We start from the raw sequence: 237,524 nt of genomic DNA on the forward strand, positions 1-237,524 counted from the left end.
ATTTTATAATAATACAGGACAAATTCTGTAGCTTTACTGACTCCTCTAGCTTCTCAGGCAGGTTGTAAAGCAATATATTTAAGATCAGCTGCTTCCAACTCTCCAGACAATGCATGGAGCTTCTTTTCAGTAGCAAAAGGCAGTATATGCTACAGTTGCTCCTAAAAGTCCAAAACCATATTCCTTTTGAGCTGAAATGCTTCATGTTTGATATCATATTTTATACTTATTGGTTCAGTTGGTTTTAGCTGTTGAAAAGTATGGGGGGGGGGTTCTCGATGGAATGTGAGAAAATGAGATCATTCAAAAATTACTAAAGCAAATAATTCAGACCTGGCTTGTGTTATGTATTTCACCGAGGTCTAAGTTTCAAGCCAAATTGGAAGAAAGTTAGCTGAGTGGGTTTGAAGCTCGAAGCGCACACACCAGTGCAAATTTTATGAATTATTTTAACTGCAACCCATGAAATGGTATTGCTTTTGTAACATTATCTCGACAACAAATGGTCTTGTTCAAGGCTTTCCAAAATGGGCTATCGTACATCAGACAGTCTCTGGCATGGATTCTAGAAAAGCGAGAGCACTTCTGCATGGGGAATGAGCAGATCATATAATATCTTCGGGAATGGCAGAGTCTGGGCATCAGATGTTCCTAGGTCTTTATTGTATTTCAGAGAACTTGCTGTGAAAATACATTCTTGATAAGTGTGATTTGAAAAAAATCCCTGTGAAACCTAAATAAACTGTGATAGAAACATTTCCAGCATACTGGAGTTTACAGTAAACAGGATCACAGCTGATTTAAAATTGAAAAAAAAATCACTACTATAGAAAGAACAATCTTTCCAGGCTGTGCTGCTCTTGGGAGGGAGCTAACAGATGCAGCATCTCATTTAGCCCCAACTCTCCAGGCACCGAGGCCGCTGCTCAGCACCCAGCACGAAGCACACAGCACCTTGCAGGAGGCAGCCCTGACCGAGCAGGGTTTAAGCCATGCCCGCCTTGCACTTGGTCCCACGGTCTGTGTGCCTTTTTCTGTCCCCAATACTCCTCCCTTCAGCATAGCAGCCTATTGGCATTAGGAAAAAAATGGTGGGTTTGCATCCTTGGTGGGCTTTTGGGATCACGAGTGCTCCCACCACGTTTCTGACACGCTGGTGGTGTTTTCTTCAACCTTCTGCTGATTAAAAGCTATGCGGGAAAAGAAAGAATTCCTCTATCAACGTATCACCTCCTCCACAGGCAAACCCTTTCGTATCAGGCCATCTGGATGAAAACCTGGCTCACAGCCACTGTGAAAGATTTGTAAAGCTGTTCTGATTGAGGAGGGGTATTTACGGGTGTCCCAGATGGGATCAGGGCTCCGCTTTCTCCAGACCCTCAGCAGGTCGCATCCTCGATGCCGCTGCGAGCATCACAGGTGCCCTCCTGGCCAGAGACCTGTGTCGTGGATGCAGCCTCTGCGGGCAGGCAGATTTATACGGGCTGCCCCAGGTCAGGGCCGAGGGACGTCACTGGAGAGACGTGAGGATCGGGGTTAAAAGCACAGATCATGCAACGGAATTGAGAAAACAGGTAGAAATCCCATAGGAAGCTGGGTTAGACACCGTGAGTGTCCGTGCGTGTGACATACTATCACGCACCTGAATATGTTTCAATACAATGAATTTTATTTAACTTCTTGCAGCCGCTTGGTTAAGAAGAAAATCCTACCAGACACGTATAAGTGCAAACCCCCTTTTCGCTCCTGTGTCACAGCGCTGTGATTTCCCTGAGACAGAAAGCAGAATTAAAACCCACCCAGCCGGAGAAAGAAGTGAGGCTGCTCCTGAGCGCAGGTGTGTTGAGGAAAGTAGCTCCACAGATACAGGGCGCGTTGTTCATCACTTACATCGCTTCAAATCGGTTTGGACAAAAACCACAACAGCGTTTAAAACCTACTTGATGGCTGAGGGAAGGGAAAGGGAAAAGGATTGCGGAGAGCTGGGCAGGAATTTGAGGGAACACTGCCCTCTTCTTTTGTATTTTATCTAAGTATTTGTGTGATGCAGGTCCTGAAGTCTCTGCTCGCTTGCCAACAATGCACACTTCACAGCAGTGGAAGCCCTGACGCCCTTAACCCCATCAGATTGGCACCGCGCTCAGGAGAAATGCTGGACTGGGCTAGCACGGAGACAGCAGACTCTCTTTTCCTTAGAGTAATTGCTTTCCTTCACTCTTCTCCTCCTCCTTCCCCAGGTCAGGGCTGTGCGCATTAGGCTGGCTTTCATTGTGAGCATCAATGTGTTGTCTAGCTGCTGGGTAAATACATCAAGCGGCTCACGCCCAGCGTGCAGCTCTCATCGTTCCTTTCTGTCGAAGCTGCTTTTCAATTACGCTTTGGGGGTAGGACGGATTTCCTGCAGTGTCGAAGCCGGGCAGCTTCTTTGCTGAATTGGGTCTTGATAAATATGTATTCAGTCTCATGCATCAGAATAGCGAGCAACAGCCATATGAAGTGCTATAGAAATGCAGTATTTCACTTACAGAAACTAAGTGGTTTTAAGCAAATGCCAGTCAGCAGATAAATGCAGAAATGGATCCTTTTATCACTGTTTTTGCAAGATTTGTGTTTGCCTAATGCGGTGGTATCTGGGTGACCATAACAACCCATTACATTCATTTGCCCACAACTGATAGTGCAAAACAGATTCCTGCCGTATATCGCTGTATTGAGACAGTCAGCGATGACACACTGCCAAACAAATATTTGACAAAGGACAGTCGGGTTTTGCACCGCTCTCTGAGTAACACCGACTCTATCCCAGCCACTTTCTGCTCTCGCTGTCCCCTTCCCAGCTGCTTTGTTTGAATGTTTAATTTCTCCTCCCGGTTCACGTTGCTCTGTTGCACAAACACGGCGGAGCAGGGCAGCATCTCAAAATGGCTCACGGTGTCTCTACAAAGCGCCAGGAGGAATTATTTCTGCATGTGCACAGGCAGTCATGCTTGTACAGGGTCTTGGCATCGCACAATGCCAGTGCCCGAGCATGGTCCCGGCTGGAGCAAGCCCACAGCTGTCCAGTTTGGATGGCCGGGGACGGCCGAGGTGCCGTTCCTGCACCCGAGCATTGCACCAGTGCCTAGGCACATCACAGCAGTGGCACAAGGACCGTGCTGTCCCCCCTTCCCCAGCCCCAGCTCCTGCCGGGGCTGCTCCCCACCTCGGCTCCCCGCAGCTCGTGGTACCTGGTTGGCAGCTCCCGGCCATCTGAATATTTTGGTAGGCTTGTAGAGTCAGGAGGTTTGGCCACACCTGCAGATCTATCTGTCTAAAACCCTGCTGAGGAAAATGAACTACTTTAAAGTCAATCCAGCCATACGGGATGAGATTAATTTATTTCAAACAATTTTGAGTGCATTTACATCAGGCATTTACACTAGGGCAGCCGGCTTTTCCTTTAAGCAGGATTAGTTGACTGGAGGAGCGCAGTGTTTCCTTGTCTGAAGGGCCCTTGGTCTGATGCCGTTGCGAGGTGGATTAGAGCCGAGCAGAGCGTTGGAGGCTGCCGAGCAGAGCGCTCTGTTCCTCGCAGCACAAGGAGCTTAGGGAACGGATGCCGCAGGCGGACGGGCTGGTGAGACACGGTGCTAAGCACAACCCATCAGGCAGCTCGGAGGAATCCTGTTTCCGTACACTGCTTGATCACATTTTGCATGAAGCTGGGATTTATCTCGGCGGCGGTGCTGGCTTAAGCAGCAAATTCCACTCAGAAGAAATTTCCAGGCAGAAAGAAAAAGACTTGCTAGAAAAAGAATCTCACCGATTGGTGCGGCGGGAGCGTCTCGGTGGCTGCAGAGTGACCGTGACACGTGCGGACATGCCCATCAGCATCCCCAGCTCCGCAGCCCTGGAGCAGCAATGCTGGGCTGGGTCTGCCCCAAGCGCTCGGGAAGTCTCTGAGCAGCGCGAAAGATCTTCGCAGCCGGCCTCACGTGCCAGCCCTCGGGTTATTCCCTGACTGGAGCTGCAGAAATCCGTAGCCTGTATCCAATGTGGGAGAGGTAATGGGACCCAGCCCTGGTAGCGACACACCTCTTGGCCCCACATCAGACAGGTCCACAGGGCTGCCTGCAACTCCTGTGTTTAGAACCACCGCCCCACTCCTGCCCATGCCGGGGTTGCCTCCTGCCTTGCCAGCCGGCCTGCCTGCAACACGTTTTCCCATGCAGCCGTGGAAGCATTTACTGACAACATCTGGTAACAGTCTCACCCTATTTCTGATCCTTTTGGGGTCCTTCTAGTCAAATGACACGATTTTGGGTTTTAGAAAAGCCTTAGACATGAATTAAAATCTCTCCGGAGCTGCTTTCTCTTTTTTTTTGACAGGTCAAACGCTGCTCTGATACTAGGTCTCACCTCGCCTGCTCCCACACATCTGCCTACCAGCTTAGGTCCATGTTTAAGCACACTTAACAGCATTGTCATCCCAGTGTGAATGGGCAAAAGGCTCTCCCTCAGGCAGCGTACAACTCTGGCTCTCACCTACCAGATGGCCACATTTTACTTTCTGCCCACGAGCGTTTGCTGATGCTGAGCAATTTGGGGCAGGTGAAGAACTCAGGCAGACAAGTGTGAGTGGAGCAGCTCCCCACCGGGGCCCAGGTTATGCTGCTGCTGTGTGCCGTGACCCCACTTATTTGTTCCTCACCGTTTGAGACCACTATTTCAGCTGTAATTTAATTCCAGGCCTCTGGAGTGGCCACTTCTTCTGTCCACCTCCCTCCTTCCCATGCCCCCTCCAAGGATGCCTTTCCTCCCTCTCCTGCCTTGGGGACTGCAACCTTTTGCGGTGCCTGGCTCGGATGAGCTCGCTGGAGAGCAGACGCTGCTGCGTAGGAAGCAGTATCGGTGTTTTGTTAGACGGTACTTTTCTTTCTTCCTCTCGGTTTGTATTGAACTGTAGTGGCAAAGAGCGCTCTTACTGAAGATGATGTCTCAGGTGAGATGTCTAACTCGGGTCCCGACTGCTCAGCAGTCATTAAACATCTCACGGAAGATGTTCCAGGAACTTGGATGTTAACCTTGTCATCCTGGACCAATTCCAGCTCGTTTAATTACAGTCTTCATAGCTGAAATTTGCTCTGCACTTTTGACCGGTTATGGGATTTTTTTTTCCCATCTCCTTCCCAGCTTTGCTATGAGCTGCCACATTCCCCACATGAGCCAAAGCAATAAGCAATTACGGCTGCTCCCTCTCCCAAGATTTTCAGATTTATTATATTTTCTGGTTACTTAACAATTTGGGATTTTACAAATTACCGGCTCACCTACACAGAAAAGCTTTACCTGTTTAATCTGGATAATCTAGCCGGTGCAGAGTATACATGATCCACACACATGCTGTTGTTTCAAAGTACATGACCTCTATCATTCATGTAAGTAACATATAACATAAATAACTCTTGTGAAAAAAATATTAATTTGAAGTAAGAAATAATGTAATGCAAGCTAAACAACCTACACACGCTCCCTTACAAGCAAAAACTATGAGTATAAAAACACTGTGAGAGTTTATGCGTATATATATGAGTATAGATATATAAAAACTACATGAGTATAAAAGTGTTAACACACTTAACAGGTGTTTTAAACTCACACCTTTATGTATCTGGGATGAATTTCCCCCTTCGGCAAGCCTTTGCAAGCAGTCCAGGGTTATTAAAATCGTGTTGCGATTAAATCCCTGCCTAGCACCGTGGTGGGGTTTTGGTGTAAGGACACGAAGAGGCCACGAAACGCCGTCTCACCCAGCGTAATTCGGTTTGAAAACACGGGGCCCTGTACCGAAACGCGGGCCTGGGGCCCGGCTGCGGGGTGGATGTGCCCCTGCCCCACAGCCCCGAGGGGACGCGTTAGGGCTGGGGGCACCCCCCCAGCGCCGGGGAGCCGTTTCTGAGGCGATTCAACTCACGGACCCGGCAGAAACCGATTTTTCTGCCAGGTGCAGGGGCGAGGTGCCGGGAGCCCCCTCAGAGGGGGTCGCTCCCTCAGCACCTGCCCGACGAACGGGGCCGGGGCCCGGCGCCCAGCGCAGCCCGCCCGCCCGGGCGGGCCTGCAGGCGGCGCCGCGCCCCCGCCGAGCCCGGGCGCTGCCAGCCCACGCCCCGCGCCATAAATCGCGGCGGGGCGGCCGGGCCCGGCGGTGTTGCCGGGTAGGCAGGGGAGGGCGGCGGCGGTCTCGGCTCCCGCTCCGCCCCGCTTCCCCCCGCCCCGCCGACTCCGCCCCGGAGGCCGGCACGCTGGCTCGCTCCCTGCCTGGGAACATGGCCGAAGTCGGGGAGGACAGCAGCGGGGCGCGGGCTCTGCTGGCGCTGCGCTCGGCGCCCTGCAGCCCCGCCGCGGCGCCCCCTCCCGGGCCGCCGCCCCCGGCCGGGCCGCCCGCAGCCGCCTCCGCCGGCCCGGTGCTGGCGCGGCTGCAGGGCCGCGAGTTCGAGTTCCTCATGCGGCAGCCGGCCGTCACCATAGGCCGCAACTCCTCGCAGGGCTCGGTGGACGTCAACATGGGGCACTCCAGCTTCATCTCCCGGCGGCACCTGCAGCTCAGCTTCCAGGAGCCGCACTTCTACCTGCGCTGCCTCGGCAAGAACGGCGTCTTCGTGGACGGCGCCTTCCAGCGCCGCGGCGGCCCGGCCCTCCAGCTCCCGCCGCAGTGAGTGCCGCCGACGCGGGCCGGGCCGGGGGCGCGGGGGCGGTGGCACCGCAGCGAGGCGGCGGGGGCCTGCGGGGCTGGGCCCGCTCCGGAGGGAGAGCGAGAGCCCGCGGCCTTCGGGGAGGGACCCGGGGAAGGGCCTGAGGGGGCGGAGAGGGACCCCTCCGCCCCGGGGAGGGGACGTGGGTCTGGGTGGAGAGGAGCTGAGGGGGCGGAGAGGGGCCTCCGAGGAGGAGGGGGACGGTGACCCCACCGAGGAGACAGTGAGGTGCCTGCGCCCCACGGAGGGGACGTGGGTCTGCCAGGAGAAGGGCCTGAGGTGATGGCAAGGGGCCACCGCTGATGAAGGGGACAGTGAGGGATCCCCTCCGCCCACAGAGGGCCTGAGGGGATGGTGAGGGACTGCCTCTGAAGAAGGTGGCCTTGAGGCCCTCCCCAGACCACAAAGCTGGTGAGGGGCCCCTTGCTTGAAGTTGGTCACGGTGGGTGAAGGACCCTCTGTGCAACGACAGAGTGACCCTCACCTGATGGAGGGTCCGAGGTGGCGGTGAGGGGTGTGTGCCTGGTGACCAGCCAGTGGATCCACCTCAACATCAACAAGGGATGTCCTCACCTTCCCGGCCTTGCTGCCGTCCATGACTGAGAAAGGGGATGATGTTCGTCAGGGCTGGGGCTGCTCTCTCTGAGGGGACCACATCTAGGGAAAAAGTGTGAGCCCCGCGCTGCAGGGTGCTCCTTCAGCAGGCTGTCCCCCATGGTCATCATCCTCCATGCCAGCCTGCCAGCAGACTCATGTTCAACTGGTGGCCCTTAAGGGATTTCCAAAAGATAAATGAGAGAAGAAGGACTCTCGTCAGTGAGCTAAAACTTGCTACACCCAGTGCTTATTTTAGAGTGGCAAGTTGGGTGTTGTTCCTGGTGTCTCTCTGGGGCAACAGAAAAAAGAGGGAATCGGACCAGGCCAGGGGTGATGTTGCTCACCAGGACCCCTGAAGAGCAGGCGCCCAAGGTGTCTTTCCTTCATTGAGGAAGGGGAGGGGGCTGCAGAAGGGTTTTCTGTGCAGGGAGGTGGTTGCCTGTGCTGTGTTTTAGATAAACTCTCTTGCAGAAAGAAGAATGAGGTTGACGTTAATCTATTTCTTCCTCTGAAAACATTGTTTATGGTTGCTGAGCACTGTCCAACGACTGCAGTGCTTCACCCCAGGAGCGGCAGCGTGGTAGTGGTGGGTGATGTAATTCCTGTGTGCATCTCTTCAGGTCGTACCAGACAGACTGTGTCTAATGCCATCTCAGAGTGAAAACACACTCTAAAGGCAGGAGATTGGGTTTTTATGATGTTCCACTAGGCTTTTGTTGTTTGTCTAAAATGTCTGGTTTTACCTGGCAGTTTTTGGTTTTGGTATCGTTTACCTCCAGCACCAGGGTCCTGGAGTTATCCCTCTCTCACCAGCCTGTTGCTCAGGGGAGGGTTTTTTAATTACTCATTTCCTCTGCAGGCTGCTTCATTTTGTACTTAGTAATTTAGTTATAACTCCCTAGCTGCTCGCTCTCTGAGGCGTTTTGGTTTGTAACGTGTTTCATTTTCTAAAAGAGATGTCCTTTAGTGTCTGTTTAATTAATCTTGCTTTGTAAAACAAGACCACACGAAGCCCAGGGCATTTCTGTTGTCACTCCCTCTGGCTCTGGGTTTATCTGTGCGAGCTCTCTCCTCCCTGTCATTCTGTTTCTTCAGTTGGTTAATCATAAGCATTGTGCTTGAAAACTCTCCAGCAGTGCCTTGGTTGCTTATTTCTCTCCCCTTCCATTTGCTCGTGACTCCTGGAGTGGGAATGGCAGTTTTCCTCCTTCATCACTTTAGAGGGAGGAGTTTAACGTACAGTTATGAACTCTGCACAATAAGGCATCCTCTTTGCTTGGCTGCTGTTTGAGCTACATAAATAAACTTGATGCTCCTCCCTTTCTGACTTCCAAAGTAGGAAAACGTTTTGCATCAATCTGAAGGAATTTGCCCCCTTGCTTCTAACAGGTAAACAACTCCTTGCCTTCTACTGGCCAGTCAAGGGTTTGTGACCCAGACCAGGAAAATAAAAATCCTGTTGAAGCTTGGTGTACACAGTCCAGATTGAGGCTTTAAACTGTTCTCCTGTCCACTGTTATCTCCACTCTTGAAAAATCAGACAATTCTCTCCCAGTCACCCGCTCCACATGCACACACATACATACATACACAAATCTCCCCCCTCCTCCCTGCCCCAGCCCCCCGTGCACAAAACAAAGTGCTGGTTGGTGCCATTTCTTTTCTGTAGAGAAGCCTGTATGCTTACTGCTAGCTGACTGATACTGTCAAAAGTAGGACAAAGTGAAGATAGGTTGTAGTACAGAGACTTCACAGTACAAACCACAATTTTTTTCTGAATATTATTTTATGGTAACACTACTGCCCTGTTTGATACAGCCACACCTTCTCCATGTACCAGCAGAATGTACAGTTTAGTTAAATTTCAGGAATTAATGCCCATTCCATTCAATGATTTATATGGGAGATTCTTGTGATTGGGGAGCTCTTGCTGGTAATCTTCTAAGAACCAGTTGTTTGAGTAGTTGTCCCCCCCTTTCCCCCCCCCCCCACCTGTTAAGGATAGCAGAAATATGCAAAGTCCAATTTCTTTTGGACCAATGCAGTCACTGCTGCTGTTATATTACAAGCAAAGGAGATGTTTGTGCATCATGAGATCATGAATGGAAGTGGAGGGTTCCAGGAAAAAAGTGTCTTTCAGATGTAATTCATACTATTTGTTAAAAAAATAGATCCTGGACTCATAGATTCTATTTCTGAGGTTTTTTCTCACTTCACTTTTTCTGTATAAAACTTCTCTGTTATAAGCCCTCTTCTAAGTTTAGAAGTAGTTATTCCTAAAATTTACGGAAGATTTTGTCAGGAGGGGTGGGGAAGAGAGGAAGGAGGAAGAGTTTGAGACCTTTCTTGAAGACTGTATGCACCTCCTAACACAACAGACCTGTTCAAAATCAAGGGCCTTTGAAAATTTTCGTATCACTTCCTCCATCGCCATCATGTGTATGTGTAATCTGCTGTAACCAGAATTTCACTGTTGGGCGGGAGTATCGTATTTCACAGCTGTGTTGTTATGGGAGATTATATTTCACAGATGTGATGACATAACGATGAACAATAATGACCAACAAGGAGGGCATTTCCTAGAGGTTAATGACAGTTAGAAACAAAGTGGGTAGAAGAGTGGAGGGCCCACAGTACAGCTGGAAAACCCCTCCATTTAATTAACGAGTGCCACACTACAGCAGGCACTACAAATACAAGTCAGGATGAAATTATGGAAAGCACTTACATCAAAAATAAGTGCTTTAAATCAAATTAAGGATTGCTAGAAACTTTTTTTTTTAGCTGCGCTAGTGGAAGCTGGGAATCTGTGGATAAATATCTGGGTATTTTTCTATTAAAAAAAGAGAGAAACTCAAGACTATCAGTAGGACCTGCACTAGATTTTTAGAACTATGGATACAAGCAAAAATGTAAGATACAGTAGGAACCATTTTTCCTGCTGAAGACAGTAATTTTTTCAAATTTACAGTGTAATCAGGTGTTTACAGGATCAGGTTAATGTTGAATTACTAACTCTTTCTTTGTTATCTTCAGAATTGACTCAATTTTTAAAAAATTGAGTGACAAATAACAAGGTGACAATAACAAGTTAGAGACTTCCAGTAACTAAAATAAGCTTCTTTTTTTTCCCCCATTCCCAGAACCAAAGGAACTGAAACAGTTGAAAGTTAAGCTTGCTAACCCAAATTTTAAGCAGCTGTGGGTCAGATTTTCAAATGCTCCTAAGTACAAAAGTTCTATTAACTAAAAACTGCAAATGCTGATAGAGCGTAGCCTGATAATAGCACTTGAGCTTTCTGAACTGGGAGCTCAATAGATTGGAAAATGGTGCTTGTCTGTGACTATTTCATGGGATATTTGCTTATTGCTTCTGTGACCGTTTTGTATTTTTGGCAGTAGTGCTATTAATGGAGCCTGAAGTTTGTGGTTTTCAGTGTAGATGGATACTTTCGGTATGAGATTTCTAAGTGTAAAAATAAGTTTTTAAACCTGTAGCTCTTTTAGCATTTAGGAAATGGAAGAAATAAATGGAGGAGTTTTTTAGTTTGAGCATAAAATACAAGGGAAGTAAATATATGGATGTATGAAATTAATTTAAAATATGGAGTTAAAATTAAAAAAAATTTATTATGTATATAAACCCCATTATAAATTGAAAACTTACTGTGCATGTGAAGTTTTATTAAGAGCATGCTGCTTTATTTATAATGGGATTTTCCTAGGTACTTAATAAACTTGGAAAAAAAAAAAGAGTCCAATACTCTGAGTACATATCAAGGTGCTGATCCTGCAAAATTTTATGCATGCGTTAATCTTTCTGTACTGTGAATACACGAGTTCACTTTAGCATTTGGGTAGTGGGGGTGTCTCTGCAATTGGGGTTTAGTAACCAAGCAGAAAATCGAGAGCTAGATCTAACAGTCTTTTCATTTCCCTTTCTAAGGGAGATTGTACAGTCTGTTAGCCAGTAACTCGAGGCACTAATTAAAATCAAAAATTGTCATAATCTAGAAAACTGGAGATATACACAACGTATCGCAGTGTTTTGATGACCTCACTAACCACTCGGCCTCCATTCTTGTGGTTAGAATGATGCCATCATGGTGTGTATGAGTGCGGGTATCCTTACATCTCGGAGGGAACTGCAAGCTGTACGTACACATACTAAGGAAATGCTTTGACCACATAACCGCGACTACAGAACTAGTTGTTTCTGAAATGCTGCATATGTATGTTGACTCTGGTAACTCCTCATGTAGTTTAACTTCTTAAATATTGCGTAATCTGCATTTGCAACCATTTTTTGTTCTTTGTTTGAAATGCATCATTGCTTTGCTACAACTTGTGGATGGTGGTTTTACTCTTGCTAGAAACTCTTTAAAGATTTGCTGTCTTAGTGCTTCATCTTACATTTTTCATGCTCTTATTTGATTTCAAAGACTGTCTTTGAGAACAGGTTTTTTTGTTGCACAGCGAGATGGTGATAAAGGATTACTTGATTTTAATTATGGAATTTATGTCAAGTAATAATTTTTGGCTAAGCAGCTCAATTTGTCATGAGTTATATTAAATGTTTAAGGAAAGTTTCTCTCATTATGTGAAACTACTGCTCGATTTGTTGATTCAAAAATAGCTGTGCTGTAAGTCAGGTTGTGAATATAAACTAACGCTATGCAAAACTCAGTGTATGTTCTCTTACGTATTCTTTTAAACCAAGCTTGGTTTAGTTTAGCTGATGTGTTGATTATGAAGAGATTAATTTAACCAGAACATGCCACACTTGTCCTGTATTCTTATGCAGCCTCAGCTATAAAGGCTTAAATGTAGAATCGAGTTGTAACTTTGTGTTAGCAAACTCCCAATCATTACATGAATGCTTAGCTGACTGTAGGATTCTTCCAGTTGGTACTTTGTGTTTTATATAAATCTAGGGGATGAATGAGTGTGAGAGTTCTTGCTTTTACGAAAACAGGAATAAAAATTATGAAATCTGTAGTAATTCATATCTTAGTTATTTTGGTGCCAGCTGCGTGAGCATCCTCACTGCAGTGTGTCTGTTTTGACTTCTGGTAACAAATCAAAACAATGCTTTTGTGCCTGTTTTTTTCCCCTCCAGAAAACGGGACACGCAATCTTGCACCGAATAACATAAATGACAACCAGATTAATGTGATTGTTTTCTTTGTAAGCAAGCTCTTAGTAACTGTGCTCCGATAGCCATTTGGCGTCAGAGCTGTTCTGTGGGATGCCAAATTCTCTTGCTCGGTGTTGCAGTTTCCTGGAGGAGGAGATGTGGCAACAGGATGTTGGTAAAGAACAGGAAACTACTTGAATTTGCTACTTATGCCATGCAAATAAAGTCTTATTACTGGCCCATGTGTAGTAATTAGTGTCTGCTATTGACAGACGTTTTTGCAGCAATTGCGGAGTGTGGAGTTGACAAGTGTGTTCGACTGTGCTTTGCGGGGGTTGCACTCAATACAAAAGGGGTAACAAAAGGGATATGGACTGGTTAGGTGCTTGTTAAACCACTGTTAGAGATTTGACAGTTACCTCCAGCTGGCTTTCTTATTTGGGGTGGATCTCTGCTAGCACTCAGCTCCATATCAATTCTTCTGACATGTGCTAATTTACTTTGAGCTCCTTCTAGCTCTAATAAGCGTCTGAGGAGGCAGCGCCTGGGATCTTCAGTCAGAGCCAAGGGGCACCGTAACCAGAAATGCTTAACAGTCCAAGCTTCACCTTACTGCTGATTAGATGTGGATGAGCCAGCTTTCCCTTCCCAATCCAAGTGGAAATGTTTTTTAAAAAAGAAAAATAATGTGCTTTTGAGCTGGCGATGTTAATGAAAAGGGAGAGGAATTATCTCATTTGCCTTTAGTACAGATTCTTTCCTCTCCTTTTTCTTAATAGCAGTCCAGAGCACAGACGCCTCTCTCACACATAGCCATACCTAACACTGGCTTTGTTTTGATTTCTTTGGTTCGGTCCCCATGCATCTAGCAGTTTTCTGAGGGTTTCCTAAGGTTGCAGACTCATGGCTAGGATATCCACTTCAGGATTACTACTTTAAAACAACCAAAAAAGTGTGAAAGCTAAGTATGCTGTAGAGCTTAATCCACAGTGTATTGGGTGGTTAAGGTCTTTGTTATCTTAAAATTGCATATGTCTAGGACAGGCAGTGAATGCCATAAGACGACTGCTGAGCTTGTGCAGTGCTTTCTGGCTGGTAAACTTAGGTAGCTTTTAAACATTGTTTATGTATCTGAAGTGGCTCGTGGGGTCTGATGTACCAGACTGCAAGATCGACACCAAGAAGCACAGGGAGCCAGAGGTTTTGCCGTGAAGAAATTTGAACAAATCTGCAAGATGAAAAAGTTGAAGGAGTTTTTTGTCTCCTGAATGTGGGCTACGAACAGACATCTTACTGTACTTCTAGACTTGGTTAATCAACTAATTGTGAGTACAAATTATTGTGTGGTCTTAATGCGTTCACTTCAGTCAATAATTCAGTATTAATCACTGAATAGTTTTTTTAAGTATTTATAAGTCTCCCTATTCCAGTTGACTACAGACTTCTTATGAAAGCAGATTGATGAGATGCTTATAGAGCAGATGAATGTCTCGCTTAGGAAAATGTCAGTGAAAATTTCTATCCAATAGTATAGTCTTTGTTTTCGTAGTACAGATACAACTTTGCTAATGTCTATTCACTCTTGTTCACAAATGTTTTTTTGCTAGTAATTCACATCTTCAGTTTCTTCAGAACAGCTCAATAAAATGCATGTGTGCATTCCTTCTGCATGGCATTTAATTTTTATGAAATACGTATTTTATTGGACAGTAAAACATTTAAGGATCTTAATGGCCTAATTAATACTCTGTATCCACTTCTGTCTTGTGTATTTTGCTCTTCGTTATCCTACTGCTCCTTTTTTCATGTCCTCGTGCATTTTTATCATAAAAATTTCAAGCAGTCTTGAGAGAGCACTCCATTAGAAGCCTGTTCTTTGAATATTCAGCAACTCTAAGTAAGATCTGATTGATAGTCCCTTCCCTCCCTACCCAATCTATTTTTAGTAATTTAAAAGCAAGTTTAATTTCTTGGGTTGTCATTTGTTGTGTGTGTGTGATTTACTTTGGTGGTTTTCCTCCCTCCTTTAAATGTACCAGATACGTAATTTTCATGTTGTTTGAGGACATCTTGACAGTTTGGGAGAAATAATCTAGAAATAAATTGGGAGCTCTGCCTTAGCTGAGGGAGCAAAGATGGACAGTCTTTGTCTGATTCTATTAATATATACTGTGTGATTAGGATAGGAGGGTAAGTGGAAGAAAACTTTAAGCACATTGTTACCACTTATTATCCTGTTTCAAGAATCTTCTAGCATAAGAGACTATTTTCATGTACAAGTACAATCCACTCAATCTTTTAGAACAGAATGAGGAGACAAAACCTTGCAGAGGTGGTCTAAGCACTGTGGAAAAGAACATCCCTCCCCTTCTCTCTGAAATATGACATTATAGCTGTACCCCTTTTTTTTCCTTCATGCCACTTTAAAGAGAGCCTTGGGAAGTCTTCCCACACAAACTGTTTTAATCTTCTATCTCCCTTAAGGCCACATACAGAAGCCACCAACATTTTTACTAAGCAGGACTGGACTCCCTGCAGAGCCAGTTTGTGCACTTGCTAAAGGAATTGTTCTTGAGCAACTTAAGGCCTTTCCTCTCTCGAGGGCATAAGAACTATGGACTCTTAAACACTCAAAATCCTGATTGTGTGGGAGAAGAAAAGGACTAGACACAGAAAGCAAATTTTGTTTCCACCTGATGGGTAGACCAAAGATGTTTTTGCTTTTCATATTCAGTTTGAGGTGTAGCTCAAACTAGTAAGGGTAGAGTCTTGATGTGGGCCATGTGCCAACTGCTATTTATTTATTGATCTTTTTCTTTTTTTGATTGTTTCCTGGCTTGTGTAACGTGGTGTACCTTGGGTTGGCTGCCTGCCCACCGTGCGTAAAGGGGTGTTGACTGTCAACAAGCCTGGCAATTGGGTGGCTTTGCCTCCTTCTGTCTTGTCCATTCAGCTGTATAATTACTATCTCTCTTCTACCATGTCTCCCTCAGACCCTGTCTAATGAGACAAGCTGTAATGAAACTGTTTTAGCACTGCAAAAACCTGCAAAGGAAGTCAAAGGCTGGCACGTGCTTTGCTGCTAATGTCTTTCTTTATGAAATATTAAGGCAAGCGCTGAAGTTTTCTTCAGGCATAGGAATTCTTAGGAGAAAATTCCTAATGTGTAGTGGTTCAATAAAAGTGTTGCTAGCATTTTTTGTAGTTTGTGTAAACAAGGCATATGGAAACCAGCTGTTAGAAATAGGCGCAATCAAGTAGTTTAGACTTGCACATGATCTGTTTACAATTGAGTGTCCCAGATCAGCGCTTGACTGCAAATAGAGCCACAGAATGAACTTGGGAAACAAAATTGTTTTGATGGATAGTGATTCTGAATCTGAAGACTCTCGGTGACAAGTGGGTGCATCCTCTTCTCCAGGTGGTTCACAGTTTTTTCCTCAATTTCATCCTGCTTTGTGCTCCACCAGACAGTAGTGCACATATAAGAATTCTTATTAAAAAAACCTGTAGCAGAGAAGGGCTAGCATCCTGTTCCCCAAAAAGCTGATACTGCAAACTATGCAGTTTGTATGAAGCTTCCAGGTAAGATACATCTGTTAAAGTAAAATGTTTTCCTTATTCTGTATACTATACTGAAGCAAAGGAAGGGGAGCATTAGAACATGCCAGTAATATGACAAGTTAACTCTCTAAAATTTCCTGATTTAAAAATAATGAAACCACTGTGGCAGCAACTTACGTATGTGCTGTCATTTTGCAAGAGTCCTTGTCACTTTAGTTGGTTAAACCCCTTCCAAGGAAGAAACCCCTCAGCACAGTCGTACATGCTGGCAGGATTTAAAACACCTTAATAATCTTGGGATTGTTTTACATTGTTTGCAATCTTAGCCATCTCCTGCCAGGTGGCCTTTTCACAAGCCAGTCCAGTACATCTTCTGCTGAATCACAGTAAAATTATTTTCTTCTCCTTTTCTGTAGTAGGAAGGAAGGTTGTGCCTGGGATTCTCTTCTAACCTTTATTTTCAATGGCAGTATTTTGGAGGCTGCAGGTGGGTGTCACTTTGTAGACTTTTGTGTGAGAGATGCTCTATGTTGCCCCAAACGTTTATTTGGCTGCGAGTCCAGAAGATGTCAGCTTTTAAAACATTTAAATTACCCTCAGAGCTGCTTTTGAAACAGTAATCCTGGCTTCCTCTATTGGGTATTGAATGGATTGTGAAATGTCTTCAGAGGGAGTGGAACGGACTTGAGTGAACATTTTGCAAAGTCTGACTCCATATGGATCGTTTTTTATAATGTACATAAATAGTACATTAGCTCTTTCAAATCACTTTCTAAATGAACTGAGCCAGCCTCAAAGGAAAATACATCATAGTCATGCTCTGCGTGTTAGAGCCCTCTTAGAGCCTGATTGAATTCAAAGGTTAGTAACATCCCACACGCAAGCTTTTTCTGGCATATGTATGTGGGAATTAGGATCTTTTCCTGAGCTTTATGGAGGTTATTTTGTTTTGCACAGCCTTTGCTAATGTGTTTATAGGTAATTCCTTAGGTTTGGAAGGGAAAGTCTTCTAGATGGCTTGTGAGACCTTTCAAGGAGGGGGGCTGGCACCTTGAAAGCAAATCTTGCAGTGATGAATGGCCTGTTAGAAGAAAGTTGATGGCATTGCAAATGAGATTTACATGAGAATTAAACTGCTCTACTGTATCCAACAAAGATGCTGAAACAAGTGCCTCTCTCTGATGGTTATTAGGAGATTTTATGAACTGATCTTTTAAAATGGTTAGTTTCTCCTTCTCCAGGGTATAAAAATTCCTGAGGATCTGGATACTTGTAGTAATAAAGGAAGAGTCTTCCCAAGAAGATGTGAGGTAGGATGGAAATAGAGGTAGAATCGAAGTGGCACGTTGCCTGTGGCAGCCGTGGCCAGATTTCTGTGGTGAAAGGGGCAGGATCTGCGGCAAGCTGGAAATTCCCCGGCAGTTGAACAAAGTTTTGAAATGCTTGCTGTTGAGTTAGGTATGGAAATGAATAACCAGTGCTACTTGTAGAGGCCAACTGTGGCACTGCAGTTAGTTCCATGCTGTCACTACGCATTTAATTCTCGGTGTACTACTTGATTTCTTATTGAAAACAGAACTCTCTGTAGAAACTGTTACAGGGAAGTTCCCCAGAGCGTGGGTGCAGGTGGGGCTTTTTTTTGGCACTGAAGTAGGTGTTAATTGTGGCTTATGATTGAGGGAGAAACATACTTAGTTGAGTGTTTCTGCCAAGATGAGCAAAGAAGGAAAATAGTTAATATTGACCTTTTTCATTTTAACCAAGATCAGTGTGAGCAACAGAGGCTCGGAAAGCCTCTCAAAAGGGCTCTCGAATTTCGCAGAAGCAGGGAAGGAGTGAGAAATGCTGGTGGTGGCCGTGCTCTGCAGAGTCACTTCTTGTGGTCTCTGCTGTGGTAGAATGGAAGCCAGGCTTAGGCTCTTATCTTAAGGTTTGCCTTGGAGGGGGAAAAAACTCAGCACATCGTGAATGGCGGCTAGGCAGCCTTTTCTAGCGCAGAAACACTGTGGGCAAATGTGTGTGTTACAGAGCCAGTGTTCACCATTTCTGTGACATCTCTGGAAAACAAACTGCATGTCAGACTGACTACTCACTGCCTGGTGCTGCCAGAATAGCCATGGTCCAGGGGTCCTGAAGCAGCCAGGGGCTGTGTGTCGTCATTGGGGCTGTGGTTTGGCAGTATCCCCTAGGACTGGGGAAAGTGGGATGTGAGAAGTCCTACAAGGAAGGCGAGATGCCCCGTATCTCTGAACCCTTGGCAAGGGCTGAGCAAAACAGTCCTGATCCAAGACTGTATGCAGTGTCTGCCATTTCAGTCTTATGGTGGAGAGTTTGCCACCGCCTCATGAAGGGTAGGTGTAGGACAAGGGTGGTGACAGCAGAATATAGAAATAAGTCTCATACTACTTTGTTTCATACAAGTTGCCTTTCATTGTGTGCTTGAATTAACTTGGTGGGACAGCGAGTTAGCACAGGGGTGGATGGAATAACCTTGTTTGTCACTGTGGTGTATTGTATTTTTTTAACAGTGTAAAACCTTGGCTGCTGTCAGGCACACACTTGAAGAATATTTATCTCCACAGAGTGCTTTTTTCTTTTAAGCTTCTGTTCCACTCCATAGTTCTGCCAATTTGATCTGTACTTTAGCTTTGTTTAATGGGTATTATCTGTTAGTTGTTTTGGTTTGGCTTTTTTTTCCTTTGAAACATCACATTGGGATCTAAAATGGAGCTGCTTTAAAACCGAACACTAGGATACGGTATGTATTTTTTTTGCCAGTGTTGTCAGACTGGCAACCATATAAAATTAATTTCTGTGTCCTCCAAATATGCCCCAAACTTAACTAAGTGCCATGCTGATGAAGAGTCTTCCAGGGCTTTGTGGAAATGCAGGCTTAAGACACATCTTCGCTCTGTGTCAAAGCAGGAGTGACAAGTATGATGTTGAGTCTTCTAAGATGGACACTGGCTTAACAGGACTGAAATCCCCACTTTCATGCAGCCCATTTTACAGAGGTTCGTAGAGGCCAATAATGACTAGAAGGTGTTCAGAAGTAATTGAACTAGGTTTGGAAGAGCTACTTATTCTGTCGCCCGGTCTGAACAGCTATCCAGCCCCATGATGAATGCGATTAAAATCCCATAAGAGGTCCTGTAGGTCCTAAATATACATTTACCACGTAAACAAGGTGGGCTGCACTTGTGAGAGAGACAATTGATCCTGGCCCTGCGTTGATTTTTGTGGTGCTAGTGTGTGTGGTAAGCAGGAGGAGAGGAGTTAATTTTAGCTTGATTAGCAACACAGAAGGGAATCAAGATGACTGCATTGTAAATGGCAGTGGGATGAGATCAATGAGGGTAGTTTATTTCCATGCATCTAAGTGGGTGTTCTAAGCAATTAAATTTTTTTTTTTTGTTGGTTTTTAAGAGAACCAAGAATGTTAGTGCATTTAGTCCTTGAAATCCTTCTGTGGTCGCAATTCTGGGTACTTTAATTTTGTTGCATGGTGATTGTTTTAAATGAACACCAAGTGCTTGTATTCTGTTCCTCAGCAGTTCCTTGTTTCTCTGCTCTCTGTTACCTGGTTCAGCAGCCAGTGGTGAGTGATTCTTGGTACTGGACTCTCAGTTTTTCTCCTACTCACCTTTGTTTATATTCTGGACCATGGTCAAAACTGTTTATGATTAAACATTGCTCAAACAGCCAGGTTAAGATTTATTGACATAAAGGAGGCTGGGAGGAGGGAGTGGCTGGCTGGTCATCTGTGTCTACTTCCAGCTGATAGTGATGTTACTGAAGTTGTACACGTGTCTGTGCAACGGCTGTGGTGTGTCAGACAGGCTGCTGTTCAGAAGCACAATCCTTTTTTTTTCTTTATACGGTACAGTAAAAGCTTAAGCAAGGGAGTGTATGCAGGTGATGCACTACTGCCTCTTGAGCTTGGGGTTCTGAAAACATTCCATGGCTCTTGAGCAGGGGACCACTATTTTTCTCGTAGTGAGAGAGGCTTGCACACCTCTGAGGAGAGAGATCAGGCTTTGAAACATGCTAATAGGGCTATGACCTACAGGAGTTTTAAGCAGGGATCCTATTAAAAAAGACATGTACCCCTTAAAAGACAATGGTGTTATATGGAAGGCAAGGAGGCTCAAAATGAAAGATTGGAAGGTGACCACTATTTAGGAAAATAAATTCAAATGAAAATACAGAAATATCAGAGTTAGAAAGAGGGTAAATTCATAAAACAAACAAACATCTTTTCTGAAGCTAAACCAATTTGTTTCCTGGCCCCTCTTAGCTACATGCAAACCAAGAGGTTTTAAATAGCTATTTAACTTTTGAAGGAGTCTGTATGTAGCATGTTGGGGTTTGTTTATTTTAAAATCACAGATATTGATAATTTTCAGGCTTTAGAAAAAAAAAATTAAAATGCAATGCTGACACTGTACTAAAATTAACAGATTGCTCAGCCTAACATGGAAAGGGATTTTTGCAGTTACAAGACTGGATGATAAAAGTGAGATACACACACACAAATGTTGCACATAATTTACATTTTCTCTGAAGATCAAGTATTTATTGGCTGGTGAAGAAATGGTTAAGATAGGATCTAGACCTCTACAGGCTAGAATACCTGATTAGAGCAGCAGTGGTAGACAGGCTGTTGTGTGTTATATAGAGTCTCTTAGCTATCGTTATTTTTATGTATACAACCACATACACAACAAAATAACATAATAGGCTTGCTGTGTGTTACAGATGATATCAGGCGTCTGCAGTGCTGATAGCGAAACTTTCTGGTGCTGGCAGCCAACCTCATTTAAATAAAAGCATCATCTGCTCTTTGTGCCAGCCCACTTCTTCGGTGGCAAACTTTCATATGAAGTTTTTGATGTCAGGCCACTTGTTTTGACACTTAAAACACCTCCCTATTCCCAAGCGTCAAAATAAACAGCAGCTTTATGGTTAATTTTAGACTTTAAGGACAGCTTACTAAATGTTCTTCGCAGGTAGCTAACTGTTGAAATCCTTGGGAATGCAACTGCAAAGTTTTTCTCCATTGTCGTCATACTGAGAGGCATGATAAATGAGATAGACTTTAATTGACTGGCAGAGTGGTGTTGGGTTAAGACGTGGCTTACCATATGACACAGAAAAAAGCTCACTGTACCTTAACAGTTTGCTCAGAGACGTGAAGTTTTTTATAGTAAGGACTACACAAGGGAACAGAGCAGCTTCTGTAATGGTGTGGTAGAAGTGGGGCCAGAATTCACCCTTGGGAGACTTTAATAGGAAAAAAAAAATCAGACAAAAACCCCAACCAACATTGACTAAAAGATAGATGTCACTGATACTGCAGATTAATTTGTATTGATATAAAATTGCGCCTGATTTTTGTGGGTGTAGGTAAGACCTTCTAGGCTCAGATGTTTAGCACGTTGGCAGACTTGAGTTAGATCTTGCGATGCTTCAGACTGGCTGTTCTCCATGTAATCTGCCCTATGTGCTGCTGAACTGTAGCTTGCTTGTTTTTAAAGGAATAGGAGCGCTCGGGAGGGGAAGAGGAATTTGTCTTCTGATAGTGAGCCCTGTGCCCAGCACTCCTGGTTTGGAGTGAATGGCATATTTTGAAGCTGACTCCAATGTTTTGAAATGTGAAACTAAGTGAGGTACAATTATAGCACCAACTCTTTGTTTCTCTGTGCCTGGTGGATGGGCACAAGTAACTACCACGTTGTCTTAGCATGCATATTTAACAAGGTGGTCTTTGTGGAGGGCTTTAACAAAGTCCCTGACCCAAGTACCAAAGATCTGCCTTAATTGTATTTGTTATAAAAGCTGGTTAATGATATTCTTTTGATTATACCAAGGCTTGGTTTCTGATATCATCTTACATATTTATAATCCATCTGGAAATAATTGTCAGGATTTTTCTGGATTAATTTTAACTTAAGTGTTTATAGTTGGGGTTTTCTATGTTTTAAATAGATAAGTGAATTCATCCCTAGGCAGGTGTGGATTGACCGGTGTTCCACTGAGTTTGTAAATAAGTAGTGATAATGATGGTATTTCAAGAATATCCTTCAGCTTTTTTTGCAGGCATTAAAGTGAATGAAGAGACACTGCTAGCTGGTTTACAGTGGTTTCTGCTGGAAAAGTTTCAGAAAGGTTGTTTTGGAAACTGCACGTTCCTGGCTCTTTGCACTCTGATAGCTTTCTGTGGGAGATTGGAGCAGCTTCTGGTAGGTTTTTTTTGCATTGGAGTGAGCAGGATTACTATAAGACCCATCCTGCAAAGCTGGGCATAGTAGAATCTGGAAAAGACCCGTCCATAATGTGAACTTCCCAGGCAGGGTGGTGACTCCAGAGGAAACCTCCTACCATTCCTGCTGGCTCTCTATTAGCTCATTTGAAACACCTTTCTCAGTGGTTTTGGTGATTTTTTTTTTTTCCTGCTCTTCTATGAGATGCTATTTTGATACTCCGTGAATTTATTCCGTAAGCTTGTTGTGGTATTTTACTACTGAAAAAATGGCAAGTACAATATCTTAATGTGTTGGTTTTTTCCTTCCTGCACTGTGCTTTGCTCCTCGAAGGGGAGAATCTGGAAGTGAAGCTGTGCTTGATGTCTCAAATAATTTTCGAAGCGTAAAATCAGAACATTATTAAAGAGATGTAAGGGGTGTAAAAATAAAAATACAGCTCTTGATTCTTCACTACTAATTCTCCAGTGTGAAACAGCCTCGAATGTTTTCACTTGAATGAAAAATTAACTGTCACTGTTTGTCAGTGGTGTTGCTCAATTTATCAGTTTGCTCTGTGACAGCAATTAAAAGGCTTGCTAGATAAGAAATTGTAGGGAAGATGTGTAGAATAAAATGGTTGTTGAAGTTTTACAGCATGGTATCATAGCGCAAACTCTCCTGAAGGTTTTGCTTTCTAGCAAACAACATCTAATTGTTGGAGCCTCAAAAAAAAGCAAAAGTGCTTGTCTTCTCCTGTGCACTTTTAAAGAAGATATAATGAACCAAACCAGCATTTTGATGTTCTCTGGGTTGGGCTTCTGGTATCTCTTTTCCTTTTTAGCCTTCCTGATCAGCCTACGGGTGTTTAAACGCTTCCCCCTCTGCCACCTGCTTGGCTCAGTTTCACTTGCTGCCTTTTCCTGGGATGGGCAGTGGCCGAGACCTTGCTGTTGGTCAGCACGGCAGGGTGGGATGTCTGCAGAGAGTGGAGGGACTGAAGAAACAAAAATAGCTTTTGTGTATGGCTGTGCGTGCATGGTGCTGGCAGGGAGAGGAATCCCAGAGTTTGCCCAAACTTTCCTGTGAACATTGCTGTCTTCAAAGGAGTTTGCTAAAATACCGATTTGAAAATCTGCTTGTGTGTGGAAGTGTTTCTCAGTGCGTTTGAACCTTGATGAAATGACATAAAGGGAAGCCCTGTGCAACTGAGCTCAATAGAAACATTCATTACAGCTAATTTACTTGGTGCTTTTAAGAGACATAGCTATTCATAAGTTGTGGTTTTGCCTGATGCTGCTGGTAGTATTTGTTTTAAATAGATACACTTGCCTGCACACGCTCTTTGCCCATCTGAAATTTTGTCTGGCTATGTTGGAAACCTTGTTTTAAACATGGTAATATGCAGTGTTAGGCAAATCCCAGTGTAACCTGTGGTGCCTTCTCATTAAGGGAAAAAATCCTTTAACCGTGTGTATGGTTCCAGCTAAACAGTAGCAAGGAGCATAAGGAAAAGGTCTTGTCTGTGACAAAGAGAAACGGCAATTTTCTTTTTTTTTTTTCTGAAGCATTGTCCCTGTTCAGCCATCTTACTGCACTTGCTTTTCTCAAGGACGATCAGTGAATAAACTCTCGAAGCCCGAAGGTACTAAAAAGCACTTACTTTGTGGCATACAGAGCCTGTGTATCCCATCTGAGACAACCACAAACCCACTCCTGCTCCTGCAGATGTGACCTGCCGGTTGCTATGGGAGAATTGCCATGGGTCCAGGGCCGTGGGAAGCACTTGTTGGAATGCAGAAAACATTTTTGGTCTTTTTTTGGTCCTCTTGCATACAGCTGAGTGACTTTGGGTTTGAAATAATTAAGGTGAATCAAAAAAAAATCGTGACTTTTCTGTTTCAGGAACTTTTTGAAAATTTCCAGCCTTAGAGCATCAGTATGGTGGCTGATGTGATTTACTTGATAAAGACTAGAGCTTTTCTCAAAATGAATGAATTGCATTTTGTTTTCTGAAAGGAAAAGGCGGTGTTTGGATCATGTGATGCTTAAATCTGAGTCTGTGGTTACATGCTCTCTCTGTTTTTTTATAATCTGTTGTAAATCTGCAACATTTCTGCTGGTACCTCCTCCTTTCCTTCCTCCCCTTGGTACTTGTCCCCTCCACCTCCTCTGTGTTGGTGCTTGTGTTGCCATGGAAGGCAAGATCAGGGAACTGATCTGCCTGACAACTTACTCCAACAAAAGAAGAAATGAATTATTATTTCAGCTACCTGGTTTGACTTGCTGTGCAGTTGTTTGGATGGTACTATTGGCACGAGGGTGACATTGAGAGGAAATGGCTGAGGGGAAAGAATGGTGGTGGGGTTAAAGGAAATCCCTCTTACAGCAGAGAAACAGATTTAGATTGTGTTAAAATAAATCTCCATGAGATTGAGTGGCATAATTGATATCTCTTTGGGGAAAAAGTTATTTTTAAGGCAGAGGAAACCAGTGGGCCATCCATGTGAGCTGCAGAACTTCACCCAGTTACTCATCCCAGCAAGTCCAGGGTGACCATGGAAAGAGGAGGATTTCCAGCTAACATGGATGCATTTCAGGGGAAGGACAGAAAATCCTTCCAGTAATCTGGAATTATAGGCTAGTCAATAATAATTCCACTGGATCGGGTATGAGGAATTCCAGTGTGAGTTTGCCTTTACTAAAACCAGGTTTACATTAGCTCTACTACAGGAACGATACCTAAGAAGCAGTTAATGCCAGGACCCCAGTACGCTGAAGTTGAGCTACTTGTGCATCTGGCGTAACAGGGCAATGGAAATAGTTGCTGGTACTTTTTCTGGAAAAAGTTCCCAACAGAAGAAAATTAAAATTCATGAAGTAGAATTAAGACCACTGTCTCTTGAATTCAACTAATTATTTCAAACCTCTGCTCACCCACATATGCACACAGACAATTTTAGTTCAGTCCCAGCGGATATATGTACTTCTTTGAATATCTGTAATGTTAAGCATGGCAGTATATATTAAATTATGTTACAAAGCATGCAAGGCAAGTGATTTGTGAGCTCAGGGTAACTGTGAAGTTAGAAAACAGTCCTCCTGATCTAAACTGATGTTGTGACTTACAGGATAATTATGACCAAACATTTCAATGCTGTCTCTTCAGCAGTGACAGAGATTACTATACTCCTTTATTTGCAGATAATCTCAGTACTTTCTAAATCTAGTTTTCCTTCAGTTACGTTAAAAACACTAATGATGACTTTTATAGCTTTTCCTCTAACTAAACAATAGCGGATAATACCAGAGGCATTTTTGTAGGGAGCTCTGCAGTTTATTTCCTTGTCCTGCTGCTGTCTAGCAATGTGTTTGTCTTGCTTGTCTTCAGATTGAGTTGATTCATTCCAGGAAGAACAAAAGTGGATTCTGGGCTTCACCATTTGCTTGCAGACCCTTTGCTTCTCTCTTCTTGAATGCAACAAATGATTTTACCGACCATCACGTTACAGATATTTCTCTGATGTGTGTTTGATAAAGGACTTTATGGGTAGGCCTTCAATAGGATTTCTGTGTTAAATTTGGTCAGATCAGCAGAGCAATTGAAAGGGAAATAGCAAATGCTGAAAACTCATTACTTTAAGACTGTGGTAACCTCCAAAATGAACCAAGCACTCTTAAAAACCTGGCAGTTATGCTGCCTGTGTCCCCTAGCCTAAAGAGGTGTGTGAAGAAAAGAATTATAAGGACTCTTAAATTGCCATGGTGATAGGTACATGCTTGTTTTGTAATGTGTATTTAGACTTAAGAGAATAAAAGGTATTTGTCTTCATTCCTCCAGAACTCTTTCTGTAGTCTCAGTGCAATTAACTTTTTGATTTGGAATGCAGATAGCACTAGCCAAGTGGATGATACAACTGGTTTCTTATTGGTATTGCTTACAAAGTGTTATTTAGGGAAAAAAATTCTAGGGTAGGGAGTGGAACAGGAAATGTTGGATGATTTTATTATTATTATTTTATTATAAAGGAGGGGTGAATAGTACCTAATCTCCTGTGACAGCTCAGACAGCTTTCAGAGCTTGTTGTACAGTTTTGACATTCATTCAAACTAATATTCATTTTAATTCACTTGTGATTGAAAGGTGGTTTTGTAACTCATGTTTTTGCCCACCTTGCTGCTTCAGACAGCTGTAGTTCCAGCAAAATAATCATTTTGAGCACCATACTTCTGACAGTTATTCCCATCGGGGAGTAAGGGTCTAGTTCATTTTGTGAAGATGGAGAAAATTGATTTGATTATTTTAGTTACTGAAATGGAGGGAAACCCTTCTACATATTTTGCAGTTGAAGTGGTTTGTTTTGTGCTGGGTAATGCAGTGAGGCTTGTTGTAGAAAAGCTTGAAGCTTCAGAGAGTGTTGCTCTCTCTGGGCAGAGTGCAGCATCACAAAGCAACAAATCTTGGTCAATAAAGGTTCCCAGCTCAGCTGTTTTGCAGTGGTCACAGCAATTATCAGAGCCTTGTTTTCGAAGACATGTGAATCTGAGTAGTTGTTCTTGTCTCAGTTTGCTTATCTCTCCATGGGCAGACCTTCAGGGCTTAGATATATGTTTAGTGAAGTGAAGAAAACTCTTATCTTTTTCTAACCAAATTTAGTTTGATATTGGGTGCACTGGTGCCTAAACTTTCCCAGTGAGTCTTCTATGTTGTCCAAGGCACCTCCTTTCAGACTGCTTCAAAGTATTATGGGAATAGGGAGTGGATTTATGACTTAATGGGAACTTGATTTTCATAGATGCAGGCATGTGGTTCTTCCCTTAGCTGATTAGAGAAGACGGAGAAAATTAGTTTCAGGGACACTTCTCTGTAACGGCTGCTATGTACAGAAGCTGCACATTGATCATGGACTGAAATTTTGGTATATACCCTACACATTGACTGAAAGGGTGAGAAGTATCCACCTTGCCCTCTGGTAAAATCATGACAAGTACCTTGAAGTAACTGGTAATGGTAATAGCTTGACAAAGATGACTGATGGCAAATTCTCACTTGAGCTGAGAAACCCAGCATGTTTTTGGAACTTTGTGCATGGGAATAATACCATATTCTTCTGGGTGAATTATATGTAATTGACACAAAGAAATTGGTTTCAGAGAAGTTACAGGAGACAGAGTAACAGCTGTTGTGTGGGGCTTGTTTGGGATTTTTTTCTCTTTTACAAGGATTTTTGTGGGCATCCTTGGTCAAACTTTAGCTGGTAATGACACAGTTCTGTTTTATCACAACATGTGCTGTAATTAGAGCTCTAGCTGTCCATGTTTGCTGAATCCAAGGAATTTACTGATTGTGGAGATAACTGCCTCATCCTTAAGAGTTGGGCTACTGTCCCCTCGCATTATGTGGCAGAAGGAATGATTTAGATACTGAGAGTCAGTGGTGTGGTAACATATTTGCAAGTTTAAAAAAAGCGGCAGTTGCAGCACAGGGAGACAATCATGCTTAACTAAGCTTTCTGAATGAAACGCCAGGACTGTGTTAGTGTTCTGATTCAAATTGTGAAAAGTGTTATTTTTAACGAAGCATTTCATAAAATGTTCCTCGCTCAACCTGCATCTTGGCACTTTTTGTAAAACAGATGCTACTGGTGCATTTATACCTGCAACATTCAGGAGTAACAGGATTTCATAAATTATGGCAAGATAAAGTAGACAAAGATGGTACCAGCTTGTTGATGACAACTCATGTGTAACAGTCTTTCAACTTACTTTTCTGGTTATTCCTTTTGCATAATAAACTGGAATGATGTTTATATATGACATACCATATGATATTATATATAAATATCATTCCAGGTTTTATATATACATTTTTGTAGATATATTTTTTTATATATATGTTTCACCTTGGCTTTTTGATGATTTGTCTTCATTTTGTCACTGTGCTTTTCCACGGTGTAAATGTAAAAAACATAAATCCAGCACGATTTCCTGTCTCCTTTTAAAATCTCTTTAAATAGCCTTTTCTTGCTCTTATGCAGCAGGTCCTAGCAGAAGTCATTTGGTGTTGAACAGCACTCAGGGTGCTCTAACAAAGAAATTGGTGACTGTAATAGCTTCTATTGAACCTGGTACTATGTTTTGGCATCTCTGTTCCCTTTGCATCTGTGAGTAAAAGTGCTTTGAGGAGGGGGAGAATGTCTGCTTTTTATAGAGCCATGCATTGTATGGAGTCGTTAGGTTGTTTACCTAACCATTTTTCTTGAAGTCTGCTTTGGGGGTGACTGTTTATGTAAAGTCCAGTGTTTCCTAGCACTTTATTTTCAGACCTTACGTAGATGAAATGCTTGTGGTCACTGTCACTGGTTCGCCACATGAAGGATGCCTAATAGCATGGGTGCTGTGTTGTCACTGTGAGGAGCTTGTCCAGGAAACTTTTGGAAAATTTGTCTTATTTAAAACAAAAAAATTCTAGTAACATCTTTTGTATTACTGTAACCACGTGTGGCATGTGCACTCCTCCTCCCCTTGGTCTCCAGTGTATATATAGCATGCATTCAGCGAGTGCTATGGAGTCTGTGAACTCAAGCATGCAGCAGGGAGCCAGCAATCCATTTTCTTTTACTTTCTCCTGTCTGTAATCTCATAAGGCAAGAATTGGTTCTATGCAGTTTAAGGGGGGGTGGGGGGGGTGTGTGTGTGTGTGTTTGTGTGTTTTCAGTTTCAACACAAACTAAAAAAAGCTTTCTATTCTCACTGCCTAGCAAGGCATCCTAGAGAAATAGGAATCCTTTCCCACAAGGAATTGAGATGTATGCAACATACTATAACTGTCTGAGTACAATATATATGGTTTATATGGCCAGGGATTGGAGGATGTACCTGTCTGTAGCAGGTTATTGAGTAAAACTCAACAGTTCTGGAATTGAAGCAGGTTGCTTCCTGCCTGTATCAAGACCAATTTACCCCTCTGGAAATTTCAGTGGTGCTTAAGAGTTGCCTCTTGGGCACCCTTGGAAATACCAATTAACTTCATTATGCTTTTTATGTTGAGTCTAATCTGTGCTTTCAGGTTGATCTTTTTCTCATGATGGAAATGTTAAGCAGTAGTAGTGATTGCTATGCATCTTTGATAGGAATCATGCAATATGGATCAAATAGTGTAACTCAGTTTAAATAAATTGAAATATATACAGTAATCTTAAGGAATGCATGCTCAGTTCAGCTTGGGCTGTCTGTCTTGTCCTGCTTATCTTCGTAGAAGTGTAATTCTCATAGGCTTAAATCCTGCACTAATGTGCCTCACTCCTAAATAGGACTACCTGATATAACTTGAGTTTATCCTCTTTTGGTCAGAAAGAGGTTAATTAAGGGAACAATTAGAAAAGCTCATTAAAACTGCATTCAGGTTCAGTGTAATGAAAAGCGAGCTTCCTGTGACAAGATGATTCAGAATTTACGTTTTTCTGATTTCTCATTGACACAGTTCCCCAGTATTAGTGTGTGTATGCTGATTTGAAGGAGTGTCTTGGGCTTGGGCTGTGCTGTTGTCACGGTTTGCATTACTGTGGTGGTTGTGATAGACTGGAACAATAATGTTAATCCCAGGCACCTTCTCACCCCTGAGGGAGGGGAGGAGTTCGTCAGGCATTTTCACTGTATTTTGCATTGCATTTCCATTTCTTGGATCCCAGGTTTTTACAGCAGTTAAAAGCATATAGACTCTTTGGATTACCCCCACCTTGGCTTTGCAGGCAGTGTCAATACTGGAAGCCAGCACAGACCAGGCTGCAGAAGCCTTCTAAAGCTGTGAGCACCCTTGCATATATCCATGCTCTGATTTTTCTGGGACTGGGTCCTTACAAAATGGCCACGTACATGCTAGCTAGCGTAATGTGTGAAAGCTAGCTGTATGTCCTGGGTTCTGCATCAGTGGATTGGGAAGCCTGTCTTTCTAAAAATGAAATCACAGCAGCCAACAAATTGTTTGCTTGTGTAGTGAGCCCAGCCCAGCCTCTCTGATTCTCTTCCCTCGTTCCTGTCTGAGATTGCGGATAAGTCACGTGGCTGGATCGGATAGCTTTGGGGAGGCTCTCAAGGAAAAGCAATGTTAGTCGGGCCTTTTCAGCACGTTTACTGGGTTAGTTTAGACTTCATATTTCAGGTTGACTCATGATTTTGGAAAAGTAACAGTTAGCTTTTGTTAAGATTGCCCATATTTGCAGTCTAATGGGACTGCCTCACAGTGTTTTGGGTGCAGGTATCAACTTCTCTAACATTGTACAATCAGTAAATATAGTATTGTTGAGGAGATAGTTGCACCATCACCTGGAAGCAGTAATGTGTAGGAGATGTGGATCTTGCATTACTGGATCCTTCTGAAAAGGACGACTTAAGTGGCAGCGGAATAGAGCTCCTTACTGCTATGAAGCTGCAGTGGGGATCTTCTGGCCTCAACAGTGCTGCAAAACTGCCCTAGGGCTCTGTGCAGTCAGATCTGTTGAGATCAGCAGCATGTTGGGATTGCTCTGAACACTGTCAAACAAGGACTGATTTGTCCTTGACTCAGATGTTGAAAAATGCTGAGCACCTGGCATTACAGCAGAGAATTCCATTGCTCTGTGAAAGAAAGCTCAGCTTTTCCACGGTAAGGGCTTGAGAAATGATGAAGCTTTGCTCATACTGGTATTGAGCCTTAGTCCATGTGATGCTCATTGCAAATTTATGTATTCTCTGCTTTTTTCTGTAAGCAAATCCATGTAGCAATGCAAAAGCTTAAAATCCAGAGTAGTGGTTCAACAGTCTTGTTTCAGGTTCATCTCAGTAAGCTGCGTGCCTGCTGCTGCCAGACATTGCAAGGCATGAACACTGCTGTTTTAAATTGTGTGTTTGTGTTGAGCCTGCAGGGAACCATGTTTAGAAGGGTTAGATAAACATGATTAGGCTGCATTGTCAGCAATGGTGGTCTTATTTAATGCATTAATGAGTGCAGGTGGCAGGACCTCTGAAGTGAATTAAATGCAATGCAAACTCCTGCTGTACGTAGGAGAGCCATTGTGAGTCTAAGCCGCTGAATGCTGAAGCAGCTCATTTGAGATATGAGGTGGGAGATGGGAATGAGCTTCCTATGCCTGAATGATAATTTTGCACTCTTCACAGCAGGGTTCTGAAGACCACCTTACAGCAGAACTAGCTTGTGTGGAAGAACCAAGAGCAAGAGAGTATGTTTTTAGAGCTGTGATAGCATGTTTCTCTGCATTTCCATTGATAGCAGCATTAAGATAAGGTGGTCACAAATACGGATTTACTTGCCTGCCACCTTGTTCTGTTACCTAGCAGGATTCAATAATGCACTGGTTAAAAGAATTATGTACAGCCTCCACCAGCACTTACAACGCTGGAACAACACTGCCTGAGTCCCTTCATTTCCTTCTATAGGCAAGATGCTGGAAGCCAGCACAATTGCTGTGCTCTGCTGGCCTTTCCCACGGTGAAACCTGGTTTTTATTTCCTGCTGCTTTAACCTTACTATCAGTGAAATGATCCCTGGAAAGCTTGTATTGATTGCACATTATTGTCTAATTAAAGTGCAATAAGAAGTGTTGCAGAACACTCGCTCTTACAGCCCTGTGCCTATTGTAGACACTATAAATTAGAAAGCTTTCTGTTCAAATATGGAAAATGTCAGTGCTTATTTCCTTTTGAATTTCCCAGCATCTCCTGAAGGCTACATTTGTAGATGTGTAATTATTTTTTTTTCCCCTAAATAAGAATTGGAAGGAAGTGTTACTTAGAGAAGAAATGAGGCCCTATAGGCTTGCGAGGGGCCCTGTCCTGACCCTGTTAGCTATAACCCATGCAGTCTAAAGGGAGGCACTTCTAAATGAATATATTTTAATCTGAAACCTGGTAGATGATCCTTTAGCATCACGTGCAGAGATATAAATGGGTATTAGTTATACAATATGTAGAGGCCAGTCTTTAAATAGTGCTGACTAGTCTTACCTGGAGGCTGTTTGTTGCTCTGTCTGGACTTTATGGCTCTTTTGCTCCAAGTTGCTTGTGGTTTGATACTTTCTAGTAACTTGTATCTTCCCGAGTTATGTGCAAGGAGCTAATAAAAGATAAATCCTAGTCCTTGATATAGCAGGAACTGAAGAGTATGTCGTAGTTCTGCATCTTGCTTAGTCATTGATTGAAAACAAGGCCTTGGGGAAATCACTTAGCTTACCCAAACCTTCAGCTTGCATCTAATCACTAGATGATACACTATGATACATACACAGAGATTTATGAATGGTAAGTAATTCTGCCCAGGACCCTGGGCAGAAAGATGCTGCCCAGAGAGAATGGTGGATGACTCCTATGCTATGAATGAATTAATGATTCACCAATAGCATACAAAAACACTTACATATGTTTAGTAGCATGTGTGAAACTGACTTTTCCCTTTCTTTTCCTTACAGATGTACTTTCCGATTCCCTAGCACGGTTATAAAGATCCAGTTCACATCTTTATACCATAAAGAGGAAGCAAAAGAGGAAGCCTCGTCACCTCCCCTTCGGCCACTTTATCCTCAAATATCACCTCTGAAGATCCACATCCCGGAGCCGGATCTCCGGAGCGTGGTCAGTCCCCTCCCGTCCCCCACAGGCACTATCAGGTAAGATGTTAACTATCTGAAGTGTGCTCTCTGGAAAAGCAAAGGTTCTCCAACACCAGTCTGTTATTTTTTGTCTGGTATACTTGGTGCATGAAATACCCCATTAAGAAAAGCAAACTTGTTAAATATCTGCTGTTCAAAATTATAGAAGACTGTTGAAAACTGTGTTATGGTGGCTACAAGTAGGGCACAAGGGTTTTGTTTAAGAGCTTAAAGGCTTGGGGGGAAAAAACTTGAGTCTCAATTTCACACTATAGAGTTACTAGTCTATCTTTGGCAGTGGAATTAGAAATATCTATCAAGAGCTACCTTTATGCATGGAGAAAAGAAAGCAGGCAAATATTTCCTATGTTAGGACTGAGGACTGCCTGTTTTATTTTTATCTCAATAATATTCTGTTGTTGCTGGGTGGTGCCAGTGTTATCTGAAGTTAGGGACAAGGGTGGCCATTGGCACGTGGTTTCCTGGGAATAGAAGGAAATGGGGGTAGGATGCTGACCATGTACTGAGGGGCTGTAGCAATCTGCATGTACATCTGTGCGAGTATCCTGTTTTGTAAATTATCTGATTCATGAAAGTGCAGTAAGAAATAACCTGAACATCAAGTTACTGCCTGGAATATTTTCTTTCCTTCTTTCTCGGTAGAGTTGATGTTATGCAGTTGCAGTAATCTCTTTTAACATTAAAGCTTACTTGAAATATAATGAAGTGTATACTTACTTGAAGTATAATAAATTTTATAAAGTAAAGTAGACTCATGGTATAGGATGATGTATTAGATGTATTTTAAAAGTGCAGGCCTCAGAATACCAAGAGCCTATAGGTAATAGTAATAGCCTTCTGTTTGTTTTCTTGTCTGTATATTTGTAAAAAGCTGTAACACACAAACATCTTCTGACAGCACTAATTCAGTGAGTAGTATTCAAATTTACGTGGCTGAGAACGACTTCAGTGTCACAATGAAGTCAGTTTGGTTTTGCATAAATCTGGAGGCGCTTGGTTGTTTGGGTTTTTCCCCCGGTCTTGCAGAGCTGCACAGATGTGCAGTGCAGATATTCTAGAAAGAGGGGGCTGGAGGTAGCTGTGGTTTTAGTCCTCTGTTCAGGCACTGCTTTTAGTTTATATTTAACCTTCTCTTTTTAGATGAAGCTTGTTGCTGGGAGGGGAAGGGGGATGGTTTCTTTGCCAGCATATGGTAGTTAGTTTCCATTCAGTCATCTTGCGCAAAGCAGCACAGTGTGGTTTGTGTTACTAACAGAGGCTGTATCTTTTGACTCTGGCATATGCCTGCAACTGATATTTGACTCCCTGAGAATGTTTCTTTTGCATAAGGAGAAAGTGGAAATAGTAGTGTTGAATTGTGCTCAGCCCCTAACGGAGTGTTTACTAAGGATGATTAATGATTGCATCCGTTTGTCTTGAGCACAAGCTAATCCAGCCAAGTCTTCAGAAAACCTCAAAAGACATCTGAGGTTTCACTTGCCAAACCCCTTTCGTTTCCGAGTTCCTCTTACAGAGGAGGGGCTGACACGTTTGTAAACATCTCTGCTCAGCCCCTTCAACCTTCCCCGCTCCCCCGGCAGGGTCTTGCAGCTCTCGTACCCTGTGCGCCAGGCTTTGGGAAGTGATTTGGGTGTTTTTGCTCGAGAAAGGGAATGCTCTTCGGGGAGCATGTAGCTATGTGTTCTGGCCATCTGGCTTTCAGGGCAGCTCTCTGCAATCTTGATGGCTTCACAGTGGTGGGTGAGGCCAGCTCAGTGTCCTCTCCCCCTTCCCAAGGGCAGCTCTGGGAGGGCTGGCAAGGGCTCAGCGTGGGACCCACACCCCTCTCCCATTGCTGGCTTTGGGAGGTGGTTGCATGATCTGGGCTCTCCTCCTCCCTCTCCCCCTTCTAGTATTTACTTTCCTAATTTGGTGCGTTTGTCTCGCTCCTCCCTGATTGGCCCATGGAAAATTATTGCAGTTTGGAAATCCTGGGCAGGGTGAAATTTCCTTTTTGGAAAGTGGCTCCTGGCCCCCTTTTCCTGCCTCCGCCCCGGTGCAGGGCAGGGGCTGTACCTGCGCTCCCACTGCCAGATCCAGCCCTGCCCTCCCGACCCCCGGCCCTGCTCTGCTTCCCTGTTTACATTGCAGCTTGCTTCCCTGCAGGTTCCCCTGCAAGCTTCTGGGTTTTTTCTGCCCTATTTATTTTCCCTCTGCCTGGAGAGGGAATGAGCTTTAGTTAAACAAAACCAACCTGCCACCCTCAGCAGCTTTGCAAAGCAAGATTCCTGCTTACTTCTAGGGAGAAATGTGTCCATTGTTTTCTTAGCTAGGTGTTTTGTCTCCAGGAGGGGCCACTTGTAGACGTGTTTTGAATGCTGTTGTACAGCTTTAAGGGAAAATGTTGGTTGGCAGCATGCTGTGAGGCTTACACACAGGCATGGCTTATTTCTTCCTGCTTTGAGTTCAAAATTCCTTTTAAAAAAATCAGACTTGCGTGGTCCAAAAAGGAAAAGGCCACTGTGGTTGTAAGAAATTGGTAGAAGCAGCCTGCCATTTTACACAACATAAGAAAGGGCAGAGTAGCACCAAATCCCTTCTCGGTAGGTTCAAGGCATTGAAAAGCTGTGTGAAAACCATGTGTGGTTTGGTTCAATTCAGCTCTGCCTGTTGGGAGATAAAACTGACTCACAATTTCAGGAGTTGAGGGACAGTCTTTCAGTACATGCCTTTACGGTTCTGCAGCTGCATTTGGAGGATCCTCTTTGGGTGACACTGGTGACATGAAGTTCCTCACCTATGATATGAACACCTGGTTTTGCTGTAAGTTCATGATATCTACATAAATGTGACTCCATATATGTGTTGCAATCTAGTCCCCAGAGTGGCTTATGCTTGGATTATAAACAGATCCACAGAGTCAAGGTGTGATGTAGGAGCCTATTCCTGGTCTCAGTGTCATGCTGAGTTGGAGTTTAGATTTACAGTGTTTAGTTTTCCTTTTATTATCTTCCAGTTGGTGTTAATGACCCTGTAGTAGTAACTTAAGTCAGTTTTCCAAACAGCATCTCTTTCCAGCACTGCCCCTCAGGGTTGGGGGTTTTTTAGTATTTAGAAAATGAAATTATTTCTCTGTATATGCTTCCCTATTCTAAACAGCAATTACGTTGTCACTGATATATATACATATATATATATGTGTATTTTTAAAAAAATACAAGAAATACTAAATGCTGTACTATGGAGGTCAGTATCGTTATTCATATTTTACTGCTACTTCTGGCTTATCTCTGCACCAGAATGACTATGGTCTTGAACACTTTGTCTTGTACTTGTTTGTTTTTTTCACTGAAAGCATGGATAGTTGGCTCACATGCACAGTCTTTATCAGTAAGAAAAAAAATATCTTTGACATGTAGGAGGAAGAGTCCTCAGAGCCCTGTGAGAACCACTGCTTGAAAAGTGTCTGGTGAAGTTCTGTGCTAATAGCTAAACTGGTACATATTTGTGTGGACCCAAATTTGTATTTTAATTGTTAGTACTTAATGTGCCTGCCCATGTTCAGCCGTTGCTAGAAAGGTCAATACCTAGTTTACAATGAAACTAGTGGTATGAATAATGAAAGATGAGCTGGTATCCTTCTGCATCTTTTGTTTTATAAGGTTGATTAGTAAACTAGAAGATGTGAGCTGAATTGCCATGGTTTCATAAGCTATATTCTTTAAACCTTATTTCCTTTTTTCCTTATTTTCACTATGCAAAATCAGTTCAGTAACATGTTGCATGCTCTGATAGTGGATTACTCAGAGGCCTGCACTTGGGGAACTGCAGTTATCTTGGCTTAGCCACCAACTTGTTTTGTGGCCTTTAGCAGGTCATTTAAATTCATTGTCTGATTTTTATGCATGTGTAGTGTAATTAGTACTTTCCAAGAGTGTGTAGTAGATAAATTATGTATTGGGCTTTTATTCCATAAAGCATGACAGAAGAGTGTGTGTGTGTGAGCCATGTTATGGTAGATGTGCAAATGCTGGCTATGCTTTGATTCAGACTTGGCTTGGAAAAAGGGAGTGCTTTTTAATAGGCTCTAGGACAGCTGTACAACACTGTTTCAGAACACTTGGGATTTAACCTGAACTTGCACACTTCCTCTGAAGTTATGTAGTGGGAAGCTGAATGAACCCTGACTTCAGTGGATGCATTCACTCACTGGAACAGGATGCATGAATATTGCCTACTCCATTTCATTCAGGCTGTCGTTCTTCCTATAGCGCTATTAGCCATTTAACTGAAAGGCTGGTGAAGAGCTCCAAGGCAGGTTTTTTGCAGGCTCTTTTGCATTGTCTCGGTTATCCATTACTTCCTGCATTCGGGCAGAATATACAGCTCAGGTAACTCCCACAATTGGACAGACCGGTGATTATTTTTAATCACCCTTGTCTCCAAACCACAAGCCAACGAGTGTGATGCATATACATCACGCAAGAAAAGCAACAATCCATACTGGGCTTGGGAGTTCCTACGCATGTTTATTTCAGATAATGGACCATGTGCTAAAGGAGATGTGCCAAGCCATGTGCTGGAGGAAAGGCTGCAGATGTCACCAGCTACACGAGCACTTCCTCTTCCCCAGTCAGTATAAAATGTTCACTGAATCCACGGTCAGAGTGAGCTCACTTCCTTTTGAAGAGGGGAACCACTGGAGCACAGACAAGTAATAAGAATTTCAACTTTTGCGGATAGCTAACTTTCTCTCACTGTGGCTTGTTCGACAGCTTTGTTTTTCTTCAGCGTTAAGCAGTCAGGGTAGCTCTCAGATTTCTCCTTTCACATCAAAATCCAGCTTGGTTTGGCAGTCTCACCACTTGTGATTGTTTCTGAAACCTGTCTGAAACATGCAACGTGCAAGGACTTGCCTTTCTTTGAGTTATGATTTTGGGGCTAGGCCGGGGAAGGAGAGAGCGGCAGAGGATTCTCACCCATTATTGCTGATTGGTGTATCGTGGAAATGCTTGTTTCGCAAGCCGAAGTGCTGTACTTTGACCTGATTCTTGCTTATTGCACGTAAAAAGTGTCCCTGTATCTTTTGGTGTCCCTTTTTGCAGGCTTATAAAATGGAATATAGGGGTAGTCTGAGGTTTGTGCCATTTCTCTAACCATAGCCCTTGTGTGCAGGGCAACACGCCTCCAATTTGCATTTGAAGAGGAGACTGGGGAAGATTTTAAGAAATGGGGATTCTCCCTTTGTACTCAATAGGGGCTTAAAAAAAATTGCCTATTCAGACAGGAATCTGTATATTGGCAGTGTTGCCAAGGTTGTAACTCTTATCACTGCTATGTCCCTTGTACCTGTTTCACAAAGGTGCACTTAAGCATTTTTCAAAGGCACTGCCCATGTGCATACCATATCCTAAACCACAAAGTTGAAGAGATGGATTTTTTTCTTCTTTAGCAATGCAGATTCCGAGTCAGGTGAAAAATTTTATGTGGGATCCCAGGTAATCTTTCCTCTTTGTCATAGACAGGATAGGTGCTTTATCCATATACCTGGCTTAAATTAAACCTCTATAGCTTGATCCCTACAGATACCTTTCATGCAAAAAGAATGAAATTAAGTAATAGGGCATCTTTCCTGCATTCATGTACTGCCTCTCCTTCTGGGGAAATTGGCACTGGAGTTTGGGAGTGTTTCTGTTCCCAGCTTGTTCATAGACCTGTAATATGACCATAAATATGTCATTTAACCACTTCTTGCTTCACTTTTTTTTTCTCCCCTCCCCACCCCCCCCCAAGTCTGTAAAATGTGGCTAGTATTGAGAGAGTCTGGAGATTTTTACATAAGAATCTCTATATATGTGCTCAGGCAACAGAACTCTGTAGCCCAGTATTCTGCCTCAGACGGGTATCTTTGGGGTAATATAAAAACACAGAAAATATACAGTAATGTTAATGTACGTGCAGTCTGCCTCCACCATTTTCTTAGATCAGGGGCTGCCTCGGAGCAGGGACTTCCTGACCATCTGTCTAATAAAGCCCCTGCTGGATTCCCTGTCTTCCTTCTTTCCCCAAGAACTTGTATAATGGCCTTTTGCATTCACATAGGCTTTTAGCATCAGCCCTATCTTACAGCGTGTTCCACAGTGTAACTACAAACATAGAAGCACTTTCTCTTCTTTTGGACATGCTGCTTAGTTTCATTTTGGCCTCTGTTGGAAGAGGCCAGAAGCTGAACACCTCCTCTTGGCTTTGTTTTTATAGCCTCTGTCACCTTGCACCTCAGCTTCTGTCTTACACTATTTGTTTCCTGTACGAAATCCGTTCCATATCTCTGATCATCCTAGTTATCCCCATCAATACCTTCTCTGGATCTGCTGTATCCTTCTTTTTTTGAAATGAGAAGAGACAAGCAACACACAGCGTCCTGGCTGTGGACACACCATGCACACAGTGGTACATCTGTTTTGATTCTTTAGTTAAAGCAGACTGATTTTGGACATTCTGGTAAGTTGTACGTATTCTTCAATAGCTGGCAGTTAAAGGCTTAATTGTTGCTAGAAAGTGCTGTGAACTTAAGAGGCTAGATTCTTGTGGCAGGAGTTGAAAGTGAATCGTGATGCTGTAAGACCTGTTACGTTCTCAATAGCCAGAAGTTAAGCCCTGCGTTTAAAAGGCACTCTGCCTGTTACGTGGGTGATTTTATTGCAGACACTGTGTTCAGCCCTCAACTTTCTGGCCTTCCAGCTGAAGAAGCGTTAAGTATTAAATGGAAAACATGCTGCAAAGGACCGATGTGATTCAGCACGTGATTGTAGTCTGATTCTAAAGCTGAGTCTTAGCGTGATATTTGCGGAACTGCGGCTCAGTGGCTGCCTGCAGTCAGTGTTTCAAGTTGAGATGCTGAATCCTCAGTGGATATCAAAGATCTCTGGGACTTGGGGCATTGACCACGGTGCCATGGGATTAAGACTGTGGGTAACTGCAGCTGGCTTGCTTACGTGCTCTGTGTCTTTCAATGGCATAAAACCCTTGCTTCCTCTCCAAAATGCCCTCGTCCATAACAGACAAGCTTAACCCAAATTAGCTTGGATTGCTTGTAAGCTAAGATTGCCTGCATGGACGGTAAGCATGGATCACAGCAGTACGTTAGGATGTCTGAGAGCTGGGTGAAACTGCAAACCTAGTTGTGCTTTTCTCAGTAAAAGGTTATCCTATCAAAACGGATCAAGTTATGGCCAAATATTGATGCAATATTAATATCCAACAAATCGTAATCACTGTCCCCACACTTGATTTTTGTTTTATAGCACAAACAGACGTTTGTAGGGAAAAGTCTTTTTGTTCCGTAATATTTTTAAAGGGGGTGTGAGTGCATGCAAGTGTCCCCAGCCAGCCCCAGCTCAGGGTGGCGAGGAGAATTCCAGGAACTCCAGGAAACTGATGTCACTGCATTGTGTTTGCTTGTTTTCTTTTGACTGCACTAATGTTTAATTTTAACTTAACCCTCAGAGGCGTATTTTTAGTTTCTTTATTCCTTCTGTCCCATGTTGGTGGGGGGGAAACAGATCATGCCTCCTTGTTTTTTCTGGTAGTCAGCTCTTTCTCCCTTCCTTCTGAAGAGCTCTCTGATGATTGACTGAGAGCTTGAACACTTAGCAGCATGTGTTACCCTGTGTCTTTGCATGGAGTGGCTAAAAGTTCATGTCTGTTCTGTACCCCTGTCTCTTGATTTGATCATTGATCCAGGCTGAAAGGAGGCAGGTCTACCTGGGCAGAAGTGCTCCGTTCTGGTAACAGAATAATACCTCTTCTAAATCTTTGGCTACTACTGTGGCTGTCCCAGAGGACAGCTGCTTCTTTAGGGGACTATCAGTGACTATCTACTGGGAGAGACTGGCTTTTCTGAAAGTTAACAGCACTTTAGGTTGGAGGGGCTTTGTCAGCACTCGAGAGAATCACAGCCCTGGAGGGTAAGGGTTTCTGTCTTTGTGGGGTTTTTTTGTTTGTTTTTTTTTTTTTTAAAAAAAAGAGGTCATACTTAAACTCATTATCAGCCTCAGAAGCTAAAATTTGAACAGCAAAAACTGGGCTGCTTGCTCTGCTGATCTTGAAGAATCAAATCAATTTTTTCTGAACTGCATGGGACAATCTTTGAAGCCATACTAGTTTTATTTATTTAAAAGAAAAGCAAAGCAATACAGCTCTGTGCAGAGCATGGATTTACTTGAGAACTTTTCTCTTTTCCATATCCTTGACCTGAGTTTTGGCTGCTGTCTCTGGTTTGCTGTTCATGTATTTCTGCAGACAAAGAACAAAATCAGAAAACTCCGTTTCATCCTATTGCAATCCTAGTCTGTATGTTACAATAATTGCTTTGTTGCCAAACACAAAGATAAAAAGAATTGACGTGGTTTTAGTTTGTCATTGTTTCATGTATGAAAATGACTTTCATTTGTAATTATCTACACATTATAAGTAGTGTGTATGTGGAGAAGCTATTGAAAAATTACAGTGGAATAATTAAATTCACAGCAGCTCCCCATGTGAGTACTAAGACATCAAGAGTGTCTTCTGTGGTTTAGCATTATCCACTTCCAAAGCGGGCTGAAAGCGTGGAATAGCGAACTTTGATTCATTTTCCTGCACAAACTGGTCTCTGCTTTTTGAAAGACTAGGTAAGAAATGCCTTTATTTCTGGAAAAGGGAGATTTATACGTATGGGCTCATCAACATTATATACCTTGCATCTCCTGAAAGCTTCACTTCCTGCTGCACTTCACCCATTAATGCCAAGGATTATCGGTGGGCGCTGAAAGGGTTACCAGGTGCTGTGCAACACTTGGTATGGCTAGTATATGAGAGATGGGTGAGCTTGGGTTTCCTATTGCAAGGGTTTGTTGTGGCTGAATATTTCTGTTGCCTTTTCCCTCTCCCTTGGCCCCCCCCAATCCTGTAATTCGCTTTTAAAAGAAACCAGTCTCAGTTGTGCTGAGCTCAGCACTGCAGCCATTTGCAAAGACGCCACAAGGAGAAGCAGCATTTCTCAGTTTACAGGCTGGACTGCGGTAGGAAACGGTCATTCCTTACGCAGTCAGATTGCTTATGCACTGAAGGTATTGCCCATTGAGCAAACAAGGGCTGTCTCACTGTTTCCTCTCTGTCCGGATGTGTACGTGGGGGGGGGCGGGGGGAAGCTATTTAGACAGTCACCTTTTTGAGGAAGGCACCGTGTTCTGTGTTTTTTTCATGCAGCGTTTAGCACAGTGCTGTGATGAGTGTCAGTTACTGCATTTATTTGTGTCAGGGTTAGCACTGCTATTGGGCATTTGACTGGTAAGAGGATTGTTTATGCCAGTTTTACTAAATTCTAGTTCCCAGCTGTGGGCTTCAATTTGCATCTTTTCATACAATTTGAACTGCTTGTTTTGCTATGTAAATCTTCTGTGTATTGTTTTGCCTTCTTGTTCACTGTTTCTCTGCTCTTACGTAGAAGACATATGTAATCCTGGGACTTGGCTATGCGTCATGCTGCTCTGGCGTTGCAGCCCTCGATGCCGGACAGCACAGAACAGAGGAGAGACAGAAAAAGGGAACTTCAGATTCCCAGACTCATCCCTTCCAACCCCGCAAATCAAGGATGTGTGATCCCTAGACAAGCCTTTCTGATTAGTTCTCATCTTGTAGCACTCACTTCTGTATGCCTGAGTGGTGCTGCAAATTATAGCCACCTTTTATTTGTTTGTAGCTTTTCATCAGCTTTAGCACGGCTTTGCTGCTCAGTAGTTGTTCCTGTAATGCCATCTTGTGGTGGCCCTGGGACTCGAAATGTGTCTTTTCCCCGTGCTAGCCAAGGCTGAGTGAGCTACCTTCTGTGTTGTATACTAGTGATTGCAGCTCCCTTTGTTAGCTGCATTTGTGTGCTGGTGAATCAAGAAAATACCTGTCTCTAGCTGTGTGGCACTGATCAGGGTATGATCTTCTGAAGCTTGGGTGTTGTGTTAGACAGGGACCTTCATGTCAGATGCCTGCACTGGGTGCTTTAACTATGATCCTGTAAAAGAACATAGCCCGTATCTGTTAGGAGGATTGATTAAATATTACCTGTGTTATAAGGAGAGTGGTGTGTTGTTCGTTCACAAGTTATAATAGCAAGCTGTTTATTTAGTTAAGTATTCATCCCTGATACAGTGTATGTTGTTTTAACTCCCACATTGTTTTAAGTGCTTCTCTAAACACAGGGGAATTGTTTAATACTTTGAGACTCTGCTGTCTTGCGATTGCAGAAGGTGGTGGTGGAGGGGGGGTGTCAGGATTTTGTAGAAATTCCAGTTTTATCTCTGATGTTTTTTTTCCTCAATCTGTCTGGGGTTTGGATAAGCCACAGGGGCAAAAATAAGTCTAGTGCGTACCTGCTTCTCAGTGATGTGGGAGCTTTACTGTACCTTACAGAGTAAGAACTGTGTGTCGTCTTAATAAATGAAGTAACATAATAACTGTATTTCCTTTTTGCCTCTCTAGTGTTCCCAACTCTTGCCCGGCCAGTCCACGTGGTGCTGGATCCTCAGGATATCGTTTTGTTCACAACATTACCTCGGATTTGCAGCTGGCAGCAGAGTATGCCGCAAAAGCAGCATCAGAACAGCAGGCAGATGCATCTGGCGGGGACAGCCCAAAGGTTCAGAGAAACATTACTTACCCAGTAGTGCTCATTGGGAGGCTTATTAAGACCTGGCAGTTTATTGCCAGTGCTGGATATAGTTAAAAGGGGTCTAAGAATACCCTGGCCATAAGGGCGCTGTATACAGTATTCTCCAGGGTTTTGAGACCATGCCTTCAAACCAGCATTTTAGTGGTAGATGATGAATCTGCTTGCTTACTGCCCAAAATGTATTCAAGTCATTCACTAAAATGGTTAAGCAACAAGAATTTTTTTGCTTATTTGATAAATCAAGAACACATAAAAAAGAGGTGCATTAAAATTCAGAGTCTTGTTTTCTCCTTTTAATTATGGTATTTTGCAAAACACAGTTGGAGAAAGGGGAAGCAGGGGAAGAAACCAGATCCCTGCCATGAGAAATCTGTAGTCTGACTTTAAAACAAACACCAAGGCCTGTCAAGCAAGCGTTAAATGAGGAAAGTAGCAAGTGGAATTTAGATTAAAAAGTAACTTAGTTATAATGATAAAATTTAATTTTGGTAAGCTGATCTTCAGATCAAAGTTAAAGGTCTAGATCCAAAACCACCTGATTTGGGATTGGGTGGAGGAGCACAATACTAGATGGCTTTTTTTTGTAGATTGAATTCTCCCTTGAGACAAGAAGGGCTGTTCTTGATGGAGTAATATGAAGAGCTGGGAATATGAGATCTGGCAAACAAATTAAAGTTCCTAGAATGAAACAAATCCTGCTGGAAAGGGGAAGGGACAGGATCAAGTTTCATATTGGGCTTGTTGCTGGGAGGAGAGCTGATAGCATACTTGCATGAAACCTTTCTAACACAGCGTAGTTGTAGCTGGGCGGAATTGAAGGCTTTAGTTTCATGAACACTGAAAGCAGTGAACGTACCCTACACCCTCTAACTCCTTGCTTCCAATTGTTTTTCCTGATCCTGTTCCTTGTGCTGGTGTAAGCACATGTGGTAAATTCACTGGGGAAAGGAATCGGATCAAAGTTAGCTTTTTTGTGCATGTTTGTGGGGAGAGGGAAGAAGATACTTTAATCTGGCTCAGTCCTATAGTCCTGTTTGCACACAAATGCTTGTGCTAAATTGGGAGGTGGCAGTATAAAACAGGAGGGAAAGGGAAGAGGGTGATGCTGCTCTTAGTTGCCCCTGATGCTCTCTTAGCATCTATGAAAACTACAGCACAGTGTGCTTTTTTAGTTTGGGCTGTTTAGTTTGGGTACACTCTAGTGTAGGAATTCTTTGTTGGTGACTAAATTTCTGTTTGTTTTTTTCCTTAGGATGAGTCCAAGCCACCCTATTCTTATGCTCAGCTAATTGTGCAGGCTATATCTTCAGCACAGGACAGGCAATTAACACTAAGTGGGATCTATGCCCACATTACCAAGCATTATCCATATTACAGGACTGCTGACAAAGGCTGGCAGGTGAGTTCTTGACACTGACAAGCTTTTAAACTACTTTGACAGGGCTTATCTGCTTTGAATGCATTTATTAAAGATTTGGGGCACTGGGAATAGAGCTGCTTTGACTATTCCCAGAGTGTATTTGTTTAACGTAAGCTAACTAGTTTGTTTGTGGGTGATTAGTTTTTTTTAAATGCTTTCTAGGGCAATGTAGTGTGTTACTATTGGGCTCTCTGGTTTCTGAAACCCTTTTAATGCTGTAGTCGTGTCTTTTATTTTTGTTTGTTTTTTATTCTTCCACATCCTTGCTATCAGTCACTCCTTTGCCCAGATACTTGCCTGAATCTTGCTTAATCCTTCACCTCATCTTTGTTTGGCATGATCTGTCCAAGCAAAAGATGTCCAGCCTAAAACTGAGGTTGCAGTTTCTGATCATAATACCTTAAATCATCACAGATGTTTTGTTTTTCCAATGTATCAACTGCACTGCCTAAGTCAGTTTTGCAAGTTTTGAATCTCAGAATGGAACTTGGGGAACTTCGAGTCTGTGTCTTCCTTGTGGTATTAAAGGAAATCTGACCAGCTTCATAGGAGAGTTTGGATGTAGTTAACACATGCTAAATCAAGCTTAAATGTTCACTTGAGGGCTGCTTTCAAAGTTCCAGAAATCTCAGCTCCTCCTGCTTTCAGACTTTTTCTTGGCATTGCACCTCTGAAATGGGTGTTGTCATTTGAATATAATACACTAATGCAGCTGGAAAAACTCTTGCAGCTGCTGATTTCATTGTGTTCAACTGGCAGGAGCAGTACTGCTTGGTGCACTTTGAGTACAGTTGGAATAAATACATTTCTGCCTCCCTGGCTTTTCCCTGCAGTTCTAATTAATTGTGGAATTCACTTCCTGCCTTAACCTGCTCGGCAGAGTTGTGCTTTGCGAACCAGTTGCTGCATCCTGCTTCAAAGGGAGCTGCATTTCAGTGGAGGGTGAAGTTGCCTTTTCCTCTCCCCTACCAGTGGCATTGTAAGGCTTCGCTTTTGAAGAGCTCATCTAAAGCTGCTACAGAAGCTCTTGTTTTGTTTTGAAAGTGGAAGAGGAATGAGCTTGTGCACACCTGGGCTTAATGAGCCTTTCCTTTACCCAAAAGACAGTGCTATGCCCAGTCAGAGTTGGGCTTTTGCAATGAAAAGGATAATTAGTCTCGTCAACATCTAGAGAGCCATATAGTGCTAGACTAGTGCCACATAATAATGGATTCTTCTTGGAGACAGCTGTCTGAAGGCATGTTGGCTGGCTTGCATTATGATTACCATGAGATGCAGTGTCCTTTAGGGCATGTTTGGGCACCCTGGTGATTGTTTGGCAGGTAAGCAGTTAGCACAGGCTCAGGCAATTTTTTCCCGCTTGCCTAGAATAAAGCCCGTCTTTTGAGAGAGTTCTGATGTGGTTTACAGTGATTTCCCCCTGCCTCAGCAAAAGCTCTGCTTTCATTGCTTTCCACAGAAAAGTCACTGCACTGCCTGGCTCCAGATGTGTTTAAGTGATGGTGTAGTACCAAGCAAACCCATCTTTCAGCATGGTTAGTAGAAACTCTGACATGTTTCCCCAGGTTTTCTCTTGCAGTTCTGTGACTTTAGAGCTGTGTGAGTTGAGTGACTTGTTTCTGTCTTCAACACTGATTCTGGCAGTGGGGATTTTATTTTTCTAATCTGTGTGGCGAAACCCATTCGTCTTTGTTATATGCTTCCTCATGGCAAAATAATTATCTCATTCCTCTGCTTCTTGCAGAATTCCATTCGGCACAACCTCTCCTTGAACCGTTACTTTATTAAAGTCCCACGCTCCCAGGAGGAGCCTGGAAAGGGCTCCTTTTGGCGAATTGACCCTGCCTCTGAAGTCAAACTAGTAGAGCAATCATTTAGAAAACGAAGACAAAGAGGAGTGTCCTGCTTCCGAACACCTTTTGGGCCTCTCTCCTCCAGGTAACTTCAACTTCCTCTAATCTCTGTGCCAGACTCATTACAAAGAAAACAAACAAAAACTTCTCCTGAAGTACAGTGAGCAAATTTTACTTCTGTTTATCGTTTGAGAGGTAATATAGTAGGATAGTCCTGAGGCATAATCTGAAAATTGTTCTGACTACTTAAGTGTTTACCAAAAAAAACTACAAAAATGCATCAAATTACATATCTGTTTTGGCATCATTTCAAAGAAATTCAAAGCAGTTATCACCGGAGTAAGTGTTTTCAGATGCCAATCGCTCATTTCAGGAAAGCTGTGTTTAGATGTGGATTAGATCATAGTGGGGATAACTTTTGCGGTATTTAAAACACTCCTATAGGGAAGATCAGGTTGATCATGGTTGTCAGCAGTGAAGCAATGGCGGGGGGGTTCCGTGCAGCCACTCCAGTCAGCGGTGTAACTGCAAAAGAGGAACTGTGTGCAATGACAGCTTTCTCTAAGCCCTGTAGCTGCGAGGATAAGACTTCAACACTAGCTGGAGCAGTTTCATGTAACATTCCTCCCACACCTCGTTTCTTTTCTGTCTGTTAAAATGGGGGGAAATGGGAGGAGAGGTTTTCAGCTGATCAGCTTCTTTATCTTGTTTGTCAATAAAGAAATGTTTAATTCCTCACGTGTTTGGTGGCCACATGGGACCAGAGGTGGGAACCGAGTGGTTGGGGAGGGAGGCAACAGGGAAAAGAGGGGGCAACTGCTCTGAAAGCATATGCGGGGCCAGACATTTGCATCTACATCGCATCTTTCTTCCTCTCCCCTGACAAAGATTCTTTGAGAATGGCCTGAAATTATAAAACTTCTCTGAACATGAGGCACTTCCAGTTTCTCTGTCAGCAGTGGGTCTTAAAAAGAAATGTTAAACATACTCTGAGGGGTCCAGTTTCCTTTAGCAAGGAATAGTATGAGAGTATTTGGTGCTAGAGCCTTTGTGAGTCCCAGCAAGACTATAGTGGGTAGTCTGGAAGAAAAGCTGTACTTCTAGAGAATCCTGTACTGGAGATAACTCTTGGTCTCTGCTGCTGTCTTGTGGTCAAAATGCTTCTACACTTGCCAACACTATGTTCTGGTGTTTCAGGAGTGCTCCTGCCTCCCCTACTCACCCTGGCCTGCTGTCCCCTCACTCTAGTGGCCTACAGACTCCAGAGTGCCTGTCGCGGGAGGGCTCACCTATTCCACATGATCATGACTTTGGGTCAAAGTTAGCCTCAGTTCCAGAGTATCGGTATTCACAGAGTGCACCTGGTGAGTAGCTCTTGTTTCACAGAGGGTGACTGTTCAATTGCACCAAGTGCCATGCCCAAGGACATGGTAGGAATGCTTCTGCCAGCGTGTTACAGGAGGATCTAGGTCTCTTTCCACTTTGTTAGAGACTGATGATGCATATGCAACTTCAGACCATTTTTCTTACTAGTCTTCGGATGAGGGGGCAGGAGATAAAGGAATGTGTAGAAACACAGGAGCTAACCTTGAACTAGGTGGCTCTAAAGAACTCGCAGCAGCGTAGCAATGACAGTGCGTAGCTCGCTCACACTAATTTACCAGGCTTCTGGATAAGATCAGCTTGGCTATGCAGAGCTCTGTGGTGCTGTGGCCAGGGCCTTGGTAATTTGTTAAGCCCTGGTAAGTATCTGCTTGTCAGCTGTGCTGTAGCTGGCCTGATGTATAGGGTGTTCCTGGTGAAGTTGGAAGGCAAAGCTCATTAAGTAAAGCGTCGTTTTTTGTGCTTGTTTTGTGGTTTTTGTTCACAGAAATGTGCTCAAATGGCAAGTAAGGTTTTTCTAAGTTAGGAAAGAGAAGATTGAAGGGTGGTATTTTTGAAGCCTTATGTTTTGTTCCCTACCCCTACTCCTGCCAATGCTGAAGGACTGAGTATTGCAGATCAGAAGTGCACAGGTGAAATGAGTGGAGGCCTTTTTGCATCTCCTGTTAATGTATGCCTCTCTCTTCTGTTCAGGATCTCCAGTCAGTGCCCAGCCAGTGATTATGGCTGTTCCTCCCCGACCATCTACTCTGGTGGCAAAACCAGTCGCGTACATGCCAGCATCAATAGTGACTTCTCAACAGCCTTCATGTCATGCAATTCACGTAGTTCAGCAAGCTCCTACTGTTACAATGGTCCGAGTTGTGACCTCCTCTGCAAACTCTGCAAACGGATACATCCTCACAAATCAGGGCACAGCAGGAGGAGCTCATGAAGCTGCAGGAGCAGTGTTGGACTTAGCTGGTGACCACCGAGGTAGCTTTTCACCTCCCTTGCTACTCTGCTAATAAGTCTTGAGCAGGCTTGGGGGGTGGGTGGTCGAATGCTGTTTCACTCACTGGGTGCTTAGCCCTTAATAAAAAATGTTTCTCCAGGTAAAGTTTAAACCAAGTAAGAGTTCATCCATTTGATGTCTCCACCAGTGAGCAGGATGGCTGTGTTCCTTTGTCTCCTGTGGGGAACAAAGTTAACAGACTTTGGAGGCTGAAGAAACATGCAGTGCTTTAAATATTTATATTAACCCCAATATCAATATTGTGCCTCTGTATTGGTCAGCTGGATGTGCTATGGAAATGTATGCTTTTTCTAGCCAAAAGAGATGGCCTGGGAAAGGCTGAAACTCTCTGCTTATGAATGGCTTTGTAAATAAATGATTGAGCCCTTCTCTTCCATAGGGCTGTATTCCTAGAGGAAAGCATGTGCTTCTGGAAGCGCAGGCAGTACCCCATTAAAGCAATCTTCAAAAACCAGTTATAACAAAGGCCTCTTTTTTCCTAAGCTGGAAATTCCAGCCTTGGGGGATTTAGTGAGTTAAACATTCTCTTGCTGTGATCTAGACAACACCTTGTCTGCTTGCCATTTCAGAAGGGCTTAGTGCTACAAGAGAGATGTTTGTTGTATCAGCAGCAAGACTAGTTACTCTGATTGCTTTTATGTGGGCAGTGGGGCAATGGTGGTTCTCTAAGGGAAAGAAAAAATTGACAAAGACCTTCCCGTACAGCAATAGCAGGACCACTGGCATTTTTAGTTCAGCACTGGTTATCCTGCTTGAGGTTTCACTCACATTCTCTAGAAATTCCTGTCTGGATCCCATACATGTTCCTGAAGAGCTAACAGTTGCAGCTGCCTAGCTGTCACCTGCTCCCTTCTTTCATTCACTAGTTCTTGCTGTTACTCGTTCTTTCCCTGCTTGTCCCTCTCTTATTCCTGCTCATATTCTTTTCTAGTCTCTACCTTCCCTTTGTTTTTTCTATTGCTCCATTTTCCTTCCTAGTCTCCCAACTCTCTTTGCCTTTTCTCTCCCCGCTTTCCATCAGCCTTCCTGCAGGTCTCAGCTCAATGCTTACATCCCATCTAACTTCACTCTTCTTGTCTTCTAATGTTAAAATGGGAGAAGTCTTCTCTTCCTACAGGACTAAGGAGTTTGTGCTTCCTGCCTTCTCTGCTTTGAGACCCACAGAGCCTCTGGAAGAGAAGAGTGGCTCTCCTCTCCTGCATGCCCAGCAGGAGGCTGTCCTGTATCTGTTACATACCTGCTGAATTGACCCTTACTTGTCCTGGGAAGTGAGATAAGTGGTTGAGTGCTCTCAAACAGTTATCTCTATCCAGGAACTCAGCCTTCCTTTCCTCCTTTTTTTAAATTTTTTTTCCTCCTTCCTGGTTTCTTCCCGTACTTCCATAGCTGGCAAAAGCTTGCAATTGTGGGAAGACCTCCTTGTAAACCAACCTATGTGCAGGCCTGACAGCAAGCTGTTGCAGACTTTTGGCTCCAGGCATTGTTTAAGATCGTAATGCCTTCTCCTGCTGTGTGGTATTGAGTCAGGCCAATTCGCCTGTAATTACAAAGTAAGCTATGAGATTTGCAGTGACTGCTGTCCATATCGCAGCTATAATGCTCCAGTAAGGGAGATGATGCCTTTTTTAGGACAAAGGGTCAAGTTTATAATCTTGATTTCCCGCCCCACCCCAGGTAGCTTATGCTGTAAGAAAAATGTTCTTAATATTGATAGAGTATATGAGCAATAGAGAGTATTTTATTGTTTTCAAATATTCATCCCTGACCTTCTGGTGTGCTTCAAACTAAGCATTTCAGAGGGACTAATCTTCCCTATTCTTATGTCCCCGATTGCAGTGTTCTTCCCCTAGCAAGCAGGGTGAGTGACCCATTACCTTCTCAGAGCTGACTACACTGTGTGAATCAGCCTGCAGAAAGCATGTGTGTATAGAGCCTGATCCTGCCTAAAGAGTTCTGGGCACTTCTCACAGTATTAGGCCTCTAGGAATACTCTCAGCTCCTTGGAGCCCAAATATGTTACTTTTGTGACTAAGCTGCCTCAGCCTGAGAAGCAATGCTTTCTGTTCCCACTCTGTAAACCTTGTAGGACACATCAAAGGCAAGTGACTTTGTGTTGCTGAGGTATTTTCACATTTGTAAGCCTGGGGTATGTATTGCTGCGAAAATGTTAATGAGAATAAAGCCTGCTCCTAAGCCAGGGTGGTAAATGATTGTTGTCTGTTCTACTCTTAAGCAGGCATGGATGAAAAGCCAACGATCGCATTTGCCACGATACCTACAGCCAGCCGTGTTATTCAGACAGTTGCCAGTCAAATGGCACAGGGTGTTCCAGGACAGACAGTCACGATCCTTCAGCAGGCAGCTCCAGTGACCATTGGACAGCACCAGCTCCCTGTGCGGGCAGTCACTCAGAATGGGAAACATGCCGTCCCCACCAACAGCATCACTGGCAGCGCTTATGGTAGGCTCCGTTTCCATTGCTTTCTGGTTTTTGATTGCTCTCGGAGCTTAGCAGTTAGGTTGTAAAGCTGTAAGGGGTTTCTCTTCTTAGCTATGCAAGTTATTCCATGTCTCCAATTCCAAAGGTTATCCATTCTTCAACTTCAGTGGCTGTAAATGTCAGTGGTAGATAGCTTTCTATCCACCTCTGTTTGCTCCCTTTCCCTAGTGGAAAAGTTTTCTGATCTACCATTGCTGCTGAAAAGTCCAGTGTCTTTCTTTTGTCCTTGGCTATGCATTTATTACTGATTATACTCTCTACCTTTTGAGGGTGACTTGTTAAAAGTGTTAGTGATTCTTGTGTAGAGCCTGTTTTCATTTGTTTTCCTCTGACAAACAGCCTTTGCTTTCAGCATGCCAAATAATAAAATTTCCATGGTGCTCTTTAGATCTTGTGACATATGACTCCATAGAGCATTAAGAAAATAACATACTTTCCCATCTTAAGGTCTTAGAGCCTGAGAGAAATAAGATCTATTTCATCAGGTTAATGAATGTAGGATTTTTTTTTATACACAGGATGTGTTCTAGCCATTTGTCAAGCCTGATTTTTAAAATCCTATACTACCTATGTCTTGGCAGCCTCCGCTTATTGCTTGCTCAGCACCTCAGGTTTTGTCCAGTTAAGGATGATGACTGGGGTTGCCAATAGCCAGGTTTCTCGCTCCTCTGTTCAATGAGATGCTAAGCACCTCTGCTGTCCCAGGCTGGTGCTTACAGGGAGTTTGAAACGAAGGGCACTGGTGGGATTTTGATGGCTTTCATGAAATGAAGTAGGAATGTTTCTATAGAATTTTCTGCCACATCTGTTTGCAATATCACCTGACTTGCACTTGAATTGCAAGAATCTTATTGGAGCAATGAAAAAATGATAGCAATAAGGCTTTTATGCAACTAAGATATTAAATAGATGAGAGAAGTGGAGCTGCTATTACCCAGCAATAGTGCTTGTCTAATGTAGAATCAGACAGTTTTTTATTTAACGTTTTTATATTAAGATATTCTAATCTGACTAAAATTTTTCTAGTGCTCTCATCGAATTGGAAAGTATTCCAGATGCAGCTGAGGTTTTTTTTTGTAAGTGATAGTGAATGTTCTGGTTGACAAAACAGAACCCGAGTCTCTTGACTCTTGTCTGTATAAAGTTAGCTTTTCTTCAGCTGCATGGTTTATGTTCTCTAAATCACTGAACTGTAACTGGTGACTGCCTTCATCCTTCCCCTATTTTTTTTCCTTCATAGTCTTGATACTCTACAGCCTCCTTCCCATGCCTTGGTAGAGGTTGCTGGGCTTTGAGGGCCTTTGTTCTGTTTGCTTTGTTTATTTATCCTAGGGCTCCTTTTTTGATGCACTTAGCAGTGAACACACGACTAATGTTCTGTCATTCCATCCTTTGCAAATCAGTCTGGAGGGCAGAGGACGTGCTGTCTCCTGAGTCCCCTTTGGCTGCCTCTCCGATTGATGCAGAGTCCAAAAACTGCATGTGTTTTGTTTTCCAAGCAGTGTTGTGTGCCAAAGCCAGTGTGTAAGCACATTCTCTGTCTGGAACTAGGAATTGTAGACATTTTTATGGAGGGTTGCTACTTAAATCGTCTTTTTTTCTCACCACTTTTATTAATGGGAGGGTGAGATCTTTGGTCAGTACTGGAATACAAGATTGGGAGCCAGAAATTCCTGCGTTCTGATGGGAACGTGTTTGGTTGTCTGGGGTAAGCTTTTTCCTGCCCATTTTACAAGTGAGATGTCAGTACAGTCAATATTTGGATTCTAATCCAGTTTCCCAACAGACTGACTGTTCTTACTGTGCAAGCAGGGCTAAAGAGAGTCCTCTAAATTGAAGGCACAGCACATGGATGTTGTAGCTTGCAAGAAGTTCTGATTGTAGATGGCCAGAGAACTACCTCTCAAAGAGGAGGTGTGCTGTAATTTTAACAGGGGATTGATCCTCCCCTTCTGGCGATGGGTGCTTAGCTGGCAATGCCTTGTTTGACAAGGGATAGGAAGAAGGAAGTTCCCCTGTGAAAGGGGTTATTACCAGTTTGGTAAACTTGCACAAAGCTGAGACTGTAGGGGGAGAGGGAGAGGCAAGGCTAGCAAGCCTTTCAAAGTGGACTTGAAAACAACACTTGAATATGTGCCACCTATCGCATTTGACCGTGGTGGTTTGTTTTCTTGCTTTCTGGAATAGCAAATACTTGTGCTACTTCATCACATTAATTCTCTTTCTCTCTTGTCCTGCTTCCCAGCTCTTACAAATCCATTGCAGCTTCTTGCGGCCCAGGCCAGCTCGTCCACTCCTGTTGTAGTCAGCCGGGTATGTGAGACAGGGACCGAAGAGACAGCAGCAGCCTCTTCCAGTGAACCTGAAGTCAAAAGACCCCGGATAGAAGAGTCCAGCGGAGCAGTCCCAGCCCAAACTGGAGTCATCACGTCTACAATGCCACAAGGACAGGCAACCAGTGAATGAAGAACCGGTGGGAGGAGCTGGAGTGATGCGGGGTGGGCATGGGATGGCAGCAGCCCCTAAAGCAGCTTTCAGAGAAAACAAACCACAACTGTAACAGCTCAAAACATAGCGGATAAAGAGCTCTTTTTAAATTCAGATTTTTAAATGGGAGGTCAACAGCTGTTAGAATCACAAGGTGCCAAAAAGAATGGAAAACCCCTCCCAAGAACCCATACCTGGAACTCTGTTCTGTCTTTACCTATGGGATATTTTTTCCTTTTTTTTTTTTTTAAAAAGATTCAAAAAAATACAGACAACTGATTGTACAACTGCTGGGATGTTTTTAACTGTCTTTTCCCCTTTTGGCTCCAAGGGGATAGGATTTGCAGTTCAGCATTTAAAGGAATGTAACACAAATACAATCTGCTCCCTGGAAAGAAAACTCCTCATTTTCTATGCCTTAATACTGTGCTTCTCAGAGCTTTGAACCGTAGGACCATTTTAAAAAGGCCACCTAAGGCAATCAAATGCTGAAAGATGGGTGCAGTATCTCACAACAACAGCATTAAAGAAACATGGTACCAAGCTTAAAGGAAAAGGCAAATGATTTTGTTGTTTTTTAAAACAGAAAAATTCTGAGTATGAACGAATGTTTTATTTATGTGGGGATTCAGGAGGAAGAGTTACAGGGCTCAACCACCTGGATTTCCAGATGCAATTTCTCTTCATTCCCTCTGAGGGAGAATAAGATGACAGAGGAACTGTATTAATTTGGTTCCTGTAAAGATATTAAAAACAAAGGGTTTTGTACCTTCAGTGATTTCTTACAATTATTCATCACTTGCTCTGGACAACAGCCAAAGTGTCTTGATGACTGAGGATCACATGGAGAAGGGTGTCTCCAAAAGGTTCTGTGTGCATTTGATTGATCACATCCCGTGCTGGAGCACCAGGTTTTGTTCAAAATAGCACTGTAGGTGAAGACATTGCCACTGTCTCTGTGAACTTGAGAAAATATTGGTTGATCTTCTGCACTAAAGCAGTCTGCCTTCACCTCCTGTTGGTAGCGTGGTCCTCAACTAGATGGACGATGGTCAGGAGGCCAGGGCTGGGTAGGAGTCTGTCACTGACCCCCTGCCATGGCTAACAGCAAAGCTCCTGTGTTATTCTTCTGACAGGGAAGTTGAGAGCTGGGGTGAGAGGCAGCAGAGTTCATACAGTGTTTAATACAAATTCTGTGTGTAGAGATCAAGGCAAAAGAGGCCTTTTATTTTCCAGAAGTCACTGGTGGTCTTAAACAGGTTTTCCAAAAGGAATTTGGAGGTTTCCCTTCATTGCCTGGCTCCCTCTCCCATCTCTCCTCCCTTGAGGACCATTTGCGTTGGCCATCAGGAGGAGGCTTTTACTCAAACTGTATTCCAGGCTCTTCATGTAGGACAAGTATGTCTTACGAGTAAAGCAGATTTGAGTCACTTCAGCCACGTGGAACAGTGGTTGTGTGTGATGCCTTGAGACTGGCAAATAAATGAACCTCTGCGTAGCCTCCAGCTAACCCCTTTGGTTTTACACCTGTTTGCGATCCCCTTGGCTAATGGCAGCTTCTGGCAGCACAGCAGAGATCTTTTAATTTAGAAAATGTTATGGCTTTGGTAATGGCAAAAGAGACTTGAGGGGTGGGGTATGCCTTGAGTAGGTTATCCCCCTATCTGTACTGATTTATTGTCAGGTTGCTGTCTTGTACAGTCTGACAGTGCTATCGCAGAGCAGAGAGGCAAGCCCACTGCATAAACATGTTGCAAAAAGATTTCCCCAATGTGCAGTAAATGATACTGTCAGTATGTCCGTGGGGATTAGGGCGTGAGGCACAACCATTCAATGTCTGCTGGAATTTGGGGAGGGGGAGGAAATCCGCAAGGTAGCAGCTGGCATCGCTTCTTCCCTTCTAGGTTTCCTTTCTCTTTGCCAAATCCCATTCAATAGCCGAGTCCCACCGCTTGAGTAAAACCCAGCCATGTTTTATTCTCGAGCCAATTGTTTTGTGAGAAATATTTGTGAAAGAAGGAAAGAATTTCTTAGTCTCGTGATTTGCAGTTACTTTCTGCAGTTAGAGGCACACAAAATATTCAGGATAGTTCATTTATCTACAGCGAGGCCCTCGTAATTTAGGTGTGTGCCTTTAGTGACAAGTTATTAGATTGGATTTTAGTACTTTGAAATTATTTTGTGAAGGAGGATTGTTACAGACCACAAAGTAATAGAAACAGGCCAGCCTCAGCTGTCACTTTTTGCTAGGAAGGCTAGCTGATAGCAGAAAAGCACACAGATATTAGCTCTGTTTTCTGTAGCCTTTTCAAAGCCAGAATTCCATAAAATGGACTTCAAGGAAGAACGCACAAGTGAGAGTGCAGCATAGTTTATCTGTGATTAATCATTACTTGCTGGTGATTGCTGGTTTAGATTCAGAGGCGTGCCTGTAACAGCCCTGAGGCTAGGGAGCTTTCCTGAAGCAGAGGATTCTTTGGGTTTCCAGTACGTTGAGTGAGTCAGCATAAGATGAGCAACCAACAGAATACTGTTCAAGATGTGAAGCTGCCAAAGTTTTGCAGATTTTTCTTTACTGCTGCTTTTCTCTTGGAAAGCCTAAATAATTAGACCCTAAACTTTTGTAAACTAGTCCAGCACCATAGAAATACGTCAGCTCAATCATGGTGTTTTCATACACCAGCTGCTGCTTTATAGATACCTCTTGGAAGCCCATCCTCAGGTTGCATGTATAGATCTGCCTCCTCAGTATTTAGAACAGAATAATACTTTCTCACTCTTCCTTTTGTGGCTGACAATTCCTGCTGGTTAAAACATGAGTTGAGGATAAGCAAATACCTTTGACCCGTTCACCCATTCTGCTTGAGGTGCCTGGAACTTGTCAGTTCATTCTGTCAGGGGATTTTTGCTTTATCAGTCTGCTGCATCCCCCCGCTACTGTAGGAAGCGGCCATGCCACTTGAAATTTTTTTTGCAGGTTTGTCTATACATTGCCTAAATCATTGCCTGATACTAGGTAAAACAGCAGTTCTTACTAAATCCTGTTGAGAGCTGTGGAAAAATGTGGTCCTCATGTGGAACACAAGAGATCGGGACATCTTGTTTCAGGCCTCCAGGTTAATTCTTTTAACACACTGCTCAGTCTGGAAGACAGCACCACTCCTTTTAACGTATCAGTCCTGATTCCCTAGGCTTTCAGTTTTGAGCACTGCAGAGGAATGAAAATTAATGTGATGGTAGAATTAAGCCTTCAACTAGAAAGAAAATATTACCTTAATGGTCATATGCATACTCAGATTATTTTTAAATTGATCACCTAACTTGTTTTTATTGTCTAAAAAGTTGGATCTCGTGTCCTCAATTGTATTAACTGAGGGAGGTTTGAGGGGGAGAGGAGTAGGAGACTTCACTGCATCTTCTGCTGTCTGTATAACGAAGGTCAAGGCATGTTGAATATTTAACCTGCTATAACTTAGACCTGGGAAAACTTTAAAACTGAGTTCTTAATTTGTGAATTCACTTTTCACCATTCCCTGTTGATTTTTTTTTTTTTTTAATCTTAGGCAATGACAAAGACTAACTTTATTTTGATTGCGGTCAGTTTATAGCAACTTTTGTTGCCTCAGTTTGCAAAAGCTGAATGTAGTTGTTCTTGGTTTTATTCCACTGGAATTCCTTAGTTATTGTTTTGTCTTGACCTTGGCTCTTGTGATACAGGAAGCTTTTTACAGTTAAATCAATTTAATCTGATTTAGTGATAACACCGTGCTGAGCACAGAATTGAAGTTCATGATTAGCTCATATATTCTTTTCAACTCCTTTTTCTTCCCATATTCCTCCCTCCCCCATACCATTAACGCTGTCCCCTGTAGCATATCCAGTCATTTTTATCCACTGACGGGAGCAGCACCTTGCATTAAGCTCTGCCCAAGGACTCAAGGATGAAAATACCAGTGAGATACATGGGGCTCCAGAGCAGGTTGAGAAAGGTTAATTTGGTCACCCTGTATTTAATTTTCATGCTGTGTTTTAGATGTGTTACTGTTGGGCACAGCTTGTTCAGGAGTGTTTTCAGAGACATGTTAAAGCTTTGTAAGAAGAAAGAAATAGTTAAATAACAGCTGAAGCCTTTATAGTGCTTCTGCAATCAATGTCGTGGTCTGGCTTCAGGTTTTGGGGGGAGTAAACTTGGTTTTGCGTGTTTTAGACATCTGTCATGTGTACTGACTTAGAACTGTCATTCAGAGTTAACTTCCACATTTTTGCCCGTTTTTCAGTAGGGAAATGCCAGCAGTAAAAATAAAACCTGAATCGCAGAAGGCTAGGGACCTATATCTAAGCAAGTGAGAGCGTCTGACCTGAGCTTTCATACAGTGTGGTGTGGAGCACTTTTCACTGACCGCTGGGGATGTTAAATTGATGTTAGAGCTTTTCATCTGTGTTAACAAGGGGGTTTCCCAGTGAGATATTTGGTATCACTCTGCATGCTAGTGTGTAAATGAATGTCAAAATGTAGGGTGAAAGGAGAAACATTTCCCTGTCATACCTAGGTTTGGGGATCTTGGATGACAAGGATTTAATCTAGCAATAGTTCTGTACCTTTCCATAGAGGATCAAAAGCTGTTTCTTCAAGCTTGTTGCATCTAAGGATTAAATTCCAGCTGGTTGGTTGTTCCATCTTTGTTTCTGAGGTTTAAACTATGACTGATGGTTTATCACTGTAATAAACATAGATCACATAAAACCGCAGTGTTAGGGAAGATCAAATCTCTATTTGCTGTCTCTGCCTTTGGCCAGTTGTAGCTATGTAGAAATACAGAATAACTTGGGTTGGAAGAAACCTTTGGAGGTCTCTGCTATAACCTCCTGCTGAGAGCAGGTCCTAACTAGATCATGTTGCTGTGACCTTGTTCAGCTGAGGTTTTAATGTCTCCAGAGTTCCATGACTCTGGTCCCTGTTCCACTCTGACGACCCATGAGGTGAAAACTTTTTCTCAGCTATCTAAGAAGAATTTCCCATGTAACTGCATGTGTTCGTTGCCTCTTGCCCTATCACATCACACCTCTGAGAGGAGCCTAGCTCTGCCTTCTCTGCATCTTCCAAATAGGTAGTTGAAGACACCAGTAAGACTTTCCCCATTTGCTTCCTTTTCTTAAGGCTGAACCAACCTGGTTTTCTTGGTCCCTTCTTGCACATCAGGAGCTCAAGCCCCCAGGGCATCAGGTGGAATTGCTGCAGAAGGTCCCTTCTGTCTTGTGCTGCGGAGCTCAAAATTGAACACAACACTCCAGATACGATCTGACAAACGCTAGGTGGAGTGGAAGAAGAATCACTTTCCTTGGCCTGCTAGCTGCACTTTTGCAAGTACAGCCCTGTACCTGCTTGGTCTCTTGCTGCAAGACAAGTGTAAGTGTAAGAAACAAGAGTTGCGAAGTGAACTGGAAATGCTCTGGATTGCATTCGTACGTATGCAACCATCTCGTCCCTCTCTTCCAAGGAAGAGTGCCAGCTTGGGTCTTGGAGCTTTTTGAACAAGAGGCAGTGCTGAAGGATCCTGATCACTTTTAAAAATATCTGTGCTTTACCTTATCAAATGATAGTTTCAATCCAATGTGGAACCTGCCTTGAGTTTCTACCCTGATGCAAAATCTTTCAGGTTTTCTAGTCCTGCTGCTAGTAAGTTGGACTGGGGCATTAAGAATGAACCTCTAAAGGAACATGACTAGCTTCATAATTTTGCGCTGAGCTTTTGAGTTTGCAAATGCCATCCTGCAGCAAATGATCTGTCTTCCCTTGCCAGCTGGTCTCTCAGGCAGCTCCTGTTTCTGCTCCCAACACACTTCTTCCCTTCTATTTGTAGTTGTTTCAGTCAACTCCAGAGTCCTTTAATCCAACTCTTAATTTAATGCCATTGCTTGAAGGTCTGCATCTGGTGAGAATCTGTGTGTTAGGTTGCAGTTATACAACAGATTGTTCAGTCATGTAACTTTTTGTTTCCTTCTGCGTGAAAAATTACGCCAAAGCTGCTACTACTATAGCATACACTACTGTCATAAAGTGTAGCTTACAATGGAGCCAGCTGTGCTGCAGAAAACAGTTACACTACAAGGTCATTTGGATTGCTGGAAATGATGGGAGTGGGAAGTGATGCTTTTTTGCCATTTGATCTGGACCTGATCAAAACAGAGCTGTGTGACTTCGTGCCGGAACGCCTCTCTTTCTGCGGCTGCCTAGCGGCTATTTGGCTGTGAATAGTTAGATCAGCATTTCTGTCTAAGTGGGTTATTTGCAGGGCAGCACACGTCTTTGTGCACACGGGTGTGGATATATGCGTATATAATAATCAGTAGTGGAAAATACCTAGCTGTGATGGTGGGCTTTCTCTGTTAGGTTGTCTTTCACGGGGCAGTAATACAGCAGTGGGCATTTTACTTTGGCCTGAGCAAGACATTTTGAAAAATACTTGGTTTTCTTGGAGCACTATATTTAAATTCCAAATTTTTAATCAACTTTTAATCTTTGTATTTATATGTTCAGAAAAATTCTTTTGATACCTTTTCAATTTACCAACACTGAATTAAAACTCTTCAGAATGTATGGCTGGTCCTCTCCTTACATGTCACTTTAAGTTTCAGAGCCTGAGGGTAGTTGTGCCAAGTCTACCCCTTTGCTCTCAAGGTAGAAGAAACCATTGACAATTCATGGGTGGCAGCTAAGGAAGAAACCCTTTAAATATTTTTTTTCAGAGGATATTAAATTAGATCTGTGTAAACATAAAATTTATATTTATTAACGTGTGTGTGAGTGTGTGTGTGTGTGTAAATATAGATATATAAATGGTCCATGACTATTTCTTTCTCTTAAATGGTACTTTACACAGGCTTTTATACAGTATGTTGGTAAATTCCCGCACCAGGCACTGATTCTAAAAGAACGATGTACCTATTTTTGTAATGAATGTGGGCAGCCGGTAGAAGCAGCTTTGTTTCAATGATTGCTTTCATTCCTCTCGCAGAGCAGAAGAGACGACTTGGTACTTGCATCTTCCTTGTGTAGGAGCCCTGCTTCTGGCTTTGTCATGCTTTCAGCAATCCCAGTCCATGCTGCTTTTCTGGCAAGAAAATCCCCCAAATGGCACTAATGAAAGCTTTCTCTCCTCAAATGATCTCTAGATGCGGTATCAGGGAGTTCTTTACAGATTCTGCTCTGTAAGTAATGGGACCTCATTTCTAACAGAGGAAATTAATGGAGGGTCCATGAGGATGCTGTAAGGTTGAGGAATTCCTTTCTGTCTGTCAGGTGGCTAAGCTATCACCGGGGCACTATGAAATGGTTTCTTTTCCTCTGTGGTGAGATTATTCTCCTTTTATGATGCTTCTATCTCTTCATGGGGCATGAGGTGTGTATATCTCCCTAAAAACAAATGTGTAAGTGTTTTTCTAATGTTCCCATTCACAGGGAGTAAATTTTACCTAACTGGCCAAATTTCAGTCGTGGTTTAACTCCACAAGGATCACTAAATTCACAAAAGTGTGTGTTTTGACCCACTTGGGTCTTCTGAGAATTAATCTTAACAGCAGGTTATACTTGGCTTCCTAATCCTAATTGCTCTTCCAGAAGTAGAAATTCCTTTCTCTGTAAGGACCTGAGTGAATGTTTCACCGTGGTTTCTGCTTACTGTCCGGTGGTCGGGCTTTGATGCTTAAGGGAGGACAGGATTGGTGGTAAGAAGAGTAACCAGAATAGGAGCAGTGAAAGGAAACAGCTTTCCTCCTCAGCCCAAAACAGCCCTTGTGAAAATCAGACTTTCCCTAGTATTTAGTTTCTGCTTTGTCTGCCGCTGAGTTAAGCAATGCACCCAGTATCCCAGACCCTGGCACCTTTGCCATGATCTAGACCTTTCAGTCCTGCTTCTACCCCCCCTCAGTTTCACTTAAAGCAGTCCAAAACAGAGCCTTCCTTAAAGCTAAGGGCAACGTTGAGGAGAAATGTCTGTTAGCTGAAGAAAAATGAGATCTAAACGGAGCAGAAAAAGTGAGATTTCCTTCTGTTTCGCTGCCTTGCTGCTAAAAGTCTGGTGCAGAGCATCCTAATGTTCTGCTTATTTGTATGCCGCTCTTTGGAGGTGGACAGGCTGCTAAGTAGGCAAGTTGGCTCTCTAGCAAATGAATTACTGTAAACCTAAATTTGCTTTCTCTCTCTTTTTTTTTTTCCCTCCCCCAAGTGGGCTTGAAGTAGAGAGAACCAGAGTATTGTTCATAAGATCTTCTTGCTTTAATGGAAAAGAAAATGGGGAATTTTTTTTTTTAAAAATCTCATTCAAATATAACTGATACAGAAAATGGAACAGATTTAAAATACGAAAATCTTACAAGACCTTACATTGTCTTGGGTTCTGGACATGCCGTTTGTACTGCGATGAGACTGGCCTTGTCCAGCCTGCCAGCCAACCTCCACGTAGCTAAAAAGAGCATTTAAGAGTCTGTAGCTGTCCAAAGGACTGTTAAAAGCTGTTTAGGGATAAATTAAAAGATGTATGTGAGCAATGATGGTAAAGCTGGAAATTCAGATCCAACTCTGAATATTTGCTTTAAAAAAAAGAATCAGAAAAATCTGAATTTCCCCCTGTTCTGCAGATAGGCATTCCCACTGAGTCCTTAGGGGAAGGCTGCAGTGAGACGAGGACCTGAAATACCTCAATGGCTTGACAGAAGCGTTTTGCTACAGACATCTGTGGGAGCCTTACCCCTTTCACCTAGATTTGGCACTTAATTTAAAGATGCGGATGGATGGAGGAACTAAAGCCATGCTTGCATTTCAGTTCCTGGTGTTGCCTGTAGAAAACACCTCCAGCCAGATGTTTTTTTACAGCTGATATCAAAAGTATTTTTTGTGACTTGTTTTCATTATCAGTGCTTTTTAAATAGCAGGTGTGTATCCCAAGGGGGAGAGCTCCATCTGGGGCAATGGATGTGAAGTTCATCTTTCTCTGGCCATGTTGCAGCACTGCTCCTGTGAGATGCTTAACTGCACAGGCAGAGCGCGGCTCCCACGAGGGGTGGGAGAGGCTGCAGCTCATCAGAGGAGACAGCAAATACGAGCATCCGAGGAGCAGGACCTGCATTTCCACATCAAACGGGATACAGTGGTTTTGGTTTTGTTTTTTTAATATGGAGCCATACTTTTTTTTTAAGTAATTTGAGATCTGAATGTGATTTCTAATGTATCAAGAACGTTAATATTTTAAAGCTATAACAAAGTTTTAAATTTCTACTTTTTTTTTTCATTTATTTTAACTGTTCTGTTCTGTTACCTTAATTTGATGTATGTGGTTGGGGAATGTTGCTCCTCCTCTTAGCATTTGTTTCTATAACCAGAAATAAAATTATATATGAAAGAGAAAATGCCCTGAAATTGCTTGCTGCTTTTGAGTGACAGACTTGCATCCTGCCAGTGTAGTATCGTAGGGGGGTTAAAATTCCTGCAGCGGTTTGTGTTGTACAGTCTACCCCTTCTCACAATGGGAGGGGACAGTGTGTTTTAGCGTTTTTTTCCTTTTATTATTTTCATTAAATGCTGTAGGAGGGAAGTATATGTCTGGACACCTTGCACTGTTTTAGAGTTCATAGATATCCTGTTTTTGATCCCTTGTCAGTTGTTTGGGAAGCTGTTAACTCGCGGCAGAGTGAACATATGTTTGTGTGTGTGTTTGAGATCCAGAATGCTTCCCATGGGGATTATAAACTCTTCCTCCAGCTCTAGCTTTCATTTTGTCATGAAGTGAAACATTGTTATTTTGAAAGAGAAACTATTTCCACGTATTTCCCTGTAATTTATAATAATTGTTTCATTTAAGCATATGAGGTCAGAAAATAGTTCTTTATCCCGCTACCTTATAGTTAGGTTTTTCCTCTCTTGTCCTCGTAACAGAGCTACAATTTAAGTTCAGGGTTTATTTTGACTAACCAAAGTCATTCTGAGCTCCAAAATTGAATAGGAATGTCTTTTTTAAAAAAAAAAAATTGTACACAGTGTAGCAAAGATATTCAGCCAGAGCTTTTAAAACTGTGGTACCATCTCTGGCACCGTGTTTTCTGCCGCAGCCGGGGGAGAAGATGTGCGGGGAAAAACCTGGATGCTGGTGCTTGCCCCCTCTCCGCACCGCAGCCTGCACTGGCTCTGACCGCTAATAGCTGGGCTGATGGATGCTGCTGTGTCTTCGGAGGGCAAGAGGCAGCTGATGCTCTGCGGGCTAATTGCATCCTGTTAATGAACTTTAATGCCAGGGGGGCATAGGGCAGAGAAGTACCAAAGGGCAAAGCGCCGAGACAGCTTCTCCTCCCCGCAGGGTGATGCACAGCTCGGCAGTGAGAGCCTCGGGCTTGTTAGCAGTCGGGAGGAGAGGGATGCTGACGGGGAAGCGATCATGCCTTTTCAACCTTTCGGAAGCTCTGAAGAGCACCTGCTGAGCAGCTATTTTTAACACCTCTTGCCCTTTTTGGAAAGCATCGTTTTTTGAACAGGTTGTGGAAAAGGCTAATAGGGCATCTTGTATCGTCACGCTCTTAAAACCCGAACTCCGCCGTGTCTCTGCCATGCAGTGATGTTTCCCGTAGGTTTGGGTCCCCAGAGCTGCTCTCCTTCATGCCACGTTGGCATGGCCTCAGAGCCCAGCTTCACCTCAGACTCCTAGGTGGAGAATAATAGCAGCAGCGTCTCGAAATAATCAGTGAACAGCCACTAGAGAGGATTTTGCCGTTACTCCTTCTCCCCCCCTCTCTGCGGGCAGGATCCGGCCCAGTTTCCCCAGGGCTAGGACCAGCCATGCCCCAGCCCCACCGGAACTTCCCCGGCAGGCGGAACCTTCGTGCAGCAGCAGCCGCGTCCCCCCGGAGCCGGCGCGGCTGGACCGCCCGGCTCTGGGGGGCCGTTGTGGCCGCGCACCGAGGCGGGGGGAGCGGCGGAGCATCCGGCATGTTCACGGCGGCGGCCGAGAGCTTCCTCAAGCAGGCGAGGTACCGCGGGGGCTGGAGCACCGGGAGGGGTGCTGCCATCCCGGGGTGGGTGCTGAGGTACCGGGGGAGGGCGGCAGAGCTCCCTCGGGGCGGGCGAGGTCCTGTCGGTGGTACCGGGCCTGGGGCTGGCGGGGGTCGGGGCTGGGCTGAGGGGGGAGCCCGGGCCTCGGCGCTGCCTCACCGGGGTGGGGTGGGTGGGTGGCTGGCTGCACCCCTCCAGCTCTGGGCTTCCGAGGAGGGCCGGGAATTGGCCCGACGGCCAATTCCCGACGGCCGCTGCCCCCGCCAGGGAGATCCAGGAGGAGGAGCTGCGGAGATTCGCCTCCCGCGTCGCCGCCCTCCTGCAGGGCCCGGAGCTGGGCCCCGAGGCCGTGGACTGCCTCCAGAGGCTGCACCTCGCCGTCGCCGCCACCAAGTACCCACGCAAGTGAGTGGCCTTGCGTCTCTCTGATGTTCGCAAGAAGCAAAGCGTTACTTTCCTGACAAAAAAAAAAGGGGGGAAGGGGAGGGGGACTTAGTGCTTTAAAAAAACACCCCGTTTTGAAAACACTGAGCTTGATATAAACGTAAAGCTCCTCTTTGCCTTTTTTTCCCCATTGCTAAGCAGAAGGAGCCTACCTCCTTCTGCAGCGAGGGTAACAAGAACTTGTGTCACTGAGCACTCTTTCAAGCTGCGCTAAGGAGCAAAATTCAGAAGGGAAGATGGTAAGATGGCATTAGTCAGGGTCACTGTCAAGGGAGATAATCCCAAGACCAAGAATATGCAGGAAATAAGTCTCTGAATCTTTTCTTGCCTTGCAGTGATGCTTTACTGTGACTCTTGCAGGCTAGATGGCAAGTTTGTGGAACTGCTGCAGACAGTGCTGTGTTCGTCCAAGTGCCCTGAGCAGATTCAGGTGTTATGTGCTGCCATCCTGAGAGAGATGTCGCCTTGCAATGACCTGATCCTCTCCTGCCATGAGATTCAAGATACAAAGCTCTTGAGCCTGGTATCCTCTGTGCTTTTGGCTCAGGTAAATGACCTGTCAAGTCAGAAATCTTACCTTGTCGATAGGGATTTGCTTTCTGATTGTTCCCTGTTTGCTGAGCTCAAGGAAAGTGAAAATCAATTGAAAGTATCTACCAAAAAAACAGAAGCACTTCCATGTTCGTTTAAGAACCTAATTATTCTGCTTTGTGTAGGAAAAAATCGTAACTTTTTTGTGTTTAGTATTTCATAACAAAGAATTCTTAAAATTGTGCTGTGTACAGACTGAGGGCCTCAAGTAGGCTTGTAACTACCTGGGAGCAGAAAGGAACATTTTAGTGCTGGCTGCTATAATAGACTTCAAGTCAGGGCTGCTTGAACCTGTAGAGCAAAAGATTTGAGAGTGAATTTATTACTACTACTTTTTATTTTTATGGCACTGGCTTTCATGTTCAAATGTAAAAAAATATACATAGAACCTATAAAACGTGTAGGGCTATAAATGTGGATGGTGCTTCAAAGATCTAGATTCCCCATGGAGAAAACATGAGGACCTTCCTGTTTTGAGTGCTGCCTGCATTGAGTGCCCTCTGGGGAATAAGCTGGAAACTTTTTTTTTCCTTCTACTTTTTCTTTTACTATTATTGTGCCTATTAAAGATAAAATATTTTCCTGAACCCTCCTGAAACTTCTCATTCTGAGTTTCACTGTGTGCTTAGAAATGCCTCCTACATTTCTGATTACTCCTCTGAGTCTTACTTAGCTAGAGGAAATGAAAACATAGAAACAGAAAACAGTGACGTATTACTTCTGTGCTGCCTTACAAAACACCTCTCTCCCATATTCAGCCTTGAGACCGCAGTTCTACAGTGCAAAAATATACCCCGTGTGTTAGATTTTGTTAGATTACAACTAAAACTATGAAGATATTTTCATCAATTTTTTATGTTACTAAAACTTGTTATATTTTAGCCATTTCAGTATCACTTCTCTAACATGGGGTGCAGTGAGCAGCAGCCTCACTCATGAAAGCAGCCGCACTTCAGCAGAGCCTTTAAAAACAACTTCTGCATATTTTCCTTTGTCGCTGCTTTGGGTGGAAATCACACTCCTTTTCTTTGCCCCCCTGTCCCCTTTGGCTCTGCAAAGCTGATGTTCCTTTTGTAAAGCTTTTGGTTTTTCAGAAAACACAGCCTCTGGAGCTGGAAACCTGCCATTGATTTGAGTTCAGTCTGGTTTTCCTCTGAGCAACAAGAGATGTGTCAGCAACATACATAAGCAGCCCCATCATTTGCAGTGAGCTGCAGCAATGTATCTGCGGGAGGAGTGGGGTTGTCTCTTCCATTTTCCTTCACTGCACAGATTCCCATCCCTGAACCTTAAACTTCCTTGTCTGTATGTTGCTTTCGTCGATTTATCCACGCCTATTCATGAGAGAAGCACAGAAAATAGCTGCAGTCATGGGTGAGGTTCCCACCTGAAATTCCTCACTGGAAGCTCGCCTGTAATCTCCTAATTGCTTCTAGCGATCTGGTACAAATCTGACTATTAGATGGGGAGTGTCAGAGATTGGTATGTATGGCAGTATTCACTGCCTTCAGCAGCCAGCTGTCCAAGACCCTGAGCAGCAGAGAAGGTTTACTTTTTGTTGGCATGATGACATTCACAGGGAAAGAAAACCTTGTCAAAAGTCTGGGTCCGCCTGTCATCTTTAACAAAGTCATCTTGGACAGAAGGGTTTGACAGCATCTCAGAGCCACAGCCATAACAGCCTCCAAAAGGGGAAGGTGCTTTATTTTCCACATTGTGAGGATACGGACTAACCAGAGAGTCCTAGAACATGTTACAACAGTCCATTGTCTGTTCGTAAATTTCTAATTTAACAATTGAGCTAGCAAACTGCCCACATGGGCAGTAGTTAGTGCTAGTACTCTCTGCTCTAGGATTGATGGATCAAAGTAGTGTTTAATTTGAAGACATCCACTGCAGTTGTTAATTTCCACTTCAGGTGATGGTTGTCCACAAACCTGTTGCTCCATCAAAGTACTCTCCCCTCCTAGGATCTGTGCATTCACATTGCAGAAGATCTCTGTAAGATGTGGTAAAATAGCCTGTGCTGTGAATTCTTTTTATATTTGACATTGGTATTGGTGCCTCATGGAAGAGTTTGTATGGTATTGGTCTCTAGCACTAGTAAAAGATTATCTGCCTAGCTTTACCTCTGCTTTATTTTTAAGGGAAATAAGAAGGCTGAAGTGTCTGCTGTTGGGCAGCGTATTGTGAAAGTCCTCGAAAGAAGACTGCCTGAGGGTCAGAGTGCTCGGTACCTTCTTCCTGTCCTGTCAAATGTCATCAGTCTTTCACCAGAATCTCTAACTGAAGGTAAATATATAGGAAGGCCTGAGATTACCATCTGGCTGTGATCTGTATAGTGATCAGAAGGCTCCCTGAAGGCTCTGGCTAGGAGTAGGACTTGGAAACTGCTGTTAAAAATGAGATCTTTGCCACAAGGAAAAAGAACTTACTGGGCAAGATATATTCCACCACTCAAAAATGGGACTGGGCCTTCAGCTGCTTTGTTTTCTTCTGTATGGATTTGTGTCACAGTAACGTGTACCCCAGCTAAGGTCTCCAGATGCAGTAGGAATGTGAAATTGTAGCTATCCTGAAGAGCATCAAGCAAAGTGAGATAGAAACAGATGTGCCTGTGAATCTGTTCAAGAGAGCAGCAAAAACAACTAGGGGTACTCTTCATAAGAGAGCCAGGACCATATGGGTAGTGGTGAGCGATATGCCCTGGTGAGTAAACCATAGGAGAGCATTCCAGGCTTAAAATGTGAGGAATTGTGTTGTGAGCAAGAGTCTGTTCTGGGAGTTTCCTGGGAGGTTTCCATATGCCATGCAGTATGCAGGAGAAGCTTTGGGGAGGACGCTGGGCCGGGGTGTATATGGGCTGGCTGAGCAGGCAGGATTACCTGCCTTAGCTTCTTTCTGCGTGTTCTCTGTGAGGGGTTTATGCCTTTGTCTGCTGAGCTGAAGCCAGCCACTGCCTGAATAGATTTGACAGTATTTTTGCACCTTTCTCCTAATAGCAGCTGTGGATTGAGACAAAGGAACAAGTACCTCTTGACTGATCTGGTACCAGAAGTCCTTGGTTCCAGCAGTCACTCCCTGACTTTTTGTCTGAGGAAACAGGCAAAACAATAATGAGACTGACCCAGTGACTAGGAGTGAGAAAAGGATACAGAGCTCTGAAATGAGTGTGAGCAATCCTGGACTCTGAAGTACTATGAGGAGGAGTATAGGGCATCCACCTTGGGATACCAGTTTCTTTACTGATTGCTGAATCAGAGACACAGTGATCTAGGCTGAAGGAAAAGCACAGCAATTGAGGGGTAACAGGGGTATATTGCAGAGGCTGCTTCTCTGCCCGATCTAGCAATGACCCTGTGACTTTCCTTGTGCAGAGCAGACCAACGTAGTCAGTAAAAAGATAGCCGACTGGCTGAGGTATGCGAGTATTCAGCAAGGAGTCGCTCAACCCTCCGGAGGCTTCTTCTCCAATCCCAGAACCAGACAGGTAAGTGCTGAGTTGCCGTGGTCATCTCACAGGGGCATTTGTTAGTCAGTTACCTGCTGTTTCGGGTTTCCAGAATCAGCTTCTTATGGGAAATGGTAACCTAGAAGTGCTGCTGTTCTTAGTCACTTTTTGTGGGATAAGTCGTCAAGACACATGGGAAAGAAAAGTAGGGATATTTGTAGCTCCAAGATTTAGAATTTCTGCAGTAGACCCAGAACTTTGATCCTTGAACTAGTTTTGAGGGGAGAGTCTTTTAGTGACCATGCACCTTGGAGTAAAAGCTGATTGGAAATGAGGCCTGTGTCAGAGAGAGGGGGAAAGTTTGCAGTGTTTCAGCTGCGGAAAAGGATCCAACACAGTTGGCTTTTCTCTCTCTGGATAACTGCCCCCCTGCAGGTCCCATAGTACATATAAATGTCTTCGTGGGCTCAGTGGAGTTTTCCCTGCCTTCTCACTTGCTCTCTCCCTGGGGATCTGACCTGCTGCATCTTTTCTTGCAGCCTGGTCCTGTCACAGAGGTGGATGGTGCCATTGCCACAGACTTCTTCACAGTGCTCTCAGTGGGTCAGTACTACACACAGGACCAGTGGCTCAACGTGCAAGCCTTCTCCATGCTGCGAAATTGGCTGTTGTGCTATGGGGGCAAGGGGTTGAAGACCCCTAATTCAGGTACAAACTGAAGGGCTGCAGGCCAGTGTGGGCTGCACCCCCAAGAGAGGTGTGTGCTCTGAGATGATTAGGTGGCTGCACCAGCAACCCAGCAAGTGGCAGGAATATGGGCAAGAGTTCAGAGCTCTCAGACTAGGAGCAGGGAAACTTTGGGAAGGAATATCACAAAATGTCTTGACTGATCCTTACTGACCCTTCCACGAGGAATTATTTGTTCAGTGAGTCCCCTGGTTTCAGACAAAACCCCAGAGAAAAAAGGCCTGGGTGACAGGAGACAGCATCTCCTTTGTGTTCTTGTAACACTCCCTTCTTCCCCAGCCTCCTTTTCTTCGCAATGCGCCTGGGGACAGACAGCTCCTTGCTGTTGCTGGGCAGCTGTGTGGGTTACACTGCCCATTACATGAACTGATAGGGGGTAATCTTTATTCTGTAGGTGGCAAATCAGGAATGGACAGGTCTGTTATGTCTATGGTCTCAACTACATCCATATCTAGTCGCCTGCTTCCCCCAAAGGACCGTCTGCGGGAGAAAGCCTTCGAGTACTGCCAGCGGCTTATTGAGCAGAGCAACCGGCGTGAGTCTTGCCATGAACCCTCCTTGGAGCCGTCTTGGTAGTGTTCTTGAAAATGTTTCTGGTTCACTGCCTCTTTGGGCTGGGATCTCACTCCCTAGAGTCCACAGTCAGGCTCTAGGCATGTGACCGGTTGCAGCTGCTGGTGCAAGTCATTGACCAGCCCTGAGCTGGGGTGTTGGGAGGGATTTGGAGGCAATGGCCATGTTCTGCCTCCTACCCGTGATTTGCAGGGGGGGCTGTGGAACTTGGTTCTCATTAGCCGGAATCGGGATCAGTATGTGTTCTCACCTGTCCTGAAATCTGGGTTAGTGCTCAAACTGACAGCCTAATGTTCCTGTTTGGACTCAAAGTTTAACTTGGACTCCTTTCTCTGGCAGGACCCCTGAAGAAAGATGATGGAGACCTGCAGAAAGCTGTAAGTACACAGAAGTGGACTTCACTACAGTGAAGCTCTGGGAGTTTGGCTTCCCCTGCTCTGATCTGACTCTCTGCTCTCCTGCAGTGTCTCATTGAGGCGGTGACAATCATGGACATCATCTGCAAACAGGACTCCTCCTACGTGTACCGCGCAGTCTCCTTCCTGAAAATCCTTCACGGCAGAATCAGTGGGGATGCCACTTATGCCAGGGCACTGCTGCCCATTGCCCAGTTCTTCCTGAACCACGGTAAGTCATCAGCTCTTGCCCCCTCCTCCATGGTCTAGTCTTGCATACTCTTAGCGCAGCCTTTTGTCCTGGCAGTTTGCTGGTTGCCTGAGTTGGTAATTCAGCATTGGCTGTATTCTGGGATGGGTGATCCCACTCCCGGACATCCAGGAACTGTGCTGTCCTGTGCTTTTTAGAAAAACATAATCCAGATTTAGCTTAGCCCCTGGAGCCCGTGTTGGCAGGGCTGCTGGGTGAGCTGTATTCAGCAATATGCTGTGTCCTCCCAGGCAAAATGGCAGCTGTGGACTCCGATGCAATCTACAAACACTTATTCACTGATATCCCGTCTCAGCTCTTCCACAACCCATCACTGGCCTTCGAATTTGTCCAGTTCTGCAAAGACAACATCCAGCTCTTCACTGAGACCTCCAGCATATTCAGGCAGAGCTTCCCAAATCTCTTCAAGGTACAGCTTGCTGGAGCAGCACAGGAGAGAGCCTGCTGCACGTTCCTTTCTGTGCCCCAGAACTCTCTGTTTGCCTTTCAGTGCCCTCCATGTCCCTTCATGGCAGTGCTAGGGAGAGCATAGGCAAGAAGGATGGGCCAGAAGGACTGTTATAAAAGCAGGTGTGTTTGAAGAGGGTTCTGGGTGTGATTAGCACTGCCAGTAGAGGAAAGTCTGCATTAGTGTTACTGCCAGTGGGTTGGGAAGCGCAGTGAACACAGCACTTTGTTTCTGGAAAACTTTAATAAGTTGCAGCTTGACAGCCACTGAACCAGCTGCCAGATGCCTGTGTTGAGCTTCCAGCAGCCTCTCAGGTTTTGACCAAACCCTCAGACTTCTCTGGTTTTGCTTTTCAGAAGTGAGTTTCCCTTCCCTGTCCCTTTTGGTCACAGTGTGAGAATTGTCTGGGTGTGTGGTGGAGTAGCAGGGATAGTACAGCATTTTGCGCTTGTTCCTTGCAGTTCCTGGCATGGAACAGCCCACCCCTTATCTCTGAGTTTGTGGACCTTCTCCCATTTCTGCTGGATGCAGGCACAGCCATTGAGATCTTCCATTTGCTGCTCGACCTGCCCTGTTTGACAGCAGCTCTGGATATCCAGCTGAGGTAACGCTACCTTCCCTTCCTCTCGCTTGCTAATCAGGGACTTGACATTGACTATAGCCTAGTACACCCTTCTCTGAGCCTCAGCTGCCCTCTGGCTGCCGCTGTCACAGAGCGAGAGGCATCTGCTACAGTCAAGTTAACACAAAGCTGCACAGATGTCAGCCCAGTTTTCCTAGTAATGTGCTGTGCATGGGAAGAGAAGGTGACCGGCTCTTGCATTTCAGTACTGGACTGTGTTTGGGGCTCTGGGAGCTGTTGTCATTCCCCTCTCCGTATCCAGCTCCAAACTGTTGCCACATGCTGGAGCGTCTGCCATGAGCAACCACCTCAGCATGGAGGTGTGGGCTACCTGGTCTTTCCTCCCTGCTCTGACCCCTCTTCTCTGGCTGTGTTCTTCTGGAGGCATACAGAGGTTCCTTCCTGAGGTCGTTAGGAACTGTGAGTCTCCAGGAAGATGGGATACAACTGGGACTGACTCTCACTGCTGTACCTCTGCTCTTCCTTGTCTTCCCTGACATTAGCAGCTTTTTCTGGAGTGCTTAGAAAAGGGGGTCATCCTAGAGGCAAGACGTTGGTGGCTTTGGTGACTGAGGGATACAGAGCGCCATTTTCCCCTTTCCCAGGAGTGATACAGAAGCGATTCTGGAACTATTGCCTGACCCCAGGGGGTCTGAGCTTATCATTTCTGTCATCCTGGTTCTCTGGCTTCCAGAGAGCCTGGATTACACCAACCTGCTGTCCCTGTTTCAGTGGAAAGGGAGTTATTCCATTGTTCAGGATTCCAGCTATGCCCTGGCCCATTCTCATAATGCAGAACGTTCTGTGTGTGCCTCCTGCTAGGTCAACCGCTCTTCCTACCTCCGAGAGGGCTGCCTGCGACCCAGCTGTGACGCCAGCCACCTGTCTGGAAGCCTTTCGCCATCCCCTCTACAAGAGCATGTTCCAGTATCTTCTCCGCACCAAGTCTGCTCCCGAGGACGCCCCAGAGAGGTAGGAGGCTGCTGTAGGAGACTGCCACAAGGGTTTGGTTCAGCCATCCAGCTCTGGGAGGCAGCACCGGGATTGCTGGGAAAGGCGTAGCCGCTCTCAGCTAGGGTGAGGTGGATTTGATCTTCCCTGTGTTAGCTTTGCCAAGCACTCAAAGGTGGTGTGGGGGGATAGGGAAGGGCAGCCAGGAGAGTGGCTGGGAACAAGCCTTCAATAGTTACTTTTCTGTTGCCCACAGGCTGATTCCACTTCGGCAGCTGCTGGGATCCCTGGCCAGCAGCCCAAGGGTCATACAGTGTGCAGAGACTGTCCCGGTCTTACTGGAGCTCTTTTTCAGGGTGGTGGCAGAGGTAGGCACTCTTAGGGGAGTTTGGCTCCCAGTCATGCCACAGGGATCTCTTGTTATGTGAAGAGCAGTTGTAGAAGCGTAAGTGTTAAGACACTGCAGCTTCAACAGAGGGGTGCATGAGGGGAGGGTGAGATGGTCTAATACTGGCGTAAACCAGCGCTGAGCTGGCTATTTCGTCTGGAGAAACAGAAAAGCTCCATGGTGCAGTGTCAGGCTTCAGACTGTTCTCTCAGCCAGCTGTAAAGCAGGTGGGTGAGAGCAGAATGAGTGCCCAATACCTGCCTTGTGCACTGCTCCCTTCCTGCTAGATCAGGCTGTTTCTGTGCCAGCCGTCTTATCTGGCTGGTTAGTTTGGGTTTTGGCTGCTGGAAGTCACTGGTGTTGCTGAAGCAAGGGCTGTTTTTCAGTTTGCAGATGGGCCGCTGATAAATCAGCTGGTGGTGCTGCTGCTGCAGAGGAGTGACCAGCTCTATGAGATCCCAGCCTTTAAAGATGACGTATACAGGTGAGATGGGACAGGAGGCCCAGCCAAGCTCCCAGCCCTTCCACTGCTGCAGCCTGGCATCCCAGGGCAGCCCAGGAGCCTTTTCAGCTGTGGCCCCGTCCCTGCTGTGACACATCTTTGAAGGGTGCAAAACGGGAACTGCACCTTCAGCCCTGCTGGAAACATCCTGAGTGTACACCAGGTGCTAGCACTTCCTTGGTTTGGTGATGACCACCTTGCGCGTGTCTGAGTTCTGCCCATCTCTCTCCTCCAGGGTACTGAGCTCGCAGCTGGTGATGCTCTGCAAGCTGCGCCCTGCGCTCGTCGTGGAACTGTCCAAGGAGATTCTGGAGTTCTCGGGAACGGTCAGCAACATCCAGAAGAAGGAGACCATCTTCACCCACATGGTAAGCAGGGTCTGCCTGCTTCTGCCACAGGTTGCTCCTGCGGTGCAATCTGTTGGTCACCTTCCCTTTTCTCCTCTCCTCTGTCCTAGCATTAGCTAATCTGATTTGCCATTCCCTAAAAATTATTCGATCCTCTTTCCTTCTGTTTGCCCTGAGCACATCTGCCTTCGCTTCAGGTCTGGGCTATTGGAGAGTACCTGTCGGTGTCCTACGACAAGCGCTGTACTGTGGAGCAGATCAACCGGTTCTTTGAGACACTGGAGGCCATGCTATTCGAAATCACCCAGCTCCGGCCACTGGCCAGCACCCCCAGCTACGCACCCCGTGCCATCAGTGTCCTTATGGCCACCTTGACCAAGCTGGCAGCTCGCAGCCAGGACTTGATCCCCAGGTGAGGAGGGATGGCAGGGAAGGGCAAAGGGCAGAAAGGTGCATATCTGATGGGTCCAAACACAGATGTTGGCTAGTGTTAAATAATCAAGCTTGGCAACTGATGGAACCTGAAACTGAAACAGGACAGAGGAAGCAAGCTGTGGAGGAGCACAGTTTGGGGAAGTGGGATTCATCTGCTGACTAACGCTCTGTGCATCAGGAGGAGCGGCTGGGTAGCATCTGGTGTTCACCTACAACAGAGTCTTTTGGAGTACACAGGCTTAAGTCGTGACCTTGCTGGGTGCAGAGGTCCTGCCAGCTGACGGCCATGTCCTTCTCTCCTGCAGAGTGTCCATGTTCCTGTCCAAGATGAGGACATTTGTGCAGAGCCCTGCTGTCACCTCTGTTTACTGTGAGGAGGACCTTGAGGAGATCCTTATCCGGGCAACTGAGCTCATGAACCTGCTGAAAATGCCGAGCGTGGCTCAGTTTGTGTTCACGCCACCTGTAGATGTGGCCAGTACACGGTTTCAGAGAGAGGTGAATGACTCCCTCCCTTTTGCCCTGAGGACAGTCACACGTCTCCTAGAGCCGGCTCCTGGCTTCATGCCAGGGTGAAGGCATGAGGTTTCTGAGAGGCTCCAGCCTCTATTGTAACTCATCGGACACTGCTGACCCCCTGCTGTGAACGGGAAATGAGGAACAAATGATTGTGAATGAAAGCGAAAACAGGAATAAGTAAAGCTGAGGCAGCTCTTCTGCTCTGAGGCTTTTTGTATTTCGGTCTCCTAATGCCTGTTGCTTTTCTATCTCCTCAGCTTGTCTTACCTCTTCCTGGTCAGTATGGATTGAAAATCCCAGTGGATTTATGTGAATGTGGCAGGAGGGTGAATGTATGCATTAATACCCTGCCAGCACACCATGCCCCTTTGGAGACGTACCTCTTCTTCCCTCCCTTCCTCTGACTTGTTTCTCCCTCCCCTTTGCCCTCGCTACACCTTGGCTATGCATGTGCTTCTTTTATTGCCTCTCTGCTTGCAGCAGATCAGCCAAGCAAAGGCCTGTGCGAGGTGGAGAAAGCAGAAGTGAGTCCATTAGGTCTGCTGCGAGCCCTCACTGCTCTTCTGGCTTACCATCAGAGTGAACATGTCGAGACAGCTACCAGACGGGAGCTTAGAGAGATTTATTGATCCAGTTCATTGTTGACACCAAGAGCATTTCTTAACATACATCAGCCCCGTGTCAAACAGGCGCCATGCTGTGTTCTGTATCTGCATGAGAAGTTTATACACATCCGAGCTGTACAGTATTAACAAATGGGGGAAGTAAATGCGTCCCACTGCTCCTCCCAGGAGAAGCAAGCCCTCATGCACACTAGTAAATAGCCGGGTTTATTTACAGTCTGTTTCAATACCTGACTGCACTGTGAGCAACATACAGCTCTGGGGCTGTTTCCCACCTCCAGGGGTGCCTGGAGAGCCAGGCTCAGCGGGGAGCAGAGGGTTGTGTTGGTACCGCTGGAACTTGCCAGGGTGCAGCCCCAGTGCTGTCTAGTGCAAACCAAGCCTCCCCCGAGCCCTGGCTCGCGGGCAGAGGGGAGTAGGGAGCGCATGCAGTTTGCCCAGGGGCTCTAGGCAGCCCATTTCCTGCCCTGCCAAGCTGCTGAGCTCGGTGGAGGATGACAGGCCAACACACCTACTTGATTCAAAGTCGAGTGAATCACCAGGAGCCCCGTGGGGCCCCGAGCCTTTGCTCGCCTGCCTGGTACAGCTGAGTCAGTGGCAGGAGGGATGCATTTATCCCAGTCCCTGCTGGGGCAGCACCCCAGGCCAGTTGGCCCATGGCCTAGCAGAGAAGCAAGGCACTAGTGTTTCGGTGAAGGTCTGTCTTGCCCTAGAAAAGGCAGGCCAGGCTGTGTTGAAATCCAATAGTGGAGCGTTTCCCCTGCGTGGGTTATTCTGACATCTTTCTCCTTCTGCAAAGTGCAAGATTAAGCACAGAAACCACAACTACAGCAGTGAAGTATCTGAGGTTTAAGGCCAACCCTGTAAAACATCCCTTTTTTAGCATCACAATCCTTGAAGAACTCTTGTTGTGAGATGCCGTGTGAATATCTGATTTGCTGCCAGAGCCTAGACCATGCTGGTTTAAGTGCAGGGTGTGATGCAGGGCTTTGCGGCAGGCAGTTTTAATAGCGTTTGGCTAAACTAGGTCTTGGTATCTGTCTATATGTGGAAATCAGGTCGGGTTTATCCCGTTAATGTTGCTAAAAGCACAGGGAGGACCTAGCAGGCAGGAGGCCGGGTGTGCAGGCGACCGGCCAGCCGCACGGTGGAGCTGCCACCTCAGCTCTGCTGACACCGTTGTTGTTGGCAGCAGAGAGCAGAGCTGTTTCTGGGACATCCAAGACTGACCTTCCAAAGGGAGCCTTTGCTGCCCGCCATCACCCCTCGGCCTGTCAGCAGCAGGCACTTCTGAGATGCTCTGAGCTAGGCAGAGTGGCCTTACAATGGCCTGGCAAAGCTGGAGGGTGCCAAGATGTCGTTTGTCTGCCTGGGCTAGTGTCAGCCACACTTGGGGTCTGGCACCGCACGCTGTCGGGCTCGCTCAGGTTTCTGGTGGCACAAACCTACTGTTTCCAGCTCGCAGGGACCAGGGGCAGGCGCAGAAGCAATAACCCGGCCACAGCCCCTTGGAGGGGGCAACAGCTCCTGCGTGGCCAAATTCTCTGCTGTGAATGCCCCACGCTGCTGGGTCAGTCCTGGGGGCCTTCTGCCAGGATCATGGTGCCAAAGCTGGGCAATAAATCTGCTGCATGAGCAAGGGCAAGAGAGTCCTTTTCTTCAAGGGGCTCCCCCCAGGACTCACAGAGAACTGCTGGTGGTGTCAGCGCTTTGCTGTAGCTGCTTCCCATCCCAAAGCAGGGCTGGGGACAGCATGATTTTAGCCCAGCAGCAGAAAGGCACCTGACTTAGGGTATGGCACCAAGGAACTTAACTCCGAGCAATGCATCCTGCTTGGAATCCCGCTCCTGGGTGCTTCTGCTGCCTTTACCACCCCCAGAGCTGGGCACCCTTTTCCAGCCTGATGTGCCAGCACCTCAGGTGGCCACAGCCACAGCGAAGCCCAGGTCTGCTCCACATGCTAATCTTTAAATCCCAAAGGTGTTTCAAGCCTTCTGCCTGCCAGTGTGATCAAGCAGAGCTGTCAGCCTTGAGGAACGGAGGAGCCTGCCTACGGTCCCCGTGGGGGGAGCATCCCCTTCCTGTCCCCTGCCAGAGGGGACGAAGGAGCAGGAAAGCTGAGAAGGACGACACAGGGTGTAAGATGAGGCTGGGCAATTGATCAGGAGTGATGCTCCCAGCCAGTGCAGTGGGAGAAGCGCGCACCACCCTTGCATGTCCTTTCATCTGCTGCAGCGCAGGGGTGTCGAAAAGCAAATCGAGGGCAGTTGTGGAGTCCTGGTCCTCCCTCTTGCACTCCAGGCTCCCCGAGAGCAGCCTTAACCAGAGCTGCACTTGAAAGCTGCTGCAGAAGGACCCTCGTGCCACAAAAACTAGGAAGAAGAGGAGCTGGAACCAATTTTTTTGGCTATTTCCATGTCCGACTTGGCAACCAGAAACCGCAGCTTCTTCCCTCCAGAGCGGATGAGGTCCACCGCACTGCAGAGAGCGGCAATGGGGAGAGAGGTGAATTCTGGTTCCCCGCAGGCTGGCAGCCCCCCGGGAGCCTGCCAGGTCCTGAACATTTGCAAAACACCCCTCCATTTGCAGAACATCCCCCACTCTCTGCTTTGGGCCTGCTTGGTGTTACAAGCAGGGTCCGTTTCTCTTCTGCTTGTAGCTTTACGGGGAGCCTGGCCTCCAAGCAAGCGCTGCCAGGGCGAGGGCAAACGAGCCCTGAGCTGCTCTGCCCCGTGGGTGCCCGGGCTCTGCCTCGGACAGCCAGGCAGGGTGCGAGCAGCTCCGTCCCACTTTGAGAGGAAGCTTGGGGTGGGATGGGCTGAAGCAGCTCTGCATTGCTGAGACCCACCTCTGGGGCTCTCATTTACTTCCCAAGTGTGCTCTCCAGCTTTTGCTCCCTGCTCCTTCTTCCAAACCCCTCCACCCAGCTGCCTTCCCCCCTTTCCAGTGTCCTGCGCAAGTCCTTCCTCTCTCTGTGGCTTGCCCGTACCGCAGCATCCTCTGCGTTTTGGCCGGGACCGTAGCACCAGGCACTCGGAGACCCTGTGCAGCTCTTTGCTGCAAAACGGCTGAAAACCTGGACTTCAGCATTAACTCCCACAGTGCCGATACCAGACGGGACCCTCCAGCAAGGCGCAACTCACCTTTGGTAGTCCGCCCCGATGAGACTGGTGCCATTGACAGCCAGGATGCGGTCCCCAATGGAGAGCCTGCCGTCGGCGGCCGCGGGGCTGTCCTCGATCAGGGTGCGGATGTAGATCCCCGGGGAGCAGAGAGGAGTGTGCTGTTGGCAGGGAAAGGCGATGAGCGACCAGCCAGGGTGGAGGGGACACAAAAGGTTTGTGGTCCCAAAGGGCTGAGCTCCCCAGGCAGGGTGACACCTTACAGCCCAGCGGGTGCCTGATGCCAGGCAGGACCCTGGAGGTGCTGGGGAATGTGATGGATGGGTGCTGGAGATGGTGTCACTAACAGTAACAGGAAGGAAACACCAGCCTTCAGTTTTATATCAATTTATACACAGAAAGGAGAGGCGAGGGCAATCTTTTCTTGTTCAGTTTAATTAAGAATAAAGCATCGTTAACCTGCAGCCATCTTGGGATTGGAACTCTTTGCTCACGGCTGTCCCCGGGGCTCGGTGATGCCCTCTTTCCTACCGACTAATGCACGGCCATGAAAGGCCACTTAGTGAGATGATCCACCGCACTAAGCCAGATTGCAACGCTGCCTTATGCAACGAGTGCTGTCGCTGGCGGAGCTGTTCTGACACCCCGCAAGCCTCCCTGCTCCCCTCCGCTTCCCTTGCTGCCCGCTGAAGGGTGGAGGAAAGACCTCGGCTGAGTCATTTTCCTCCCACAAGAGTGCTGAGCCCGTTTGCGCTCTCCAGCTGCAGGACAGCTGTGATGGACTTTGCATGCACGGCACAGAGACCCGGGAGCAGAGATCTGCTCCTCCCGAGAGATCACTCTGTGCCTCATTTTCCCCAGGAGAAGCAGCCTAGCTCCCGTGGGAAGCCATTAGCTTCTTCGCTGGTTTTTCCTGGGGTATAAAACATGTCCCACATGTCCCACTCCAGCTATATGGAGGGGCGATGGGTGAGAACTCACCAAGCCGTCGATCAGCCCCATCCCCAGCCCGATGGGTCCTCTCTCCAGCTCCACCACAAAGACGTAGCAGAAGTCATCGGTGGCAGAACTGCGGCTGGAAGACTCCGGCGTGGGGTAGTCGTAGGGTGTCGGCGAGCATCCTGGCAGCAGAGAGACCGGCATACTGCTCTGGCATCGCCCAAAGCCAGCCTCACAACCTCCCACAGAAAGTTGCCCCCCAAAACCCCATCAAAGCCGACCTCGGGTAGCCCCAGGGCTGGTTTTCTGCCAGGGCAGGAGCTGGATGAGATGCTTCATTTGCTCTCACCTGCCTCGTCCAAGCACTGACAAGTCCCCGCAGCAACCGTGTGTACGTGGAGAGCTGCGCAGGAGAACGGCAGCAAGCACCCTCATACCCCAAGCCTGCACCCCCAAAGCAGGGCAACACCAGCTTTCGGTACCTTCAGGGGTGCTGCCTTTGGTGCCGTTCATCCCATTCCTCCGGGGGTCCTGCAGCCCCTTGCCGGTGCCCTGCGGGGACTCCGGGCTCCCAGAGTCGAAGTTCAGGGGGGTGGTGGGTGGCGTCAGCAGGCAGGAGGGGTCCGTGGGTGCCGTGCTGGCCTTGGGGGCCGGACCCCTGCCCAGCTGCAGCTGCTTGAGCTTCTCCTGGAGCTGCGGCTCGCCGATGGGGTGTTCGCAGGGGCAGCCGTTGGTGGCCAGGCAGAGTGGGGGGCTCCCCCGCAGCTCGGCGCAGCCCCCCAGGGAGCAGTAGTCCTCCTGGGTGACGGTGCTCCCCAGGGCAGCAGCCGGGTTCTTGCTCACCTCCAGGACATCTGGCGTCGTGCATGCCTCTTTCTTAAGGAGAAAAATGCTCTGTGGGACGCCTTACGGGTGCTTTTCACAGCCTACCTGCACCCCACCACCCTGTCTGCTTTGCAGGCAGGACGGCTGCCGGCTCCAGCCAAAGGGCTTGTCCTGGCTTCCCAGCACAGCTCCCACACCCCAGTTTTGTGGCCAGGGCCATGCTGGGGATGCTCACAGCCAGCCAGGAGGGGACTCCTGGTCATGTCCCTGCTGGGGGACCTCATTGGAGGGGGACACCGGGGGAGCACGGCTCCTCCTGTGGCCCCACAGCTGGGTGATGTGGCCCCAGGGTGACGGGAGCAGGTAGTGGTGCCTGCGGGTGCTGCAGTCGATGGGGACAGAGTGGGAGAGGAGAAGGGGACCTGCTGAAGGGATGTCCTCCCCAGGGAGCTGGAGACGAACGGCAGTTAAGCTTAGCACCCGCAGCACGTCTCGCCCTCCCTGTACTTTATAGACATTAGCTAATTAGTGCTTTTGTGCAAGCCTGCCTGGCTGCGGGGACAGGCAGGGTGCAGGGAGAAGGGGAGCACTGCCTGCAGACATCCCTCCCTTCCTCCCTCCTCCCCACTAACGAGATTGCTGGGACGAGCCTGTCCTCCCAGCTCACCTTCCCGCTCCCCCCAGGCTGGGGGATTAGCAGCACTAATCCTTCCAGCAGCTCTACACAAGGGCAGAGGGACCCAAGACCCTTCTGCCCACCCAGGAGAGGAACAGCTCCTCCATAGGGTACAGGCTACCTTTGGGGGTGCTGAGCCTGGCCCCTCGCTGGTGTGGGGGCTCTTGCTCTGCAGGCTCCAGAGGAAGTGGCGGATGTAGAGGAGGTGCCGGTAGATGTTGTCGTCCAACGTCTCCACCTCCAGGTCCACTTTGAAGCCCCCGCTGGGCAGGATGATGGGCGGGTGGTTGTCGAAGGACTCCAGCATCTCATCTGAAAGGCAGAGGGAGGGAGGCTAGCACTGGCCCGGGCTGCACCCCGCTCCTGCCTCTCGGCTCTCGGCCACGTGCGGTCTCTCTGCCGGTATTGGGGACGCGGTGAGCTGCGAGGCAGCAGCACCCTTCACTTGGGAACGCAGAAAGAGCCCCAAGCCCTTCTGAGTGCACTTTGATCCTTCGCAATATCCGAATCATGGGGCCGTGGTTATTCTTGCTCGTGGCAGGGAGCCCCAGGGAGGGGAAGGGAATTGCCAGTTTGGTTTGTACATAAAAACCTCGGAGGGAGCCTGCGGGTGACCGGAACACGGTGACTGGAGCAGCGCTGAGCGCAAAGCCAGGGGCTCACCGGGATGGAAGGTGGCCGGGCTCTCCTCCTCGCCGGGCTGCCACGCTGCGATGCAGCCCACATCCATCACCGCCTGACACTCGCTCAGCACCCGGTGGAGCTGCGCGGGGCTCAGCGCCGGGAACTCAGCTCGCAGGGACGGCCAGGTCATCTGAGCAAAGAGACAGAGCGCGGGGCGAACGTCAGAGGTGAGGAGCTGCTTTCTCCGAGGAGCAGGGGCTCACGAGGGGGATGGGAGGGAGAAGCCGGGCAAGATGGAGTGAGCCTGAGCATCCCCTCCTCGGTACTGCCCACCCACGGACCCACCAGCCCGGGAAGGGGCAGCTGGTGACAGGCTGCAGAAGAAGGGACATATCACTGCAGGGACCCCCACCGCCAAGCCGGGTCTCTTCTGCATGTGCCCATCCCGATGCCACGAGCCCCCGGCCGGGCACCCCTCACCTGGACCAGCTGGGAGCCAGGCATGGCCAGCAGGTTGGCCACGCTGGCGAGTTTGGCAAAGAACTGCTGGGCGAGCTGCTCGAAGCCGGCGCCGCGCAGCCACTCCAGGAGCAGCCGCACGCTGGCCCGCAGCTTCACCCCCTGCGACCAGTGGAAGCAGCCGAGAGAGGAGCCTGCGGAGGCAGAGCATCCATCAGCACGTGTCGGGGAATAGCCCCCCCCAGTCCCCCCATCCTTTGGCCAACCCCTGCCCCGTGGGTAGAGGTGCCCCAGGGCAGCAAAATAAATCCAGGTTCATGTCCCCAGTGTCCTATAGCTGCAACTCCTGGTGGTGGCTGGACCTCACCTGGCACTAACAGCAGGCAACGGGGCTGCTGTGTTAATGAGGGCTAACGAGCACCTCCATTACAAGGCAGGCTGCAGTAGTTAATTAACGAGCTGCCCCTCCGAACTGCTCTCAGCCTCCTCTGCTCAGGCTCAAAAGGGCAGCGCTCTGGCAGGGGGTGAGGATGGGGCACTCGTGGGGTTAAACCCCTCCTGGGAATTGGGACCCTGGAGACAGCAGCTGGGTCTGTGCTTGGCCTCCCCATAACAGGGCTGAGACCTGCCCATCTCCAGCCCCCTCAAGCTGCCTGGAGCCCTCTCCTTCCCTCCTGTACCCCCTGAGGTGGCACTGGGATGGACTGGAGGGTCTCCCAAAGGGCCGGTCCCCTACAGGTTACCCAGTCCGGGCTGGGTGTTCGAGGAGGACTGACCCTTATCCAGGAGCTGGTTGAAGAGCAGGGTGTTGGAGAAGAAGAAGAGGTAGGCGAACATCTGGGAGGTGATCTCCGGGTGCACTTCGTACTGGCGGAGCAGGTCCAGCGCCGCCTGGTAGATGAGCACGACCCTGCGGAGCTCCTCGGGCAGCGGCGGGGATGCCCGCCAGCTCTCCCGGCACTCGTTCTGGAAGGGGTTGCACTCCAGCAGGGCAGGGAGCGACACGTACAGACACTGCAGGGAGAGCAGCGAGTTCACAGCAGGACTGATTTGGTTTCTTTTTTTTTTTTTTTTTTTTGCATGAGCCAAGCCCTTCCGACCCCCTCACCTCCGCAAGCCGAGCAAACCCCGCTGGCGCTGCTCCGGCAAGGGGCTGATCTCACTTAACCCCTTGCCTTGATGCGCTCCGGTGTTGCACAAGTGTTTAAAAAAAATACAAAAGAAATGAATGTGTCTCGGCGCTTTTAGCAGTTGGAGGTGACGGCATGGGACAGCTCAGCTAAAGGGATCTGAAAACTGATCTGAACCAGAGCAGGGGCCGATCAGCTGGGCACGAGGGTGAAAGAAAAACCAGGACCGATGTGGATGACCTTTCCCTATTGCTTAAATGGGAGAGCAGCACCTAGCACCCACCTCTGCCGAGGCTAAGGGGGAGGCGAGGGTGCTGGGGAGGAGGGTGCCGCTCCGGCAGAGCGGCACAGGAGCAACCCCTGCGTCCCCGTGTGCCGACGCCAGCGGACAGGCAGGGCTGTCCTGCACACAGCAGCCTTTCTCCTGCCTCACACTGCCCGCTCTGTTCCCCGCTCCCGATGCCGCCCGGCTCTCGCCGTCCAACGGCGACGGTCCAGGGGCCCCTTTCCATCGCGCCCTCAATCGCACCATTATGCCGCGCCGGCCGGAGCCAAGCAGCTCTCCCCAAACGCCTCCCCTGAGCCGCTGCACTGCAGGGAGGGAAACACGCCGCAGTAACTCAATACTTTTCCTGGGCTGCGACCAAAAATCGGGGCACTTCAGCCCAAAGGAAAACACCTCGGCGTGACGCAACTGCCAAAGAGTAAAAGTTTTAAAAAAAAAAACAACCTCCTGCGCAGCCCGAGAGCTGCTGGGGACGCTCGTGCTGGCCCCGTGGGACGCTGTCGCCCGCCCCAGGGAGCAGGTACCTTGGAGATGTAGTAGACGCACTGCTGGAAGGTGTACATGATCACCTCCTCCAGCACCGTCATCGCCTCCTCGCTGGCTGTGATGGTCGAGGAGAACAGAGACTCCTTGGAGCCTACGGAGCAGAGAGGAGGATGGGGAAGCAGTAAGGTGGGCCGAATTCACCGCTCCCCAAATTCCCGGGGTGGGGGTTATTAGTGCTCCCGGGCTGGCATCACCACCACGGCATCCCTCGACAGGGGCAAAGAGGCTCCTCCTGCCCCAGAGAGCGCCCGCCTGCCATCTCCCACGGCTCACACCGCAGGCAGCCCAGGGCTGCACCCCTCCTGCCGACCGCCAGTCTGGCCTACGAACGTTTTAACTTGCTCCATAGACCAGAGAGTTTCTGAGGCTGATTTAATCCCTTTTTCCTTTTTTTCTTTCTTTCTTTTTTTTTTTTTTTTTGCTGGCGTTAAGACGGGCTCACCAGTGAGCAATTCTGCAGGGCTGCCCGCAAACCCAGGTGCAGCAGGCGGGGGGTAGAAAGCCACCCCCGAGGCATTAACCGCAAGCTGCGGTGTTGGAAAGGGGAGGCTCGGCTGCAAATGCAACAGAACCCGGCCCCGGAGCCGAGCAGCACCACGGCACGACGCGAGGCTGCTCGTCCCGCACAGAGTACCCCAGCCTGCACCCAGAGACATCCCTGCTGCTGAGGATTACGGGGGGTTAAAGGAGCATCTCGGGGGCACTGACCACCGCTTGCGACTCGGGATTAGCAGAGCAAAGTCGCTCCGGCCGGAGAAGCAAGCCAGGAGCTGCGTCCAGCCCTACCTCTCACGTCCAGCTCCTCTTCCATGCTCTGGATGTAGGTGGGCGATTTCTGCTGGACAAAATAGAGGACCTCGATGGCGTTGGCCATCCAGAAGAGGATGTGCTGCAGGTCCGGGAGAAGGTCCGTGATGGTGAAGCGGGACAGGGTGGCAGGGTCCTGGCTGGGGAGATACAGCGGGTGTTACGGTTGCTGCCCCTCGGCATCCCCACTCAAGCTTTTGGGGAGAAAACAGCCAGCCTGGCGCAATGCCAGGAGAGCATTCGCACCACCCCCCCAAGCCCAGCACCCCTTTAGGAAGACCCTTTGCAAGCAAAAATCTGGTGGTTTTTGCTCTGCGCGACAGAGAAGGGGACCCTGCGGGGACCGGGCTTGCCAAAGACCACCTGGCCTTTGTGGGGTGCCACTTTTTGGGGGGGAACTCCCCCTAATACAGCTGAACTGCAGTAAATACTCGTGGCTGAAGAGCAGCTCTCCCTAAGAAGTATGTGCTGTTCCTGCCAGCTCTGGATGGTTAAACCCAGCCTGCCCACGCTGGGCTGTTCAAAAATAAAACAAAATAAATAAAAAGCATCTGGGAAGTTTCTCAATTGCTGAACCACTTTTTCCTGCTATAGGAAAGGCCTGGGAAGCATCCTCGGAGCTTGTCCTAAAGGAAATCTCACAGCAAGCACCAACAATTTCTCCAGATGCTGCTTTGGAGCCTGGATTTTGGAAATGGCTGGGAAGCCGGCCTCGCGCCCTGCTGGGATCCAGCCCCCTGCACCACTGTGATGGCCCCAGAGTGGTGCTCCCCACCCCAGGACACCATGTGCCACCATCCCTGGATGCACACATGCAACGCCAGCCCCGTCCTCGCTGCGCAGGGGGGTCTTCAGCATGAACGGGGTGAGACCCCGCAGCGGGGCCATCCCTGCTATGTCCCTCAGGGATGCTGAAGCCACACATGCAAAGCCTTGGCCTGGTCTTGGATTGGAGAAGACCCCAGAGCTGCTGCAGGTCCTATTCCCCCCCGAGCTCGCCTGCTTTTCCAGCCCCACACATTCCCAAGCAGGGTCCTTGCAGGCACCACGGTGAAAGAACCAGAGAGACAAATGCATGGGATTGAGCAGGAAAACGCAGCGTGCATCGGCGCTGCGAGGGTGGTTATAACCAGCCATGGGGTCCCCTTGCTTGTGGAAGAAGAACTGGTTTGAATTCTCCCCATTTCAGGGCAAAATGAGGAGGGGCAGCGGGTTGCACTTACTGCTGGGACTGCTTCTCAGCCAGCTCCCGTGTCCGCTCCTGGGCAGGGAGAGAAGGGGAAAGCAAAATGAAAACCAGCAGGACGGGGCGCCACGAGCATCCCCCCAACCAGCACTCACTGCCCCCAGGTGCTGGGCTGGGGGAAGCCCCTGGGGGGGGTCCACCAACACCCCCACCCCACCAACACCCCCGTACCCCCGCAACTGACCCACACCGTCCTCTGGATCATCCTGGCTGCTTTGAGCAGCAGCTGCCCAAAGTCACCCGGCTCGAAGCTGGTGGCCGAGTGCTGGATGCAGAGGCAGAGCAGGAAGGCGGGTGTCAGCTTGTGGTCATCTCCCCCCGGCTCGATCAGGGTCATGATGCGCCGCAGGAGCACGTCCTCGGCCGCCGGCTCGAACTCCAGCAGCAGCTTTCTGCGGGGCGCCCTGGGGCCGTCGATGGGCGATGGGCCCCGCTTTTTGGTGGCAGGGTCCCTCTCCTTCAGCAGGCTGCCGCACGCCCCGCAGATGGGGGGACCCTCGGGGACGGCGGGGTGCAGGGCTCGCAGCCTCAGCAGGGTCTGCGCCGGCAGTGGCTGCGCCTTCATGGGGTCCTTGTAGAGGAGCAGGTAGTAGAGACCGAGGGAGAGGAGGTCCCCGTGCCGCAGCACGACCGTCCGGACCACCTCGGCGAAGTTGACAGAGATGCCAGCGCCGGCGATGGGCTCCAGCACCAGCTTCTCCTCCCAGCGATGCCGGGAAGGTCGGAGCTTCCTGATGGTGCAGTGCAGGGGCAGGATGTCGGGGGCCGACAGGCTGATGCTGGGCTTGCTCGCCTGCGTCCTCTGGCCCACCGTGTGCTGCTCGCGGTTCAGCAGGTAAACCAAGCTGTCCTGCCAAGTGGGGAGACGTGGCATGAACCGGGGAGGGAGGGTGGGGGAGAAGGGACCCTCCTCCCTGCAGTGCGGTGGGTGCTGCAGCCTCCCGCCGTCCCCCGGCCGCCCAGCCGCCTGCTCCACCTTCGCAAGGCAGCGCCACGTTTCTCTATTTTCCTCGCTGCCAGGCAGGACAGCAGCGATCCCTGCATTGGGCACGCTAATAAATGGGCACAGTAAGTTTGGGCATGCAGTAAATGGGGCTGCTTTGGGCAGAAGGAGCCCTCCCTCCGCCTCTCACCCCCCCTTTTCCACAGCTGCTTTTCCTTCCCACCTTCTCCCTGCCCCGACCGCAGCGATACCTGCATCCCCCTGCCCAGGGGAGGGTGGTGGGACCCTGGTCAGAGCAGCCGCTCCCTGCCCTGCCTTCTCCCCCAGCCTGCCCGCACGCCCTGAGGCAGCTCACGTAACTGCCCCGTGCCTCAGTTTCCCCAGCTGTACTAACGGGATGGCTGCAGGCGGGAGAAGGCTGCAGTGCCAGTGTCACCCTGCCAGAAAGCTTGGAACAGCAATGGGGACAAAGTCGCCATTAACTACAAGTGCCGTCCCAGTCCTTTCCAGTTCGTCCTCCAAGTGCCTCCAGCGCTGGGGAGCAGGGGCTCCCAGACGTGCTGTCTCCTTGCTGCCTCTCATTACGTTTGCCCCTAACGAAGCAGCCAAACAGGAGACAGGGCAGCTCAGCCATCACCCCCAAAACCGGGCCTCCCTTGTGCCAGGGCAGGGATGCTGCTCCGGGGGCTTTCCCCATCCCCCTCTGGGGCTTTGACCGGGGAGGTCGTGGGTCCCAGCTCCGCATCCCCCCGTGCTTGGGGACAAGGCTGCAAAGTCCCAAGCTGGCACCGCTCGTTTTGTAAAGGATGCTCTTCCACGCCATCACCACCCCCCCTAACCCCAGCAGCTCCGGCCATGCAAGCAGCCCCCCTTCCCCGGGGTTTGGGGGGGGAGTGAGAGGAAAGCGGGGGGGTGCCGGGGGGGGTGCAGGGGGGTGAGCGGGGAGGCGGCGCGGTGCTTACATGCTGCTGGCTGTAGCCCTGCAGGAGCAGGAGGTGCGGGGACTGGTAGAGGGAGTACCGCATGCTGCCGCCGCTCCGCGCCGCCGCCGGGCTCCCGGGCAGGGTGGAGCAGTGCCGCTGGAGCCGCTCCCCGGTCCCGGCCCCGGCCCCGGCCCCGGCCCGCCGAGCCGGGTTGCCCAGGCTGGTCTCGCTGAGGCTGCGCCGCAGGGCCGGGGCGGGGGGGCCGCCCCGCTCAGCCCCCGCCGGTGGCCGCCGGGTCCCCCGCGCCCGGTGCCGCTGCAGCTTCCGCGCTTGGGCGTTGATGCCTGCGGGGATGGGGGGGGGAGAGCAGCGTTCGGTCCCCGTCACCTCCTGGGACCCCCGCAGCCGCGGCACCCCCCCCGTCTGGAGGGATGCTGCTGCAGCGCGGGAGCGGGGATGGAGCAGCTGAAAGTCCGCCCCCCCCCGCCCCGGGACAACGCACCCTCCCTGGGCTGATGTCTCCTGGTCCCCTGCCCTCCCCGAAGGGTCACACCTGGACACCAACGCGGGGAGTTTTGTGCCCCAATGCCATGGTCGAAAAGGGGGTGCCCCAGTCCTCCCCAGTCCCCAAACCCCACTGACCGGGGGGCAGCCGGACCGGGCTCAGCGTCCGCAGTGTCCCCCACACACCCCGGCCACGCTGCCAGGGCTGGGGAGGGGAGAGGAAATCTGTGCTAAAAAGAAATTTAACTCAATCTTTGCAAAAAAAAGACCCTGGATGCTGCTTTTGGGCCTTCAGCACTCAGTGGCCAGCAGCAAGCGGGAGCTGCAGGGAGCCCCCCCAGTCCCCCCTGAGCATCAGCCAGGCATGGGAGCTGTGAGCTGCGGTAGAGCCTGCCTGCCCGCCTGCCGCAGGAGCAAGCTGTAATTAACTTCTCCCAAGCATCAATTCGGGCAGAGCTGTCTGCAAGAAGAATGGGAGCTGGAGCGAATGAATAGGCCTGGCCAAGCTGCAGAAGCAGCCCCTTGCATGATGTCCCCAGCCCCGGGGGGGTCATCACGGGCCCCTCTGTGCTGCAAAGCGTGGCTCGAGCTCTGCAGGAGAAAATAAGAAGTTGTGGGTCCGATGGGTGATGCTCGTACCTTGGGTGGGCAGCCTCCTGGGAGCAGGTCGCTGGCATTCAAGAAAAAGGGGGAAAAAACCTAAAGGATTTGCTTGCGGGAGCAGCACTGCAGCAGCGTCGGTGCAGCACGGAGCCAGAGCCCCGCTCACGGCTCGGCCGACCAGCGAGCAGGCTTCGGCCGCTGGGATTTGGGGACAGCCAGCGGGATTTGGGGCCGGCGGAGCGGAAAGCCTGGTGCCCAGGGCTGCTTAAAGGGACACTCACAAGCTCAGACCCAAAAAAAAAATGTCATCTGCCTTATTTGGTGAGGAATGTTTGTTTGTTTTAAATGGAGCGCTCCTTTGCTGGGAAAATGAAAGAGATGGGGATGGGGAGGGGGGGTGGGAGAGGGAGAAAATAGCCCCTGCTGTTTACATGCCTTGGGATTAGGGCAAGGCATGGCCAAGCGCCCCGAGCAGTCCAGTGCCCCGCGTCCTTCTTAAAAAGGCAATCGGCCCCGCTCACATCCCCATCACAGCCAGCGGCACGGCACAGGACGCCTGCGCCCCGCAGATGTGAAATCCAGGGGGTGCAGCAAGCCTGCCCTGGCCGAAGGCCACCCCAAATGTGTCTGCAGGAGGCCTTGAGCCCCATCCCCAACCCACAGCATGGAAATGGGCCAAAGGGATGAAGGACGGCTGGGGCGATGCAGGTCCCAACCCGGCACCCTGGGGCGGAGAAGGAGAGGGGCCGGATCCTGCGGAGCAGCTATTGCTGGAGCTCATTGCACTGGCAGGGAGCGGGGGCTGCTGGGACTAGGGTCCCACCACCCGGAGGGACACGCCATCACCGGTCCCTTATCTAGGGGAAAGGAAGCTTCTGGATTTATTTCGTGTAGGAAAAAGCTGCTTTTTTACTGCCGACAGAGCCCCCGTCACAGGCTCCCCGCTAACCCCGGAGCTGCGCTGGAAAGATAAACACAGCTCTTTTCCTGAGCATAACAAAGTCCCTCCATAAAACGGGGGTTTTTTTTTTTCAATCCTCTAGTACTGTTTTCTCTTCCCAAGCGTCTGCAGGTTATCCCATCCAAATCGCTGCGTGAGCATCCCCGACACAGCGCGGCCGGGGCAGCTGCTGAAGCCACATGGCGATGCGGATGGGAACGGGACAGGATTGCACCCTGTCCCTTAGGGAGAGCTGGGCACCCCGGGCAGGGGCACCGCACACCCCCCGGCCAGCCCCCGCCGAGCTGCTGCTTCTAAACCCATTCTGCATCCCGGGGCAAAACCTGCTGGTTGTGGTGCCTGGGATCTTGGCTGGGATCTGCCTCTTTTTGAGCCTAGGAAAGAGGTTCCCTTTTCCTGGCTGAGAAATAAATCAAGCAATAAACAACTCCACGGGCCCCAGGAAAGAAGAAATGCTTTGAATTTCCCCAGGAGGGGCTAGCGCCGGGCTAGTCCTTCCTAATGTAATCGCTACACAGACCCTGCAGGGAGTCCTCCCTGGATGCAGTCGTGCTAAGGTATATCAAAGGCAGATCCTCGGAGGTACCTGGCAGAGCATCTTTTAATATAATTGCCTTAACTCCTACGTTTCTCAAGGTGTGCACGCGATTCAGCCTCCAGCCTCCCGGGAAAGCCCCGGCAAGATTTGGACACGGTGCAAAATGGGGCTGGTTTGGAAGATGAATACCATGAAGATGCCAAGTGCTGCGTCTCCCTCCCAGCACCCTCCAGTTTGTGGGTGTTTTCCCTGGATGCTCCCTAACCGCTGCCTTGTGGCTCCCCAAAAGGAGCAGGGCCAGGGGTAGCAGTGAGAGAGGGCATCAGCCTCGTTTACTGCAGAGGTGCTCTACCTATGCTGCTAATTAGTGGCATGAGGAGCGAGCACCTTCCTCTCCAGTGGGAAGCAGCTAATAAACTAATTAGGATAATGGGTAACTGAGCAGATAAAACTCTTAAGCTATTTGCTAACAGGTCATGGATGGGTGTGGAGCCTTCCCTCCAGCTACCAGCTGGGTGGGCAGCGATGCACCAGCTTGCATGACACCAGTGGTCCCAGCCCTGCCGCTCCAGCGATGCCCCGCGTGGGGAAGGGCACTGCAGGTATTTCCCGCTTTGCAGTATCCCTGTGCTTTTTTTTTTTTCCCCAGGGAGCCACAAGCCCAAAGTCCTTTTATTTTTGCACAGATGCTGCATTTTCCACACCAGTGCCCCACCACCCTGGGCAGGCAGCTGATGCTTGGCAAGGGGACCTCTGCCAGCTCGAGGCTGGTGACAAGGGTGACTCTGGGGGAGGGCTCTCACAGTCAGTCTCCATCACACCAGGAGTTTCGTGTCTTTTTGGGGTGCTGGATGAGGGGGAAGCAGATGGGGTGGGAAATTGTGGTCCCAGCCCCGCAGCATCCCTTTGGGCAGTGCCACCAGCATGGGGTGAGACTGGTGACAGAGCCCCTGGTGCCACCGAAAGAAAGGGCTGCAGGAGTGAGATTTTAATGAGTGAGCCAAATAAGGGCTGTGTAGTCTGCAGAGCAGACAGCCTAAACACACGTGGGTGTAGGTTTTCTGTCTCGTAAGAGCTTGGTCAGCTATGGAAAATGCTCGAAAGTTAAAAAAATGGAGCATTTCCACCACCCCACCCAGGAGTGCTGAAACAAATGAAGTGATATCTACATTGAAAGCGTAATGGGCTTATTTCCAGATCCAGGGCACGCGATCCGGTCAGGAACTGCTCCTCCATCGGAAATCACCAAAGGGCGCCGAGCCCAGGCCAGCTCGGCGCTGCCTGCTCCCGCGCCGGGCAGCCTGGAGCCCGCCTCTCCCCTGGTCCGCGTGGGAGCCTTACCCTCCCCACGGCTGCCAGCCCACCCAGGATCCAGTCACGGGTGGGAATACTGCTTCCCGCATCCGAGGGGGAGTATTTAAGGCCGAGAGTTGATGTGACCTTGGGCTCAGGCAGGAGGCTGCCACGTGGCCCTCCCCGCCGTGTGCCACAACCGTTGCACTTGCTCTTGCCCTTTCCTCTGTTCCAAAGAAGCTGTTTTTAGTCACCGCTCTCCCAAAGTGCTTCACGGCTCTCTGATCCCGGCTGGAGAAAGAGCCGAAGAGAAGAGCAGATCATCCACCTTTGCAACTCCCGCCCTGGCCCGAGCCCCTTCCTCTCCGTTTGCATCACACGTACGGCGAGCTGGGACCGATCCTGTAGTGTCCCCTCCCTGAGCAGATGCAAGGACTGGACCCAGCGAGGGATGGAGGGAGCCCTGTCTCACCGCCGGGTGCCGATGGACCACCCTGCATAGCGTGAAATCAAGGGCTGGGGGCTGTTTTCCACTGCTTCTCCAGCCTTCCCATTTCAAGGCCGGAGGTGAGCCCATCCTCGGCTCCCCGCGCTGATGGGGACCTGCCCACAACACAAGCAACCCCCAAAGCTGCAAACTCCACGTTCAGATTTTGGGGCACCCAGGCAAAATCGCAATGGCAAATTGCAGCTGGTGGGACCCCAGCAGCATCTGCTCTCCCCCGAAACGCCCGCGGCTGATTTCCTTCGCACCGCGTGCCTGGGCTCCTTCCAGCCCTCGTTAAAGGGGTGGGAAAGGAGCCCTGTCCCCGCTGGCGTGGGACAGGTCGGGCCATTTGTTCCATCGCTGGTGGGGGAACTTTGGCTCTCGTTTGCCAAGCGCCCGCGGTAATCCTGCATCATCGTTAGGTTATTTTTGACAATCACAACTCTTTCCTACAGGCGTGAGGAACCACTCGGTGCCCACACCAGCAAAACCCCCTGGCCGACACCTCCAGAGCCTGATCCAGACCCCTCCATCAGCAGGTCAGACCCATCAAGGGCATCATGCAATTAAAAACCTGATTTTAAACCTTTCCACCCTCATCCTCACAGGGCTCTTAGCTGAGGGCAGGAGGGAAACTTCATTACTCTGCACTGGGGGTCACTTATTAACCTGCCGGTTCCTAACGATGCACTTATCTCCTCCTGCCAGCCCTGGACTGGATCAGGCACCTCTGGGGGGGGCTCTCCTGCCCTACATTGCTCTCTCTTCATTAGCTTTTCATTTTGCTTAATTGCTCCTGCAGATTTGCCCGGGGTGTCTGGTCTGGGGAATGCCCATGGGGAGACGGGGCAGGGGGTGCAGGGGAGTGGGACAGTGCTCTGCCGGGCATGAAGCTGCGCCGAGGCGTGGGATGCCGCGATGCTGGTTCACGGTGATGGGAAGAGCGGGCAACACCGACGGTCTTGCCTGCTGCTTCCCAGCTGCACGTGGGGATTTGGTATGGACCCCTAGACGGGCTGGGGTCAATATCGGAGGTCGCAGGTACCGAATTTATGCAGGAGAGTGTCGAGAACCAACTCTACCCAAGAGCTTTGCAGCTAAAACACAGCTCTCCTCCCACCCAGCACTTGCACCATCCCTCCCGTGCCCAAAACACAGGCAAAAGCTACTGGTGTGGGGTGCATCTCCTGCAGGCAGCTTGGGGGGGTCGCAGCTCCCCAGACCCTCTCCCTGCCCCGCGCCCGGCTCTGACCTGCGGTGGTGGTGTCCACGTCCCTGGCTGCCAGCTCCTCCACCTCCGCCCTCTTGCGCAGCTCCAGCCGCCGTGAGAAGCCCTCCCTGGGTTTCCAGAGGTCCTGGATGAGCAGCGGCTTCTCATGGTCACCCAGGACCCTCAGCCCCTCCGTCTGCCACTGTTTCTCGGGGCCCTCAAACCTCCCGATGACATCGCACAGGGCGTACTGCCCGGCGCTGAGCTGGCTCAGCCCGTAGCGCTCCAGGGCTTCCTTCACCAGCTCCCGAGCACCCGAGCTGCCCGTCGCCAGCACGCTCTTGTAGTTGGTGCCCGCGCAGATGTTGCCCCCAAAGATCTTCAGGACGCCGGGGGCCGAGAGCTGGGTGGAGAGCTCGGCTGGGTCATCTTCACCGGCTGCCGGGGAAGCAGAGGCTGAGGTCCGGTCCTTGTAGCTCAGCGTCCGGTACAAGACTTGGGAGAAAATCCGGCTCTGGCGCTTCAGCCGGTTCTTGGATGGTGGAGCCATGGTGGAGGAGGACCCATAAAACATGGCGCGTGAGGTTGTCATGGGGCGCAGCTGGGCAGGGAAGAGGAAAAAAGGAAAGATCAGTGGTTTGGAGGCCAGATGTGCAGCAGGGAAGAGCAAGCAGGAATCGGCTGGTGGTCACAGAGGAGCCGCTGTCACCTCCAAGGTGGAAAGGGACAGCAGCGAGGGAGGGCCATTTCCCTTGTGCAACCCAAAACCCCAGTGGGCAAGCTCAGCTGGGCTCCTTGGCATCAGCACGGTTACCCCAGGATTGATTTGTCCCTGAAAACATAGCCTGGGGTGATCCCGAATTTCTCCATCATGTGTATTAAGAGGTCCCTCTCGCCCAACCAAATGCAGCAGGAGGAGAGCAGAGCCCAGCGGGACTTGGCGGGGCCCATCCTGGCCAGGAGCCAAGGCGTCAGGAGTTACTTTCACTAACGAGTTTATGGAGCAATCCCATTTTTTAGAGGTGAAACAGAAAGCTCAAGTGCAAATTCAATCACTCTGAGGTCACCGCTAAATGCTTTTGCTCACCGAGAGGCACAGGATGAAAATGGGCTTTAATTAGCCTTTCTAAAAATGTCCTGACACTGGCAAATCTCTTGGCTGTTGCTAGTTTGCGGAGGGTGTTAAAGCACGTGGTGGCATTGCTGACAACGCTGCCCTTGTCACGTTAGCCAGGGCAGGGCTGCTCGGGGCAGCCCCGGACGGGCAACGACCGGCGGAGAGGTGGCCACGGCTGTGCGACAGCTCCCGGCGCACCTCGGTCCCCAGGAACGGGCTGGACACCACGATGCTCTTCTGGCTTTAGGTGGATCGCGGTCCTGCCCGATGGCACTGCCGACATCTGGGGCTGGCTTGGAAATCGCATCCTGGATGCACAAACACCGGGCGCTTGCACCGCGCTGATAACACCACCGGCTGCACCACGAACCGCTGGCGGGGAAGGTCCGGAAAGAGAATTTGAGCATTTCTGATTCAGACAGGACGGGGATTTCCCTCACCTCCAGATTTATAACGTGCAGCCTGCGTGCAGGGAACAGGCAGGGGCAGGGACTTGGTGCATACACAAGGGATGTCCCCAAAATGTCCCATCTGCAGCTATCGGAGCACTTTGATGCAGCAGTCGGCACGATCCAGCCGTGCATGGCCAGGGAGATGTGGGGGGCCGGCAGCTTTCCGCATCTGCAGCCCCGTCTTGCTCAGGCAGGATCTCACTGCCGGAGCAAACCCAGCACTATCAGGCAGAATGATGTCGGCCCTGGAAAGCCTCCAAACAACAAATCTAATTCAGGAAGAAAAAGCATCCCTGCTGCTAACGGAAGAGGTCACTTTCTAACCCAGAAACACCCTCCCTGCTGTGCACGGAGGATTTCTGCAGGGAGTACATCTCCCCATCCCAGGACTAGAGGCCCATTGAACGCTGCAGGTGGGGAAACTGAGGCACCAGCAAGCACTAAAGCTGCAGGACATGCCTGGGAGCTGCACCAGCTTTTCCCTTTTCCCCCCAGTCCCACCAGGACTGTGAAAATGCTGGGGTTTGTCTTTTTTCCCAACCCATTGCCTCGGAAAGCAAGGACACTTTGGATGCTGCGGGGCAGGGAGGGGAGCCGGCAGCCGCCCCAGCCCTGGCACATCGCTGCTGTCTGGCTCACTGAAACTGGGCTTAGCGATCAGCCTGGAAAGCAGAGCTTAGCATCTTGTGTTTTGTACCTCGCCAGCCGAGCATTGGACCCAAGAGTTTCACTCGCTGGGTTTGGGGAAGGCTGTTCCTGCTCCCACCTTGCAACTGGGGAAACTGAGGCAGGGATGGGGTTAAAGCTACGGCTCCCCCCATGCTGCTGGTCCTCCTCCAGCCAAGCTTGGAGCTGCTGCTCCCGCTGGAGACATCCCTTCGTGTGACATCTCCTGGGAGCGCTGGGGCAGACCCGACCTGGGGAGCAGGTCAGGGCACTGGCAGACAGTCGGGTTCAAGAACGGCTTCCCCAGGCTGTTAGCACGGCCCCGCCAGCCCTCATTAGCATCGGGCAGAAGAAAAACTACCCCAGTGTCCCTATGAGACCTTGCCATCAAGCATGCAAAAGACAAAACTTTGTCATAAAATCGCTGTTTTCAGTTCACAGATTTAGTTTCCTCCACCCTGAACGACCTCTAGCACAAAGGGAAACCTTTTAACATCTGCTGCTGGTAAAATCATTCCTCCAAGCCCACATCACAGAGACACCATCCTCGCTTCTCGCAGGTCCCTGCCTGGTTTTGAATATGTTATTTATAGCTCAGCTATTTTCCTCCTCTTTCCATCAAATGCAGCTTCTACAGAGTGCAGGGGCAAAGGCAAAAAAATTCTAGCCTGGACACCCTGTTACTCAACATCTGGAGCAACACCGGTGCGATTTCACCAGGCACCAGCCCAGGCCGCCTGAGAAATCGCAGTCTTATCCCAAAGACAGCGTAATACATGGTCTTAATCCCCTGGAGGACTTGAATGGACATGATAAGATGATAACGAGATGGGCTCTTCCCACATCCGTATGCTCAGGCACGTCGGTCACGGGCACGACCGAGGAGGCTGAAGAGAAAACCGCAGTACGTGCGATGCCGTCGGGTCCTGCTGCGAGAGCGGGGATGCTCCAGCTACCCAGCTACCTGGGGACAAGCCAGCAAGGGCGATAACTGTTCGGGCACATCTTCCCGCAGATCGGTGGGATGTGACCCCCCTCCCCCAGCCAGGCAAGCCCCCTCCTCGCTGCAGGCAGCCCGGTTCCCCACCTGGGCCATTGGAGGACACACGCCTGCAGCTACGGAGGCATGACCCAGACTTTCCAAAGAGTCCCTTTCTTCAGCATTCAGTGACATCTTCTCTGCTAACAACTATACAGGAATTAGCCAAAAGCCTGTGATTGCCTCCCGGCGGGATCTCTTCGCACGCTGTGCCTGGACCACACCAAAACCTGCTATTTTCCCCAGCCAGCACTGTCTGTATTTATTCTGCAGAGCTATGACAAATGCTCTTGGTATTCACATGGCCACCACATGTCCTTCCATCACTACAACCAACTCTGCAACCGCCGGGGACTTTCCTGCAGGCTCCGAGGTTCCTGCTCCCACCATGGGTGAGCAGCTCCTTCCCACTCCCCCCCACCCAGCACCCAGGCAAAGCCTCCCCTTACCTTGCCATCATTCTCACGTGCCTCTTCTCCTTCCATTCATCCTCTTCTTCAAAACGGCTCTTCCCCCCCGTCACACATCATCCCAGGCAGGCGTCTGTCGTGCCTCTGCAAGAGGAAGAGGAGGAGCGGTCCTGGGCTGCTCACAGACGTCGGCTGCTCACAGTGAGGTGGCTTTGGAGGGCTCAGAGATGCTGCGACTCCACTGTCAACATGCATCACATTTGCATGCAGGCCACTGAGTTGCATATAAGCTCTACAGCTCCACATCTCGCTATATTCTCCCCTGCCTCAAACTAAACAGCCCAATCGCTCTCTGCGGTTGAGGGCCGCTGACCCCTGGGGACCCACGGGGGACGTGTTTGCACATGTTCATCCAGCCACAGCCCGTAGGCGGGGAAGACCAGCCCAGCCCCAAGCTCAGGCTCCATCGCAGCAGGAACACAACAGCCTCTGGGGGGGAGACGAAGCAAACCCAGCCATGGTGATGCCCGCCAACAGCATCTACCCCATGGCAAAGAGACAGGGAGAGAACAGCTATAGGGAAAGAAACACTGTCAGAAAGGAAAGGCAAAGAGGAGCAGATGGGACCAGCAACAACCTCGTGACCTTTATCTCCTTCTCCCAAGCACACGTGTCCCTGGGGATGCCAGGCTGGGGACCCTCTCGCCCATGGGTGGATAACGAGTCCTGGACCAGCTCTTCCCCTCAACGGCCACCGCACGCTGGGATGCTCACCGAGATTTGTTTTTCCTGAATTTCAGTCTATTTTGCTGGACATCGAGGACAGCCACCAAGCACTGTCCCCTCGCCCACCCGGCACAGATCTGCGGGAACACGATCAGCAGTAACCGAAAAAGAAAGAAAAAAGAAGCGCCTGCAAAGTGCCTGCGGTGATTTCACGGATGTTTCTCAGGAAAAACCAGCAGGGCGCAAGAAATACTCTTTTCCGTGGCTCCGCCGTGATTAAAGACAAAAGCGCCATCTAATTAAATCACCTAAGCAGGGCCTCGGTGCGGGTTCGATCCAGCCCCTCTTGCTGGTCCAGCGCTGGGGTGATGTGGGGGGGCGATGGGAGAAACTTTCCGCAAGGCGACGGGTCATGATGCGAAAGGCAAAGAGATGCTGAACCCACCTCCGCTGCCCACTGCTTCTTCCGATGATTAATCGCTCCCGCCGGTGAAATATTTATGCCTTATTTCCAATGTGTCTGGCTTCAGCTGCCAGACATTGATTCTTGTCTTGCTTTTCTCTGCTCAATTAACGAGCTTTTGGCTACCATGTATTTTCTCCTCTGCGAGAGTATTTAGATGCTTTAATCAAGCGTCCTCCCCATTCCCCTTTGATTTGATTTATGAGCAGACTAACCCGATGGTGGTCTCATCTCTCGCTGTAAGACATTTTCTGCAGCCCCTTGGTTCCATCCCTTCAGTTCCCACATCTCCTCCACCGAGATGGAGAGACTGGGCTTGGCTATCGTAAGCCCAAATTCGATTCTGATAGCGCCCTGACCGAAAATGCAAATAACTGCTATTTTTTCTGGAGCAAAATTTCCTATCACCTTAAAAATTTTCAATTCTCCAGCATAGAAATCGGGACAGACACACAGCCACCCCCCAGCCAGCTCCCGCTGGAGGAGGGAGCCGGTGAGCCCCCGCGCTGCCTCTCCCAGCATCTGCTGGGAGCATCTCCTGCTGAAAGCGGTACGTGGTCAATTTATCATCCAGATTAGGGACAGGAAAACACGTACGACTCCGGTTATTATTTTTGTGTCCAAGAAGATTTCCATTTTCCATCCTGCTCCAGCTAGGATGCCTTTCACTTGCCCAGTTTACTGCCCGGATTTGTACAAACTATTAACACTGTGCTGCTCTGGGTCAGCCCCAGGTTTTTCCAGAAATCATTTCTTTCTCCTTCCAGATTAGTGATAAAAGCACTGAAACGCCGAGGCCATGCTACCAGCCAGCAGTGCCCAGCAGTGATAATCTCCTCTGATAACTGCCTTTGAAATGGATCAGGTTTATTTAATACCGGCTTTCTTGACACTGTTTAATGTCAGCTCTAAATACTGGACTGGACTGACTTTTTTAATACCCGAGAGTGCAGATTTTTACAAGAATATCACCTCGCATAACTCAAATGCTTCGCAAAAGTGTATTACAGCCAGAGAGTCACCTCTCACATCGGAGACTCAAATCATTTCTACTCGCCAGGAGTTATTTTCCATACAGCCACGTTGGATGGCAGGAATTTATTCTTGGTGCTGAAGTCTTTAATCAATTAAAGCCTGAGCCGGGTTTCTCCCTCTTCTCCCCAGGGAGATGCTATCAAGCCAATCAACCTGTAGCTACCAGGTCATCTTACTCCCCTTTGGGTAGAGCAGCAACACTATTAAAACACTTTTTAATCTTCTGGAATTTCCCTAGGGCTTGTCCCAGGGCAGATGCGGCTCTGCGCAGACGGGCGGCGAGATTTCAGCTATAACCATCCCAGAATGGCAACCAGAAAAGCTATTTCCCCAGATCTCTATTTGAAAAATCTCCTTTTTTTTTTTTTTCTTTCTTCCTTTCTTTTTTTTTTGGACGGAAACCACTCGAGTCGCAGCCTTGGTCTAATGGCAACGACCGTAGCCTGGATGCTGCGAGGGGAGGGAGAGGCCGTCCCGGCATTGCAATGTGGAACAAATTATAACTCGGAGAGCAAAGGAAATGAGAACACCCTGGACGCGGCGGCTTTGACGTGCGCTCCTCGGCTCCAAATCCTGCCTCTCTGCAGATCCCGTCCCTACAGCTGAGGCCACCAGGTCCCGCCAGGGCAGAGCCCAAACCCCCCCGTTCTGGCTCAGAGCCCCCACTCCCCTCCATGCTGGATCAAGTCTCTGCTTCAGAGCCCGGCCTTTTCTTGTGTGAGTTTTACGCGTCTAATCTAGGGACAGATCAGAGGCTGCTAATGTCGATGCCAGCCTCGGTGCCGTCTTTAGCCGGATCAGAGTAGGTAAACTCCTTACCATGTTATTATTAGCAGCAGGCACTCTGCAGTAGCGTCCTGGACCCCACGGCCCAGGGACTGTTCAAACAATATAAAAGCAGTCCCGGTCCTCCAAAGATGAACAGTTTGTCCTAAAGGCAGCTATAGCTCCACAAACAGATTATAATGATTTGGGACCTGATTCTGCAAGGACAACAGGAGTCCTTTTACCAGGTTTTCTTTTCTGGCTTTTTTTTTTTTATTATTTTGCAGGGTCTTTTGAGACGTCAACGTGCATCAGCTCTCCGGTAATGCGCAAGTACAAATGCCAGCCCTCTGCCCAGGCAGCTCTATTCACACACACACACGCAAGAAACATTTCACAAAGAACGTTTGCTTTCTGCTGCCTTCCGAGCAGCAGAGTCTCGGTAGGCTGCCTAATTATAAGATCTTAGCAATAATTTTTTTCCAGCGATAATTAACTGATCCTGGAGAGCGCTGAAAATAAGCACTTCCCAAGCAAGTAGCAAACTCCTCTGAGTTTTCGCTGCTAAAGTTACAACTCAGCATGAAACTGCTCCAGCCTCATGGGACACAGACCATCCCGGCACCTCCCCACCAAGGCCTGGGATGCCACAACAGTCACAAGCAGCTGCATGCAGGTAAAATAGTGTGTGTGGAATAGGAGTGGGATCCCAAGGAATGTGCAATGGGATAAGGATCCCAAGGGGCGTGCAGTGGGGAGAAGGATCCCAAAGGTATGCAATCAGGAGAAGGATCCCAAAGGTATGCAATTGGGAGAAAGATCCCAAGGGGTGTGCAATGGGTCAAGGACCCCAAGGGGTGTGTAAGGGGACAAGGATCCCCAGGTGTCTGGCCATAGGTCAAGGATCCCAAGGGGTGTGCAATGGGTCAAAGATTCCAAGGGACGTGCAAGGGGACAAGGATCCCCAGGTGTCCGGCAATGGGACAAGGATCCCGAGGTGCTGCGTCTTCCCAGCACAGCCCTCCCTGCCTGCCCGCTGCCCGGTGCAGTTCGTTGGGTCTCCAACGGCAACCGGACAATCCTCAACCCTGCCGCCGCTTTCTTCCTGCCACCACTTTCCAAGGGGACGAGAAACAAACGTTCCCGTCCGAGCAGAGGCGGGGGGGGGACACCTGCTGGCCCCATCCCGGAGAGAGGCTCCCAGGTGCGGGGAGTCAGCGCGGAGGGGGTGGCAGGGGTGTCCCGGGGATGCTACAGGGGGGATCTGCCCCACCACCACCACTCTCCCCCAAAAAAAGGGGAGTACTTCGGGTGGGGTCTGTCTCCGCCATCCCCCGCGGTGCGCGCCCCCCGCCCCCGGTACTCACCGTGCGGGGCTCGGCGGGGCAGCTTCGGCGCGGCCCCCGGCGGCTGCAGCGCCCGGAGCCGCCGGGGCTGCGCGGCGCGTCCGGCCGCCGGGGCGGAGCGCGGCGGAGCGGAGCGGCACTGCGGCGCCCCCCCGCGGCCGCCCGCCGCCACTGCCCGCCGCGCAGCGCCGAGCACCCCGGGACGGGCCGCGGGTGGAGCGGGCGCGGGTGGAAGGGCTGCACCTTTCCGGCCGTGCGTTATAAGCGGCCACGCCGCGGCGTGACGATGCCCGGCTCTCCCCGCCGGTGCCCGGGCACGGTGCCCGGTTAAAATGCCAGGGAGCGAGACGGGCAGGGCTGCGCCGGCAGCGGCGCCTTGCCTGCGCGGGCAGCTGCTGGCTTTGGCTAAACAGGTTTTATCAAACGAGCTCCAAAGTCGACCTGGAGACTGCTGTGGCTGCGCACAGGCTGGTGGTTGAACTCGGGAAGGGATGGATCGCGACTGCACCGAGTTGTTCGAGACGAGTTAAAAATTCTCCTTTTGGTTAAACGTGTGTTTCTCTGCCTGATGGTGCAGGGGTTACACTTTGGGTGGGAAGGTGGGTCTGCCACCCAGACACCCTCTGGGAATGACAGTATAAAAGCAAAGCAAAGCCAGGAGGCCTGCCAGTCCAGCCCAATCTCCAGCAGCAAAGAAATTATGGGTGAGGTGGAAGTTGTGGGTCAGGTTTCGGGGTGAGTTCAGCTGCCCCTGGAAGCAAGGAAACCTCCCCAGCTCTCCAGGAAAGCTGCCGAGCATTGCAGCCTGTGGAGGATCCAGCCCTGGTGGAATTACGTTGGAGAGGTGCGAGCGAGAGGGCAGCCAGTGGATGTGCAGAGCCCGGGGCAGGCAGCGCTGGCCAGCAGGCTCCCTGGATGGGGACAAATTCTCCCTCTCCAAGAGAAGCCAGTGCCTGTGGGAGAGGCTGGTGGGAGCCGGTGGGTGATGGGGAGGGGGTTTCCCCTCTGGGGTCTGCGGCGAGCAGTGCTTACCCTCTGCCTGGTCTGCCACAGATTTTCCTCCTCCCCAGATCTGGCATCCTTCCTCCCCTGCAGTGGCAGCCCCAGGGCTCGACACATGTCAGCCGCAGACTCGGCCACTGCAGGAGGGGAAATGACAGGGCCAGAGCGGGCGTGCAGAGTGGTTACGCTGAAACCACTTTGGTGAGATGCTGGCAAGCCCTTCAGCCGGTGCCGCCGAGCACAGGGCTGCCATCAGCAAACTCACCTTTTTTTTTTTTTTTTTAAGGAAACTCTGGAGCTCAACCCATCCCCAACCTCCCAAATTTCCCTGTGCAGCTGGTGCGAAGGGCGAAGTGACGCTGGACCCCCCCCAGCAAGCTGAGCTAGCAGATGGCAATGTCATCCATGCACCGAGGTGAGTTGGTGCTCAGCGCTCCATCGCCGTGAGCAGGGCCTCGCTGCGGCAGGTTGAGTGGCTCCTCTCCCCACCGGAGAGCGATGCCATGCGGGGCAAGTCAGATAGAAAACGGGTTTATTTCCAGATACTGCAGGAAAACTCATTTTGATTTAACAAGCAGGCATTAGTGAGGTATCTTGAGGTTTTATTTCAATCCTACTCCACAGGAAACAATATTCACTAGCGTTATTTTCCTTACATTTGTTTTTAATTTGACCCAATACTGTGTTAAATATAAAATACTGATTGAACAAGAATGGACAGTGAAAAACACGAGATGGTAAAAAGATCCCTCGAACCCTCCTCCACAGTCATCCTGAATGTTACGAGTCGTTTAAAATCAGTATAAAATAGGAGGACAATCCTTCTGCTCTGCGCCTCCCACCCTGCTTTGCAAGGGAAGGACTTAAGAAGCAAGAGAAGAGGGGGGAATTCTCGGTTATGGAGAAGCCCACTCGGCAAATCCGGGCTCAAGGCAGGGTGGCGATGTCCCCGACAGAGCCTGGCCACCCATTCCTACCCGGGCGTCTGCCCTGCCCTACGTTTTCAGCAGAAGGCTGAGTTGAAGCAGCCTTGGAAAGGTCCTTCTGGCACCTCCCTGTGCCTTGGGAGCCCCCAGGACGGATTTAGGGCCGAAAGCCCCCAGTAGTGAAATGGCTTCCAAGATAAATTCCATGGGACGAAGCCCGCGGACAAAACACGATGGTGGTCCCTGGGCATCCTCAGCCCCTGCCAGGGCACGTTTGCCTGGCGACTGGGACTGCTGTGTGCATGGTCTGTCCCCAGGGTGGCTCCCCTGTGGGATGTAGTGATGGAGGGGGAGGAGATCCGGGCACGCTGAGCCGCAGTTGTCACCGTGCCCTGCGGTGGCTCTGGAAGTCCAGTCCCCCAGACTCGGTGAAAATTGAAGTGCGTGTTTCTAAAGCGCTGGTTGTCCTCCAAGTGCTTCACGGGGTCCTCACGTGAGCCCTGTGAGGTAGGTCAGTGTCTTCACCCCCATTTTACAGATGGGGAAACTGAGGCACGGAGAAGAGTAATGACTTGCCAGACAGAAAAAATGGCAGCTCCTGCTCTGGGACCCATATCCCGCTATTCCAACCCCAGACATGCTCCATCAACTGCTGGTTACTCACAGCTCGTCCTTCTCCACCCCTCCATCTGCGGTAGGTGATGGACCAAGGGCTGCGTCCTGGGGGCCTGGGACAGGCAGCAGCAGAGCTGGGCTCACACCAGGTCATTCACCCCTGTCCCTACGACCACCCGTCACCCCAAGAGGTGTCCCAGCACAAAGGCTGCTTTGGGGTGCCCTGGGCAGAGACCCCCCAGCAGCCTCATGCTGGGCTGGGGTGCTGAGCACCCGGGGCCTTATAGGAACCTTCTGCCTATGGAAGTGAAAACCCACTGGATTTTTTTGCCAACCTGGTGACCACAGCCACCACGTCAGGAGGGGAGGAGTATCTGGATGCTTTCTCTTTGGCAATTTGCTGCAAAATGGCATGGCCCTGGAGAGTCGGTCCTGGGGCACTGCAGGCTGGGGGGACCCTAAGCTCTGCCAGAAGTGGGACAGAGCCAGGAACTCGGCTCCTCGGCACGCTGCCGGAGAAACAGGAGATGTGGGATGATGGCCATAAATCTCTTTTGCTTGCCATGTTGCGCTGAGACTGCTGCAGTTGCGATTAATCAAGAGGCCAAAGAGAGGTGATGGGAAATCGATGCCTTCGGGGGCTCCCAGGGAAGGTGCAGGCAGCGCTGCTCTGCCGGCCAGCTCCCGGCACAGAGCCTGGCACGCACCAGAGCCCGGCATGCACTAGAGCCCGGCACGCACCAGACCCTCCCGGCTCCAGCAGCTCTGCCGGTGTGTTTGGGGAGCAGGACCAGGTGTGGTTTTCCCATTCCATCAGCGTCAGGGCTGCTCCTGATGGCTGGACGGGTGCTCCACGCCCCGTTACTCTGCCTTGGAGAGCACTGCGTAGCCGTGGTTAGGGGTTTCAAAACCAGGCATCACTAGGACCTCACCTCCGAGCAGCATGCAGATGTGTCCCTTCCCTGTGGCATTCCCAGGAATGTCGGAATTCCTCCCAAAAGTGGATTTAAATCTGATACTGAGCAAGAGATTCATCATCAAAATGGGATCAGAGAAGGCAGGCAGCCCCGTGATCCCAATCCAGGGAGGTTTGCTTCCCTCCCTCGAGGAGAAAGAAAATCCCCTGGTGCGGATGGGCTGACCCCAGCCAGGTGGGTGCCGGGAGCCGGATCCCCCCCTGCTCCCCGCCAAAGGCACGTGCGCGGCAGAGCCCGGGAGCGGGGCCGTGCTTCGGGGCTGCCTCTGGCACCGGGACCAGAGAGGAAAACAAAGCGCCCCAGGGAGAAAATGTCTGTGGGGGCTCCAAGGGCCCGTCCAGGAGGGACGTACCGAGTTGTGCACTTAATACTGGCTTAGAGAAAGGGTTTTCCAGTGCTCGGGGACTCTGGGGAGCTCTGGAAGAGATTCAAGTTTCAATCCCATGTAAGGCTTTGTTGACTCTGGACCTGCCCATCAAGAACTTGGGAGGGGGCAGTTAATGCTGACAAGACCGAGGACCATTAGGAGCCGAGCCCGGGTGGTGGGGGGGTGCCGACGTGCCCCCCTCCCCGGCTGGGGCAGCTGCATGCCCAGGCATCCCAGGGGAAAGGGGCCAGGTCTCTCCCCCCATCCCGACTCCTCCAGTCCCCTGGGTGACCCACGCTAAGGGCTCCAGTAGCCAAACCAAGGGTGTCACTAGCCAGGGGCATGCAGGACCAAGGTCCCCACTCTTGTGGGATGCTCAGGGCCAGGCAGGTGAGCGAGGCCCCCCCAAGCCCCCGGCGAGCGGTTGCTCCCCTATCGCCCGTCGGTCAGTCACCACGTTACGAAACCTTTGCCTAAAAAAATAAACAGTTCCCGAGGTTAAAAAAGAAGAATCTGTTTAAAATCAACCTCCAGGCTCTCCTGTCCCTGCAGAAAGGGCACCGGCGGCTGCTGCCTGCGGGGCGAGTGGGTGGTTCGGGGCAAGCCCACGGCGCAGGCTGCCTCCCCGCTCCCCTCCATGCCCCCATGTGCCAGTTGGTGCAAACGATGTCTTTAAGGCATCTACCGGGGTGTTTTAGCCTCCAGCGTGCCAGGCCGGTAGAGGTACCTCCAAATGGCGTAGTAGTGGATGCCAGCTCCGATGGCCACAAAGAGGTGCCAGATGGCATGGGCGAAGGGGATGCGGCCGTCACTTTTGAAGAAGACCATGCCCAGGCAGTAGAAGAGTCCACCGGCCACCAGCTCCGGGAGGCCATCCCTGTTGGGCTGGGAGCAAGCAGGGAGGGCTCAGTGATGGCCACGATGTACCTGCCCTTTCCCCACTGCTCCATCAAGACCAGAAGCGTGGCCCCAGCTGCGGGGTGCAGGCAGGACCCTCGCTCTGCCTTCTGCTACACCCTCCCCTCCAGCAACGCAGCGGGGACCCAGCAGCCCGGCAGAGCTGGGAGGCTTTCAACGCAACGGAGCCCGGGCAGCAGGTCCGCTGGAGATGCACGTGGTATTTGCTGGGCACCCGAATCATTTGCAAAACTGAGCCGGGCCACGTCGTATTCGGGGATGGCTTTATCCATCATGCAGCCTGGATCGCACCAACCCACTGGACTTGTCCCTCGCGCTGAGCCCGTGTGCTTCCCGGCGGTGGCTTACCATGGAGAGAATGACCAAGGCAGGGAAGAAGCCCATGATAACGTAGCACACCAGCTCCACCAGCTTGTACCTGCGACCGACAGAGAAGCTGCTCGGAGGCAGGTGCGGAGGAAGCATCGAGTTTTTACACTTGCAATGGCCACTGCCATGCTATAGGAAAAGGGGTGGAGATGCCACCACGGCAGGTCCCACGTCCTCATGCATGAGCCACACCACCACGGCAGGGCTGGCACCCTTCACCGGGCGTGATGGACCCCCCCACCTTGGCTTGGGAGCCACCAGCTCAGGGCCGGGTGCTTGGGGCTTCGGGGAGACATCTGGGGCCTTTTGCTTTCTATTTGGTGCCACCACGTGGAAGAAGCAACTCATGGCAGCACATCCCTGCTCCCACGTCCATGCTCCCAGGTTCCTGCTCCCAGGTCCCTGCCACCAAAGTTCCTAAAAACAAGGTGCAGATGGGGAAGGACGTGGTCCAAGGAAGCCCTCCACTGCCAGTTGGCCAGGAGGCTGCCCAAGGACCCTGTACCTATCTGTCTGTCTGTCTCCATCCTTCTTGCTCTCCCCTGCATCTTCACGACCATCGGGGCATTAAGAGGGGCTGGCAGAGCTGAGCTGGGCTCTGTGATACCCACCAACACGGGGTCGGGTAAAGGCACTCACCGCTCATGGAAGAAGAAAACATAGACGGTCCCGATAGATGCCATGATCCAGATGATCCACCGCATGTGGGAGGCCCAGGGACCCAACTCCCGCAGGTTCAGCCTGCAAGAGCCAGGTCTGTGGTGAGGAGGGTCCAGGGCAGCACCCTGGTCCGGGCTGTGGGCAGCAAGGTACCGAGGGAAATGCTGCCCTCACCCCCATGGCTGTCCCACCAAAGGGTCCTCCCGACTTGTAACTTCAACATAAAGGGGTTGAAATCTATAGGATAGGAAAGTTTTGTGGAAAGGGGTAGGGTACAGCCTCGAGCAGAGCCAAAGCCGGAGAGGGAAACCCTATTTGTTGGAGCTGGGCTGATTTTCTTCCCCTCCAGTGGGGCCAAGCGATGGCCCCCACCCACCAGCAACTCACCAGGGAGCGTACGACGCCGCGATGAAGAAGTAGATCACCATCCTGTCGAACATGTGCAAGCAGTGCTCCACAGTCCTGCGGGACGGACAGACAGACAGGTCAGAGCCTGCGGCACCAGGGGCCTCCGGACCCTCTCCCGCTTCCCGAGCCTCAGGTGATCAGAGCTGGTACCTGAGATGCCTCTTCTTCCAGGAGATGGTGTGGAAGATGGTGGAGACGATGAAGAGGCTGGACAAGCCAAAGCCATAGATCCAGGCTGAGATTGTTTCCCACTGGTCGTCGGAGAGGATGTAGAGAATGGAGCTGCCGAGGATGCTGGGCAGGATCCAGAACTGGAAGGGAGAAGCAAACCTGTTGTTGACTCTCTGCGTTTCCACTGAGCAGCTACAACAGTCTCTGCTTTTCCTTGTTCTGTTTTTTTTTTGCTTCTGGTTGAAGCTACCACCGCCCACACTGGTCAGGCAGGGTCTCTCCTGGTGTGGTGCAGCTCCAAAGCAGCTTCTCCAGGTGGAGATAGGGGGAAGGAGGAAGGCACAAGGAGGATGGTGACCTCTGAGTCATCTCCCAGGGCTCAGAGCAGGAGCTGCCAGCTCCCGAGAGAATCCCTGATGTGGGGAGCGCTTACTCCCGCGGCTGTGTAGGCAGGTCCATGGGGCGCCTGTCGCTGTTCCTGCTGTGAAAAACACTCCATTTTCAGGGAACTTTGCAAAATACTCCTGCCCCACTAAGCCCACGGCCAGCTTCCCTGGGGTCACAGGGCCATGGTGGGGGGGAGCAAGGAAGATGCACCCTGGCTTCCCGGGGCAGAAGGAGGGAGAGCATCCTCGCTCCCTGGGAGCACCTGGGGCACATCTGCCTCATCACAGCCCAGGGACCCTCAGGAGCTGCTCCAGGGCTGAACACGGACATTTTTAATCATAGAATCATAGAATCGTTTAGGTTGGAAAAGACCTTTAAGATCATCGAGTCCAACCATAAGGACTGGTGGCCTTTGTGGTTTCTCGGGGGATCCCCGGAGAGCTGAGCACCGTCCTCCCTCGCCCTGGGATGGGGACAGGGACTCACTGCGTGGGTGGCACAGTTCGCTGCGTGCTCGTACTCCGTCGGCTGGTACCTGCGGTTGGACGGGACGCGATGATTCATGAACCTGCAGCAAGAAGCAGGGAGAGAAACACGCTGAGGGGATGGGGTTGGGGGAAAGCCCTTTTGGAGGGGTCTGCAGAGGGACACCCACCAGCCCCCAGTCTGGAGCCCCACCTCGGCTCGGCTTTGCTCCAGCTGCCCTGCAGAAGTGACCCCGGCACTGGGCACGGCTTGTCCATCTGACTGGCCCCAAATGCCAGGACCCCAGGTCTTGCTCAGCTACGGCTCAGGCTGAAGCATTTCCCGGTAGCTGCCGCTGCTTGGAAGCAGAGGGCAGGAGCCAGCTCTGCCTGCTGCTGCGGGCAGGAGAGGGCAGACAGGGCAGCGGTGGGAAGGATGCAGGGGAAGCTGCTCCAAGGATGGATCGATAAGGTCTGGAGCATCTCCCGACCTGTCCCGAAATGGGGCAGGGGTGATGGTCAGTGGCCTGTCTGGCTGCCAGCTCCTGTGACACTGGCACTTCTCACCATCTTCATTTCACAGGTGGAAAAACTGAGACACCATGTAACGACACGATCCGGTTACAGCCCATCTGCCCCAGAGAAAATGGACCAGCACAGCCCTGGCAGCGGAGAAGAGGGCACATGGCTGCAGGTCCGTGACCCGTCCAGCGGTGACACCCTCATGTCACAGCAGTGTGCCCAGCTCCAACGAGGGTATCCCTGTGATGCTTCGGTGTTGGGGTACCACCTGCATCTACCTCCTACCCTCAGGGGCCGCATGTCTCAGCACAGATTGCTGCAGGGGGAAACCCCGCCACACTCCCTTGGAAACCTGTATCTTTATTTCTGTTTCTCTTAGTCTGAGGTATCAGCTTGCTCTTGGCGTTTGAAGGAACATATTGATTTCTCCTGTCGGATCAACACACAGCGATAAAAAATAGTGTCGGGCTTGGCTAGTCCATTGCTATGTACATAACGCCGTATTAAGAGGCAAATTAAATATGCATCCGTGATAGCAGGTTGGAGCAAAGTGCTGCTTTGCTCAGCATCCTCTTCTGGCAGGGGCCAGCAGTGAGGCTTAGAGAAAGAGAATAAGAAACGGGCAAATAGAGAGTGATCCTTCCCTGGCTGCTCCTGGTAATCAAGGGTTTAAAGACCTTTTCTGCTGCGGCTCAGGTCAGGACGGCTGGGCTAATCGGGCGCCAGCGGGGCTGCCCTGCAGGACCTGGGCTAATTGCTTTCTGACCCCGTTTGCTCTCGGCTCCGGCACCATCTGCAGCGCGTTTCACAGCTGAGCTGCACCCGGCGAGGGGGCGAGGGGGCTGGCAGGACCTTGCCACAGGGCACAGGGTGACCCCTCGGTCCAGGGCACTGGGAAAGGCCGTAAAAGTCCCCTCTCCCTGTCCCCGAGCCACCCATGCCCGTGCGGACTCCTCTGCCATCCTCTGCCTGCTCAGACCCACCGCCTGAGTTGCTCACTGCTATCTATTAAAAAGCAAGCCAGGATGGATTAAATAGCTTAAATAACAAGGGTTTGAGTGGGGGGGGAGCGTGGCCACAGCAGGCTCGGGCGTGCGAGGCACTCCCCGGCAGGCAGCAGCCCCCAGCCCCTGCCCTGCCTGCAGCCGGACCCCGGCACTGCGGGAAGAAGCGTGGTCATCGTCACCAAAAAATGTCTTGAATTAAGAGGAGGAAACAGAGGGGATTAAGCTCCCACCACTCTGCAAATCAGGGACCCGCGCTGGGTAAATCAGGGCTTAGCAAGGCTGCCGTGGCCGGGAAGCAGCCGGGCATCCCTGGGGATGTGGCCGTGCCCTGCGTGCCATCGCCTCCACCCCAGGGGACACCAGGGATGCCCTCTCCATCCCGCCACTTCTGCCATGAGGACTGGCCAGGCTCCCCGCGTTGGAGCCATGTCCCCCTGGCAGGACATTACTGTCCCCAGCGTTGCCAGGAGACTGTCCCCAGCTGCCCTTCACTTTCTGCTTCCCTTTCTTTTCCCTTTTAATAATAAGAAGAGGAGGGGGGAGCCCAGACATCCCTCATAACATCGTGGTTGCTGAGGAAACATGTACAAGGCCTTTTCCTCGGATTTATTTGTTTTAACAGAGCCCCGTGCCGTCTCCCCTCCGTTCTGGCGGTTGCTGTTCAGAGCAGGAACAGGGAGCAGCGGTGGGGCTGGTTCCCACAGACCCCTCCAGGCCCTTTGGGAAGGGATCCCCGGGGTGCAAATATCCTCCCGGGAAGGGCCACCCTGCCCATCCCCACGGGATGAGGTCGAACAGCGTGCGTGTCCCTGAAGCCCAAAGCCATGCTGGTGCAGGACACTGCGAACGCCTGCTTTCCCCGGAGGGAGAAATAGCCTTGAGGAGGATCTTTTTTTTTGACCTGGGAAGAGATCATTCTCATATTCCTGTCCCACTTTCTAATGAGCATCAGCTTGTGAAGGATGGGAAACGGAGCATCGCGGATGTGGGACCTGGCTGCAAAGTGCTGGGCCAGCCTGGGTACAGTGGGGCCCTCCCAGAGCAGCCAGCATTGCGTTTTGGGGCTAGTTGGGCACATTTTCGTTGCCCTTTGTGCTCAGGAGCAGAGCTGTGTAAACAAGCACGGGAACAGCCGGTGTTTGCACATCTCCTGGCAGGGCAGGATGAGTCCCCGGCTGTCCTGCAGCACCTTGCTCCCCAGGGGTGCGGAGGCCATTTGCTCACCTTCTCTTCCCTCCTGGGACTTTATCTACCTCCCAGACCATCCCGGGATGCCAAGCATCCATCCAGCTCATGTCATCCCTGTGCACGCTGGCATGGGTGCGGGGCAGGGCGCGGGGAGCCCTGCATCGCTCCCAGGCTGCAGAAAGTTGCCGTACCGGCGTGCAAAACCAGCCTCAAACCTGAGCTCCAGCCCGGACAGACAGACAGACGCACTCAGGGAGGGCACCCGCGACTCTCCTTAGAGCTGATGAAAGCTGAGAGCCCCAGGGGTGGCTGCTGCGTATTTCCTAGTCCCGGCTCTGTGCAACTGGGATCAGGAGAAGGGGAATTGCTGGCAGCCAGGCAGAGCTCCGGGGTTTTTCAATGCAAGAAAATAAGGAGAAGAAGGGAAACACAGCCCCAAACTTAGATCTGATCCCTGAAGCAAGTATCCTGCCCGGCTGGCTGAATCCACAATCATCGCCAGGTCCGTGTCGTTGCACCCGTACGCTTGGGGACACGCTGGCAGTGTCCCTGGGGTGGGAGGAGATAACAGCGGCTTGTCCCCAACAGCCTCCAGCCTACGCTGCCACCCGCCCGGGGCCCCAGCAAAGCCGCAGTGATGTAGCTCGCTCGACACGGCCAGCCCGGGAAGCCGCGGGCAGGTGATTACGCACCGGCTGGGTGCTTCAATGCATTTTAGCAGGTGTTTTAAGATTGCAAAGTCCAAGAGACACAGAAAGGTTTAAAACCTCCTGCACAGCAGGAACACGAGCATGTTCATTTTCAGGGATGGTGCTTGGGAAGCAGAGACCCGGGGGGCTCCCGGGCACCTTTTTCTCCCAGTACCACTTCTGGCAGATGCTATACAGAGCGGCTATATGAAGATGGGGGGCTTGGTGGGGGTCCGAGCAGAGGTTATTCACTGCAGCCCCAGGGTTTTGCCTGCCCTGCTTGTGCCTGCTTCACCCTGGCCCCTTTCCCAGGGAGGGAGACTGAAAAGGGCCGGTGCAGCAGGCTCCGGCCGGGGAAACAAAGAGCCCCTTGTCCCCGGCAGCTGGGGCAAAGTGCAGAGCCAGCTTCCCAGGCTTGTTCCTTTCTCCTTCTCTTTCTCCCACTTCGGTTTTTTGTGGCTTTGGGATGGGGGTTTTTTTGAGTTTTTTAAAGACTTTTATCCAAGAACAAAGTTCTGACCTCAAAAATCATGCAGATCTGCCTGGCTTTTGCTTTGCTGCGATGGGGGACAAGAAAGTGAAAAGGGGACTAAATTAAATTATTCCTCGGGATGGCTCGTGTGTGAGCATTTGAGCAGCTGAGCTCTCCTGGGGGCACCAAGACAACCTGCATCAGCCACTCCATGGGCACCACACACTCAACACGGGCAGAGCCGTGGGACACTTTGCAGGAAAGCTGTCCCCTACACACACGGGGGGGAACAGCCCTAACGGAGACCCAGGCCAGGCTGCAATTTGGGAGAGGTGGGATTTAGTCCTGCCTTCGACACTGACTCTCTGGCCAGCCTCTGCCATGTCACTTCATCTCCCTCTCACCCCCCCTTTCCCCCTCTCCAAGTGAGGGTAATAATTTTGACACCCTTTAGGCGAGCTGGTGGAAGGATAATGTGAGGAGGGTGTAAAATCACCACTAAGAAATGGATGGCGAGGCGTGAGCTGGGGGTTGGCTCTACTCCCATTGAGCAGCTCACCCCTGCTCTTGCAAAAAGCCAGTCCAACACCTGACACCCCCAATCCTGCTATAAATCAGGCTATATACATGACACGTGGCTGCGTATCTATGCATTGAGGAGCTGGGCTCCCCCTGCACATTGCTGAGGCCGTGGCCATGGCAATGACACTTCAAGAGCCACCACATCCCCTTCACAACCCGTGAAGCACTAAATGCCGGTGCCGTGTGTTGCACTGAGGGCTGGGGGGACGAAGGAGCAGGCAGCACGTCCAAGGTTGCTCCCAGGTGATGTGAATCTCCCCACAGCAGCTAATCTCTACAGGTTTCACCTGAGAATGGCTTATAAAAGGGCTGGGCTTGCTCAGGATCTGGTTTAATGTCTTTGGAGGTGGGGTGCTGGTTTGCTGTGTGTTCACCCTCCTGCCCAGGGAGCTGGGGTATCTCCAGGCTGTGTTCCCTGCTGGGCAGCTCCTGGAGATTTGACTGCAAATCGAGGGGATTTCTCCTTCTCCTTATGACGGGGAGTCATGACTGGTTTTTAAGTAACAGAGGAGCTGTTGAAGGATCCTGATGGTGGCATCTCATCAGAGAGGAAGGCTGGAGAAAGCCTTTGCTGGATGCTAACCGGCAGTGGTGGTAAGTCCTGCTGGGGCCCTTTGGGTTGTCCTTCAGTAGAGCAAGTGTTGTGATACCTAAAGTGACGGTGACGGAGCAGATGTGTCCCTGCAGGGCAGACTGGTCCCAGACCCCTCTCCAGTGCATGGTCTGCATTTGCCCTGATGAGCCCAGAGGCTGCACACCCAGTGCAGATGCCAGGGCTTGGTCCGCAGGCTTGTGCTCGCCTGTGAGCTGCTGCGGCAGCATCCCTGTAAACTGGGGCTTGGCGTGTGCTTTGCTGCTGCCCCGTAATCTGGTAATGCTCCAGCTGCCGTCCCTGCTAAGAGGCTTCATCCCCTTGAGCTCCTCCGTGGCTCGCAATTAGCTCAGTCCTGGGGAGCTGTGTGTGACAGTGTGGTGCAGGGCCCTGAGCGCCGCTCACTTATGGGGCACGATCCCAGGATGCAGGAGACAGAGCAGGACCATGGGGATGTGCTCAGGGCCCCCCCTCAAGTGCAGCACATCAATTCTGCAACTCGGTGACATGGGAAAGGCTCGGCAGCCCTCCTCTCTCTCCCTGTGGTTGCAGCTCCTGGTGCGGAGTCCCCAAACTCTGCAGTACCACAAAGCTGCTTTATCCAACCCAGGAGCACTCGAGAAATCCTGCTTTTCCTTCCTACCCGTTGACACAGAAGCGTTTGCCACTGGGAAGCAGAAATGCAGAGGCTCAGGCTGACGCTGCCCAGCGTTGCCATCTGCAGAGCCACCCACGCGGGCACGTGCACGGCTGCGTGGCACCCCGTTAAGAGCTGAAACCTCTATTTCTATGCCTGCTCCTCGGTGCTTGCACGCTCCTACGTGAACATATGGCGCTCCTGGTTTGGAAAGCTGAGCTGTGTGTGCTGTAAGCTTGCAGGTCGGCTCCCTGGGCTGGGGGAGAAGGGGCAGCCAGGATAAGCCTGCTCCGTGGGCTACTCCTTTGATTCCAGCCCATCCCACGTGAGAAGCAGCAAGATGGCACAGCATTTTCTTTTGTACTGTGTTCTGGCATCGTGCAAAGAGCTGGCAGCTTGGGTAGGAAGCGACTGAGGCAGCAAACTGAAGGGCTTTTCATCTAAACCAGCACCTCTCAACCTTTCTTATGGGTAAATTAGCAGATTACCAGATTTCTGGAGTAACCTGCCCAGAAGCCCCCGGTGCAAGCCTTGCTTCCACAAAGCAAGTCAAAACAGGCTGCAGTCTGAATGCTCATTTATCACCTCTGATTACCCTCATCCCAGTTTTGCTTGTTCCCAGCACTCTGACATGTGGAAACACCCTGGGCTGGCTGTAGACCATCCCCTGGCACTACACAGCCTGCATGCCATGAGAAACGCTGAACAAGTCTGCTTGCCCACTTAGAGATGCTCCCAGACAGGGACCACGTGCTCAGCCACGTCCATGCTGTACCTGGCTCTGAACTGCAGGCACAGACGTCCCCCATGAAGGGACAGGGAAGACACCCCCCACCCCCCCAGCACATCCTGCTGCCCCAGCAGGGGGTACAGGAGGGGCTGAGGCTGGCGGGAGGGAATACGCTGCTATTTCCCTGAACACACCAGGGACCACACCAAGGGTACACCCGATTCCTGTTCCTTGCTCCTCACCCTAGCACAGACAAGCACGGGAGGCTCCAGAGCAGGGTGGACGCAGGCATAGACCATTTCTGCACCCATGAGAACCCACATATATCTAGCAGGGCTTGGCTGGTGGGTGGAAACTCAGCAGGTAATTCCCAGCAAGGTCGTAACTGTCCATATTCCCATCCTCTGTGCAGGGATATTTATTTTTCTCTCCGGCAGGCTTTCTGCTCTTTATGTAGATGGTATCTCTAACTTTTCCAAGGTAATTCATGACCCTGCAACTACAGCAGAGCTGTTTGTTTATTCACAACAGATGGGACTGGCGAGTGTTTCCCAAATTACTTTCTGAGCTGGGACTTCTTGTTTTGTTTGGTACTCGTGAGACCTCCAACAACAGCTGATTAGTCACAAAATTACTCTGATGTCCCAGGTGTTTCGTGAATGTTAGGAGGACTGTTTCCAGAACTGAAAATTCTCTATTATTCACCATTTGCTTATTTGGAAAGTCATTGTGCATGTTCCTTGCTGCCTTGCCTGCATTGCCCTGAGCACAGAAGTTAGTGGGATAAATCCTGAGCTGGCTCTGCCTGCTTAAACTCTGCAACAGCCCAAGGTGGGCAGGAGTGAGCGCGACCACCGGCCCCTCTGCCCACTGACAGAGGATTTGGACAGTTTGGGGGCTGGAGCCTTCCCAGCCTCCTACCCTGGCTGTGAAATTACATGGGCAGGTCACGGTTTCTCAGGTCCATAAGGTCTTCCCATAGCATCCCCTGAGAGACAGGGCCAGGCTCTCATTTGGGATTCCTGGATGCTACTCAAGTACAAATGATATCTGTAAATTATTCAGCAAATGCCTCTGGACAACGAAGGCAGAGGAGGAGAATCATGCATTTCACCAGCCAGGCAAGCAGATACCAGGATTTCATTAGTATTATTTGCAACAAAGAGCAGGGCTGTGTCTAATGCTACGGCACCAGCCAGCGCTGCTGAGCACAGCAGGGAAGGTAACTCCTTGCCCCTGACCTGCTGATCTCTCTCTGCATAAAATCCTTTCCTCAGCAGCAGCAAGCCTGGACAATAAACTTGAACAGGAGCACAAACTTGGATCCAAACCCTCCTGAAGGTCAGCACTGCTCAGCTCAACTAATTGGCATCTGAAGCAAACATCAGGAATGTGCTGCTCGTGGTACCGTGTTACCATGAGAAGTTGCACTGTATCACATTGAGCCCGTCAGACTCTGGATTTTCACTGCATGAAAATGTTGAGGTTCAATTTCACACGGAGAACCCCAAAGGGAGATCGGAGCTCTGTGTGTTTGGTCATGTCCCCTCTGCCTTGCTCAGCTCCTGCTCTGAGCATCCATCCCCTTGCAGCACCTCTCTGGGTACTCAAAAACCTCCTTTTGCAGCTGCAGCCAAGCTGCACTGAAATAAGTCGTGCTCTTTTCCCTTCCTTTCCGTAGGAGCTGTAGTCGGTTTGCATTGCTTTGTCTCGCTGTGGAGCTGGGGGTGTGGGAAGGGAGGAGGAGGAGGAGGAGGGGAAGGCGAGCCTGGGAGCAGTCCTGGCAGAGCCCCGTTTCTCGCATTCACTGACCTGCTGTGCTGGGCAGCGGCTTGAATTTCCCATGCATCGTGTTGGCCGCTACCTCGTGAAGCTGGCCACAGCGAGCTGTGCCAAAGAATCACATCAGGCTGATATCCAACACCAGCTGAAGGAAGGAAAAGACCATCGTACATCCATTTCCCAGGCAGCCAAGAGACCGTCCTTCCCCCAAAAGCACAAGGCACAGGGCTTGGCTTGCCCACCTCTGCACATCTCCAATGTGGTGATCCCCACCTGAGCCTGTCCTGCCGGGTCCCCCAACTCTCCCAAAGGAGGGAAAGGGGCAGTTTGGGGGAATACCCCATCACAAAGGATGCTCTGAGTACTTGTTGCCTTCTAAATACCTGGCTCCAGTGATAACTGCACCCTGGGCATCTAAACCTACCTGAGATGAATCCTACCAGTGCTATCTTAAGAGGGTATCTGGCCCCACAGAGCAACCAATATGGAATTGGTCAGTGACATCAGGTGATCCTGGCCTTCCTTAGGTATTTTGGGGGCCTCCCCACTTCTTGGAGCTGTGCCTTTTGCAGCAAGGGGATCTGCTCAGCTGCAGGCAGGCTGGCAGGTCTTGCTGGGGATGGTGGGATGGGGCTGGCATTTGCAAGGTGCGGAGCCCCTGCCTCTCGAGCAGCTCCAAGCTGCGATATCAATGCTGAAAGCATTTCCCTTCTCACTGCTTCATCCCACGTGGGCTGCGGGGGAAGCAGAGCTCTTGGAAAGCGTCTCGGTGTGTGTGGGAACAGGCAAGGGCTGCTCATGCGTTCATCGCAAAGCAAACAGGGACCAGATCTTCCCAATACGGTAGCTCTGCTTAGGCTGTCAGCCTGGCATTGCTTTTCTTGTGTTTGGGGTCTCAGCACCCCAGTGTTTTCTCTCCCTCCTATTCCTGCTGGTTCTCCTCTCCCTCTCTTGCCTGGAGATGCTGGAGGAAGGCTGGGCGAATGGCTCCTTGCTCAGTAATTACAGGTGCAGGGAGCAACAAGGAAGGCCTTCCAGCTGCCTTTCCCCAAACTCGGAGGATTTGCTTTTGAGCAAGTGTAGAGTTCAGCTCTCCATCCCCTCGTGCCGGTGAGGAGGTGGCAGTGTCTACACTGCGGACACCAGGCAGGTGAGGACAAGCCTGGACCGTGCACCTACAGAGGCCCCTGCTCTCCCTAACCTCCTGCTTCTTCTGGGCTGAGAAATTAATGTGGATTTTCCTCGCTGCTCCTCTTTGTTACTCTGCACGGGGCAAGACAAGCAAACGCAGTAAGATTTAGAGCTTTTTACATGAACAAATCAAATCGTGAACTGCTATCAGTTAATTAGGATGATTCAGTGCCCTGCGCAGCCTGCAGCTCCCAGCAAACCCCTTTCCATCGGCTGCTCCGGAGCTGCTGAAGCCAGCCAGATACAGCAGCTCCCCGCTTAATCATGTTTCCTTTCAGTTACGGCTCTGGATGGCCAAAGTCCGGGAAGCATTTTGTGTCCCTGCAGGGAGATTGGGGCTGAGCCGCAGCCCCACAGCAGCTTGGGCAGGAGGCACCGGACCATGTCTGAGTAAAAAGTGGGCCAAAATGGGGTCAAAGCTGGCGGTGAGGTGGAGGGGAGGGGTCGGTTACTGGCTCGGTGTAACCTGGCCAAGGAGATTCAATGAAGATGCGACTTGCACCGATCTCTTGCTCTGGTGGGAAATCGGCACCGTTCTGGTGAGCTGGGAGGAGGAGAGGAAAGGGTGGAGGGAGAATGGGGGAATAACTATCTGGTGGTTGGATAAAGCAGGAGGAATCACATCTGCTTGCACCCAGAAATTGCATGCTGCTGCCAGTGTCGTGGCTGAACTTGGCCTGTCAGCCAGGAGGTGCAGGCTGCGAGCAACAGGGAAAGCCCTGCAGCAACGGCACGCTTTAACGCCCTTTCCCCATGGTGGCAGAGGATGGAAGAGCCTCCTGGACCTGCAGCAGAGCAGAAACCACCAACAGCCTTATTTATAACCACAGCCTGCTCAAACAGCATTGCCATGCATCCCTATTCCCACCACGGTGACAGCCCGCTCTGCTTGCTTTCTTCCCCTCCACCCCAGCCATGATGCTCCATCTCCGAAGCCCAGCCGGGAGGGATTTGGGGACACCCCAGTGCCCCTCCAGCCCCGAGTTTTCTCCTGGCTGTTCACTAAATGCTCCCACATTGATTGCTGCCTTTCATCTCTTTGCTCAAAGCCCGGTGCCTTCGCAGCAGCTTTCACACACCAGGTCTTTCATTGCCACGCTGGTTTTTATTTATTCCTTTTGGTGTGTGTATTGATGGCCAAGTTCCTCCTTCTTGGTCCTCACTCAAAATTAGATAAAATGACATTAGAAATGAAGCTGTTCTAGGCTTTTCCACTACAAGGAAAACTTTCTGATTTTTTTTTTTTTCAAGGAAGGCCACAAGCAAGAGTTTCTCATCCTCTGAAAAGATGTCACAAGATGCTGCTGATGCCTTGAAGGGCATACGCCGCTGTCAGCCCTGTGGCTCCTGCTCACACCAATCCCCATTGCAGAGCCTGGTCCCCTGTTACTTGCAGCCCAGGGAACCTGAGAGAGCATCCCCAGCACAAAAGAAGGAGCAGCTTTTAGGGTCTCTTTTGGGATATGCAACAGCAGAGCATTTCTGCGGAGAGGAGAGCTGGTGTGCGTGGAGCATGGGGGGGACGGGGATTAGCCAACTGTTATTTTTACGCGCTAGGCTAAGAGGATCTCTGCAGCGATGTAGGAAGCTCTGGGTTAGCATCTCATGCTGGCGATCGCCTTGGCATGTCTTGGGGTGAAAGCCCAGGGAACACCCATCTCCTCCTGCGTCCCGTCCAGCCCTGACACCCAGCGAGAGGTGGAGGATGCCCTGCAGCCCTTGCCTCACACGTGGGCTCTATCCCTGCAAGGCACTCTCTAACACCTCATCCCCATTTAACAAATTGTCTCCAGAAAGGACCACGACAAACCTTGAGCACACTCATTTTGGATAAATCAAGCAACAGGCTGGCAGATGGGTTCTGTTGGGGGGGACTGGTGGGGGGCAGCCCCTGCTCTGCTGCCCAGCTCCCAAAGATCCTCTGCACCACTGCTGTGGGGCAAAGGTACAGTTTTCCTCCTCCTCTGGGGGAACAGAGCTTTGCTTGGCTCCATCTCCCCCTGGCCCGGTCCTCCGTATGCCAGCTGGGAAAAAGAGTTTTGAATTCTCTGTTTTCACAAGGAATTTTGGACCAGATGCATCGTGCAGACCTGCTGGGAACTTCCTGCATCTCCCCCAGGTAAAGGTTATCAGGAGGCAGCTACAGCATCAAAATCGTCTTTGAGCAGCTGCCCACAGGTTTCAGGCAGCTTTTGGAGGTGCAAGCATGGATTTTCCCCGTGGGACACCTGGAAGGAGAGGAGCTGGTGGATTGGGGAGGCGGGAGGGAGGTCTCCTGCCCTTACCCAACCCAGGCAAATATCCTCGGGGATGCTCCTACCTGGAGCAGGCAAGAAACACCATCACCACTCCTTTCCAGACAAGTTTTCCTCTGGTATCTGACTCTAGCAGGACAACTGGGAGTCTGACAGCAGCAGCAGCAGAGCTGAACGCCCCCAGGAACTGCGCCAGCCTGGGGGATCTTCCCCAGCGATGAAAACATCCCCACCACAGTCATAGAGAGTTGGGAACAAAGCCTGTCCTCGGTGCAAAACTCAGCACCCCCCTGAGCACCGTCTGGCCATGCATCATCCAGTGCTGTGAGATTTGACTCGTCCTCGGCCACCCTGCATGCTGGAGGGCTGCGGGTGGCCACTCTCCCGGTGTCACCCACCAGCTCCCTGCTAAAAGCCACATCTGATCCCGCAGCAGCATGCATGGCCAAGTGCCCTCTGACCTGTGCCCAGCGGTCCTCAGGTGTCCCCCTACATGGGTAATGCCACGAGGTTTCCTAACACACCTGAGCTGCTAAACCAAGTCCCTGCTGCTGGTGGAAAACCTCCCTGGGCATTTCACGGAGAGGTGGAAAGGGTCCACCACCGTTGCATCCCATATGAGCCCTGCAGAGCCCCCAAGTCCAGGCTGGGAGAGCCACCCCGAGGGGGCTTCACCTGGGTGCAGTGGGACCCCGGGCAACATTGGTCCCTCCACAGAGGGTTTGCAGGCAGTGGTGGGGTCGGTCCCCCAGCAGTGGGAGGACAACAGTGAAGTCAGACCCAGCGAAAGGCATCGAGGGCTCCCAAGGATGCTCAGAATCCCTTAGGGATGTAGAAAAACAGGTAGCCGCCTCCTAAAAGACCAGTCCGCACCCGCCCTGGGCTTTGGGGCACTCGGCAGCTTTTGAAGGTCCCTTTGGGCTCCATCTCCGCCGGAGCCGAGCCCGGGCAGGGGCTGGGGCTGTCCTGGGGCTCCGCAAGCACCCGGGGGTCGGGGACCGCCGCGCCGACGGTTTTACCTGGCGTAGCGCGTCTTCTGGAAATCCAGGACCCGGGACACGAACATCGCGGCGGTGCCATGGGGGTCCCGGAGGGCGGTGGCTGCTCAGCCCCGGGGTGGGGGAGAAAGTGCCGCCCTGGGGAACCGCACCAACTCCGCGGGCTCCGGCGGGGCGAGAAGGAGAAGGGGCGACCGGTCCAGCCCAGTCCAGCCCAGCCCGGCCCGGCCCCGGCCCCCTCCCACCCCCCTCGGGCTGCTCGGGAGAGCGACACGGGGAAAACAAAGGCGACCTCCGGGAGGGGGGAGCCAGCCCCGCTGCCGCTCTCAGATGTGCAAAGAGGAGGAGGAGGAGGAGGAAGAAAAAAGGGAGGGGGGGGGATCCCGTCTAACTCCGCCCGGCCACAGCAACCTGCGCGATCTCCCTTAGCCGCCCCGGCAGCTTTAAGCACAGCTAAAAATATTTCCCCCCGTCGCCACCCCCGGAGGATCAAATAGCAGCAGATTTGAATTGAAAATGTGATTAAAGCATCGGGGTGGGGAGGGAGGCAGCCTGCCCGCTCCCCCAGCCAGGCTGCCCGCGGCCGGGTCCTCCAGGAGGGGCACCGAGATGTCCCTGCCTGCACGCTGCCTCCGGGCAGGGCCAGCCCGCCCCGGCATCCCCAGGGAGCTGCTTTGTTTGGCTTTGCTTTTATTTATTTGATTTTAATTATTTTTTCCCATTATTTTCCAGGGTCCCCGGCGGGGGTGGGCGGTTCTGCCCCAGCCCCATCACTGCGGGGTGCCCGTGGGTGGGGACACGACTCCCACCAGCATCCCACCATCCCTCCCTGCTCGGGAGAAGGGGGAGGAAGCAGCACAACAGCAAGGCAAGGACTGGACACGCCAGGATCCTCACCCCATCTCCATCCTAAGCCTTCACCCCTCCATCCTCTACATCACCTGCAGAGGCTTTCGCGGGACGTGAGATCCCAATGTACATCTGAGGTTGGGCAGCTCAGAGAGGGGCTGTAAAGGGCGATGGGGGCTTGTCTACAGGCAGATGGCAATCACCCCTACCCACCCTGTGCCAGAGACTGCAAGCGCCTTCAGGCTAGCAGCTAAGGGACAAGAAAGGTGACCTAAGGCCAGCAGCAACTGGAGGAGAGGCCTGGTCTCCCCAGTGCAACCTCTCCTTGCTGATGCTGTGGTAACGTTGATGGGAGGAAGGTGGAACAGCCGAGGACATCTCGACACAAAGGGTTATGCTCATACGGCCATTTCCATGGGAAATCACACACACACATCTTCCAAAAGCCAAAACGGACAAAAATAAAGAGGTCCCTTAATTCAAGACATGAATTAATCCTGGTACCCTCTGCAACCCCCTCCAAAAGCAGCTCATCCCCCCAGGGGGATGCAAAAGGGGTGATGCTCCAGGTGCATGCTGCATTGTGGGGTGTCCTCAACACACACAAGAAGTACCCGCTTCCCCGATGCCGGGAGCTGGCAGCGGGGTCGGCCTCCCTTCACGTTTCCCATCATGGATGGAAGATGCCTTCGGGGACCAGGCTGGTGACAGTGGGATCCAGGAGGTGCAGGGGAACACAATAAGCCCCATCTTTGGTAGGACCTTCCCAGCGTATCTGGGACAGCCAAGCTCTGGCTGAGAGCAGCAAGTCCAAGCTGAGATGCAGAATGAGATCATCTCCAAAAACCTCTCCCACGCTCTGCCACTTAGCCGGGAAGATTTTTTTCAAGTTCCTTCCCCAGCCTTCTAGATGACGAGACTTTGGCAAAAGCTATTTCATGGTGCCTGTGCTCTGCTTTACCTTTCTCCGGGCCTGAATAGGGGAGGGAGAGAAAAATGGCGATAAACCACATTTAACAAAAGAACCCCCATCCCCAAAGCCCCCAGCCCACAGCCAAGGGTGCTGGCAAGGGACACCTGAAGTGAACCATCAGTCCCGAAATAGATCCGTCTCAGAGGGCAAAAGGCAAATTGAATGAAAAATAAGTTACTATTTTTGAAGCCTGAATCCAGTTGTTATGGCAACCAAAGCCTCGCGCATCGTGCTGGGGAATGGCTCCAGCCCCAGCGCTGCCTCCAAACCCCGCAGCTGGAGAATCTCAGGCAGTCAGGAGCTGCTCGATGGTGGGATGTGGAGATGTCCATGCTCACACCACTCATACCCCACCGGGACACGTCCCCTCCCCACATGGCAGCTCTACTCTTGTCCCTGCTTTTCTTTCCTCTGCCATCCGGGGTGCTCTCCCCACCTTCTTGCAAAGATCTGAGTAATTGCAATGATGTTAAGGAGAGTCTCCAAGATTCGGGGGTACCCTGAATGCAGTGACATTTTTGTCACCAAAATGGGGGGGTCTTGCAGAGTTTTCCTTTAGAGGAGGAATGGGTCATGAAGCCCAGGGCTGCTTCCTCCCCAAAATACGCAAAGTCCCAAGCCCTGCAGGAGTCCCATAGCTGGAGACATCTCTGTGCATTGTCCCCCACTCCCGATGATGGGTCCCAGTGGGATCCTGGCTGGGACCAATGTGAATATCCGCACCTTTGGGTGCTACGACGGTGGCGTTGGGCTCTCCTGGCAGCACATGCTGTAATCACATTTCCCCAGGGAGGGAGGTTTTCCTGCACATTAAGCTGCTGGAGCCAGCAGGTGAGAAAAGAGGCAATTTGGGATTAAAATCTGCCACCTCTTAGCAGGAAAAACCTCCCTGCCAGAGAAGCAGCTCTGGATGGGTAGAAGGAGTTACGGGACACGTGGATGGGTTGGCAGCAGTTGTAGTGGAGGCAGAGTGTGGGGGGCAGCGCGGGGGGCAGGACCGGCGGGGGGGTGGCTGTGGGCTGTGGCAGGGTGGATGCAGGGCAGCAGGGTGCTGGGGCAGGGCCGCTTGGGCTTAAGCCATTTGGAAGAGTCTCCTCGCCAGCAGCTGCAGGGTCATTAAATGTGGGGGAGCCCAGAAGTCCCTTATACATCGGGGGGCTGCCGGGCTGGTGAAGGAGATGGCTCCATCACTCCCCGCCGCTACACGTGCATCACTGATGAACCCTCCCAGACGAGCTGGCCCCAGAGGCACGAATCCCAAAACACCCTGCGCTCCCCAGCGCGGCTCATTTCTCCAAGATTAACTCTTTTCAGGACCAAGCCCTTGATTTCGACCCAGTTTCCAGACATTCCTGGTTCGGTTGCCTTTTTTTGCCTGCAGTTTATATTATCTCCTGACAAGCTGCTCCCTGGATCTGGCAGCCCGTGACTCCCCTGGCTCTGAAATTCTCTCCTGCCCACGCCCGCCTGTCCTGCGAGCTGGGGACCCCCAAAGGCCGATGCACCCCTGGCCACAAGGCCACTGCACTCAGGTGTGAGCTCCCGCCTGCGCCCAGGCGCAGAGCCTGGTGTCCCCCGCTGTCCCATCTGCTGAGCCTTGGGGACCTCCCGTGGTAGGAAGCAGAACTGCAGAGGCGCCGGCGGGCGGGGACCGTGACCCTGTGGGGACCGTGACAGTAACGTGGCCGTCGCGGTCAAGGCTGGGGACAGCGGGGACGCGTCTGAGTTGGAAACCGCCCGCTGGGGTTTCAGTCCCCCATCCAGCCGCCGACCCCTCCGGGCCCTGTTTAGCTTTAGAACGCCGCTGCCACCCCGCCCCCTTTCCCCAACCAAGTTCGGCGCCACTACCCAAGCGCATGCGCGACTCCTCCCGCCCCGCGGGGCGGGCGCATGCGCGGCAGCAGTACGGCGGCCGGGAGGAGGGCGGGCGGCGGGGGCCGACGGGGCGGGGGCGGGACGGCGCAGGCGCGGGGCCGCTCCGCCGCCCGCAGCGTAAACAAGGGGCCGGCGGGGATGAGGAGGCCGTGGGTGCGCGGCGGGGGCCGGGGCCGCCGGGGCTGAGGTGCGCTGCCTGCTGGAGGCGTTCCCCCCCGCCGGACGGGGGTGGCGAGGGCCATCCCGCCATGAACTTGGCCAGTCAGAGCGGCGACGCCGGCAGCGGCCATCTGCTCTTCGCCAACTTCAACCAGGACAACACGTAAGGGGGCGGCGCCCGGCCTGACCGGGGGCCCCGGGCGCGGGGAGGGGGCGCCTGAGAGGGCTGCGGCTGGGGAACACCCGCCGCGGGACGCTGAGGGGGCCTGGCCGTTGCGGGGTGGGGGGGGGGCGTGGCGGGGTCCCTCCGCCCCGCTGCCACCCCTTCCCGTGGCAGGGAGTCCCGCTGCAGCCCCTGCCCTCGCTGCCGCAGAGTGGGGCCGGGGCCCCCCTCATCCCTGCAGCGAGGAGGGGTGGGAACAACCCCCCTCTCCCCTCCGGGGCTGCAGGATGTGAGGCCGCTCTCGCAGGGACACGCAGCAGAGGGCTAATGGGCTGCTTGAGCTGTGGTTGCAGCATATTGCCTTCTCCCTCCCCCAGGTTGTTGCCCTGGGGAGCTTTTGCTTCTGGTACTTGCGAGGCATTGCTCGCTGTTGCTTTGGGAGAGGGAGAGAGGGCTGTTTCTGTTTCTCGATGATGTCCAGCCTTTAGCAGAGACTGAGATAACCTGAAGACCCAAGTCTTCCATCTGAAGGCTCGTTATAGCTATCTTTTCATACAGCCTTTTTATTTTCACCTGCTGTCTGTGTGGAAGCAGTATGCCTTAGGCTTAAAGGTATTTGTAGGAACCCATGCTCCTTTTGGTTTTGATTTTAAAAAGGAGGCCTTTCTCTTATAGTCCTTGAAGTTGCACTTCTTCGTGTTTCAGTTCTAGAAAAGGTCGGATAGTTCATGCTGCCCATCCTGCAAATTATTTAGCTGTTGCAGCATGTTTAGATTAGTTAATGTGTATTAGTTTTTATATGGGGTACTAGAAAGCAATATTTTTCAATTTAAGAAATCCCTAATAGTTGGAATTGGAGCACTAAAGATCCTTTAAAGAAGGATTCGACTGTCTTAAATACCTAAGAGATGAAACTGGGGAGCAATAACCGAAAGAACTTGTACTTGAGAAAGGAGGAGTTTTGTTTTAGGAAGTGAGTAAGAGGAAATGATCTCAGGTTGGCATCACAGAGCGTAACCCACGTGTGTGGTGGTGCTTTTTTCTTTTAACAACTTACTTGCTCGTTTTACAAGCAACAATGTCTTGTCCTCACAGGAGAGATCTTTGACTGTCTTCAGCATGTGCTGTAGCATATGGGAATTGTGAAGGTGAGAAGATTATTTATGGTGACTGCCAAGATTGAGGAGGAAGGTCACATCGCAGATTTTGTAGGGTTTGATGGGGGTGAAGAGATGAACAAGTGGAGCTGGATAGATGTGAGACAAGAGACTTTAACAGTAAATAACTTACGATAAATCATGGGGGGGGAGCAATAGTCTTCTATGTATTTGTAAGTAAATCATTATCCGTATGTTGATTCGAGCCAAAGACTTTTGCAACTACTTTTCACGTTTTTTCATCGAGTATCCGTATAGAGCTTGCTCTGTCATTGTGCATATAAAACATGCCCATGTCTTGCTCAGATACCATCCATTTTTTAACTATTAGTAGATAAAACAAGTCGTCATAACTAGGAAATCTGTCACCTCTTTCTTTTGCAGCCTATAAACGTCATTATATAAGTTTTTAAGTTAAATTGTGCTGTCCAACTTGGTGATCTAAAGGCTTTACTATTTCTCCTTCCTTAATGCAACTGCCTATTTTCAGTTGCACCTTAGCTTTGTGGAGAGCTGTATATATTTAAAAGACCACCGAGTGGTGACAAAATTTATTCTGAACAAGAGAGCTGCAGGCTTGAACTTGAGAACAAACCCAGGACAGAAGTAAAAAGAAAGCAAATGTAATATAAGCTTATCTAGGTGGTCTTTGGCTTGTACACCTTGAAGTCTTTCTTCAAGGAAGAATAAAGTGTGATTCCTATTTAACTTTGAGTTTACGGGGGGAAAAAAGGGACAAGTGGCTAATGATTTCTTTCTTGCTAATCCTCAACTGTGTATGCTACTTCGCTACTTTTCCCATTTCATTTTCATAAATATCCAAAAGTGTTCTTCGATTCCTGTGCTATAGCTGATTCTCTTGGTCTTCGGCATTCTAATGCCCATTGTGCGGGTAGATTAAAAAATATATATATATTTTTATGTATACTTTAGATTAGCTGACAAGAGAATTTTGGTGATGATTCGATTTATCTTTTTATGTGATCCAGACCTGGCCCATATATCTTTGTAATTCAAAGCCTTGAGATACAAAGTATTTCATGTCATCTTGGCATATGTTTGCATTTTCAGATACCCATTATAGAAATGACATAAATAGAAAAAGGCTCCTGTTGGTATTTTTTTGTCTCAAGATTATGAGAATAATATAAAAGGCCACTTGCTTTGAGACAAATGGGTGGTCGGATGATGTGGAATAAGCATCCCTTCTTTCTAATAGTGTCTCAAAAGAAATCTCTCCAAGAAAAGTAGCAAGTATAAAACAGTAAGTCTTGCAGACGTCTTCGCAAGCAGCTTCTTACTAAAACGCTTGTCTGAGGTGGTAAGTGACCCAAATAATCAAGTTGCATTCTAGTTCTTAAACTGAGTAGAATTTAGTGGTTGTGTAAGTTCCTTATACTAAAGTTTATTTGATTTTTTTTTTTTTTCTTTTTTCCTCTCCCCCACCGTGATCTTTCGTAGTTTCTTGTTTGAATAGAGAAACAAGAAGTCAACTCTCTGGGTTTATTAGTATACTATTCTAGATATCTCGATCATCACCACTTACCAGGTGAGAAGAGCTGAAAAGAATTTATTAGAAGTTAATTACACTTTCCCATGCTGGGCCTCAGAAACCTTGCTTATTTTCAACTTACATTACAAGTAACTGAAGTCCTTTTCCAGACAGGCAAGGTAAACAAATGCATGTTCTTTCAGCCCGTATATAAAAGACAAGCTTTGTTTACGTCTTCCCAGTCAGTAGAGCTCGCATTATGTTTTAAGGTGTGCTTCAGTAATTAGAAAAATTGCTGACAGACAAAACTGGAAAATAAATGACATGGGTGCATTGTTGTTACTACGTTTAAAGCTTTTACCCTCAACTTAACAAGGTGCCAGTTCCACTCATGCTCAAATGTGTCTTGCTTACCTAGACAGCAGAGCCAATTGCCTTGTATTAGGGAAAGATGGTACTTGTTGCTGGTAAAAATAGGTATCAAGCTACCTTTTTCCTAGGCTTTATGATGGATTGGTAATTAATTTTTGTCTTCTGTGGGAAGGCGATGAACTCTGTGGTGGCTTTTAGCCTTGGGAAATTGGATTGCTGGTAGTTAAAAGAATGTTGTCGACATAAAAGTTGATGTTGCTTTTCCCAGTTGTTGCAGTCCCTGGTGACTGAAGCAGGTATCCTCTATCTTGCTTTTAGTTCGTTTTTTTCCGAGACTTAACTTTTTTTTTTTAATGTCCATTCATGGATGCTGTATGTAGTGACAGTGTCTCTTGGAATAGTATCTACGTTGTTGCAAGTGTTGTCTTGCCTCTTTATTCCATATTGCCCTAAGCTTTATTTACATGAGAGTTTTGAATTATTGGCTGGGACTGGAACTCTGCCCAAAAACACTCCACCTATAACACAGCAGAAGCAGTTGGTTTGTGGGTTCTCTTTGATATAATATGTTTTCATTAAGTAAAAACATGGAGAAGGTCATTTTCGGAAGATGTTAGTATTAGGTTTGGACCTAGCCCTTTTCCCTAGTGAATCAATCATTGCACAACTCGGCATGACTGGCATTCTCTGATTGGGAGGCAGAAGCTCCAGCCTGCAGATAAAATTGAAGTAACCGATCAGAATTCAGGTATTCTAGCAAAACCATGCAGTAGAAGCTTGTAGGTGACCTCAGTGCTGGTATGTTTTAGTAATTAGAAATTTTTAACGATATGTATTTGGTAAGAAGTACCACTTAAACATGAGTGCTGTTTATATTACTTCTGGGAGAACTACTGAAACTGAGCGTGGATACATTTATGAAAAATCCTCACAAACTCATGCAAGCTTTAAAACGCATAAGGGTAATGTGTAATATAATAGAAGTATGTAACTTTTTACCCAAAGCATAACTTCAAGATCTGAAAGTTTACATGTATCTATAAAATAGGTAAAACTTTCAGTCTTTAAATGGTTACACAAATATTCCTAGAGAAATGCCTTTGGAAGAACTTAAAAATTAGCTTCTACGGTCTTCAGATTCAATTTACAAAAAAAACCACCCACCACCCAAAGAACCTACTTGTGAAATAATGCAAGTCGACAGACTGTAGAGAAGTCTTAGTCACCTTTTTAAAAATAAGTAATCAAGTGACAGCCCTTGGAAACAAAATAGTGGCTGTAGGTTTGAAAACAGACTCCTGATGAAAGGACAAAACAAAGCCTTGCATCTGGATTTCTGATGAAAACACTGGTGTATGCCTTATTTGCAAGGTCTTCTTTAGTCTCAGCTTTCGTTTATGTGTGGATTTACATGTGACAGGTATCTGTCCATATATCTATTCTTTCTGATTTAATTCTGCCCTTTTTTTTCCCAAATAAATCAGTTTGCTTCTGTGTTCTGAGCAAGTGCTTATAGTTCTAAAGTTGTATAGCATGCTTCATGTTGCAGAAGTTGTATTATAATTCCCTTACCATGTAATGTTTGGATCTCTGTAGTAAACTGCTTGTGGTGAGAAGAACAAGGGTTAGGTGCTGAGCATTCACTCCTCTGCCTTTGTTTCTCCTAGGTTCAGGTGTCATTCACCTGTGATCCTTGAGGACAGGAGAGCCCTTTATTCCAAGGAGGCTTTAAAGCTGAACCAAAAAAAGGAAGGAAAGAGTGATCACATAGCTCTCATGCTCAGGGAAGATAGCTGAGAGAAGCAGTCGCATGTCGTGTTACTTGCTGTTGTTGCAGTGGAGATAGCAGCTGAGGTGGGCTTGCCTGATGAATCTGGACCAGAGAAACTGTTCCTCAGTGTGTGACAATTTGGATGGGAATTTGGTCCGAGAGTAGTGATGTTTACTTGGATCATGAACGTTTTGTTGTCCCAGCCTATTGGTGCATGTTAAGTGATGAGCAAGTGTGGTCTCCTTTTTCTGTAGCAGATTTAAGTTTGTGTTGGTTTTCTTTTAATACAAGACCAATGGCAAAATCTCCTGTGGGTTGTCAGTGTTGCTGATAAATCTGTTGAATGTATGAGTTTCTGTATTTAGCTCTTGTCCAAAATAATGGCATTCTTGACCTTTCTTTTAAGACATGTCTGTAAGATGTTATGACTTTGGTTTCAGCAGACATTTGAGAGGGGGAAATAAAGAAAAGTAAGTTTCCTTAGTAATTACGTTCTTATGTCGTTTCATTGATTTTTTTTTTTTTCTTTTACTATTATTATTATTTCCCCCCTCTTCATCATAAGCCTTTGTTCACAAAACATTTTGTCTTTGGAAATTTACATTGGTTTTGAAATGAGGTGGAGCATTAGTATAATGAGACTATATCATCATGAAAGTAGATTTAATTAACCAGTTATTTAAAACAGTAATGACTTCTGGAGTCGTGTTTATACTGCAGCTGCAATTGATTTTAATCTGAGAGAGCTGCCCTTAGTAGGATCTTTCTGATTAATGTAGAATATTTCTGATTAATAGTTAAGGTCCTCTATGATACGGAAAGAGAAAAACTGGTTTTCTTCCTTCTGTATGTATATTAAAGAAGCAAAAGAAAACCTGTATGATTCTAACCCATCTGAAAAAACTTGTTTCTAAAGAGCCGGTGAGATTGAACCCGCTGATTTCCCACTCTAGGTGAGTGCACTTACAGTGAATGTCAGCATCTTGAAACGAGTTTGTGAAATATCTCATAACACTGCTCGCTTGATGAGGTTAGTTTTAATTATTTATGACAGCCGCTCTTGAAAATACTCTCAAGATTTATGTAGTCTTGGATCAGAGTACAGTATTATCTTTGAAAAAAGTGAGTAAACACAGTTTCATAAATCACGGCTATATTGGTAATTTTGTACTGAGTAGACAACCTTGATGATGAAATAGCTCAAAGTCTACAATCTAAGGTGCGTAATAGAGGCTACACATAATAGAGCTAAAAAAACACCTGTGTGTAGCATAATGTTAGAAGAAAAAAGGCAATTTTTTTTTATATTGATTTTATTTTCAATTTCGGTCTCTCATCAGCTTCTGAAAATTGGTGATAATAAAGCATAACAACCACGTTGTAAAGGAGCTTCTGATAAACTACAGTAGCTTCTTGTTGGCCACTGTCTATTTGAGCAATAGCTGAATGGCTTATTGATCATATTTCTTCCCCATATGGTTGCACATTTTTTCGGGGCTGAGGTAATTTTGGCTAGGTACTTGTTTTGTGGGATTTGGTCATTTAGATAGCTATCAGGTGTCTTAAGGGCTTAAGTGTAATATTGGTGCGGGGGAAGATGGGGGGTTTAAATCATGATGATTATGCCGGTATAACTCAGCCTAGTGAGTTCTCTTATTACATATAAAAAGCCTTTTTCCAATAGTTTCATAAGAAGTAATTTGAGAGTACATTAAAAAAAAACCAAACAAACCCAAACCCTCCAAACCCAAGAATGCTGTTCTAGAAGAAAAATGGGTTGTTTTGCAGTTATGCTTGTACACTGAAATGGGTTTAATTATACTGACTCGAGCTGTTCTGTGTAAACAAATGATTTATGACTTCATTGCCTTGATCCTGAAAGAAATAACAAAAAGCAGTTGCCATGGATGGAAAGGTCTGTTCTGTGCTTCTTCATTTTGGCTTCTACTCAGTCTAATGATTTTTATCATGTATACAACTTGCTTTCACCATTGTCTAAAGCTTATTTAAATGAGGTATAGGTAGTCGTAAGGACAAGAAAAATGGTCTGGCTTGCCGGTTTTGGTGATACCGTCAGTAAAACAGTGATACAGCAATATTCTGTATTTAAAGCTGTAAGTACAATACAAGAATCAATTCTGCCTAGTAATACTCTCACAAATGGCTGCTGTGAAAGTGGAATTCTCCATGAGGAAATCATCCTGTGTCTTTTGTAGATCGTTTATATTGCAAGGAGTCTTGTGACCATTTATTTTTAACTCAGTTGAGTGCTTGTTTACCTTTGTGAAGTGACAGTTTTAATGTCATTCTTCGTTAAACTTTCTTTTGAGGGAAGCAGTAGATGATCTAAGAAAAGCTAACCTGTTACTTTTTTTTCCCAAATTACAGTTTCATATTTTTTCACAGAAGCTGAATTTTCATTGAGTTGTACAAAAGTAGTGGAGGAAACACACTGAAGATCTTTGGCAACTAATCAGATATAGTCTGCTGAACATACCGATTTTGTCTGAAGTAAAATTAGATTCAGTATTTCTAAGGTGACTTAGAGGAGCAGCAACAAAATTTTGTTTTAGAGTTACTTCTCTGTCTCTAAGCCTAATATGCTTTTTTTAATATCTTGGTTATTGAATCTGGGGAGGCTTACTTCTATTGCCTGGATGGTGCATATTTTAATTTGAAGGTTTAAACCTTCTCAGATATAATTTCTTAACTAGGCTGTGCCAGTTGTATTCTTTTCTAGAAGAGAAGGTCATACCATCGTACAGGAGTTGATTTTATAGCTTGGGATCTTAATTTCAGAGGGTAAGCCATCTGAGGAACAATTTTTAATCTTCTGGGTGCCTTGAAGTTTAAAAAGGCCTCAGTTTGGAGCCATGAGAGGAAAATATAGAAAGAGCAAGAAATCTAGGAATCTGTATTGTATTCTAAATGCAGAACCAATTGTTAGTGCATCTGAATTATAAAGAATCATCTTGCTGAGTTCAGAAGGGCATTTTGGCAGCCTGACTGGCAGGGTTGGGTTTAAGCCTTGTATTGAATGACTTGCCACGGTTTGGCGTATCGAAATACATTTTATTGGCATTTAATTAGTTTTTCTCCATGTGTCCTGGCAGTAAGAAATATATGAACTATAAGCATACTCATACACTTCCGCGCAACTGTATTGACTGTTATTTTTCTTTTTCTGGGGCATAAAATCATCCTCTGCATGGGGAGGGGAAAATAAGAATGTGCCATTGTCTGCTGCCTTGATGTGTAAAGACCTGCAGGACAAGCCTAAAGGTTTTTCTAGCTTAAAATTTAAGACCTGTCTTTGACTCTGACTGGAAAAGCAATTAAATGGTCTGTGAGCTAAGTGTGAAAATTGAGTAATGGAGGAAAGAAGGGTTTGTAGTCAGTTTTTTTTAAGGTTCTACTATTGTTAAAATCTGTTTAACATCAGTGACTAGTGTTTTTAAGAGGGTGCCTCTGATCAAAGATTTGGCATGAGTATTTGTAAGACTGAGACCTAACAATGTTCTTTGGAGGTGCTAGAATATCATCAAATAAAACCAGAGAAAATTAGAGTTGGCAGTCTTTAATTCCTTTTTATTATTTTTTTTTAATATGAAAGCTCTTTTGGGGTGGTTGGGGAAGGTTACAGTATAAAGAGCAAAAAATCCCCAGACAGCCCAGTTTAAAAGGTCTTGGAGGTCACCTTTAATGATGAGGCAATGATGTAATTGGTTTGCATTACATTACTCAAGTCATCATCTTTCCTCCACATTAAAGCTTTTAGTTTCTGTGGAGAAATCACCAGTATGAATTGGGCAGTAGGCTTACATTAAGCTGTGAACTCTCATTTCATGAAATGTGAAGCAGGATTCCACACCTGGGGTAATTCTGAAGCTATTTGGCCTTTTCAGAGTTGAGGAAGCTATCTGTGTCTGTCGTGGCTTTTTCGGTCAAGCTTTTTATCGCTTTTCTTACTGAGCTAGCCCAACTGGAGTTTTAGAGTAGGTTAAGAATCCGTCCAAGGGTAATCACAGCTGACTTAGTTTATGTTCCTGACTGGCTTGTTTCTTTTTCAGATCCCTTGCAGTTGGCAGTAAATCAGGCTACAAATTCTTCTCTCTTTCTTCTGTGGACAAATTAGAGCAGATCTATGAATGCAGTGAGTATCTTCTTTTTTTTCTTTTTTTATCCCCTCAGCCGGCTTAATTAGGGAAGAATAAGACATGTTTCATTTTTTCACAGGTGGTTTGAAATTGGCATAAGAGGAGCCTTAAGTGAATGATGAAATAGTACACAAATACAAAACAATTGATTGCTGGCAGGGTAAAATTATATATCAGTGTTCTGTATTTAAATTTAGCTGGTATGTCGTGAAATTTGGTAATAGCTATGAGGAGAACTCTTTGCTTTTCTAATTTTATGTCCAATAGCCAGGTTATGTAGCAGCTGGGCATTAAAAAAAAAATGGACTGGTGTGAGAGAGTGTCCTTATACTGGCTATTGAAGCAGGCAACCGGTAATACACCTTTATCAAATAAGAAAACAAAGCCTTGATTATCTTTTTCTTTATTCCTAATATTTGCTGTTAGAAAAATACTTTTTAACATGACAGCTGCAGGTTTACTCATCCAAAAGGCTGAAAAATCCAAATTCCCATAACTTTTCAATACTGATCTCAGTTGAATAGGGTATGAGATGAAATGGAGGGAGGCTTGGGAGAGAAGTGGTATCCCCTGTTTTGCCAGCAGTTCATAGACTTCCCTTTTTTGAAGTGCTAATAAGTAAACTATGAATGCTATGCATGAGTATCCTTGCTCTCTTGTAAACTCCATGTGAACAGACGGTGCCAATAGCTATGATGTCAGCATTTATGGTAGGATCCCGGTGTACCATGCTACACAACAGAGTTGTCTTCAGACTCCATTCCCTAAGTGACCTGACCCTGTGGCATCTTAAGTTTGAAAATGGTGTGTGATTCAGATTACCTATTACCTGTGGTGACAGCCTGATTCTGTATACAGTCAATGGAGAGAAGTAATTGTGAGGTTCAAATTAGGCACCTGTGGTCAGGTTAAATTGTGTTGCAGCTACATCTGCCCGTTTGAGTCATGGTCTGGTTGTACTGGTTAATCAGTGGCTTGAATTCCATTTTATGCCGTTGAGTTTAAGTACCTGACCTCTGTAGTATGTTAGGCACTTACAGTATCTGGCCTGATATCACCCCAGGAAACTCAGTGAGGATGACTCCTGTTATATGAGACACTGAATAAACACACTGAGAGAGACTGAACTGAACGTTGCAGGACTGCTTCTAGGTAGTCCTTGAAAGAAAAAGTACAGATTGGATAAAGTGCCTTGCTCAAAATCTTGCAGTAAACTGATAAAGCAGCTGGGAGACCTGCTAATTTAGACCTGCTGATTCCAGTCTTGTCTTCAGACTGTTCTGGGGTGCCTGTATTGGCTTGATCTCCTTGATATTGTAAGTTTTATTCCGTGAGTGTTAAGCCCATAAATGCAGAGCACAGAATGTGAGGTAACATTTAGTAGAAAATTTGATGGTTTGACCTGTGTAAGCCAGCCTGTCTTGACCTCTGCTCATAGAGCGTGCAATGTCTGCAGCAGACTTAAATATTTGAGATCTTTATTTTTTGTACATAGTTAAATAATTTTCAGTCTTGGGCTTGCAAACCATGCCTGTTTAAAACTTGATATGGGGGGTGGAGGGCGTCCTATGTATTGGCTACCTCCTTTCAGCGAGGAAAAGCATCTTGAGGCCTCCCGGACATGTGCCTCCTGCCTCCCAATTTAGTTTAAGTGGGTCTAAAGATTTTGGGTTGTTTTGAGTGAGCACTTTTAAGGACCCCTCCCTCTCTTCCTGTAAGATTGATCTGCCAGCTCTTGTGTCAGTGTCTAAAGTAAACTACAGAATATGCCCCAGCTGTCTTGTTTTTGAGAGAACAACTGAAAAGAATGGGAGGTTTCTTTGTCTGCTCTCATCACTGACTTCTGCTGTGACTCTGTACAATCACCTAACTCCCTGCTCAGTTGGTCACCCTGTAAAAATAAGTATTAGAATGGAGGGTGCTTTAAGGCTTAATGAATGCTTATAACATGCTTCATGTTCTTGGATTAAAAATGGAATAAAAGCATGGCTGATCATAATCTAGCTGGTTCTAACCAGCTTTTGTCTGTGATGCTACATGCTTGTGTTTATGAAACTGTAATCTTGTTATGTATTTGCTTGTTCTCCCCTCACTGCTGATACTTAAATAGTTTTGCGGTTCTTTTTTTTGTTCTTACTGTATTTTGAATCTGAGTTTCTGGTAATGCTCACTTGTGTAGTGTAAAGGAGAAAATTCAAATAGGAAAAAAACCTGATTAACAGCATTGCTATGGGACTTAACTAGTGGTTCTAAACATGATTAATTCAGGTCAGCTGGATGTAGGATGTGCAGTATAGCCTGGTACTCTACTTGAATGGTTGCTCATTAGGAAGCGTACATGACTTGGCAGCTCTGAAGAGATTTTTATCACTTCTTCCTGTTAGGGGAAGACAAAGGAACAGAGGTGCATCCTGTATTTTGCAAGTGAATTTAATTAAAAGCCTATCACAAAGCCTTTCTCTAAAGGTAACTGTCTGTATTATAGTAAGTCTTTTTACGGTGAGACTGAAGGATTGTCTATACCTTTTAAGCATTTTCCTCGTTGAAAGTTTTTTCTTCAGTCTGTGACTGCTTAGTTCTTGATAGCGCTCTTCCCTCTGTGCCTTCCCTGCTGCCTGCACTTCCCATCAGTGCAGCGTAGGACAGCACTTTTTCCATCTGAATCTCTGCTGCTGTTCCGCCTCTGAAATACCAGTTCTCCTGCCTGGGAGAGTAACAAATCCCAGCAGCTGTGTTTTAACACAGTTGCCCCGGAATGGGGAAAGAAGCTGTGCTCGCCCAGGAGCCAGGAGCAGTCAGACTGTGTTTTTTGGGTCTCTGTGTGCTGGTCTTCTGACTCTTGCAAAAGGATGCCATTATTATGAAGGACTCCAGGCTTAGATGGAAAGCTGATAACCTGTACTGTAAAATAGTTGAGAATCTTTTATGTTACTGGTGTGTTCAAGGAACGTGGACCTCTGTATTTGAAAGTCTATGCATAAATTTATTGAAGTGGATTTTTGTATTTCTTTTTCATGTGTTGTGTGTGGCATCAGGAAAATAGAGAACAATTCCTTGAAAACAAAGTCATTGCTAAAATGCATTATCCCTGTTGCAGAAGTGAGGAAATTGAATTTTCAAAGCCTCTGTGAGCTGTTTTGTCTTCTCTGGAAAAGTACCATATTAAATATGTAATTGAGCTAAAAGTCGATTATGTTGCATAGAATACTGAAAATGCTTAGTATAAACCTGCTCCTTTTCTATAAGGAGGCTATTTCTCTCAAAAGAATGTAGAGCATTACATATTTCCTGTTCTTTTTCTTGAAATAACTGCCCAGAAAAAGCATTTTCAAAGCAGGCATGTCACACAGTGATGACATTGTCATATGCTGAGAATGTTGGAACAGAACTTTTTTCAGGGAATTTCTGTCGTTGGTGATGAGAACACTGCCAATTATTTAATGTGTCTCTTGGCCAAAACAGAAGCCTTCAGAAATAAGCTTTTTTTTTTTTTAAATGGTACTTTTATGGTTTGGAACGTGTTAAGCATTGAGCTAATCCAGATACTGACTTCTGAAAAATTTGGTTGTTTCGATGGATCAAGGCCAAAGGCTCAAGTTGCTTGTCTTGTTTCAGTTCTGTTTCAGTTCTATAATGGAAGGGCAGATGTAGCCGGTAGCTGTGGGAGAGCTGCGGAGAGTGGTAAAACTCTCCAGCTTTCTCCTGCTGTGAAAACTATGTCCGCTATGTCTCTGGGATTTTGGGAGGGGAGCTGCAGGGGATGGGAGGGAGAAGCACACATGCCAGGGTAACTGGTGGTGGGACTTGGACTCCTGCCGGCTTGGTCCAATACTGTACTGTAATCAAATGCCCTGAAAGTGCTTCTTTGCCAGAGATCCTGGACTCTTCTCCCTCCTGCTGTCTTCCCCACATTTTGAACCGTGACTTGTGTTCCTCCTTTGCCTCCAGTGCTTCCATAGTAGAACGCGTGACAAAAGTAACGCTGTTTTATGACTATGCATACGTGCTGGGCTTTGGTGATTCCTGTACAAATTGTTTTTAGGGGCTGTCAGGTAGAAGATGATATGGGGGGGGCGGGGCCGGGAACCCAAAACCCACCTAATCAGTGGCTGAAGCAGTCTTAGAACGAAAGAGTTTACCAGCTTCTTTGAGTAGAATAACCTTTCTTCATGGAGAGGTGTGCAGAAACTCCAGGGTTTTTGGTCATCAAAAACCCTTCCATGCATAGTACAGCTTTAAAAACAAAACAAAAACCAAAAGACTTTGCTTTCCTAGATTTCTAAACTACAACTAAAACATCAGTGTGTTATCAACATTATTCTCATACTAAATCCAAAACACAGCACTATACCAGCTACTAGGAAGAAAATTAACTCTATCCCAGCCGAAACCAGGACAAGAAATAAGAGAAGATTGTAAGATTCTGGAATTTGACAATTTGCTTTTTTTTGTATCTTTGGGATTTTTTTGTCTGTTGGGTCTTGAGCAGCGTGGAGTAGGCGCTCTGAAGCGTGCATGACACCTGGGGGGGGGGAAGTGGGAAATCTTTGTAAATCAGCATTCACCGTGTAGATTTTCTGCGTTAAAAACCTGTCCTGCATCCCACCTTGGCTCTGAGCTGTTCTGGCAGAATGTTTGTGGTGGTAGACTATATTTTCTTAGACAGTATTTCCTGTCGATGTGCATCATTCTTCTTCCCTGAAATCTCCCTCTGTATTTTTCCCTCGTTATCGTGATTCCTCAGCTGACACAGAAGATGTGTGCATTGTGGAGAGGCTGTTCTCCAGTAGTCTGGTGGCCATAGTTAGCCTTAAAGCTCCACGCAAGCTGAAAGTTTGTCACTTTAAGAAGGGGACAGAGATTTGCAACTACAGTTACTCCAACACCATCTTGGCTGTCAAACTCAATAGACAGGTGAGTAGTAATTTTGACCGGGTGAAAACATGGGAAGGGGTTGTGGATCTTATTCTGGCACTTCTCTGCTGATTGATGCCTTTTCCTTTGGTGACAGGATTGCTATTTGAAATTAACTTGTACTTTTCTAACTGTAGTTTCTGTATGGCATCTCAGTACTCATATTTGGTTAAGTATTTTTGGTTCTATGTGTATGTATTTACTTAGGAAAATGCCCTGAGTAAGCAGGGCATGCGTTGAGTGGGAGGTTGGATTAGAGACCTCCTGAGGTCCCTCCCAGTGTGAATCATCCTGTGATCCTAAATGTGAAAGTTTGTGAAACTGTCAATTTCTGTTCAGGCCTGAACTTAAAGTTGTTACCTATTCACTTTTTATGTTTTTAAATACAGTTTCCTGAATTCTTTAAAAAAAAAAAAAAAAAAAAACCCACAACCATCACTGAACTGGTGAAATTTCTGAGTTAAGTACCTGGAGCCATAGTTTGCTGTATTACTAAATCATTAGTAGGCTCTTCTGCAAATACAGACTTCTCTGTCTTCAACCAGTTCATTCAAAGTAGAGACAATGGCATCTGAAAGAGAAAATCTTCTTAGTGTCCGTCCCTGCCCCCAAAAATCAGGTGTGGGAGGATGGGATTCCTCTTTAAAATCATGAGGGAAATAGTGGCTAATTTAATTTCTGGCATTGTGATGTAGCATTAAATGAGTAACATCTTGTTAGTCATCCAGATGTAGTCTACGGAAGTGTAAATGAGATGTTGAAGAACTTAAAAAAAAAAAAAAAAAAAAAAAAGCCCCTCACAAATGATTATGAGTAAGTAATAGGGTCTATAAATGATTAAAAAAGTCTTGTATGTTTTTTCCGTTTAGCCAAAGCAGAAAATTATTTTCACGTGTGAATTGGCCTCTTGAGGGGGGGAAATACATAAGGGCAGGTACAGAATAAAAATTAAATAGCTTTAAATGAAGGTTTCTGGCTTGCTGACTTAAACTGGTAATGTAAATCATTTTCATTTAAATCAATTTGCACTAGCATGGTTGAGAGAAGTCAAGTGCACTGGTCAGTTCAAGTGACCGAGTGTAGTATTGCGCTGTTGAAGCCTTGTCAAGCGGTGTATCTTGTGTATCTTCTATCAGACTCTTGTTTCTTCCCATCAGGTGGGTACAACCTTTTCTCTATTGGAAGGTACCTACTGCATTTTTGGATACAATTTTTGTAGGATTGATAAATTAATATAAACTCCAGTTTGATTTCAGCATTTCGTCCTCTTTCCCATGTCTAGAGGCTGATAGTATGTCTGGAAGAGTCTCTTTATATACACAACATACGAGACATGAAGGTATTACATACAATCAGGGAGACACCTCCCAATCCTGCAGGTAAGTATGTTGTTAGAAGCTAGCATAATTCTGAAAAGTGCATTCTGTGTCAACGTATGATGTTTCCTACAGGGAACTGTAGCATTGTTAATTCCACTTTCAAATATAAGTAACAATTAAATACATGAGTGTTGTCTTAAAGCCTACCCATTTAATCCAGGTGAGGTTTTTGAGAACAATTGCAGACTCTGCCTTAAACTGCATCTTCCCAGTATTTTAGTCTCCTGGAGTGGATGTGTTGAAATGTTAGAAAGCAGTGGTAGAGATACAAACTGGATTTTGCCAGCACTTGGTATAGTTAAAGGCTTTGTCAGATTAATGCTTTAGGAGTCATGGCAGGGAAATTCTACTGCTTAATCAGTTATTGTAGCTCTATTGGTATTCTTCCTTTTCTACTTTATACTAAACTTTAACTTATGTTAAATAGTTGAATATGCTGCAGGTTGACTCTGAGATTACTCATCCTTGTTTTGTTTCTGTTGATACCTTGTGAGGATAACTTGAGTTATCTTTGTAATATTCAAATGCAGAATCAGAAAGTTTTGCTGCATAAGTCTTGGAATTCGCCTCTTCCTAATTCTGTTTCTGCATCCCTTCTAGGGTTGTGTGCTTTATCAATAAACAATGATAACTGCTACCTGGCCTATCCAGGAAGTGCAACTATTGGAGAAGTACAAGTCTTTGACACCATCAATCTGGTAAGCATCTTTGTGAATGCTGTTTCCACTTCTAAAGATGCAGTTTTTGGAAACGTCTTAACTTGCTCAGAGAGGAAATTACAAGACACTCAGTTAGGTTCCTCTATGTCAGTTTGCGGTATCTCTTATAGCTAGGCTTCGCAGAATGTCGGCAAAGAAACTGCAGACGCTAATATTAGATTTGATGAGTAGAGTTGGGCAAATCGGTGGAGAAAAGTAATTTCTATTTGAATTGTCTTTTAAGTATCCTTCCACTGCTTGTACTCTCTATGCACATGCTTCAATGATAATTTTATGGACTTTTACGTAGCAGTTACTGAAATATTGAAGCCGTTGTCCATAAAGTAAGACCCGTATTTGCCTTGAATGCTCTTAAATATGCAGCCTTAAGCTGCAAACATGTAGCTTTTAACCTGTACTGTACTAAGGTTATATTTTATTGATTCACTCCTGTAGAGAGCTGCTAATATGATCCCAGCTCATGATAGTCCCTTGGCTGCTTTGGCATTTGACGCAAGTGGTACTAAACTTGCCACTGCATCAGAAAAGGTAAGGTGGCTTTTTATTGACTTGCCAGCAAGGGTAAAAATGAAATTTGCTTCCAAGCATTTTAAGTAAGTTCTAAGCATTTTAAGCGTGCGCAATTCCATGCGCAAGTGCCAAAAAAGAAGGCTTACAGTTATAATAGCAAATCTAAGTTAAGAACTGTTAATGATATTTGACACAATTTCCGTGCTTTGAAATGTTGGATAATAAGGTTATTTAAATAAACACATTTTAATCTGGCTGTAATCAGGGCAGTCCTCTAAGTGTTTCTCCTTTTAGTGCAGGATACTTGTCAGAAATTAGTTGTCTTGTTTTGATGCCATCTTCCTAATGAAAACAAGACAGTTAAAGTCAGAATAGAGAGAAGTGTCTTGCCAGTCTTTGGCACACGATGACAAATTGTCCATCTAAATTGTATCAATTAGAAAGTCTGAAGCCTCTGCTCTTTGAGTGATAAGCTTAGAATATAAAGGCATAACTGATTGCATCTGATAAAGGCACAAAGACATCCAGGTGACTGTACTTGTGGTACGTGTCTATTGTGGTCACTTTCATGATCAAATGTAAGAAGAAGGACTGTTCTTGATGCATAGCTTGTTCTCTACATTAGTAGCTGCCACCTCTTGTTGTTTCTCTGCTCTTCAAACACATCCTATAAAGAAGCTCCGTAAATATTTCATGCTAGTATGCGGTGTGCATCAACGGCAACAAGTTAACAGCAAAATGGTTTGCTGCTTGTAGTTGTACTCCGCTCACTAGAGCCAATACACAATGAATGAACTTGAAATGAAAAACGCAATTTTTTTTTCTTTTTTTTTTCCTTTCTTTACAGGGGACAGTAATAAGAGTGTTTTCCATTCCAGAGGGACAGAAACTCTTTGAATTCCGAAGGGGAGTGAAGAGGTAAAGTTCAGCTGGGCTAATTATCTGAAGCTCATTCCTTACGGTAGATCTCCAGTATGTTCTGCAATTGAGCTGGCATCCTGATTTTTGCCTGTTTTCATTTTCATTCATCCCTGCCTGTACGCTTACAACAGTTTCAGTTTGAATGTCTTCCAGTTCCACTCCTTTGGACTTGACTATTCTACAAATCAATCCTGTCAGAATTGTACTCCTTCTTGCCTTTTGAAAATTTATTGGTGAGGGAACTTGTTTAAAGTGGGTCACCTTTTGTAAGATATATTGTATTCTTTGGCAGTTGGAGGCAGTACATCTAATATTCTCGCTCTCTTCTAAATCCTTCTAGTGCTGTGATCATTGATAGCCATTGTGAAATGGTACTATGATTTGTGGTAGTAGTAACTCTGTAGTTCTAGTGTACTTTATACAGAGGTAAGACTGAGTTCAGATTGACCCCCATATCTGGTACACATCAGAGTTGAACATCATTAATGGGGATTTTGCTCTTGAAGCGCTTTAAGAAGGTATCAGAGAATTTGGAATACTTGTTATGGAAATGTTCTTTTTTTCTTCTTTGTGAAGCAGTGGTGACTGAGCAATCTGCTTAATTATTAATTAAGCAAAATACTTTGGCTTAATTGCAATCACTGACAGGAGAAGAGCAGGTGAGTCTACCATGCAGCCACTGTTCCTCCCAGCTCTCACAGTACAGCTCATGTGAACATTATGGAGCTCCTTAGTGGTGAATGTGCAGAAAGACTCCTACCTACCAAAATGGAGAAGTAATATTCTCAATTAAGTCAATTCCCATGAGTTGGTTAACACTAGCTTTCTTCTTACACCAACTGGTACAATACTAGAATGTGAAAAATAATGCTTCACTGTTTTTCCTTTCTTTTTTTTTTCCCCTAGGTGTGTGAGCATCTGTTCGTTGGCTTTCAGCATGGATGGCATGTTTCTGTCTGCATCCAGTAACACAGAGACGGTGCATATCTTCAAACTTGAGACTGTGAAAGAAAAGTAGGTTTCAGAGGTGCCTTGATTTCCTTGATTTTTCAAGGAAAAGGCTTTAAAATTGGTTATATTCAACAGGATGAGTTCTCCAAAGTGTGGACAGACTTCTTTTGAACGCTTCTGTAAAGTAAAGGGCATAAGAAGTCACTTATGAATCAGCAGCTGTAGCTGAGCTGCGTACTGTTCTCCCAGTGAATAGAAAAGGTATTTCTGCCAAAGAGAAATTGGCCAACCTTGGCAGAGGGATGTGGACCAGTTTTAACATTTTCAGTTACATTTGTGTCTTATCTCTTCCGACATCCATATGGGAAGAGCTATATCAGCAATGCCTTCCAGCTGCGTATAGGGCTTTAAAAGGCACCAAGTTGTAAAATGTTTCTATTTATGATTTGAGAGGACAGTCTTACTTGCATTTCTGTGGAAGTTGTTGGAAACAATGATTTGCTTAGTGATAAACAGGTGAATAAAATCTTGAAGTGTAGCACTTTCCAGTAGATCTTGCTCTTGTATAAATGAACCTTATGAAATGCAGTTTTATAAGCAGAAGTATCAGTTTACAATCAAACATGCTTAAATAACAGGCTGAGGGTATTGTAGGCACATTGTGCCCTGTAGCATAAATGGAGTGCATTAGAGTTCTCAAGGGTGTTAGTTATTTCTGAAGAGAAACAAATAGCTGCTTAATATCTTTAAAAATAAAAAGATGTTTCAAAATGTTCACACACCTTTCTCTGTAATGTGAAGGGCAAAGTCGGTCACTTTTTTCTTCTGACTTGTAGACCTCAGGAAGAGCCTACAACCTGGACAGGTTACTTTGGAAAAGTGCTGATGGCCTCAACAAGCTATCTGCCCTCTCAAGTAACAGAAATGTTCAACCAGGGTAGAGCCTTTGCTACAGTCCGCCTGCCATTCTGTGGGCACAAAAACATCTGTGCGCTTGCCACGTGAGTAAAGAAGTTGAGCCTGCATTCACCACCCCGCTGGGTTGCCATGTTGGACTACCGAGAGGCTGACACTGTAGAACATAACCTCATCTCCAGCAGAGCGGGTAGTACACAGAGCAATGGATCACCTGTAATCGCTTCAAAGCCTCTTCCAATTTAAGAGCAATGTGTTAGAGCTAACGCCTCGCAATCCTGTGAGGGGAGGAGGGAAAGGCATAATATTTGGATGAGAATAGACTATTTCTAAGTGTTGTTTAAAGATGTCTTTTAATTGCGAAAGAAGAACGTTGAGAACAGACCCATGGGCTTATGGCATTTGCTTCCGTTAGTGCAAGGGGAGCGATGCTGTATGCTGTGTTAGTGAATTGCAAAATTAGGCAATCCAGACTAACCATTAAAGAAGTCTTTGAAAGCGGGTTCATATTATTCTCGTCTCTAAAACAGCTAGCATTCATTAAAGCTAATTTTGAGGACTAAATCTAATCTTTATTCTGTCTTCACAAAAGGCAGGTCCCATTTGGCACAGCTACCAAAGTAATGAGCTGAGCGGTAGTAAACTTATTTTGTGGGGGTTTTATAGTTTTTATGCTAAATTGGCTTCATGTCTGTACTCTCACTTCTCTGATCTCAAAGCACCCTTTACGCAATAATTAAGCCTTGTAACGTTTCTGAAATAAGTAAATATTTCCCGTTAGAATATTTGTCTCTGGAGTTGCACAAAGCTTGATAACGGGATGGTAACTTCTGAATCTGTTTTACTGGGTTATATAAAAGTTGCTTGATTCCTGTGGCATCCCATTAGCCCCAAAATATGGTTATGCCTTACTTTTTTTACGCGCAGTTCTTTCCTAGGTGCTCTGTCTAACTGTTAATAATGTTCCCTGTCTGGACGCAAGTGTGTGGAAAATAATGGCTTAAAATCATGGGAGGGGAGGAGAGTGTGCTGATATGAACTTAAGTTCTTATTAATCTGTTGCTCTCCCCTAAACCTGTCTAGAATCCAGAAGATCCCTCGTTTATTGGTGGGAGCTGCTGATGGATATCTCTACATGTACAACCTAGACCCCCAAGAAGGAGGAGAGTGCACACTAATGAAGCAGCACAAGTAAGTCCCCATTAGCTGAGGACTGTTGTATTTTATTTTTTCACAAAATCCAGTTCTTAAACTTAGTTCTCTTCTGCAAAAGTTTAACTTAGAACAGCTCATTTTTTTTTTTTAAACTAATCTCTTTCCAGACCTCCTGCACCTTCCTAGTGTCTACTACACTAAGCACCGCTTTACCAGCAGAAACTTAACACTGTCCGATTGCAGTGAAGGATCGGTCACTGTTAGCTGTATGATTCTGTTTCCTCTTACTTGGCAGTTTGAGTTGAGTTACTTAAACAAGAACTTGAAACGTCTGACACCATCCTCTTCATCAATAAATGAAGCGGTTCAGAGACGAGAAAGATGTTACTCTGACTTCACAGAGGGGAATCTGGCCTACGAAATTTTCTGTATTCTCTCTCTACCAGTGTCCTTATTAAACTTCCTTGCATATAGGCCAGCCGACTAATGTTCTGTAGCAGCTCCTTAGAACACTTAAGGAAAATATGACAAGGCATTGTTATTTTTTAATAAGATTTGGCAGGAAAAGCTAGGGTAGTATAGTCGGATTACTTACATGATTAATCATAGAATTAAAGCCAATAACTCAAAATGATAATTCAGGTTTGCAGCTTTGGTCAGTCTATAATACTGGTCAAAAATCATATCTTTATCTGAACATTTTAAGGTATGACCTCTGGTTTCACTTGTAGATGAAGTGAAGTCTCAGAGGGAAATTTTTATCAAGTTCTTAATCTCTGAAATGCTCTTATACCTTCACTAGAGGGTTTTCTAGTGTATGTGTATGAAGCGACCGCTTCTGTTGTGGGCAGAGCTCAAGATACAATCTGTAATATTGCTGATTGGAATGGTGGTTATTTTTTTTTTTAATCATGCACTTTTGTTTTGAGTCTTTTTTTCGTAGCATCAGCTACTAGAATTTAGATTCTGATGCCATGTCAGAGACAAGCGTGTCGCTGATGTGTCTTCAAATATGAAGCGTTGTCAGATGCCTTCTTGACAGTCCTTTGGAGTGGAGGGACCGAATTTCTCCTGTTGCATCTGCATATGTATTATTCTTGCACGTCTAATGAGATATTCTTCTGTAGCTGTCAACTAAAGCTGTATTATGCCCAGGGAGATCACCTCTCCAGCTAACCTCTCTCTGCTTGGTAGGCTCGATGGCAGTATGGAGCCAGCCAACGAAATTCTAGAGTCTGCATCCCATGACCGGCCGTTGGTAGCGCAGACATACAGTGCTGCTGTGACTAAAGGTACATACGTGCCTTCCTCACCCACAAGGCATGGTAAGGAGAAGGCTGGAAATGGGGCAGAGAGCACCTCTGCGTATTGCTTCATTCTAGATGGCTGCGTGAGCTCGTCTGCTTCGACACTGAGCTTTTCGTAACTGTGGGTGTGATGTGGAGCATTGGTGAGCAGTGGGAAAAGAGCACTTGTGGTGTGCAGTAGCCCCCTATAGATGGATCACTCATCTTTGCTACTTTCAGTAGAACTTTGTTTCGAATTGTGGTTGGTTACTGTAGTGATAGTTGCAGTACTTGCCAAATGGTTCTTGAGATGCCCTAACACTAATTTCAGGCAGGAGTTCTGCATCCAGACCTCATGCAAAGCATTTGAATTATAGGCCCCCCCCCCTTTTTTTTTAACAAGCTTGATAAGTGCATCTATCGTTCCTTTATGGGAACAGTGACCTTTTAGCCTGATTTGCTGCTCTGTTAAATTGAGAGGATGAGAATTTGGTTAATGCTGCAGCTTTCTGAGTGGAGTTTCTACCATCTTCGTATGGCACTCAGGTCCGTGCATCAACTGCAGAGGAAGGACGGTCTGCATGTATAGCATCGATACTGCAGTTGCAGCTGTAATGCATGGGTGGAGATTAAGAAAAACAGCAGCCTGCCCAAAACACGAGTACACGTCATGCACATGCAGAGTTTTTGATCATAAACTGCTCTAGGCTTGGAGAAACCCATCATGATAAAAGCAAACATAGGGTGGCAGTGAAACTGTTGCAAGTAATGTCTGGTACTTCAGCTCTAATCACTCACTTCGGATCCAAGCCTTAGTTTGTGCTGCTGACCCCCCAAATACTTGTTCCTTTCTCTCCAGCCTATACAGATGACCTGGGTGCCGTGGGTGGAGTTTGCCTGGAAGATGAAACCAACTCACTTAGGTTGGACGAAGACAGTGAACATCCTCCCATGATCCTTCGGACAGACTGAACTTTGACCTGTGAACTCACTCCTGAAGCAGAGAACACTGGCTTGACGTTTCTTGAGGAATCTCGTGTTATGCTGCTATGAACTTTGACATGAGTTGGGAGAGAGGATGACAGACTCTTACAGTTTTAAGTCGTAGCTGTAGTCCTAATTCTATACAATTGGAAAAATATATGGTTTTCAATCCAGTGGCTTTTAATCTTGCTTATCTATTTTAGCTGTGTTTATTTTTTTTGTTGCCAAAACCTGCTGTTTGTGCAGCCCTCAGAGCCTACTAGCTTTGCATGCGTTCATGTGCCAAGCAAGCATAGGAGGGGGAGAGAGAGAAGCCACTTTATAACAAACCCAAGTTTGTATTTTTTTTATATATGTATATAATATTTAGCTTATATAAGGAAGGAGTAGAGAAGTGGTTCTGGAAGCTGAGACTAGTTCTGCACTGACAAAGGTCCAAATGGTTTCCTGTGCATGGGCTTGCAGGCATACCTAGTGACTGACATGCAACCTTTCAAATGCAATGGCCTGTTTTTTTGGGTTCTCCCTCCCCTTTCCTGGACCATTTTGTTAATTAAAATTCCTTCTGAATGTTGTGTATTCGTGGGACTGTTCTGTTTGTTGGGATAGAAGACTGGAAGTGTTTCCCTGCATAAGGATATAGAACATGGAAAGTGCCTTTACAGGGAAGAAAAGGAATTGCTGCAGGAAGAAAGCTAGAATGAAGGAGGAATTGCTAGAGACTCTTGTTTGTACACCTTTAGTACTTGGGTGTCTATAGCCCATAGTGGCTGATAAACTTGTGGGTTTTTTAGAGAAGACTTGGAATGCACTTTCTTTCTTTCCTGTAGTTTGTCTTATTTCCTTGGCAGAGTAGCAATAACCTTTTTTTATACTTTTTTTAAATTATCCAAAGCAAAGATTCTGTCAGGCTGGATGGAAGTCCCTGTAGTGTATGGCAGCCCCACTCTTTGAACAGCCTTAAGGTTTTCAGCGGGAAGGCGTAGCTCTCAGTTCTTGCTTCTCTTCAGTCTGGGGCTGAGTGTACCGCTCTAATAGTGAAGGTTCGTGATTCCGCCTCCCCCCCCCACCGATACTGATGTAAATATAAATGATTTTGAAAGATTAATTTTCTTCTGGGTTCTCTTCTGCTGGATAACAGTGCTTTTCTCTTTTTTATTTTTTTATTTCCCCTTTCATCAGAGTACCTCTTGTGATACACTCCAAGGACTGGTTCTCTCTTCGGCAGTTTTGGAATAAATCCTTAACTGCCCTGACCCTGGCTAGGGTTTTCCAAGGCTGAGCAGTGCTGCAGACTATTTTTAGGGTTGTAATGTGCCTTCTCTTAAGTCTTGGATAACAGTTAGTGAGCAAGTGATTAGCAAAGTACTTGGTGAGTATGACTTTCCTTTGCCAAAATGAGCCTGCTTTGCCTTTTGTGTAGCAATGCAGGTTGCTTCCTTTCCCTCCACTGACTGCTTGCAAAGGAATAAAAATAAAAACAGACAAGGAAATTGCAGATCTTGAGAAGAGGACAGAAGCTGAGTACTCCAGCTACGTGCGAACTCCCTACCACAGCTAGACAGAGGTGTGCTTTTAGGATTTGGTACTGTTAACAAGTCTTCTCTCAAGCAATAGTAGGCAGTGGTCTTTGTCCCCAAAGCCCTGTGTGGGCAGGTGGGCTTCCCCTTCCTCTAAAAGTGCAGAAGATGGTGGTAGCCCCTGCCGAGAGAGCTGCCTGTGTCAGTGAGGCTACTGTTAGTCTGTGTATGTGGAAGATGTTCTTACACAAGCACATGTGGAAGAGAAGGGATCAGGCTTGTTTATTCACTGAAAACCCTTGACTGTCCTAAGTAGTTGGCTGGAATGGTTTGTGGTGTCCTCTCCAGAGCCCAGCACGTTCAAAACAAACCACTGAGCCATGCTGAAATCTCGCTTAGTCTCTTGACTTTAAGCTCTGGCTGACAACTAAATTCCATGGTCTGGAATTATTTTTTTACTGCAAGTGCGATCAGCTTTGCTGTGGAGCTCCTAACTGCAGAGTAAAATACAAGTCTTGAAGTAAATATAAGCTCAGTGAGCTTTGCTGGCAAACGGAACCGCCCAGGAGCTGTCAGATGTCTGCTCGTTCCAGACTAAAGCTGGTAACATTCCTGATAACATACTTGGAGGCTTGGCATAGACTCCACAAGTAGAGTTAGCAGTAAACATGCATAAGCAACACAGGTCTGCTAAGCACACAAGTTTTACAGCTCTTGAGTGTAACAAAGGCCATGTTACATAGTGAGATATATTCCTTGATGTAATTACTAACTTTTACTGCTAAAAATTGAGAACATTTATTGTACTAATTTTACCCCCTTCTGAACTTTTACACCTTATCTTCCACAGGTGAGTTGGAGATCCTATATTCACTGTATTTGTGTCTTCCATATGCTGTAGTGTGCTCCTACTCCTGAGCTACAGACTGACTGTTGAGTTCCTGTGCCCTGCTTGGTTCATTCTTTAACTGGCTTCCAGCTTCTACTTAAGTATCTGTCTTTTTGTTGTTGTCGTAACTGGGAAAATCTCTTTAGAGAGCAAAAGTGTTAATATTGTGGGGTTAGTGACCAGCATGGAGCTAGTAGGGTGGAGCAGGTGGTTTCTTGTCCCCACTGACCGTGTATTTAAGAGTGGTGACAGTAGTTTGTCTTAAGTTCATTGCATGAGGATATGAACTTTTTCTCAGATAAAATATGACTAATATCATTTCCCTCTGATGGCCTTAGGCCCTCAGTAACCACCCTGTTGTGGTATGCTACCAAAGTTAGAAGCCTTTCGGGCTGGGGTTTCATCCCAATGACTCAAAGATGTTTTTGTTTCTTTTTTTTTTTTCCTTAAACGTACCAGAAATGCTGTTTGCAGCTGCATCCTCACCTGAGTATGGAGCATATGATTGCGCTGTTACTCTCTGTGGATCAGCTGGTGTCTAACGATTTCTATTCTGATGGTCTAACAGCCCTGGATTCCCCAGGGTAAGCCAAGGAGGCTCTAGCCCTGTGCTGTGGCCATGGGCTTCTAGTCATACGATATGGGAACACCTATACAGCCCCTCTCGTTTTAGACTGACCTTCCTTGGCAGGGCAGGGTTTGTTCTGTGGCAGTGCGTCTCTCTCTAGGTACAGACTGCACTTCTTGATAGCTTTTTTTAACTCTGTGGGGGCAGAGATAGACAACTGAAACAACCAAAGCTGGGGAAGGGGGAACACTTACAAACTTGGAATCCTAAACTCAGGTCTTAGATTGCAGTGGGATCTGTTCCCAGTGACTACCATAGGGAAGGAGCTGTTTCTCTTGATGTGCAAATAGGTAGCGAGTGTACATACTCCGCTGCTGTCTCGACATCTGTCTGTTTACCCTACTTTGTATTTCTAGTTCTGAGGCAGAAAGATTTTTATCTGGTCTGGCCTCTTTTTATGTCGCTGTTTCCAAAATACAAGTGATAGATACAAATCTAGCAGTTAAAAGGCTGGGCCTGGCAGAGGAGGAGGAAGTAAAAAGCATAAAGAGGTTAGTAAAAGCTGTTTTTTCTGAGGCCTTGTTCAGCAAGACGTTTGCGCGAGCGCTCCCTCTGCGATCAGGTGTGTGCATGTACCTTGCTGCTTCGGGTCCTGTGCAAGCAAGTTTCTTGGGCCTGTTTTCTACAGAGGGTGGGGGTAGAGGTGGTGGCTTTTCAAGTCTGCCTGAATGCAAATGAATACCTGAGAAGGCTCTTACTGCAGTGACGGGTGTCTCCACAGAGGAAACGTGCGTCTGACCTATGCGTAATAGTAAAAAGGGAGGAATGAACTGAAGAGCCACCAGCTCGGTGAGTAGGTTAGCTGAGAGCCCTGAGAAGCCGATCAGCAGAGCGCTCTTTATGTTACATCCCATACTTGTGCTTTCTTGGCTCTAATAATGGCATTAGCACCAAAGCAACATGCAGTTAGGTAGTAGAATTTCTTTCCTTGTAGGTCGCTGAGCTGTTCGGTATACCACTTGTGTGTGCAGATGCTCCGCTGCTGTTTGCGGAGCGACAGGAGTCTTTGTCCAAAGTATTGGTGGGGATTAATCACTGCAGAGATTTGGAAAGTTTTGTTCTGTGCTCCAGCTGTCCTGGCTAACAGTCGCCTTGATTTAACCTGTTAACATCTGAGAGCAAGGCAGAGTGTCTTCTCCACATATGCAGAGCAGGCCTTTGTTGTTCTGGAATCTGTGCTGCACCATGAAAGGCTTGCAATGAAGAAAGCGTGGCTCTGACTGTAAATAAATCCTCCCAGATTCCAGTTGCACAACCAAAGGAATTCAGCAAATTCCTATTTTTCTAACCATAACATGCCTTCATTTTAACACTCTTCAAATTGGCAAATCTCATCTTACACTGCCTTGAAAATAACGGACAAGAAGTTTTTATTCTGGCTTGCAAATAGCTACAGTTGTGCTCGTTACAGATGTCTCAGTGCTGTGGCTTTGGCCATGCAGCTGCAGCGATCTGTACGCTGACTCCCCCTGCGCTGCCTTTGCATGTGTCCGACTCGTTTCTCAGGAGTGGGGAGCTGTTCCCGAACCTGTAGCTCTGGGTTTCTGTGGGGTGTTGACTCAACCCTTTGTCTATCTGGATCTATTTGCTCTTGCGTTGCTTCCTCACCTGGAAAAAAAACCCTGCATCCTGCAGTGCTCACTTACTCTGTTCGATATCTGTGTCGATAAGTGGAAAAATCTGTCTAACATTCCACCTCACCAAGTGTCTGGCTCTCACTGCTAGCCCATCGCTCTTTGTAATTTTATAACTGCCTAAGAAATTAAATCTGTGTTGTGATAAGTATTCTGCGTCTCCTTCTTTTTGTTTGCTGCTTGGAGATGGGGCTGGATAAGATCAGGGTGACGCTATGTGTGTTCTGTACTCTGTGGCCCAAACCAAAACGCCAGCAGTAATAAGCCCTCAGTCCTAGCTGTGCTTTGTAGCTGCTCTCAAAAGACACCGTCAGCTTGGGTTTTGCAGGGACTGGGAAGGGACAAGCTGAGTTTCTTCGGGCACATTTTGCTTGCAAATACAGTTTTTCCCTCTTGTTCCTCCTTAAAGCTGCTCTTCTTGGGACTTGCACTCATGCTTTTTTCTCTTGCTCCTCAGGTGAGTTTAGATAACTTCCTTTGTTCTTTCTCTTATGGATTGCATCCAAAGCGGTGCTTTCAAATACTCACCCCACTCACTCTGCTGTTGCTCCAAGCCTGTTGTTTCTCACCTTCAAGCTCAGGAGGAAGACCTGGAGGAGCCCGTGCGGATGCGTGAGGAAGCTTCTGTATGTATTCTTCCTTCTGCAAGCCACGGTAAACACTTTGATCGGGGTGGACGAGAGGAGAAAAAGCCTTTCTGCTCTTGCTAGTGATGGCGATGATGAGACCGTGTTCTCCTGTCCGACTGTTTCATAGCGAGGCCTCAGCTGTGAAGCTGCAGACGTCTCCTCTCCTGATCTAGCTCTGGAGGGCAATGCTGTCCTGTCGGTGCCGTTTGTGCGCCTGCGTTTGCTTCAGGCAAAACAGGTTATGTTAGCTCGGCTGAGTGTTTCTAAACCGTTCATTCGGCTATTGGTGACATTTCCCGTCTTCTCTCAGATCCTCAGTTTGCTCCAGGCAGAAGCTGCTGGTGGATTCAGTAAGTGGCAGCAACTTCCAGCCGCAGTGGTGATGCCAACAACTCCTCTGTCCCCCGCGGCCCTGATGGATGTGGTCATCCGCACCCACCGATGTTTCGGGAGGTCCGACTGCCCCTCTGCTCCTGCCCTAGGAGAGCAAAGCAGAATATTCTCCAGTAAGCATGGGAAAAATCGTAAATAATGCGTCAAACCCAGCCCTGAATGAGGCAACCGCGGTTGTGTTCAGATCGGCAGTCTCGCGTCTGCTGTTACCGAGTCTGGCCCATTAAGCCTCAATTCCCAGGGAGGGGACTAACAAATCTCATCTCCAATTATTTATCTTATTACAAGGGTAGACATGGACTCGTGCCGTGTTCCTTCCTGGCACGCTTCTGCTCAGTAGCGAGTAGGCTTTTGGGTTGAGCCGTGCTGCAGCGGTCTGCCAAGTGATGGGGCACTGAGACCCTTTGCTGCGCAGGACTCGAGTCCAAGATGAATCCAAGATTTGCTCCTGGCTTGAACGCTCACCCTGAGCACGCACCTCTCGCGTACCGCATCTGACCTGGCCCTGGACAGGCCTTGGCCAGGCCCTTGGCAGAGACTTCTTCAGCTAATTAATGGTGTGATGTGAGCTAACGAGGACTTTCTGCCCAACCTGCTGGAGTTAAGGAAATCTGATGCCTGCTGTTGCAGCACCATGTTATATTTGGTCATTTTGGTTTTTTTAAGCAGTGAGTTTTATTAAGTTACAGGTTATAATGAAGAATTTGGAGATCACTAAGTCCAGGTAAGTCCATAAAATAGGCTAGAGGCTTTTCACAGTATTTTGATATTCTGGATACTATTTTGCAGGGGCAAGGAAGGCCCTGGGAGAGGGAGGCTTGTGTTTGCACAGGTCGGGGGCTATGCCGGGGAGCACGAGTGACACAGGGGAACAGACCCACCTTGTCCCCGTGGTGGGTACAGGCCGTCACCTTTGGGTGCCAGCGTGGCATGTACCTGCTTAGCATCCCCTGCTGAAGGGGGCTGGGTGCCCACCTGCAGGCAGCACCCTTGTCCCTGCCTTCCCCTCCTACCCGCTCGGGGCAGGCGAGCGGCGCTTGCAAAACCCCTCCCGGCACTTCGCCATCTGCTTCCTCGGCGGCTCCAGACGGGGCTGGGGGCGGGCCGGGGGGAGCCGCGCTCCGCCGCCGCGCAGCCGCTAGATGGTGGTGCGGGGCGTCCCTGCTTCCCCGGCAGCATCCCAGCCTCCTGCCCCTGGAACATCCATGTTCTTTCCTCACTTCCCTAGGAGCATCCCTGCTCCTTCCCCGGCAGCATCCCAGCCTCCTGCCCCTGGAACATCCACGCTCTTTCATCGCTTCCTTGGGAGCATCCCTGCTCCCTCCCCAGCAGCATCCCAGCCTTCTGCCCCTGGAACATCCATGTTCTTTCCTCCCTTCCCTGGGAGCACCCTAGACTTTTCCCCCCTTGGAGCATCCCTGCTCCCTCCCCAGCAGCATCCCAGCCTTTCCCCCCGCCGGAGCATCCCTGCTCCTTCCCTTGTTCCCTCTCGGAGCATCCCTTTGCCTACTTCTGCAGCAGAGCTCTGCAGCACCTTTAGTGAGTGCTCAGGGCACCTTCTCTGTACTGGTGCTCTGTGACTCAGAGCAGAACAAGATAGGGAAGGAAAAAAAAAACCCAAAAACCAAAAAAAAAGGTCTGTGTTTGCCCTCAGCCAGCCCCTGAGCCAAAGCTGCTCGGGGAGGCAGAGGGCTCTTGGCTGCTGTGTGTGCCACAAGCCGCCTGCGTGCGGGAAAGCTGCTGGGAGCCTGGAGAAGGAGCTTATCTGCAGCCACGCCAGGCTGGGGGGACGGTGGTGGGGCCAGGCCGTAGCAGAGCGGTGGTGGCTTTAGCTTGTCTTTAAGCCAGGGGGAGTTTCTGCCTGACTCTGTCACCACTCGGCCATGTTTTCCTGAGCAAATTGTAGTGCAGCTTTTGAAATGGAGCCCAAAAATCGAGTTCTGGCAGGAGGGGGCAAACCTCTGGGCTTCACTGGTCCCTACAGCCTCTGCTGTTGTCTGAAGTCTGGCGCAGGTTTGGTTTATAGGGAAATGCAAACCCTGTGCTGTGACCCCTCCCTACGCACCATCGGGGTAGAGGGTCTCTGCTCCTGGGGACCCCCGGCCCCTTCTGCACCCCGCGCTTGCTCTGGGTGGGCAACAAGCACAGCGAAATCGCAGAAAGCATCTCTTCTCACCCGAAAACAATCTTGAAAATGAAAGCAGGGAGGCAGAGCCGGGAGACGTTATCTCCTTCCTTTTTAACGTTTCAGATAAGAAACAGCCTTTCAAGTCTCCCAGGACGGAAGGCAATTTGCATTTCAAGAGATCAGGATGTAGCTATTGCTTTTTACCATCTGAAATTAGTTATTAAAAGTCTATTTGGAAACAAAACAACGCACGCATGGAAAGATGGCCTCTGCAGGCTCAAATTAACTGCTCCTGTCATCCCTGATTTCCCTGGCTGCTGCTGGAGGATGCTGAATCGAGGAGGTATGGGCACCGCTGAGATGCAAACGTGCAAAACCGTGAGCTCCTCTGTACAGCTGGAGCTGCTCCAGCTGTGGGGGACCTGCCGGGCTAAGGGGGACAGGGGTGTCCCCTGGGAATCAGGGGGCTTTGCACCCCACTGCTGTGCACAACCTTGGCTCTAGAAAAGGTGCTGCAGCGAGAATAATTCAATAACCATCTCCCTGCAAACCCTGCCTCCCTGCTTGCTGCCAGCTCCCGCGCTTGCCCAGGAGTGGGACCTCAGCCTGGCCCTGGCAAGCCAATTCTGCCTAATAAAAAGCCTCTGGCAGCCCAGAGCTTGGCCGGGACTGGGGTTTGCTGGGTGCTGCTTGCTTTGTTTTCTCAGCTGCTGCCTTTGCCCTCCCCGAGCTCACCGCTGTCGCTTATTTATATTGGAGTTTGCATTAGCAGATGCACTCTGGGATATTCAATTACCTATAAAGAGCTGTAGCAACGCAAGGCTTTGCTAGAGCGATCAAGGGGGTTGGGATTTTTTTTTTTTCTTGGTTTTGGGTGTTGGTTTTTTTTTAACTTGCTTTTAAAAGAGAGGTGGGGATGGGTAAAGTGGTGGCATTGAATTAAAAAAAAAAAATGGAGTAAAGAGAGGGAGAAATAAATAAATAATCCTGTTTATGAAATGAAATGGCCGGGTAGAAAAATGATCTCCGAGAAGAAAGCAGCTCCCAGGGCTATTTTTAGCTCTTCTGTTTCTTTTTCTCCCCCCGCCCGCCCCAGCGCAGGTTGGGGGTTTAGTGCATGTCAGTCCCGCTGCTCTCCCTTGCCTCTTAAGTGCCAGGTGATGCTTTTTTTTTATTGTTTTTTATTTTTTTTGTATCTTATTTATAGCGCAGAGGCAGGGGGGAGGGCAGCAGCAGGCAGGAGAGGCCGCGCAGGCATCGCCCTCAGCCCCGGCTGGGAAAACTGGGGGGCAAGCTGGCAGGGGGAGAGGCGAGGGGGCGGTGGGGGCCAGGCCCCTCCTGCAGGACCTGTGTCAGCAGTGGAGTTACCCCGGAGCTGGACTTGGGCCCCCCCCTTTGCTCCTCAGCAGCTTCAGGGGCTGCTGTACCCCCCCAAAGTCCCCTTTGCCCAGGTCCTGGGTGGTTGCAGTTCCTGCGTTCCCTGCAGCGCCGGGGCAGGAGTCGCATCTGGTGCCTTTTCATCCTTTGTGAACCCCACGCTCTTGCAGCAACCAGGGCTGGAGGAGCCCTGGAGATCCATCGGGTCCTTCTCCTTCCCCCGGGCACCATCCCTCCTCAATCCCTCCCAGCAAAGCTTTCCTCTGCTCCCCTCAAAGGCGCTCGGTGCTGCAGCCTTCCCCAGGCATCCCTCCCGACCCCGTATCCTCCCTCGGCCCCAGGTCTCCCATCGCATCCCTCCTGGATGGTGCTGCTGCCCCAGGACCCCTCTCCCCGCATCTCCTCTGCCGCCAGCTCCCTCCGAGCGAACATCCGCGTGGGCTCCCATCTTTGTGCCTCTATGGAAGAAATACATAATTCTTTTATTATTCAATTAGGAATTTAACACACAATCAGGTGATCGCTTTAAGAGGATTTCCTATAAGGCAGGATTTGAATAACCGGGCTACGAGTAATATATTCCCTTAACTGGTTTATTCCTTTATCAGATTTTTTTTTTTCCCCCCTAAGCGCTTTAATGCATTTACTTTCCCATTGTCGACACTTTTCTCTGCGCTCTTCCTCCCTCCCCAGGCTTATGCAAATCCCCCGTAAGGCGTTTAACGCCGTGTGTGTCAATAGTGCTGAAATCTTCGCGACGGCATTAGGCTTCATGCATGCCCTGGCTGATTAAAAGGGGCGGTGGGGCCGGGGAAGGGGCCCCCGGGCTGGGAGCTGCATTTTTCTAGAGAAAAGGCTGGAGCTGAAAGTAGCTCTTTTCTTTTGCAGGGCGAAACGTGAATAGGGAGCGCGAGGCTGACCTGTCTGCCGCTGTTTGCTGCCCTGTCGCTCAGCTTTCGGGGTGCTGGGGGGGTGCGTGGAGGTGTGGAACTGGTGGGGGGAAACGTCTGCGGGTGGGATGTGAGCGGAGGAGGAAGAGGAGGGTGGGAAAATAACCCATGAGCCAATCTCGGCATCAATTTGCTTGCACGTCGCCTGCCCACGTGGCACCGGCTGTGTCGCCCCTGGGTGCCCACCCGCCTTTTGGAACCCTGTGGGAATGGCTTTGCGTATCACCTGCAGAAAAAGCAGATTTTTTTTCCCACTAATTGTGCTGCCAAAGACTTAGGTTGGCTCAGCCGGTGGCTTTGCCCATTGTCATGGTGCTGGGTGATGCCGCCCGGCCTCCCTTGCACCGCTGGGTTGCTTTCCGAGGAGGTAGCGCCTTGCCGGCAGATCTGGCTTGCTGGGGCTTGTTTTGGGGGAGTTTAACAGCTTTCATGGCCACAGGGGTCTAATGTACCCAGTGGATGGAGAAGCCGCCTGGAGGACTGGCTCTGGGGGATGCGATCGCCCTGCTCACCTTGGTGGAGCGTTCACTCTGAAGCCTACAGACAACCGCTTGGACGCTGGAAAAAGGGAAGCATGGGGAGGAGGGCAGCATGGGGTAGCACGATGGGAATAGCCGAAGGAGCTGTGTTGCCTGTAACTCGTGGTTTCCCCGTTGCCAGAGGGGCTCAGGCTTTGTGGCTGCTGCCGAGGTCCTTTGTGAGCCCGGCATGGGGGGAAAAAACCCATCCAAGGGTGGCTGTCACCATTTTCTCCTTTCAGAGAAAAATTTCGTCTCAACCTGGGTCTTTAAATAGCCCGGTGAGTGGGAGCGAGCTGAACTGGCCCTTCCCGGCCGTTTTTCCCGGCACCCACCGCTGATTGTCTCCTTTTTTTATCCCGTCCTGCCGGTCTGCCTGTGCATGCAGCAATTATGCAAAGTTGCAATCAAGGAGCTGAATTAGCAGCTCATCTTGGATTAATTAGTGATGGATGCAAATCTCTTCCAACAAACAAGGAGGGGGGCAAATGCAAAGGCTGTGGGTAGCCTCTCTGGGTTTCTCCAGCTCTCCCAGGCTGGTTTAGCTAATTTGGGGGTGGGAGGGATGCACAGAGTAACCCCTTGCAGGAGAATCTGGGCATCCACGTGGAAGAAGTTGGTCCTTGGCCTTGGGACAAGGGTTGGACGCTCCAAAGCTGGTGCTCAGCTCAGCCCATGCATCTCCCTGGACCATGTAAACCCAGTGCTTTGGGCTTAGAGCGACTCTTCCTCCACCCCAGTCCTGTTGCAAAGCTTGGGGAAAACCCAGTTAATCCCCGCGGCCTCCAGTGCTGAGCTCCCGCCAGCGCCAGGGATTTCTGTTTGCCTGCAATCGGATTGCGACAAACCCCTCCAGTTGCACTGAACAAATTCCCTGGCTACTCTCCGCTTCTTGCAGGCCCTGATAATCCCCCAAGTGTGACTCCGGCCAAGTGACAACATCCCTGTTTAATCCCCCCCGTCTCCGTGCAAAGCCGGCGCTGCTGAGGATGCTCCCGGTGCCGGCACGGCACGCTCGGCCAGCGTTGGGAGCGGACCCCAGGGAATGATGCGAAGGCTGCGGTGCTATTTAAAGGAGCTTTTCCAAGAGGGGATTGCAGGCTCGGGAACAACCTCCCCTTCCCGTGAAGCAGAAGAGATGGATACGGAGCACTGAGCGCGGGGGGTTGTGTGGGGGGGGCCTTTGCGTGGTCCCCCCGGCTCAGCAATCACAGGTACAGTGTCACCCACCCCGGCTGGTGCAGAGGGGACTCGGCATGGGGCACGGAAAGCCCGGGGCATTCTGGCAGGGTGAGCACGGTTTGGTTAAGGAGCCAGGTTTTGCCACTCCTTAACCAAGGGACAGCTCGTGGCTGTGCCCACGGGGATGGGGACAGCAGGGACAGCTGCCTCCTGCGGTCCCCAAGGGGGTAAAACTGTGGGTTTTGGCAGTGCGGTGGGATGCAGACACCTGAAAAGTCTCTCCTTCCTCTCACCTCTGCAACAGCAATGATTAATAAAACCTGACTCCGCTGGAAGGGCAAGAAAAAAACTGCAATACGGGATTGCTGGAGACCATCCTAATCCAACGTCTCCGAGCCGAATGAATCAGCAGCGTCTTATTCTGCCCAGCGGGATTAATCAGTGTTCGACCAGGCTCCAGGAAAGCGAGGTGAGGTTCTGAATAGCAAGGAGCCGTGGCGAGGCAGCCGCAGGGTGTTAGCCCGTTCACGGAGCTGAGCAAATCCCTCCTCGTAATCTGGCAAACGCCGTCGGGATGCGCCGTCGGGATGCACCCGCTCGTGCCGGGCGCCGTGGGACAGCGGGGAGAGGCAGGAAAAGGGGAGAAGGCAAAAATACCTCTAAAAAGCTGTGGTTTGGGTGAGGGATGCTTTGTGGTCCATGTTGTTGGATGTGAGGGTGCAGGGGGAGACCCCGGGATGGAACTGTGTGTGCGGGATGTCCCTCCTGCCACGGGAACCAGGGTGTCTGGGCCAGCTTCGCCAGAGCATCGTGCCTGGCAGGTTTTCCTGGCTGTTAAAGCGGGTCAAGCAGAAACCCAAGGAGCATCCGAGCTCACCAACCTCAAGCCAGCTCCATCAAAGCTGAATTATTCAGGGCCAGCTTAAAAAAATTGAAAAGCCCAGCAAAACTCAGGGAGAGCCCAGCTCATGGGACCCCTCCCCATGCCGCCCGTGGGGCAGAGGCGGCTCAGCCTGCCCACCCTCGGGGGCACCTTGGGCACTTTGGGAGGGTGGATGGTGTCGTTTGGGTCTAACACTGCCCTTGGGGATGAGGAAGGCAGAGAGAAAGCACTCTGAGAAGTTCACCTGATAGATTCATCTCCCCGTGGTCCCCTATAGCCCTCCAAACCATAGCAGTTTCTTCGGGTACCCCAGCACAGCCCTGTTGCACCCATAGCAGAAAGGGAACCCCTTGTCCCCCCAAAGTGGGGATCAAGAGGTCGGGTGATTTTAGACAGGACGGTAAAAGTCAGGGGCTTGTTATTTGCCACGAGGTGTTTGGTCGCAGCATCTCCCCGCGGCTCGGGGAGCACCAAGTGCATTTGGGAGCCGAGATGCTCCCCTGAGCTCAGTCACTTTTAACGGAACAGCCCCCCGTCTCCCTACCTGGGGCTTCGGGATGGGGAGAACCGGCTCAAGGGGAGAATCCTGCGGAAGGCGGTGAGTAATGCTGCCTGGCGAGCGCCGAGGCAGCAGGGCCTCGCTGGTGAGCCGTGAAAAGGCGAGCGCACATATGCTTCAGCTCATCCTGCTCTTTTTGTAGAGCACTCGCACCGTCTGGGTGCCAACCGTCACCCCCTTTTCTTAAATTACCAAGGTACCTGGCAGGGAGTGATGGGGTCTGGTGTAGGGCAAGGGGACGTACCCCAAGAGGAGTGAGGTGCTTTGAGATCTCACAGTGACACCATCAAATTAGAGCTGAACAAACCCAGCCAAAACAAGCAGCCCCAAAAAAATCCCCCCTTGCACTAGTGCACTGAGCTTTGCAGGTGCTCAGCTAAGGGGGGAGCGGGGAAAGCTGAGCCCCTGGCTCTGGGCAGAGCTTGGCGCAGCAGTCTGGCTTGCTCTGAGCCAAACTCTGGCTATTTCAGCCAAGGAGAAAAGATGGAAATTTCCACCTGGCCTGTTTTCCTCCCTGCGATGAATTTGCGGGAGCCCCTTTGCTCAGCCCTGCTCCCGGCAGAAGGGCGGCTGAGGAGGCACAGCCGGTTTTGTCTCTAATTTCCTCTGGCGTGAGCGGCAGCAGAACATCCCGCCGGCCCCGTGCGCTGATTTATACAACGCAGCATTTATTGACTGCAAGAAGATTGTAATTCACAGCCCGGCGCGTTGCAGCCACAGGGTGTGAGCAGGGATGGTACCTTTCCTCCTTCCCGCAGCCGCCATCCTGCCATGTTCCGGGTGGGCAGAGCCCAGCAAGGGCTGGTCCCCCGGGGCTCTCACCCAGCTCGGTGGGAGGGGGCACCTGTTGTGCCCCCCACCCCATGTCTTGCTGCTCCTGCAAGAAAACCCGATAGCATCAAATCCCCGTGATGTTGCCTGCAGCCTTGGCCGGCTCATCCAGCTCGGGAAGGGTGGGGATACCCACGGTATCCCTGCCTGGAGCACCCTCCTCGGGGACGCGCATCCTCTCCATGGACAGATGTCCCCACTGCCCCACACTGTTGGTTCCCTTCCTTCTCTGCTTCCACCCCCTGGTTATGCTGGAGAGCAGAGACCCCTCACTTGCTTCCCCAAAAAGCTGGAGGGATTGCTGCATTCTGCTAGCCAGAGCTGCAATCCATCCATCCGTCCGTCCTTCTGTCCGCCCATCTATTCTTCTGTCTGTCCATCTATCCATCCATCCTATCTGTACATCCCTCCATCCTCCCACGGGACAGCTCATGCTGACCCCGTCGGCTCCTCTATGCCAAAACCATTTGCAGGGTGGGAAGGACCCTGTCCCTGCAAAGCTCACGTCCTAAATGAAATTACCAGGGCTTCCTTCCTAATTAATCTCTTTGGAATTAGCTCCAGGCCTCCGAAACCCCCCCAAAGCGTCTATAGGAGGTACCTTATAGGCAGTACCTATAGGCGGTACCTATAGAAAGGGGTATGAATGTGCTCTGTTCACCGGAAAAACCTTTCCTGCGGCCCCCGGGGCTGACCCTGCCCTCGCCTGGCGGCCCGGGGCTAGCGGGGGGGCTCGGGGCTCCCCGGCTGCCGGTGCTCGCCCCGGGGCGGGGGGGCCGGGGGGAGCGGAGGAGGAGTGAAGGGGAGGCGGGAGGATGCGGGCGGGCGGGAGGCAGGGCCGGGGCCGCCTCTGCTTCTCGCTCGCAGCCGCCGCACTCGCTGCCGGCCTCCCCCCGCTCCGCGCCCCCCCCCCCGCCCTCCCCCGGAGGAGGCTCCGGCATGGCGGGGCCGGGGGCCGGCGGCCGCCGGTGCTGAGCGGGGCGGGCGGAGCGCCGATGCCGCAGAGCCGCCGCGGCGGAGGGAGGTAAGAGCCGCCACCGACCTGTTGGGCACGGCCGGGACCGCCTGTGTGCGGGGGGCGAGGGGCGGGGAGACACCCCCCGCGACCCCCTGCCCTCCCCCGGCTCCCGAGCATCCTCCCCCGGGCGCGGCCGGGGACGGGTTCCCCCCCCCCCGCTCTCTCCAGCCACCAGCTTCTCCTTCAGCCCGAGGACGGGGGTTATTGAATCCCCCCTGTTTATTGCAACTTTGCTGCTTGCGATGTCGGGGGACCCCTTTGCAGAGCAAAAAACGCTTCTTTGCCCTAACGGGGTTGGGTCTGCGCTGCCCGGGGGGTCCCCTGGCACCGGGGTGCAGCGGGGCTGGGGTGCCCCGCTGTGCCCGGCCCTGCGTGTACCCTGTCCTTGGGTGAGACCTCCCATCCTGGCCGTGATGGAGGACCCCCCCCTTCCCATCCTGCAGCCAGAGGGGTGGCAAGGCCTGAGTCCCCTCCCGTGTAGGAGGGGGATTTTACACCCGTGGGTGTAAATCCAAAGGGAGGGGAAAATCTGATTTACCGTGGCACAGGGATGCTTGGAGCAGGCGAGGCGGCCGGGTGCTGGAGGGCTGGTCCAGCACAACCCGCTCTGCTCCCGGCCCCGCGGCATCAAGAAGTTTGGGCCACAGTAGGTACGGGGTGTTTCCAGCTGGCATATTCTCCAGCTGGGATCTCTGCTATGGAAAAACCCTGCAACAGGCTTTCCCGGCTTCCCGGGAGATGCTTCCCACTGGGTTTTATTGCCTGGGGTCGCATCAGGCGCAGGAGGGTGCTCGGTGGAGGAGATCACAGACAGCTCCTCTGTGAGCAGTGGGACAGAGCGGTGTCCCCAGCCAAAACGTGTCCCACTGGGATGTCCTGTCCACGGTGCTCTGGGATGGGGGGTCTTGGGGCCCACCCCAGCCTGGTGCAGGGTGGGGACCCCAGCCCGGCCGCGTCCAAGCCTCTGCATGGCCTTGAGGCCGTGGCAGTGCTGCTCTGTGCCACCAGTCCCTGCAGCGAGCAGATGCATTTTATGCTCTAGAATTGCGCTTGCAGGGTCTGTGGGCACCACGTTTGCTACCCACCCAGCACCCGACCCATCCTGGCAGCCGGCGAGATGCTGGAAAACCTCTCTGCTCCTGCAAACGCCACGTCTGGCAGGGAGACCAGAGAAATCGCTGTAATTGATTTTTCTTCCCTTGCCTGCCTCAACCTGCTGCCTTGGAGGAGATATTTCCCCCCGCCCCGGCCGGCCGGGTGGTCCGCGGGCAGCGGGCGCAGAGGCAGCCTGGCATCTAGCGACTGGCGCCGGTAATACAGAGCAGCCCCCGGGCTGCTCCCCAGGGCCTGGGCTGGGATGGCCCCAGAGGGATGAACCGTGTTTTGGGTGGCTCTGGTAGGGTCACTGGAGGATGCCAGGTGTTTTGGGAGCTCATTTTGGGATGCATTTGGTGCGGACCCTCTCGGGTGTGCTGCTGGGGTCTCTCCGGCAGCTCTCTGAGCATCTCCCTGCTGTGCCGTGGCCCCTCGGAGAAGCAGATCCAAAATGCTCACCTTAAAAGCCGGGTCGCATCCCATCCTCTCCCTGAAAAGGCTTCAGGAGCGTGTCTGCCCAGGCCAGCGGCTCTGCCCCAGCCCCGGGCAGCAGAGATGCTGAAAAAGGGCATAAACCAGAGTAAGCGTGCGCTGCCTGCAGAGAGCGAGGGCCCCCCGAGGCAGCCGGGCTCTTCCCCAGCAGCCGCCCTCCGTGAGTGGTTTTCACCCATTAATTTCTCTAATTGCTTTTGGAAAGCGCGGTGGCATTTGGCATTGGCAGCATCGTGGTGAGGTGTTGAGCAGGGCTGGGGCGAGTGCTGTGCCTTGGGGGAGGCTTGCACGGACCCCCTGATCACCCCTCACCACCCCAAATCCAAACTCCTGCCCAGTGGGTCAAGGGACCCCACTCTGCTTGGGGAAAGCATCTTTCCAGGTGGAAAAAACATAGGAGCTGTAGCGGTATGGTGGGGTGACGAAGGCTCAAGGCCAGCCACGTGCCATCCATCCCTTGCAGACCCCTGGCATCACCCAGGGGACAATCCCAAGGTGACAAAGGAGCTGTGCCCCGGGGCTGTCACCGCTCTCTCTCCCAGGTCAGCCACGATGGGCTCGGTGGGAGCCGAGCGCTTCAAGGAGCTGAGCCCGGCGGGGACGCCGGAGGGCAACGTGGTGATGAGCTTCAGCTTCGACAGCTACCAGCTGGAGGAGGACGAGCTGCAGAGGGGCAGCCAGGCCAAGGGCGTCCTCACCTTCATGGAGCCAGGTGAGGGCAGGCACAGCCGACCCGCAGCCAGGAGCCGGGTTTCCTGCTGGTTTTCCACCCATTTAGGAGCTTCCTGGGATGGGTTTAATAGCCACAAATGGCCTGAAATGCCATAAAATTGCCTAATGCCTTTTTTTGGACCTGTTTGTACCCATGTGAGCTGCACAACACCCCGTGGCAGGGGGCTCTGCAGGTTGGCAAGGAGTTGAGGGTTCATGCCCTGGCTCTCCTGCCCGGCTCACCCCCAGCCTGCAGCTTCACCCCTTTCCCGTGCAGGGCTCAGGGATGCCCCTGGGATTTACCCCAGCCCTGCTCCACATCCCAGGACATCCCTGTCCACCTCCGCACCCTTCCAACCCCTCCTGCGCCTTGGCTTTGGCTGTTACCTACACTGCCTGGCTCTCAGGTTATTTGGCTGCTTTTAAAACTCAGCAGCCCCCCAAAGCCCGAGTGTTTTCCTGCCTCCTGGGTCTCTCCTTGAAATGCCTTTATTTAGGGAAGGAGTTTCTCGGGGCTGGAGCCATTTATTCATGAGAACTGTGGGGCGCTGGGCAGCTTGCTCTGGGTGCCCCCCTCATTTGCTATAAAGGATGTGGAAGCACTTGTCGCCCCACGGCTGGGATCTGCTGCAGGTCCCATGGGTTTTTTTCTTTTTCTTTCTCCTTTTGGGGCAGTTTCTGAGGATCCCGAGCCCCAGGATCGATACCATGGGATTTACTTTGCCATGCTGCTGGCCGGGGTGGGATTTCTTCTGCCGTACAACAGCTTTATCACCGATGTGGATTACCTGCACCATAAATACCCAGGTAGGTCTCCAGCAGCTGCAGCACTTCCCAGCCACCCCAAACATGGGGAGAGCTCGGCCCTGCTTCCAGGCGAGCTGGACCCCAGCCACCCCCCATCACCTGCCTCTCCACAGGGACCTCCATCGTCTTCGACATGAGCCTCACCTACATCCTGGTGGCCTTGGTGGCCGTCATCCTCAACAACGCGCTGGTGGAGCTGCTGAGCTTGCACACCCGCATCTCCGTGGGTGAGTGAGGGTCCCCACAGCCCCTGGCAGCACCGGCCCCATGTTGCCCACCACCACCCACCTCCGTCTCCCACCCGCAGGCTACCTCTTCGCCCTAGGGCCCCTGCTCTTCGTCAGCATCTGCGACGTCTGGCTGGAGCTCTTCACCCGCAGGCAAGCCTACGCCATCAACCTGGTCGCTGTCGGGGTGGTGGCCTTTGGCTGCACAGGTATGTGGGACAGCGGCTGGCGCTGGGGCAAGCACGGACCTTCAGATAAGGGTGGGAAAACATCCCCATCCCCAAGAGCCGTGGTCTTCTGGGACAACCTCTTGCTCTGCTCTCTATCAGCTGACCCTCGCGTCCCTGCTCCGTCCCCTCCACCTCTGTCCAGGCACCACGGGACTGGACGGGGGCACCAGCACCAAACTGTGCATCAGTCCCCGACACCACGACGGCTTTGCCATTTGGGCCACCATAGTGGCTTCCCAAGCCCCTACACTTGGTGGCCACTCTTGGTGGGAACAGCCATGGTGGGGCATCCAGGGAGGGCAAAAAAGCACCCCCACTTTTGGGGCAAGAAGGCCTTGGGCGCTGTATCGGCTGTTCAGGAAGGGTGCAGCTCCTGGGTGGCACGGCACGTGGGCCCCCACCGGGGTTTCTTCCCCCTACCCGACATTTCGGCTGCAGCAATAATCCCTCCTTCTCCCCGCGGTGCATCTCTCCTGAAGTGCAGCAATCCAGCTTCTATGGCTACACGGGGCTGCTGCCCAAGCGCTACACGCAGGGGGTGATGACGGGCGAGAGTAAGTACCTGCACCCGCGTCCGCGTTGGGGCTCGCTTGGGGGGGACCCTCCTCTGCTGTCTCCCAGGGCCCCGGCGAGTCACACGCGGTGCCCTGCTGTCCCCAGAAGATCAGGGTGCTCCCCAGCAAACCAGGGTGTTTAATGGTTTGTAAAGCACTTGCATGACTTGCACTGCCACGCCAAGCTGGGGGTGGGGGTGTCTGCCAGGAGCTGGCTCCACTGCCCCGAAAAGATCACCTGGAGGCATGACGTCCATACGGTGGGGGGCTGCTGGGGGTCCCTGAGCCATGAGGCTCAGCAGGACCCGGTGCCAATAGCTCTCCTTGTGCCACCAGGCACTGCCGGGGTCATCATCTCACTCAGCCGCATCTTCACCAAGCTACTGCTGTCGGATGAGAAGGAGAACACGGTCATCTTTTTCTTCATCTCCATCGGCATGGAGCTGACGTGCTTCATCCTCCACCTCCTGGTGAAGCGCACCCGCTTCGTCCGCTACTACACCACCTGCTCCCTCAAGGGTGTCCCCGAGCCCCGGGGGGCTGGTGACCATGGGATGGGCTACCGCGTCCACCACGATGTCACCACTGAGGATGTCCGATTTGTAAGCCAAGGGCGGGTTTCCTTGATGCCCCCTGGAGTCTCTCTCCCCACTGGAGCTCAGCACTGGTCTCCCCTCTCTCCCCCACAGGAGAACCGGCCGCGGGGGCAGCCGAGCTCCCCCCGGGGCAGCCCAGGCCCCGAAGCTGAGCTGGCCGGCAGCGGCACCTACATGCGCTTTGATGTCCCTCGGCCCAAAATCAAGAGGAGCTGGCCCAGCTTCAGAGGTGGGTGGTGGGCTCAGTGGAGGGGGGGCGAGCCCATTTTGTGGGGCAGAAGGAGCCATCAGTGGCCTAGCTCTTTGAGGAAGGGTCATCCCTTCTCAATGCACCCAAAACCATGGGGCAATCACGTCTTTGGAAGTCACTGCTGGGGTGCAGGCAAGACTTCCAGGCTCTGCAAGGGTAGGGCTGTGGGTTCTGGCTGAGCCGTGCTGCCCATACCTGCCAGACATGCTGCTCCACCGCTACGTCGTGTCCCGGCTCATCTGGGCCTACATGCTCTCCATCGCCATGACCTACTTCATCACGCTGTGCCTCTTTCCTGGGCTGGAGTCAGAGATCCACAACTGCACGCTGGGGGAATGGCTCCCCATCCTCATCATGGCCATCTTCAACCTCTCTGACTTCGTCGGCAAGGTAGGAGAGAGGCCAACTCCAATGCGGTGGGGCGGATGCGTCCCTTCCACCGTGCCTCCTTTTTGTGTCCTCTTTCAAAGCCGCTTGGCTCCACCCCAAGGGTCATCTCCACCCCATGGGTATCTAACTAGTGTGAGGTTGCTCACCGGCATGGCTGAGGTTGGGCTCCTGCAGCAGACAGTCTTGCCACCATCTCATCTTCTCCTTGCTGCCCCATTTTGGGCACCATGTTGCCCTCCCCAGCCCCCACAGCGTGGTCTCTGCCCCTCACTGCAGATCCTGGCTGCCCTGCCCTACGACTGGAGAGGGACCCACCTCCTCGTCTACTCCTGCCTCCGCGTGGTCTTCATCCCCCTCTTCATCATGTGCGTCTACCCCAACGGGAGGCCCACCTTCGGCCACCCTGCCTGGCCCTGCATCTTCTCTCTCCTCATGGGCATCACCAATGGCTACTTCGGCAGCGTCCCCATGATCCTGGCCGCCGGGAAAGTGAGCCCCGAGCAGCGGGAGCTGGCAGGTAGGACCAAGCCCTCCTGGGGACCCCAAATGGGGTGGCCAGAGCACCCTGACACCCCCGTGTCCCTTCCTGCAGGGAACACCATGACCGTGTCCTACATGACGGGCTTAACGCTGGGTTCGGCTGTGGCGTATTTTGCCTACAGCCTCACCAGTACGTCCCACAGTACCTGTTTCTACACCGAAACCTCCAACGGCTCCTTTACGTCCGGGTACTGAGCCCTGGGGTGGGGCGACGGGGACAAGATGGGACCTGTTTCCCACCATGGTCCCCACCGCCCCGCTTGGCCCATGTTCCTCCTCAGGGAGGAAGCCTGGAGCCAGAAAGTAGCCCCAGGACAGACAGGGACCAGCACCCTGTTGGCATGGGGCCGTGGCATCCCAAAACGGCCCGTGCTGACCAGCCATGGCCACTTCTTGGGGTGACATTTCCCCCCCCACCCCGGGGGACGGTCCCGTTCCTCTTGGGGGGCTCCCCATCAGCGATGTGCAGCTCTCTGGTGGGGACAGGGCAGGTCTTCTCCTTTTTGAGCCAAGCCATTGCCAGGAGGAAGAAAATACTGCCAAATTCCAAAGGGACTAGGACCAGCGCTGGGGAGGAGGGTGATGGAGGGCTGGTGAGGAAGAGGAGGAGCAGGAGAGGAAGGAAATGCTCCTTCAGACCCCGGTGGGTCTGGGAAGGTGGGTCTCGGCTTTCATTACGGTGCTGCAGATTTTCATCAAGAATGGCTTGAAATCACGATCCCTCCCCAAATACACCGATGGCTGTGTAAAAGACCCAATTCACTTCTGGCTGGAAAAAAAAAAAAATCTTTTTTTTTTGGCTGTGTCTTTTTGTTGCCCTCCCCAACTGCGAATGAGGCAGGGTCTTGGCCCCCTCCACCCCACGCTGTGGGTCTGCTCCATCACCTCCCTCTCCCGGGCTGCAACGGGGCAAAGGGGGGGGATCCTGACATCCTGAGGAAGGGTCTTGAGGCCACAGTGCTGTGGATGCCACCCGCAGGCCACTGCTGAGCTTCAGGATTTATTGCAAGGGACGTAAATGAAGCTGACGTCAGATTAAATGTCTTCGCAACGATGCCTGGTCGTTAGCCGTGCCACTGGCACGGCCCTGGCACTGCAGGCACTGGGCTGCTGGTGACGGGCTGGGCTGGCAAACACAGACAGGGTGATGCCTGTTGCCTGTCCTGTGGGGTTTCGGGGTGCCCCTTGTGCTGCTCCTCATCTCTAGGGCCCCTCTGTCACCTGGGGCAGCTGGATTTGCCGCTGGGTCTCATTGAACCTCTGCCAGCCTGCAAACCGCTGCTGAAGTGCAACACCTTTGCGGGCAGCAAGCGGGAGAGGCAAGGGGCTGAGTAGAGCAGAAACCATCTGGAGAAGGTGCCAACACCAGAGCTGCTGCTTTGTGGGACCGGCTGCACCTCGTTGTGCCAGGAGTCGGCGGGTTCCACCTCCCAAGGAAGCCAAGGCCAGGGGCTGGAGGCGGTGGGAGCAGGAGGCAGCGAGTGCCAGGCTTGGCACCCCCGACCCAGCCCCACCAGCACCGGAAGGTCTCGCCCTGCCAAGGCCCTGCCTGGTTGAAGTGCAGCTCACACAAAAAAGAGCAAATCCAGCGTTTCGGCCTCAACACATCGTCCCTGCAGGGCTCGGGGTACGGGAGGCGCCGTCACCGTGGCTGCAGGGGAAGAACTCGCACCTCCTGCTCCACGGGCCCCAGTGAGCAGAGACCTCTGCTCCGGGGTCCCATCCCATCCATCGGTGCCACCCCACGGGGGGGACTGTCGGACGGACAGGGGCTCCCCGAAGAGCCATGTGGCGCCTGGGTTGGGTCTTTCCCCGAACACGAGGCAGGGGCTGAGCCAAAAAGCGACCATTGCCACCAAAGGGAGAAAAAACGCGCAGTCAGGACAAGCGAGACAAAGAAAGATGCGTCGTTGGGTTGCTTTTTTTCAATTAATTTTTTTTTTTTTATGAAAAAAGATCACACGGAGTTCTCAACAAACAGAATGCCAAAAAAATTGTTTTAAACAAAACATAAACAAAACAAAACAAAAAAAAAGACAAAAACCTGGCTCTCCTTTCCTCTCGATTGTCTGAAATATCCTTGTGTTCCATAGAAGGCAGTGGGTTTTAAGTGCTTTCTATTTAACATTAGCATAAAATCTCTCTCGCGCGCTCTCTCTCTCGCTCTTTAAAATATGCTCACACAATTTGCTTCTAGAAGTACAGTACACTTTGAGCGTCGGGGGTGTGCCTGTTCCCAGATCATTTACAATCACAATCCAACAGGAAATAAAAAATAATATTCTAAACGTCAGACTGTGTTCATTTCTGTCGTTGTTTTTTTTTTCTTTTTTTTTATAATTTCATAATTTTTTTCACAGTTTTAAAAAGTTTATATTTATATATATATATTTATATTTATATTTATAATTAAAAAGTTGAATCCATTTAAAGACTTATAATACAGGAGGGCTAAAGAGTCTTTTGGTACATTAAAACTGTACAGGCTAGAACCGTCGCTATCCGCCGCGCCGAGGCGCCGGTGGCCCGGGGTGGAGATGGTACGAGCTCAGCACCATGTGGTTCGTTTAAAGGACGAGGGGTAACTTCGCAGGGGCGTCCCTCCCCCCTGGGCCCCGGCCTCCAGTCTCTGGTACGCAGCCGGTACCAGGGCGATAGCTTCCAATCTGTCCTTGTCTTAAGTGTCTCCCCACCGGAGCCTGGGCCGTCACTGCCGGCCGAGCCGGGCCCCGCTCCGCGTCCTAGCAATCTGTAGTGCGAGTCGGTAGTTGCAAAGATCAGTGCGTCTCTTGGGAGTTTTTTTGTTTTGTTTTAAGTGCAAGGATGTTGCATCGTTGCGTGGTTCTCCTCGGTGTCCTCTCCAGCCGGGTGCAACCCTGGTGCGGCGGCGGTGATGCCACAGATCTGGCATGTGCCCAGCGGGAGCGAGACGGTGGGTCAGCTCTGCAGAGGAAGGGAGGAGGCGATGGTGGCGGCTCTCCGGGAGCCGTTGGGAGGCTGGCCGGCGGGATGGAGCAAGCTGAACGGTCCCCTCCCCGAGCCCACGGTGGCAATGGGGCTCTGGCTGTGGAAACGCTGGAGGCAGCCATGGCCGGGCTTCACACTCTATTCCCAATCCCTTCAAATGAGGGGCGAGGGCTTCCAAAATCCAATGGCCTGTGGTCTCCTCTGCTCCAAGCACCGAGCAGCAGCTTTCCGCAGTCATTTCCTGCCCCCCTTCACTGCACGCTCCAAGACGAGTTCTTTGTTCGCCAAGTGTCACCCCTTGGCCATGCGCTTGCTCCCACCAGTGCCCTTCCAGGACAGGAGGGATGCAGAGGGATGGGGAAGGTGGGTTCAGAGTGTTTGTTCGAGGCAGTGGGAAGGCAGCATCCCAAACTGGATGTTGGCTCCTCTTCCACCCGGCTCCTCCCAGCCCGGAGGACCTCTTCTGCCATCTTCGTGCTGGGGTGAGCTCTGCCCTGTTGTGCTCCACACTGCCGGCCGGGGGCCTCCAGGGAAAGGGAGCCGCAAAAAGGCGCTGAGAGGATCGAGACGAGGCGCTGAGAGAGACTCATCTCCTTTCTCTTTCACCCTGTCCTTCCTAAAGGTCATGCGAAACTAAGCAAGAAAGGAATATAAGGACGGAGAGGAGCATACGCAGAAGGCTACCGGCTGTCCTTCCACGTACAGGCGGCTTCCGAGTTACTGACGGGGGCAAATGACACAAAAGGGATCCCTCCTGCCGGGGGGTCCCGCTGGTGAAATGATCACGAGACCCAATGTGCTTTCCTGGACCAAAAGGAGGAAGGGAGAAGTTGGTCAAGTGTCACCTTACTTAAAGCCACTTCCAGAAGAGCCTTGGGGTTCAAGCACCACCACCACAACCACCCAACGGCATCTTCCTCAAGTCCTGTAACTGCTTCCCCAACCCCTTTCTTCAGCCCTCTCCTTCCTCCTCGTGTCTCTCGCGCTCTCCTGTCTGTAGTGTGACACAGAAGTCATGAGCATTGAAAGAAACAATCATGTCGTCTGAACAGGCACGTCCTCAGGTTTGTCCCGTCCTTTCCCAGGGGGTGGCACGTGTCCCCTGGGCAGTCAGCAGATGACAGGGACCCCGTCCGTGTTGAAGATCATGCCCGTAGTGGGCTCGTAGGTCCCTGCAAGGTAGTAGAGGTCCTCACTGTCTTGGTATTTCTTCGTCTTTAGCATCTGCTCATATTGATCCAGACCAACAACGAGACACTTGTGTGAGATGGTCTGGACATCGTTTTCATCCACGTGAGAGGACTGGTAGAGGGCTCGCTGCATTACAGGAACGGAAGGAGGGAGATGGAAAGAAAAGGAGCAGTTAGATCTCACATCTTCAATATGCAGGAAAAACATTCATCACAACCAGCGAGGGCTTGCGCTCACACTCCAGCAGAACTCCCCACTCATCCCCACTGCCAGCCCAGGGGAGGGACACTGGGAATCTGCACGGGCCCACGGGCAGCGTGGACACGATCCGTCCAGCGCACTAACCCTGAGCCCTCGCTCTCACTCAGCTCCCACCGATGGGAATGCCATGGCTGCTGAGCACACGGACAGGGGAATACAGAGGCTGGGAAATTGTCATCCTCACTTCAAGGATGCAAATGCAAAGATGGGTGCTGGACACCAGCCCTCTGTTCCTCCCAACACCCAGCACCTGCAGCTACTCCCACCCTCCCAGAAACACCCATCTGAAGTCCTGGGCACTGCGGACTCAGCAGCTGAGGCAAAAAGCAAGAGCCAGAGAAGCTCGGGGGGCATCTCCCCAGCCGCAGTTGTTATGACGTCCCCAGCATCCCCTCCCAGCCCTCCCCCAACGTCACCAACCTCCATAAAGTCCTTCCTCTGGTTGGATGCCTGCAAAGCTGTGGACAGACTCCTGCCCGATTTCTGATCCCAGCGCTGTGCCCAAGAGGAAGAGAAAAGAGAAAACAGAAATGAAAAGCACGTGAATTCGTTGTTTTTCCATGCTATCACCTCCTGCCCACTGTATGTGCCTTCACAACCTCAACCCCCATCCACAGCTACTGCTAATACCAAGAGCCTACTGAAAACCACACTGTGTGCAAAATCCACTGCTTCTGAGCACCAGGCCAGTCGTTTTCACACTGTAAAAAGACTCGATCTGGCTCTTGACACCTTTTTGGACCAACACAGAAGTCTTTATTTCCTAGTACAATAAAACCCACCCTTCCCCTGCTCAAGGGGTAAACACCAGGCTTGTCCACACCACAGGCAGCCCCCACAACACAAAATGATGGGGCTACCCCCATTACGGTACCAGTAACAAACTGGGTCATGGGTGTTTTCCTCATCCTTGGAAACAAAAGGGAACAAGCAGCTTTGCAGCCCTCTCGGCAAAGGAGACCAGCGTACCTTGCCTTCGTTGAGTTTCTTCCCGGGGTTGGTTTCTTCTGGGTGATAAAACCATTTGACTCGGACCACCATGTTGTTCCCCCACGACTCCCACATGCTCTGGATCCGGCCAATGTAGGGCAGGTTGGGGCGGCCGGCTGAGAGGAAGACAGCACAGTCTCCGATGCGGATTATCTCCTTGCCCCGGACAATGGCCTTGTAGAAGAGCTTCCTGGCCTTCCCTTTCATTCCTCGTCTCTGCCAAGAGAGGATCACACAGGTGAGCAGCCAGGGATTGCCCAGGTTTCCCCCACCCACCACTGCTTGCCCTGTCCCGCATCCCACCCTACGTTGTCGGCAGAGCCACAGCATCCACAGGCATTCCCACAGGAAACGGGGCAGAGGGACACGCCATGCAGGATGGCTCCCCCAGACACAGCAAAGGCCAACCCCAATCTCCTTGCAAACTGGAGACCTTGGCCGGGGACACACCAGCCAGCGGAGTTTCACCACCCCAGGAGAAGGGGAAGGGCATGAGTAAGAGGCACCACAAGGCAAACGCCAGCGCAGAGCACTATGGAGCAGTGGGAGAGGCTCTGTTTACCTGTGTGGGTTTCCCAAACCACTTCCACAGCTGCCGTGCAGGGAGGAAAGCAGCAATCTTGGGCCTGTTCTCCACCGACGGCAGTCGCTGGCGCTTGGCCAGCTCCTTGGTGGTGGGCAGGTGGATGCCCTCGCGCTTTTTGGGCCTGCTCTTGTTGCCGCCCTGCTGCGGTGCCGGCTGTTGCACCGGCTGCTGCGCCGGCTGTTTCTGGTTCTGGGGGTGTGAGGACGCACGGGATTTCCCTGCCTGCTTGGTTTGCTTGGGTGGGAGGGTTTGCTGCACCGAGGAACTTGGCTGGGCCTCAGCTACTTCGTCATCAGAACTACAGGAGGAGTCTTCATCCGTAGTGGAGGAGGAAGAAGAGCTGGAGCTTGATGAAGAAGAGGTTGATGAGGCTGAGGAAGAGGAGGAAGAGGAGGATGAAGAGGAGCTGCTGCTAGAAGAGGAAGAGGAGGAGGAGTTGGAGGAAGAGAGAGGGGTGGATGCTCTCGAGCTGGCTGAGCTGCTGTCCTGGGCTTCCCCTCGGTTCTTCTCAGCCTCCTCTTCTCCGTCTGACTCGGAGCTGCTGTCACTGCTGTTGCTCTCTGACTCCTCCACGGCTGCTGGAGCTGCTGCCTTTTCTTCCTGGTCCTTCGAAGCGGTGAGGCTCTCTGCTGAGCCATCGAACTTTCCTCCGAAGCTGGCAGGGGAAGGTTCTCCCTCAGCTGCTTTGGCTCGGGAAGATTTCTGCTTGCCCTCTGCACCCACTGCAGGGGAATAGCCCAGCCCCAAGAGACTCTTGCCATCTCTGCGACTGGCCAGGTTCGAGTCCTCCAGCATCCTCATCGCCTCTTTCATCTTCTTTGTCTTTGGAGACATCACACCCTCGTGGTCCAGCTTGATCAGGATTTCGTTGTCATGCTTCCTCTGAGCCTTGACCATGGTGCCAAACTCCTGCGTCTCTTCTGTAGGCCGCCCTTTCTTCGCCTTGGCTTTCGATGCCGAAGCATCGCTGGAGCCGAAGGCCGCCAGCGTCCCCGGGAGGTCACTGTAGGGCTCCGTGCCGAGGATGCTGCCGAACACAGCAGGCTGGTAAGCGGGTTGCGGAGGGCTATGCAGCTTAGTGGAGATCTTCATTTTGCTGGCTTTTGACCGCTTTTCCTCTGCGGGGGCAGGAGAGCCTCCAGTCGGCAGCGGTTGTGATTTTCGCGACCCCTTCATGCTTGGCTTGCCCAAGCAGGCTGGCTTCTCTGGGACTGAAGAGGCAACAGGTGAAGACTCAACCTGATCCTTCTCTTCTGGCAAGGGAGCCTCTTCTGCAGAGGGGAGGAAACACAAAAGTATGATGGTTTCCATGCAGATGGGCTTTATTAGCTCAGACACAACCAGACACCAATACTGACTGGTCTCTGGCCAAGGGTGACTTGTTCCTGACTGCTTAGGTATCCCCAAAAAGGCACAGGTCCTCACTGCTCACTGAACAGCCTTACTAAGCAGCCTGGGCTGATGCCAGTGCCTGTGAGCAGCTGATGGGCAATGCCCAGCGATGCTGCTTCAACTGCAGGGGAACCAAACTGCAGATCTCCTGCATTGGCCCTACTGATGGCTGCTGAGATGCTCAGCTGAAAAGGGGGCCCTTCTCTGCAGCCTCGACTGACAGAAGGAGGCTCTCGCAGCACAGGCCAGCTTCTGAGCCAGCCTCCTGCAAACTGGAGCCACAGCAGCGCGAGCTGATGCACGGATGCTCTGCACTCAAGCAGTGCATCCACTCCCCTCCAAATCTTGCCCCAAGCAACAACTCTAACTTCGGGAGAGCGGTGGGGAACTGTGCAAGGACTCTTTCAACTCCAGGTCTGGCAGTGGTGACAACCTACCAGCTTTTGCCTTGACGCTCGGCTTTCTCCCTCGCCCTTTGCCCTTTGACACAGGCTCCTCTGACCCCATTGTAGGTCCCTCTTTTCCTTCTCCAGTGTCTTTGCTGGATTTACGGCTACGGCGCTTGGTGCTGGGCACCAAAAGGGCCGGGGAAGGCTCGGCACCTGGAACAGGTCAAAGAGATGGTCAAATGCAGTCAAATAACACATGAAACAGAGATGCGATACAGGGAACGTATCCCTACCAATTCTGCTAGGGACTGGGCCTTTTTCCCTATGGGTTATATCCCACCCCAGCTCTGCATGTCCGTAATTGATGGTGCAATCTTTGTGATTGAAAGTCTGTGAACTCGTTCCAAAATCTCAGAGGCAGGCGGCCCAAAACTCCTTACATTTCATAGTGGGAAGTGTCATGCAAAAAAACTGAACAGCAAGACTCACACTGGATCTTGTAGTCAGGTGGGAGAAGCCGAATGTGAGACAGCGGGATACGTCCCGTGTCCCCGTCATCAAACTCTACTGTGATGAGATCGCCATCTTCCTCCAGATCCAGGGCTCCTGTGGGTTGGGGGAGCAGAAGATGGGATTAGGGACAAACATCAGAATTCCAAGCCCTTGTCAGGGAAGTGGGGACATGGGGGAAGACAGGGATCCTGCACCAGCTCCAAAGCATCCCGTCCCTACCTTTCCTAGGCTGTGCAGGGAGAGCACAGAAGGCTCGCTCTGCAACAGAAAGTCCTGATAATACTAAACCAGCCCACCCAGTGTAAAATTTCCCAGTCATCAGCACTGCTCCAGAACATAACCACCATTCCAGTTAGACTTCCCACCTCTTTCCCCTATTTCTCTCTATTCTTGCAGAAATTCACTTCTCTGTTTTCACTGCAGTATCTTTTTTTTTTTTTGACCTGCATTTTGTAACTACTCTCAGCAATCACAAGCTGCTGCTTTTCACCTTCTCTCCAAGAGAAATCTGTGTTCCCACCCTCTCTTCTGCATCAGCATCACTTGTCTACAACTCATAAGTAATTCTTCCCTTATACACACGTAGTGTGACCAAGAGCCCAAAAGCAAGACCAGCCATGGTAGAATTGTCCAGGGCTCGTCATTGGCTTTTCAATGGGACCAGATGGGGGAGCTGATATGTCAGAGGCAAAGCTATGAGTGTGCAGGTGATTTAGAAACCTCCACAACCTCAGAAATCTTTGGTGCCTGGAGTTAATTCTGACTTCTTGAAGTGTGCTGAATTTCTCTGATATTTTAAGCTCCTAAATTGCTCAGACCTCTTCCTATGAGAGCACATCTCCTGGACCAACAGGATGTTACTAAACCAGCATCATGATCCGGAGGAGAGGAATGGGCCAGGCTCTGACCTCCAGGACACTCACAGCAAACCTCAGGGCTTCCCCAGACAAGCCTGACATCCCTCAGGACACGTAGGACTGAGACATCCCTGGTTCACAGTGCAGAGCAGCCAGGGTAGCCTTACCTCGGACAACTGTCCCTGGGTAGAGGCAGCGGTACTGCTGGCTCCAGTAGGCTGCAATCCTTGTGCCCTCGGGCAGGAATCGCACTGAAGGTGGTTTCACGTCGATAATCTGCTCGGGGCAAGAGGAAGGCAATTACTGACATTCTTGGCACCAGCACAGACCATCCTACCACACTTGGCACGTAGCAAAGCAGCTCTGGAGAAGGCAAGGGACAGTTTCTCTGCTGGGAAATGGCCTCCCGTCTGCTCACAGGGCAGCGTGAAGGACTATCCCTGCTGGCATACAGGCCTAGCGCCCACTGCCAGTGGGGGAGTTCACCCACAGGGCAGTGACCCACACCAAGGGGAGCTCTTCCCACACTGGCCACGGAGGCAGGACCAGGGCATCCCTGCAGCCCCAGCTGGGGGAGGAGGAGGCTTCCAGCTAGCCTCCTCCACCCCAAAACAGGGCTCAGGCACCAAGGACAGGCACGCCTTGGCCTCACATACCGCTTCCTGCAAGAGCTGCTCCAGGCAGTAAATGTGGGGACGGTTTCCCCTCTCACCTTCCACCACCACACGGTATCTGAAACACAAAGGCCCGGTCAGATACGGCACATGGAAGATATCACCCTGATCAGCTAACGCCTCCCTCTGAGCCGTACCACCAGTTTATTTGAGAACATTTAATGACAGGTAATTGGATTTTCCTCAGTGCTGATAAACCAGAGTGAACTCTCCTTCCCTCCCTGCCCAACTCTGTCAGTCTCTCTCCAACCAGCTCTACACAACCCCCAAATCGATCCCTGCATCAGCTGTGTCCCCATTCACCGGCAGAGCCCACGTGGATACGGCAGCCCCTCCACTCACATGTCTGGTGAATGCACCGTCTTGACATGCCCCGCATAAAGCAGCTTGTCATCCATGGGGATGAGGACACGCAGACCGTCTTTCAGCTCATCCTTGTCAATTATGCAGGAGCGGGGAGCTGTGAGGTGTTGGAGCAAGATAGGGATTAGAGAGCACCATACATGAAAAAGTGACAGCAAGGGGAGAAGGAAACCTCATACTCCCAGCATCACCCTCCCCTAGGAAAAGGCCAGTAAGCCCTTTGCAGAAAGGGCTTGCTCTCTCTGGCTAGCTTCCAGCAGAGGAAAATTTTGCCCTCTTGGTAATAATAATATACCAGTAAATGAAAAGGGCAGCTCAAAGACTGGGCTTCATCTAGATGTCACACTGATAAGGCTTGGTTTTGGCCATTCTGTTTTTGGCAAGCCAAATTGACTACAAAAGCGGTATCTCCACCCCAAGGACTCATGGCTTTGGATGAGGAACGTGTGAAAGCAGCGGAGTCCTCCTCTGAGCAGCCCTGGGAAAGTTGCCCAGCTCCTCTACCTGTACAATTAGCCCTGCAGCCCCTCTGCCCTCACCTGGTGTGGGCGGTCGCTCAACCAGCATGCTCAGTGGGATGTTCTCATCCTCTGAGAAGCTGCTGTCTTGGTTGGGTTCAAAATCCTCCTCTGCTGCCATGCTCTCCATGAGCTTGCTGACAGCTCCTCCTTTCCCTCGATTCTGCAGGAGAGCAAGCAGCACGTCAGCTGGATGACAACAGGCAACAGTCTGATCCCATCTCACCTTCCTCCAGCAACAAATAACCTGAGGATATTGGGACAAACTTGTCTCCATCCTCAGCAATGTTAATCACACAGACAGTTAAGTGGGTGTACCCAAATTTGCTTTTTGGTTGAACAAAGACCTTTGTTTTTCTTGGTTTATCCCCAAGCATCATTGACAGCTGACCAAAAGCTATTTCACGCATCCTAGCCACATCTCACTCCTGGAGGTTAGGAAGAGATGTTGTGGAGCAGACAGTTGTACTTTGCTCTGCATTCACCATCTCTCTGCACAATGTTCCTGACACCCTGTCTTCACTAAAGAGGCAGCAGGCACTGTTCCTATTTTTTCTCAAAGCCCCACGATCCGTTTCTTGCTGTTACACACAGACCATAAGCATTATACTCAGAAATCATAGAATCATACAATAGTTTGGATTGGAAGGGACCTTTAAAGGTCATCTAGTCCAACCCCCCTGCCATGGGCAGGGACATCTTCAACTAGATCAGGCTGCTCAGAGCCCCGTCCAACCTGACCTTGAATGTTTCCAGCGATCGGGCATCTACCATCTCTCTGGGCAACCTGTGCCAGTGTTTCGTGTGAGAAGATGCAGTAATGTGTGTTATGAGAGAAGACAGGCTACAGCAATGGAGCAGAAACCAGTTGTGACCTGGCTCACTCAGTGCTGAGCAAGGCAACTCCATCACCATCTCCCTGGTCCTTGCTATCCGTGAAAGCTCTCCCTCCACCCCGTGGCGGCCTTAGAGAACGTCCTGCCTGCTCATTAATTTGGGAATGAAGGCAAACGAACGCCAGATGGTAGCAGCAGGTACTACCTGATAGTCTTTCCTTGGTTTTTAGGCTTCTCAAATCAGCATTTTGCCTGTAACACACCCAGAAAGACCTGCATGTCTGTTTTCCCTCCCTTACACTGCAACAGTCCAGGAAAAGAGCAGGGCTCTGGCAGCCACCCTCCAGCTCACCCAGACTAGAACCAGCCCCTCACCTCTTTTTTCACCTCCTTGGCTTTCACCTTAGCTTTGCTCTTCTTGGTGGAGCCCAGGGCATTCGCCAGGCTGACACGAACATCAGATGGGGAGCTAGGAATGCCGGGAGGAGACATGGACGAGGAGGACGAGCAGCAGGGCGTTTCTTTACCCTTCTTCCGCTGCTAAAAATAAAAAGAAAACACTCCCATCAGCAAAGAGAGGATTGGTAAAGATCTGGGCCCACGGAGAGGGGAAAGGTGGAGCAAAGCAGGCTGTGCACAGGTAGGATGAGTTAGTTCACTGACCGCACCACGTCTTACATCTGCCAGCTCTGCTTTCAAGCTTCACACATTTTGGGAAGAGCTTTTCATTACCCTGGAGAACAATTCCTGCCCATCAAACCTTCCCCCGAAGAGCTTCAAGAAGATCCCAGCTGGCCTCATGTCACAACTAACTTGTCTAACTCTCCCCACAATCAGTGCTCCTCCATAATGCTACCACGAACTGAACTGAAGCCGGAGGGAGCCGAGCTTTCAGCCAAGGTGAACAGCCAGCAACCCAGAGACCACTGCCACCACCAGCCAGGGATAGCCCTCAGAAGACACCATATAAAAGGTGAACAGCTTTAAAGGCCAGTATGGGGACCACACCTCAGCAAGTGGATAAGATCGTGCAGAGACTGAGAGAGAGATTTCACAGATCTTTTAATGCAGAATTGTCCACTCTGGCAAATCCAAGCAGGATGGATTTGGGACATGGAGGGTGACACAAGTAACCTGCCCTGATCAAACACAACAGGCTTTTACTCCCTGCGAGTCAGACCCAAGACTGACAGCTCCTCCAGGTGTACGTGGGGCTGGCAGGGGTGACAAGGAGCAGCCAAACAGCACTGGGGCAACTGCTGTAACAGGACTCAACTCTCTCCTGCCCTAGCGGAGTTATTCGCCCTCCCCTCACCCTCAGCTCCCAAGGGTCCCACACCAATTCTGCTAGTGCATTTCTCACCTTGCTTAGGTCCTTCCTCTCCTTCCCCTTGCTGCCCTCTTTTTTGGGGCTCATAGGTGCCCCCTTGCCACAGCGCCCAGGCTTGGAGACAGGAGTGGAGCTGGCAGGCGTCGCAGGGGTCAGCATGGCTGAGGATGTGGTGGCGTCGTGGAGGAAGATCCTCTCGCTCCGGCGCCGGTTCCACAGGTCATCATCGCTGGCCTCTAGCCCAAACTCAAAGCTCAAGTCCTTGGGAGACTTGAATTTCTTCAGCTTGCGGCCTTTCTCAGACCCAAGCTTGGCCTTGTCAGCACTCCCAGATCCGGAGTCAAGGCTGCTGGGGGCCTGGCTTGGTGGGATGCTGCTTGCCTCCAGTGGCCCCTTCTTTCCCCGCAGCAGCCCTGAAGGCGACTTCTTCCTGATCTTGATCTCACTTTCCGAGTCGGTGTATTCAAACTCTGTCCCTAGGTGCAAAGGATTTAACTATCAGTCAAAGCCCTGGCTCAGCCAAGCAGGGCCATGTCCTTCTAAAAGCTTTTGGACTCCATGGGAGATGCCATGCCGGTTCAAGAGAGCCCTCGGTGCTCCCCTTTCCAACCCTCACATCCCTCTGATCTATACTTCCACCCTGTAAAACACTGATTTCCCTGAAAATAAGTCTCCCCTACCCCAAACCAGAGTCCACCCATTCAGGCAGCATGGGTCACGACGTTTGCTGCCTCCATTTTCTCCCCTCTCCCACAATCAAAGCCCTGCAGGGAAGCTCATAAGACAAAATATCCTCTAACGTTTGCTTCTCCATAAAAAGGAGTTCCTCAGCTGAAGCAAAGCACAAACCCCACACGCTGAGCCTTCCTCTCCTCCTGGTGGGAGTGCTCTCCAGTCTCACCTGCGTTTCAGGAGAACGATCTCTTTAATGAATTGAATAAACCCAGTTTTCAAGCCTATTTTTTCCCATTGGCCATCAGACATCGCAGATCTTTTTACTGGCTCAGGTAATCACCTTAAAGTCAAGAGAGATAAGTGATCTTTTGTCTGTGGCAAATGGAAATCCCCTCACATTGGCCTCTGCTCAGCATCATGGGCACAGCAGTACCCAGAGGCCTGAAATACTGTAGTAACACCAAGATGTTCACCACCTTCAGTGTGTTCCCCAGAACCTGATAAAGGAGAGCAAGACCATACGTTTCCAGGGGCAGAAGGGAAACTGAGGCAGCACCTACACACCTAGCAACATGGGCAGGAGGGTAGGCAAAGCACCGTGGCTGCACAGGCGCTGTGCCGTCAGAGGGATACAGCCAGGAGGAAACTTGCCCAAGGTCATGCAGTAAGTCTATGTTGGAACAAGAAACACACCCCAGGTTTTCTAAATCCACTTACTTCCCAGGGCACTGGACCTCATGAGATGGCACAGCACCTCTGAAGATGTGTAGAAACATCAGCAGAACCTGGTTCTCCCTCTCCAAAAAAGAGCATCAGCCAAAGGTCTCTCTTGTATCCTCCTCCCACCTGCTGTGGATCTGCCCTCTCTGCACTCTCGTTTGCATGACTTTGCCTTCAGACCAACAAGGTCTGAAATCAGGCCTCGCTTGGCAGAATCTCTTCTCAAGCCCAACAGTGAACGGCCCCTGCTGTGATAACCACTGCTTGCAGAAGACCCTTGAGAAAGGACATACAGGACCGAACAACATTCACGCGGGTAAACGAAAACGTACGAGGTACAAACATGGAGAGCATCTTCTCTCAGTCCTTCTCTCTCAAATATGCTCACTTTCCTGGGTAAATGTAGTCTGCAGGAACCTGCTCTCGTCTTCTAGCCAAACCTCTTCCCCTGAGAAAGCCCCAGCACAAGCAGGAAAAGAGCAAGCCCGTCAAAATCAAAGCTGGCAAGGCTCAAAATCAAAAACCCACTGGAAATTACAACACCCCTTTTCCTCTCTCACTGCCGCATGAGACAATTTCTAGATGCTTCTAGTTTCAAGGAGGACAGGTTACAAGACGATAAATTCTTAACGGAGGCTGTTGGAACAAGTTGGCAAAATCCTAATATAGCATGGAAACAGTGCTAAAACAAGCCAGGCTCCCCAGGAAGACATAATTTTCTATTCTGAAGCATGCTATAAATTCCATTATCACTTAATAAATATTAATAGAGAATTTATAAATGGAGCCCATATGGATCTGTCTGACCGGGAACGATGTCACCAATGGGCACTTGTGCAGCAAGGCATGGGGAGGGGAAGAAATGAAACTGCCAATTATGTGTAACACACTGAAACTGAGACAGAGACTGGGACAGAAACACAGGGTCAGGCATTGCAAACACATGCAGAGGAAGGAATGCTCATTTCAAGTCTCACTGGCCGGTTTCTGTGAGGAAGCTGATGGGATGGGCTGATTGAAGGAGTTTTTCTTCTGCTTGGGTGTCCCTGCTTCTCTTGGGTATCTAAGATCAGCTGCATTTAGCACATGTTTCCTTCCCTGAAATGTAACAGCACTTCACTGCCCTCAGCACTCTGTCCAAGGGGACACAGTATCCCATCACTTGCCTTTGCAGCATGACTGTTCAGGATTTGCCAGGTAGGAAAAGACAAAACTTTGAGAAAGCCACAGGCAACTGCCCCAAGGGAAGCCATGGCTGCAGCTGCTAAACCTGCCATACCCGTGCATGGTTCTAGTTTTCTTGCCAGGCGATTCCCCCCACCTTCAGCATCAGGACCAAGCAGCCAAAAGCAAAGAAAGGGCAAGACAAGTGTCTGGGTAACAACGTGCTCTCTTGCAGCACAGTAGGACCTCCTGAACCTTCTACCTTGCCCCGATGGTGCTAACCCTAACCACGCAACTCACCCATCAGGCTCTGCCGCTCCTCCTTCTTCTTCGCCTTCTGCTTGGCCTCCAGCTGGATGATGGAAAGTGGAGGGGGAACAATGGGGCTGGGCATTGCACTGGCGGCAAACCTTGCTAGAAGGCCCAGGCCACTCTCATCAAGAGCAGGTGATGAAAGCCTGTCGGTGCCGTCCGTCCCATAGTCCTCTGCTTCCTCCTCTTCCTCTTCGTCCTCCTCTTCCTCTTCCTCTGAGCTAGAATCTAGCACGCAGAAAAGAAGCAGCCCATTACAAATCTCATGGAGTTGTGCATCAGCCACATTTCCACCCCAAACCGGTAACTCTCCTGCTGCTCTGTGCTCGCGTAAGTAGCACTGAGCCACCCATGAGCTGAGCCAGAAGATGTTGGCCAGGGACACACACGTGTCTTTGCAGCCATATAGCCGATACTACCCTGCCTACCACCACCCTTGAAGGACACAGCAATACAGGGTACAGCAAAGAGGACCCACTCAAGGCGAGGGAGGGAAGAGCAGGGTGTTGGCAGAGATTTGAAAAGGACACCACGCACCCCTTCCCTGCAGCTTTCAGGAGGAATTAAAAGCTTAATTCCTTTGAAAATCCCAACCTCGGAGCTGTGGGATTCCCCTCCCGCCCACCACCTCTTCCTCCATAATGAAATCCATTAGCTTAATCAGAATCAGAGATCAGCATGGAAGGGGAATACCAGAGATCAGCCTGCGCCACGGTGGGAGGCAAGGAGGACACAGAGAGGAGAAGGGGCAGGAGGCAAAAATGCAAAGGAGGGAAGGGAAATCATAATTCGAAAGCAATGGATTTGGAATGCATAAGGGGGGAAAGTGTAGGTAGCGTTGGAGACAAGGAGGAGTGTTTAAACGCTCTGCCTCAGAACTCTCCGTGCCTTTCATTTCCCTCTCTACAGCTCAGGCTAGGGAAGCCCAGCTCAGCACGGGCAGGAGAGCTGCCCACAGCCCAAACCCTAATTCTGGCAAAGAAATCAGCCTTGCTGCCTGCCTCGGCTGACACCCGCAGAGAGCAGTAGGCTGGAGTTTTCCTTTACGGTGTGCATATACGGCAGGTATTTTGGGGGTAGATGCTCTGAGAGTGGCACCTCTCCTTTCCTGCAGCACTTCCCAAGAGTCTGTCATCAGCAAAAAGGCAATTAATTTTAACGGCATCTCATCCAGTTAGTGCTGGTGAGCGAGAGTCACTACACAAATGCACATATACCACACACATACATATACACACACATATATGAGCACATAGAAATATATATATATAACTGCAAAAAGCGGGTCTGGAAAAGATATTTCATTTCTCTTGAAATTGAGGGCTTAAGTAGGATCATCAAGGTTGCTGGAAAATTTCCACCGCTAGCAGGAGCCCTGCTCTCCCTGCCTGAGCCCACTCGCCAGCTCCCCGCCAGCCGCTATCCCTGCGTCTGAAAGCCAGCCAAATGAGAAACCAGATCCCTTCAAAATGAGCTGGAATGAACATGAAAATCCTTTTCTTTTCACGTATGCCCTCTGGGATAGATAAAAACGTCCTCAACACTTGGTTGTTCAAAAAAAAAAATTACAATAACACAAGTGTTATTCTTCCACTTTGGATTATTTTTCCATGACATTAGAAATAACAGGAATATCAGAAAACAGTGTTCTCATCCTTGCATTTTATCAATTGAAGTAATGGCCAGCTATTGTTTTTTACTTTTTTTTTTTTAACAAGGAGAGCTTTTCTCCGTAGCATACATCAGATAGTCACAGAATACTAATTTCTAACTGCATAAAAATCCCATCCCCATTTCAGTTGCTCAGGCCGGTTCCTTGTGATATAAAAATGCTACTAAACCTACAGTCCTGCAGTAAATACCAAGAAATCCACAGCTCTGCTTACTCCTTGCATAAAAACCACATGCAAAAAAAAAAATCCACAGCAAATTAGGATCAGATTCCTTCCCCTACCAGAAAAGGGGGCACAAATGCTATTTTTCTACAACGTTTTGCCAAAAAGAAAACCAATCCAGATGAACTCGGTATTCTGAGACGCAGAAACCACCTGCCTGAAAAGCAGGAAAACCGTGCCTGAGTGCAATGACACACCATGGGGTATTGAGACCCCCTTCACACATCCCATTTGGCTCCAAAATTCAGCAATTCTCAGCAAAACCAGAAAAGAACTGAAAAAAATCAACCTGTACAGCCCCTCATGCCAGACCTAGAGAGCCAGCCGAGCGGAGAGCGACTCGCTGAGCAGCTGGGGAGCAAAACAGGCCAAAAAATGGGAAAGTCTGCAGGAAAATCCCTCCATGACCTGTCCCGCGCAAATCCCACGCAGCACCCTTAGCTCAGCCGCACCGACTGCCCCAGGGCTGTGCCGAGCACGGGCAGCACCTCTCCTTTGGCACTTGAAGACTCTGCACGTGCGAGGGCACAAGGGTGCCCAGCAGCTAAGGTAAAACAGATTTAAAAGCCAGGATGAAAGCAGCTATTACTCACGCTACAGAAAACGTACGATACAATAACATACCTGGCAGTTATTCTAACCTCTTTCAAATATACGGTGACACACTTTGGAAAGACAACTGAAGATAGTCTCTTGTCAGCATTTTTACCAGAACGCTTATATTTTTATCTGCATGAGATTCAATTTTCAGCCTGAAAATAAATACATTTTAACACATTCGCAGCACAGATCTATCCTCCTCCACCTCACATGGCGAGGGCAGATCTTGCTAACTCCACTTTACATTCACAGCACAATCCCTGCTCCTGATTTTCCAAGGGACAAAAACTAACAAATGAAACAAAAAGAACACCTTTGGGGCTCTGCTCCAAACCCACATGCTTCTAAACTAACTCCCCAAATTTATGGTCACGGTGGCAAATAAGCTGCTGGTGCTCTATGGGCATCTGCATGGCTTCTTGGAGAGGCTCCTGATGCCTGCATTTAATGTGAAGCAGGAGTTTTACTCCTACTGTACCCAAATTATGTGTGGGCTTAAAATGAAGTATGCTCAGATGCCTTAACACAATTGAAGCCTCAATTTTTTCTCCTGAAAAGGTGATTTTTAGTTAACGATGGGGAAGAAGACATTTTAAAAACCATTTTTTCCTTCAACGGTAATTCTGTTAACATTGAGCAAGGGTAAGGGAAAAAAATATTCAAAGTTAAAAAAATATCTTTTCTAATTAACATTTTTAAGAGCATGTATATGTGTGTATATACCCACACACGCAACCACATGTGTACATACAACTCTACAGCCAAAACAAACAATAAATTCATATTTAAATGCTCTGATGCCAGATAAACCGAAGCCAAAGAAGATTTTTTTTCTAAAATTTTTACCTGCATTAAATTAAAAACCAAACCCAATTAAAAATACTAAATTTTCTTATTGCTTTTAACAGCTAAGCTGCCATGGTATTTTACTGTAGGAGAGCAGTAAATGAAGCTTTGTTAATGATGAACAGAAATTGGTTAAGCAATTTGGTTTTTAAAGACTGATGTAACAAGACGGATTGAGGGGGATGTGGAGAGGAAAGGCTTGGGAAGGGGGGAGTAAAAACACACACTTAAAAGAGTCATTTCACATTGTAAAAAAAATAGCATGATTTTCTCATAACACCAAGCAGGCCTACAGCATACAAAGCAGGCTAAGTACAGGCAGACTTTAGACAGCTACTGGGTCATTGACATCTGATTTGTGATCTGTCCAAATTCTGGAGGTTACTTATTTTTGAATGTCCAATTTAAGATTGTACCGTTTTTTGGTCAAACAAGCCAATTCTCATCATCGGAAGATTATTTTCTCCCCCCATATGTGCTGTGCTGCTGACTCCAGAAGTACTTACAAAAACCTAAAAATATTACAACTATCACATGGGAATGACTGTGTAGGTGACCAGTTATCCCTCACTGTTTTTTTTTTCACTCGGATAAAATCAGCCTTCAAGTCAGGGGAAGAAGGTACTCATTTCTTAGTACTAATCTCTTAGTAATTTTTCAAGGAAAACAGAGATTGAGGAGGAGGAAGTATTGGTCTTCGGCTTTGGAAAGCTCATAGTATTACCTATCTGATGGTTTTCAAAGGTCCCATGTGGCTTTGGCCCACATTAGCAGTTTCCTCCCCAAGGTCACTGGAAGAAAAACCACAAGCTTTGCCTGTTATCAGAATGGCAACGTGGTGTTTGGTCTGCAAGAAAGCAGCGTGTCCCTACCTCTTCTATCTCGAACCAGATGAAAACAGGTCTTCCTGCAGCTACTCCTACCTCTGACATAGATATTGGCAGGGCCATGGCCAGCCAATTACCCTGATACTAGGACAGTCTGCATCGTGGCCCAGAAACCTTTAAGGACAGTGGCAGAGCCTTTGCAGGCAGCGCCGTGGCTTCTCATCTTGGACCCATCTGCAAATCCCTCCCCTTACTGAGTTAAGGGCTTCTCCAAAAGAAGGTCTGCAAACAGTAAAGCATTTCTGGAGTCCTCAAACACACGCACAGAAGCAAACCTTCCATGCAAGACTCTTCATGGACAGAGGAAAGTCAAAAGCGGACAGCAATCATCTTCAAAATTAAAATAACCAAGAGAATGCAAAGAGCTACGTGTCATTATTCAAGGAGGTAACATCGAAACATCTGAGGCTGACAGATGACATAAAGAAAAGTTATTTTGCCTACCTACATAACAATGGTCAAGGTTCGGGTTCATGGCTAGTGACCCTCGCTGAGAAGTGTCTGCCCTACAACCAGCCAACCACTTTGCTTCTTTAGTGCAGCGTGAGAGCAAATGCAAGAGACCGACACAGACATTCAAAGCATCATGGATAGGGGCAGGGGTGAAAGGGTTGGTCAAGCAGCTGCAAGGAGAAAGCGAGCACTTCTAGAAAAGCTGAGGTTATTAATTGGTTTAGTATCAGGGAAAGCCATTAGAAACCCTATTACCCAAATATCCCTTCAAGTAATACTTCTGGGAAAGAACAACGAAAAAAAAATCATTTGCAGAAAAAAAACAAAACTGTAACCAATAATCCCTCCCCGCCTCCCCCTCCACGCCCACCTCCCAACCCAGGAGGTTTTGCATCTTTGGTTTCCCCACCATTAAATGACACCCCGGAGGGATTTACAATGCATTTCCCCATTTGTTCCAGATTCCCCAACCTCCTCCCATATCCCCTCCCCTCCCCAGACTTTATCCCATTAAACTGGGATTTTTTTTTTTTTTTTTTAAAGCAGACAGGTTACTTGAAAAATAGACAAAGCCAATTAGGGACAAGTTACCTATCTGCTTACCTGGAGCAAAACCAAAAAGCAAACCCAAAAAACCCCCAATAACTTGGCACCTAAAAGGGATTGATATCCTCAAAATTTCCAACAGCAGCAAAATAAACAAAGAAAAGATGCAGGAAGGAACAGGGAAGGGAAGAATGGAAGTTAACGCAGACTCTTCATGGAAATGTGGCAATCTCACCCTTACATAAAATCCACTATCCCCAGAACTTTCTGGGTTCTCTGAATAATAATTTTTTTTTTTTTGAAACACATATTTCTCTCTTTTGGGTTTTCTTTGAAATGCATTGGTGGGTCCAGCCCAGAGCCACATTAAACCAAATCAGCATTACGTATCTTTCTGCTGTGTTTGATAATTTTTTTTTAGCTTAAATTATCTTTCTTTGGAGGTTGGGTTTGGAGGGAAGAAAAAACAAACAGGTGCATGGAGGAAATTAACATAAAAAAATTAACAAAAAACAAAACAAAAGCAAAACTACCCAGCCCAGTTTTCAATTAACAGCCATCCGAGCAGCGTGAAATACTAAAAGGCTTTTGCTGTGCTACATCCAGATCTGCCGTGTAACTTAGATCTAACAACTGGGGATGCTCTCGCTTAGCATTCAGCCCAGACGAGCTACTTTCTTTTGGGAGCTGAGGGCTCATTAAAATGACCTTTCCCCATGATTATTATTTAATGAGTGCGCTCTAAAACAGAAACCCCTTGTGTCTCTGGAGGAAAAGTCTCAAGTAATCTCTTTTCCACTGAAGTACTAATGACAGGCTGACAAAAAAAAGCTGCAAGAAAAAAATCGGGGTGAGGGTGAGGGAGGGAAAATGCAGAGTCAAATTTAATGCAGTAATTGCCACATCCTCAAACACCGTGGGTTATGTCTGGGCATCTGAAAAAAACTACCACCCAAGAAAAGACGCCGTATACATTTTAAAAAGTGAAAAAGAAAAATTTCTGGCTGCTAAACAACGGGGACCTTACACCCAGCACCCTCCTGCAGCAGCAACAAGGACCAAGTGCCTCCACGTTTTATCTGCCTGCCTTGAGAGAGTCTATCAACAGAGGAAACAAACTGCAAAAGAAAAAAAACAAAACTGGGTGAACAAAATAAAAATTAAATTAAAGAGGTTGGGGGGGGGGAAAGGCCTAGGCTCTATCTGGACAACGGCAGCAGGGATATTTGAATAATAGAGAGTACCCCAGACTAGGTTAATTCCAGTTCTACTCATGGGGAGTGGGAGCAGGAGGGGGATGCAGAGCAGGATGAAGTGAAGCGGCAACCTAATCGCCTGATAAGAGACACAGCAAGAGAGACAAGGTACACAGGTTTAGTTAAAAATGAACTCGGTATGTTTAATAAAGCTTGGTATACCAAATTGCAGTACAAACATCAAGTCACACGGCCACACAATAGTATCCCGCTATTAAAAAAAAATAAAAAAGGAAAAAGAAAAAAGGGGGGGGGGGGGGGGGAAGTAATAAAAAAAAAAAAAAAGCTCCTTCCAAACCTCTGCAAGGCTCATGCCAAAATAAAATAATAAGAAATAAAATAATAATAGTAATAATAATATAATGGTGGTGGTGGCAGCAAGGAAGAAAGTGAGGGAAAAACTGAAGGGAGGAAGGGAACAGGAAAGCAGGGAGAGGTGGACACTAAAACCCAGTTGATATAAAAGCTCTAAAAGAGCCAGCCAGTAATAATATCACAATGATACAGGTACAAAAAGGATAAAAAATAAACGTCAGGCTGATAAAGCAGGCTACGCTGCCAAGAACAAAGATGGCCGCCCTGGCTCCGACCATCAAAATGGCTGACCCCAGCCCGCCAGGCCCCTCACTCACCCTCGCCCCCCGCCCCTCCCGCTCCCACACAGACATGGCAGAGGGGTGCGTTTGGGGTCGCGTTTGCTATAAGCTAGTAACCTTGATCGAACGAGTCCTCCGAGGAGTCGCTGAAGGAAGATCCCGCCTCGGCCTCCCGCAGCAGCAGGCAGAAGGGCTGCTTCCGGCCCACCGCCGCCTTCGGCTTCAGCGGCCGCCCGGCCACCGTGCTGCGGGGGGCCGCTTTGGGGCCACCGGCCGCCCGGCCACCCTTCCTGGCCACCGCGCTGTAGAGACCGGGCGGCCGTGGCTTGGGGGCGGACGGGGGCTGCGCCGGCCACTCGTCCCTCAGGGATCCCTCCTCCTCCTCCTCCGAGTCCGTATCTGCGGTCAAAGTGGGTGGGAAGAGCGTTACATCAGAGAATGGGGGTTTGGGGCTTTTTGGGTGGCTTTTTTTGGGGGGTGCTTTGTTGCGTTTCTTTGTGAAGAGGCTGTAAACCAGGAGGGGAAAGCGGCTGCAGCAGGGGCTGTGTGCCACGATTTTCCACCCCTGCCAGGTCCCTCCACCACAAGTCTCGGGCTTAGCAAGTGGGAGCTGAATAAACACAGAAATACGTATTTCCTTTTTTTGGTCAGAAATAGACACTCTCCACCTAGGCCAAACGACTCCTGTCCTCCCTTGAGACAGGATCCAAGGGGTGTTTTCAGCTCAGGAGCAGAAAACTGAGGTAGACGTTTCTGCTATGAAGATGTCCACCGAAGGCGCAGCAATGCCAACAACCGGGCCATCGACCTGAATTAATCTTAACCATGGTTACGTTCAACACTCTGACCTAAATCTCCTTTTCTACATGAACCAACTCTCCCAGAGGATTTTCGACGCGGGCAGCAGGAGCGAGCCCAGCTGTCAAGCAGGCAACACGTCTAACTCCGAATGTCTGACTCCGAACGTGCCACTCCAGATGCTCTGCAACGTGCAATATAAAGGACATCGAAACGGAGCAGGGACCAAGCCGCTCCTCTGTGAACTGTGGCTTTACAAAGCTGTCAAGCCCAGCAGGCAATGAGAAGTTATCCAGCGGTCCCCTCTGGCATCTGATGAGTGGAAAGAGAACTATATGGTCCCCTGGACGCAATTAAAGCGGGTATGAATTGTCATCTCCTAGCTCATGAACGCACCGTGAGCTCCACAATGTTATGGACATTGTGGCGGGGACCGTTCCAGCCTGTGAGCAGCAGCAGATGCTCTCCAGTGTCAGCCCAGGTCGGGCATCGCTCCCCACCTCCATTGCATTGGTTGTGGAGATGAAGGAACGAGGGATAGCAAGTTTAGGAGGCCCAAAGCCCAAATATACAAGTAAGTTTGGCCATCTGACTTCTGCTAAATTCTGTGGGAATAGGATGCTCAGCTCGCCCTTTGGATCTATGCCCAAGGTTTTCAGGACTCCAGCTAGAAAATCATGAGGTTAGGAGGCAGAAGGACTTGGCGCTCGTCCCGTTTCTCCTCCTCCACAGCCCACCAGTCACGGAGGTGCTGCCATATGCTCAACCTGCCTCCCCAAATCCATCAAGCTTGAGTGACCAAATGACAGGCTAAAGCCCTTTCCTTGAACCTGCATACAGCTGAAAAACCACGCACCAAAGCTGAGCCATTTCAGAGTCGGTTCCTCAGTCACAATAATCCTCCTGTGCTGAGATTCGTGTGGTGAAGGGGCACATTCCTACACCAGGAGACTTGCTGGAGAGGAGAGCGGTCAGACAGAAGCTCCCTTAGGTCTGGGAGGGAGGCTTTGTTCATGAAATCACAATACCAAGTGCCAGGGCACTGCAAAAGCTCCCTCTGCCATGAGCCAAGGCTTTTTGCTCCAGCAACAGCCCGTGTCTCCTCTCCCCATTAGCTCCAGAGCTCCCAGTTTAGAGCCACGTGTCTGTCCTTGAGAGTGAAGCACATTCAAGGGCAGCACTGTTGGGTGGTGTGTACAGCACGACCAGCCAAAGGCTGTGTTCAAGTCCAGTGGACACAATGGCTCCTATTTTGCCATGTAAATGGCTAATTTCATGCCAAACATTTGTTCAGTTGGAGAATCGCTAGCTCATCATCTTCCCCATTAGTGAAATTTCTAAACCGGTGTTCCACCAAGAGATACATTTGTTATGCATACAAACACCCCATAAGACTTTTAACATGGGATTTAAATAGCTGCAAGCAAAGGAAAAGATGCGTATGCAAGTGAGCTAAGACAATTACACAACCAGGCCTCAGACCATAAACTCCAAGTCCCTCACATGCTCTCTGCCCCATTGTCTGCCTGAACCATTAAAGACTCTTCTGCCTCGGGTTCTACTGCCTTCCCAACACTATCTGCAATTCAGCTTTTTCCTTCTGTAACAAGCGTCCCTAGCTCTGCTCGGCTGCAGGAACCTTTGCCTCAGGTACACTTTGGGTTCAGAAATGGCAATCAGTACACAGGATGCTGAGGTGGAGATGAGCATGATGAGACAGATGGGAAGGCTGAGCACAGCCAGCCAGGAACCAAGCCACGATACTGAAGGGCTGGAGGATGCCCACGAACACCATTGCCCCCCGGCAGGCTTTGCCTTTTCCAACTAACTCTGTGGCATAATCCTAAAGCCGATCCCACCCAACTCAATAAGGACTTCAAAAGTCAACCGTTAACCACCTCCTGGAGCAGAGGCTATGAGTGCTCATCTGACAGGTAGAAGGAGAGTGTCTGCTCCCACCGAAAGCAAGAACTTGGGTCACCTTTTTTAAAGCATTTTTCCCCATTGATGATCAGTACAACACAGGCCAGGAAGAGACGCACTGATATTGGCTACCTCTTGGATGGCAAGTTGAGCGGACAACTCATGCTCACCCCAAAGACACAGCAGCATTGATTAGCCAGGGAGGAGGTCACCTTTCACTCATGAGGAAAACCAGACCCATCTCCAAGACCCCTTCCAAGAGGTCAGAAACCCCCACCCACAAGCCCCCACAACAGATTACACTGTAAGAAGAGATAAATGAGGTGTTACTTACTATAGGAGTAGCTGCTAACTTCAGATATTGCTGGTGAATGGGAAACCTTGAGCTGATTTTTGACTTTTAACCCCACCTCCATCTTCTTCATTTTGGCAGCCACTTTGTTTTTACCTTCCTTGGTGGTTTTCAGTGACAGGCCCAGGTTCTTGGCCAGGCTCTTCTTCTCCTCCTTGCTCGGCAGAGCGTCATGGGGTGGGAGGTACCTGCTGCCACCTCCACTAGTTTTTGGCTTTCCCCCAGAGCTGTCGGCAAACTTGAAGGGGGATTTGAGCTTGTCTTGTTTGGTGAGTGACAGGGCCTTGTCAAGCTTGCTGGCCAGCTGCTCCTGATCCGATGGTACCTTCTTCTTCTTGAGCTTTAACTGCTGAGGTGAAAGGAAGAGACACAGGTGAATACAGAGCAGATATCATAGCAGACCTGAGGGATTTTACTACCCCTCGTAACAGTCTCTCATGCACGCTGGTTAATAAGGCCTTAAAATCACGGTCTTAAGCCCCAGTTGTCATAACCCACCATGGTGCTAGGAAGGAAGAAGAGGAAGATGTCAGCAAACAGCACAGCTATACCCTTATAGAGCACTACAAAATTGCAAGATTAACTTAGAAAAATTGAATTTTCTTCCAAAATAAATATGTTCATAGAACAACACGTTTTGGAGTTCTTTTTTCTCAACACCTTCCGGTTTTTAGGATATGTTTGGGTTAGTTTTACAAGCCTTCCTCTAAATCATGAGGATTAAAAATCTTCTTTACCCAAAACTCCAGCCAAATAAATACAGATTTCCACATAATCAATGAGCTCCAGATGCTGGGATGCCAAGACCCAAATACCTCTCAGCAAGAGCATCAGCACAATTGCATTACAGCCAGGGCTGTTACACCCTTTTCAGTATTTTCTTGCTTCTTGAAAAAAGTAAATACACTTTACATGTGCTACAGCTAGATAACAGCAGCTGTAACTCAGTACTTTGCCTGTATGCATTTTGGGTTTCATCAGCAGCTTAAAGCTCCAGTAAATATCTCATTGCCTCAACAGGAGCAGAAGAAAACCCTGCATTTAAAATAGCAAGGCTGCGCTCCCTTCCCTCCCTCGCTTTGGGAAGTCAGTTCCCCTCCACTGTCTCGACAGGCAAAGGGGTAAGACAAGCACTGCTCTGGATTCAGAGCTAGTGCAACACTGCAGTGCTCTGGCTGTCTAGAAGGCACTTGCCTTTCTGCTGCCTACCAAAGAGGTCCAACCTCCATAAGCCAATATTAGCCTTTGCAAACACCCCTCTGCTGCACAGTCCTCTCACGAAGAGCTTCTAAACCCACGTGAACTGGGAGCAGACGCTCTAAGATCAGGAGGAGTTATCCAGTGCAAGCCAACGCTAGCAAAGCAGGAAAGATATCTGCTTTTGGCCCGTGGCTCCGTGTTCCCCATGAGGGCACTGACCTCATTTGAGAAGCTGGGAGCCGCATCGTGCTCTTCCCAGCTCTGGTTCCTCCCTTTCATCTTGCCACTGCCGCTCTCCAAATCCTCGTCCTCCTCCGGGAGGGCCCCTTTGTGCCTCTTCTTCATGCCCTCGCCAGTCTCAGAGTCTTCAGAGAGCAACAACGACTTGCTCAGTCTGCAAGCCAAGCACAGGATGGGTCAAGGTGGGGGGCTTTCCTCCCCGTGATCCCCACCAAGCTCAAAAGTGAGGTTAAATGCCTCCTAGGACAGCAGGGATCCTCAATGGGAGCCAAATCCACTGTGAAGTGACAGCAGTTTGGACAAGGTTTTCCACCAAACAGGAGAGCCAAGGAGCCCTTCTTGCACGCTCTTGGCCACCAGTACAGATGAGGGTGCCTGAAATCAGAGACCTGCCAGGTGGTCTCTGAAAGGAAGTAATTGGTGTCTTGAGTAACAGCCACCGAAAAGTGCCTATTTGGTACAGAGCAGCAGAGGGAAGGCTAGACAGCTGAGCTGGCCTTGTAGGTCTCTTCCCACCTCTACTTTCATGGACTCTGTAGGTGCAGAGAGAGATTCTTGAGGCCCAGGGAGGTGCCTCACTGCCCAGACACTTGCTCTGGTTGCTCGGGTATGAGCAAGGTGATACGGAACTGCCACACAGGGTGACACGGAGGGACAAGGGCACTGCAGGGACTGGCTCGCTCGAAGGACAGCCAGTCTGCTTTACAAGCCTGGCCCCTCTGCGAGAGGCATTTGTGATCTGCATCTTCGGTCTCGCTTTGGGATTTGGGGGGAAAGGAGAGGGTAAACAAATAATAAAAAAAAAAAAAAAAAAAAGTAGGCACATCTTTCACTGCTCCCCAACTGTCTCCAGGAACTATCCGATGGATGATCAGTCAACACCTCAAGACCCCTACCAAGCCTCTGTTAAAAGCTGTCATATGCCGCCTCCTTCACGCTAAGCCTGCTGGCCCAGATCATACCACCACCACAAATCCACTAACACAGGGCAGCCTCCTCAGCTTCCAGGCATTTCCCCTCCCCTCCATCCTCTCTGCTGACCTCCGCAGACAGCTAAACCAACACCTCAGGCTCTGGACGTTGGCTCAGGGTGCGTCTCCATCTCCCACGCCATGCTGCTCAAGCATTCCTGCGATGCGCGACATGCACACGCCACACGCTCATGCACGCACGCACGCACAACTCCAGTCACCTCTGGATGCCTTCAGCCTGTTCAGCCATCCAAACAAGAAGAGCAAAACACAGAGCCACCAAGAGGACAGATTTTCAGAAGCACATGGTCAGTGGGAGCTGGGCACCTGAATCTAATTTGTTGTCTTGAAAGGACATTTGCGAAAATACATAGGGCGCAGGGAGGCAGCTCGGAGGTGCCTTCCCATTGGAAAGACCTGGCCATCTATGGATGGTTAAATGGCCAATGGTGGTGAGATCCAGGCATCCAAACAAGAGCAGCTGGCCTTGCAAAAGGGAAAAAAGCAGAAGAGAGAATGATCCAGACACTTGAAAGAGAGAGGTCAGGCAAAACCAACTCCCACTGATTAAGGGAACAGGAGATGAAGACAGCAGAAACACAGCAGAAAGGCCCTAGAACGTAGATAACCTGGAACAGTCCTGTCCTTCCAGTTTTTTACACCAGCATCAACTAGCTCTACAGCACGCGCTTGCACCATCCGCTCTCCTGAAAACACACGAGGACGTGCTCCCTGACACCAAGAGCTCACCTACAGGTCCCTGCCCAGCCGGCTGCTCCGTATCACCTCACCGCCGCTCAACTCAGCCTGTCCTACTTGTACCCAACACCACAGACACGTGCTCTACCAGCGGGGAGGGAGGAGGCTGGCACCATATTCCCACTGCAAGGACACACTCACATTAAATGCGCGTTTCCACAACACCACTGCTGCCAGAGACCATCCTGCCAACACAACGCCACGGCGAGCCCCCACTGCATCCAAGATGCTCTCCCCAAGTAAGACCCTGGTGCAGCGACCCTGCCGTATTCCCGTCTTCCCCAAATTCCAGCCTTACTTTCCACTCTTGCTGTCACTCTTCCCTCTCTCCTTAATGGGTGACAGAGCGCTTGATCCAAGTTTCCTCTTCCTGGGCCTTCCAGGGCCTCTTCTCGCCAAGCTTCTACTTTTCTCGTCATGCTTTTCCCTTTAAAAAAACCACACGCTTCACTGTTAACCAAGGCAACAAAAAAAAAGCAAAGAAAAAAAAAAGGCAAAATCAAATTTTGCAACCAAAAAGCAAAACAAACAGGAAAAAAAAATAAAGCAAATAAATCCAAAAAAGAAGAAAAAGGGAAAAAAATTTCAAAAAAGCAAGCAAGAATGGGAGCCAACCCAGAACCTTCGCCTGTCACCAAACTGCTAAACTGAGCTGCTGAAGCCAAGGTTGTCTCTAATACGGTCTCCCAGCTGCATTCACCAGTGATCAGGTTGTCGTGTCACACAGCCTAGGAGTGTGTTGTGCAAAGCTCTGGCGGACCATACCAGGAGAGGAGAGGAGACAGGGAGGGATGGAGAGCTGTTTTCTCTCCCGGACCGAGAGGCCGTGAAAGTGCCCAGCTGGAAAAAAAAAGACCGAGTGAGCAGCCTGCGACTTACTCGGAGTCCCTGCGGCGCTGCAGCTTCACCAGCTCCCGCTGCTTCTCCTTGTACCGGCGCTGCAGCTCTGCCAGCCTCATCCTGTAGTCCAGCTCCATTGCATCCATGTTCTCGATGGCTGATTTGATGGAGTACATCTGGGGTGGGGAGGCAAGAGGGGGCGAGAAGGTCAGGACATGTCCAGGCCCCCACCTAGATGGGGGTGGTGCACACTGGGGTGCCCTTGCAATGGCCAAGATCCGCCCAAGCCTGGCAGGGAAGCCTTCCATGCTTACAGTGGAGCAGAGCATCCTCACCCACAAGCACAGATCTAGAGCAGTACCCGAGCAAAAACAGCCAAGCAAAAATGTTCTGTGGCTTACGCATGGGATGGTATCAGCTTTGAGGGAGAGCAACCCTGGGGAAGAACCTGCAGGATAAAATACACCCATGGAGTCTCTTTTCCCTTATTTAAAAAGACAGATCATAATACTCCCTGTCTGGGAACACTTACTTGCTGGGTACAAAATAATTTGTCAGTCTCTCCCATGGGGAAGAGTCAGCAAGAAAAAACAAGGAAAAACCCTCCTGCCACTATCCTTATTTATCCCCCCCCCCGCCAAAGCAGTAACATACAAGTTCCTGCTGGCTTTGTATTACAAACGCTGCTTCTAGGGCTGCCGAGGGTCCTGCTGAGATCAATGGTGTTGATTTACAAACAAAGGAGGAAGCTAAATCGCACCACACTGACTCCTGTGCAGCTACAAACGCGACGAGAGGGAAGCACTGGCTCGCTTTGCTGAATGCAGAAGGGCAACACAAGCCGGGTGGCAAACTGCGGCTGGAAGAGCAAGCTGCGGTGAGTGGATGCGCCGTGGCTTTTCAGGTACAGCCACACTAAGAGCTACTTACGGGTTCATCTTTCTTCTGCATCCAGCTGTACTTTTTGTTGGGATTCAGCTCTCGAGGCAGCCGGATGGTTTTCAGACTTTCCATAAAGGGGGTGGAAAGTACTTCCATGAGCATGTGGGTGCTGGCAGCCAGCAAACTCTCCAGCGTTGGCCGGACAGGGAAACTCTCTGGACCTGCTGAGGACAGAAAAAAAAGCTATAGAGGTTCACTCTCCAAGACTGCTCCTCCAGCAAGCACAAGGAGAGGCTGATGTCCCTTTCTGGACCATGGCACCTCAAGGGACCTCCCAGCCACCCTTGGCCCCCACTTGAGATCTCCTGTTGTGCCCAGCCATGGTGCAACTGGCAGTTCCCATCACGTCTCGCCTCAGGAAGTTACTGGAAGGTGAGATCTTTTCAGGACCTGCCAAGCTCTTGGAAAGCATCATCTGGAGCTACTGGGGCCTCTTGTGCCAAACCCCAACAGACTGTAGACTCAGTGCCTGCCAGACGGGTGTTACCCTGGCAGCTCTCGGCAAGTGGGGCTCCGTTTCCGCTACACATACCACAAACTGTCTAGACATGGCGAGGGCCTTTGGAAGGGGAGAGCAGTACAAACGCCACACGTAGCTCAGCCTACTGCAACAAAAACCCTGCTCCAATCCCATCCAAAGTACCAGCCGCTCCTGCAACTCAGGGCAATGCTCTCCTTGCTGCCTGGCTGAGGTTGCAAGAGATCCCACGGGTGCCTCTGCTCCTCTGCCCGCACAGAGAGCGCCTGGGCCGTATGCAGGAAGACCCAACCTGGCCCCAGGCTGGCCAGACCAGGCACTCACAACTTACTTTGTATTTCTTGCTTCCTTTTCTCCAGCTCCATCTCTGCAATTTCACTCAGCAAAGTGATCCCTTGCAGGAAGGAGTGCTCCAAGGCCTGGTCAGGTAACACCTCCACCTTCATCTGGGATGGAGTGACGCTGGCGGTAGTCAACAAGGAACAAGCCTGAGGCATTTCTGTGGCAGCCACCAAAGCGTTCATCCCAGCCAGCGGGTCGCCCGGCTTGATGTCCAGAGCTGGGATTTGGCAAGAGATTGCCTCTTCTGTGTAGGAAGGGATCTCTGGCCCCTGCTCCCCCTCCTCAGGGGGCAGGTTGGGAAACTCCCTCCCCCGGGGCACATCAGCGCTCTGCAGATCCATGGCTACAGAGGCCTCCTCCCGCTGGGGCGTCAAGTCCATCTCAGGCGGCTCGTTTTCCGTGTGCACAAGCGAACCGTCGTAGTCCATGTGCACAGAGCAGGTTTCTGCTCCACTCCCAGTCTCTGCCTGAGCCTCTGCTTCTGCAGGGCAGGCCACAACCTGGTAAGGAGGTGGGCAGCTCTGGAGGTCTTCCTGGTCTTGCTCCATAGCACCCAGGGCTTCACCTTGATGCAACAGGAGATTGCAATTGTCCACATTCTGCACTGGGACGGCTGCAGAGGTGGTGATGTTCAGAGTCCCCATGTCCTGCTCGCAGATGCCTTCTTGGCTTTCCTCCATCTGCACCTCTGATTTCACCCTCTCTTCCAAGGACTCCTCTTCTGCTGCTGCTTGGATGGGCTCTAGCATTTTGGACGGAGACAGGTGGATGGGCTTGACCTCTGGGGAAAGCTCCATGTGCTCGGAGCCTTCAGGAGGCAATGGGACATCAGGAGCCAGGCCATCCGCATCAGATGCTGCAGTGGGCTGGAGGAGGTAGGGATAGTGTCTTCCAAAGGAGGGAGGCAGGGACTGGAATGGATATCCTGGGGGGATCTCTGCAAGACATCAGAAGGGACAGGCTGTGTAATGGCCCGGTCTCCGAAGCACCTCTCTCCCTAAGGCACAGAGATGGGTTCCCTTCATCTCTCATCCCTTCCTGTTCTCAAGCAGTGGCTGCTTTGGGCACCTCTCTCCTGGCCAACTTGCCACAGGCATCAGCACCCCAGAGGTCCCTTCTGCACCTTTCCAGCACTCTCCTGGAGAGAGATCTATCTCCTGCATCCTTCTCCCACTGAGACTTCAGCCCTGGAGGAACCAACCCAGGCTCGACCCAAGGGAAGAAGACAGCCTACAGCCCCAGGTACCCCTAAGATCCAGGCATCGATTCAAGTCCATCACATCACCCCTGGTCCTTGCCTCTCCCCTGCCTTTTAGAGGAGCTACGTGGTTTTCTCTAGGGGAAGGGATGGAAGCAGGAAAGAGCCGAGGAGAAAAAGGGAGGCAGGCACAAACACAACAGGACTCTGCCAAAGCAGGGCTCTCTTACCTGGGAACAAGGCCTGATATGGACCAGCAGCCTCTTTTTCCAGCTCCAGGTCTTTCTTCTCCACGGTCTCGGGCGCCTCTTCCTTTGGAGGAATGGCAGGGGCAGGGGGTGGAGAGGCGGGGGGCGGGCTGGAAGGATGGGAGCTGGGGGTGGCGGGGTAGGAGTAGGCTGGCTGCGAAGGTGGCTCCTCCATCTTTTGGATCACCTCAGCTTTGAGCACAGACACGGGTGAGGCCCTGGGAGAGAGGGGAGGTGGACTCACAGCCTTGCTGTAGGATGTGGAGGCGCTGGGAGACAGCACGGGTGGTTTTCGGTGCACCAGTCCCGGGGCAGAGGAGGAAAGGCCTGATTTGGCACTGTCCAGGCTCCGTTTCGTCACCTTCTCTTCCATATCTGCACGCTGTTCGTTCGCCTTCAACCTCTCCTGCGACAAGAACAAAACAAAACTCAGCACGACATCTCTACCTGCTCCTGGAAAGCACAGATCTACCACCAAATGAGACCAAAACATGGTCTTATCAAACATGGACTGGAATAAAACACATGTTCCTCAGTGCAACACCATTTTAAGGCCAATCTGATGGAGGGTGACACTGATCTGTGATACCTTTCTTTACAAATTCCCAGCTCCAGGAGTCATGTGAAGAGTGTCTCAACTTTCAGTTGCAATGAAAGCAAACCATTTCTATTTTTAAGTCTCCACCCTAGCAAGCACACATGTAAAATGAAGGCTGAAAACCAGACGACCACTATAAAAATCGAATGGGTGTAAAACACCCAAATGAAAGCTCACAATTTCCAAAATAATTTGGTGAATGGGAGCTGGCTCCAGGACTCAGTGTGATTGCTGCCAGTATTGCAGCTGCTTCTCTGAGCCGCTCAGGAGGTTTGTTTGGAGGTGACCAGGGATGAAACCCTGAGACTAGAGACATCCCTAGGGAAGGAATCGAGGTTGCGCTGCTGCCGAGCAGCAATCCTGACAGCACTGCTCAATAGCTCTACACCAAACCCCTCCAAAACCCACCCCAACTGTGCACTGAATGCCTCATATCCCAAGGACCAGGGCAGGATCACTCAGTACCTCCGTACCCTTGAGACACACTTGCAACACTGGCACAGCTGCTTTTTCCCCCTGGACACCCCAACTTCAGGCTCATTTCATGTCCAAGCAAGAAGCTCCTGAAAACATACCACAAGCTGGGCACTCCTCTGTAGCTCCATGGCGTGAGCCGCTTGCTGCTGCAGAATGTACAGCTCGTGCTGCCGCAGCAGCTGCTGATGGGAGAGGAGCTGGAGCTGGTGAGCGTGCTGGAGGGAGCTCCTGGTCGGGGGGTACATAGCGGGCCACAGTGGGGGCGCCCGGTCCATCAGCTCCGCTGGGGAATGAGCAGAGATGCAGTCAGGGAGGCAGGAGGATGGGGATGGCTAGAGGATTCAGGATCGTGCAGGGCAGCTGTTTCTACCCTAACCCCAGGGTGTGGGGGATGCCAAACATCGGGCTATGCAGAAATGCAACCAGAAATGCAGAGGGGAAAGGGTGCTGTCTTTCCCTCGGCAGCCCCACTCTCACCACCCATGGGTCCTGAGGCTGTCTGACTCGCTTTGCTCTCTACACAGCCTTGGTTTGACTGTCCCTGGCTGAGCCCATGAGTAGTTTCTCCTAACCAAGGACCCAAAGTCTACGGGGTCCTGCAGGGGATGAGGAGCCACTGCTGAAGATTATACACTTCCATCTCTGAAACAAACCTAACAAGACGCCAGCTCACATCCACCCTCGAGCTGTGGCTGCTGGTCCCCACAGGTACGTACGCTGCTATCCAGCCCTCTCCAAAGCCTTTTTTCTCCACAGTTGTCAAAGTATGGTCCTCACGGACGTGCTCACATCCTTACCGAAGTGTGGCAAGTGCTCACTGGGGATCACAACAAGCTGCCCCGACTGTGGGTCTCTGGCAAACTGGTAGGCAGAAGGGAGAGCTCCCCCCATGGCAGGGGGGAAGCCTGGAGTCATGCCCTGGTGCAGGGAAGGGTGACCGAGTCCTGGAAGAAGAAACACCACAGTCACAACTCAGGGGATGCAGGCAGCTCCTACTCATGCCAGAAGTCATCTAACATTTGATTGCTCCAAAGTACCCCCTGATCAGACAACAGCCTCACTGGGCACTTAGCAACACCTTTCCCTGGATTGCATCGGTGTGAACACCCCATGGACACATCGCTCCCTCCCAGGACACTCACCGTAGGGATGGCCGGCCAGCCACATGGAGGGGCTCCCCGTCCTGGGGAGCCAGGGGTGGGCTGCCAAGTGCGAAGCCGGGTCTGCAGACCAGCGCCCGGAGCCTGTCAAGGCTGGGCCTCCCGTCACCATGAGGTTGGAGTTCAAACCGTTCGTGGCACAGCCGGAGGGGTGTATCCGGGCAAAATCTGCCAGCTCCTTGCTCTCTCTGGTCATGGGGGAGGCAAGAGAGAGAGTGAGAGAGGGTCCGAGTGCTGCAGGTTACTGTGCGGCTGCAGGAGCCCAGGGGCATGGACCATTCTGCTGAGCGAGCGTGTTTGCGAACTAGGGTCAGACGCTCAAGGAGAGCTGTGATGGAGGTGCTTAACATCACGTCCAGAATAAAACATCCCATCCCTCCATGTCTTTGGAGCAGGCATGGATTTGCAGCAGTCTATTAGGATTGCTCTGCTGCGAATTCAGGATCAGCACTACTCTCCACACCAGCAAGGCTGGTGCCAGCAGCATCCCCAGGATGGATGCAACCCTGTCCCTCCTCCAGACAGGCTGTCCCCAAGCATGGCTTGTGGCACTGCGGCAAGAGACCCCGTCCCCCTCCAGCCCTCACCTGAGCAGCTTCTCCTGATCCCGCTCCAAGCGCCCTGCCAGGAGGTGGCTGTCCCGGTGGCGGCTCCTCTCATCCCCACAATCATCTTCTGAGCGTCCGTGCCCTAAGAGACAACCCAGCACCATCAGACATGAGAAACAGTCCGGGGAAAGCTGTCCCCTCTCCTCTGCGCACGGAGAGGCAGTACCCTGGGAGCCAGCACACCCAAATGCCACTGTTCCCAAGACCGTATCAGGTTCAAGCCCTAAAGGACAGGGCAAGGCTGTCTATGGGATCAAGATATTCTCACTAAGGCAGCTCCTGGAAGCACCCAAGTGCATGTGGTTTGAGGTTCATGTCTTCAAGCCATCAAGGGACCCACTCACCAGGTCAGGCCAGTCTCCCAGGACAGGACAGCCACCAGCCTGGGAGCAGCAGGACCACCGGGACCATTTTTGCTGAAGGAGAGTGGCAGATTTCCCATCTCAGAAGGAGACGAGGCCCAGCTAAATCCCCGCATCAAACCACACAGTCCTGCTTAGTACATCTCGCAGGGGGTGGATTTTATCTCTGTATCTTCGGAAGCACCTTCTGCTCTTGTAAACCAGTCTGGGAGCCCTGGGTGTGCTCTGAAGCCCTGTTCTTCTGCAACAGGCAGAACCAACTCTATGGACCCTCAGAAAAGCAGCGTGCTCTGCTCTGTAATTCAACCCGTTAGTGGGAATCTGCATCCCCCCCCAAGCCGTGCAACAAGAAAGGGTCTGGCGAGGCAGGAGCACATACGGCAGATGAGGGCAAGAGTCCAAAAAAGGGGGGCTGGATGTTTGGCTCGAGAAACGACTCATCGAGAATCAGAACAGCTCTTGCAAATACAGCCTGGCATGGTAGCAGCCGTGACTTGTACAAGAGGTTAGGAAGCACCTTCAAAGGAGTGAACAGCAGCTCCTCCCTGGCCCTGCCAGGACCAGGTATTGTGGCCACCCTTCCCCTATTTTATCCAAGGTCTTCACCCCAGCTGCCTGATTTTAGGCTTGCTTTTCCCTAGTTTTTTCCCTGGCTTCTTTCTTACCTATGCATTTTTCCATAATTCCCTGTTGCCACTGTCCATGTTATGCTTTGGTGGTATGACCCTCTCCTAAACCCCAGCCCTGCTTGCAGCGAGCTGCTGGCCGGTCTAACAGGGCCAGGAGGAAGGTGTTTGCTTCCCCCCAGCTCTCGGTGCACCCCGCCAGCACATCCCCTGCCCGGGCAATGCTCTGCACCCCGCAGGGCTCAGCAGCACAGCACGGCCTCGCACGGCTGCACCCTGGCTCCTAGCAGCCCTTTCCAGCGTCCTCGCTCTCCCGTCTGGATAAGGTTTGGCACATGGGAAAGCATCTCGGAACATCAAGTCTATTCTGCTGACAGGCAGTCTTTTCAAGGAGGGCTCCACTGTGTATTTCCACAAACCTGGACAGCCCGTGGTTTTTTTGCTGTCAAGTCTCCAATTCCCTCAGCCTTTACTGTCAGAAGGAATCCAGGAACAAGGCAACATCTCTCCCAGCTCCTCTCCCCAAGGCTCCTTCCACGGGCTTCAGGCAGAAAGCAAAGATGCTTTAAAACCTGGCACACACCTCTCTCTCCCAAAGGACTTTCCAGGGTCACCACATTTCCCTTGCAGCCTACCAGGACACTGCGTGCAGTGGCTGTCCCCAGCCAGCCCCTCCTCGACTCGCTGAACGATGCCTTGTGCAGCCTCCGTTGCTCAGTTTTACTACCCAGCCTCCATGGCGCGAGGCACCGGGGCTCGTGAATCCCTCCGGAGCCCCAGCATCCCTCCCTGCCTCTCCGCCAGCACCCCCACTCGCACACAAATCCCCTTCCACTCCCTAGCCCAGGTTTTCCCCACTTGGAGCCCCTTTTCGTATTTATTTTCCCCAGTCGATGCCCAACCGCCTCTTCGGTGTCAGCAATACAGACCAAGCCCTTGGTTAACTCACAGCCTCCCCCCCTCCTCGGCACAAGGTGAGTTGAACACCTCCCCCCAGCCTTTTATTAGAAACGTATCATTTTGTTATTTTACCTCCGCTCCTCCCTCTCCCATCTACATTACTTGCGCTCCGTTATTTATAGACGGGTTTATCATCTTCTTCTCATCCCCCATCCAAACACACACACTTTCTTCTTCGTCTAATTCCCGCCTAGCCCCCACCCCACCGACAGGACGGTCCCTTTTCTGTACAGACCGATGATTGTCCGGACAGTGAATGATCATTTTGTCTATATATATGAACATGACGCACGGACCGCATAGAAAAATTCAATCAGTTATGCATGGAGGAAAGGCTTAGGTCTGTTTCCTTGACAACCAATGCCCGGCACTAAATACTTGCATTTTACTTGCCAAATACTACAGATTAGCCAACTAAAGCCTGCTTTCTCCTTCTTAAAAGGTCTAAACATTCAAGCACCGTCCACTCAGCGCAAGCAAGCTAATGTTATTAGACGAATATCTCCTGGCACACAAAGGGGGGGCAGCATTTGGGGGGCGAGAGGAGGAGAAAAGCAGTCTTGTTTTCTGTCTGAAAGCCAACTGCATCACTTAGCAACGAGCCCGGAGGCCTGCCAGAATTCAACCCTTGTTTGCAGCCTTTTAGTTCGGCTCAGTAAATTACATTTAACACAAGCTGGGAGGGTCTGGGACGATTGAACGGCTGAACAAACAGCTCCCTGTGCTGCCCACGAGGTCCTCGGTCGGCTCCCGCCCAGGCGCGGGGAGGGCGACGGGAGGCGATGGGAACGGAGAGAGGGGCTGCCGGCCGGGAGAAACCGCCTCTCGCCGTTGAGGTTTGGGAGAAGGGAGCGAAGGCAGAAAAATGGGAAAAGCCAAGGCTAAAAATGGAAACCCAAGCATTGGTCACCGGCCGCTCGCTTTGGCATCGCTCCTTGGCACACCAGAGCCGAGCTCTCTCCGCGCTGGGCAGCCCCCAAGTGTTATCTTGCTACACAAGCCAAGCAGAGCACCAGAACACTCGCCGGAGCCATCCCCCTCCTTAAATCAAAACCATGAGACTAAAACACCAGCACAAAGGTGGATTAAGGGGTTTCTCTGTCACTCCCTTCGCTAAGAGGGATCAAACACGTGGAAAAGGGTTGTCCTCGGAGGCGGACAGAGGGGATGGCATGGGGGAAAGGGGACTCCCTCTTGCATGGGGAGTCCTGCTCCCTGCTGTGGTCTACAACGTGCCCTTGGCTGGGAACAGGAGCAAAGAGAGCTGAGGATGCCAAACTCAGTTCATGCCACACAGCCTGCACTGGGTGGCTGCTCTCCCCAGGGAACAGATCCCACAGGGAAGTCCCAAGACAGGTCTGGAGAACCTACCTTTGATGCTGCTGAGAGACAGCGAGCGATCCCGATCCGCCAAGCTGGGCCCCAGTTTGCTGCTGCTGCTGCTGCTGCTGCTGTTGTCCTTCTGCCGGGCCACGGCCACGGCGATGCCGACAGGCAAATGCCTCACCTCCACCTCGCCCTGGGAGCCGATGCTCTCACGGCCAAAGGATTTGGCACTCTCAGGTCTCTCAGGGTCCCTCTTCAGCTGCTTCGCTGGCTGCTGCGACAGCAGCTGCTGCACTTTGGAGGCACCCAGCTGCGAAGAGTCCAACTTCATGTTGCCCAAGCCGCCGAAGGGGCTCTTTTTGCCGCAGCTCTGCCGGGACGCAGTCTCCTTGGCAAAGCTGCCGCTGTACTTGATAAGGCTCTGCATGGCCGACCCTTCGCCATGGGAGGCGGGGTGGAGGACATCCGCGGCGCCCCGTGAGCCCACCACCGAGGACCGCGGCAAGCCACTGGGGTCAAGGTAGACCTTCTTGGCTTCCTCCTCCGCCCGGGTGACGTGGTTGTGCTGCGCGGCCAGCACCGCCATCTGCGTGGTGGCAAAGTTGCCCATCTCAAAGGGCTTCCACTTCTGCTCAGGCGGTTTCAGCTGACTGTGGTCCAGGTGCTGCCGGGAGGAGTCCAAAGTGCCATAGACCTTCGCCGCTTCTTTGGAGCTGGATCGCTGGAAGCGGTCCCGCTCGCAGGGGCGATGCTCTGCCTCCGGGCTCGGCTTCAGCAAGTCCTTGGAAGCCAGGAACTCCCTGCTCTCTGGAGAGCCCAGCCCCGGTCGATTGAGGAAGGGCTCCGAAGCGACCTGTCTCTTCAGCGCCATGGAGTTCGCCCTGATCACCGAGCCCTTCTCCCTCAGAGCCTCCATCCTTTTGGCATCGCTGTGGCAAGAAAAGTCCTGGGACAAGAGCGTGCGGGAGGCGTCCGCGAGGCACCGCTCCGTGGGTGACTGCAGCACCCCCACCTTGCCGAGGTCCTTGTCTTTCGCCTTGTTGTCGCGGGCCTGCGAGGCGATTTGGATGGGCCCGCTCCTCTCGTCGTAGGCTTCGACCGAAGGCACGAAGGTGGGGGCGATGACTTTGTGCTCCCTCCCCAGCTCCTTGGCCGGTGGAAAGATGGTGTACATGCTGGAATGGACGGGCTGCGGAGGGAATGTCGTGGCCGGCGTCATCTTCCCCGGCTGCGAGGGGTGCGGGGACGGGCAGCTGCAGGAGACGTGCAAAGCACCCACGGAGGGCAGGAGGGGCTCCCCCCGCTTCAGTCGCTCAGCGTGGGCGTGCGCAGAAGGCCTCATGTTCTCATCGTGCCGAGCGGGATCCTTGGCACAGCGGTCCTGCTCGGCACCCAGGACCTTCAGCATGGGGTCCCCGCCGCCGTTGCAGTTGCTGAGGGAAGAGCTCTGCAGCGGGTTCTTGGACTTGGGTTCCCCACCGCCCGTGCCCCGATTTGGCATGTGCTCAGCCAGGAACGGTGAGAGACGCTCGCCGACCTTCACCGCCTTCTCCACCACGCTCACTTTCCGGTCGCTGTCAGGCTTGGTGTCCTGCGTGAGGTCTACCACGCTGCGGGGCCGGGGCTCCTCCTTCGGCTTGCCCTCCTTCTTAGCAAAGGGCAGGGACAGATCACTCCGGCATGCCCGCTCCTTCCCGCCAGGGTCTTTCAGGCCTTCTTTCGAGCTCTTGTGCAGCTGCCCAAGGTCCTTCTCCCGGAGCAGAGTGCTCGGCGTGTGGTTGCCCGCAGTCCTCGACAGGGGAGGCTGCGGGTGCAAAGCAGACTGGCCCGCGTGGCCGGACAGGTAGAACCCATCTGCAGAGCAAAAGCAAACAAAATTACCATGGGTCTCCATCCTACACAGAGACAGACGAGAGGTGGAAAACTGGGAGGGAACAGGTTTCAAGGATGTCTCAGACATGGCCAGGAAGGACCAGAGCAGAGGAGACCGGGCAGGTATCTCCACATAGCCCAGATGGGGACGCGGGACAGCCCTGTTTCTGATGCACGCCGAGACTTGCGATGCAGCAGCAAGTTGGAGCTTCAAGGAGGGACCTGGCCAGGTTCCCTACAGCACAGCCACATCCCAGACCTTGGTATTGCTAAGACATCTCTGGATGATAATCCAAAGGGGTTCCTGCTCTTCCCCCTCATCGTCCCAGCATCCAGCAGCTCCACCAGGCAAGTGAGTCCCAAAACAGGGCGAGCACCCAGGGATGACGAAGGGGAAGGGTGCGCAGGGACCCAGACTCACCTTTTTGTGACTCGAAGAGGCTGTGCTGACCCAGCTGGGCCAGGAGAGGACTGCCGGCGCTGGGGGGCTCGAGGTGGCTCAGGGGAATGTACGACGGGTAGAGCCCGTTAGGCAGATGGGAAAAGCCTGCAGAAAATGGGAAACAGAAGAGGGAAACATGTTTCAGCCCAAGCAGCACGCCGCTTTGGAACGAGCCCCGCAGGAGCACAGACTGTTGTGGCTGTCGGTCCCTCGCGCGCCAGGAGCAGCGGCTGCAAGGACGCGTGTGGCAACGCACATCGCACACAGTGGGGAGCGCTGCTCGGGCCCCCCACTTCAGGTACTGACCCCCCACTGCAGGTTCCCCAGTTCACCCCTTGCACCTCTGCGGGGCTCTAACTTTGCAGCCGGTGGGCTGCAAACGGAGGGTGCTGCTTTCTGAGCAGAGCCTTAAATCTGCAGGCTAAACGACCAAACCACCTGGCCGATAAGCTGTTTTATCACAAGTACAGCGACCTGTGGGTGAGGGCACTCCCCAACAAGCTTCCCGAGCAGCGATAAGAGCCTCTTGCCTGCACAGCTTTGCCAACACAGCCCGTCCCCGCCGCAGCTGCCCCACACCGGGTACGGACTTTGGGGAAAGCACGAGAGCATCCTCCACAGCAGCTCACACAAAGCATAGTTTCACGTACCCAAAACCAGCACCTTATCCCCAAGGAAGGCAAAACAGAGGAGAAAACCTACTGCCTCCCCACGAGCTGATACAAAAACAGAGTGTCCCCAAGGCCCAGCTGCCAGCGGTCTGGATTATGTCCCGGACACTCGGGCCTCTTCCAAGAGTGGGCCCCCCAGTCAAGGTCCTCACGCAGATAATCATCAGCAGCATTTCATCAGTGAATACAATCACCATAATAGTGGTAATAACACGAGCTCTTGGCTACAGGCAGCAATTCCTCTGCAACACTGCCACCAAACGGCACCCGTGCAATACTACAAACCCCAACGCTCTGCGAGAACCAGCTTCCCAGTTGGTGCCATCATTTAAACACCCATTAAAAGCCATCAGGAGTCTGAAGGAGCCAATCAAGCTCCCTGCAAACCTCCTCCCTTCCCCTCAGACTCCATTAGCAACGAACCTCCCCAAAATCCAACAATCCCACTGAAAGCAACGAGTTTGTCAAGAGTCCAGCATTCAACTGGATCAAAACAACATCACACCAAAACCCAACAGGAGACAGAAGTTCTGTCCCCGAAGCTGCACGTGGAGCACCATCTGCGAGAGCTAGTCAGTATTTCACATTATTTAGACAGCCGGGATCTCTTTCGCATACATGTTTGCATCCCGGCACATGTGCTTCACCGACGCGGTGCTCCGCACGGCTCCTGGCCCAGATCCATCACCCGACAGCTCCCAGCGGCATCACCCGCACATGCCAGCCCTCCAGCGGAAGGACCAGGGGAGCTGCTGTGCCCGTGAAGTTCAACGCAGAGCCCGTTCCCAGCAGGTAAAACTTGCCATTTAATCTTGTGCAGGGTGCTGTAAAAGCACCGAGTGTGCACACACATTCACACCTCTCCTTAGTAACCCCAAAACCTTCATACTGGAGCATTTCCAAACACACTTTCTTATTCCAGGGCTGGAGGGTGCTGGGTTAGCTGTGAGCAGCTCCACTCCACAACTCGTTTGCCTTGGCCGCGCCACCTCCACTGCACCGCTCCGGCACGGCTGGGCTGGCGACAAGCCAGTGCCTGGAGCAGAAGCGACACATCTCCGAGGGAACGCAAGTCCTACCTGGCAAAGCACATGGTTTCAGCACGACAAACCCCCTGGAGCACCCCATGCCACACCAGCCCGGCAGGCCGGGCCCCAGACATCCCCACATGAGCCCCTTTTCCCAGCCAGACCTTGATCCCAGCTGCAGCCGCTCCAGCAGGCGGGAGCACCGGCATGGAGACTGCAGCGAGACACATCCCACGCTGCAGACACCCCCATGTGCAGATGCCCATGGCACATCCCCAAAAAGAGGCATTTTGGCACTCCTGGTCCTACTGGGGCAGCTCTCTGCCTGCGGCATCTTACCCTGCCCACGGATAACATAGGGTCAGCCCCAGCCCCAAATGCTCTGGGGCTTCCTCCACAATCAGCATCCCACCACTGGGATCCAGCCTCAGCCCGGGGCTGCAGGAGGAGGAAGAGGAGTGGGAAGGTCGGCCGAAAGAACAAGGGGATGAGGAACTGTGGGATGACAGTGGCCGAAGGGCAGATGAAATCCCCTCCAGCTGCCCAGCATAAGACGAGCTGTCAGAGAGGTTTTCTAGCCACTGTGCTGGAGCAGGGAGCAGAGCAGTGACAAGTGGCTTCATGTGCAGTCTGAGCTGGGGACAGGTTCAGGTGGACAGTCTGGGGACTCTGCAGGGCAGTGTCACCACCCCAGCTAGGAACCAGCAGCAGAACTGGGCTGATGCCACCAGCCAAGCCCCAAAGCCACCTCATGCTGGGCAGCCCTTCCCAGCGCCTCCCGCGAGCCATGGCAGCAGCGCTGCTCCTGAGAGAGGCGTAATCCCAGCATGGGGGCTCAAAACCCATCCCAAAGCTTTGCAGGTGGGGAAACTGAGGCATGGGCAGATGCAAGGACCTGCCTGCATCACCCAGCTGACCAGCAGCAAAACCAGAGAGCCACCTGAACCCCAGTCTCTGGTTCACCAGTGACACTGTTTTCCCTTCCTAAATGCCCGAAAGGAGAAGCTGCCCGGGCTGTATTTACCTGGCCCGTTCCCTGCCAGGAACCAGAGCTGGGGCAGGGAGGAGGGATCCGAGCCACAGCCTTCCTGGGGATGAACCCAATGCAAATCCAACCCCGAGGCACTGCCAGAGCATCCCTTCCTCCTCACAGCCCTCCAGCAGCAATGCTGACGGGCTGGTATAAGACTCGCACACAGCCCGAAACCTGCTGCCCCGCTCCCCCGGGCAGGACCTGGAGGTGAAGCTGCTCCTTCATGCGCTAAGAAGCTGCATTTGCAGCAGGTCGCCGTGGGCAAGTCGCTCCTCCTTGGATCTCTGTGCCAGAAAGTGATGCCAAGGGGAGAAACTCTACCGCAGTGAGCAATGCACAGCTCACCCCAACCATGGGCTTCTGCCAGGGGAAAGGGAGGGGAAAGGGGGAAACCACAACCATCTCCATCTGCCTGGGGCCAGAGCGTTTGCTGAACCAGCGCAAGATCCTTTTCGCCCAGGGACACGCCGACAGGTCTCGGCAGGTTGAGCCACGCTCCTCCAGCCGACTGCTCGCCCAGAGGCGGGCTGGCACCACGGCGCAGGCAGGGAGGTGCAAGTTGGCAGCGCTGCCAGCACCAGACCGGCTGTGCCCCCCTTCCCTTCCCTGCCACGCCACGCCAAACACACGTGCCCATCAGCACAGCCTCTGGCCGCCTGGGAAAGGCATCACCAAAACAAATCCCACGCAGGCGTTTTGCCCGCGTGGGCACACACGATCCAAAGCAGCCCGGTTCAGAGGAAAAAAGGGTTTAAGGGACACAGAGATCATCCCTCGAGCCACCTTAACCCTGCAGGAAGGCGACAGCCGGCAGCCAAAATGCACGTCCCTGCTCGGCTCCCCCTGCGATGCTTCAGCGGGTGTAGCGGATGGGCACAGGAACGCACGCCCGTCCCCTCCTTCCCAGCTCCAACACGAGCTGGTAAAATGTACCTGCTTTGCACGATTGAGACATAAATCACTAAGGGCTGTTATTAGAGGAACTTGGCGGGTGCAGATGTTTTCAACTGGGCTGACACATCTTCTTCATCTTTGCTCAGCTCTCCAAAACGGCACGGGGCGGGGGGAAGAAGTATGGCCGGGTGACTCACCACCGAGAGGGGATGTGACTGATGGGGAGATGAGATACCAGCGACCGCACAAACCACACACCAAACGTCTGGAGGCCGGAGGTCGCGCCGGGGGAAGCGGGAGGGAAACGGGCCCCACGTGCTCAGCCCGCTCGGGGTTTGCCCAAAGCTCCCTGGGAGAAGGGAGCCACCAGAAAACATCGCCTGGCTGAGGTGGCGAAGGCGGGCAGGCGGACGTGCCCGCAGCGGAGTGAGCTGCCGCGTGCCCCCGGTCACCCAGAGTTTTTAACCTGCGGGGTCTCTCTGTCTCAGCGCCCCTGGTCCCCAGGCCTGAAATTCAGCCCCGGCCGGAGGAGTCGGCCGAGCCTGGGTTGTGAAAGAGCAGGGCAGGAGGGGGACACACTGGAGCTGAAGGCATCTCCCCTGCGGACACGGCTCCGGCCAACGAGCCAGCCTACATGCCTGATGTGACACGTGTGTGCCAGCACTGGGAAAGCTGCTTCACCCCAGCCTGGCTGCAAGCGACCAGCCGGCACCTTCACGGCATCCGCGCGCTGCCCTCCATGCCGGCTGCCGATCCGGCGCAGAGGTGACAGCTCACTCGGGCACCCATAAAGGGTCAAGGACAGCGAGCAGGAGCGACACAGAGACACCACTCAATGGGGAATTCACTCCCCTGGTCCAGTTTTCCAAACCAGCCAGCAGCATCGATGCACCAGGGAGAAGCAGCATCCGCAAAGCCTCTGTGCATGCCCAGGGACGGCTCTTCGGTCCCTGCTGTCGCCTCGAAGGGAATCACACAACAGGACGCAGACGTGTGACAGCCACGGTGGCCTGGAGGGGCAAGCAGGCAGCCACGTGCGAAGCGCGCCCTGAAGCCGAGCTCTGGGCACGAGCCATCTTTGCCGGAGAAGCCGCAGCCCCGTCACCGGAAGATCCACGGCCTCCAGCGGCCCGGGAGAAGTGAAGTAACTCTCCCCCATCGGCCCCATCTGCCCGTTATGGGTTTCTGCCACTTATGAAATATTTCCAACCGCCGGCACCTCGCCCCATCCTCCCCGGGCTGTGATGGACGGACACGCTGCCAGGAAGCAGGCTGGCACCACGCAGCGCTGTGTAAAGGGGCTGCAGCCACAGAGGGGCCCGAGCCAAAAAGCCTGGCCCTGCGGTCCCCCCGGTCCGAGCCCAGAGGGGCTGGGAAACATAGCAGCAAGGCTTTGGGTTTATTTCCATGGGATGTTTTCAACTCTGGGCATCTGAGGGAGATTTGCAGCCCGTGTCCCAGCTGCCTGCTGGGCTCTGGCACGGAGCAGAAGCCGCAGCCGCCCTTGGCCGGGAGTACGGTCACCTCTTCCCCAGTCCGGCTCGCAGTGCTTCACAGGCAGCCAACTGGGACACCAGTCCATGCCACAAACAGCTGGATAAACGCTTACGTCCTCATGAGTCCCCCTTTCCCCAGCAGGGAGGGAGGGGAACCGGGAGAAGTCCAAGCACAGCGAGTACTCGCTGGCCGCCAGCCCCCGTGGGGCCCCCTCCCACCGCCGGCGGGATGGCCGCCGAACCAGCACCAGCTGCCCGTGCTCACCATCATCGCTGCATCCCTGATCCTCTCCCTGCAGAAGCAGCAGCTTCCCAGAGGAGACTCTTTTAGGGCCCCCGCTCCAGCACACACCTCCCCATCTCTGCCCCACGACACAGGGGCAGGCAGCACGGCGAGGCACAGCCGCAGCTATTTCTCATGCACACATTTATGGCTGCAAACAGCTGAGAGCCAGGAGTGCTGGCAGTGTAAATCTTTGCCGCCTCCTCCCCTGTCTGCCAGGGCAGCTCTAGTGACACCCGAGGCACCGGAGCCACCTTGACTCCGTGCCACGCACGAGACGCCAGCGATACGAGCCCCCAAACATGCCAAAAGCGTGAAACCAAAGCTCCTGCATCAGATGCGCCTGGACCACAGCGGTGGCCAGTCCCTGTCCCTGTCCCTGCAGCTCCAAGCCGCTGCCGCCATCGCAACCCATCGCCCTCCGCCCCAAAGCCCGACCCTGCCGTATTTACACCCCGTGCCACAGGGCTGGCAGTTGCTTCAAAGCCTTAATTTACAGCCTCGATTCTCCACGTCCCCTGAAGGCCTTCGATCTCATCCCCCGGATCCAGAACAGTCAGATCAATTTAACTCCCCGTTTAATCTTTTAAGAGCCCCGGTGAGCTCAGAGACAGCATCCTCTGGCGGGGGGTCCACACTCCCGGCCTTCGCTGGCTCGAACACCGCCACGCTGCTTTCCTTCAGCTGCAAAAATCACTACCTTAAAAGCCAAGGCGAGTTCCCCCCCCACAGCTCAGTGCAGCTCTCTATTGTTTCTTTTAATTTTATTTTATTCCACGTGGGAATTTGTGTCCAGGCTGCTTTATTTTTAAGTGGCTCTTGCTCAATATTTACTATTGCTCGCAGCTGCGTCAGCACAGGAACACCGCGTGCTCCCGCCGGGTTTCTGACGAGCCCTCCCGCAGCCATTATCCCGTGCCGATGCCGTGCCACGATTTTACTGCCGTGCTACCCTCGCGGTGAATCACCACGCTGCCGGGCCCCCCCGCAGCCAAGGCACGCCGAAGGGCAGGGTGCGTGCACAGGGCACGGGGGGGTTCCCTGCCTCCGTGGAAATAAATATCATCAGGCTCACCGCCTCCTCATCCGGGAGCTGGAACAGCCCCAACGCCCCGGAGATGGCGGAGGAGGAGAAAATGGGAGAAGTGGCTGCAAGAGCCCAAGGGATCGATGCTCGTGCCCCGGCTCTGCCGCCGGCGTCCTGCACTCTCATCCTGTGCCTCAGTTTCCACTGTGCAACAGAGCAAATGCAATCTGAGGTCTACCAGCGCTTCAGGGCTTGGGAGAAGGAAACCGATGAGATGCCCTGAAGATCTCCCGTGAGGTCACCCACCAGCTCCCTGCTGACAGCGTCTTCGTGGGGGACAGCAAGAAGCAACCCAGGTGGGGACACGAATCCCTCTGGCAGAAGGAAGGTGGCTTTTCCTCCCGCTGGAGGGGCCAGGATGGAAACCATTCCACTGGGACCCTTGACATGATGCGCAGCCCGTCTGCACAGCCTGAAACACGCGGTCTGGGCAGCACCGACCCGGTCCCACGTTAATCCTGACGCACAAACACTCAAACCAGAGTCAAGGCTGCTGGGTCACTGCCGGCTGCTACAGCAGAAGCTTCTCCTCTGCATCCAAAATCCCACACCATGTCAGATGTCTCTCCTTTTCCGCTGGCATAATTAAACCTGACACCCCGAAGGGGGTCCACCAAAACCTCCAGGCTCTCACTACACAGCCACACAGCTTTCCTCAAATAGCAAGGAGCAACCCGGTGGGCTCTTCAGCTCCACATTTACTAAGACGCTGTATGGAAATTAAAAAATAATAATTTTAACTCTCAGATTGATTAGCAGAATCCCCAGGAATGCAGAACCTGGCTGCTAGATTGTAGTCTCGCCTTCCTCTCCTGATTTTCTAGGTCAGCATCAAAACATCTTTGCACTGGTCCATCCTTCATCACGGTGAAGACCCTCCAGGCACTGGTGGCTGGCACGGGGGCCCTAGGGCTAACTTTGCTCCTGGCACCGGGCGCACACCTTCGTTGCAGGTGCTCCCCCTCCTTCCTAAGCACAGAAATTTAACTCACCCCATTTTTTTTTTCTTTTTTATAGATCACCCAAACTCAGTGCAGAAGCTGTGATGCAAACAGGCGAGCCCCCACTCCCCCGCGGGCCAAGCTCTGCCCGTGCAATTAACCAGCGACACCCACGCACCGGCTCTGAGCTGCTGTCCCGTGCCTTCGTTAGAAAAGAGCTCGTTACCCTTCGCTGCCAGAGCCGTGAGAGCTACAGGCACTCGGTGGGGGGAGGTTATTGCGGGATGGCACGGGTGCCGGTCCCCACATCACCTGCACCGAGTGCCTGCCAGCAGCAATTAAATCAGCCTTCAAAGAGAGATCCCAGCTTTCCCAGCACCATTAGCCGTGCCCTGGAGGGAACATGGTCTATTTTCAGCCACAATGACTTAAGACCAGGTCACCAGCAGGTTAAATGGGACTGTGCAGCATTATCTCCCTGCCCTCCCATTGAGAAATTAAACACCGCTGCGTGATGGGCAGCAGCCAGCCCTGCGGACGCACGCCGGGGCGCCCACCTCCCCTCGGCTTCCCATCGCTGGCCGCGGCTGCCCGCTGCCCTGGCTGCCTTGCCTCTGCGTGGAGTGGTGGGTGGGGGGCCACCACCCCCCGGGTTCGTCCCTGCCTGTCCTCCTGTCCAGCACGGTGAGGGGTCGCAGCCAGGACGGTCCCCACAATGCCCAAGCCCAGGCGCGCTGGAAGGAGCCTCAGCACCCCCCCGTTCTGCAAACCCAAGCCCGCACAGTGCCCGACCGGGGCTGCTCATCTCACCCCTTCCTCCAGAAATCAGGTGGCCCAACTGCCAGTCCCCAAGCCAGGGACTACCCCAAGCTACAGGTTTCACCAGGGTTTCGCCAGGGTCACCAGAGAGGTGGCATCTCCCCACGGCAGCTCAATCCGCTTTGCCAGGAGGACCACCACCAAAACCCAACCAGCCATCCCAACATCCAGCGGGGAGGTGGCAGCTGGATGCGGGTTTGTTTTGCCTCCCAGGCCCCTGCCAGGCGCAGTCAGCACGAGCCGGGATGACTCAAAGCCCTGGGAGACGTGGCCTCCGTCGCTGCTTATTTTAAACCTTCTTGTTTGCAAAGCGGCTGCCGTGGCTCAACATCTCTCGGGGTGCCTTGCAAAGGCGGGTGGCACCGCAAGGGGAAACTGAGGCACAGAGCAGCACGGCACCCCGATCAGGCCTGAACGCTGCAATGCCAACATGTGCACTCTCTGCAAACAGCCAGCAACCACCGCAGGGCATGGGGATCTGGGCAGCGAGAGGGGACCGGCTCCAAGAAAGACCCCAGGGCTGGAGCGAGGGCACGGCCGATAATCCAACTGAGCCCGATCGGCTCTGGCTTCATGTCTCCCAGTCGGCCAGGACAGGGCAAGTATGTGGTGAAGCCGGAGGTGCCCACCTGCACTGCTCCGTGTGCCACGGGGGCAAACGCATCCCTCTCCCAGAGCCCAGCGCTGACCTCCACAGCATCTGCAGGGAGCAAAACCACCCCAGGAGAAATTCAGCAACAGGCTGCAGACATCTGGGGGTGGAAGAATGAGACCCACAGATGGAGCACGATCCCATAAGCTTCTTTTCCTTAGGAAACCAGGCTCAAAAGCTCAGCCTATGCCCAGCCTCTCCCCCCACCCCACATTCAGCCCTTTTTCCTTCCAGAAGCTCCTGCCCTCCCCGCATCCTCCTGAACATCAGCCCATGCCACCTTTTCTGCACTGAAAAAGCGCTGAACCATGAAGCGAAGGGGTCTCTGCGGCCAGCAAATGCCCAACACCACGCACCTCCCCACCGCCGATAACGGGAGATAAACGCAGAGGCAAATATTATGGCGGTGCGGTTTAATTCCTGATGAATTATGCAAATCCATATTCAAATTGAAGCACAGCCCTTGGGCTCTTGACAAATTGCCAACCTGGCCCCGATGTCACAAGGCAGGGACAGCCAGCCCTCCGTCAGGTAAGCACTAGATGGGTGCCCTATATATGTATATATACGCACACATATGTGTTTGCACATCTCAACTAGGGAGACCAAGGAGCACCTGCAAGAACAATCCAAGAGCGACTTTTGCACTTCTCCATCCTCTCAGCTCCATTTAGCCTGGCCAGGGAAGACCACCGAGCTTTCGTGTCCTCCACAAGATGGAAGCGGCTTGGGTTGACGGCGAGATTCAAAGCAGGAAAGAAGATAAAATTCACCATGGCTGGGGCTGGGAAGGAGAGGAGGCACAGGGGGGCAGGAGGGGAAAGCCTAAAACGCGTGTGCTAATATGAATGTCGGCCCTGAAGCCGAGGAAAGGAAGATCTGTCCACAAAATAGTCACAGAGAGGGCTCATCTGATGAAAGTAGGAATTTCCGATCCCACGCAAACCCCAAACATCCATTAAATGCAGCAGAAAAATCACCGCTTTGTGTCGCTAATCTCATTAGGGAGAAAGCCCCGCTGTAGCGCTGGGATCGCAAAGGGAAACCCCAGCACGCTGCGCACGCCGGGAGCCCGGCACGCTGTGCCTGCCCGGCGGAGCGGGGCCGGGGGAAAGGTGTGCTGGGCTTTCACTGGCACCCCGGGAAGGCTCCTGCACCCATTTTTACTCGCCTGCCCGGATTTTTACTCGCTGGAGTATTATCCGCTCGGCTTGCGTGTGACATGGCACGTGGCATGCCTCCCCACCCAGCAGATCAGGACACAAAACACCAGAATTACACACACGGCGCGGCGATAACGCAGGGGCTATTTCATTCACACGCCGCTACCGGCACTGCCTGCAAGCAGCAAAGAGCTGAATCCCTTCAAAACCCTTCCTCCCAAGCACGCTGGCCATTTCAATTATTATTTTTATTTTTTTTTAATTAAAAGCAATTAAACCAAATGTATTAAAAGCATATTCAAGCCACAGGGAATTCTGCTGAGAAGGGATCGGGGGCAGAAAGGGAAGCAATATATCTAACCACCAAACATAAAAAGGGATCTTTGCTCGCAGTAACGTGGCAGGGTAAGATGGATGGCGGCAGAAGCAAGAGCAACCTTTGCAGAAGTTGCCAGGGATACAGATCCAGAGGGACGGGGCCGAGCGCCTTAAAACCTCCATTATTCCCCTAAAAAGGCACGTTCTCTCCCGAACATACCGTGTTCCCTTCCTCCGAGCCCACCATGTTCGGCTTGCCTGCCTGCATCCAGCTCCCTCAAAATGGCTCTTTGGCCACTGCTACGCTGGCAATAAAATTTATTCCCAAGGTCATTTCACTCTTTTGCCACTATTTCAAGTCTTGCTGGATTTAAACAAAAACCAGCCTCAGATATACCGAGCCCTCCCTCACCCCCTCCTCTCTGCCCATCGCCTCCCTGATTTAGAGATACCAAACTCTCAACTACCTTTCGCTTCCCATAACCGTCAGCGACAACAGCTGGAGAGGAAAACCAGAGCATATTGTGCACCCAACAGCTGATCCTCGCGGCGTGGGGAGCGAGCCCAACTGTCACCGCCGCGGCGCTGCCGCACGGCAGGGCTCCTGCCGCGCCGTCCTCCCCAGCCAGCGTGGACGGGGATGGGTATGAAGGGTTTCTGCGGTTGCCATCCTCTTGGTGTTTAAGAGCTGGAGAGATGCGAACGATAAGCAAAGCAAATAAATAGCAGAGAGAGATGGTGTTTTTCCCCAGCCGGTGGGTGCGTCGCGATGCCTGCAGACATCCAGCTGTGCCATCCCGGAGTGAAGCCAGCCAGAAACGTGGGGCTGGGAGGAAACATGGGGAGAAGGAAACCCCCAAATCCTCATGGCCAGGGAGAGGCAGCACCCTGCAGGGCGGCCACGCCGGAGTGCTCCCCTCCCAAACTTTGCTTTTTAAAGAGCATCCCCAGCTGGAAAAGCCGGCGAGGAGCTGCCGCAGCTGGATGCAGTGCTGCTCCCTCGCCCCGGCCCTGCAGGCAGGGAGCTCGGGGCTGCCCTCAGCTCCCCCCCCGGCTTCCCCAACCCCGCCTGCATTTTCGGGTCGGTTCAGGGCCCACCGAGCTCTCTGTTTCAGCAGCGAGGCAGAACAAAGCATGCCCTTGTCCTCAGCACCTCGAACAGGCGATGCTGGATCGCGTTACCTAACCCAGACCAACATCTCCTCGTCCCGGCAAGGCAGCTTTCGTGTCAGCACATGCCAGGCTGGCCCCGATTCCCTGCACCACCTCCCGCCCGAAGCCTTAACTGGACCAGTTTAGTAAACGCTGAAAACACACGGAGCCTTGTTTCAACTCGTCGGGCGCTAACCCCAGCTAAAGGAGGTGATCCGACACCCTCCCGCTGGTCGCAGCCGCGGTTGAGCCGCAAGGCGCTCACCTGGAAGGCTGCCGTAACGACGTTAATTCCCCTTAACAATGTTCATTTCCATATTCATCAGAAGATGGTGAAATGACAAGATGGGGGGTTATTTACTATATAATTATAAACTAATTTCAGCTTTACCCTGGGTTATCCTAGGAAGGAGATCTAAAATTTCCCTTACGAAAGCCCTGCTCTGCTAACCACGTCTGCAGCGAGATTAATTCCCAGCAATTTCCATTTCTCCACCAGCTGCTGTGCTGGGAAAGAGCAGGAGCCTGTCCCCAACGCCGGGGACCTGCCCGGTGCCCCATGCCATCCCAGGCTAGGATTTCCAGCACCGGCACATCCTCCGGATTGAATTTTCACTGGCACACCATCAGCTGGGGCTGGGACCGGGGGTTGTCCAACCCCACCAAGGAGACTCGGTGCTGGGTGGGGGGCAAGGCTCGCTGGGGATGGGAGAAGGGCTGCTAGAAACCATGATAATAAAGCACATCTTTGCCAGCGCCGGGTATCCGAGGCAGGGCCAGGCTCCTGCCTGTTCAGCTATTAGAAACCCCAATGCAGCGGAGGATCCCGCAGGACCTTGCTCTGAGCAAGCTGACGTCACCACATTGGCCCTTGGGCCGTGCTCCGAGCCCGGCGTCTCTACCCTCGAGCTACGGCCACTTGGGATGGGAACTTCAACTCCGGGGGCCGGAGGACAGGGTGGACGGTCCTTCCCACCCCTCCTGAAGGATGGAGATGCCACCCCACAACCCACCCGACCACCAGGACCTTGGGGAAGCCACCGGGACATCAGGGAAAGGAGTCCCCAGCACCCCAGGAGACTCTCAAAAATGCAGAAGCTCCTTTTTCCCCCCCCCCCATTTCATCCCCAGTGCAAAACCGAAGAGACCGCTCCTGCCTTGCTCACAGCCTATGAGTTGGCCACAGGCCCGAGGGAGCTGCAGGGGCATCACTTAATGGCCGAGTGCTTCCTCCGCCCCCGGGGATGCCGGGTGTAAACGGGAGAGCGTGACGGGTCCGAGCACAACATCCCTGCCCGGCGCAGGCCAGCATCACCTCCCCGAGCCCTACCGGGACAAGCACGCTTGCTGCTCTGCCTGAAAACACGTATCAAAAAGCATCTGATTTCACCAGGGCCTCAAGGGAGGAGAAACATCTCCCCAGGCAGGTCTCCGGCCGGTCCGCATTCCTCCCGGTGTCACCCCACAGAGCCCCCCGCGCTCAGCCCCTCGCACCACCCCCTGGGCGGGCAGGGAGGGGGAACCGCGATTTCAAGGGCCATTAAACACCGATGGTATTTTCCTTGCAGCATCAAAACGTGACCAAAAAGAGCCGCGTCGAACCACAGCCAAAATCCCCCCGCTGGTCCGGGAGCCCCCTCCTCCCAGCCCAGCTAAGGTGGGGGAGCGGGGCACGGCTCGGTCCAGCACCGCATCGGTGCTATCCCAGTGTCTCCTACCAGCAAAGCGATTTTAGCGTGGATACAGTTTAGATGAGCAAATTGTGCTTCTGCTGGCACCGCCGACGGCAAGGCCTCCTCTGCAAAATCTGCGGGCTCAGCAGAAGCACAATTTTGCCATTATAAGGATGGCTACAGTGGGATTTTGCTGGCACAGCAAAGCTACCCTGGGGGGGAGGGTATTTTTTTTTTTTTCCCTACGCCTCTACCTAGCCCAGCCGTCTGGAAAACTTCTCCCTGGGCACAGCAGGCCTGGAAGCAGGGATGGTTTCCAATCCGCCTTAAATCCCTGCATTTGAATGTACATGCTAATGTGGAAGTATGAAAGCAAGCAAACCAAAATCTCTCCCCTCCGCCTGACCGCTTTCCTTTCAGCCACTGCGCTCGAGCTGGATTTAACACCAAGTCAGCTCCGCTCATACAGGTGTGTCCCTTTTCCCAGGCACTGGAAAGTGTTTCTGAGGCATATTTTATTGGAAGAGGCTGGGCATCCTTTTATACAAATGTGGATCTGTTCAGGCAGCCCCCCTATACGCATCCCACCCAAGAAAGGATACCTCAGTACATGGCAAAAAGCAGATTTTTTTTATTATTATTATTATTTTAAACTCAGAGAGTCTTTTTTGCATGTGGATGGTATTTGCTCGCAGGCAGCCCCGCTGCCTGGCAGGGACGTGGTCCCACAGCAGCCCTTAGCAACTGAGTCCGAGGGAGCCTTTTTCACCCCCCCCCCCCCCCCCAAAACACAGAAGCTGCCAAGAACAACGCGCCCGCCGCGGGATGGAGCCGAGACCAGGACACTTGCTTGGACCTGAAGACAGTGGCGTAGGGAAGGAGCAAAACTATAAACCCCCCATATTCTGAGCCGCAGGCTGCAGAGCAGAGCCAGCTACTGCTTTAATGGACTCGGCCGCCCGACTCCATCGATTGCAGCCTCTTTTTATGCAAGGTCCTCCCGGCAAGCTCGGCCGCTGCCCGGGATGAAATTCCATTGCAAACAGTCACCTTCTTCCCCCAGTGGGGCCCGTCGGGAGCACCCCACTGCTCCCCGGCCCCCGTAATGCCCCTGCCCTCCTCGGGGACGGGGACATGGTGATGCCCGAGAGCACCCAGGGGGGGACACGGGATGGCAGCCCCACAGCCGAGGGCTAGCTCACCTCCCGCCTCGGCCTCCAGTTCACTCCTCCCTCCGAGTGCTTCCAACAAAGGGGCTTCTGTCCCCATCCCCCTGGCCTGCACGGCAGTGGCCGAAACGCTACCACGGACTAGAAACCTCCCAGAGAAGAGCCAAGGGTCCAGGGGTGACTGGAGGTAGCCCAGGCGCCCGTATTTTGGCGCTGGGGCAGAGCGCGGACTGCCGTAACAAGCAGAGGCTACGAGAAAAATAAGAAGTTGGTGCCGGCGATAACTGGATCCTCAAATATGGCCAATCACGCTATTTTTACAGGGGCGTATTTATTTTAGGAGGACGCTGGGACGGATTCAACAGTCTCTTTCTTCAGCCCGGCGGTATTTAAAGATCGGTTTGAACTGGCTCTATTTAAAGGCTTTCCCTCCTGCCCACTTTTCTTAACCCCTTGCACAAGCCTTTGCTTTCCACCCCTCCAAACCCCTCCTAAAACCAAAACAAACCAAAAAAAAAACACAACAAAAAAAAAACCCCACACACCAACATCAACACTGCAAACGCAAACCTACAAAGGGCCCCTCCGTAGCAGGAAGCAATCATCATTTCAAACGATATTGTTAAAGCCGTACAAAAAAAAAAAAAAAAAAAAAAAAAAAATCCCTGCCTACCCCACTGCCGTGGTATAATGGAAGTTTCGACTGCTAATTGTACGTATCTTTTTAAAGCAGTTTAGCCGTGCCGTGGCGAAGCCAATCTCACAGAGCGAGCTTTGCGAGCGATCATCTTGCGAGCGATCATCGCACGGGGAGCACACGGGGGAGAACCGGGCACCACGGAGGTGCAGGCGGGGATGGGGGGAGGATTTTCAAAAGACTTCAGAGAAAGGAAAATTAAAATAGTAAGAATACAGCAAAAAAAAAAAAATTGGAGGAATCACAAAACCCATTCCCTCTGTGAGGGGCCCCAAATCCGAGGCTCGCTCCCAGCCCAAGAGCTTGCGGCGCAGCGGGAAAGCTCGCGGACGGCAGCAGGGAGCAAGGCTTTGTCGGCTCGGCCGGAGCTCGGCGCCTCCCTCCCGGGCTGCCTGGATTTCAGGGAAGCACCAGAAAAGGAAACTTTGGGAGGGGAAATAAAAGAAAACAAAAAAAAAAAGAAAAAAAGAATCACCCAATTAAAAAAAATCAAAAACAACAACAAAAAAGAAGCAACAATCCGCACTCGGTTTGGCTTGAGATTGTCCAGACGAATTTTTGCAGAGATTGTATTCTGCTTTAGCAGGAGGTGGAGGAGGATTAAAAAAAAAAATACCCAGGACAAAAAAAGGGAGGGGAAAAAAAAAGACAAAAGGGAAGGAAAAAAGGTGTTTGCCCATGTGCTTGGCTTCATAGCCGTTCGCTTTACACCTTTCCTCTTAGCACCTGGGAAATTGGCACTGCCACCTAGTCTAAAACTAACAAATCTTTTTCCCTCGATTCGGGCTGCTTCCTTCTCTGCAGATGTTGGCAATCAGGTTTGCAAATTTCAAAGTCATTCATCCCGGGCGGCTGGGAGAAAAGCAGGTTTATTATTGCAAAACCTGTCACCCTCCCAACGCCTAAAGTAAACTCCGAGTCACCTCTCCACGCCCAGGGGAAAGAAAGGGGAAAAAAAAAAAAAATAGAGCCAAAGAGGGAAATCAAACGGTCAGAAATCCCTCGCGTCCTCCCAGGGCAAGCTCGGCAGCAGCCCGGCAGAACAGCGGGCAGGAGTGCGGGCAGGAGGGTGCAGGCAGCGTCCTCCCGGCGGCTGCCGGACCCCGCGTTATCCCACCCTGCGAGTCGCTGGGAAAGGGAGCTCAAAAAGGGGGGGGAAATAAAAATCCCACCCCAAAAAAAAGAGTAATTTAAGCAAATAAATAAAAAGCTGACTGGGGGAAAAAAAAAATAAAGCCCATACATTTCAATGTCTCCTGCTTTTTTTTTTTTTAACGGAGAGGCAGCCGTGAGGCTGCCCGAGAATGGAGCGCGTCGAGAAAGGGAAAAAAATTACAAAGAGGGAGCAGCCCCTGCGTGGAAGTTTTGTTTGCAGGTTTAAAAAATAATAATTACCAAGGGGAAAAAAAAAAAAACCAAACCAAAAAACACCAAAACCCGCACTGCCGGCAGCGCTGCCCGGGGGCGGCAGGGACCGCGGCTGGGCTGGGACTGCACCGCCCGCCGCCCCGCGGCCCCGGCGCGGAGGGAAATCACCAAAACTGCCCCGTTCTGCCCCATTTTTCAGACCGAGGGTGTTTTTTTGCCAGGCCGTGAAGCACCCAGCGGGGCAGCGCAGCCCCTTCCCCTCCGCACCCCGATCTGCCTCTCTCCCAGCCTTCCCGAAAATCGAATTTATTCCCCGGATTTACTCCACAAAACACCCGCAGCCGCCTCGGCGGCGATTTTCCTCGGTGCCAACAAAACCGTGCGCTGGGGGGCGGATTTTTTTCCCTCCATTCCCCTATTTCCCCCCCCCCCTTTTTTTTTTCCTCTCCAAATCAAAGCCAGGCGAGGCAGAAGCCCTTGGGGAAAACATGCGAAAAAGCTGCAAGCATACATCTAAATATATATATATAAAATTTTTTCTTTTTTTTGCGCTTAAAGCCCCGCCGCTGCGCAGGGGAGGGGAGGCGGGGGGGCTGCCGGGGGGGTCCGCGGAGCCTTACCCGGGTGGGAGTGGAGGCTGATGCCCGATGCGAGGAACTTGCCGGGCTGGAGGGCGGCGGGGAGCCCGGCGGCCATGGGACCGGCGGCGGGGGCCAGGCGGCCGGTGGCTCCCAGGCGGTGGCTCTCCATGGCCAGCCCGGAGAGCAGCGGAGGGGGGCCGTGCACCGAGCGGGGGGGCCCGAAATCTCGGCCATCCATCATCCACTCGCCGGCTTCAAGGAGTCTCCCGGATCGCTGTCGGTGCCCGCCACCGCCTTCCCCCCCCCCCGCCCCCCACCCCCCCTCCTCCTCCTCCTCCTCCCCAAAAAAATCAGATGGTTTTCAAAAATAAGGCGTCCAAGCGTCCCATGGCGCGGTGCAGGGAGCCAGCCCCGGCGCGGCGGTCTCGGCGCTGCCTGCAAGACAGAAGTGGGGTGCGATGAGCCAACCTGCCCCGACCCTTCCTGCTCCCAGCCACCCCAAATAAATACCCCCCAAAAACCCACCCTCACCTTCCCGACCGGGGCGGGGGGGGGGGGGAGGAAGAAGGGGAGAGGGGGGGAAATCCAAGGAAAACTTCTGGCAAAGGGCGGGAAAAAAAAATTAAAAGTATTTTTAAATAATTTTTTAAAAAAGAGTGTTAAATTTGTCACCCCGAAAGCCAACGCCGGGCCGGGGAGCGCCCCGCCGCAGCGCCCGCAGCCCGGCCCCGGCGGGACCGACCCGGCGGGGACGCCGCGTTGCATTTCTCCCCGGAGCGCAGGAAAACAAACACAAAAAAACCCCAAACAAATAAAAACCTCCGATTTCCCCCCCCCCCTTTTTTTTTATTTTTTCTTTTTCCGTGGGGCTGCTGTACCCCGCCGAAAGCCGCCCCGGCAGCGGCAGCGCCCGCCGGGGAAGGGACTCCGGCGGCGGCACCGCTCCCCCAGCCCCGTTTCTCGCCTCTTTTCCCCCATTCCTAGCGCTCCAAACCGCCGCTTAGATTTTTTTTTTTCCTTCCCTTTTTCCCAGCGCCGCTCCCGTTCGGCAAAACAAAACACGTATTATTATTTCCCGACAGAGCGAAAAAAAAATATATACATAAAAAAAAAATATATTTGTACTTGCAGCCTGATGAAACGATCCCCCCCGCCCGCCGGTTTTGCACCGGGATAGCGAGAAATAATAAACACTGCGGGGAATAAAGTGGGTTTTTCTCTCTCCCCCCCCGGACCAGCGCTGCCGGAGCCCCGGGAGCCGCCGCTCCGCTCCGCCCCGGCCCCGCCGCCCTTCCCGGCTCCTCGCCGGCCGCTGCCAGCGCGGGGGAGGGGGGTGCTGCCGGGCCAAGAAATGATTAACAAAAAAAAAAGGGGGGGGGAAAATGCAAAATAATAAGAAAAATCCCACCGCCTTGCTTTTTTTTTTTTTAATTTATTTGGGTGAAATTTAAAGATTTAATTAAATCCTGCCTGCGTGGCTGAGCGGGGCGAGTCTCACCCCGGGGCTGCGGGAGCGGCCGGATCCCGGCTTGTAACTACTAAAAAGAGGGGGAAAAAATGCCTAAAAAGGGGCAAAAAGCACCCCGGGACGGGGCGGGGGGGGGGGGGGGGGGCCGGAGCGAGGCGAGGGGGGACGCGACGCCCCCGCCTCAGCCCCGGCCCCGGCCGGGCCGCTCCGGGGGAGGGGGCCGGGTCCTACCTCGGCGCGGTCAGGCCGCCTGGTCGCGGGGCATGGCGGCGGTGCGGGGCTGGGGCGGGGGGTGCCGGCTCGCCGCCCTGCCCGCCGCCCGGCTCCGCTCCGCTCCGTTCCTCAGGGGCAACGCGGGAGCGACGCGGCGGCCGCGCCATGGAGCGGCGGGGCCCCGCCGAGCTGCAGCATCGCCTCCACCCCCCTGGCCGGCCCCGCGCGCGGCTCGGCGGCGCTTAAAAAAAAGGAGGAAAAAAAAAAAAATTAAAAAAAAAATTAAAAAAAAAAGGGGGAGCGCGAGCGCGGGGCGGGAGGGATAAAAAAAACGGGGGGGAGGGGGGGGGAACGGCGGCGCCGGGGCCATGAAACACGCATTGTTCTCGGCGCGACCGGGGCGGGCCCGCCGGCCGCCGGCGCCGTCCCATTGGTCGATCGGCCTGTCGCTCACCGGCGGGTAAACAGGCGGCAGTTTCCAGGCCCCCCGCTCCCCCCGCCCCTCACGGTGAGGCGCTCCCGCCGCCGTTTCCAGGCTCCCCTGCTCACTCTCCCGCTCGGAGCAGGCGGCGGTTGGCGGCCACGGCGCCGCGATCCGCTCAGGGGGAAGCGGCCTCGGGTCCCCCCGCCCCGCTCTGGGGAAGCTGCCGGGGGTGGGGGGGGGGTCCGCCCCACAACCCCCCTACAACCCCCCTACTCTTTATTATCTGTAGGGATTAAATCCTTCTCCCCGCCCGCCCCCTCGGCAGGCCCGGGCTGAGGGACGTGAGGGGCCCCCCCGGGAACGGCCGAGGGGGAAGTGCCGGCGGGCCCTCTCCCACGGCCCCGCCGCGGACAAAGCGGCCTTTCAGGGAGAGGGAGAGAGGCTGGCGGGGGGGGAGCGGGGGAAGGGTCCCCTTCCCTGCCTGCGGGCCCCGCCCCCCAAAAAATTTAAAAATAGGGTGAAAAGGAAGGCCGCGGGGCGGGGGAGGAGACACCCCCCCCCCCCCCTCCGATTTAACCAAAACTCCGGTTTTTTTCAGCTGGGCGCGAGAAACGGGCGGGAGAAGCCGCGGTGCCCGCGGGGGGGCACGGCCCCCCTCCGGCGCTGCCCGCCCGGGCGCGGGTTTTTCCCCGCCGTCCAGCCCAACTTTTACTTTTCTCTTTTTTTTTTTATTTTTCCCTTCTACACCCAGCCCTGTGCAGCGCCGAGCGCCCCGGGGGGGGGGACGGGACGGACAACCCCATCGCTGCGAGCGGCCCCCGAGCCTCCCAATCCACTGCCCCGCTTCTTTATTTAATTTTTTAAAAATCGGCTTTTATAACGAAAGGAGGGGAGGGGAAAATCTAATTTAATCCCGGTATAAATTTAAAAAATAATAATAATAAAGCCGTCCACCTCCCCGCACGCCCGGGCGGAAGAGTTTCGAAGCACCCGCGGCCGCTGGGGCAGAGGCCAGAAAACGGCAGAAACAGCCCCAAAAGCGGAGGCCGGAGCCCCGCGGGGGAGGAGCGGCGCCCCGGGACCCCCCCGCCCCCCGCGACACCCCCCATTCCCTCCCCCGGCATTTTCCTGCTTATTTTTTAGTCGTTTTAAAAAAAGCAGCGCCGCGTTCCTCGAAAAGCTCTCACGCTCCGAAAGGCGCTGTGTTTAACGCGGAAAAAAAAATATGTAATATGTGGTTTTATTTATATCTAAGAGCAAAACCCGGCTGCGTCAGAGGCGAGGGCTCAAACCCCATGCTTCCAGGGGGAGGGGTTTTTCTCCTGCCTCCTTTAGTCAACCAAAAAGGGGGGAATTGGGGGGGGGGGAGATATTAATGGCTTAATCGCTTTTATGTGGCTTTAAAAGCATATTTTATAAATGTTTAATGCCTTCACGCCCGGACCTCCCCGCCGCTGTCCCCGGGACGGGGGGTTGGCATGCCATAAATCAGGAAAATGCTAATAAAAACCCCGGTCCGGGCGTGGCGGGGGGGGGGCCGGGCCCCCGAGCTCCCCCCCCCCGCAGCTCCGGCCCTTCCTCCTCCTCCTCCTCCTCCTCCTCCCACCCCGGGCCGGGAGCCATCTTGTAGCAGCAGCTCCGGCCTAGGGCAGCGCCGCTGCAAAGCACCGAGCTCCCCCCCCTTCAAAAGAATGCCCCCCCATATATCTCTATATACACATTTTTATTATTATTATTATTATTTTTCCCTCCGAGGCGCGGTGCCGCGGCTGCCCTGGGGGCGGGCACCATTTTCCCAGCATTTTCCATATTAACGTCCCCCCCTTTCTCCCGGTTATTCCCCCGAACACGGGACACTCCCCCGCTGCAGCTGCCCCCCCGGGGGGGTGCACCGCAATGGCAGGGGAGCCGCGCTGGGGCCGCGAAGGTCCCCGGGAAGTTTGGGGGTGGCGGCCGCTCTCACGTTTTCCCCGCAAAGCTTTAGCGCAAACACCGCTTTCTCAAAAAATACCGATTTTTATTTAAAAAATATTGGGGGGGGGGCCGCGAGCAGCCGCTTGTTCAGCACCGCGTTGCCCCCCCAACGCGGGGCTCCCGGCAGGTTCCCACGGTGCCGCCCGCCCCCGGGCCGCCCCCCGCCCCGGGGAGGGGGCACCCCCGCCCGCCCTGCGCGCCCGGGTCCTCGCCCTCCATCTCTCCCCTTCTGTTCTTTTCCTTTAGTTTTCTTTATTTTCCCTTCCCCCCCCTTTTTTTCTCCCATTTTTCCTTTTTTTTCCTTTTTTCCTCCTTTTTTCCCGTTTTTTTTCCTCTCCCCCGCCCCGGTCGAACACGAAATTCTCTCCGGGCCGGCCCCTCTTCCCCCCGTCCCCGCGGAGGCGGAGGGGAGCAGGCAGGAGCCGGCGGAGCGGTGCGGAGCTCACAGCCCCCAGCCCCACACCGGGCATTGCCCCCCCCGGGGATGCAGGTAGGACGGGGGTGGCGGGGGGGGCAGGGATGGGAGGGGGGACCTGTCCGGAGACGTGGGAGGCAAAGCAAACTGATGCCCCCCCTCCTGCATCTTCCCCCGTTTTGGGGGGGCTGCTAAGGTGGGGGGGGGACGACAGTCACCCGTTCATTGCAAACCCACCGCTCGACTTTGCACCCGCGGGCTGGGAGCAGGCCCCGCTGGAACCCCATCCCATCCCAGGCTGTCTGCTGGGACCCTCCCCCCAATAAATCCCCCCCCCCCCGTGGTCTCCATCCACACATATATATGTTTTTAACGTGCTTACTACACGTTTTTAGAGTGTTTTTGGAGCTATATTTAAAGCGTGCAGTCAGTGGCTGGATTTAGAAAACCAGGCATAAATCACATTAAAGCACGGACAGCGACAATCCCAACGCGGCGGCAAAGCTTTGCCCTGATTTCATCCCCCCCCAATCTTAAAAGAAGTGAGTCCGACAGCGAGGTCTCGTGCCCCCCAAATAAAACCCTTGTAGGGGTAGAGGTGGGATTTGCAGGCAAGGGGTTCCCTGCTGGGATTTATTCCGATGGATCCTGGGGGATTCATTCATCGGGGGGGGTTTGTTAATTCAAAAGCCCAGGGTCCCTCCCCGGGCCAGCCTCCTTGGCTGCAAGGAAAGAGCTGCTGTCCGTGGGGAGGGGGCTGCAGGGTGGGGGGTCCCGATGAGGAGATCCCCGGGAAACAGCTTGGGAACCGAGCAAAGAATTCCTGATTAATGACCAGAACAGCTCGGGATTTTGTTTTTCTCCATAAATCCTGGCTGATTATAACCCTGCGCTCAGCCTGGCTGCGGGCTTTACATGGGGTGGGGGGGAGCCCGAGAAATCCCCCCTCCCAGGGGCTGTACCCAATGCCCGGGAGCGGCTGGAGGCTGCAGCATCCTCGTACCATCCCAGCTCCGCTGACCCATTGCCCCACCGGCGTGGGAGAAGGGCAGGGGGGGACACAGGGACACGGGTGGTGCCCCCCCAGCCATTCACAGCAGTTCTGATCCCGCAGCTCCGGGGTTTGTAAAGCCAAACATCTCCCAAACCGCAGTCTGGTTTTCAAGTCCAAATAAAGCCTGCTGGTTTTTTTCCCTGCCCAGCACGGGAGGGCGGGGGTGTATGCACAAAACCACCCTGCTTTCCCGCTCTGCCACCTGCACGCTTGCTTGCCCCCCCAAATCCTGAGCTGGGACCCCCCCCATGTCACGACCTGCCCTGTGCTGGGTGCCCCCTGCTTCTCACACCCTCCGCAAAGCCCCTAGTACCAGGCTTTTGTCACAGCTACCCTGGACCTTTGATAGATCAGGGTGGTTTTATTTTCTTTTATTTTTTTCCCTTTTACCCAATAATAAGCTTATTTCATCCAAGATCAGGAAAAAAAAATAGGCAGGGAGGAGGGCTGACATGCACAACCCACAGAGAGCTCTGAGAGGAGCGTGAATCCCAAAGCTGTAATTACTGCCTGCGTTTTTCGGCTACGGACCGGCTGCTAAATTGGGTGTAAGGCGCGGAAACGGCAGTTACACCTTTCAGCAGAAAAAATGTGGTTTAGCGGAGAAACGTGCATGGGAAACCTCTCCAAATCTGCAATCCCCACATAACATCCCAGTGTTACAGGTTCTGCATTTGTGAGTTTAAAACAATCCTACATCCAGGCCAACGGGACTGCTGGGCTCTGAACGACAAGATCTTCTACATCAACGGAGTGAATTGAGGATTTTTCCCTTGATCTGTCAGTTAAATCAAAAATACCCTCCCAGATGCGGGACACGACCGAGCAGGAGGGAGTAGCATGTGCTATTTTGAGGTTTCATATAAAATAGATACCCTTGGCTTCAGCATTTCTCCGTAGTCCGGCCCACAGGAGCCGCAGGTACTTTTGTATGCATACAAAACATTTTAAAATGGAAAATATTCACAGCTGCTCTTGCCATTTTGACAGGGGGGAAGGAATCGCGGGGCATGTTAAGGAGATATTAAAAGCTGTGGTTTGAAGTTCCTAAAGCATTTACTCAGCAGGAGATCCAGAGAAAGAAGTTTAGAAGTTAACTGCATTCTTGTGTGCCTTTGCTCTGTCCTTCTTAAAATTCACCTCTCCTATCTGCTTCTAATTTAAACAAGCAGAGCCCTCCAGGAACTGGAAAATCCAGATTTGCAGCATCTCCCAGGGAAAGACGATTTCCTACGCGCACCCCCCCAGCGAGGGTCCTGCTGAAGGTTAAACTCGCGAGTGCTGATGGTTTTGCACCAAGTTAATCTCCCCCCACATAAAAGACGGGGGGGATGCCGGTGAAAACTGCCCCGATGTTGCCAGCTGGTCCCCGGCTTGGTCCCGACCCTTTTCCAGAGCCAGGCACGGATTTCACCACCGCTGCCGGCATTAAATGCTCGTCCCCGCACCAAGCCCCGGCCTGCTTCGGCTTCCCTGCCTGAAAACCAGGTAAACCCATCCACCTCCCCGGGGTACGTTATTGTGGCTTAAAATTAACACTCACAAATGTATTTTCAAATCCCTTCATGAAAGGCACCAGAAGCTCTAGGTATTATTAGAATAGATCTTTCGCCTTTTAACAGCTGTTAATTGCCATTAAAACCAAACATCCACAGCTTTATTGGAACAGCACCTGAATTTCCGTGTCGCACGCTGCGCGTTGCAAAGCCTGCGTGTGTGCTTGGTCTTGCTTTCTTGCGCGTGCCAGCCTGCCGCAACAAGGTGCGATCGCTAAATCCTACCTCAGTGGTAGTTATCTTGCATACTGGGACCCATTTTTGGGTCCCCCAATGCCAGGCTTTTTCCTTTGCCCTCTGCACCGTGCTGCAAATCATTGCACCAGACGTGCCATCATTGCAAGAAACTCAACCCCCCCTGGACTTGCTAGCAGAAAGAAGATGGGATGCAAAACCTGTTCCCAAAAATACCCTGAAGAAGCAAGCAGGAACCTGCCCACAAGGAAATGGGTCCCTCAGGCTGAATCCGGTCTGCAGCTGCCAGCAAAAGCACGTGCTGGGTGTCACAGGGATGGGAATAACCCGCTGTGACGAACACGGAGTAAATCAAAGTCATTAACAGGCAGGGATGGGGGGAAGGCTGCCAGCCCTGCCCTCCCTGCCCCTGCTGTGCTGGGGCTCCTTTCCCCGCTCCCTTTGGGGTCCATCGAGCCGGCAGCATCCCTCCATCACCCCGTGGTCCGGGATCTGGGACCGCCATACGGAGAAGCCAAGTGCCAGGCAGGAAAGAAACCCTTGGGAAAACATTGCGGCAGGAGATTTCCCTGTGTCCAGGAAGCCACTGGCTCCTCGCATCCCTCATGGGTATTTTATGCACCCACCAAACGATCGCCCCCGCCAGTCCCCTGCTGCAGCCTCCGCCGGGTACCAAACCGCTGATGCTAAAACACGTGAGATGGATTCAGCGGGGCAGGAGGGGAAGAAATATCTGCGGTTCCAAGCCCTCCAGCATCTTGTTAGACCCCAGCGTTTCCTCTCACCCCGAACACCAACCCAAGGAGGGGGTGTCCCCTCTCTTTTCCGATCATCCCAGCCCCAAGTGGAGCCAAGGGGGAAGGAGCGGCTGGACAAGACCTTTCTGCTCCAGAAAGCTCGTCAGCCAGCAGCACGGGGCTTATAATTATTATTTCTTTAAAGACGAGGCGAGCAGCCATAGACAAAAAAAGTCCCCTCTTGTCGGAGCTGGAATTTGATGTCCTAACGACTGTTTTTGTACCATGCCTGTTAGAGGAAAGAGCTCGGCAGGAGGGGGAAAGAGAGATTTAATTATAGAGCTGCATTGTGATTTTGCACACATAGCTGGCTGTTGTAATCAGGTTACAAGTGTCATCTGATTTTCTTCCCTCCCCTCCCTCTTCCTCCTCTTTCTCTTTCTTTTCTTTTTTTGTCTTTTTTTTTTTTTCCCCTCCCTCCTTTTTCCTTTCGGTGGTCTAAATTATTTGCTTATGTTA

General features: G+C 50.7%; 7 protein-coding genes and 1 long non-coding RNA gene across 16 annotated transcripts; 5 read left to right on the forward strand and 3 right to left on the reverse strand.

Moving 5' to 3' along the window:
• The first annotated feature begins 6,305 nt into the window (after positions 1-6,305).
• Positions 6,306-63,682, forward strand: FOXK1 (forkhead box K1). Of its 2 annotated transcripts, none has more exons than XM_075165337.1 (9): positions 6,306-6,691; positions 32,735-32,932; positions 43,430-43,586; positions 44,872-45,018; positions 46,784-46,977; positions 48,090-48,256; positions 48,969-49,250; positions 51,524-51,751; positions 54,036-63,682. In XM_075165337.1, exons 1-9 carry the CDS (start codon positions 6,306-6,308, stop codon positions 54,254-54,256), a joined length of 1,980 nt encoding a protein of 659 aa, XP_075021438.1. In that variant the 3' UTR covers positions 54,257-63,682. The 2 variants fall into 2 exon arrangements, with proteins under 2 accessions (XP_075021438.1, XP_075021439.1); XM_075165338.1 differs by having other exon boundaries at positions 51,527-51,751.
• A 1,455-nt stretch (positions 63,683-65,137) lies between these two features.
• Positions 65,138-76,216, forward strand: AP5Z1 (adaptor related protein complex 5 subunit zeta 1). Its single transcript, XM_075165340.1, has 17 exons — positions 65,138-65,293; positions 65,583-65,720; positions 66,120-66,306; positions 68,498-68,642; positions 69,728-69,840; positions 70,341-70,509; positions 70,943-71,083; positions 71,461-71,498; positions 71,586-71,748; positions 72,018-72,196; positions 72,697-72,839; positions 73,680-73,829; positions 74,065-74,176; positions 74,583-74,680; positions 74,934-75,066; positions 75,243-75,457; positions 75,786-76,216. The coding sequence occupies exons 1-17, from the start codon at positions 65,253-65,255 to the stop codon at positions 76,054-76,056; spliced, it is 2,436 nt and encodes an 811-aa protein (XP_075021441.1). The 5' UTR covers positions 65,138-65,252; the 3' UTR covers positions 76,057-76,216.
• Positions 76,217-76,606: 390 nt separating this feature from the next.
• On the reverse strand, positions 76,607-95,333 carry RADIL (Rap associating with DIL domain). The gene is made up of 14 exons (XM_075165339.1): positions 94,787-95,333; positions 89,188-89,492; positions 87,467-88,132; positions 87,260-87,297; positions 86,016-86,176; positions 85,208-85,320; positions 84,044-84,281; positions 83,289-83,461; positions 82,848-82,998; positions 82,306-82,496; positions 81,166-81,559; positions 80,726-80,865; positions 79,766-79,905; positions 76,607-79,100 (listed from the first exon to the last, which is right to left on the reverse strand). The coding sequence occupies exons 1-14, from the start codon at positions 95,316-95,318 to the stop codon at positions 78,995-78,997; spliced, it is 3,348 nt and encodes a 1,115-aa protein (XP_075021440.1). The 5' UTR covers positions 95,319-95,333; the 3' UTR covers positions 76,607-78,994.
• Positions 95,334-104,350: 9,017 nt separating this feature from the next.
• Positions 104,351-123,019, reverse strand: MMD2 (monocyte to macrophage differentiation associated 2). Its single transcript, XM_075164876.1, has 9 exons — positions 122,694-123,019; positions 110,050-110,131; positions 109,156-109,316; positions 108,985-109,059; positions 108,577-108,678; positions 107,917-107,986; positions 107,378-107,535; positions 106,239-106,324; positions 104,351-105,191 (listed from the first exon to the last, which is right to left on the reverse strand). Exons 1-9 carry the CDS (start codon positions 122,738-122,740, stop codon positions 105,181-105,183), a joined length of 792 nt encoding a protein of 263 aa, XP_075020977.1. The 5' UTR covers positions 122,741-123,019; the 3' UTR covers positions 104,351-105,180.
• Positions 123,020-126,460: 3,441 nt separating this feature from the next.
• On the forward strand, positions 126,461-149,949 carry WIPI2 (WD repeat domain, phosphoinositide interacting 2). Of its 3 annotated transcripts, none has more exons than XM_075165349.1 (12): positions 126,461-126,691; positions 135,554-135,636; positions 140,385-140,554; positions 141,837-141,933; positions 142,534-142,631; positions 143,088-143,180; positions 144,010-144,080; positions 144,990-145,097; positions 145,871-146,035; positions 147,033-147,140; positions 148,299-148,429; positions 149,250-149,949. In XM_075165349.1, the coding sequence occupies exons 1-12, from the start codon at positions 126,618-126,620 to the stop codon at positions 149,360-149,362; spliced, it is 1,311 nt and encodes a 436-aa protein (XP_075021450.1). In that variant the 5' UTR covers positions 126,461-126,617; the 3' UTR covers positions 149,363-149,949. The 3 variants fall into 3 exon arrangements, with proteins under 3 accessions (XP_075021450.1, XP_075021451.1, XP_075021452.1); XM_075165350.1 differs by having other exon boundaries at positions 148,299-148,396; XM_075165351.1 differs by lacking the exons at positions 126,461-126,691; positions 135,554-135,636; positions 140,385-140,554 and adding an exon at positions 141,595-141,711.
• Positions 127,826-131,462, forward strand: LOC142089192 (uncharacterized). The gene is made up of 3 exons (XR_012676124.1): positions 127,826-127,839; positions 128,920-129,397; positions 131,380-131,462. It is a non-coding gene; the product is annotated as an uncharacterized LOC142089192 (long non-coding RNA).
• A 211-nt stretch (positions 149,950-150,160) lies between the features above and the next one.
• Positions 150,161-172,698, forward strand: SLC29A4 (solute carrier family 29 member 4). 4 transcript variants are annotated; one of them, XM_075165348.1, is made up of 13 exons: positions 150,161-157,538; positions 159,962-161,254; positions 161,527-161,691; positions 166,643-166,812; positions 167,487-167,618; positions 167,732-167,845; positions 167,926-168,054; positions 168,555-168,629; positions 168,966-169,231; positions 169,319-169,454; positions 169,678-169,865; positions 170,142-170,382; positions 170,458-172,698. In XM_075165348.1, exons 4-13 carry the CDS (start codon positions 166,653-166,655, stop codon positions 170,598-170,600), a joined length of 1,584 nt encoding a protein of 527 aa, XP_075021449.1. In that variant the 5' UTR covers positions 150,161-157,538; positions 159,962-161,254; positions 161,527-161,691; positions 166,643-166,652; the 3' UTR covers positions 170,601-172,698. The 4 variants fall into 4 exon arrangements, with proteins under 4 accessions (XP_075021449.1, XP_075021447.1, XP_075021448.1 ...); XM_075165346.1 differs by having other exon boundaries at positions 169,591-170,382; XM_075165347.1 differs by lacking the exon at positions 169,678-169,865.
• TNRC18 (trinucleotide repeat containing 18) lies at positions 172,321-229,285 on the reverse strand. Of its 3 annotated transcripts, none has more exons than XM_075165343.1 (28): positions 229,009-229,285; positions 211,924-212,049; positions 209,676-211,484; positions 206,336-206,438; positions 205,731-205,936; positions 205,386-205,532; positions 204,687-204,871; positions 203,496-203,919; positions 202,057-203,004; positions 201,236-201,408; positions 200,345-200,481; positions 199,764-199,892; positions 197,715-197,889; positions 196,278-196,644; positions 193,340-193,621; positions 186,132-186,371; positions 183,306-183,748; positions 182,318-182,482; positions 181,128-181,269; positions 180,568-180,685; positions 180,208-180,283; positions 179,719-179,827; positions 178,671-178,787; positions 178,230-178,394; positions 176,377-177,671; positions 175,794-176,030; positions 175,245-175,319; positions 172,321-174,689 (listed from the first exon to the last, which is right to left on the reverse strand). In XM_075165343.1, the coding sequence occupies exons 1-28, from the start codon at positions 229,208-229,210 to the stop codon at positions 174,483-174,485; spliced, it is 8,802 nt and encodes a 2,933-aa protein (XP_075021444.1). In that variant the 5' UTR covers positions 229,211-229,285; the 3' UTR covers positions 172,321-174,482. The 3 variants fall into 3 exon arrangements, with proteins under 3 accessions (XP_075021444.1, XP_075021443.1, XP_075021442.1); XM_075165342.1 differs by having other exon boundaries at positions 196,278-196,641; positions 201,236-201,411; XM_075165341.1 differs by having other exon boundaries at positions 201,236-201,411.
• Between the last annotated feature and the right edge of the window lie 8,239 nt (positions 229,286-237,524).

The sequence above is a fragment of the Calonectris borealis genome, chromosome 16, assembly GCF_964195595.1.
Source record: "Calonectris borealis chromosome 16, bCalBor7.hap1.2, whole genome shotgun sequence".
Taxonomy (NCBI): domain Eukaryota; kingdom Metazoa; phylum Chordata; class Aves; order Procellariiformes; family Procellariidae; genus Calonectris; species Calonectris borealis.

Coding starts and splice junctions, on each gene's coding strand:
- FOXK1 (XM_075165337.1), top strand. CDS start 6,306: ATGGCCGAAGTCGGGGAGGACAGCAGCGGGGCGCGGGCTCTGCTGGCG. Junction 32,933..43,429: donor TCCCCCACAGGCACTATCAG/GTAAGATGTTAA, acceptor TTGCCTCTCTAG/TGTTCCCAACTCTTGCCCGG. Junction 49,251..51,523: donor CTTAGCTGGTGACCACCGAG/GTAGCTTTTCAC, acceptor TCTACTCTTAAG/CAGGCATGGATGAAAAGCCA.
- AP5Z1 (XM_075165340.1), top strand. CDS start 65,253: ATGTTCACGGCGGCGGCCGAGAGCTTCCTCAAGCAGGCGAG. Junction 69,841..70,340: donor CCAATCCCAGAACCAGACAG/GTAAGTGCTGAG, acceptor CTTTTCTTGCAG/CCTGGTCCTGTCACAGAGGT. Junction 75,458..75,785: donor AGCCAGGACTTGATCCCCAG/GTGAGGAGGGAT, acceptor TCTCTCCTGCAG/AGTGTCCATGTTCCTGTCCA.
- RADIL (XM_075165339.1), bottom strand. CDS start 95,318: ATGTTTTATGGGTCCTCCTCCACCATGGCTCCACCATCCAAGAACCGG. Junction 86,177..87,259: donor GCTGAGAAGCAGTCCCAGCA/GTAAGTGCAACC, acceptor GTATCTCCCCAG/CCAGGACCCTGCCACCCTGT. Junction 79,101..79,765: donor ATCGGGGCGGACTACCAAAG/GTGAGTTGCGCC, acceptor CGCTCTCTGCAG/TGCGGTGGACCTCATCCGCT.
- MMD2 (XM_075164876.1), bottom strand. CDS start 122,740: ATGTTCGTGTCCCGGGTCCTGGATTTCCAGAAGACGCGCTACGCCAG. Junction 107,536..107,916: donor CCTTGGTCATTCTCTCCATG/GTAAGCCACCGC, acceptor GCTTGCTCCCAG/CCCAACAGGGATGGCCTCCC. Junction 106,325..107,377: donor CACTACTACGCCATTTGGAG/GTACCTCTACCG, acceptor TCTCTTGCTCAG/TATCAGATTTAAATCCACTT.
- WIPI2 (XM_075165349.1), top strand. CDS start 126,618: ATGAACTTGGCCAGTCAGAGCGGCGACGCCGGCAGCGGCCATCTGCTC. Junction 135,637..140,384: donor AGAGCAGATCTATGAATGCA/GTGAGTATCTTC, acceptor GTGATTCCTCAG/CTGACACAGAAGATGTGTGC. Junction 140,555..141,836: donor CTGTCAAACTCAATAGACAG/GTGAGTAGTAAT, acceptor TCCCATGTCTAG/AGGCTGATAGTATGTCTGGA.
- SLC29A4 (XM_075165345.1), top strand. CDS start 166,653: ATGGGCTCGGTGGGAGCCGAGCGCTTCAAGGAGCTGAGCCCGGCGGGG. Junction 168,630..168,965: donor GGGGGTGATGACGGGCGAGA/GTAAGTACCTGC, acceptor TTGTGCCACCAG/GCACTGCCGGGGTCATCATC. Junction 169,455..169,590: donor GAGCTGGCCCAGCTTCAGAG/GTGGGTGGTGGG, acceptor CGTCTTTGGAAG/TCACTGCTGGGGTGCAGGCA.
- TNRC18 (XM_075165341.1), bottom strand. CDS start 229,210: ATGATGGATGGCCGAGATTTCGGGCCCCCCCGCTCGGTGCACGGCCCC. Junction 183,749..186,131: donor GGAGCGGCAGAGCCTGATGG/GTGAGTTGCGTG, acceptor CTTTGCACCTAG/GGACAGAGTTTGAATACACC. Junction 174,690..175,244: donor AGAGGAAGGACTTTATGGAG/GTTGGTGACGTT, acceptor CCTGTAATGCAG/CGAGCCCTCTACCAGTCCTC.